Below are 212,198 nucleotides of genomic sequence, written 5' to 3'. Positions count from 1 at the left end.
AGCTCATAAGCCAACCTGGGGTTTGGAGGAGCAATTGCTTGGTCTCCCCTTGCCCCTGGGGGTGGGAAGCTGGCTAGTGGTAGAACAGGAGTAGGGGCTTCTCGCCCTGACTCCATCAACGCCTCACTTGATGGCTCCCGTGTCACAGTTTGGGATGTAAGATCCCACTTAATTGGTTAACCAGTTAAACGAGGGCTGCAGCGCCCCTATCCACAGCAGGCCCCACAGTGGGCTGCTCCAGCCGCTACTGGGTAACCGTAACCGGCAAGCCTCGCCCATTAAGGATGAGGCTTACCAGCTAGCTGGTTAACCATTAACATCCCTAGTCCCAATTAGCTAGCGAAGTGCTTTGAGGTCACCAGACGAAAGGCCCCATTCCTCTTCCTCGCTCCCAGCTCCTCCCCCCCACCACTCCCTGCACCCTGTTCCCGCCCCAAAATAGCGAACGCTTTGCCAACAACTGGGATCCCAGTTTGCTCCCCCTCCACGCACACCTGCGCTAGAATGGTAGGCCGTGCCGAGCCAGCCAGCGCTGTGGCCGGCCCAGAGGGGAGCACGGAGCCTGTCCTGGGGCCAGAGTGTTCAGTCGTGCACATGCAGCCGGGGCAGGACTCCCAGCTTGCATGGCAGATCCTGGGGAGTGAAGGCAGCTCGGCACAGCGGAACCCAGCCGGGCAGGCCGGCAGCAGCAAGCCAATATGGCCAGGGGAGAAGGAGAGGTGGGGGCTGTCTGGGAGGCAGGGGAGACTTTGGGCAAGAAGCTTGGACTCCGCTGCCGGTGCTGGGTTCAAGAAATGGCTGCCGAGCCGATGGCCTGGGCGTGTTGCTGGGGGATCGCTGCCAGGCTTTGCCAGGCCTAGATGGTACATGTGACCTCAGCCCTTGCCCAGATTGCCAGCTCGGGCCAGTCAGGCCTGCTGGAAGGGGAGGTGAAGTGACAGACACTAGCTACTCCAAAGGCCCCCTCAGGCGTCAGCTGTGAGGTGCCGCGTTGGCGGGGGCAGCAGGCAGCTGACACAGAGGGCCCAGCAGACAGGGGCTTATCCCAGGGCCAGCCCCCTGTGGTGCACATAAAGAGGGAGGCAGCGTTAGAGGGACTCTGAGGAACGGGATTCTGCTGCTGAGCCCTGCCTGGGTCCAGCGGGAGACCTCGTGCTGGTAGGGTTGCCAGGTGTCCGGTTTTCTACCGGACAGTCCGGTATTTGCACTGTCTGTCTGGTAGAAAAATTCAGAAAATACCGGACACGTGCAATGTCCGGTATTTTCTGAATTTCCGGCTGGGCGCCGGACGGAAGCCGGGCGGGGGTGGAGGAGCGACTGGGAGGGGGGGGCGCGATTGGTGCTGGGAGCCTGTGGTCACGTGCAAAAGCCGGGTGGGGCAGGGACTGGGACTCCCAGCCCTGCCCCCCGCCTGGCTTCAGCTCACAACTAAACGGAGCACCTGCCGGGGGAGCAGCCCCTTGGACTCCGGCTGCAGCCAGTGGCTGCAACCCCCCCCCCCCGCCAGTTCTGTTTCCCACCCCCCCCCCGGTCCTCCTCCCTCCTGGCCAGCGCTGCGGCCCTCAACTCCCCCAAGCTCTGCTTCCTGCCCCCCCCCCCAGCCAGCCCCGCAGTCCCTGACCCCCCCAACTCTGCTTCTCGCCCCCCCTCCTTCCTGCTTCCCGCCCTGCCCCCTTCCTGGCCAGCCCTGCCCCCCTCCTGGCCAGTCCCTCCCCGCTCAAGTGTGTCCGTTTTTTTGGCAGGTTCTACCTGGTAACCCTACATGCTGGTGCTGGAGGTAGCCAAGCTGAACTGAGCCGGCCCGGGGCAGGAATCTGGTGCCACCCAACCTTGGAAGTAGCTCGGTGGGCTGACAATGGAGAAGGGGGGTGGCTGACCGTGCCTGGTCCTTGCTGATGTCACAGCCATTGCGTGCGTGCCTGGGGCACAGGCTGAGAAGGCTGTTTATGTGCAGAGGCCTTCACTCCCCAAGGATCCTGCTCCCAGCTAGATTTATCTGCCTGGTAGCTCCTGTGCCCTTCACCTCGACCCCCACCCACTGGCAGGGAATCAGCAGCCAGAGCAGCCCGGGCTACACCTTGTGAGCTGGAAACAAGATGGTTCTTCAGCCAGTTAACCCAGGTCTGCCCCTTCCCTCTGTTTGCTGGGCCACGTTTCTGCAGGAATCTCTGCTCTCTACATGGGAAGCACTCCCCAGGTCTCCTAGGGCCTCTGCCCCCTCACATACATTATAAAAAGTATTTCCCTCCATGCATTATGCAAAATGTTTCCTCAGAGGCTCTCTGTCCCCCCAGTGCATTATGGGAAACACTCCCCCAGCCTCAGTGGGTCCCTGACTGGTCCCCAATACTCTACAGGAAATGTATCCCTAAGCTTTGGGGCTGGGGCTCTGTTTACCCCAGTGCATTGTGGGAAACATCCTCTTTGGTCCAGGAGCCATACGGGGGGTTCTGGCTGAGGCCTTCCCCATGCCTGAGGTGTTTAGGGGAGAGGGCTGTTTAAGGAGCTGTGGCGGTCCCCTCCCAAGCAGCGCGCAGCTCCACGGCACTAGGGCGAAGCTCAGCCCTGTGACAGGCTCCAGTGAAGAAGGGACTGGGAGCCAGTCCCTGCCTGGTAATGACCAGACACATTGCCAAGGTGCTGCAAGATGCAGCTGCGCCTCGGGGCTACCCCTCTGCAATACACTCCCTGTGGGCCCATGGAGGGAGCCGCCGAGGGAGGTATGTGCGGGAAACGTGCCAACTGCACAGCGAGTTAAAAATAGGAAGGAAAGAGCCACTTGGATAGTCATGTGGCTAAAGCCGGGGCGTGTATGAGACCCAGGTGTGAACCCTCACCCCGTTCTCCCACCCAAAGCACACAGGCGCTGTGAGCGCCAAGGCTGGGGACGGCACTGAGCCCTGGGAGGAGAAGCCTCATGTTCCGCAACAAGGACCAGTTGAGGGGTGGAAGGGACCTTCAGCCACTGGGGAGGCGTGCCGGGGCAAGAGGAAGCCACCAAGGCACTGAGGAGGGTGCGGTGGGATCCTCTCTCCCCAACTCGGGGAAGGAAGAACAGCAAGGAGCTCACGATCTCACGATCGGGGAGGAGGTTCTCAGCTATGCCCGTCCCGCCAGTGTCCTCAGCCCCTCACACCTTCCCCCATGTGCTTTCCAGGGCTGGTCGGAGGTGCACAAGGAGACAAAGCCATGGTGACATAACTCCTGCAGCATGGAGGGTAGATTTCTCTCAGCGTATTCCGTTTCCCAGCCCTCCTGCCAGCTAGGTAGGAAACCCGATACCCCTTTGCATGCTCAATCCTTCCTTTGTCTGCACAGGCCGGGGACTGGCCGAGGCACCCGGCTTCATTCCAGCATCAGGCCAGTTGGTTGGGTTCCTCCTGTGGCAGAGCTCCGATCTCCCAGGCACTCTGTTGAGTGGTAGAGTTACCCCCCACCCCCACAGATGTAACCTGTCATTACTGCAGGTGCAATTCTCAACATGCCATGTGTCAGCCTGGGCATCAGAGCAGGAAGTCTACAGGGAGAGAGGATTAGGAACAGCAGTGATTTAGATAAACGCTGTGTCAATAACACAGCAGAGCTGCCAGGTTCTCAGTGAGAGGCCTGCAGAGGGGTGGAAGGCAGGACTGGGCAGCAGGAGGGTTGCCCCTTGTAAGAGACAGAAACATGGGACATCTGGGATGATTCTGAGCCCATACGCTGGACAGCTGGCAGCATTTGCTGAGCCCCTCCTGACAGATTTCCCCAGGACTCAAAGAAGGATGATCCTGGGAAAACCTGAATAGGTAGCAACCCTAAATGGGAGTGCAGGGATTTTGGGGGAGTCCAGGAGGCCTGTGGACAGGGGCCATCTGAAAAGGGTGCTGAAAAGAAATCTTGCAAGACCCCGGGTGAGCTCTCAAGGTGGGAGAGAAGAAGAAAATCTGCTTAGCGGGTAGTGTGAGGAGGTCAGTGGGGGGGAGGAGACAAGGCCCAGGAAGGTCTGTGGAGGGGCCGGGGCTGAAGAGGTGGGGAGGAGGAAAAGGCCTACGTACAGGCAGTTGGCACCCTCTTGTGATAGTGGTTAGTAACAATTGCTGCGACTGCCAGTCATCACTATATCCTGCCTCTCTTAAGCCCTGCAGTGTGCGACAGAGAAGACTCACCCTTAACATGGCAGGGAATGCTATGACAGACTCTGCTTGCCTGGAGCCCTCTGCCAACAGCCCTTCCAGCCCCACAGCTGTTGTCCAGCTCTCCGGACACATCGGTTGCGTCTAGACTGGCATGATTTTGCGGAAATACTTTTAACGGAAAAGTGTTTCAGTTAAAAGTATTTCCGCAAAAGTGCGTCTAGATTGGCACGGATGCTTTTGTGCAAAAAATGCTTTTGCGCAAAAGCATCCATGGCCCATCTTGACGTGATTTTGCGCAAGAATCCCCGATCGCCATTTTAGCCATCGGGGCTTTTTTGCACAAAACAGTTCTTCCCTGTCTACACTGGCCCTCTTGCGCAAGTATTCTTGCGCAAGAGGGCTTTTTCCCGAGCAGGAGCGTGAAAGTGTTTGCGCAAGAAGCACTGATTTTGTACATTACAAAGTCAGTGTTCTTGCGCAAATTCAAGCAGCCAGTGTAGACAGCTGGCAAGTTTTTGTGCAAAAGCAAGTGCTTTTGCACAAAATCTTGCCAATCTAGACACACCCATCAAGTTTAGTTCCATGTCCCTTCCAAAGAGAACAGAGAGGCCAATAAATTGAACTCAGATGCGCCCCTTTCCTGGACTCACTCCTCCAGACACTCCAGCCCTTTGGCTCCGCCAGGGAGTCCTCACACTTTCTCCCTGGAGGCCCACGACCAAATTTCAACAGTCCCTCTCTCCTTTCCCTCAGGACGTTTTTTGTACTACCTTTTCCAGTGGCTGGGAGGGGAACACAGTCCCTCCCTACTCCAGGGACCCTGTAATGAGCAGCTAAGGCAGTGGTCCCCAACCTTTTTAGGTTGTCGGGCGCCAGGGGGCGTGGCCGTTTGCCCGCCGGGCGCCAGGGGGCGGGAACCGGGGACGGCCCCCCCACCCACCCGCCCCGCCCCCCCCCATAGCTGCGCACCCGGGGGCAGGGCCCCCTCCAAGGGCCGCACGCCCGGGGCCGGCGCTCCCCCCCCCCTCCCGCCAAGTGCCACGTGCCCGGAGCCGGCGCTCCCCCCCCCTCCCGCCGAGTGCCGCGCGCCCGGAGCCGGCGCTCCCCCCCCTCCCGCCGAGTGCCGAGCGCCCGGCGCTCTCCCCGCCAAGCGCGCTCCCCCCCGCAAGCGCCCGTGCGCCATGTGCCCGGGGCCAGGCCAGCCCCGAGCACCTGGCGGGCGCATTGAAATGCCCCCGCGGGCACCATGTTGGGGACCACGGAGCTAAGGGTTGCTTTCAGATTCCTCACTGCTTTCTTAGACTTCTACTACCTTGGCCTTCCCTCAGGCCTTTTCCCTTAGCTCCTTCTTGGGCTTACTGTACCTTGCCCCTCCCTAGACCCTTCCATCACTCTTTACTAATCAGGCAGGACTCGCATAATTCTTTCCCTTCACCCTCTTTCTTATCTGGGCTTCCTCACTTTATGCTCACTATCCAGCTGGTTTCATCTTCACTTGGGCCTGGCCCATGCTCCTGATGCAGTCAGGTGCTTTAATTGAGCTCATGGGCTCCAGTTAATCCTCATAGGCTGTGTCTAGACTGGCCAGTTTTTCCAGAAAATCAGCCACTTTTCCGGAAAAACTTGCCAGCTGTCTACACTGGCCGCTTGAATTTCCACAAAAGCACTGACTTCCTACTGTAAGAAATCAGTGCTTCTTGAGGAAATACTATTCTGCTCCCATTCAGGCAAAAGTCCCTTTTGCGCAAAGCTTTTGAGCAAAAGGGCCAGTGTAGACAGCTCAGATTTGTTTTCTGCAAAAAAGCCCCAATTGCGAAAATGGTGATCAGGGCTTTTTTGCGGAAAAGTGCGTCTAGATTGGCACGGAAGCTTTTCCGCAAAAAGTGCTTTTGTGGGAAAGCGTCCGTGCCAATCTAGAGGCTCTGTTCTGAAAATGCTTTTAACTGAAAACTTTTCCGTTAAAAGCATTTCTGGAAAATCATGCCAATCTAGACGCAGCCATAGTGCGTGCGCTATATAGTGCTTGCATCCACCTTTTTGCAGCAGTGAGTTCCACAGGATGATTATCTGCATTGTGATGTAGTTATTGGTAATGACTTTGGTTTTACAGATCACCTAGATGCCTCAACCAAGATCAGGGCCCCTTACGGTAGGTGCTGTATAAACACTTAGTTAGGGATAGTGCCTGCCTCTACGTAAATAGATACATGGTGGGAGAAAGAAAGGCTGGGACAAAGACAGGCAGCACTGTGAGGGCAAATATGTGGGGCTGAGGTAAACTGGAGGAGCCTCACTGAAATCAGTGGCGGCATGGCCCAGTTTAAACAGGATATGACGGTGGAGTGGAGGGAATGGCAATAGGGTTGCCAGGTGTCCGGTTTTGAACCGGACAGTCCAGTATTTGAGCTTTCGGTCCAGGAAACAAATTGAGAAAATACTGGACATATAAATGTCCAATATTTTCTAATTAAGTAAGTTTTATTATTATCATGAGTATCAGTTCATAGTTGCATACTGCCTGGCTGGTAGACAGGCTCACGCTGGCGGTGGTGGGGCAGGATGAAATCCCCGGGGCTGGACTTGCCCGTGCGCCCCACTAGGACCATGTGCAGGACAGGCAGCAGCCTGGGATCTGCGTGCGCCCAGGCCAGCCCTGCACTCCGCCGGTCAGTTCGTCCCCCTCCCTACTTCCCCCCCCGGGCCAGCCCCACTCCCCTCGATCCCCTCCTGGCCAGCCCTGCTTCCTGCCAGCTGGTCCCCCCTCCCCTTCCGATCTCTCCCGGCTAGCCCCGCTCCCCGCCAGCCAGTTCCCCTGCGACCAGCCCCGCTCCCCTCCCGGCCGGTCTCCCACACCCTATCTGAGATCAAGTGTGTCTGGTATTTTTTTTTAAACCTTCTGGTTACCCTAAATGGCCAGCAGGACTCTGCGGTGCCACCCTCGTGAAGCTATGGTTACTCAACGCACAGGTCTGAGCCTGTAATCCGGACTCCAGCTTCCAACCATGACTTGTGCTCTGGGGAGGCCTCGTTTTCAGGTGGCCAAAATGAGACGTCTCGCAGGGGCCTGATTTTCTGAAAAATCCCCTTTGCTGAGGCACACCCTGGCCACCTGACCTGAACCCGACAGGACTCCACGGCAGGCGTTGGGCGGGAAACCCCAAACCCTGTCTGGTGTGGGTCGGGTCGGCCCTCTGTCCTCCAGTGGCCGCGTGCCCCACTCTTGCCGGCCACAGCCATCTTGCTGCACTGTGTGTGTGGCACCCACCCACGCACCTAGTGTAGTTCACTTGTGCAGAGGAGGGAGAGCTCTTAGGAGCCACGGTGCCTCTTGCTGTGCAGCACACGTGGGCCAGCATGGGCAGAAGAGGGGCACGCAGCCATGGGGGGCAGGTGGGGGACACGCAGCTACGGTTGCACTATCACCACAGGTGGGAGGTGGCAGGGGCAGTGTCACTCAGGTTCCAGGCGCAGCCTCAGGCTGGGTGGCCAAACAGTTCAACCCACTCAAGTGGGGTGGGCTTGGATCTGGTTTGGGTCTATAAATCAGGCCCAAGCAGATCGGTAGCCTGAAAGTGGGTACCCCAAAAATGGAGGCCTTCAAATTGCTGGTCACTTTTGGAAATCTTGGCCATTTCAAAATGCCCGATTCCCTGGCTGTTCTGGGCCCAGAGGCCCTTACCTAGAAAATACTGCAGCACTGTGAAGACTGATGCTATCAGCGCGAGCAGGATCAATCCACTGAGCAGCTCAATGCAGCAGGAGCAGCAACGTGGGCACCTCTTCTTGGGCTATGGAAACAGCCACCAAACGGTCTGGTTTGTTCACGCTGCAGATAACAACCTTGCCCCAGGCCCTGATGAAGGCAACACCACAGCCAGGCTGGACGTCCACCCTCTTCCAGCTAAGGGTCTGAGCAAGGCACTGAGCTCCATGCACTCCCTGGGCGCAAGGCCGGGTGAGCTAGGACCGAGACACAGGCAATCAAGCCTGAGTCTCGTTCCCTCTTGCTCTGTTCCTCAGTGTCCCAAATTGGCCCACTCCTTTAAAGTGCTAACTCTTTGGGGCGGCAACATTCTGTGTGTTTTACAGCACCATGCACATGGGGGTCTCCCGCCTGCCTAAGCTCTCTGGGTGCTTTTGCAATAGAAATAATGAACGATGGCAGGAAGACGGGATCTTTCCTGGACGGCACAGGAGAGGAAGCTGGGGGGTTAGTTACATAGGACCTATTTTGGGGAACTTCTAGGTCACCATTCACTTTTGGGGAACTTTACCTTTCTGTAGAGGAACCGTTGCCTGCTGGTGTTTTCTGGACTCTCCAGGGAAGCCATCCAGGACTCAGCTAGGGAAAGGTTTGAAGTGTTCCTATGCAGTTTGCAGCAGCCATGCCACACACCTTTCTGACTCCTTCCTCCCCAGGAACAGCCAACCTCCACAACAACCACAGTATCCTCATTCGAACCCCATCTTTATTTTCATGGTAGAACATCACCATGAGAGGTTAAAAATTATTGCCCACCTCTGCCTTGCCTTTCAAGCGCTGAAGGTCTTTTTGAATGGCAACATGGCAAAGTGTTTTGCCTAAGGGCTACATTAATCATTTAAGTTACTGGATGTTCAATAAAATATTAATCATTCCTGTTATCATGAATCACAACACTAACGTACAACGGGCATGTGTCTGCAATTGGGATGAAAGCCATGGCCATACCCTCCAATTTGTGCAGACTACAGCGAGAAACAGGCACTGTCCCAAACTGCTTACAGTCTAAATGGACAAGACAGGCAAAGGAGGTATTGGACCCATTTTACAGCTGGGGAACTGAGGCCCAGAGGGACTGAGGGTATGTGCCTACACTCTATACTAAGCCCCAAGTCTGACTCCTAAGCCCCTCTTCTATCCACACAAAAATCAGTCTGCCTTGGGTCAGCAAGCACTCAGAAACTGAGTCCTAGGACCCACTGGGGGGTGGGTCAGAGCCTAAGTCTCATTTGGTCTTGGGTCTGAGGCCTGTCATTTTGCAGTGTTGATGCAGATCAAGCCGCAGACCCCTGTCAGAAGGTCTGCAAGGTTGGGAGACCAGGTCCAACTATGGTAAATTCAGGCTCACAATGAAGGATTGTGCAGGCTTGGAAACACCATGTCTGCAAGCCTGGTTCCCCTGGACCTGCGTTTACAAAGCAGTGCAGAGCGCAGACAAACCCTTAGTGACTTGCCCAGTTGCCCAGGGAGTCCCAAAAGCTCTACCCAAAAGACAAATTAGCTGAAGGGTATAAGATCCCACAAAGGTAGGGATGGATTGCAAGGAGCACAGTCCGGTCCCATGTACGTTACACGGACTTAGATTTGCTTTCTCTCTAACAAAAACAACCAGCAGTCCGGTGGCACTTTGAAGACTAACACATTTATTTGGGCATTAGGGCATAAGCTTTTTTAACCTCAACTCACGTCCTCAAGAGAAAAGAAGAGAAAAAGGGGAGGCAGGGCTGGCCCACAACATTTTGGCATCTGAGGCAAGGAGCTCAAATGATGCCCCATGCCACCTTTTCTCCTGCCTGCCTGTTATATGTCTCTTGTGCCCTCCTTTATCCAGCACAGCACTCCACCATCTCTGTGCATCTAGAGCAGAGAGAATACAGATGCACCAGCAGCAGACACAATTTTCTACACTCTGGGTCCTAGTGGCGCCTCCCCTGCCCCACAGTCTGGCACCTGAGGAGGCCGCCTCAGTTCACCTCATGGTAAAGCCTGCCCTGAGAGCAGGGAGACAGAGCTGGGAGTGTGGCCCCAGTCTATCTGAATATAAAGAAAGTGAAGTAGATGTAAGAAAGCAGCCACAAAAGGGTGTGACCAGGTGTAAGATAAAGTAGCTCTCCTCCTACTGAAACCTACACCCCTTCTGGCTCCTTAGCAGGTATATTACACTCTTACTCATCAGTAAGTAGGTGGAAGTAGGTTTAAGGGAATCAGATTATGAGTGTAACTTCCCTGGCCTTACACAATCCTTCTAGAATTGGCTGTTTCCCCAGGAACATGGGGCTTCTGCAGTCTGAAGCTGTGAGTGGCCTACAGACAGGTAAAACTGCAAATTCACCCAAATTCAATCCTGTTGCCAGACCTGCATGCATTGATTCTGGCACTGTGTGGTTCCAGCTGCTAAACTGGGATCTTACAACCAGGGCCAGATTAAGACCTTTAGAGGCCCTAAGCACTGAAAATATTATGGTGCCCCCCATATGTAATTCAAAGTAAAAACAATACTATACTGTAAAATCTCTTTCTTTTTTTTTTTGGTGCCCCTGCTTTGCTGGTGCCCTAAGCACGTGCTTAGTCTGCCTATTGGGTAATCCAGCCCTGCTAAAACAGAGGAGTTGCTTTCTTGCCATGTCTGGGAAGCAGATAACTCCCTAACGTTGGCACGGTGATAAGGTAGGTGTTTGGAAGAATGGCATAGCCCCTACTTATCATACTTCCCCTTTGATATCAGGAATGCAGGCAGGCCTCTTCATCACCCTTTTAATTTGGAATATACACCATAGCCAGCTCCATCATTACTGCTGATTTTACTTGGCCCGCACCCCACACAAAGGACTCATTCATTCTCTCTTATTACAATAAGCTATTTGAATCTGGAATTCTGAGTCACAAAGCTGAAACCAGAGACATTGTAGACAGCCCTGGCTTCCTGCTCTTAACTTTGCATGTCTCCCACATTTGTATTCCAACAGCTGGAGGGGTATATACTCCTACCTGACTCATGTGTCTTGATTTGGCATGTCTCAGACATCTCTGTCTTCATCTGGCTGCTGTTACTTATTCCGATGTGACTTCAGAGCCACTTAAAAAAAAGTTTTGGACTCAAAATGAAAAAAAAAATCTGGTTTGCATGAACCAAAACAACGTTTCATTTCATTTCCGAGGGTTATTTTTTTTCACTTTTTTGTTTGCTTTAATGAAACTGAAGTCAAATATGCAATGGAAAGCTGTTGCCAATAAAAAAATTCAAAATGTTGCATTTAGGAACTGTCAAAACAAAGCATCTCCATTTTGTCAGCCTTTGTTTGGGTTTTGGGCGGGTTTCTTTCTGACCAAAACAATTTGGCAGATTCGACCCAAATTCACCATTCAGATTGAGTCCAGTCTGCATTGTTCAGTGGAGAAGGTTTCAGCTGAAAAATGTCAACCAGAGGCCTGATGAATGGTGGGGAAATATGTGGATCACCGGTACGGTTGCCAGATGGTCTCCCAAAAAATACCAGCCACCCGGTATTTTTTGGTTGAGCAAAAAAAAAAAAAAAGGGAACGCAGGATAAGCAGCGATCACAACCCTGCCTCCCAGCCGGGACTCCCAACTGGGAGGCGGAGCCACGAACACCACTGGGAGCATGTGATTGCGCAGAAGCCTGGTGGAGGCGGGGCTGTGCCCATGTCAGGCGGAACCGTCCGATGCCCAGCCAGAAAAATCATAGAATACCGGACACTGCACCTGTCTGGTATTGTCTGATTTTTTTTACTGGTCAGAGGGCTCAAATACCGGACTGTCCGGTAGGATACCGGACACTTGGCAACCCTACCAAGCCCCCAAATCTGCCCTTGACCAGAGGAGCCATGGTGCTCTTCTTCATAGGGCGGGCAGATCACACAGCTCTGAGCCCAAGCCTCAGCGTGAAGGAGGGGAACAGGGGGGTGAAATCCAGGGCCTACTGAAGCCAACTGGAGTTTTGCCGTGGACTTAGTATCTCCTGGGCTCCCCGGGGGTGGGCAGCAGGACTGGGAGCTCTGGACTCCATAGCAGGGAAGCATGGAGCCACACAGCTCTGTTATGCAAGCTTTGCCATCCACCTCTACAGCTTTGTGCTTCTAGGCTGCTTGCTCTGCCTCTTCCCCGTTCCCATGGCACTTTACCCTCTCCCTGCCTTGCCAGACCTCTCCTGACCAGACTCCCAGCCAGCACCTTACATAAGAGCCCGAGGAATTCCTTGTTTGTGCCTTGGCATGGGTACTGCTCAGAACACCAAGGAAGCTCAGGCGGGCCCAGGGAGCCAGGCGGTGAAAACTCCGTTCAATACTCCAACACAGCATGGCCAGGGGGTCTCCCATCTAGCCATGGCTCCGCACCCCTGTGCATGGGGCGCAGGGCCCCTACGCCTGTTCTCAGGGAGCAGATGCTTGCTGGAGCATGTAATACCATCCAGCCGGGTAAATTAGGCTAAGCACTGAAAGGGCTCTGTGGCTGATGCATATCAGGAGGAAATGCCACAGGCAAAACTTGCTCAGCTGCAGCCCAATTTGCACCTGGCTGTGACAAGGGAGAGGCGGATGGTCTAAGTAAGAGCTGGCAGAAGGAGGGGCAGCTGCAGTCCTCTGCCCAAGGCCCTGCCCCTTCTGGGAGCATGGACCTGCCTCTCCCCCCCCCCCCCCCCCCCGCTCCTGAAACCCTGCCCTCTATCAGCTCCCTTGTCTCCTGGACTGCTATGCAGTGCCACATTCTCCTGAGTCCAGTGTGACCTTTGTATCCCCAGCCAATGCACTGAACTGGGAATTAGCCCCAGCAAACAGCCTGCAAAGAGTTAGCAATGGTGGCAAAGCAAGCTCACTGCACAGATGCATGACCACATGAGGTGTCCTATGTTAGGCTCCATCTTCTAGACCATCCCTTGGAGACCTGTGGAGTTTTTTCTCCAGACCGTTGTCCTGAGGCACTCGGTGACACAGCAACATAAGCCCAGGGTTTGAATGCAGGCTCAAGCCTAACCGCCCTTTCTGTCCACACTAACGCGGGGCTTAAACCCCAGGTCCCAGGACCCTATGGGGGATGCGTGGAGGGTCTGCACCTGAGTCAACCCTAGACCCAATAGGGTTTAAGCCCTATTGATTTGCAGAATAGAATCATGTTATGGGAGTCCTCCAGAAGTATCTCACAATCCCACAGGATGACTTTTTTTGCCCACTGGTTAGTCAAGTTTTCCCACATTGCACCCTGAGCAAAGGGCAAGAGTAGCCATCTTTGGGGAGGCCACTGGGAATTCTGGGATATGCATAGCTGCACCCAGGTCCACATAATCAGGGCACACTTTGGCACCCTGGGCTGGAACCCAGGGTTCAACCATTCCTGACCTGGGGTTATAACCGAGTGTAGACAAACCCAGGGTCTGCTACCGGGAGACCTACTACCCTAGGCTTACATTGCACTATAGACATACACTAGATATCTCTGTGACAAGCCTGCCCTTTATCATTCAAAGCAGTGGAAGTGCTGTCTTTCACTTCAATGGGTACATAAAGGCTATGTCTACAAGGGCAGCTTCTTACGCAAGAACAGCCGTTTTTCTGCAAAAACTTGCCGGCTGTCTACACTGCACGAGTGTTCTTCCAGAAGTAAATTTACAGTATAGCGTTGTAAAACAGGGCTTCTTCCGGAAGCGTTATTCCTCTCCCCATGAGGAATAAGCCCTCTTATGCAAGAGCTCTTCCAGAAGAGGCCCGTGTAGACAGGCAACATGAATTTCTTGCGCAAGAAGCCCCTATGGTTAAAATGGCCACCAGAGCTTTCTTGCGCTAGAGAGCATCTGCACTGCCGTGGATGCTCTTGTGCAAAAGCACATCTCTTGTTCAAAAGCATATGTCAGTGTAGACGCTCTCTTGTGGATGAGTTTTTGCACAAGAACTCTTCTACAAAAAAGTTCTTGCGCAAGAAGCTGCCAGTGTAGATGCAGCCAAACAGCTGGATAGCAGGGTAGATTTGTCATGTCTAATTTTAGATGTATCATTCACTCCTTTCTTTCTATCCCAGCCATTGGTGGCTTCAGCTGTCTCCCCTGGCTAGTTCATTGTCTCATTTGTTTGTGTAAGGTGACCTATTGATTGTACCTATCTGCTATTTATTTCTCATCATCATCTGCCACTAGCGCGTCCCATTTGGTGGAGCTTTGGGTTCAAGCAACCAGCTCTGTGAAACAGGGGCTGCTGAAAGTCAAACGGTTCCACCAGTGGATCCCCTTGTCATGCCACGGAGAAGCTGGTGCAGGCTTCATTTCAGATCAGAATGTGCTCTTGATCTTTACACCCACTGATATGCAGTTTCAATTATAGCGCATACACAATAGTCACATAATACACCAAGAACAGTTTCCACGGCCTGCATCCTGAAGGTGAACTCCTGTTGGAGTCTGTCTACTAGGGAATTTCTAGAAGGTGCCTCTCACCTTGCTATTCAAGAACTTGAATAAGGGCCACAGCAGGTCCTGGCCTGACTATACCGGAAATCAGTGCTGCATAAATAAGTACTAATAATATAGTCCTATTATAGGCTCATTGTCTCATACATATGCTGCCAGGACTCTGGGGTTCTATCTTCAACCCTGCTGCTGATTCACAGTGAGTTTCAGAAGCCTGGAGTTTGGGGAGCTCAGCATGTGGGAAAATCAGGACCGTGGTGTCTACAACTGGCAGTGAGACGGAGGTGTTCAGCATGAGCGGCCGCTGTAGGAAGCGTGGGCTTTGGGACGACGTTTGCAGGGCTTTGCTCCCTGACCTGATGGCATGCCCGGTCTGACTGTAATACAGTAACTTTGCCACTTCTGATCAATTCTAAACTTTCTGGGAATATTCTAGGCATCGATGGACAGAACTCTATTGATCTGGGGAGAAACTGGAAAATTAAAGGGGTGGAAACTGAGCACACAGAGTGTGGGGGGGAATGGGACATGAATCCTCTTCCATTTATTGAACACAGCTACAGCACCTAACAACATCTTCCAGCATAGCAATCCCCTGATGTGATTGAATGGGAGTCTTTATCATTTGACTGTTTCTTATGTGATCTTACTCATATCATCATCTTCCATCCTCTCCTCTTTATTAGGACACAGAGAATCTCTATTAACAGACCTTCTCCTATGGGATGTCTCGGTCCGACCCATGTGCTTCCCTGCACCTGTCAGCCTTCTTCCTTAGTTTAAAAACTGCTGGTTCTATGGCCCCCATCCACCTTGGCTACATCAGTTCTCTCCTTTTTTCCTCCCCCTTGCTGTTACCTCTCAGATGGTGCTGTGGGTGGGCTGGCAACCGGCAGTCCTCCTGGAGGCAGACTGAAGGGATTTCAGCTTCTGCAACTTTGTTTTCCTTGGCTGACTGGTGGGGATGTTTAGCCTGCTTCCCAGAACAATGGCCAGGGATGGCTGTAACCCTGTCACTGGAGAACTGGCCCTGCCCTTCCACCCTCTGGAGATGGCATCACGGGTGCTAGCATGGACAGCCCTGCAGGTGCAGGCTGGCTTACAATGCACCAGGCAACATGCAATTATTGACACTGGAGATGGGCCCGACCCAGCCCTCCAGACCCAGCCCCATCAAATACAGGGGAAGGCCAAATCCCAAGCAGCCAAAGTGAGTTAGGCTCTGTCATGCAGTGTCATTAACTGACAGGTAGGGCTAGTTCTCAGGTGGGTGAGCCGGGCTGCTTCCCTGGATGCCAACTTCTAGGGAGCACTGTGTCGCTCGGCTTTTTATTTCTCCTCTGTGATTGGCTACAGGGCTGGCCTTACCATGAGGCACACTGAGGCGACCGTCTCAGGTGCCAGATGGGGGGGAGGGGGAGGCACTAGTTCACACTTTTTGAACAAGGCATTTTAAGTTGTTAGTTCTCTGTTACTGGGGTAGGTAGCAGAGCAGCACCATGAGAGGAGTAGAACAGGAAGACGGTAGAATTGAAACCTTTCAAAGTTTTGGCCCAAGTGAGGGGGCATGGGAGTGTCATTTGAGCTCCCCACCCCCGGGTGCCAAAATGTTGTGGGCGGGCCCTGATGAGCTAGCTGGCCCACTCGAGGAATGCGGAGGGGCACGTTCACCGAAAACATTTTCAAACAGTGAGGACATCTTTTGTCCTCAGGCCTTTCTTATGGTGCAAGAGAGCCAGCAGAGCAGGAAGTGTTTCTCAAGTTGGTGAGCCCTTATTTGAAATCAAAATTGTTTATTTGCCTCCCCCGACATTTGCTATGAGAGTAATAATAATAATAAAAAAAGAAAAAGCATCACTGGTAATACCCTTAGGCCACTTTCACTTATTTGTGTGTGTGTTCTGAGCGACTGACAGAATACTTGATCCTGAAGGGTCAGGCTGTGTGGGGAATGGAGTTTCCTTTAAATCAGTTTTCAGTGCGTCACAATCTCTTGTCCTGATTGTCTTTTGTGGCCCTCTGTCCCAGCATTACATCCCGTGGGTTGAGAAACACTAGTCCAGTGCACTAAACAAGGGACTGGAAGTCAGGAGATTCTGATTTCTAGTTTTGGGCCTGCTACTGACTCCCTCTGTGGCCTTTGTCAAGTCAGTTGACCTCTCTTTGCAATCACACTGAGCAGATAGCAGCAGAACCAGCACTTTCCAGCTGGACCCCACAGTTTCTGCAGAATTTAAGCTTCTGCTTTAAACCAAGCAAGGGTCTGGCTTACCCTGCCCACCTGAGCTGACAGATCAGCACTGCCACATAGCAAATGTGTGACTCATTTCTGGATTACCCAAATTGTCTGAGATGGCTGTCTGAGCGAGGGGTGGGTTGGTTTTTTATTTTATTTTTTGCTTCTCACATGTGTGTGGCCCCCGATTGATTGTTCTGTGGGTCAGTGGGCCCCCAACCCAAAAGGACTCTCCACCTCTGCTGTGACCGATCACAACCTGGGCCATTTCACCATCTCTCCTGCAGTTACAGGCCACTGTTTCTTAGCCCAGGAGACTTCCCTCTTCAGAGAACCCTGCTGGGCTTTGGTTTGTCTTTATGGAAGCTCAAGTCTCCGTTGGTCCCAGGCAGTAAACAAGGGTCTGTCGCCACCAACACTGGCTGAGGTAGCCCTGAAATTACCCCTCACCTCAAGTGACAAGTTTTATTTCTATAGTTTTACAATCTCATAGGCTACCAGTTTACACACGTTATCTGCTATTTCTCACAGAACACCCCTGGCAATCACAGCGTCACCACACAACCCCTTTTGGCGTAATTGCAAGGGAGCTGCTAGCCCCTCACTAAAACTCAGTGGGGTGTTTTGGCTGGCTAGTCCCAGTACCAAAAGGAAGAGAAAGGGCTGATGGGAGATCAGCACCCTGAGATGACAGCCCCCAGGAGCAACGGGCTCACTGTTAACAGGAAGTTCTCAGGAGGCCAGACTAGATGATCACAGTGGTCCCTTCCGGACTGGGAATCTACATCCTAGTTAGGTCCAGTGATAGAGATGCAGCCGTGTTAGTCTGGCCTAGCTGAAACAAATGACAGAACTATGTAGCACTTTAAAAACTAGTTAGTTAAAAACTAACTAACAAGGTGATGAGCTTTCGTGAGCCAGACCCAGTCCCTCAGATCAATATGTGGAAGAAAATTGGCACAACCATATATATCTAGTTAGGTCCAGGCTGACTGAGCCTGTCATGTCACTCAGCGCCCTAGTTACATCCCGTCTGGCTACCCCTGCAGGGTTCCAGAGGGACAGAAGCCTCCGTTGGGGAGCTGGATCGCTCCACGTGCACCCTAATGCCCCGTGAATTTCAGCAAATTCCTGAGGCATGAGGGCAACTCGGCAGATGTGGGAAAGGGCTGGCAGGGAAAGGGTTAATTGTGTGGCCAGCTGCCATTTAGAGGGAAACACAGGCCTCTTCCACAGAAACGTGCAGATTCCAACCTGACTAGCGCGTATGGAGGGGAGAGGACAGAGCGTCCCTCGGACATTTTCCACTAAATATGAATGATCACATTTCTGAATGTAAAGGGCTGGGATGCAGCACAAAGGCAGAGCCCTGCAAGCAGGTTTAACATAACTCCTCCTCCCGGCTTCCTCCGCCCTTCCACATCTGACCTTCCCCTCAGCTTACACCACACGGGGTCAGCTCTGGCCCTGGAGATAAAAGGGAAATCGGAGAGCAAGTCTGTGCAGGCAGCTCTTCTGTTTGCAGATACTGGACATTCCACCCCCCGGCTGCACTACAGGGACACAGACCTTGTTACTCAGCCTGATATGGAATACGGACCCGGGAGAAGGACCTTGCCTGTGGACGGGTGAATGCAGCCGGCTTCATCGCTTCACTCAACATCCTATGATACCAAAGGAATGGTAAAAATCAATCAAAATTCAAAGTAATCAAGGGACAAGAAAAAAGCCAAAGCTGGTGACATTGGGCAGGTCCACCCTCGAGAAGGTTGGTGGTCTGAGTTCCTCTTTGCTGCATTCACTTTGACCAGTATGCACAGGTTTTGTGCTTGTATAATTCGCAGTGAAGGGGTGTTTTTTACTAGGGACCTGATTATGTGGGTGTAAAAGTGTTGGTGGATGGAGCACTAGATTGGGACTCGGGAGAGATAGCTTTTATTCCCGGGCTTGCACTGCTTGGTGACCTTGAGAAAAATCCCAGCATTCTCATGCCTCAGTTTCCCCATCTTTAAAATGGCGATAAAGACACCATTTTCTTTGTAAAGTGCTTTGAGATCTATGGAAGAAAACTTCTGTGTACAGCTAAGTATCTGTTTAGCTCATTCCCCTTCCTATATCTGAATAAGCTCTGCTTGTATAAACATTTTTATTCCAATCTGATTTGGTTCACACTAGGGGGCTTGTACTCTTTTAACTATGCCACGTAAAGCAGTACAACTTTCGCCTATAGACAAGCTCAGGAAATCTTTATTGCATGTTTGACTGGCCAGGCTTCTGCTTTTTCAGTCACCAGTTTGCTCTTGAATGAATATTGATTGTGCAACAGAGGCAAGGGGCTTTTATGCTGAAGTAAATGTTGAACTCACTGACCAATGAAAAAGTGGAGGAATGCAGTGAGCCTGGAAATCCAAGACAGCGTCTGAACTGTAACTGTACTCAAAATAAGAGAGTTCTAGTTTGATATAACTTAAATAATTAAAAATAATCTTAACTGATATAAAAACAACAAGGAATCCTATGGTACCATAAAGACTAATAGATTTAATTGGGGATAAACTTTCGTGGATAAAAACCATTTATTCGGATGCATGGAGTGGAAATCACAGAGGCTGGGAGTATATATATATATATATATATATATATCTCAAACGAGGGGAGTGAGGGGAGTTGCTTTTGTAGGTGTAGGACCTGTGTTAACAAGAGCAATGTGGCTCACTCCCAGAAGTTGATGCAGATGTGTGACTATAGGGAAAATGCCTCCTTAGTGAGATAACCAATCTAAATCCTTATTTAGTCCTAGACCAATCATGTTAAATTTTGCAAATGAATTGCAAATTGAAATTAAAAGTAGATTATACATAAATCAGACTTTCTTATTTTGAAATGTGTCCCCCACACTTGCACCTGAAATACAGGCGAACCACAACTTGCGACGCGATTGGTTCCCATGGAAGTTGGGGGTGTTGTAACTCGAATCCTCATTGACAACAGGCACTGTGCACCATCGTAAAATGCGGGCTGAGGACGTAAGACAGGGGTTTTTGGCCCCTTCTGCACTTTAAAAAAAAGTTGTAAGTGGGGGGGGGGGTCATAACTCGGGGGTGTCCTGTAACTAAAAGTGTAAATTACGCCCATTTAGTTATTTTGGTTCTAGTTACTTTGTACATAAGCCCCCAGACCAACATCTGACAGTATTAAAATAGGTTATCCTTTAGAGTTAGTGACTTATCTTTGCAGGGACAATAGTTTTGTTACTAAATCTAAGACAATGTAACATGGATATTAAGTGGCTCACCCATGGCTTTTTCTTCGAAAAGATGCTCTCACAGAAAATCTTTGTTTAGTTACCAACTATGCCACAGCTTCCCTGCAAGATGTTGGGCAAGTCATTTAGGACAGGTATATACTGTAGCGGCTACACAGCACAACTGCAGTGCTGCAGCTGTAGTACAGATGCTTCCTAGATCGACAGTAGAGGTTTTTCCATCAATGTAGCTAGTCTACTTCTCTGAGACGCGATAGCTAGGTTGACCTATGTTGCATTAGTATCAGGAATTAGTCGACCTATGTTGTTGAGGGTCCAAATTTTTTATAACTCTGAGTGACATAGCTAGGTGGATCTAGTGTTGACCAGACGTTAGGCTCCTGTCTTCAAAGATAGTCAGGTGAACATAAGAACAGCCATACTGGGTCAGGACCAAAGGTCTGTCTAGTTCAGTGTCCTGTCTTCTGACCATAACCAATGCCACGTGTCCCAGAGGGAATGAACAGAACAGGGAGTCATCAAGTGATCCCTCTCCTGTGACCCTTTCCCAGTCTCTGACAAACAGAGGCTAGGGACACCATTCCTACACATCCTGGCTAATAGCCACTGATGGACTTAGCCTCCATGAATTTATCTAGTTCTTTTTTGAACCCTGGTCTTCACAACATCCTCTGGCAAGGAGTTCCACAGGTTGACTGTGCATTGTGTGAAGAAATACTTCCTTCTGTTTGTTTTAAATTTGCTACCTATTCATTTCATTTGGTGACCCCTAGTTCTTGTGTTATGGAAGCAAGTACATCATTTTTTTTTAATCTACTTTCTCCACACCAATCATGATTTTATAGATCTCTATTGTCTCCTCCCTTAGTCTCCTCTTTTCTAAGATGAAATGTCCCAGTCTTATTAATCTCTCCGCATATGGCAGCCTTTCCAAACCCCTCATCATTTTCATTGCCCTTTTCTAAACTTTTTCCAATGCCAACTCCTATTGATTTCAGTGGGAGCTTGGCACTGAAAGATATTTGAGGACTGGGGTGTCCAGTAGTAAAATGAGGATAATACCTTCTCTGTCTTGTTTAGATAGACTGTAAATGCAATGGGACAGTGACTGTCTCTTGCTATGCATATGTACAGATTCTAGTACAATGAAGCCCAAGTACCCCCCAATCACTCCCCACCCCTCAACTGGGCCTTTGTCCCAGGGCTTCCAGTAATCAACCATCTTCCTCTGAATCCTACTGGGCCTTGCATCCTGAGCCCCCAGCACCCCTTCATCTTTCCCCAACCCTGCAAATGGCCTGACTCCCCAACCTCCCCTGCCCCCCAACTGGTCTCACACCCCAACCCCCCCATCTTCCTCCTGCCCCCCCACTGGCCTCACACCCCAACCCCCCCCATCTTCCCTCCACTGGCCTCACACCCCAACCCCCCCATCTTCCCTCTGCCCCCCACTGGACTCATACCCCAACCCCCCATCTTCCTCCTGCCCCCCCCCCCCCACTGGCCTCACACCCCAACCCCTCATCTTCCTCCTACCCCCCCAACTGGTCTCACACCCCAACCCCCCCATCTTCCCTTTGCCCCCCACTGGACTCATACCCCAACCCCCCATCTTCCTCCTACCCCCCCAACTGGTCTCACGCCCCATCTCTCCTGCCTCTCCTTACAACCGGGTCCTAGCTGGTTTCTGGAAGGCGCGGTCCCTTTAACACCCCCCCCCCGGCGGACCGTACCAAGTGGCGCCCGCGGGGGGGGGGTCAGCGCCTTTGTTCGCTCCCGGGGGTAGGGTCGGGGATCCCCTCAGTGCGGGCGCGGAAGGGGGCGCAGGAGCGCGGCTGCTCCGGCGGCGGCGCAGGAGGCGGCGGTGGCAGCGGGGCCAGGCTCGCCCCGCCCCGCTCCGGGGTGGTAGGTGCCGCCGTACGTGCCGGGCCGGTAGCGCTGGGCCCAGCTGCAGCCGCCACGGAAGAGCCGCAAGGTGGGTCCGCCGCGCTGGGTCCCTCGCCCCCCGCAGCGCTGGGAGGGGAGCGGGGTCTAGTGGGTAGAGCTGGGAGACGTGATGTCTGGCTCCTATCCCCGGCGCTGGGAGGGGAGCAGGGTCTAGTGGTTAGAGCTGGAGGGGGAGGCAAGACGCCTAAGTCCCCCCCTAATGCTGGGAGGGGAGCTGAATCCAGTGGTTAGAGCGGCTGGGAGGCAGGGCGCCTGGGGCCTCCCCATGGGGCTGGGGGGAGCGGGGTCTAGTTGTTAGAGCAGGAGGACTGGGGGGGAGTGAGGTCTAGTTGTTAGAGCAGGGGGGCTGGGGGGGAGTGAGGTCTAGTTGTTAGAGCAGGGGGGCTGGGGGGGAGTGAGGTCTAGTTGTTAGAGCAGGGGGACTGGGGGGAGTGAGGTCTAGTTGTTAGAGCAGGGGGGCTGGGAGGCATGAGACCTGGCTCCTCTCCCCGGCATTGGGAGGAGAGCAGGGTCTAGTGGTTAGAGCTGGGGGGAGGCATGGCGCCTGACTCCTCTCCCTGGCATTGGGAGGAGAGCAGGGTCTAGTGGTTAGAGCTGGGGGGAGGCATGGCGCCTGACTCCTCTCCCTGGCATTGGGAGGAGAGCAGGGTCTAGAGGTTAGAGAGGTAAGTTGAGGGGCAGGCCACCTAGGTTCTGTTTCTGGCTCTGGTGGATTTGAGCGGGGGGACTTGGGGCTCTGGATTCTGCCCTTATCCCTGTCTGAGTGCTGACAGCATTCTCTTAGAGCTGTGTGCCTCTGGGGCTGTCATGCGCCCTGTAGCTAACTAGGACTCTTTAGGAGAGCTGGGTGAAATTTTTCAAATGAGAGGTTTGTGGCAAAATGCAGGTTTAATTGACCTGACGCTGTTGGCAAATTAGATGACAGGCTGTCAAAAATGCAGTGTCTCAGAAGTAAAAAGGCAAACCTGTGCCTTGCCCCTCTCTTCTTGCGTAGGCAGGGCCCTCAACTGGCATGTGGGGACCCAGGTTCAGATCCCTGTTCTGGAGAAGGGGTTTGAATTGCGATCTCTTCTTTCCCTAGGTGAGTGCCCTAATTACAAAGCTACAGGCTGCACCTTTCTCAGTCTCACTTGTCGGAGCTGTTCCACTTCATATACATCGCTTCCTATCAAGTCCTCATGCTCTTTTTCTGGCCCAATGACTGTTCAAGTGTTTTTAATACAAAATGGAGTAGCCTCTACAGGAGATATGGAGGGAGACCTCCCTCAGAGTAGCCTGTATCCTGGTAGCTCTGCAGTCCAGTGATGTCTGTACCCACCTAGCACCTGTGCTGTGGCAGAGCTCTATTTTGGCTCTTGAAATGCAAACTCTTGTATTATCTCTGCATTTTCTCACCATGTAGGCAGCTTGGTCATGGATATCTCTTTCCACCTTTCATCTATCCCTAGACACAGGAACATCACTAGGAGTAGTGGGATGAAGTTTAAAGAAATGTAGGCTGAATAGACTGAAGAACAGTCTCCCTGAAGGAAGTGGTGAGAGATTTAAATATAGATGGGGTAAGCTGCAGTGATATAATGGCCAAGATTACTCAAAGGAGTGGATTCTGTCAGCTTTTTTCACTCATAAGAGTAAGTGACCCATCTTGGGCATTTTGACTGGGTTGTAGCCAGATATTTTATGCAACCTTGGTTGAAAGGGGCTACCGTAGCTAAAATAAGCCATTGGAAGAGTGGACCTGATCGAGAGAAAAGGACTCATTTGTCAGTTTGTCAAACGGGATGAGTTGTACCAGTGAAGTTCTCTTGCACTTTCACCTTTCTGGGTTTTTTTTTTTTGTAAATCAGAATTTGTTCCATTGCTAACTCACAGGCCAGAAGCCAAAAAGAACCAAGACCCCCATTCAGTGCTGCTACTTAATATATTCCCCAGTTCTGAATGGGTTTGCTTATGGAGCCTTTAATTTCAAAATGTTTCAAGACTCTGCGTAGTGGTCACTTCATCCACTGCTGAAATGTAGGCACCTCTGGAGCAAAACAGGGTAACAGCTTTCAGGAACGCATACTGACTGCCATTGCAACAGGTCAGACTTGGCATTTGGCTGTATCTTGACCCTGTTGGAATGCCCTGTTAGCACCAGGCTGGGGCGTTAATTCAGAAGGAAGAGCACCACCTACTGGATTACCAGTGCCACTTTTTCATTCTTTTCATTAGCATAAACTTAAAACAACAACAAATAGTCTGGTAGCACTGTAAAGACTAACAAAACATGTAGCTGGTATCATGAGCTTTTGTGGGCATTGCCCACTTCTTCAGATGAGGGTAGCATGGGTGTGGAATGTGACTGCATTTTTTGACAGCTCTCTTCTGTGAGGCTGTGTTTATCTAGCTGTGAGAGCAGCAGCAAGGCTGTCTGAAAAGGTCTGTCATTTTTCCTTCAGGCCCTCAAGTGTGTGTTTTGAACATTCAAGTCCTCTTGAAAGTGTTAAAAAGCAACAAACATAGCCCAGGATTGTCCTCAGAATTTATGTGGCCCTATTCCCCCCCCCCCCCCCTCCATGCCTCCACATGACTTTTCTCACTCTCAGCTCAGGGCCTCCTGCGTTTTCCCTCTCCCATCTTGATTTCCCGTGGGATGTTACTTGGGAGAGTTCGGCAGGGAAGGGGTTAATGCCTCATCTGGGTGCTGCAGAGGTTACCACTCGGCTGGGCTTCCAGGTTCAGTGTAAGCCAGAGAGCTCCAGCGAGAGGAGATCTGGATTCAGGCAGCGTTGCTGATGGGAATGCAGGGAGCGGGGAAGAGGCTGCTGCCCCAAGGCCTAGCAATTTAAATGGGCCCAGGGACCCGGGCCCTTTAAATTGTGACTGGAGCTCTGGACAGTGTGAGCCAGGTGGTGCTGAAGGGGCGGTTGGACTAGCCCCCTGCCCTTCCACATCCTGGAGCTGCCCTCTCTCCATTTGTCCAGGGGCTCAGCAATTCCATCTGCGGCCTTGGGCTCAGCCAGCCTGTGGCGGCCGTCAGATAACCGCCCCTGCACACGTTGACAAGACTCGCCACTAGGACGGCAGGAGTGGGTCAGCTCCTGCACATGTGTGAGCTGCCCCACTCTTACCTGTAGTCCCAGTGGTGCCCCAAATTTTCAGGTGCCCTCCGCAGCCACGTATGCATCGGGATGGCCCGGACACAATCTCTCTTTGTATTGCATAACATTTGTGCGGTACCCTTTGTAACCTCAAATGTGCTTTCAGAAGTTGTCAACTAAGCAACTATTAAAAAGTCTATGTATCTTGAAGGAGAGGATCTTCCAAAACTCATTATTTGTGTAATTTCTCATTGGTAGATGAAAACACCCTGGAGCTGTAACAAAAGCAAGTAAACTGAGTCAATAGAGAGTAGAGTCTTCCAGTCATGCTAATTTTATCTATCTTGAAGTACAAAATTTGAACAATAGTGGAAAAAGTTTGAGACTAATTGGGCAGTGTATGTTTGAGTCTCTTTGAGCAATTACCCTATACTTACAGTAATGGACTGCTCTCTAAATCAGCGGTCAGCTTTTCACTTTTCTTCTGTGGTGATCCTTTTCCCTGTTTGTGGGGATCTTGTATACAGCTGCAGGGGTGAGGAGAAAATTGAGACGCACTTGATTGTGAATACTGCAAAATGATTGGGAGCCTCTGAGGCAGGCGCAAGACCGAACTGACTTTTTAACATCTGTTTTTTAAAACTCACTGGAGTTCAGATTAACGGGACCCTTTAAACCTCAGGTGTGAATGAAGCAAATTTCATACAGAACGTACAGATAAAGAGTAACGATGGTGTTCCCGAATATCATTTGTGGTCACTCCTCTGCCAGTAGCCACACACCAAGGGTTATGCTGCTCCCAAGCGGGGCAGGACTCGAGCCTACCACCCTGAGCTCACCTTATCCTGTGTTAGCTGTCCAGCTGCTCCCAGGATGGATGCAACTTGAGCCCCCAACCCTGTGCTCCCCATGCAAATGCTGTATCCCCTAGTCCACTCAAGTACCCACACCGCCTCCCAACCTTCAGATGGTCCCTTATGCTGTGTTGGCTGTCTGGTCACTCCCAGGAGAGGGGACGGAGGTGAGATGGGACTTGAACCCACCACCCTGTGCTCCCTGGGACTACAAAGGACCGGAGTAATCTGTTACCTTGTTAGCGTCAGGCCCGTATTGTTCTCTGTGTCAGATGAAAACTACCAAAAGGATATTATGTGCTTTGGGTGAACTTTGTTCTGCTTTCTTAGCTTAGTTGCTGTAAAAACATAGTTAATGAATCTTACGTAAGTTGCTTTCCCAGTATCACTTGATCTAGTGCTAGGATTACTCTTCTCAGGGTATTGTAAAAGGTGTGTCACATGTTCTACTGTATTGGTGCACCTATTCAAAAGATCAATATTTAAAGAGTTTTGAATAAGCTTAATTACCTACTCTATTATATGTAACATGGAAATTTAATCACCTGTGGTTTTCTCTTATTCAGTTAAATCCCCAAATCCATTTGTGTGGTGCTTCTGTGTCATAGAATCTACAAAAAAAAACAACATTGAGCAAGATGTCTTTGTAATGACCATGACAGTCCAAAGTGACATGTAGAAATAGGCCAAAGTGACATGTAGAGACAGCTGGTTTGACTTTTAGCTATATATTATTTTAGTGTTCATGCATAGATAGCAACTAAGGGTGTTTTACTAATTATTTTTCAAATGATATTTATGTAATTTCTTTGGAATGTTCTCAGAAACATGAGAGCCTAATTGTTCTTTTACATTTTTGTAGTGCCTTCCATCTGAAAAATTTGAAGCACTTCGCTAGCAGGTCAACTTCACCACCTCTTGTGAGGCAGGTAAATATGTTTCTGTTTTACAGATCAGGAGAGGAGATGCATTGGAATTGTGTAGGGACGGGGATCATCTTTTCTGTTCTGAAAATCGAGCCTTAATTGGAGGTGTGGAACTTTTTTAACAAACCTGCCTTATGTGCCATGCTTAACTTACTGTAAGTTGGTAGCAGACTTAGAAATAGAAACCAGTAGTCCTGGTTCTCACTTTTCTGCACTCACATCTGCACTATCACTTAGTATATTATCCAGATACCATACAAGTCCCTTCTAAAATGCAACTATTGGTCACCATGGACCACGTCTAGGATTTATTCCAGTTTCTGGTCAGCCATTCCACTGAGGGATCAGTCTGGAAAAGTACAGAGTAGAATTATTGCACAAGTCATGAGCATGTAATGTTGGCATGAGCTATTCATAAAGATGCGAGGCAGATGATAAGGCCTTCACAACAAGACAAGGAAAAATATTCCAGTAATTAAGTATCTAAAGAAAAAGCAAATACACATAGAATACATATTTCATGCTGATTTAAAAACCAGATGTGAAGACTGAGGCAGAGAGCACTGAATTAAACTCCCTCCCTCCCCCCCAAAAAAATTACTGCTTAATAAAATAAAGTTCTTTAATTCAGACTACGTAACCGTCAGCAGGTGTCATGGTCTTGCACGTTTTGCACAGGCTGGTTGTATTTAAAACACAGGACAGGGAGTCCAGAGATCTGGGTTCTGTTTTGTGCACTGACATGAGTGACACAGGCAAGACACAGCATCTGTGGTCTCTCCTATGTCGTAGTGGTGATGATGGGCAATCACTCGGTGCCAACTTTGATCATCTTCCATGGGTGTTGTGGATTCTTGGGCAGCTGATAAGGTCAATCCTTGAACCACGAGTTCTATCACAGTGAGGACAGATGTTTGCAGATACAGCAGGGGGCTGTTGAGAGTGACTAGAAGCCAGTCTCTCCTTCCCCGTGAGCCTTTTCTCCTCAGCTTGTCAGCAGGCAAATTCAGAATGCAAGGGGCATATATAACTTGGAGGCAATAATATCTCCCACTCTGACAGGGGGATTGAGAGACAAACGTGTAAAACATGCAAAGTGCTTTGAAGAAGTAGTGCATGATTGCACTAAGGCTGAAATCCTGCGTTTGTTTAAAAAAAAGCATATTTGCTACTTTGGGTTAATTCTAAGATATTTTGAATTTTTAAACTTTTGCAGGCTCTAAGCTTTTAGCTCCCTCTCCACCACACTTTTTTTTTTAAGCACACATCACTTCACAGGCAACTGTCAAAATAAGACTGGAGAAATCTCTGCAGGTTATCTGCCTGAGTCTGCAGGCAGACTGTTCTAGTGCCTTTGGTGCTGCTCAGTGCTTTGCCAAGGGACAGCAGAGTGAAAACTCAGTCTTGGACTCTTTCAGGTTTGTTGCCAGAATTACTGGGCACCAGTGAAACGGGGGGGAAAAAAAGGTCAGTTTCCTTCTGCCGGTTGGGAAAGCTGAGAGCAGTAAACAGCAGAGGTAGAGACCATTGTTCCCTTTAATTTTTCCCATCCCTGAGCAGAATGAATTTTCTCATCTGTACCAGTGCAGGGGTGATGTGGGACACTTCCTCTTCATATTGGTGCACGTAACAAAATACATTTGCAGGAGTAGGGCCAAAGGGTTCTGAGAGTGGGGATGGTGCAGGAAGGTAAGGGCTCTGGCTGGGGATGCAGGCTCTAGGTTAGGGCTGGGATTGAGGGGCTTAGGGCTGGGGCAGAGGGTTGAGGTGCAAGTGCTCTGGTTGGGGGTGCAGGCTTTGGGGTGAGGCTGGGGATGAGGGCTATGGCATGCAGGGGGGGAGGCTCCTGGTTTGGAGAGGGGCTCAGGGCAAGGGGTGCAGGCTTTTAGGTGGGGTTGGGGATGAGGTGCTTTTGGGGTGCAGGCAGGTGCTCAAGGTGGGGCAAGGGGTTGGGGCTTATGCTTACATGGGTGGCTTCCTGCTGGGGATGGCAAGGGAGGGGCTCCTTTTCCCTGGCCATGGCAGCCTCGTGCTGAGGCCATAGAGGAGAGGCGCCTCACCGCCAGCCCTGGCAGCTTCAGGGCTTGGGGAGAGATACCTCTCCCTGCTACAGGGCTGAGCCCCGGGCAGGGCTGTGCGGCTTCGGGGAAACTTAGGTGGGCACCGAAGTTATTCAATGGCGAGCAGGATTTGGAAGTGGGAAGCTATTCTTGCTGCAGCCAGGAAACAGCATGCTGAGAGAGAAGCGGAGGATGCGGGCTGATGGGGACATCATCTTTATCAGGCACCTGATGAATCCCCTGGCTGATTCAGGTGGCTTTACAAACACATGCTCACTAGTGTATCTTTCCCCCCTCTTCCCTTGCTGGGTGAAAGACCTGTTTCCCATTTGGATGGCTTAGCTGGGAGTACAAGTGGGCTTGGTGAGGATGACTAGGCACAAAGTCTCCGATGGGCAGAGTAAAGAAACCGATAGAAGAAGACGATACAGGGATTGTAGGTGCTACTTGTAATATTACCAGACAGGCGTCTGCTGTGTCTCCTTTTAATCATATCCAAGCTACAATGTTCAGATTCACAGGGGGCTTTTAAAATTCTGCTGCTTACACCCGTGCTGAGATGTTGCCTGTGTACACAGCACCCTACAGTCCAGTGCGCAGGAAGTTTGAAGTTAACCATTTCCTGCCCTGTGAGACGTGGATTTTTTTTAACAGGGCAGGTTTTACTCTTCACCTCTCTGCTGTTTACAATCTGAGCTTGTTTTCCAGTGGGAAATCAAACTGGTCAGTGATTTTGGTCAGAAGAAGGTGTCCTTAAACTGAAACCATGAGGATATGAAGTTAATCTGTGGATCAAAAAACTTTCATGCTGTCCCATGTTAATCAGGGCATGAGCAACTGGGGAGTTCTTTGTTTGACATGGAGGCAAATACTCCACAATGGGTGGTGCTTACAATCCAAAACAAAGACAGGCTTGCCAAGGTTGGAAGTTTGCAAGTGATATAATTCAGGGTTGTTGAAAACAGCTGTTCTGGAGGCTCACAGTAACGAATAACACCACATTAAATACAAGAGGCATCAAACTACAAAAATAAGTTAACCAGAATGGGCATCTGGCATACATCTGTGTCAGCCCAGAGGACAGGAATTCTCTCCCTGTCCCTTTGAAACCATTTTCTTCTTTCGGATGCTGTCTTCTTGCTTTTACAACCATTCTGCTCTCAAGTGAGGGCTGCTGCCACTTTTTTGTGGTTGGTAATGAAAACTCAAATGTACAATGCTTGAAGATGAGAGAGGGTTTAAAAAGTTTGAGAGGAAGAAACATGCCTGGTTTCTACATTGTACTTTGAATGGAATCTGTGGCCGTCTCCATCTGACGAGTTATAGCAACAAACTTTGATTAGAGGGAACTACATTGTTGGGTGGATTTTTTGTTTACTCTGTGTAAATGAAAAAATACCATTCAGCGTAGTGTGTTATATAACTTATTTTTTACTCCTGCTTTACTTGCTCTTCGAGCCAAGCCATCTGCTAATTGGGAGTTCCGAGCAGCTGAAAATTGTTGAGAAACCAATGTGGGAAAACAACAAAAATGCCTTTTTACTGTTGCACGGTGAGGCTGTACCTCATTGCTCCGTGCCGTGGGTTATCAGCAGAAGAGTACCTCATCCTAGTCGTGAGGCTCTGTAGGTGCTGCTTTTGTTCTTGGTTGGAAGCTGTCGTGGAAGTACCAAGCAGTGGTATAGTAAACCTGAATGCAAAGCAGCAGGATGTGTATTTGGGATTTTCCTCTAAACTTTTACATGAGGAACAGAAGAGTAAAAAAACCCAACCAGCTCCCATTAAAACTGTGGAATAGATGCCAGATCAGGGCCGGGCCTGAGTGCAGTGAAAGGTTTGCAGTTAGGGTAGGAATCAGCCTAGGAATGTACTTTGTGTATTCTGTGGGGTATGTGAGAGAAGAGAGGATTCCTTTTCTCATGCGGAGGTAGGGAAAATTCCTTTCACCCAGGGTGAATAGAGCTTTTGTCTGTAGAGAGGCAGGGGCTAAGAGCAAATGGGGAAAATGTCTGTGATAATGAGGAGGAACCAGTAGCCACTTGGGGCGATGGAAGGCAGATAGACCCTGTGGCAGGGCTGCTGCAGCTTCATGAGAATTGTGCAAGGCTGGTTCAAAGGGGTTTTGGCCTAGTAGTTTTTCTTCTGTAACTGGGTATTGTCTTCCAGCATTGAATCAGAGCTGCATGCAAAGTTACACTGCTATCTTTGAGCATCCCCTCTGTGGTTCCCACCAGGGTTTCATGTTACTGACAGGATCTTGACAGCATCTTTCTGGACTTGTTTCTGTCTTCCTATTGGAGAAATCACATTTTTCCCACTGGACGGTATATGTTGGATCGCTGTCCTGTATTCCCGCTCAGTTGTCGGCATAAGGAATAGAACACCAGGCCCTTTGACTCGAGCTGGCTGAGGGAATGCCATGCTCAAAGAAGTGCCATTGGATCTGGGAGAGAAGGTGGGTGAGGTCTTGTACTCGACCCAGGGTGGATAAAAATCAGTGATTTAAAAAACGAATAAAAAATCAGAATTTTTTATTTAAATTGGATTTTTTAAAAAATCATCAATAAAATACTAAATTTCTCATTTAAAAATAACAGTTCCAACTGCATCTCATTACAGACCTGCCCCGCGTGTGCATGTGCGCGCCCACACACACACACTTACAATCTCATAAAAATGAAGCAATGGCTCTAGTCTGCCCTGCCTAACAGCCAGCTCTTGCTTTTGAACGTTCTAAGCTTTCAATTTCTCTACCTCAGCAGACTAAGCAACATGCTCAGAGAATGACCCAGGCGGGACAGGATGGGTTTTGTTCTGTTACTGATGAAGAGGTGGACCTGGGCCAAGCACGACCGAGGAGTTAGCTAAGATATCATCCGGGCTGGTGACCCTGCCTGCGGCGGTGGACGGGGGGGGGGGGGGGGGCATGGGCAGGGGCTGCTCTGGCTGGACTGGAGGAGCTCCTGACTGCGCAGGAGCAGCCTGGAGGGACTCCGGCCCCAGCTGTGCAGGAGTGGCCCAGAGCAACTCTGGCCACGGGGGTCAGGCAGGCGGCCCTGCCCCCCCACTCCTGCTGGTCCGACTTAGCCAGGCAGACTAACAGCCTTCCCGCCCACCAGCCGTGTAGGAGCGGCTGAGGGTTAACCAATTAAATGATACCTTTCTAAAAGACGTTTAACTGGTTAGCTAGTTAAATGCTTTTTAACATCCCTGATTTATCTGGCCAAGTGTAGGCGTATTGTCGGGGAAAGCTGTGAGCATGGGGCTGCAAAGGAGTCCCTTAGGAGAAGCTGCGAAGCAGAATGCCCGAAAACAGAAATTCTGCTGAAGTGAGTTCCAGAGGTGAGGAATAGTGATGGGTCCCCATCGGAGCTCTTGTCTAGTGAATTGTGTTTGGCAAGGAAAAAGGCGCAGAACAGACATGGAGGAAGACCCAGGCTGCTTTCAGTTGAATGCTGCATGTTGTAATGTTATCGATGCCACGTCCCTCAAAAACTGAGAGGGGTTTCTGTGCTGAGTGACCTGCAGCAGAAGGCACTGATGTTTAAGGCACAGTGCATTGTTAATAATCAGCTTTTAGAGCACTGGTCATCATTAAATCTCAGGAAGTTTCACAAAGGAGATCATCCTGGGAAACTGAGGCACAGAACAGGATCCACCCACAAGCCAGTGGCAGAGCCTGGAATAGAACCCAGGTCATTCGAGTCCCAGACCAGTGAGCCCAGTCCAGGTCACTCTGCCTCCCTGAAGCTGTTTGTGTCTTGGCTGATGCATTTGACCAAGCACTTTACTCTTCCTCCCCCCCCCCCCATATATTAATGGTGCTTCTGTCCCTCATCTTTGTGGTTATTTGTGCACCTCAGCTGTACCTAGGGAAGAAATTCAGTCATCTCCTCCTAATTGCTGGGGTAATCCCATGCATGCCCAGGTTCCTGGACTGGAAAATCATTGTTTTGTGTTTCAACATCCTTTTTGTTAATGGCCTCTGTGTGTGGAGTCCTGCTGAGTCAGGGGTGTCATGTGTCTGCAGAAATATGGCACAACATGCTGATCTGCCAAGTCATCCCCTTGATTGCCATAGATCTGTAGCCGTGATTCTCTGTATCATCAAGACACAATCTCCACCTTCCCCTTTCTCTGGTTACTTGTATCAGCATATTCTCAGCTCTCATGTGTTTGTGCAGCTTGAGTAACTCCAACTGTTCTCCCGAAGTCCCTCAGTGCAGGCCTTCGCGTAGGTGTGGCCGAACCTGCCGCCGCCGCTGATGTTACGTGTTTGAAAACAATGAGTAGCTTGGCTTTCACACTTCGAATAAAGGCTCAAGGTGCAGGAGAGAAGAGTTATGGTGTAGAAAACGTCGCTCGAGGCTTCTTCTTTTCTGCCTTGCAAAGTCCTGGATCAGAGGTGCCAAAGTCAATGATTGAATAGCGCTAAATTCTGAATCTCCGTTGAGCGGGTGCAGAGCAGTGGTGGAGGGAGCTAGGACACCCCCTTCCTCACCCTTTCTACCTTGCAAGGCCTGTATATGGGCTGGTCACAGTTGCAGATATTAGGGATGCAAAAAACGTCTCTGGCCCCTGCCATGCTGCCCGGCTGCCAGTTTTGAATGCCGTCTTTCAAGAAGGATGTAGACAAACTGAAGAGAATTGAGAGGAGAACAACAAAACTGATAAAAGTTCAGAAAGCCTGGCCCACGAGGAAAGGCTTAAAAACCTGGATATGTTCAGTCTGGAAGAGAGAGAACAATATTCCTGGTCTGTCACAAAGACAACAGGGATCAGGGCTGCTGAAGGTTAACCAATGTTCTCCAGGGCTGCTGAAGGCAGGGCTTCATCTGCAGTCAGGGAAATTTGGGTTAGATATTGGGGAATTTTTCCTACTACAGAGATAGTGAGGCTCTGGTGGGGGTTTCCAAGGCAGGTTGTGGGATCCCCGCGCACTGGAGAGTTTTAAGAACGAGGTGGACCAACCCCTATGGGGGATGGTCTAGGTTTTCTTGGTCCTGTCTCTGCACAGATGGATGGAGATTAGAGGACCTCTCCAGGTCCCTCCTGGCCCTGCAGTCGTATGATTGTATAACCTCAGAGTGAAGCTGCCCTGAGAGATGTCATTACCCCAGAGTCTCCGGTAGGGATGTGAAAGTGTAATCGTGTGGGCTTGGGCTCATTGGTTAACCTTCACGGCCGGAGTCACAGGGAGAGTTTTAGGCTGTTGGCAACTTTTCAGGACACTTCCTGCCAAAGGCGGTTTATACTAATGACTTAATTGGCAGTAATTCACGAAAGCCTGGTTACTCTGAACTCATACTGCCCGTTACTCTGAACTCATCGGTGGAGGGCATGCTGCACTTTTCAGAATTGCGCCCTTGGGTGCTCCTGGCTCCATGAAATGCCTGGTGCTGGCGTTAGAAAGATGACTTAAAGACCAACGAAATGTGTCCTGCTGTAGAACATCTCTGCAGAACTTCAGAGTGGCCTGAACTGGACGTAGTGTTTGGAGATCGGACCTTCTAAATCTAACACCGTACCAGCCTGAAAAGGGACCATTTCAAAGCTGAACGGGCTAAAATATAACCTTGCCTAAAATCCCTCCTCCCCCCTTACTACTTCATTTGTATTGCATTACTGCCTAAAGGTCACAGCTGAGATTCCCAGAGATGTGCCCAGGTTTTCAGCAGTGAGGGGTTATTTTGGGAGTGTCAGTCTTTGCCTATCCCGAGCTCACATGGGCTCAGGGTTTTAAGTGCCCGCCCTCTGTTAACCAGGCCCTTTTATGTTGTGTCAGGTTGCACTTATTTGAAAGCCCCGTGTCTGAAAGACAACCGTGTACACTACCTCTGAAGTAGAAATGCTGGTTTGGCTTGTGTCAAAGGAAAGGGGATGTGAAGAAGGGTGGCTGAGATCTAGTGTTTGGTCCTGTAGTCCTTCATCATGTGTAACCCGACTGATACCCGTGAAGCTACTCACATGGGGGTTGGACTTTCATGGGCTGGCAAAAATACAACTTGCAGCTACAGCAGCTGTCTATTTCTTAGTAAGCCTTCCACTGCCTCTTTCCTTGGGCAGATTGGGGCTATACAAATCAGCTGCCCATGTGGGAGTTAGTCAGCAACTTCTACATGTATTTTTTGCTGAGACCTTAAAGAGAAGTTGAGAATAAACCAGGGCTTAAGGCAGGAAGAAGTTTTAAAGAACCAGACGTGTGAATGAAAATGTGGCTTATCCAAACAGAGAGTAATGCTTTTTTGTAAGCTTTTTTTCGCTCAACAAATTGCAGTGTGTGGTGGTGTGGGTGTGGTTTTTTTTTGCTTGGAACCCATGGGTTCCTTGGTTCCGTGGCCAAATAAAATTGGGAAACACTGTGCTAGATGATATTGACCTTGCCTGGTTCGGCAAATTCTCTGGTTCAGCACTGATCAGGCCCCCAAGGTGACACACTAGAGAGGTTCAACCTGTACCAATAGGTGCTTTTCCCCTCAGCTGTCTGCCTATGGCTGCCCCGCCTCTGTGAGCGAGAACCACTTGTGCGTGAGAGATTGCTTTCATGCACCCAGGACACGAGAGCTACGTGTGAATACCCAGTCTGTGTCAGGACGTGGATCAATGGGTGGTTGGGCTGTCGTTTGTGGCACTAGACCGAGGCTCTGAGCGTGTGAATTTTACACTAACATACACGTCCAATCTGATATTTTTTCTAGGGGGTGTCATGCAAAGACTGTAGTAGTGCATCAGGCTCTGATCTTGTGAGCTGTGCTTGCCCCCCGCTTGAGCTGTCCTGTGTTTGTAGCAGGAGGCCAGTCCAGAGGCTGCCAGGAGGGGTATTGATTGAGGATACATGGCGCACTACCCTGGGACTTGGTGTGGGCCAACTTCCCCATGAGCTGTTCAGAGACTCGTTCTTGTGGCGGCTTCATCTTTCAGACAAGATGTAAAATAGGGATGTGTAAGATTGTTGAAAATGTAACTGTGACACCACTAAAAACCTTGGCGGTTACACACTGCAGGCCCTACAGCCCTCCGGCCCTGCTCCTGGGGAGACAGCCTGTAATCTGTGGCAGAGGGCCAGCCATGCCACGGACCAGGCTGTTCTGATGGGGCCTGCGGGGTACAGTACCCCCCTGCCTGGGGCAAATGGAGAGCTGCTTTATCCCCTACTGGTCAAATGGAATTGTTCAGGGTGACTTGCCAGTTAACCATTTTACATCCCTAATGTAAAATCAAGCCTTTGGTTTCTTTTGACTGTTACACTTCCAATAACACTTGCAGATTTGTTAACCTCTGCCCTGGCCGGATTTCAGCTTGGGCGATTAACCTCTGTCTACCTGAATTTGCCTGGTGGCTGTAACTACAGGTCACACATTCCTGATTGCCCTGCTGTGTGTCCGTGCACAGCTGGCCACGACGTCCAGTGGGAGGCAAGGGAGCGCATGGGCTGGTGAGAGGGCCTGTCTCAGTGACTAAACCGTTTTGAAATCCATCAGGATGAATGGTACCATATGCTGCAAAGATGCAGAATACATCTCTCCCCTCTCTCTAAGGCGGAGATGGTGCAAAATGGCAGGAACGGTGTTGTTGAAGCTTGTGTCCAGCAACTGCTTTCTCCCCCTTTGGGACAGAGGCTTTTGAAAATCACGAGATCATTTTCCTTCTAAATTGCAAGGCCTGTTTGCCCTTGAAGCACAGATCTGACTGTGATGGATGCTTCTGATAAATGCCTGGACAGAAGCCAGCTGGAGCTAGAAGAGCTGGAATGGAACTTGGCTTCTTGATCCTAGGCAGGGCTATGGGGTGTGATTGCTCTGGGTTGTGCTGTTGCATGGCATCCATCATTTTAACACAAGGTGGTGCCTTTGCCTCAACTTCATTGCTTGGGAAGGAGTAGAGCAGTGATGGGTAACGTAGGTTAGTGAGTGGCCCTCCTTTATCTCAACAGGTCGCAGGATGGTTGTAACCAAGGTCTTCCGGGAGGGGGTAGTTTTGCTAACTGCACTTGCCTATCTAAAATTTGCGGGAGGTGCGGATTGAAACGTGCAGCGCTGTGATTGGATGCAGAGGGAGCGCACAGCTCTCCGCCAATGTTGTGTGCAATCAACACGCACCTCGTATGTGGGTGTCACTTCAGTAATTCTGGTAGGGGGGAAAAAAACTATGTGGCTGGAGACCAGCAGAATCCGGCAATCCTGTGCGTGGCAAGAGGAAGCAGAATGTCTCCGATGGGCCACGAGTTGCCCAGCGCTGGAGTGGAGTGAGCATCCGGACTAGCTGGATTGGCTCTATCTCCCTTTTGAATGAGTGTGTGCAACGTGGAAGCGGCATAATGGGCAGAGCTTTCAGCGGGAGCAAAAACTGTTGCTCTCAGTAACGTTTTATCCCGTGTTTTTTATAATGAACGCACTAGAGGGATCCCCCAGCGCTCTACTTCCAGGAGTGTGTCCACACAGTGTTTTGGAGCAAGCCACCAGCCTGGGCAGACGGATTTGGGTTAGTGGCTCGCCAATATCTGTACAGACAGTGCTTTGAAGTTGCGGTGAAGCCCACCTCTGCTTAAGCTTCGGCGCCCACACGTGAGGCGGGAGGGTCCCAGGACCCAGGCTCCCACTGGCGTTTGGCCATCTAAACCTCAGTTAAACAGCCCTATAGGCCAAGCCCATGTTAGCTGACCTGGGCCAGTCGTGAGTGTTTGATTGCAAGGTAGATGTGGCCAATTCGCTGGCATGTTGCCGGCGGCAGGGGAGGACGTAATCACTTAATTGGTACATGGAAGAGCAAAGCATGTCGGCCCTGCTTACATGATGGGGGACTCGATCCTGGGAAGCTGTAACTCTGAAACTGGTTGGGGGCTGTGGTGGGTTTGTGGGATCCTGAGATACATAAGCGGAGGCATCTCAAGGTTATTTGACTTCTGTATTGGGCACTGGTGTGACCGGCGTTGGAAGCCTGTGTCCTGGTCCGGGCTCCCAGCTCAAGAAGGATGCTCATAATTAGGAGAGGGACCAAGGCAGAGCCACAAGAACGCTGAACAGTTAGAAAACCTGGCTTCCCGTGATAGACTCAAAGAGCTTAGACTATTTAGCTTAACAAAGAAGAGGGGGGTGACATGATTACAGTCTTTAAGTCGCTGCATTGACAACAAATACCGAATGATGGGCTTTCAGGCTGGAAGCTGACAGTAGACAAATTCAGACTGAAAATAAAGGGTAACTTTGTAACAGTAGGAATTATTAACCATTGGTGCCATTTACTAAGGGCCATGGTGGAGTCTCTGCTACTGACCATTTTTAAATCCTGGTGGAAGGCTTTTTCAGAAGATCTGCTCTGGGAATTATTTTGGGGACATTCTTATTTTGCCCGTGTCATACAGCAGGTCTGGCTAATTTAGTGTCCCTTGAACACGCCACCGTTGCAAAGACCTGACTACTCCCCCTTCTAATCAACTTTGTTGCTACTTTGTGCACCGTAGGCTCAGGTGTCCACCGAGTTTTGGATTGGCAGAATGCCTGATCATAAGGGAAAGAGCCACTCTGTCCCCAGGGATCATGGTTCAAGTTAATCATCTGCTTGCCCACTCCAGTCTCCGCTCTGTTCATCATGAAGCTTATCTTTCAGTGTAGAGCGTGATTAATAGGCTTGGGAAGCAGTGGAGGAGGAGGAGGAGTTTATTCTGTATAGGCAGGATGGCAGTGGTTCAGGCAGCAGCCTAGGATTTGCGGGGCCTGGGTTCAAATGTCTGCTCTGCCACTGACTCCGTGTGATCTTGGGCAAGTCACTTAACCTTTGGGAGCCTCAGTGCCTCACCTGTACAAAGAGGATAATAATGCTGCCCTGTCTCCCAGGGGTTTCGTGAGGATAAATACGTTAAAGATTGTGAGGCACTGAGCTAATGCAGCAATAAGGGCCAAATAAGTACCTGAACTAGGTAGATCAGGGCAATTGCTGGTCCATCTGTGCTCAGAGCCATCAGCTCTTTTTTGATGCTGTTCAAGGATGGGTGGGAAGTAAGAATAATTGTTTAAAGATCAATAGCACATGGTTAATTGCATGCAAATCAGCATAGGGGTGTTCCCTGAACTGTTGCATTGCTCTTTCTCTTCATCTCGCCACGTTAATGATCCAGAAGAAGAAAAAGCAGTATATTAATCAGAGCTGACAGATGCTAATTGTAAAGGGTGGTGCAAAGACAGTGATACAAATGCATCTGGGATTTATTAGTATAGAACTGTGAACATAAATGACCAACCAGGGATTCATCCTGGGGACTTGCATGCTGTCATGCCAACAGGGACCCCGAGGTCCTAGTGGACAGCAAACGAACCATGAGTTTGAAGCAAAACAAAATTGACCACAGCATCCAATGGGGCATCACGCCACTGTGCAGGAAGGTAGCAGTTCTCTCTGGCCCTAGTGTGGCTGGGTCCTGGGGCAGTGCATTCTGGGACAGAAAGACACAAGAGAAGAGCAACAGAAATTATTTGAGGTGGGGAGGAATTGACTTCACATTCAGCTGGTTAAATCTGGAGTATTACTGGGGCAAGGGCCCGCTCCGAGTTGGATCTGGCTCCGGCCCAAACTTTGCCGCTGACCGCAAGGTCTGCTCTGGGCCAGGGTTGCCAGGTGTCTGGTTTTTGCCCTGACTGTCTGTTATTTGGGACTCCCATCCAGTAAAAAAAAAAAAAAAAAAACCCCTAGAAAATACTGGACATGTGAAATGTCCGGTATTTCCTGTTTCCCTCGGACAGAAGCCCGGTGGAGACAGTTTCCCCTGCTGCGTCGAGTTGGGGAGTGTGGAGCATGGGGCCATTTAAAGGCGCAGCACCCCTTTTTTTTCCCCTCAATAACTTTGGTCTCTTCTCCCTCCCCCCCTGTTTTTGTTGTTGTTGTTGTTGTTGTTGTTCAACAGAATTTTTTCCCACTGTTTTTTTTTGGGGGGGGGAGGGGGTGTTTGGTATTTTTTGTTAAACCATCTGGCAACCCTACTCTGGGCTCAAGGTGGCAGCGGTCTGAAATGTGCTTACGCCAAGGATGGAGCACGGGCTGGCGAGGGTTGAACCACTGGGAAAGCAGGAATTTTGGCTGACGAGAGTAAAAGCTTCTGAGCAGTGAGATGCACGGAGCTGTGGAATGATCCCCTGAAGGAGGGCTCACTCTCAGGGCGGTCAGAGCGTGTCCTGAGAGGCCGTCTTCTAGTCTTGCCCGGCTCACGCCAGCGAAGCGCCGTTTGCTCTTGGATTACATGTAATTGGCTTTTTTCTTGCCCTTTTCTAGTGTTCCCAGTTGCCATGGAGGATTCTGCCATGGACTCGACTCCTGAGAGCGCTGGTCCAGAGGGTGCACTCTTCAGCATGACGGATGTGTTTCTCTTCTCGCTCATCATTGGCCTGCTTTCTTACTGGTTCCTCTTCCGCAAGAAAAAGGAGGAAATCCCTGAATTTACCAAAATCCAGCCAATGTAAGTGCCCGTCTGGGTGAATGTGGGATGAATGTTCCTCAAAAGTGCATCGTTGGGTTGCGAAGGGGGATTCTCGCTCCCCCTTGTGCCGAGTGGGCCGGCAGGGGCCTGGCAGGTTGACTTGGTCCCGGGTGATCCCTTTCTCGTTATGGAGCTGCCCTGTGGTGATCTGTCCTTGTTGTGTCTCGGCACTCTGGCTAGGGTCCATGTTCGTCTGATTTTGTTCTGGGTACGCAGAGTCCAGTGATGGAGAAGTCTTCAAAGTCAACAAGGGCTTCTGGGTCTTCTCCCCTTTCATCAAGGTCTTGGATATGGACCTTGAACCTTCAGGGTCTTCCCCACATTGGTTCCTGGGTGAGGGACGGACGTCTGTCTGGGTCTCCTTTTTAGGGGCTGGTAGGGAACTTGGGTTCAGCCTCTTCACTGGGCTCTGATGTGGGGCCCAGTGGTGGGCAGCTAAGTCCTGTACATTGGCTTCCTGCCTCGTTTCCTGCCAGTTCCCTCTCTTTCCAAGGGAGAGGTAAATAAGGGCGCGTCTCCACAGCAGGGCTAAAGTCGAATTAAGCTACACACCTTCAGCTACGTCCATTGCGTAACTTAAGTCGAAATAGCTTCATTCGGCTTTCGGCGTGGTCTGCCCAGCAGGAAGAGCGCTCTTCCTCCGCCTTCCCTGACTCCTGGTGAAATGAGGGTTACAAGAGTCGGAGGAAGCAGTCCTCCAGCTCGGCATTATTTCGAAATAACGGCTTGCGGTGTAGATGCACATTTTGCTATTCCGGAATAATGGTGCTGTGTAGACCCACCCTGACTGACCTCCTGGATAAAGTTTCTGACCTTCAGAAAGTCACTGGTCCCTGCTTTGCAGGCTGGGTCAGGTGAGCATTGCTCCTGAGGTGCTCCTTTCCGGGAGCTCAGGTCAGCTCTCCTCTGCTGTCGAGTTACGCGGCTTCCCTTTTTACTGGCGGGTGCAGGCTTTGCACATCAGCTCCTTAGTCCTTTCTGCTCTAGTGTGGGGCATTACACAGGCTTCTCCTTTCTTCCTGCCCCTCCTCCCACCCCTCTGTAAGTTCTCCACTAAGTGAGACTAGCGTGGGAATCCTGTTCCGACCGGGCAAGGTGCTCGCCTTGGCTGGCCTTGCTCCTTCGGGATGCCATAAGGCAGAGGAAGGCAAGATCTGGCCTGCAGCCTGCCCCCTGCCCTGCCGGGACCCTTAGGCACAGAGCAGCCCCAAGCTGCTAGCTGCTCCATGTGCCGCTTGTGGGGGGGAGGCTTTGTGTACTTGCCCCACCCACAGCACAGTCTCTCAGCTCCTGTTGTCCGGAAAGCAGCCAATGGGAGCTGAGAGATTGTGCTGGGGGATGGGGGCAACACGCAAAGCCTGATCCCTTCCCCGATGTGAGTTTGAGAGAGCTACGTGGAGCAGCCAGCTGCTTTGAGTGGTCTGGGGCTTCGGCAGGCAGGGAGCCTGTCTGAGGGTCCTGCTGGGATGCTGGCTGGGAGCCACCTAGGTAAGTGCTTCCCAGCCGGAGCCTGCCTCTGGCACCCCACCCCCTCTTGCATCTGAACTCCCTTCCCCAGGTCACTACCCAAACCCTCCAGGTCACAACTCACTCTCAGACCCTGCGCCCTCTCCTACATCTTTCCCCCAGGCCAGAATCCTCTCCTGCACCCATAACCCCTCCTGGACCCTGCAGCCCATTCCCCTGCCCCAGGTCACAGCATCCTCCTTCACTCAAACTCCCTCGCAGACCCCACACCCTCTCCTGCACTCCAGCCCCCCACCCCGAGCTCCCTTCTGCATCTCACCTCCGTCAAAAGTGCAGCCTTTGACCACTTCCCAAAATCTTGGAGTGGGCTCCCCCCATCAGAAATTATTGCCCACCCCTCAGAGAGGGAGCTGACTTTCCCTGCTGCTCACAGCACTTTGGTGGCACCGTCAGTGCCTGTCTTCACTTTGGCCCACTGAGTTGCAGGGTGGGAGGAGTTTGCTTCTCATAACTGTCCCGTGCAGAACCCAGGGGTTGTACAGCAGCCTTGGGCCAGCCATTGTACCTGGCCTCTGTGCTCAACCTGCTTTCAGGGGGCAGGAGAAAAAACGTCGCCCCGTTGGTAATTCTCTTCGCTGCCATCCGCTGATTTGCTTTCTGCCAATCATGTGAGTTTCCTGGCAGCAGTGTAGATTCAGCAGACTTCTTCCCAGGGCTCCATTCGCTAAGGCAGAAGTCACCAACCAGTAGACCGGGATCTGCTGGTAGATCTTGGAACCTTTGGCAGGTGATCCTGAGAGGTTTGGCCAGGGGGCTATCAAGTGCTGCACTTCATCTACCCCTCTCAGCACTGCCGTGCTGCTCCTGCCTTGGAGTGTCGCTCGCTCCTGGGAGCCTCCTGTTTGCTGTGCAGGGCGCAGGAAGAAGAGGAGGGGGAGGGTGCTGATGTCAGGGTGCCCCTCTCTCCAGGCTGTACCCCATCTCCACAGAGCGGAGGGAGGCAGGGATGGAAGGAGTTTGCTGGCTGCTTTTGGGAGTGGTGCAAGCCAGGGTAGGGGTGAGCCTGCCTTAGCTCCCTGCATCACCATCCAGAATCCACCTGTGGTAAGTGGTGCCCAGCTGGAGCCCACATTCCAAACCCCGCCTCAGTCCTGAACCCCTCCTGCATCCCAAACCACTGCCCCCAGCCTGATAAAAGTGAGGCTGGGGGAGGGAGGGTGGATGAGCAGGGGCGGGGCCTCAGAGAAGGGGCGGGAAGGAGGCGGAGCCAGGGTGTTTGGGTTTGAGGTAGATTCTGGATTGCACTTAAATTCAAAAAGTGATCTTGTGCTTAGAGAGGTTGGAGACCCCATGCAAAGGTGTGGGGCTGGATCGTCCCCTAGAAGCGCTGTCATGTGGGGCTGCAAGGGTGGATGGAGTCTCCCTGACAGCAGGAGAAGGGTTGGAGAAGCAATGCTCTCTTAAACAACACCTCACAAAAGTGGCCTTGTTGGGTAACACCAGGAGACCTTTCTTCAGAGTTTCTTGCATCGGGGGATCATTAACAGACTGGCCAGATGACCCACCAGCCTGTGACCAGAATGCAGTGCTGAGTTAACTGAAAGCTTTTGAAACCCACAGAGCCGAATTTGTGCCTTTTGCAAGAGCTTGTGACTTGGCTGAAGTCGGCTGAGTTGTGCGCACTTAGAGGGCTGCATTCAGCCTTATGTCTCTTGGCTCTTGACCGAGCTTAGAGGACGGGTGAAGAGTTAATGATTGTCTCCTGGGTTTATTTATGGGCCCGTTTCGCATTGCACTTGTCCGTCCGAAGGGCCTCATAAAAGCAAGATTAAGGTGCCAGCCGATGGCCTGTTTCTGGACTGCTGCTCCTCTTGCAAGTGCCAGCCTCCAGGAAGGCAGGGGCAGCCTGTCTGAAAGCATCAGGCTGTCCCTTGCTTAGCTGTCGCTTCTGTCTCTCGTAAGCCAACGTGGCTTTTAATAGCAGGTACCAAAGAGAGTTGGTAACTCTTCTCTGGCAATGCGAGCAGCGCATCTGGGGAGCTCCTTCGTTCGTGCCTGAGCCAGAAAAGAACTCTAAGTCTGCAGGGATTTATCTGTGACTTCTCTGTGCCAGACTTGCTTGGGCCTATAAAGTTATAATTCTTATAGACCCGGGAACATATGGGGAGTGCTAGCCCTGGGCAAAGTATTTCCCAGTGTGAGTTGGGGATTAAACTGCCTTTCCTCAGTAGGATTCACACCTCTCCGGCCAGTTCCTTAGCTCACCCCATCAGTATTTTGAGTCACTGGCCTTTCATTTTCTCATTTATAGCCAGCGCCCAGCTTCATCAATGCAGCATTCAGATCAAGATTTAAACCCCACAGTAGCTCAGAAATCTGGAGCTCTTTGAGTGAATGCACATGTCCATTCCCCTTCAGGTGCGAGCCCAGTGCCCCAGCATGTGAAGATTTTCCCATAATGTGACTCATGTGGGAGCTCGTGTGACCTTTGCCTCACACTGCTGCATGAGGGTATAAAGGGCAGAGCTGCTCCGCACCCCGCTGGTTCTTGCTGACTCCGATTGGCAGTTGGAGTGTGTTGGCTTGTTTCTACGAGTGTCTCCCTCACGGGGAACCTCTCTCAGCTTGACTGCGTATAGTTGGCGTTTGTTCATTGTGTAGATGAATGTCAGTTTCGTTCGTTGTTTTCTGGGCACATCGGTTCCCCTTGTTTACAGGGTGCGGACCCCTGATAGTGGAGGATGCCTTGGCTTCCAGTGTGTAAGCCTGGTGCGGGCTGCACGAGATCTGTGCTGGTAAATTCCACCTGCCTGCCATGTCTAAGTCAGGGTCGCATTGGGGACAGCTGCCAAACTTGCAGGGACGTTGAGCCTCACCTGAAGAAAGATGGAGATGGAGGCTGCCTGCATCCCCTTACAGCTTGCGGCACGCTGCACAGAGCTTCGGCAGGGTGTGGGATGCCTCCCCCAACGCTGCCTCCAAACGCTGGCAGCTGCCCCCTTCCCTGTGCCAAGGCCGGTGCAGAGCTCTGATTTGTCCAGGGAGCTGGGACTTGCGCAGCTTAAAGATAAGGGTCCCCTGTACTGTCCACCAGTAAGTGCTCAGGAGGATGGGGAAGGAGCCCTCTAGTGAGAGACACTCCCCATACCGGCCTATGCACGGTCCTAGGCTGATTCCCGCCTCCTGTCCCCTCCCAGGTACCGAATACTTCTGGGCAGCAGCAGCAGCAGCAGGAAGGTATCTCTGTAGCCATGGCGCCAGAGCCACGTGTGGCAGCAGGCGCCAGAGCCACGGGTGGCGGCATGAGGCTTAGTCCACCTTTGGGTGCCTGACTCCCCGGTGGTACAGGCGGCAGGTCCCTCAGGGATGATGCATCCTCGGGCCCCAGCTACGGATGTGCCTCGGGCTAGCGAGTTGGCTCTATGAGACGATAACGCCTCCAGCTGGCTGGCGCTTTCTCCAGCGCTGCAATCTCTGGGTTAGCCAACCTTGCTAGCCCAAAGCAGCAGTCCCAGGGCAGGTTCCTCGTTCTCCTTCATGTACATTAGAAAGTAGGGGTGGGAAAGGTTAACAGGTAAGCATCGGCCTTCACGAGTGATGCTTACCGGGGGGCAGCCCCTGTTCATGGCGAGGGGACTGCTCCAGCCTGGCCCCAGCACCCCACCCTATTAACTGGTTAACCAATTAAACGTTACGTTTAACCGGTTAACCAATGAAACAGGATTTTACATCCATATAGAAACATAAGAACATAAGAATGGCCGTACTGGGCCAGACCAAAGGTCCATATAGCCCAGTATCCTGTCTGCTGACACTGGGCAGCACCAGGTGCCCCAGAGGGGTGGACCGAAGACAATGATCAAGCGATTTGTCTCCTGCCATCTCTCTCCAGTCTGTGACAAACAGAGGCCAAGGACACCATTTTATCCCCTGGCTAATAGCCTTTTATGGACCTAACCTCCATGAAATTATCTAGCTTCTCTTTAAACTCTATTATAGTCCTAGCCTTCACAGCCTCCTCTGGCAAGGAGTTCCACAGGTTGACTACACACTGTGTGAAGAAGAACTTTCTTTTATTAGTTTTAAATCTGCTACCCATTAATTTCATTTGGTGTCCTCTAGTTCTTCTATTATGGGAACTAATAAATAACTTTTCTTTATTCACCCTCTCCACACCAGTCATGATTTTATATACCTCTATCATATCCCCCCTCAGTCTGTTAGTTGGTGTTGGCAGCATGGGACCGGGGAGTGACAGCACAGCAGTTTCTTGCAGCAGGGTAGCCAAGCCCTGAGTTTGCTCAGGAGAGAGTCCTCAGTGTTGTGAAATCCCTGGGGTGGGGGAATGCCACGTGCTCGCAGAGGGAGCACCGAAACGCCCTCACGTAAACCACTGAGAAATAGATCGTGCGGAGAAGGGGGGAAGTTCACTCGCTGGCTGGGAGTTGAAAGGGAGGAGCCCACCTGGCCGGAAGCATCTTGCAACGAAACCGGCGCCTGGGGCATTGCTGCGTGTGTGGGAGAAGCTGCTCCCATGCGTTGCTGTGAATCGTCCGTTCCGACTTCGCTCCTAACCTGCGAGTTTCCTTGGATCGTTCAACACCGCCTCCCCCTCCCCCCCCCAGCGGGCTTGTTTGTGAATGATGTGTGTGTAGGGGGACCAGATGTCCCCCTTTTCATAGGCACTGTCCCAGTATTGAAGGCTCTTGTCTTGTCTGGATGCCAAAGGGGATAACCAAGAGGTCCGAGACAGGTTGAGAGCCTCGCCAGCCTGGCGCCTCCTGCTGGTCACTTGGGAAGTCAACTCGTCCGCCTTGGTGGGCCTTCTGGCCGGTGTCTCGGCCTCCGTCACCTGTCTCTTGCACTGGTTCCGATCCCGTGTCCCTTCCAGCCCACGGTGCCCCCTGCCGCGGGGTTCTCCCCTCCCAGCCCCCTACACCCACTTTGCCTCAGTGACCCACTGCCGGTTGTCATCTTGCTCCTTATCTCAGGCAAACCACCGTCTGACATGGCCACTTGTTACTGGGGAGGGGGGTGGACCTGCTGCCTTCTCCTGCCCCGGCTGCCTCCCTGCAGCCCTAGTACCCTCAGGCCTTGCGAGAGAGGCCTCGGCCAGGGAGTTTGCCTGGCCAGAGCTCCCCAGCTCTGCTCTGTGTCAGGAAGCTTCCGTAGCTTCCCTGGCAACCAGGTCCTGCCTGCTCCCCAGCTGGAGCAAGAGTTTCCTCTCCCCCCACTATTTATTGGTACCCAGGACCCTTACTGCCATTCACCCGAAGAAGTGGGTCGTGCCCACAAAAGCTCATGATCCAGTCTGCACGTCTTGTTGATCTCTAAGGTGCTGCGGGACCATTCGCTGTTTTGCAAGTTTTTTCAGCTGGGGCAAGAATGAGTCTGTCTCTGCCCCTCCAGGAGCCCTTGTTTATACAGCCCCAGCTGGGCCCAGGTTGGCTGCAGCCCCACCTGCGCCTCCCTAGCCTGGTTTTAACCCTGGTAGCCAGTGCAGGGCAGACACCCCATCACAACGCCCTGCTGGACAAAGTGCTGCGAATCAAGACTCTTTCCTAATTTGGATTAGACGTTCCAGCCTGTCGAGATCTCCTTGCAAAACAAACTGTGCTGCGGACCCAGGGCTGTGAGGGAGACTGTGCTGTTACTGCCCGGAAGGATTCATGCAGGGTGAGCTGCTGCTGCAGACTTCTCCTGGGGATGTTTAGACTGCTCTTCATGAAGGGCCTGTCTGCACTGGGGAGTTATTTTGAAACACCAAGGCGAGCGTCCGCACTACCAAGCCAAGTATCATATGCATCTGACGAAGTGGGTCTTTGCCCACGAAAGCTTATGCTCCTGCATTTCAGTTAGTCTTTAATGTGCCACAGGACTCCTCGCCGCTACTACGAAGCCCGTTATTTCAAACTAACAACTCCTGCTTGTGAAGAGGAATAAGCTTATTCCGAAAGAGTGATTCGGGAGTTAATAATTTTGAAATAACCTGGTGGTGTAGACAGGGCCTAGCAGAAAACGGTATCTTGATTGGGGAATGCAGGAGAGGATGTGACGGTGCCTTGGACCATGCGTGGCGGGAGTTTCCTGTGCTGCTGTGTTGGATGCCAGATGCTGCTGTTGGGTTTATTATGGTCTCTAGGGACACTGTGCTCGGGCCAAAGAGCCTGGTCTTGGCAGTCTGACGTGGAACCCTTCGGGAGCGATTCCCGCAATCCATGCAGCAGGAACGGCAGCGTTCTGTGGTGCCTAGGGGCCCAGACGTGGAAATCCAGAATCCTTGGGCTTAGTCCATAGCTTAGTCACTGACTTTCTCTTTTGACGTGGGCACGTCACTTGACTCCTGCAGACCTCAGCTTTCTCTCTGCAGGATGGAGGGAACTTCCTCGCAGGGTGGGTTGTAAAGCTTCATGCTTGTGAAGTGCCTGGGTATAAAGGCCGTGCGAATGCATAGTATCGCTGGCCATTGCTAGCTGGCTAGAACATTGAAACCTACAGAAACGTGCTTGAATTTTCACCATTCGAAGACTTAATTGAAACCATTAGGGTAAGATTCACAGAGCGTCTGCTCTGCAGATGTCATTAGAGAGGAATGTCCCTTTGATCAACATGGGTTCATGGACTAGTGAGTATGCCGCTTGCACTTGGGCAGATTAATTGGGGGGGTTAGCTGTGGGCAAGGCTGCATGTGCATTTTTCATGCTCTTACAGATTACTTACCATGCCCTGTTTCATTCCTGTTTCTCTAGAGTGGTATTAGTTAGCCACTTCCCCTAGGAGAATACGTTGAGACGCATTAGAGGGTATGCAGTTATTTTCCAGCGGTTCTGCAGTATTACTTGGCACGGAAGCTGGTTTATCTGAATCCTCAAACATTAGAGATTCATTCCTGGTGTTTAAAGGGCTTCCTAGTTTTAGGAACAGTTCCAGTTTCTTAGCTTGGTTAGTTAACTTATTGGGGGCTGGCGGGGAGGAGAACGAGAGAATGAGACCATCTCTAATTTGATTTAATAGGACCCCAAAGAGAACAAACTTGCTAGGATCAATACAGCCTTTCTTCCTAATGGATGGCACTACCATAGTAACATTCAGCGCTGCCTCTCTGGTGTCTGGAATCGCTTCCCTCGACCTACATGGCTTCCTTTAAAAAAAAAAAAAAAAAAAAGAAAAGAAAAAAGTGGCTATGATATAAACTGTTGCTGAGGTAACAAGGATATGGGGTGGGTATTTTATTCTCCCCCCCCTCCCTTCCATACAGAAGAAGGGAAGCTGGGGGGGGGGGAGGAGTGTGCTGTAGAGAATCATGGGAGATTTCATTCTTGACTCCTAATTCCTTTCTGCCACTGCTGCCAGATGTTGCCGTTTCTCAGGGCTGTGTGGATCGGCCTGGGAACTTTCCAAGCGTCCCTAGCAGGCTGAACTGCTCCGGCTATGACCCGCGCAGGGACGTGGAGTCCAGGCACCGCTCTCCATCACAAAAGGAACCCGGAGATTTGGCTCTAAGCTCCGAAAGGGGCAGCATGGGCTGGCCTGGGTGCACGTTTTTCAGCAGCTAAGTTACACTCTCCCTCCTCTCTCTGTCGGATACAAAAGCCGGGGGATTCGTTTTGTTTGTGTTTTCTCCACCCACCATGGGGTGTCTGTACTCGGTACCGCCGGAGGACCAGACTCTGGGGAGGTGAGTCAATCTTCCCAATCAGCAGACTGTAGATCTTACTCCCAGGCCTCCGTCTCTCTTTAGAGCTACACGTAATTGTTCAGTGCTCTCCCTGCTGGCTCTGAGGGCAGGAAGAGGAGAGGAAAAGAGGTTCTGTCTTAGGTGTGTTACTTGGGCAGCGAAGTAGAGGAGACTGCTTTGTCCAGCGGGGCAGGTCTGCAGGGCCATAGTGTTCCCTGTAAGCTGAGTGCTTGGACGGCCACCCAGAAGAGATTCAAAGGTGCTGCCCCGCTGATTAGGAGAACACCCACAAGCATGGCATTTGTTTCTACTGGTGGTGCACATCCGCACATGCCTTGGTGCTTCAGGTCCTAAGCGCTTGCTCAATCTGCAATGCCCAGCGCCCGGCTCCGCATGTTGGTGACCTGTTGTGCTGGGAGGCTGCTGCCTGAGGGGCTTTCTGACGGGATGTGGATAGTTACGCTGGAGACTTCCAGACCCGCCTCCGGCTGCCTTGACATTTCTCTCTTCTGAACCGTGAGCTTTAAACCCCTGCCGGAGGCAGAGCCCAGGGTGCATCTCTGCATGTTCGGGGCTTGGCAGGCCGAGCCAGAGAAGCCAAGAGGACACTATTGTGTTTTAAAGATGTAGGTGAACCCCTCCCCCTGCCTTGCTCCTTGCTTGCGGTACAAACCCTGCCTTAGACTGCTAGCGTGCCGAGAGAGCTGTGCATATGGACAGCGCTTTTCACCCCCTGGGTTCCCTGGTTGGAGTCTCTCCTTTTGGGGCAGTGAAAATAGACGCCAGGTGTGGCTGTGACCGTCAATTGCCGTTCCCTTTCACCTTCAGGTTCTCATGGTCCCGCAGGGCTGTGCCGATTGTAAAACCCCAAACCCGTTGTCTGTAGCTTGGTTGGTGTTTACGGAGCGCCCGTCCCCACCATCGCTAATGAGTGTGTGTGTATGCATAAGATGCACAGTCTACACACTGGGTGTGTCTAGACTGGCAAGATTTTGCGCAAAAGCATCTGCGTTTGCGCAAAAACTTGCCAGCTGTCTTCACTGGCTGCTTGAATTTGCGCAAGAGCATTGACTTTTAATGTACAAAATCAGTGCTTCTTGCGCAAATACTTTCACGTTCCCGCTTGAGGAAAAAGCCCTCTTGCACAAGAATACTAGTGTAGATAGGGAAGAACTGTTTTGCACAAAAAAGCCCCGATGGCTAAAATGGCGATTGGGGCTTTCTTGCGCAAAATTGTGTCTAGACTGGCCACGGAAGCTTTTGCGCAAAATCTAGATGCGCTTTTGCGGAAATACTTTTAACGGAAAAACTTTTTCCCTTAAAAGTATTTCCGCAAAATCATGCCAGTCTAGATGCAGCCGCTGTGTATGGGAAATACATTTTGTTTTGGTCTTAAGTTGTGTAATGGCTCCTGACAACCTAATCACACAATGGCTTTCCCTTCACGTGGGTTTAGTACAGCGGCGGTATATGTTACACTGTCTGAGCGGGTCTAATCGTTGGCTGATGCTGGCCAGAGCTTTTTACTTTACGGTGACAAAAGAACGAAGGGATTCAGCTCCCAACTAACATGTTGTAAGTAGCTCCTTTGAAACGGAGTGGCTTGTTCTCTCCAGCCAGCTCTACTCCCAGGAGTGTTTGCAGGATTGGGTTGAAGCCTGTAAAATGTTCCCTCAATTTCCTGTGACAGTAGTGGCTGAAAATTCACAGTGGTTGCTCAGCGGCCAGGGCAGGGTCCAAATGGGTTTCGTCTGCTATCTGAGAGCTCCTTGCCTGGCTTTCTGTTTCCTGTCGTCCATCAGGGTCCACCTAGAGCAGTCCAAGCCTAGCACCGGGCTCTGTCATGGCTCAGAGGTGGCCTGGAGAGATTGATTTGAAGCCCCCGGGGATCCCTGCCTCAGTGCCGCGTGGGTTAGGAAATGCTGCACCGTTCTCACACGGTCAGAAGCCAGAGCTGTTTGTGTTTGCCCAGAGGCTCCGCTCTTCCCACGGGAGACCCAGCCTCTCATTCTTCCGCTGTGAAAGGGAAATGGGAACGCGGCCCATGTGCCTCGCCCCCGGCCCGCTGCGAAAGCCCCATGCGGTGAATGAGAGCGAGCCAAGGACTGGCACTCGTCCTGCTGCCTAGAAAAAGACCCCGCTGTCTAATGGCAGCGTTGCTAGGAAGCTACCACCTCTCCTGGGATTCCTGGGACCTTGATTTCTATTCACTTCCAGAGTCATCTGGGTCACTCGCGCCACTGACCCCCTCGTGAGGCTGTGGTGGTTGCACTTGTGCAGTTGAGTGGCTGCCTTTCTAGCCACTAATGTGGCTGCACCAGTGCACAACCCCGAATGTGGACACTATTTGAACGGGAGCGGCTTGTCCCGTCTCGAAGTCAAGCAGGCGGCACTGAGCCAGATTGCGCTATGCCAGTGTAAATTGGTCTGTGCCAGGCATCTGGATCAGTGGCTGAAATCCCCTTGTAGACGAGGCAGTCTGCAGATGGCTGCTGCCTCCTTGCCAGGGGCTTGTGGGAGCTTTGATCAGGAATCGGTCTCCCCAGAAGCACAGCTCCGTTCTAGGCAGGTCCCCAGGCTCTTAGGGTGCCACGGAAAGAGCCACGGCTGGCTCGGGCCAGCTGACCAGTGCTCTGCCGTGGGACAGGAGCTGTTGGGGCCGAAGCCCCACGAGGAGGGAAGATCTCTCATTCTGGGCTGAAATCAGCTGCCCCAGGCTTTGACACCCAGTGCGGGAGGGGAGGGGGCTATCACAGCGTGGCCACACCCCAGTGGCTGGTGGCGCTCGCTGGTCCGTTCTGGGAGCAGAGCTGCTGTGTTCTGCCCACCCTGTGCCCTGGCTCATGCGGCAGCTGTGGAAGGACACAGGCTCATCCTAGGAGCTGTGGAAGGAGGCAACTGCTCCCGGGGGCCCCTGTGCCTGGCTTCTGCAGCAGATGATGTGATTCAAAAGTACTCTCCTCTAGAGCGCGCTGGTGAGACTGTCCCGTCACTGCCCCGGAGGGAGGTAGCAAGTTCCTCCTTCCCTCCTCTTCGCCTGCGTTTCCCTCAGCCCTGCACTACGACCAGTGCCGCTCTTGGGAAGCGCATGGCCCCCTCCTGCCCCAACGTGCCTGGAAGGGGACACTGGGACGGGGCAGGCCTGAGAGCCAGGCGGCTAAGGAATCTCTGAGTGGATCACGTCAGCCCAGCGGCGGGGAAGGAGGATGGGAAAGGACATTTGAGGGGACTTTGTGTTGCAATCCACCTGAATTGGGGGTCTCCGTAACAACCAAGGGGGTCAAGACGTGCTCGTGTCAAGCAGCAGGGTCTGGAGCGTTCATCACCTTGAGGTTTGCCAGGGGGAGCTGGACAAACTGAACCATCTGTTCGCAAGAGCGAGCAGCTCGTGGGCTGCCCAGCTGGGGTCCTTGAGGCTTCCTGAACTTGGGAGGCTGCCAGACCAGAAGAGAACGATCGCGCCTCCAGGCAGGCAGCACGTCCCCAGCCTGCCTCCCGCCACGGCAGCGCTGCGGGGGAAGGATTTATTCCGGATCCCAGATGGGGATCTGTACCAGGAGTGCTTTGCCACTTCAGCGACACCGGCACGCCGCTCCTCGTGTGGATGCAGCGTCCCCTGCCAATCGGCGCTCCCCTCAGGCCCCCATTCTCGCTGAGCAGAGATAGAGCAAGCTGCATGTGTCCTGCAGTCAGGGATAGCTCCCTGGCACCTCTCTGACTGCTCCAGCTAGGACGTCCAATCTTGGCAGTGTGGGTGTGAGCGTAGACGCACGAGGGGCAGACCCCCTTGCATTTTGCATTAGGGACGCGAAAGGTTAACTGGTTTACCAGTAAGCATCATCCTAACCGCGCGATGCTTACCGGTGCCGGTTAACTGGTAATCAGTGCAGGCTGGAGTAGCTCCCCACCTGTCTGTGGTGGGCCCTGGGCACCCAGCAGACACGGGCTGCTCTGGTGGGGGCAGAGAGCTGGCAGTAGCTCCAGCCCCCTCCATGTGGGGGGCTGGGAGCTGGGAGCTGGTAGGGGGTGGGGTGAAAGCCAGGAACCAGCCCCAACTTGGGGCTTGGTTCTGCTCCATCTGGTCTGGAGCAGTCCCCGGCCCAGATCCTGCTTAGTTGGTTATCCGGTTAAATATTAGACCAACCTGACGTTTAACCAGTTCACGGCTTAACTAGGATGTTACGTTCCTAGAACGTATCCTCGCTGGCTTGAATGCAGATGCTGTTTTTGTTCTTTTAGACGACAGCTTGTTTTGTTTATTTTAATTCTTCCTCCACTTGAGCTGGCTGTTCCTGCGGCAGAGAGTTCAGTGTTTCATGCTGCATAAAAGCATTTCGATCGTTTCCTTTGTGTGACTTCACTGGGCGCCTTCTGGGACAGGTTTAATAAAAGCATTCGACTGCGCAGCTCCATGCCGCTTGCCATGTGCACAGGCGATGAGCAGAGGTCTGCTTTCTAGACTAAACAGTCCCCGGGCTAGATTTACAAAGGGAGTTTGGCACTTGAGGTTGAGATGGGTGCCCAGAGGGGTTTTAAAAAGCACCTCAGTGAGTTAGGGGCCTGACTCCCATGGACGTCGCAATCCCAGTGACTCCGATTGTGCACGTCGGGCTGTCCCTCCTGGCCAAAGCGGATTGCCCGTGGGGAGGGAAGAGCTCACATTCTGGGCCGGTCTAGGTGAGCGGTGCCCATGGATTCATAAAGCAGGACTGTAATATAATCTCAGTGGCTGGAGCAGTTATCTCAAGGAAACAGCCGAGCTAGGGAACAGGGCGTGGGAGAGGGAGTGTCGCTGGTCACCGTGAGTGCTTGGTTTCCAGTCAGGGCTGGACTAAGGGGTGGGCTAGCCGGGCAGCTGCCCAGGGCACCAACCTATGGGGGCGCCAGCTCCTGGCGGGCTACAGCAGCCTCCCGGGCCAGGGGCCGTGTTAACCCCCGCAGCACCAGCCAGCAGCGCCCTTCCCCCCACGGCTGCAGAGCCCTGCATGGCCAGGAACAGCCTGCCCCAGGCTGCACGCCATCGGCGGTGGCTGGGTCGCCTGGGCAGCGCATGCACCCTGTGTCTGCCTGTGCGCTCCGGGGCCGGGCCCGTGCATGCGTCGTGCGCCCGGAGGTGGGGCCGTGCGCCCTGGGGGCAGCGCCGCACACCTGGGGCCCGGGGCGCCAATATGGCTTGGGCCGGCCCTGTTTCTAGTGAAAGTGGCTTGTGGAAGTGAGTGCCCATATCCTTCTGGGCCTGACTTTCCCCTCCCATTGGTCTCCCCTGCACATGTCGCTCCTTGGATTATCCAACTCCAAGTGCCCATGGACAGGGCTGATCTCCTCCCGGCATGGCGAGGGGAAGACCTCGCTGCCCCGTCGCTCTCGTCCTGGTAGGGTCTTGCAGTTAACACACTGGGGCCCTTGATATGGCAGCAGGATGCTCTCCTCTGTAGCCTTATCCCGCCTCTGTGAAGCGGCTCCCTTCCCCAGCCATGAGGAGCGATCCCCTCTGGGCTCTCTGCCCCTCTGACTGCCCCATCCTGCCTCTCTTTCCGGGCCAGCGAAAGGGAACCCCTTGGTCTGAATGTCCCCCCCCCCCCCACCTGTCCTTGTTCTGTGGCTCTGCTTCCTCCGGAGAGAATCTAGTCACCCGTGACAAAACCGGCCAGGCGGTGAGCAGAGCACAACCCGGGAAAGCCATGTGAGGGGTAAAGAAGCCATTTAACCGGCATTTGCCCACCCCAGGTCTCTGCCGTCAGCAGCTGAATGTCTTGGGGGAGGCGACGGGACTTTAGATCAATGAAATAGCTTTAAAGCAGATATCAGTGTGGTGCTGAAGGTTATGAAGTCACATCTCTCAGAGAGTCACTCACCCCCAGGCTGCCGCCGGGGATGGGGCATTCGCACTGCCCTGGGCTCCGTAAACCCTAAGGACGTCCCCTTTGCTCCCTTTCAGAACAACCTCGGCGAGGGAGAGCAGCTTTGTCGAGAAGATGAAGAAAACGGTGAGAGTCTTTCTGCTTTCTGAGGCTGTGGAAGGAGCCGGGTCTTCCTGTTTAGCGGGTGGGGGGAGGGCGTCCAGAACTGCCTCTCCAATTCCTGCCACACTGTTCCTGGTGCTCCGGAGAGCACGGCAGCTTCTTGTGTGAGCTCATGGACCACTCCAGCGCAAAAGGAGCAGCCGCCACTTAGCAGGAGCCGGCTCACTTCTGGCTCACGCTGGGTCTGGGACCTGCCCCTGCTGAGGCTCTGCATTTAAAGTGTATTAGGAGCCAGGCAGCCCGGCTCAGTTTTGGTTCGTGCTGGATCCGGGAGCTCAGACCCTCACCCCGAGTCAGGGGCTGCCGCCACCCCGCGCTGCTGCCTCTTTATCAGAGGCAGCAGCACAGGGCAACAAGCAGCTGGTCCTCAAGAGGAGCTGGTTTTTAAACTGGCTCCCCTCGTGGACCTGGCACCGTATGCTGCTGCTGGCCCCGCCCCCAGGGACTATAGATTAGTCGACTAGCCAATAAGAATTCATGAGGTTACTTGACTATTCAATTAACTGATATTTAACATCTCTAGTGAGGGCTTGGCAAGAAGCGGCCGTGTAATGTGAGGTGGGAGTTGGGGGGGGACAGCCGTGGCTGATCGTTAGTTGGTAGCACCCGCTACGTGCTAAATGCGTCAGAATGACCCATCTGTGCCGCTCCAACCACCAAACCCATTGCCCCCCTCCGCATAATAATCACGTGCAGAAGCAGGTGTCCTGGAAGGATCTGAAAGCACCGTGCGAGCTGCCCAGGCCCTGGCATTGCATTCAAGCCCAAAGAGGCACTTTGCTCAAGTTGGTGTCAGAGACGAGGACAGAACTCTGCAATCCTGGTTCCTGGCCCTTGATAGAACCACGACAACCCCCCTCGTCCCACCCAAATTAGCAATTTGTGCGTAATGGTGCCTGTCTTTCCAGAGCCGAAACATCGTGGTGTTTTATGGCTCCCAGACTGGGACAGCAGAGGAGTTTGCCAACCGCCTCTCTAAAGATGCCCATCGTTACGGGATGCGGGGCATGGCAGCCGACCCAGAGGAGTACGACTTGGTAAGTTAAACTTCGCCCCGCACGGCATCTTTACTCCTGTCTCGAATCCCATGCCTCCTACGCACGCAGGAGCGGGGCCTTGGCCAGCTCTGAGGTGGGGCATGCTGAAGGGATTTGTAGTTAATTAAAGGGAATTGTGAATTAAAAGGGAAGTGATGGAACTGTTAGCATTGCTGCTGGCAGCAATTGCTATCTCACCGTGGGCCCGGTAAGATACAGCACAGAGAGATGAGGAATGAGTCCTTAAACCATTTAGTGCTTGCAAAACCGAAGGCCTTTGGCCCTGCCACGGGCTGCTGCTTGTGGCAGGGAGGAGTGGTTGCTGCCTGCCTTCCAGGGTTGTTCCAGAAAGAGGAGTAATTGGGAAATGAGCCGGCCATTTTAGGGTCCCCCACAGTATCAGCCCTTCACTGCCCTGAGGGGACTCTGGATCGATGGCTGGGAGCCGCAGAGCATGGGTGGGCTTTGGGTCTTAAGCAGCTGCTTGGCTTGGCTGTGCCGAAGGCAGGTGTGGAACAGGGCAGGAAGAAAGGTGGGAACAAGCGGGAGGCTAGCGGGCAGCCCAGAAAGAACGAGCCAGCCGTGCTCTGCCCCGAGTTCCTCTGTTAGCAACCTCAGCCCCTGAACGGAGCCCCTGAGGCCTCGGCAGGGAAGTTTGACGTGCTACTGAAGCGCAGAGAAACCAGTTGCTGCATACGGCGAGGTGAGGCAGAAGGCCCGTGTCTGAGGCCTGGCTGGTAGGGAGGCCCCCTTGCTCTGGGGTAGGAGTCCGACATGGCCTCCCTACGCCGAGATCCAGTGGGTGGGAGAAGTTCTCAGTTGGGACCAGACCTGGTGCTCAGATGTCCTTGCAGATCCTCCACCCCCTCTACCGCACAGAGAACCCCTCGGTTCTGGCAGTTCGATAGCTCACGTTTACCGTGGGAGTCTGTCACTAGGCAACCCGAGGGGTTCTGAGGTGCCCTGTCTTACAGTAAGCACTTAGTCTGACTGTCCCGTGGTGCTTTTCTCAAGAGTAAGAGCGTTAATCACAGTGGCCTGGCCACAATCCAGGGTTGGTGATGGACTTTGGCACCTTCTACCCTCCCCCTCACGATATGGTATTCCCCACTTGTGTTCCAAGCCGTTGGTTAACACTGCAAAGTGACACCAAACTACGGCCTTGGTACACACCAGAGGCAGCTGCATTTCAGTGGTGACGATGTGACCCTCCCCTACCGTGATTGCTTTGGGATCCTTGAGGATGAAAAGTGCTACATCCAGAAAGGAACTTAGTCTCTCTGGCCTTGTTTCTAGTCTGACCTGAGCCGCCTCTCTGAGATCGACAATTCCTTGGCTGTGTTCTGCATGGCCACGTACGGAGAGGGCGATCCCACGGACAATGCCCAGGATTTCTATGACTGGCTGCAGGAGACGGATGTTGACCTGACTGGTCTCAAATTTGCGGTAAGCCAACCTGCATTACTGCTTATGCCCCACGTAGGCAGGAAAGTCCCCACAGTGTAGGCGCAGATCAGACCCGACCCCGCAAGTGAATGTGCAGTCTCAGTTCCCGTGCCTTGCACACTTGTGTCAGGAGCACACCCCTGCGTACTGCACATGTGTGCAAACATGGGTCTGTGTGCTTTCAAAATGGCTGCCATGGCTCCTTCCTTCCCTCTGCATCACGTGGATCATCAGGTACTTGCTGCTGCAGCCGGCGCTAGCATGCACTTGACTGAGAAGGTGGTAAGTGAGTTACAGGCCACTGTTGTGTAGCAGACTGACTGGACAGACTGGCTAACTGGACTGTTGTTGTGTAGCAGACAGTCCTAGGCTAGATAGTCTGTTGCATATTAGATCATTCCAAGAAATGCCTCATTTCTTCTCTGCGTAATACCAGAGACGGAACTGCTTTGCCTAACTCCTCTGCAGGTTTCCTGGGCTGGGTGGTACCCAGAATTGCTAAGCATGAGAGAGTTCTTTGCCTACTTCCAAATTGGGCAGTTTCCCCCCAAGTGGGGGTCTCCATGGTGCAAACGTGTCTGAGGCTGGCAATGGAGCGGAAGGGATGGTAGATTAGAGAGCTGAGTGTTGATGGGGAGGGAGAGAGATGCAGAGTCCAAGGGCTCTGTTCAGCCCCAGAATAGGCGCTGCTTCCCTCATTCTGTCCCGCTAATGCACCTGAACTAGTTGGCCTAGTGGGTAGTGCACAGGGCTGTGACTCAGGAGAACTGGTTCCGTCTCAGTCTCGACCACCAGCCCTGTGGTGAGTCACTTCCCGGCAACATGCCTCAGCCTCCCCACCCTTCAAAGTGCCACCATTGCAAAACACCTGTGAAAGCTGCTGGTGAGAAGTGCTGTGAACGAGCAAGGCGGGTTGTATGAATGTTATTGACAACAGGGAAGGAGGATACTGCTCTTTCAGGGCTGGGCCTCTTCCTTGAGGCTTCTAAAAAGCAGCCGGTGGTGATGGTCCTTTTCAGCGTGGTTCTGTCCACCAGAGACTGAACCCCCAGCTCGCTTGATAGAACACCAGGTCACGGGCCGACAGAGGCAACGTCTGGCCACTGTGGAGCTGGGCTGAATTGGAGCCGGTGACCACAAAGCGGTGTATGGTTATAGCCACAGAAAACCTACCCTCTTAGCCAGTCGGAAACCTGCCACCCCTCCCCCTCCCTCCGATGGGCTCCCCGGACCTGTGGCTAGAGACTTGCTGTGTTGAGAGCCGGTCCTCTGCGGGGGGAGGAGGGGTTGAATTAGCCCATTGGTGTTGCTGCTCCATTGACTGTCGTCCTCTCCCAGGTGTTTGGGCTGGGCAACAAGACTTATGAGCACTTCAACGCGATGGGGAAGTACGTGGACAAGAGGCTGGAGCAGCTCGGAGCCCAGCGGATCTTCGAGGTCGGGATGGGAGACGACGATGGGAAGTGAGTAGGCTTGGCCATATGGCTGGGGCAGTCGCTGGCTCGGCACAAGCCCAGCAGAGTGAACCGTCCCACGTGTGTGTGTGTGTATACAGCCGTGTGCAGTGGGACTCGCTTTCTGGGGCAGGATGTCTGCGGAACCGGAGAGCGGGCTTTACGTCCCCCCGGGGGGTGCTAGTCTGTGAGGAGACACTGAGATCGCCTGATCCCTTGTGCATCTGGAGTTTGCTTCACAGAGCCAGCGGGGTGTTGCTAAAACGTGTTAACTTGCAAGGGCGTGAACCAGCTGGACGCCTCCGTCTGTCTCTGACACACAGTTGGCCCTGCACACTTTGGATTTGCTTTTACGGGCAGAGAGGCAGCCACTGCTGTGATTAGAACCCTACGGTGGGAAGAGACCTCAGGAGTCATGGAGCTGGCCCAGAGCAGGACCAACCCCAACTCAATCATCCCAGCCAGGGCTGTGTCAAGCCGGGACTTAAACATCTCTAGGGATGGAGATTCCACCCCCTCCCTAGGGACCCCATTCCAGTGTTGCCCCAGCCTCCCAAGGAAATAGTTCTTCCTACTATCCAACCCAGATGTCCCCCACAGTAACTTGAGACCATTGCTCCTTGTTCTGCCCTCTGCCACCACTGAGAACAGCCTCTCCCCAGCCTCTTTGGAACCTCCATTCAGGCAGCTGAAGGCTGCTCTCAAATCCCCCCTCACTCTGCAGACTAAACAAGCCCAAATCCCTCAGCCGCTCCTCAAAGCTCCTGTGCTCCAGCCCCCTAATCATTTTGGTTGCCTCTGCTGGACCCTCTCCAATGCGTCCACATCCTTTCTGTGATGGGGGGCCCAGAACTGGAGGCGACACTCCAGATCATTATCGCAGCTCAGGGAAAGGTGCGTTAGCTCAGAGCCTGCCTTGTGTATTCGTGTTGGAAGTTACACCCGGTCAGTGGATCTTTCTAGGTAATGCTGCTGGCAGGTTCACCCCCAGAAGGCTCTGCTCTTAGTGGTGTCAGGAGTGGCTAGGATAGCCCAGGAGCGCAGAACGCTTGCTGCCTGTTCTTCTGAGTCAGGGGGTGTGAACTGGGGTTCACCAGGGAACGTGGCAGCAGCATTGAGGATATTGCAGGCCTGGGTCTGACTGTGAATTGGGCATCCAGGCTCCCTGGCATTCAGCACACAGTCCTCTGGCTTGGGGTCTAGAGGAGGGCAGCGAGGTGGGTGGGGGGTGAGTGCAGGGAGGAGACTTTGCCCGGGGGCCTCACTGCGGTTTGTTTCCAGAGTACCTGGCCCCCAGTCTAGGCCATGGCATTGACGCTGCTCTTGCTTCTCTTCTCCTGCCCTGAGCAGCCTGGAAGAGGACTTCATCACATGGCGTGAGCAGTTCTGGCCGGCTGTGTGCGAGCACTTCGGTGTGGAAGCCACCGGCGACGAGTCCAGGTACGGACGGGGACAGAGCAGATGCCAGCCCGGCTTTGTGCAGGAATCCCAAGTGAACAGCGGCGTTTTGCCGCCCGATCCCCAGCCAGGTCGGAGCTGGCGTTCGCTTTTCAAAGAGCAAAGACCCTCCCCGTTAAGACTTAAAACCAGAAACGTGTGACGTAGATTCCCCCTTGTAAACAAGAGGTGGGACCGGTCCACGTGTCCCTGTGTCCGGGGGAAAATGTGATTCCAGGCCTTTTTGGCTCCATTTGTTGAGTTCACTACTCCATGGCCCAATCCCCTTTATAAATCCCTGTCTTGTAAATAACCTGGCGTTGAGGCCAGCGATGCGCTGTCTCTCTGGTCTCCCTCCTGCCTCACTCTCTGGGTCATTTCCCCGGTGCTACCCTACCCCGAACAATTTATCGTGGTCTGATAAGGCCCGTAGATCACATCCCGCTGAATACGGACCGACGGCCGCCTAGGCCTACAGCCGCTCAATGAAATCGGAAGCCCCAGTGCCCCGTGCTTGAAGGCCTAGTGCAGGGGTGGGCAAAAGGGCTCCCGGGGCTGGATCCGGCCTGTCAAGTGAGTTGATCCAGCCTGCGGAGGCCCTGCCACTCCCGGGCCAATCAGAGACTGGGGGCGGGGGGAGCGTGCGAAGTGTCCTCGTGCCCTGCCCCCGCCCTGCAAGGAGAGCGCGGTGCTGAGAAGTGCCGCGCACTCCTGGCAGAGTGGGAGGAGACTTTACGTGCCCCCCCCCCCCCAAGCCCTGATTGGCCTGGGGATGGGGGAGCATGCAAAGTCTCCTCCCACCTCTGAGGGGTGCAGCGCTTCTAAGCTCCTTGCAGGACAGGGGCAGGGTGGGAGGAGACTTGGCCCCCCCCCAGCCAGTCAGGGTTAGGGGGCGGGGTGAGAATGTGAAGTCTCCTCCCACCCAGAAAGTGGCTCATCACTAAGTCAACCTCCAGCTGCTGCTCAGCTGGTGGCTGACTCTAAGGGTGGTGCCCCCTTGCAGGGGAGGGGGCCAGGGGGCGAGAGACTTCCCATGCTCTCCCTCCCCAGGCCCTGATTGATCTGGGGGCAGCAGGGGGAGAACGCGAAGTCTCCTCCCAAGCCAGGGGTACCGGTACCTAGAGGGAACCACCAATGTTCAGAACAGCCGGTGGGTCTCTGTGGGGGGAAAGACTTTGTGTGCTCCCCAATCCCCAGACCAATCAGGGTCTGTGTGGGGGGAAGCAGGAAGTGTCCTGGCACCGCCCCTTCCAGGGTGGCTCGGGGCCACTTCAAAAATTTCGGAAGTGGCCCCCGCTCAAAAATTATTGCCCACCCCCGGCCTAGTGAAACAAACACCCGGAGATCTGCAGGGGGCACGCTCCAGCCGCTGGCGGTAGTAACGTGGGCGGTAGTTGGCCTGTCTCAAACCCCTGTGTCCTGCTGACAGCGAGGTTGTACAGAGAGGAGGTGTGTCTATGAAGGGCTTTAAAAGCCCAAATCATCCACCCCAGGCGTCTAGAGCGCAGCAGCCAGGAGGCAGCGGCTGTGCGCACGCCGGATGGCCGGAGCGACCCGGATTCCCTGCGTGGCGTCCCTGTACTTCACACTGGCTGTGCCTGATGGAGAAGCATTGAATGCAACTGGCCCTGGCCGATGTGGTGTGATGGTCAGGCCAGCTTGCGAGGGGGGACGGAAGCCGGCTAAAAACTTCCCTTCTCTGTAGCTGCTTCCCACTACAAGCAGGGCAGGCCCTGGGAAATGTCACTCTCCCCAGGGTGTGCCATTAGCCCCCGTGGCATAACGTGGCTGGTTTGGAAGAGCAGTGCGAGCTGTGACGCTGCACGGGCCACTCAGAGCGAGTGATGTACAGGCGCTGGTATCCTTGGCCTAGCAAGTGTCCTTGGCCCTGTATCTATAGGGAGCCTGGCAGAGACAGCACATCAGACCTGCCGGGCGTCGGAGCCCGCCTCGCCCAACCCTCATGCAGGCCAAGGGCCCGGACTCAGCCAGGCCTAGCGGGAAGCCTGTTCTGCACGTTCGCACTCGTGCCTGTCTCTTGTTGGCAGGCCCAGCGAGAAGCCAGGGCCAACCTCTCCTCCCCTTTGTGGTGGTGATCCCGTCCCCTGGAGGCCGCTCCTGCGGTGGTGTAAATGGCGGCCCTCAGTCTCCAGAGAGGTCGGCCTGGCTCTTTCCTGTCAGCCCAGAACGGATGTGTCTGGGGCGGACAAAGTGCTCGCTGGCTGACCGGGCCGTGCCGGGGGTCAGAGCAGCAGTGTTTCTAGGCCGACTTTGAGCTCGTTCTCTGTTACGTTGCCCAGCCCCCATCGCGCTGAGGCCCTGGGGCGCGTAGACCTGACTGCAGTACGGTGCGCGCGTCCCGCACTGCCCCAGGGCTGCCCCGGCACTTTGCAGTTGAGGGTTTAGCACCGAGGGACTTTGCCGTGGGTTGGAATTCCTGACACGCCTGCTTTGGACACAGGGCAGTGGCTCCCTGTGCTCTCCCTTCTCCCCACGCTCCCAGTCGCTCAGAAACCGGGAGCCTTTGTCTGGCGGCCCGAAGCGGGTGAACTTTGTGTCTATTAACCGCCCAGGAGCACGGTCCCATGCAAACCGTTTGCCAGTCACCCAGGGTTCAGCAAAGTTCAGCCCTGGGTGAACCTTGTGTGCCTCTTTGGACGCTTCCCCGGGGAGTGCTGGCCCTGACCCCTTCTGGGGAGTCTGCTCGGGTCGTGCCAAATGACTGCGTGTGCACTGTGATGAGGCCTGTGCTTGAGGCTGTTCACCTGAGACCTCCAAACTCGAGTCACCAGTAACCGAAGCAGCTCTGATCGGCATTGAAAATGCTGAAATGACTCATCGTGCCGCTACTTCCCACTGCTCCCCGAAGGGCATTGGCTGCCCGGGGACACCTCGTTTGGATTGGGAAACCAGGGCTGTTGATGTTACCCGTGGCCTGAGCCGTGTTCAATGGTTCACAGCTGCCTCCTTTCCCTCTTTCGCCAGCATCCGTCAGTATGAGCTGGTGGTCCACACGGACATCAATATGAACAAGGTCTACACTGGCGAGATGGGCCGGCTGAAGAGCTACGAAAGCCAGAAACCGTAAGTACTGGATTACCCTGGGTAGCTTCTACAGAGAGCTCAGTGCAGAAATGTCAGGGAGCATCTGTGTCAAAGCCTGCTAGTCAATACTCTGCTGGAAGTTGTCATCTCCCGAACATGGCTTCCGAAGCTGCCCGCCAGCGGGGAGAGATGGTTACGGTGTTTAGACCCACACTCTCTGGGGCAGTCTCGCATTGTGTGCGTACGGTGCCGGGCACAGTGGGACTCGGATCGGGACCTCTGAGTGCCACCCCGATAACCAGGACTAATCATACAATAGCAATGGCAAGTCACCTATATTAGACTTGCTGCTGCAGGCGTCTGCTTTGGATTTTAGCCCGTGCTACTTAGGGCCGTACCGGGGTGTATTTTGCAGATCAAACCCCGAGATTTGAATGTGTTGGCTGTAAAACCCCGGAGCGCAGATTGGAAAACAAAAGCGGGGTCCCACACTGCCTTGACGTGAGGGCCACCGCTAACTTGCCCTGGCACCTCTGGGTCACGGCTCTGTCCTGCATCATTCCTGAGCCCGGACCCCGTTTCCAAGAAGAAGTGCACTGTAGGCAAAGAGGCGACCATTGCATTTGATTCCCGTTGTGCTAGATAGAGCCGGGGTGGGTTACACTCTCCTGGTACCTGCTGTGCTGGGACGAGAGACGACCCAAGGCAGTGACCGGAGCTCCTAGTTTAAATGTACTCGTGACATGGGCTTAGGTATTTCAGCTTTATTCACCTTTATTTCCCACTTTCCCAAGAGGCACCGGTCAGAGCACAGTAACAGATGTGATGGTCAGGAAAGCCTGAGAGCGGGAAGGGTGTCCTGGGGGAGCCAGCTGTGTTCTGCAGGGGGGAGGGAACAGTTTCAGGAGGAGAGAGAAACGGGGATCGCTTGCAGCAGGGTAAACGCAGGCTGAGTATCAGGACTTAACCGCAAGGCTCATGCAGGCCTGGGAGGCTCTGCCCGGAGAGGCAAGGCTAGACGCCCGTTCCTTAGTGACTGAAATCAGTCCTGTGGCATTGCAGCGTGATGCATGGGGTAGAGGTCTTGTTGGAGGGCCGCTTCAGACCCAAGTGAGTCTGTGACGCTTGCTGCCAAGAGGAGCCACGTGGGGCCAGAGAGAGGACGTGTGTCTCTTCTAACCCTTGGCCACCCTACACGATTGCATCCTGCCAACTTTCAGCTCCTTTCGGGAGGGTGGCGGAAAAGGGTGGTACAGTGGGTTCGGCTGTGCACGGTGTGACCCGGGACACGTTGCCTAGTTTCTCTGCCTCAGTTTCCCCCCTGTAAAATTGGGGAGGTGCTGCCCTGGCGAGGGTAAGTACATGAATGCTGGTGATATGGTCCCCATGATGGGCACATGTGTCCCCCCATGGATTGTGGGGGTGGGAGAAGTTGCCAAGGCAAAGCTCTCTCATAGCTGTGCTTGTGGCAGGGCTGGTGCTGCCTTAAGTGTCAAAGGCCGTGAGGGAAAACCACGTGACCTTCTCAGCAGCAGGCCCAGGCCCGTGTTGCAATGTGTGTGGAAATACGCTCCGGCGAGGGTGGAGACAGCGTCAGTAAGTTGCAGGCGGGGGATGGAAACCCGGGCTTGGCACAGCGCCCGGGAGGAAGAAACCCGTGGGCGATTTCCCTGCGGTCTCGGTTATCTTTCATCGGGCTGGCCTGTGGGGCTGCAGTCCAGCAGAGTCAACTGATCCCCAGTGCACAGTCACCCTCTGGGGCACGGTCACTGGTCCTGCCCTGAGGCGCTGATCCTTTGGGTGGACTTGTGGGCAGCGCAGTGTGACTGGCCTGTGTGAAAGGCTGCGCCCGGCTCGTGTGGGAGAACTGCGCGCGGGGGGCCGGTTGCCACAGACGTGTTCTCTGCTGGGAGCAACAAGAACTCTTTGCAGAGGCCGTGACTAAAAAACCCCCCGGCAGGAGGGAACAGGAGTCTCGCCTGCTTGCTCCAAACTCGAGGGGCACAGTTTTAACCAGGGCTTTTTATGGGGGCGCGGATTGGAGAGGCTGAATGGATTTGTCTTGGAGACGCTGGATTCGGAACCAGGCGAGGAGGCTTCTGTTCTTGGCTTTGCTACTGGCAGACTCTTAAGGTCAGAAGAGACCTTCATGGTCCTCTAGTCTGACCTGCACGTTGCAGGGCCCTGACTTGCCGGGTGGCCTTGGAGGCTCCCCCCATGGTCGGAGAGGGGGTAGAATCCCATGTGATAATCCTCTTCCCAGGATAGCAGTTTGGTGCCCATGTACCTGCTGCATCTGCACACCGGGCAGTTTACGTGCTGGCATCTACCCCAGGGCAGGAACAAGTTTAGAGGCCGGATTGGAAGCCTTTTCTTTGTAACCTGGCTTAAAGCAGCATCTGTAGCCACCTGGGTTGGGTGGGCCTTCTGCAAAATCCACGAGTTCCTGGGACTTTGGGAGAGGTAGGAGATGAGCGAGGGGTGGTCAGGGCGGGCTCTCTCTCCTTGGCGGGGCTGGCTTAGCGTGGTGGGGGAGGATTCACTCCTGGTTTTACTAGTTTTGTGTGAACGGTTTTAAGGTTTGTCAGAAGCTGCCGTGCTGCCACATAGATCATCACAAGGCGAAAGAGGCTCATTTTCTAAAGCTCATCTCCCAGGCTTGTCGACCTAATGCCGGCGGCGCTGCATTCATCCCAATGGGTCAGCACGGGTGGGGTGACCTGGCAGTCTTCCAGAGCCAAGTGCTGCCCAGTGAAATAACAAGCTCTTAGAGGAGGCATTGCCCCTCGGAGCCCTGTACGAAAGAAGGGCTATTCCCATTTCAGAGGTGGGGGAAGCCACACGCAGGCCGACCTAGACGGGGAAGGTCTTTCGCCATTGCTGTTTTCATGCCACCCTGCCAGCTGGCTGTTACTCTGTGTGGGGCGTCATCTCTCAAAAAGAGAAAAGCCCTATTAGAAAAAAGGAAAGATCTGAACCAAAAGCAAGGCCAGCGCCGTGGGGTGGAAGGAAGAGGGCCTTTGAGCGGCACTATTGAGATACTGTGAAGCCTGGTTGTCAACAGAGTCCTTGCTATTCCCTCCAGCCCGTTTGATGCAAAGAACCCGTTCCTGGCCCCGGTCACCCTGAACCGCAAGCTGAACCAGGCCGGAGAGAGGCACCTCATGCACCTGGAGTTGGACATCTCTGGCTCCAAAATCAGGTACCACCCCACGCGGGAGCTCTCCCTTCTGTTGGGGAGGGACTGGGGAGCTTGGAACGGAGTCACGCTGATGCGCTTACTGGCCCCACAGACATAGGCAGGTGCCGTGTGGGTTTGGAGCAGGGTAACTTTGATAGGTGAATTTTTATTTTTCTCTTTGGAGTTATTTCCTCCTGTCTTAATTATTGCGTGGCTTCGCCCCAGAGCGGCTGCCGTGTTCCACCCCAGAGGTGGCCGCATGTGTCGGTAACGGCTGTAACCGCGCTCTAGTATTCTTTGGGCTCCTTCGGCAGTAACGGGGCTAGAGGAAGAGAGCGTCATGGGAGCCTTACGCCAGCCTTTTGGCTTCGCTTCGGACGGTGCTGTACAGCATCTGAGGTTGGAACAGGCAACTTCATATTGAAACCCCTGTAATGGTAGGAAATTGCTTGGTTAGGTCTGAGAGTGCAAAACTTAGCTGGTGTTCTCTGAAAGCAGAGGAAGATCTCACAGAGGCCTTAAGGCCCTCTGAATTCAGCGGCAAAAGGCATCTGTTCTGGGGTGAAGTCCTGTCCCTATTAAAGTCAATGACAGAACTTCCATTGACTTCAAAAGGGCCAGGACTTCACCCCGGCACTGAAGTTTAGGAAGGATCCCGGAGTGCAGGACAATCACCCTGGCACCATGGAGCCTGGTTTCTAGGCCTGTTGCCAGCGCTAATGGCTCGTTAACGAAGGACCAGACTCTGCTCTCCACGGCTCCACTGTTGCTCAGCGGCTCTCCAAGGAGAGAATTTGGCCCCAGGCTTTTGTGATTGCTGGGGGAGGGGAGAAGCTGAGTCTGGATGAAATTAACCTGGGCTAAAAGAGGTTTCCCCCTCCAGTCTCTTAATGCGGATGGAGCGCTGAGCCAAGTGTATGGGAAGCTCATGCTTCTGAGGGAAGACAGATTGAAACGCTCTGAACCGGGATTCTCTGGCAACGTCCAACGTCCAGCATGGATGTTGCAGGACCAGAGTCCCGGTGGAGGGCCAGCAGCAAGAATGCCTGTGGGGCCAGCAGGGCAAAGGCTGAGGGCTGCCCACAGGGAGCTGATGGCGGGGCCCACTCAACGTGGTTGGGAGACCCGGCATGTGGCTGGGAGCCCCGGTGTGCAGTACGTGTGTGGCTGCCCGGAGCCCCAGCACATGGTGCATGCGGCTGCCTGGTGGAGCCATGGCTGCCCATCGGGTCGGCAGGGCAGTGGGGCCAGCTGGAGGTGGGGAGCTGTCTGGGAGGCCGGTGGCAGGGGTCCAAAAATGACCTCCCCTGGTCCGGCAAAATCCCTCATCCGGGACCAGTCAGGTCCCGAGGGTGCCGGACCAGGGAGGTCCAACCTGCAGTGTCGTATTCTGGAGACTGATGGAATCGGGAACACCAGAACGTTGCCTCCCGTGCATCTGTTTCTAGCTGCACTAGCTCTGATCTTCCCAGCTGGCTCTTTGCTTTCCTGCATGCTGGACAGGACCCAGCTCATGCCTGGTATTTGGCCTTTCCATTAAACGAGCCCTGGCCCCTCCCAGTCAATACAGGTAATCGATCAGTGCAGCTCGTAAAGGTGATGCTTTTCGCATGCTCCGCTTCCCGCTGGGCCTGCCCGTTCGCAGCCGCGTTCCACTGGTGGCGGGTTGCGTGTTGATATGCTGGCTTCTCCCTAGATACGAGTCTGGGGACCATGTTGCTGTGTACCCAGCCAACGACACGACCCTGGTGAACCAGATCGGCGAGATTCTGGGGGCAGACCTGGATACCATCATGTCCTTAAACAACCTGGATGGTGAGTAATCCAAAGGAGCAGCCGTTCCTATCCACCTGGCAAAACAGTCTCTCCTTTCCCTTGGTGAATGGGGTGTCTGCACGTTACTTGCCCAGAGCAGGGCAGCGCCTACCCGACTGCTTTTGATCACAGTCTCGTTGCAGAGAAGGCTCTTTTGGCTTGGCCTGAGGCCCCCAGAATCAGGGCAGGGGGTTTGCACCTTCTGCCTTTCCAGCAGGATCCAGATTGGGGTAAACTTAGGATCCTGCTGCCTCACTGGGAGAGACACCAGCTTTTTGTGCTGTTGGTACAGCATCCAGCACCACCGAATGTTCGTCTGTGACTGTGGCTCTTCGTTCCACCAAAATACAAGTCATTCATCGTTGTCGGGCTCAAAGCGGCTTCAAGAGGCCCTCAGTTCCACCCCTATGCAGGGCAGGAGTAAGGGTGTCTGGCATTTCTGGCCAACGTGCCTTTAGCCAAACAGTTTTTTTTGATATTCTGGTTAGCAGTGCTCGACGAACCGCGGCGAGATCTACTCGCCAGCCCCACACCGCGCATGCGCCAGACCGGCTGAAATCTACTCACCACAGGCGAATAGATACAGCGATTGTTGAGCCCTGCTGGTTAGGTGAATCTCTTAGGCGGCTTGAAGTTTTACAAGAGCCCAGGCCTGGCTGAGCTCTGTGTGTTGATATCGACTGCAACATGTGAGATGAAAAATTTGAAGTGTAAAAATTTGAAAACGTGATTAACCGTGTACAGGCCGTCCTTGCTATGAGTCCGAGATATGTTCCAAAAAACGGGGCCTTACAGCGAAAGGACTTAAAGCGGGGAATTTTTTCCCAGTGGCTGACTTCTATTTGCGCAAAGTGGTTTTTAATTTTTGTGAGGCTTAAGGGTGGGGAACGGGAGGATTTAAAACGCCTCGGTTCCTACAAGCGTCCACGGCTTTAGAGCGGAACGGATGTTTACGGGGTGACTTATAGCAGGGATGCCCTGCACCTGATGGAATTTCTGTGGGTTCCACGGTTCAGGGCCGCCGCGGCTCTGACGAGTGTAACGGGTGCTCGTAACTGATCAGTGTTGCCTGGTTACACTCATCCATCCCTAACGTGGCTGTGTGCACAAGTGCCGCAACTGCCGTGGTTCTGGTTACAGGACACCAGAGCACGTCGGCGGTGCCCTCTCTGTAGGTTGGATGGGATCCCTGGCGTTGTTAGTCAAAGGATCAGTGCATGGCACTGCAGTGCGAACTCCCCCGGCCCCGTGTGTTCAGAGTCAGACAGGGCGGCTGGCCCTCCTGCATGGCTCTGTGGCAGCGTGGCACGTGACGGCTGTGAAAGGACACGTGGCACGTGCGGCCTTCCCCCCGGCAGGTCTGTGTTGTGCCATAGGCCTGCCGGGACTCCTCGCGAACAGGTCGTCACAGGGCAGGGACACCCAGGCCTTGCCCTTAGAAGGCCACTTCCTGCTGGTCCAAGAGCCAGTTCCCGAAAGCGAAGCCGCTCGCCCACATCTTTCTATGCTGGCGGTGACTGTAAGATCCCAGCCGGCCGCGTCCTCTGTCTGTTACAGTTCCAGGCCGCACGCCTGGGGCGCTAAACTGACTTAACTCCAGCTTAGGTGGCTGCTCTTCAGGGAGCTTTCATGCTGGTGAGTAGAGTTAACTACACCTCGTGACACCGAGTCAGTCTGCGGGCGCTCTATCCACTAGGTGACCCTGCCTCCCAGGAAGTTAGCTCTGTGCCCCCACGAATGTGAGTGTCCTCATGCCCTTCCCTTCTGACGCCCTCTGAACGTCACCCTCCTCTTCTCCCTTCCCCAGAGGAGTCCAACAAGAAGCATCCGTTCCCCTGCCCCACCACGTACCGGACAGCCCTGACCTATTACCTGGACATCACCAACCCGCCGCGCACCAACGTCCTGTACGAGCTAGCCCAGTACGCCACAGACCTCGGCGAGCAGGAGCACCTGCGCAAGATGGCGTCCTCCGCTGCCGAGGGGAAGGTGAGCCCGGCGCTGCGCCGGCGGGCGAGGAGGCCGCTGAGCAGGGATTCTCTCTCTGCGTGGGCCGCCAACGAGCTGTCTGGGAGAGCTCTGCCTCCCTCAGGACCCTGTTCCTGACACTGACTGCTCCCAGACCTGTCTCAGGAGGTGGCCCTGGGTAGATAAGTAGGGAGAAACCTCTTTGTGGACGCTCCTTCCCGAAGCCTGCCAGAGGCTGGCTTCTGTCTTGAGCTGTGAGGGTTTTATCCTTTTTTGGGGGGGGGGGGAGGAGGGAATATAAAATATTTTACGCTCTTCGTAACGTAACTGGGGCGGTGCTAACTGTCTGTCTGCATGCCCAAGGCCAATGATGGGTCAAGGCAAAGCAAGGGGGCGAGGTAGAAAACCGTACAGTAGGAAGTGTCCCGCAAACCTTGTCCTTAGCTTTGCCACTAGGTGAGTCGTTAAATCCCTGAATGTCCCCCAGCGGCAGCCAAGTGTCTTCAAACCCCTGGCAGAGCCTCGGGCAGCAGTGGGTAGACGGGAGGGACAAAGGGAAGGTTTGGGGATGGGCAGTTTTATTTTTCTTTCCCAAACTGGCATTAGGAGCCTGAATCTCATTGACCTCCCATGAGGTTCAGGCACCCGAGTGCCTAAGTCACTTCTGAACACGGGACTTCGGAGCCTACGTGTCATGGGTGGTTTTGAAAACTTGGCCCCTAATCTTTGTGGGTGCCATGTGGCGCCAGCTGACGGTGCACAGGCCCAACAGAGGCTTTACCGGTGGCTCTCCTTGGTCAGTAGGGGAGAGGCTGATGAACCTCAGGGCCCCGTTGTGCTTGGTCTGGGCCAGCAGCTCTCACCCTGTGGCAGTGACGGGGCAGGGGGTCGGCACCTGCCGGCATGGGGTGGGCGGAGCCATGCTCCGGGGGAGGAGTTAAAGGCTGTGAGCGCAGGTACCCCAGGGAGCGGCTTTGCTCCCATCTGCCCTGCAGAAGTTACCTCCCCACCCCGTCCCTCTTGGTGCAATCCCCAGGTATCCGCCATTGCTTAGCCTCCTGCTGTGGGCCGCTGGCTCTGTGGCTCCCCTGCGCACCCTCCTTGTGCCAAAGGAAGGGCCGGGGCAAGGGACCCTGGTTACCGCCCTGCGGTAGAGTCAGCACCATGAAGCCACCTGTGTCTCACCTTCGCCTTGTCCTTCTGTCCACACCCTCTGCACCTAGACGCTGTACCTCAGCTGGGTTGTGGAGGCCCGGAGGAACATACTGGCCATCCTGCAGGACGTACCATCTCTGCGACCGCCCATCGACCACCTCTGCGAGCTGCTGCCCCGCCTGCAGGCCCGTTACTACTCCATCGCCTCCTCTTCCAAGGTGAGTCCTTTCCCTGGGCGCCAGGCCCCGGTGAGGCACTTACTTCCTCGGCGTGAGCTAGGCCGCTGGGCAATCCAGGAAGATTTGTCTCCGCATTCCAGCCCCCAGCCATCCTGAGACACCCCTGGACGGGTCTGGAGACTCCTCTAGGCCTGGCCTGAAGGGCTGGGAAGGGAATGGGGGGATTTTCCTAGAAGGAAACTGTCCAGTGCGCAGGTGGCTCCCTGCTGGCTGTTGCGAGCAGCTAAACCGGATTTGGTCTGTCACACGTGGAATGCGGAATCCGTGGCAAAGGGAGTCTCCATCACAGCTATCGCCACGGTGCCCCGGGCTGCCTCGCTCTGCTCTCGCTGTGCTAGGGCCCGTGGCTTTGCAGCGAGGTGGATTCCGGGGGTAACTACTCCGTGCCGGGGGAGAGTGCTAGGAGCTGGGCCCGCCCCACCAAGCCGTGGGCAGGAGGCTCTCCAGCCAGCCGGGCTTGCCCGAGGGACCCTGTTTAAGCAGTGAACTGGTTTAGTGGGATTTGGCCTCCCTCCCTGATGCAGGGTATCACGTGAATGGTGCACATCTGTAACTCCCGGTGCCAATCTCAGCCTGCTTCCACTCCTGGTGCACGCCCTGCGGGCTCACGCAGCGATCCCGTCCCCCCGCTCCCCCCCCGGCCTCCAGCCGCAAAAAGGTCTAGTCACGTCGCCAGCTGCAACAGAGAGAATGTGGGGCGCAGCAAAGCCTGCATCACTCCGCAGCTCAGCGAGTTCCTCGCTCTTCCTGCAGTGCGGGGGGAAGCGGGATCTGGCGCAGGATTCAGTCAGAGAGCCTGGTGCACCAGCACGCTGCTCCCTGCCCTACCCTGCCCTGGGGAAGGGAGAGACCGTGATCAGCTTGCCAGGACTCCGGCGTTACTCCAGCAGGGGGCACTACCAGGCAACTCTAGCACAGGGCTGGGCGATAGGTAGACCTTGCCAAATCCAGCCCGCCAGGAGCTTTGGCACGGACCCCAAAATCTTTTTATTTACTTGTTTGGTTTTTCTCCGTGTTCTCTGGAGTCGGGACCTTGGCTGTCCCTTGACACAGAAACGTGGCCCTCGACAAGGAAGGCCTCTTGTCCTGGGTGTGACGCCACGGCTGCTCTCCGTGGTGTAGCAGCAGCATCTGTGGCATGGATCTCGGGAGCCTGACCGAGGCGCAGCGGCAGCAAAGGTGCCACAGCGTTGGCAGCAGCCGCTCGACGCCAAGGTCCCAAGCCGGCTTTATAGCCTGCTGCTGTTCCTGGAGCTAGATCCAAGCTCCTGCAGCAGTCGCGTGGGACAGTGTGCAAGGGGAGGGGGTATGAACTGTGCCTGTAGCAGGAGGTTGTTGGCGGTCCCGAGAGGCACGGGTCGGAGCAGATTGCAGAGCAGATCTCATAGACACCCTGCCCGTCGGGTGCTGGTTCTTGCCCACGGACTCCCAGTGGGACTCCTTCACCCCCAGGGGCTGCCTGGAAGCCATCGCTGCCTTTCTCTACAGCTGGCGCCACTTGGCTTTTGCTGCAGGTTCACCCCCACTCCATCCACATCTGCGCCGTGGTGGTGGAATACGAGACCAAGACGGGCCGCCTGAACAGAGGGGTGGCCACCACCTGGCTGAAGAACAAGGTGCCCAGTGAGAACGGGCACAAGCTGACGGTGCCCATGTACGTCCGGAAGTCCCAGTTCCGGCTGCCATTCAAAGCCAGCACCCCGGTCATCATGATTGGGCCCGGCACCGGCATCGCCCCTTTCGTGGGCTTCGTTCAGGAGCGCGCTTGGCTGAAGCAGCAAGGTGAGTTGCCGGGGCAGCAGGGCCCTCGCCAGTGCCTGGAGCAGCAGCACGTGGCTGGTCCACCTCATCGCTGCAGCGCCTGCTAGGACAGGCCCATGTTGGCTGCCAGAGGCGAGGATCCCCCCCCCCCAACCCCTGTGGTGTGGCCTGTTGGGGTTTGAAAGTAGCTCTCCCAGGAGCGTGTGCGCGGCACCTGGGGAGGAGCAGTCTGCCCGGCCTTACGGCCGTGGCTCAGGGCACCCAGACGGGGGAGCAGCCGGGACGTCCCGTCAGTAGCTGGTTCGCGAGCGCCGGGGCCGGGCCGGGCTGACAGCTCCCCCGTTGGCTCGCAGGCAAGGAGGTGGGCGAGACGGTGCTGTACTACGGCTGTCGCCATGAAAATGAGGACTACCTGTACCGCGAGGAGCTGGCCCAGTTCCACAAGGAGGGAGCCCTGACCCAGCTCAACGTTGCCTTCTCCAGGGACCAAGCCCAGAAGGTGAGGCCCTGCTAAGAGCTCGCGGGCGGCGGGACTCCTGTGCTTGGGTGGGGGAAGCGGCAGGAGGAGAGGACCCTGGAGGTGCCAGCCCAGCTACGGCTCCTGCCGGGTCCTGCCAGCGGCTTCGGCCTCTGCCCTCGCTTCAGAGCCAGGCAGCCTCCCACCATCATCATGCTCCTGGCTGGGCATGATGGGGGAGGTGTCAGCCATGGGGAGCACCAGCCTGCTCTCCTGCTTGGCTTGAGAGCTTGTCCTACCCCCCCCCCCCCCGCACCGGGCAGGTGCCAGAGCGGCCAAGGCCCCCCCCTGTTGTCCCCTCTGCAGGGTTAGTCCCCCCCCCCATCCCCGCCAGAGGGCCCCGGGGAGCTCTGGAGGAAGCAGCCGGCTCACTGCTCGCAGAGCTGGGCGCAGGGTGGCCATGCGGCTCCCTTCCCCCTGTGCTGAACCCAGCTGGCTCTGTCCTGCCAGGTCTACGTTCAGCACCTGCTGAAGAGAAACAAGGAGGGGGTCTGGAGGCTGATCCACGAGGGGAACGCTCACATCTACGTGTGCGGGTAAGGCCAGCCCAGCTGCTCCGGCTTCACGGGCTGCAGGGCACCGGGCAGGCTGGGCTGGGGGGTCACTTGGGGCTCTTGTTGGCCCCTTTCCAGGAACCTTGAACCTCGATCTGGACTCGTGCTTTTAAACAGCCCCGGGGACTCATTGGTGCTCCATGTGTGAAAGGGGAGGAGCCAAGCTCTTGACTCGCCCATGCATGGGGCCGGTGCTCCAGAGGGGGCGGAGCCAGCAGTGCCTATCCTGGCCTAGGCTGGGAGCCCCAGTACCGTCACTGCACGGTGTCCGGGCGTGAGGCCGGCCGGCAGGTGGCACAGCCCAGAGGCTGGGGTGCTGGGCTGGGACATGGGAGCCCTGGGTTCTGGCCCTGGCTCTGCCTGTGACTGTGGCCAGTCTCTTCCCTTCCTGCTCTCCGCCTGTAGATTATAAACCTCTATGTACAGCCCCCAACACAGCCACGACTTGGGCAGGTGAGAGAGCATGGCAGCATCCCTGGGGAAGGGCCTTAAGGGGGGCTGGGAATGGGAAGGGTGGGGGGTCTTTCAGCAGCTCCCCAGGCAATGGGCTGCTGGCTCAGGCAGTGCCCCATCAGGCCTAGTGTTCTGGAGACACTTGCCTGAGGGGAGCACTGAACTCTACTGGGGAGAGCTTAGCTCTTACTGAAGCAATCTGAGTGCCCTGGGGAGGGAGAGGTGGCCATTGCGGGTAATTGGGGTTCTCATTGTTGGCCCCCATTCCCGGAGCTCTGCCACAGGCTTGCCCAATAGCCTTTGTCAAGACCCCTGCCCTCGCTCACCTCCGCACTCCGCTCCTGTCGTTGCAGCGACGCGCGCAACATGGCGCGGGACGTGCAGAACGCCTTCTACGAGATCGTGGCTGAGTTCGGGAGCATGACCCAGCCCCAGGCTGTGGACTATGTAAAGAAACTGATGACCAAGGGCCGCTACTCCTTGGACGTGTGGAGCTAAGCCGGGCTTCCGGCCGGGCGAGAGGAAGGTGCCCCAGCCACTGCAAGAATGTGCCACTGAAACTAAACTAACCCTTAGATCCCCTCCCTGGTAATCGCCCCTCTGTGCCCCCCCCACCCCTGCTGACGAGAGCCTTGCAATGCCGAGGCAGAGGCTGCTGGAATCCCCTGGGGCTCGGGGAGAGCTCACCTTGGGAACTAAGAGACCAGGCCTTGATGCAAGGCCAGTGAATGGGGGGGTCTGTCCCCTCTGCTTGCCAGCCAAGCTGTGCTCCAGACCTGGCCCCTGCAGGCATTGGGGCTTTTACCAGTGCTGGGGAGGGCAGCGTATCACAGACTGGGCCTTTCTCCCTGGCCAGGCAGCAGGAGTGTTGGGGTTCTCCCAGGTCTCTCCCTTACCTCTTGCGACTTCCAGCACGAGCTGCTGGCTGGTCTCCTGGGCAAAGCAGGTCCGGTCCTGGTGGCCTGCAACCAGACCCTGAGCCTGCCAAGCCTGGGCGCTGTGTGAGACTCCAGCCAGCCCACCCTGCTGGGACCCTGGTGGGGTCTGGCTAGGAGCCCACGGGTGTCCAGGGAGAGTTGGGCCAGAGACTTGTTCCTGAGCCTGCTTGGCCTGGCGTGTAGCTGGAACACAGCTCTCCTCAGCCTGACGCCCACGGGCAGTAACCTTGGCAGGCGCAAGGCAGGGCCACCCAGCAGTGGCTTAACTCAAGTCCCAGCCCAGCGGGGCCTCGCTCTGGTTCCCCAGGCAGCACAGGGGCAGAACCATGGTGGGCTCGGGCCCTAACACACTCACTCACCTGCAGGGCCGAGCAAAGTGGCACCCAGGGCCGGGACTCGTCTCTGGTGCTGCGAGGGGCCTGTGGGGCAGGGGCTGATGGGTGTGGCGATGGGGAAGCCTCCTGTGCAAGGGGCTGTGTCCCCAGCAGGAGGCCAGGTTGCCATCTGCCCTGGCACGCGGGGGGGGGGGGGGGGGGGGCGTGACTGAGCAGTGAGGTGGCCTGACGCCTGTGGGCAGCTTGGCCAGGCTTTGGGCTCTTGGCTGCGCTGCCCGTCCGCCTGTCCAATGACTGTAAATAATGGTAGAGACGGTCCCCTTGGAATAAAGTAGGGTCTTTATTTTGCCTCCAGCTCAGTTGCCTCATTTCATTTCCGAGAGAAGTGGCCCCAGAGGCCAGAGCAGCAGGCAGCCCGAAGCAGCCCCACCACGACCTCTGTGCCAAGGGGGGTGGGAACAGCAGGCTCAAAGGGGATCCCCACCCTAGAGTTCCAGCAGCTAGTTTGGGAACCAGCTCCCTGACTTGGGCAAGTCAGTTCAGGGGTTGCTCCCTTCCCAGGGGCAGGCCAGTGGCACAGGCCACAAGAGGAAAGGGAGCCCAAGCGCATTGTGGCTCTACTCCCCAGGGGGCTCTACTGCTGCAGTCCCCATGCAGGCGGGCCCCTCCAGCCCAGCAGGGCTCTGGCTGGCTGGAACGGCGGCTCAGCCCTGCTCAGGCTCTCCCTGCCCTGCGCTCTGGCCTCCAGTGTAAAGGCTGTGGGAAAACAGGATGTAATTGCACTGTGAAAGAACCTCACCCCCCCCCCCCGGGGCTACCTGCTAAGCTCTGGTCTGCACCCTGGCTGAGCAGCCTGATGCTGGGGTATCCAGCTGTGTGTGGCTGACAGCAGCAAGGCAGCAGCAGCCAGTGCACAGCCCAGCCTTGCTGCTCCAGGGAGTGGCACTAGCAGGGGAAAGCCCAGCTGCAGCTGCCCCTGTGCATGCTCCAGGCCCAGCTCCCTCAGTGGTTACTTCTACTCTCCTCTTAAGAACCCAGCCCCATCTCCACATGGCCCTAGGCTGGCCCTCTTGGTGCAAGGCTGGGCTGGCTACCAGGGGCATTTTTCCCCAGTAGCAGGTGGTTTGCAAAGCAGAACAGCACTGAGGCTCTGCACAGAGCCCTTCCCTGCCAGCCCCCGGGGCGTCTCTTCCTCCTCCGGCTGCCTTTCAGCAGCGTAGTGAAGCAACCTTAAGCAACGCCCATTACCCCTCAGTACCTCTCGCCCCCCCTCCCCTCCCCGACACCCCGGAGGATTAAGAGCAGCCAGGGTCAGAGAGCTCAGGGAGGGGATCTCCCCTGCCTCCCTTTATTTGGATGAGCTCCCTGTCAAAGGAGGCCCAGACATTCACACAGGTACAACAGCTCCCTCCAGGACACCTGCCCCAACCTGAAGCTCCTTGGCAGATGGCAGGATTCTGCTCCCCGGGGAAGCCAGCCCTGAGCACGTTCAGCCAAGTGCGCCAGAGCTCCAGCAGCTAAGCGACAGCCTAGCACCAGTGCTGCAATTTCCTTCCTTTGTAGCTGCTCCTGCCCCCTGCTACTGCAAGTTGGGAGGTAGAAGGCTGGGAAATTAGGGTGCCCCACTTCCAGGAGCCTGGACGCATCCTGTGGACAAGAGGCTAGAACTGGCTGTTTCCAGTGGCAGAAGAGCCAGGCCTGCGGGAAGCCATGACATGACTGGAGAGCTCTGCTCGCCCAGCGGCCATTGGGCCAGGCCCAGCCCTTCTCCCAGGGATGCGGCGGGAAGGAGCTTGCGGCCATGCAGCGGAGAGGGTGCCGCAAGTGGGAGTTGCTGAGGTGTTTGCTCTGCCGGGGACAGGGAGCATGGAACAAGGCCAGGCTGAGGGCTGTTCCCTACCCCTCAGGCCCGGCTGTGCTCCCGGGGGCACAGAGCAGGAGACGCTGTTCGCCCCTTGCTTGCAAAGGGAAGCGTGGAGCTAGTGTGGTGTTCGTGGTAGTGCTTTGGCCTGACCCCGTGAAAGGGGGCAGCTTAACCGCTGTGTGTGGAGGTAGCTGCGCTAGTCAGCCCATCCCTGGAGCAAAGGGGGAAGAGGGTAGAGTAGGACTGTAACTGCCTGGCCACAGTGCCCTCGGGGGAGACTGTCTGATCCTCGTGACTCCCCCCCGAAGGCAGCGTTGCCAGGGGTCAGGACTGGCTGTGAGCCTCGGCCTGCAACTGCGCGAGTCACTGGGTCGCATGCATTCCCCTGAGAGGCGCTGGCTGGCCCGTCCCGCGGGGCCTGCCGGGGAGCAACAGGCGCATGCTCCAGGGTGAGGAGAGGCGGCCGGTACAGCCTGGTGTGCGGTGAGGGGACAGCGGGGAGGAGGGAGAGCCCCTTCGTCTCAGCAGCGGCGCCTCGTCTCACTTGGCCTTGGCCTCTCGGTTCTGGCACTGGAATTTCTGGTGGACAACCCGCAGGGTGGTGAAGAAATTCCCCACGAAGAGGACAAAGAAGGGGAGTCCACACATGAGCACCTGAGAGTGGGACGGGAGACACGAATTAACGCAGAGCCAGCGAGGCCGCATGGGGCCAAGACCCTTCCTGCCTGGGGCTGGACTGAGCTCGTCCCTGCCTTTGCCCCTCAGCGCGGTCGGACGCCCCTAAGAGTGGTAGGAGGAAGCCAGGCAACCAGACTCCAACTACAAGGGCCCCAGACAAGTCAGCAGCAGCCCCAGCAAATCCTGCGATTTCCCTCTGGCCAGGGGAGTCTTGGGCAGCCATGCACTGACGTGGCTGCTGGGGGGAGGGGGCTTTCCACAGCATCCTCTGCCACCCTGCACAACCTCCCTCCGCCGTCCCTTTGCCGAGCTGCTCGCTCACCTGCCACTCCTTGCACTGCGGGTGTCTGGCCAGCTGGAAGAGGGTGATCGCGTTGTAAAGCTGCAGGAACTCCAGGAAAGAGAAGGGATTGGGGAAGAGGGTCACCTTTGTGTGAGATGCGCCCCAGCACAGCCGGGGGTCAGGCCAGTCCCAGCAGCTGAGCCCGGGGCACTCAGCGCACCAGGACCCCACCCTGTTACCCAGGTGGGGTGGCTCCGCCTCTGCAAACCCCAACTCACTATGCAAGAGCCGGGGTCGTCGAGCCAGTGCAGGTAAAGGAGCCCAGGAGCCTTGCTTCGTGCACATCTCCACCCGCAGGGGCCAGCCGGGCGCCGTAGCGCACACGCTCCAGGTCCCCACAGTGGCAAGATGCCAGCTCTGCTCTCACCAACATGGCCCAGGCTCCCGCCTCTACTGGCGCCTGGCTGCTACCAGGCCGGCTATGACTCCAGCCCCCACATCTCTCATCAGGCGCCACGGCTGACGGGATAAGGAGCCAGCAAGCACCACTAGGGCCAGCTGGCTCCTGGCAAGGCCAGGCCCCTCGCCCAAGGCGGCCGGCGCACGCTCACCTGGCCAAAGAAGAGGAACGGCAGCAAGAACGTGAGGCCCCTCCACATCCAGGACTGGAAGCCCTCTGCAGCGAGGAGACAGAGCACAGGTCCTTCGAAAGCGCCCCAGGGACTTGGCCAGGCGGCTCCGTGCCTCACAACGCAGCAGCGCTGAGCAGGGGGCTTGCGTGCAGCCAGCACCAGCAGCCACGGACCCAAAGCAGGTGGAGCCCCCCTGGTGTTCCTGAGGAGCCCACCAGCGTGGCCAGGACAGCCAGCCGCTCTTGGGCAAGCAGCACCTTGGTACGTGTGGCACGCGGGGGAGTTAACAGGCTGCTCTCAGCTTCTTGCCCAAAGGAAACTGGTTTGCGGAAAATGTTGCTATTTCACAAGGAACCCAAGTCAGTCCACACCCATGGGGGCCAGGGCCTCATGGGAGTTGTAGTTCCGCTGCCCTGCAGGGTGGCCGGACAACATCTCCCTTAATGCACCATTGCCAGGGCCCCTGCCCCGGTGCAGCAGCCAGGAGAGCGACAGGCTAAACAAGGACTCGGGCAGCAGCCCCAGGGAGGCCAGGATATGTGGGACAGCCCAGCCCACGCGCCTCTCTCTCGGGCTGTGCCCCCAGCGCGGGGAGCGCTACCTGCGCGCCCAGCCTCGAGCCAGCTGGGCGCCACAGTGAGAACAGTGGGGTCCCAGCGGGGTGGCAACTTACCCACAGTGAGATCCATGTTGTGCCTCTCCCCCAGCGTCCTCAGCCGGTACAGGCAGCCGCTCTGGTAGTAGTACTGCAGGAACTGCACGAAGCCTGCGGGGAGAGGAGCGTCAGCCTGCAAAGGGGCGCAGCTGCCAGGCAGGACCCAGCCACCCTGGCTTAGCCCAGATGGGCACAGGAGCGAGAGCTGGGGAAGGGCCTTTGGGCCTCTGCAGGGAGGGAGGGAGGTGAAAAGCACCAGCCCTGCTGACAGCCAGCAGCGGTCCATGCTTGTGGTGCCAGGGTGCCGTCTGAGGCCCAACGGGCAGGAGGGGCTGCCAGCTGCCAGCAGCGATCTCTGCGCCAGGCAGCCCCCCACCTGCTGCCTCCCTGACTGCCCAGTCCAGCTGAGCCTGCAGCAGCGCTCGGGAGGAGAAACTGTGTCTGGCTTGGGGCCCTTTCAGGCCCAGCAAAGAGCCCCTGGCAAGTGCTGTGGTACCAGACGGGGTGGCCGAGACACCGGCTCTCAGGAGCGGGACGCTGTTCCAAGCAGCCAGGGCTTCCCCAGCCCAGTGAAGGAGCCCAGCTTGCCCCCGGCCCGGACACTCACTCTGGTACATGGAGAAGGAGAGGAACTGGTTCCGGAACTTCTGGTACATGAGCCCGTCCGGCCTGTGGGAGAAGACATGGGCTGGAGAAGCTCCCCAGATAGGGCATGCGGGGCCCTACGGGTTTTAGCCCCCGGTGCAGGGCAGCGGTGTCCCCAGAGGCAAACGCCAGCCCAGGCACCTTGCTGGGGCTTCAGAGGACCAGGCTCTGCAGCTGGACCCCTCTTGCCCCACAGGCAGAAGGGCTGGAAGTGCAGTTGGCACTGGACTTACCCAGCAGGGTCCTGCGGTGCCTTGGCCACACAGACAAAAGGGGGGAGAGTGTGTCACAGACCCCTGGCAGCTCCTTGGTGCCCCAGGGGCTGCAGTAACCCCATGTGGGGGCAGGGTGGCTGGCAAGGACCGGTCCGGGGAAGCCCACCCTCCGCGAGTCAGGAGATCTCCCTGCTGGGCGGAGATGGAGACTCACCAAGTCAGCATGACGCCCGAGAGGAAGGTGGAGACGTAGTGATGGAAAACCCACCAGCCTTTGATCCTGGGGAGCAGAGAAGAGGGAGCCAGGATGAATCACCCAACCGGGGGGGCACAAGGGAGGGCAGGCTAAGGAAGACAGGCCATCAGCCCCCCCCAGCTCGCAAGGAGCAGGACGCAAAGAGGGCCAGGGCAGGGAGTTAGCTGGCACGAGGAGAGCCCACCCACGTGCGGCACAAAGCAGTGACTGCTGTGCCCAGGCTGTAAGCACCGCCCCTGCGGTGAGTCTCCCTGCCATGGTCTCGCCCGAGACTCCCCCGCGAGCACCCCACAATACTGAGCCAACTGCGGCTCTAGGAGCAGAGGCTAACGCAGCCGGCCGCTGTCTGCTCAGCCTGCGTGCTGCCCCTGGCCGGGGCTGGGCCCAGCGGGCTCACCTGGACCCGTTGGTGATCAAGATGCTCTCGCGGATGGTGAGGGTGCAGTAGTACCAGACCAGCAGGAAGTTGAAGACGGCGTCTGTCACCCTGTCCCAGACCAAGCAGGCAGTGAAGGGGGGAAGCAGGGCAGGGACCAGACACGAGGGCTGGTCTGAATGTCCCCGTGCAGGGGTGCCCAGCTGCGGCCCATGCGCAGAGCAAGGCTGCCGCCTGTGCCTCTGGCAGCAGCTTTGCGCCTCAGCGCTGGTCTCCGTGGGAGCAGCTCCAGTCACCTGGAGGGCGTGGCGGCCCCTCACATGAAGCCAGGGGCTGCGACAGGCCCAGCCATCCCGGTCTGAGTGGGCTGCAGGTTCGCCCGAGAGTCCCGCTCCCCACGCCCGTTCCAGGCCACACGCCGTCGGGCCCCTCGGCTGCCGCATTCCTCCCGTCTTGGGCGAGATCCAAACGCTTTGCCAAGCAGACACGGGGAACATCCCGGGGGGGAATGGCAGAGCCTTGTTCAGCCGTGCAAGGGCTCCCCCAGGTGGGCAGTGTGCCCCGTGGCTGGCCATCCTCAACCAACACCAGACACCTACGGGCAACCCGCACCTGGGAACTGGATCCAAGCCTGGCCCAGGGGAACGTTGCCCTTCAAGCTCTTGTTACCTGTTCCCGCTCAGCCGTCTGCAGTTTGGGTGCCCTCATTTGGAGAGGGCAGCCCAGGCAGCAGCTGCCCGAGGCGAGAGGCCCACGTGAGAGCTGCCACCCAGGGCTGGGCTGTTCCTGAGAGCATCTCCCTGCTACAGCCTCACCTGGAGTTGAAAAGGAAGCGGCAGGAGGAGGAGATGATGAGCAGGATGATGGTGAGGTAGAGCTTGAACTTCTCGTACTCGTCTTTGTAGGCAAACCTGTAGGGAAGCACAGCGGAGGGTCGTGGTGGGCGGGGAATGAGCCCCACGTCTCCAGGTGACCAGGGGCCACCGTCCCCAGCTACACAGAGCCGCTGGGGAGAGCTGAGCGACCAGCATGGATGAGCATCTGGCAGGGTTGCAGGCGAGAGACCCAAGATGCTGCAAGGAACAGTGAAGGGCTGTGGGTTGAGCAAGTCTTGGCTCACGTCCCCACATGGCACCATCTGTCCTAAGAGCAACCCCGGGCTCCATCCCCCAATCCTGGCGCCTACCGAGCTGCAAAGCCTGCTTTCCTGGCAGGTCTCCCATTGAGCCTGGGCCTACAGACCCCTGCCAGCGGCGGCAGAGCGGCTCGGTCGGGCAAGAGAGTCACATGGGCGAGGTTAAGTCGAGGGCCGGGTTGGCAGGATGCGCCGCCTGCCGGAGGGAGAGGTTCTCGGCACACGGGGAGGATTGGGAAGAGAGCTCAGTGGGCAGCCAAGCTCCCACGCTGGCAGAAGACACGCCGCCTGCCCGAGGGGAGGGACTTCCACAGCCCGCACGCAGCTGCACAGAGGGAGGGGAGGGGGGTGCATTACTTAGCCTGCTTGCTGAGCAGAGTCACGTTCACGTTTCCAAGCACCAGACTCAGGTACAGCCTAGAGGGGAACGGAAGGAGCAGTGAGACCACACGGGAGGCGCGGAGCAGCCTGCTGGGGCGGGGACCCGCCGCCTGGCGGTTCCAGGGCAGCATGTGCATCCCAACTGGAAACGGGCCCTGCGGAGCAGCTCAGGCGTTGCTACCACCCACACCCACACACACTGGACAGGCTCCAGCGCCGGGCTCCCCTGTGCTCACGCGGCATTCGATCTTCATCTGTCAGCCCCTCTGCAGGGGCGCTGGCCGGGACCCACAGCCGTCTGGCTGAGTACACGGCTCACCCCTGCCCCCGTGCTGTACTGCACTGAGGGGAGGGCGTTGCCCGAGAGCAGCGGTTCTGAAGCGGCGGGTCACGACTCCATCGGAACGGGGTCGCTAGGGCTGCCCCTGGCCTGGGGCTGACACCTTCGGGCCTTGGTCCCACACTCACGGAGGCAGGGGTCAGGCAGGCTCCCGCTGTGTCCCCCCGCCACCTCGCCCAGCCAGCAGGGGCCAGGCCACTAGGCCCTGGGCCAGGCCAGTGAACTCTGTGTGCTCAAGAGATGCACAGACACTGCTGGGCCAGGAAGCCAGTCCCAGGGGCTCTACTCTGACTCGGAACTGGTAGCACGTGGTTCCGCTGCAGCCCCCCGAGCCAGGAGGCTGAACACAAGCCAGGAAGTAGTGCCAGTGCGTACCAGGCCTTTCCCAGACACCCTGCTGGCGTCACACCTGAGGCAGGCGCGTTGTCACCAGCAACCCAAGCAATCCCTGCAGAGACATCCAACGCTCCCGTCCTTTGCTAAGGCCCCACAGCCACATCACGATCTCAACAGCTTCTTACCCATTCTTCTTTGGCAAGTAGGCCTCCATCTCAAAGAAGACGCTCTGCCGCTCCTTGATGAGGCCCTCGATCTCCCGGATGGACTCCTCCTGTTCGGCAGTGGTCGTGGACTTGCAGCTGGGGAAAGAACGGGACGTGGTCAGACACCAAGGACCCACAGCTGCTGCCATGTAATGCGGCCACGCAGCTGGAGACGAGGGCCGTTCAGAACTGCAGTGGAGAGAAGGCCTGGGCGCTGGCTCTGCCCCCCGGGTTCAGAATGGGACCGAGGTGGAGCGCAAGCAGCACGGAGCCAACCTGAACGAGCAGCCACATGGTCTAACCCGGCAGCCATGACAGTGAGCCTAGGGCTGAGGGGAAATTCTGAGAAGGCTCCGTGTTGGGAAGCCCTCAGAAGCGCTTACAGTTAATGTGGGTAAGGGGCGAAGCAACTACTGGAGGAACGAAGGGAGGGTCTGAGAGCAGCTATAGCGCCTTCATCCTACACGCCCTCACGATTCACCTACCCCAGCTGTTCCTAGCCCATCCGCACCCCAGAGCGCAGGAACGCCGCTCACTCGGCTCCCGCCTCCGACCAGGGCTCTCCTTATACTGCTCCATGGGGCTCCTTACTTTTTGAAGGCCAGAGACAGCTCCTTCAGCTGCTTCTTCTGCCGTGCAATGGAGCTGGAGATCCCATCCTGCAGCTTGGTCAGTTCCTCGAGCTTCTGCTTGTACAGCTTGTGGGTCTCCTGGCAACGCAAAGGACAGGTCAGCAGTGAGCCTGGGGCCTTGCCTTGGAGCCCAGTTCATTCTGCAGGAGGCTGTCGGCATGGGAGGGAGGTGGGCGGTGGACCCGAGCAGAGGGACCAGAGACAGGAGCTTTGAGAAGGATTCCCCGCTCAGCTGCGGACTCGCTACATCAGCTTGCGAAGCACATTTGCCCCTCCGGCTGGGGAAGGGACTTCCACCAAACGAAGGGGGGGGGGGGGGGGGAAGGGGGAACACTTGGCAACGGGAGAAATCCCTCCGGAAGCTGGCGGTGGCTGACCCCAGCATGGGTGGGACTCCAACCCTCAGCCACCACCAGCTTCCTGCGCCGGCATCACCGGGCTCCAGAGGCAGGTACCTTATCCATTTTGCCACTGCAGGAGTCCTCTAACCACCCTACCTTCATGGGGCTTTGCCTCCCTGGCCTGACACAGCTTCTACAAACAGTGGGAAGTGAGCGCAGGGCCAAGCATCTTCCCCCCGTCCCCCATGCTATGCAGTACCCAGCTGGGATTCAGCTTAGCTTAGAGCAGTGTTGCTTAAACTTTTTAAGACGAAGGAACACCAAACAATTTTTTTTATGAGGAGGAACACCAAGGATTTTTTGTTGAGCCAAAAAAAAAAAAAAAAAAAAAAAGTCGGGAGAAAAAGGGTCAGGAGGAAGTTAAGAAAAAAAAGGTTGCCTGCCCCTTTAAAGGTGGCCATTTTGATTTCTGTTGTTCCCCGAAGCACACCAGTGCACCACGGAACATTTTAAGAAACACTGGCTTAGAGACTAGCTTCCATGCACAGCCCTCGGGGGCGCTATTCTGCTGGAATAAGCTTGACCATTGTTTTCCATTGCTCCTCCATGCCTCGCCATGCCAAAGGGAGAAAAAAGAGCTGGCAAGCAGCAAACTCCAGCTGAAGTCCAGACAAGGCCTCAGATCCTGGCTTCCCTTCCCAGCATGCCACTGACCTGCTAAGTGATCTAGGGCAACTCCCTCTTCTATCCCACAGCTCCATTTCCATGTGACATGCAAGAGCCACTGGCTGAACCCTAACCAGCCATCTGAGCTTTTAGAACCCAGGAACCAAGGAGGGAGGAGTTGCCTCAGCAGGTCCAACCAGCCTCACATGCAGACCAAGAGGAAGCTGGCACAGCTGGGGCACAACTGATGGTGACAAAGAGGAAGCTGCTGGATTAAAAGCCACCCTATGGGTCTGGCATGTGTGAAGAGCCCAGCTTCCTGCAGTAGCAAGTGGTACAGGGAAGCAGTCCCGGGAATGCCGACTGCTTCAGGTTTTTGCTGACTGACGTACCAAGGGGGAAGAAAGAACATGATCATGGGCTATAAAAATGGATGTAAAATTGCAGTTAACCCATTGAAAGGAGGGCTGGAGGGGACACCCCCCCTTCCCCCCCCACACACAGTGTGCCTGGACCGGAGAGGCGTCCTGCCCACCTGGGCCTCCTGCCCAGGCTCGCTGCAGGCAGGGGCTGCTCTCGACGGCCAGAGAAGCCCAGTGTGCAGACAGCACCATGGGGCTGGAGCAGCCCCCTGCCATTAAGGGTGATGCTTACTGGTTAGCCTCTCATATCCCTAGTTGTAACCGGCAGCAGGGCACTGGCTGTCTTTGCAATACTGCCCTGCCTCGTAGGGGCCACCCTCATCTGTGGTTCAGAAAAGCGATGCCCTGTCAGCGCTTGCCCTTCTGAAAGCCTGCTGAGTGCTCCTGCCCGGTAGACAGGGAGAACCAAGTCGGACTAGCATCTTCAACCAGCGCAAGAAAGCCGCACGAACAATTCCTCCTCCAGTGGCAGATCTAGAATACTGAGCCCTTGTACAGCGTTTAGCCCTGAGAGCCGATAGTCAACTGTGCTTGCAGCTCCGAGACAAGCCGAGTCCTTGTGCAACAAAACACTTTAGGAAGTAGGTCAGCATCATTAGGGGAAACTGAGGCATAGAGCATGGCAACCATTTGCCCTAGGTCACCCAGTAGGTCAGTGGAAGCCTGAGTCCTACCGCAGTATTCTAACCACTGGCTTTTTAATTGCTTATCTCTAGGACCTGCAGCAGGGAGTCCCACAGGTTAGCGTAACATCGCTAAAAACACCCACCTCCCCACTTAAATGTGCTGCCTTTTCATTTGCATGCTGCAGTCTAAGCTGATCACTTGGAATGCTGGGGCACAGGTTGCTTCTTTACCTCACTGCTTGCAGCAGAGAAGAGGAAGGAACTGAAATCTGCTTTGTTACATTAGATGTTGGCCCATATCTCACAAACTGGCCGAACCAAAAGCCAGACAAGGCAAGGTCTCAAGAGCAGGTCGCTTTCCCAAGAACGACGCTCTGTCCCTTCTATTACAAGGGTGAGGGAAGAGAGCAGCTTACATCACTCGCTCTGCCTCCTCGACCCTTCACTGTGCAATTCTGGCACGTTTCATTTAAGGTCCCGGCCAGTGGTCCCTGTAAATCTGTTTCATTCGTGTGCAGGAAAAATTTTGTTCTGTGCACCAAGGGTTGTGCAGGTGTGCGCCACCAGTAGAAACACACGCTGCCAGCTGTGGGTGCACTGCTGATGAACTGGGTGGTTGCCCAAGTGCTCAGCTCCCAGGGAACACTCGTCCTGGTGCACCTAATTGTGGGTCAGCACCCTTTGTTTCGGCTCCCACTGCCAGGGGAGCAGGGTAGATGCAGATGACTTAATGTAAGAGGGCAGGGAGCCTGTTTCCCACCCTCCCCCCCAATGCTCTTTCACACAGTGATCTCTGGGTCTTAATTGAACCCTGCTTCACTGAGCCTTCTCCTGCACACAAATTACTTGCTGGGGGTTAAACAAAGCAGGGTTTGAAAGAGTTCCGAGACAGAAGGTCACCTGCCATTCCCCCATCCTGTCCTAGGCTCGACATGGGGTAAAGGGAAATTGCTGTAACTGCAGGGGGAAGTTTAGAACATGCCCTTCCTGGCTGTAAGCCATGCCAAGCAGTGCACCTCCAAGTTCTCTCAAAATAATCCCAGCGCTACAGGCATCCCGGCAGTGAGACGCACAGAATAGGTGCGGTACGTTAAATCACAGTCCGTGAAGCTGGAATCTCCATTGTATGATTAACCCCTGGGGAAGTCCCATGTGCTCTACAAGCGCTACCACAGGACTTGGCTGCCTGTAAATCACAGGGCACGATGCTCTGAAGTGAGGAGCCAATACAAGCGAACGCAGCCCCTGGCAAGAGCTGCAGTTATTCAAGCAGACGCATCAGTTGTCAGACCTCTAGGAACCACTGGCAGAACCAATAGAAACAGTGCCACAGGCAGCAGTTTCTGAGCCAGGACACCCACCGCCTTCTTGACTCCCCGCTGCAGGGCAGGACGTTATACAGGGGGACTCATAAGGCAGGTGGCCCCAAGCGACCCCTTCCCCTTGGTGGAGTGTCTCCCTAGAGCATCTCCCCTTCTCTAGTCCTCAGCACCCGATGCCACGTCTGTAATCACGGCTCTGGCAGTGGTTAGTCATCTGTGGTTGCAGCTTCAAGACGAGCGGAGTCCTTGTGTAACAAAGTCCAGCTCCACGGATGCCAGCTCTGATTTTCGCCCCATGCACCTTGCCAGGGAACAGGCATGTTGGGCAATCTGTGGGAAAGGTCACTGCACTTTGGACTGGGGATTCAGGGCCCAATGTCTAACTCACCTGTGGAATCGCAGCAAAAGTGACGTTTTATTGTCACTTATTTTGAGTCTTAAAGGGACAGCATGGCCCCCTGGGTTAGGACTCTAACTAAGACTTGGGAGGTTCAATTGCCCATTATGCTACAGACTTGTGTGCGCCCTTGGGCGAGTCACTTAGTCTCAACGTGCCTCAGTTTCCCCATCTGGGACGTGGTACTTCCCCTCCTCACAGCGGTGCGGACAATTAACGATTGAGGTGCTGTACCGAATGCTCGTTTCCATTAGATACAAACTAGCGCCCTGGTAGGAGGCAGCTATATAAAGAGGCACACAAGGCCACATTAAAGGCACATGGAGTTTAACCCCAAGCAAGTTCTAAACTGACTGAAGTGCTGGAAGGATCAAAGTCACTTTTGAAATGCTAGGTCCTGAGCACAGAAATTGGGAAATCCCTCCAGAGCTAAGCAGAATGGACATGAGCTGAAACAAAGAAGTTATGCTAACAAAACTAGTCCCGCACCCACCTAACACCCGATGGTAGGCATGGTGGACTGTTCCGTTGCCCGAATGCAGCATTCCCAACACGCTAACGACCTCAAATATCCTTATAGCAAGGACCAACAAAGCATCAGCTAGAAAAACCTGGGAAGTATTGCAGACCTAGGTGCTCTAGATGGGACATCTCAGAGAAACAAAACAAGCTGCACACGAGGGACTAAAAGCAGTTGTTCTTTGCTCAAACCCTCCAGGGGTCACCTACTAATGTTTATTGTCAAGAAGGTCAAAGGGCACTGAAGTTTGAGAACCACTCATGGCCTTGATCAAAAGAATATGGACAGAAGAATCTTTTCCTATCTAATTGACCCAGGAGCTGCCCAAGTACTGTGTGTGACAGAGTGAATCACAGAAATCCCCACAGGGTTGTCCCACAGCGTGCTGATCATGCTACTGACACCCTCCTTCCTGCTCTATGCGGCTCCCCACCACCCTTTTCTGTCTTCCCTTGACAAGGTGCAAAGTTGGGGTTACCACCCCCAGCAAAGCAACACAGACACGGAACAACTTCAGTTCCGGGAGGACTCGGCATCCAGGAAACCAACCCCCAAAAGGGACTAAAACCCCAGATAAATCTGTCTTGCCCTTTGTCAAAGTTTTCCACAGAGAAAGCTGACAAAGGTCAGCTGTCTTAATCAAAGAGAGATGCACAGTGGTTGCTTCCCTCCTGCCAGGTAACAATTATTTACACTGATCTTGATAATAAACAAGTATTTTTAGTAAATATAAAGAGGTTGCAAGTGAAAAGAGTCAAATCAAAGTAAGTTACTAAATTAAAATGAACAAAACATGCTTAGCGAGTTCTAATCCACTAAGCAACGTGTTTCACATGCAATTCTTACCCCTAAAGAGCTGTTCTTATCTCAGGGAAAGAGCTTCAAGAAAGAGATCATTTTCACTCTGGCCTGGGTCTACAGCTTTTCAGAGTTCTTTGTTGTCAAGCATCCTCTTACCGTGAGCCAGGCAGTTTCAAAGACCAGCTGAAGACAAAAAACGGAAGGCTCCCCATTGCTTAAACAGACTTTCCCCTAGGGCGGAGGGTGGGAACCCTTTGTTCCGCATCCTCCATCTCCTTGGAAAAATACCAGGTTCAAGATGGATCCCTGTAGCAGGAGGCATGGTCACATGTCTTTCTAAGACCAACCACAGTTTGGGCTCATAGGAAAAACATGACCATTTGCAGGTCATTGATTTGAGAACTGAGTCATTAAATACCTGAAGTGTCACTAATTGCCCTCATTAGTACACTTCGAACTATAAACAAACCCAAATTTCATACTTCTAACTTCACATACAAGAATGATACATGCACAAAAATAGGATATGCAGATTCAGCAGACTATAACTGTAAAATTGATGCTACAAGAGCTGTTTTGCATAAAGCATCTTTGAGTTATACATATTCATAAGCCAATTTTCATAAAGCAAGGAGGGCATGACACTATGGACAAGAACCAAGTGGAAGGGAGGGAAGTGAAGGTGACAGGTATTCATATAATGCAGACTGCAAGACATCATAAGATGTGTAAGTCACACTGGGCAATGGGACAAATCCACTGCCATGTAATCACTGCATACTGAAAGTGTTAATGCAGTCAGTCATTTACCAAAAGGACAACAATCAGAAGGCAGGAGCCTACCAGTACAAACAGACATATCAGCGGACAGACTCAACCATAGCAGCCTACCGAAAAAAAACCTTAAAAAGATTCTGTCTCCTTTCCAGCTGCATCCACGGGAGCCCAAAAAGACGGGAGGGCTTCCTCAGCCAATGAGACTGTTTAATCCTGGTTGTCATGGACACCAGATAACCAGCATGTAACAAAGCAGGAGACACACTGCAAAGGAAATGTGAACCGGGATGAGAAGGTCACGGACACTCCACTGGTGCGGAATGACAAAATGTACACCCGGAAAACCGACAGCCAGACATGGCAGACTCGGTTACTGAACGATGAGTTTAGCAGCTCTGGAGTTCCCTTGCCTCCCCCAGATCAGGGTACAATAAGGGAGTGAACCTGTATTACTTCTCCCGCCTGCCCTTGCTGGAGATCACACCTGAAGTGAATGTGTTGTGTTCACAGCCAGCAGAAGCTGACTAAGGACATCATGGTAGCAGCACCGCTGTGCTTCCATTAAGGCCAACATCCCCCCTACCGTGGTAATCCTAAAGAAAAGATAATTCCCTCCCAACTAAGCACTTGGCTGGCCACACAGGCCCATCGCTCACTATGCGTTTATTCATCCCCCAGCACAAGTGGAGCCTGGACCCATATCTGGTTTGAAAATGAATGGAAACAGATGCCCTAAATGGCTACGCTTGCCTGGTTTAACTACCTGCCCAGGGTGAGAGATTACAGATTGTTGTTTTAAGAGAATTCTTTTGCAAATGTTTACATCTGTTGAGGCAAGAACCTTTGGCAACCTATTGGAAATTAGTTATTCTAAACCCCACAGTTACTCACCTATCACACCCACCCTGAACAGTATGGAACGGGAAGAATGCCTCTCCGAAGGCGGAGGCTAGGCCTCCCTGGGCCTGTACTGAGTGCCCACTGGGGGACTGTGAGGTGCTGGCTACTGCCTTATAAAGTTGCTCAGCATTTCTGGTCTGTTTGCCTTAATGCCTCTGCCCCCACGTGGCGCAAGGGGTGTGTAGCTGGGAATCAAATGGGGGGAAGAAGGTGTTTTAGTGCAGGGTCCTCAACTCCCAGACACATGCCCCCACCAGAGCCATGGAGGTCCACGCTTCTGGGCACGGTGCAAGGTGCACGACAGGGACAGAGCTCCCAGATTGAGGGGGGGGGGGGGAAGGAGACAGCTAAAAAACCAGGTCTCAGACTGAGGGAGCAGAGACATGATGCCACCTCTGCCCATGCAGCCAGACAGCCTTAATCATAACTGCAGCCCCACTGATACCTGCCCCCACCATGGCCAGTACCGGCCCCCTCAATACCCCCTGGGGGGTACCTCCCTCCATCCCCCCAGACACCCCCTGGGGAATATCTACCCCCCTGAGCGCCACCACCCCCAGGCACCCCCCGGGGATACCTACCCCCCCCCCGAGCGCCACCCCTCAGGCACTCCCCGGGGATACCTACCACCCCCCGAGCGCCACCCCCCAGACACCCCCCGGGGATACCTACCCCCCCCGAGCGCCACCCCTCAGGCACCCCCCGGGGATACCTACCCCCCCCCCGAGCGCCACCCCCCAGGCACCCCCCGGGGATACCTACCCCCCCCCCGAGCGCCACCCCTCAGACACCACCCGGGGATACCTACCACCCCCCGAGCGCCACCCCTCAGACACCCCCCGGGGATACCTACCACCCCCCGAGCGCCACCCCCCAGACACCCCCCGGGGATACCTACCCCCCCCCCGAGCGCCACCCCCCAGACACCCCCCGGGGATACCTACCCCCCCCCCGAGCGCCACCCCTCAGACACCACCCGGGGATACCTACCACCCCCCGAGCGCCACCCCTCAGACACCCCCCGGGGATACCTACCACCCCCCGAGCGCCACCCCCCAGACACCCCCCGGGGATACCTACCACCCCCCGAGCGCCCCTCAGGGGATACCTGCACGTGCTGGAAGCCGTCCTGCAGCTCCTGCCAGTCCCGCAGACACTCGCTGGCCGAGGCGCGGAGGCTCATGGCGGCGACGGCTCGAACCGGCAGCCCCGCTCCGCTCGCAGCGGCCTCCGGCCGGGGGCGCTTCCGGGCCCCGCCGCGGCCAATCGCCTCGGGGGCGGGGACGGCGGCGCCTGACGTCACAACCAATCGGCGCCCGGGGGCGGGGCTTTCGAGCGTCAAGTGCTGGCGGCGGCGGGGGACGGTCGTGGCTGCAGCATGCTGCGAGGTGCTGGGGGAAGCGCCGCTGGGACTGGGACTGGGACTGGGACTGACTGACTGAGGGCAGCGGCCTGGCTGCGGGTTTCCGCGGGGAAGTTTCTTTCCCTTCCCGTAGGGCCGGTGGCCGTGCCCCGGGAAGCCTCATTCTAATCCGCCCAAGTGAGAGCTGCTGCTGCTGGGTCTGGCGTGGTGCACCGCAGGCGCGACCTCTTCCCATCTCGGCTTTTCCTTACACTCGCTCCCTGTGACATACTAGCCTTGGGGGCCCCGCAGAGCAGGGCCAGAAGAGCTCTGGCTGCCCTTCAATACTCTCCTTAACACAAAAATACAATACAACGACAAATAGCCTCCCCATGAATCCAACCGACTAAAGGTCACCCCTGGTCTAGACTCCTACCCCTTCCTCTGAGCTGCTGGGGATATTTGGATTTCTCCTGCATTGTCTGTCTTCTTTCCCTTTGCTGTTGTGGTCCTTGTGGCTGTGGCTATATCCACCATACCTTCAAGAACATCTTCAGTTCCCACTCCCAAAAGGTGTCATTCTGATGCTCTTGTTAGATTTGAGTGATATTTGTAATGTGAGGAAGTTAATCAGACCTCACTGCAGTGTTTGCGAGGAATTGTTTATGCCTTGCTTATTTTCCTCTTAGGGTGCTAACTTCATCAATTGTTTGCCTTTTCATTGTGAGTCAGCCCATGCCTTCTGCATTGCCTCCAGAGCTCACTTCTGAAAGTCCTTCATGTTGGAATCAGTACATTTGGGATACTAATGCAAATAGGAAACTAATGAGTCTAAAGGGGAAAAAAAACAACAAATGGTCTCGTAGCACTCTAAAGACTAACAAAACATGTAGATGGTATCGTGAGCTTTCGTGGGCACAGCCCACTTCTTCAGATGACCGGAGTTATGAATTTAGGATGTGTACACCCAAAATAAATAGGAGAGGGGAAGGGGAGGAAAAAAACGGAAGGGGGTGGGAAACAGAGGGCAGAGGGAATCAGTAAGTATCCACAATATGCCAACATCTTTATGGCTGACCTTGAACAACGTTTCCTCAGCTCCCACCCCCTAACAGCCCTACTTTACTTACTCTACATCGATGACATCATCATATGGACCCACAGAAAAGAGACTCTTGAAGAATTCCACAAGGATTTCAACTTCCTCCCCACCATCAACCTCAGCCTGGACCAGTCCACATGAGAAATCCACTTCCTGGACACTACAGTACAGTTAAATAATGGACAAATTTCTACTACCCTATATTGGAAACCCACCGACTGCTACACTTACCTTCATGCCTCCAGCTTCCATCCCAGACACATTTCTCAGTCTATTGTATACAGCCAAGCCCTAAGATACAACCGGATTTCCTCCGACCCGACAGACAGACAGACAGAATCACTTACAGGATCTTTACAGAGCATTCCTAAAACTGAAATACCCACCTGGAGAAGTGAAGAAACAATTTGACAGAGCCAAAAAAGTACCAAGACATGAACTACTTCAAGATAGACCCAAAAGAGAAAATAACAAAACTCCTTTTGTTATTACCTACAGTCCACAACTCAGACCCCTCCAACGCATTATTCACAATCTGCAACCCATCGTGGAAAATGATCCTTCACTTTCAGAGGCCTTGGGAGAAAAGCCTATTCTTGCTTACAGACAGCCCCCTAACCTGAAACTAATTCTTTCTGGTAACCATGGCACACAACCACATCGTAAGCCTCCAGGAACCCAGCCCTGAAACTAAAAACAATGCCAACTCTGCCCACATATCTATACTGGTGAATTCATCACTAGAGCTAACAACTCAAAAGGACATTTGACTGCACATCCAGTAATTTGATCTATGTGCCCCACTGCTATATATATTGGACAAACTGGACAGGCTCTGCGGGAAAGAATCAATGGACACACATCAGATATACGTAAAGGAAACATACAGAAACTTATTGGGGAGCACTTCAGTCTTTCACATCACACTTTAAAAGATCTCTGAATAGCTGTCTTGTCACAAACCAGTTCTACAAGCTATATCCACAGGGAAGCATTGGAATTAGAGTTCATCCTCAAATTCAATTTACATACTAATGGACTCAATCATGATGAAAGTTGGTTGGGACACTACCAATGTAACAGCTATTGAAGGTGCATACAGCTCTTTGTGTAGTATCCTTCCTGACACTGGAGTCTGTCTATTGACTTTGATTCTTATCTGCTTCGGTTTAACTTCCCAATCTTCAGATACTTACTTATTCCCTCTGTCTCCCATCCTCCTCCTTTTTCTTCCCTGCCCTTCCCCTCTCCTATTTATTTTGGATGTACACATCCTAAACTCATAACTCCACTCATCTGAAGAAGTAGGCTGTGTCCACGAAAGCTAATGATACTATCTACATGTTTTGTTAGTCTATAAAGTGTTACCAGACTATTTATTGATTTTTTTCTGTAACAGACTAATTCGGCTATCCATGAAGAGTCTAAGGGAGTTAGGTATCCAGTCATGATTGCAATATGAGAGCTGAGTGCCTAACTCCCTCTGGCCCCTTTGATCCAGTCTGTCCATTTGCTATAGTGCCAGCTGGAAGCTGGCAAGCCTTGTGGTCCTTTAAGGAAAGAAAATAATTGTAAGTTCTTTATTGAGAAGTGCCACCAAGTGGTTAGCACTTGGAACTGGATGTTAGGAAGGGAGTTCTAGTTCCATCTCTGTCACTCTGGTGCAAGCAGGGTCTGAGTGACTTCTCCCCAACAGCTAGCTGGGAGTGGGAGAGACTTCAGGAACAAACTGTATTTACATGAACACACCTAAGGCCTGTCTAGTCAGCAACTGAATCTCTGCAGCTGAACAGGTCAGCTGACTAGGGCTTGATCTGATGATGGTTCTGTAAAACCGCTCTGTAGGGGTATGTCTAGACTACATGCCTCTGCTGACAGAGGCATGTAAATTAGACTACCCGACATAAGTCAATGAAGCAGGGATTTAAATATCCCCCGCTTCATTAAAATAAAAATGGCCGCTGCGCTGTGCCGGATCAACTGATTGTTGGCACAGTGCAGCAGTCAAGACGCGGATAGGTTGACAAGGGAAGCCTTTGTTGACCGCTCCCTTATGCCTCGTGAAACGAGGTTTACAGGAGCGGTCGACAAAGTCTTCCCCTGTCGACCGATCCGCATCTTGACTGCCGCGTTGTGCTGACGATCAGCTGAGTCTGCACAGTGCGGCAGCCATTTTTATTTTAATGAAGCGGGGGATATTTAAATCCCTGCTTCATTGACTTATGTTGGGTAGTCTAATTTACATGCCTCTGTCAGCAGAGGCATGTAGTCTAGACATACCCTAGATGTATGGGCTTGGCTAAAGCTGGAGCTCTGGTAGGGGGAGGGTCCTAGAGCCTGGTCTCCAGTCCAAATGTGAACATCTACACTGCAATTATACAGCCCTGCAACTAAGTACCGTGAGCCTGAGTCAGCTGACCTGGGCCAGCAGCAGTGTTTAACGCAGTGTAGACATACCCTCATTCAAGTCACAGACTCTGTTTTCCCAAACGTGTGCAAACGAATAGAAGGAGAGCAGCCTTCATAAAATGCTCAAAAATCCTGGGAAATAGGGGCAGAACCTCTGCTGGTGTAAACTGGCATAATTCCCTCATAGTTAATGGAGTTCTGCTGCACAGGATCAGCAGACAATCTGGACTGTACTGTGCTAAGTGCAGTGTTTTTTAAAAAAAGCAATGGTTCTGAAACAAAGTACAAATTGGAGACACCCATTTATAGATCTCACTGCAAGACATCAGTACAGAAAATAGACATTGAATTGTGATTTACACCACTAGTGCTTAGTTCTGTTACCCAGTGCCCACAAAGCATATAGATCTCAGCACTCAGAAGTAGTTGTCTACATTTATTAGCAAGAATGTCAAGGTTGAGTAATTCTGTCCCACGCCAGAGACACTGAGGCTGTAATAATGTTCTGGTACAACCTCTCAAAAATATGGAAGACTCAAACTGAAGGACCTCCACGAACAACAAGGGTAGGGAGCTCACAGTGCTGTGGAAGGCCTAAATAACATTCTCTACAAGCTATTCTGTGCTGCTAATGTACAGAATTTACAATGTTCAAAAGCAGATAGACGGTACTGAGCTTGGGCAGGACTTTAATTTGGCTTAGTATAATAGGACTGGAGCTTCAAATAGACCTTCAAGGCAAAGAAATCTGACTAGTGTAATAGGTGGAGGCCAGGCTGGAGAGCCTGAGCCCAAATAAAGAAATTAACAGGAGACACATGCATGTGTGCAAAGGCTTATCTTGGTCTTAGTAGTGACTGGATGTCTGAGAGACTGCATTTGTAAGAGATGAATTCCTGAGCTGCTGAAATTCTATATCACGTATTTCTCTGTTGAAACTGGAATTGTTTGTATGGTTAAGTACCCAATCCTCATCCAAGGACAGAACTCGATGGATAGGTTTTCAATGGTGCTGCTCACCTGGAGTCCCCACTGGTTTCAATGGAAGCTGAAGGTGCTTGGCAGTTTGATAATTAGCTGGCAATTGAACAAAAGTGAGTCAAAACAAAATGAGCCAAATGCTGACATCTTTACTCATGCACAGCTCCAAGTCTGCCTGAAGAAGGGATGGGACTCCAAAGGATGTAAATATGAAGATGAAAACCAATCCTTGAAAGGTTCAGATAATCGTATTTTGATGGTACAGCGACCAATTCTAGTCAAACCTTACCTAAGCAGCACAGCCCAAATTAAACTGGACAGTTGGCTGTTTTCCTTGCTGCCTGTCAGTAATTTGGTTCGGAGACATCTGTGATCACTGACCCATAGATTTGTCTTTCCCAGTCTGACAGCTGTTGCACAAAGCCACGGTTCGGTCTCATGTTTGTTTTGCATTTCTGGACGTATTTCCAAGCCCTCTATAAATACAAGTAAAAACAGGGAGAAGAATCAGGAACTTTTTACTGGATTGTCCAGGTTACCTGTAAGTCTTAGAATTATTATTTGTATTTCCAAAGCACCTAAGAGTTTTAGTCTTGGTGGGCCCAACTGTGCTGGGGCAATATGGACACAGACCAAAAAATGAACCCATATGGTATCTGGACCAGGAGAGAAATAAAAGGACACTGTCAAATACAAGTTTTATTTAACCTTCCATTTTTAGGAATATGCAGTGAAATAAGAAGCACAAAGGCAACTGTCTGAAGGGAGCAGTATTAACAGATGGCACCTTTTTCCAGTCCATAACGATCATTGGCTTGAGTCCAGGATCTGGTCAGTAACTATCAACATTCACAATCAAGTGATGGCTGTCCAGTTGCCTCTGGGAAAGGAGCTGGAAGTCTCAGTCTGGTTTCCATTAATAGGTGTCAATTTCAGAAAGCAATAAGATGAAGGGCTGATGGACCCTGCCATACTTCTCCCCCGGTGGTGCTCTTTGGCTCTTTGAAGGCAGGAGACAATGGATAACTTTACACAATGAGCAGAAGGTTTTCCCCTGCTGTACTACCAGGGATTTGGAATTCAGATGATGTTACTGGGCTTTGGAGGGTTCAGAGTTTAAACTCCTCAGAGCAGAGACTATCTTTTGGTTCTGTTTGTACAGCACCTAGCACTAAGGAGCTTGGCCCATGAAAGGCACCCTGGGCTCTATCTGCAATAGAGACATGATTGTCTCACCCTTCAAATGTTGCACATTTGGGAGCTCTTGGCTTAACGCAGCCTCATGATATCTTTGTTCTCTTAGCCTTCCCCGTCTAAGGACTCAACTTCAGTGGGGCTCTGTGGCCGAACAGAAAGGTAATTTTGCATCTCCTTATAGGCCCTTTCTCCATGGAAAACACACGGTACAATTTAAGCAACAAGTCCTTTGACACCCATGTGATGGGTGTTTTATAAATACAGTAGAGGCCAAATCCTGATCTTATTGAAGTCAATGGCAAAACTCTCATTGACACTGAAGAGCCAGGATTTGGCCCTCTGTCTCCCAAGCAGAGGGAGGATCTTGTGTCTGCTTCCCTACCCGTAAAACAGCATAACAGCCCAGTGTTCATTAGGGATGTTAACGGGTAACTGGTCAAACAGGTATCTGGAAACAGCCCCGCCACCCGTGGCCCAGCTGTGGGCAGAGGGCTGCTGCAGCCCCACCGGGCAGCCCCCATTTGGGAGCTGGTAGGGGCAGCTGTGGCAGCCCCACGTGGGGACCAAGAGCTGCGGTGGCAGCAGCACAACAAGCCTGGAGGTAGAGCTGAACTTCAGAATAGCCCCTCCCCTCTGTAATGAGCCAAGCCAATATCCCAGTTATGAATCTTCCTGCACTGTGCAGCTCAGGTCTCTTTTGTCATCTCTGATGTGCCTTCCATCACTCTGCAGGAAGACACAGGTCTCCCTTGCACTACTGGGAGTGATTGTAGTGTAAAATGCTAGCAAGCTTTCTCAATGCAAAAAGCAGAGAGAAGCAGCACCTACCTACAACGGCACTAGGGATGTAAACTCTCATTTTAAAAGTTAACCAGTTAAACACTAAGTTTAACTATTGAACCGTGGAACAGTCCGCTGCTCATGGTGCAACACGGTAGTCTCAGCCAAGCCAGAGCTGTCCCCACCCACAGAGCAGTGGACCTGGCCTGGCTGGTGCCGCCGTGCTGCGGGCAGGGGCAGCTTGAACCTGGCCAGGCCAAACACACTACAGGCAGGGAGCTGCTCCAGCCTGGCCAGTTAACTGGTTACCAGTAAGCATCACCCACTAAGGGTGATGCTTACCTGGTATCTGGTTACTCCTTTACATGGCTAAGCGGGACAGCAGAGATACTCCTGTCCTGGGATGAGCACTATGTGGTATTGCACAGTGCTGATCTGTAGTAGCAAAGCTTTCATCCAGCTATCCCAACTGCTAATTTCAGCCTTCTCGATTGGTAGTTAGCTTCAGGTAATTAGCCCTGAACGTGTTACCCAAATGCACTGCTCCCTTCTCAGGCTATGCTACTGAAGTTGATGAGTAAGGTCTCTCTCACCAGATAAAATCAGAATTTCCCATATCAATCAGGGGCCTAATTAGGATTGCTCAAGCTCAATGAGCTAAAACGTGAAACGCTATTGCGTGGTTTCTTTCAGATCTCTGATACTGGAAATCAGCAGCCTAACCCTCCAGCCTTTACCTCTGTGAGTAATTCTACTCACACAAGTAGTCCAGTGAGTCTATGCACATGCTAGTTACACATGAGTCAGGGTTTTGCAGGAGCATGTTCTAACAGTGCTGTTTCTCTTAACATCCTCACGTTTTCAGCCCCCTGAAGGCTCACTAAAGCAGTAGTCTCTAACCTCTTTAACCACAAAATCTCTTTTTCTATTAAGTGCAATGTAAGATCTACCTCAAACCCAAATACCCTTGCCTCACTTCCTTCCTATCCCTTCTTTGAGGCCTCACCCTGCTTACTCCATCCCCTTCCTCCCCCATCCTCACTCATTTTCATCAGGCTGTGGTAGGGGGTTGGGGTGCCAGCTCTGGTCTTGAGCCAAGGGGTTTGGAGTGTGGAAGGGGCTCCGGGCTTAGTTCAGGGTGGGAGATTGGGGTTCACAAGGGTTTTCAGGGTGCGAGCTCTGGGAAGGAGTTTGGATGCAGGGGGACTCCCATCTGGGGCAGGACGTTGTGTGAAGGACGAGGTTCAGAGCTGGGACGGGTTCAGGAGGCAGGCTTTGGCTGGGCCCGGTTTAACTGAGATAACTTCCGGGTGGTGGAGCAGTGGGGTTAAGGCAGGCTTACTCCCGTCCTGGCCCTGCATCACTCCTGAAAGCAGCTGGCATGTACAGCAATGGCTCCATGGCACCATGTGCTGCCCCTCTTCTACAGGCACTGAGCCCACGGTTTCTACGGGCCACAGTTCCCGTTTATTGATCATTGGGAGCTGCAAGAGTGGTATCTGCAGGCAAGGACAGCATGTGGAAACCCCCTGCTCTGCGTCTCTGAGGGCCTGCAGAGATATGCCAGCCACTTCTAGGAGCAGCAATTGCCATGTGGATAATTACTCTGGCCTTGACAGGTTAGGCATTTTAAAACTCACTACTCAAAGAATTACATTTAAGTGTAAGAGAAAATGAAAATTATGAAATGCACAGACCAGTCAAACACCAAAAACAACCCACTTTGCAAGCAGTAAAACTAGTAACAACAATCCCCCATGTATGTGTTGGGTTAGGAGATGAGAGGGAAGGACAGTGTGTGTTTGTGAGAATGACAGAGACACACACAGTGTGTGAGAGTGGCAGAGATTTGCATTGCTAAGCTCCCTCCCTTCCCTTCTGTGTGTGGAGACAGGGTACAGAAGAGGAGAGGAGTGACACCCTGGCATCAGTGCCCCCCCTCTTTTCTCTCTCACACCCTGCACAGCAAGCAGCAGGCTCCTAGGGGGGCAGCTCCAAGACAGAGGGCAGGAGTAGCATGACAGTGGATGGAGGGGCAACTGAAGTGCCAGCACTTGATAGCTTCCTGGCTATACCAGTCAGGATCACCTGTTGGAGGCACCAAGATCTGCCAGTAGATCCAGATCTACTGGTTGGTGACCACTGCACTAAAGCATTTCAGAACTTGCATCCAAACTGGGTCAAAGGCCTAGTCAAAAGAGCCGTGTCAGTAGGTTTCACTGCTGCAGTCCACAGGAGATCAAGACTGTCCACATCTGAGGTTCTCAAATTGTGGTCTGATGACCACCAGGGGTCCACAAGCTCCATTCAGGTGGTCCATGGATAATACCCTCTAAGATGCACACCCGGGAGGCCACACACAAGAAAATGAAGGGCTGCCAATCTAATTAGTAGCCCACAGGGGTGGTTCCACTAATTAGGTGTCTGGACCCTGGAGAAAGATGCACATGTAAGGTGAGGTGGTAGCCTGAAGGGGAACAGGAGGTAGGGGGGAGAGGGAGGGTAGTGGGGTGAGAAGAGAGAGTGGGAGGAATTAGAGATGTGCAGGGTTGTAGCAGCCAGAGAAAGAGGCAACTCTTCCGAGCTCCGGGTCTGTGGCTGCTGTGGCAAGGGAGATACCCCTCCAGATATTAAAATGGCTTGTGTGCTTTTATTTATAGAACAAAAAGAGCTAATTATTCTTAAGAGTTTTATATAGAGCACGTTTTTATCCAGAGTGGTTTACAATGGTCAGCTAGCCTATTGGCACAAACAACAGTTGGGAAGATCATTAAGTGGAATGCCAATACCCTTGGCAATTTTCAAGAAGTCCGTGGGAAAAAAAGTTTGAGACCCATTGATCCCATGGGAAAGCTGCATACAACAGGAATCTTAGCATGCCCTCCCCCAACACACCCAGCCTCCTGCCTGCTCCCATAGCCCACCCCCCAGCCCTGACTCCTGCACCTCCTGCTTAGTAACCCTTCCAGTCAGCCACATTTGGGATCCTAGCTTCTGGCTGCATTATCACAGGCCCACGAATCAAACCCAAGTCTCCTTCCTTATGTTACAGAGAAGTCACACAATGCACTTAACATTAAAGGTTGCAGAGCAGTTTTTAAACTAAGAGATGGGGGAAAGCTGATTGGTGCAGAGGAGCACATGGATCGGACAGAGACATCTCTTACAGGAGAGTCTATTGATAGAGATTCTCTAGCTTTTAGTCAGGAGAAGAGGATGGAAGAGGATAAAGTATGGGCCAGATCAGACGAAAAACATTCACATAAAAAAGAATCTGACATATCGGAAGAGGGCAGACAAATAAACAGTGACAAGTTTTTAAAGTGCTTGTACACAAATGCTAGAAGTCTAGAAAATAAGATGGGTGAACTAGAGTGCCTCGTGTTAAAGGAGGATACTGATATAATAGGCATCACAGAAACCTGGTGGAGTGAGGACAATCAATGGGACACAATCATTTCGGGGTACAAAATATATCAGAAGGACAGAACAGGTCATGCGGGTGGGGGAGTGGCACTATATGTGAAAGAAAATTTAGACTCAAATGAAGTAAAAATCTTAAATGAATCAACATGTTCCATAGAATCGCTATGGATAGTAATTCCCTGCTCTAATAAGAGTATAACAGTAGGGATCTATTATTGACCACCTGACCAGGACAGTAATAGTGACTATGAAATGCTAAGGGAGATTAGAGAGGCTGTCAAAATAAAGAACTCAATAATAGTGGGGGATTTCAACTATCCCCATATTGACTGGGCCGATGTCACCTCAGGACGAGATTCAGAGACAAAATTTCTTGATACCTTAAATGACTGTTTCTTGGAGCAGCTGGTACAGGAACCCACAAGGGGAGAGGCAATTCTCAATTTAGTTCTGAGTGGCATGCAGGATCTGGTCCAAGAGGTAACTATAATAGAACTGCTTGGAAATAGTGCCCATAATATAATAACATTTAACATTCCTGTGGTGGGAAGAACACCTTAGCAGCCCAACACTGTGGCATTTAATTTCAAAAAGGGGAACTATGCAAAAATGAGGAGGTTATTTAAACAAAAATTAAAAGGTACAGTGACTAAAGTAAAATCCCTGCAAGCTGCATGGGCACTTTTCAAAGACACCATAATAGAGGCCCAACTTAAATGTATACCCCAAATTAAAAAACATAGTAGAAGATCTAAAAAAGAGCCACTATGGCTTAACAACCATGTAAAAGAAGCAGTGAGAGATAAAAAGACATCTTTTAAAAAGCAGAAGTCAAATCCTAGTGAGGTAAATAGAAAGGAGCATAAACACTGCCAAATTAAGTGTAAAAATGTAATAAGAAAAGACAAAAAGGAGTTTGAAGAACAGCCAGCCAAAAACTCAAAAGGAAATAACAAAATGTTTAAGTACATCAGAAGCAGGAAGCCTGCTAAACAACCAGTGGGGCCCCTGGACGATCGAGATACAAAAGGAGCACTTAAAGATGATAAAGTCATTGCGGAGAAACTAAATGAATTCTTTGCTTCAGTCTTCACAGCTGAGGATGTTAGGGAGATTCCCAAACCTGACCTGTCCTTTGTAGGTGACAAATCTGAGGACTTGTCACAGATTGTCATTAGAGGAGGTTTTGGAAGTAATCGATAAACTTAACAGCAACAAGTCACCAGGACCAGATGGCATTCACCCAAGAGTTCTGAAAGAATTCAAATGTGAAATTGCGGAACTATTAACTATGGTTTGTAACCTAGCCTTTAAATCAGCTTCTGTACCCAAGGACTGGAAGTTAGCTAATGTAACGCCAATATTTAAAAAGGGCACTAGAGGCGATCCCGGCAATCACAGACCAGTAAGTCTAACATTAGTACTGGGCAAATTAGTTGAAACAATAGTAAAGAATAAAATTGTCAGACACATAGAAGAACATAATTTGTTGGGCAAAAGTCAACATGGTTTCTGTAAAGGGAAATCACGTCTTACTAATCTATTAGAGTTATTTGAAGGGATCAACAAACATGTGGACCAGGGGGATCCAGTAGATATAGTGTACTTAGATTTCCAGAAAGCCTTTGACAAGGTCCCTCACCAAAGGCTCTTATGTAAATTAAGTTGTCATGGGATAAGAGGGAAGATCCTTTCATGGACTGAGAACTGGTTAAAAGACAGGAAACAAAGGGTAGGAATAAATGGTAAATTTTCAGAATGGAGAGGGGTAACTAGTGGTGTTCCCCAAGGGTCAGTCCTAGGACCAAACCTATTCAACTTATTCATAAATGATCTGAAGAAAGGGGTAAACAGTGAGATGGCAAAGTTTGCAGATGATACTAAACTGCTCAAGGTAGTTAAGATCAAAGCAGACTGTGAAGAGCTTAAAAAAGATCTCACCAAACTGAGTGACTGGGCAACAAAATGGTAAATGAAATTTAATGTGGATAAATGTAAAGTAATGAATGTTGGAAAAAATAACCCCAGCTATACATATAATATGATGGGGGCTAATTTATCTACAGCTAATCAGGAAAGAGATCTTGGAGTCATCGTGGATAGTTCTCCGAAGACATCCACATAGTGTGCAGCGGCAGTCAAAAAAGCAAAGAGGATGTTAGGAATAATTAAAAAAGGGATAGAGAATAAGACGGAGAATATCTTATTGCCCTTATATAAATCCATGGTACGCCCACATCTTGAATACTGCGTACAGATGTGGTCTCCTCATTTAAAAAAATATATACTGGCATTAGAAAAGGTTCAGAGAAGGGCAACTAAAATGATTAGGGGTTTGGTACAGGTCCCATATGAGGAGAGATTAAAGAGACTGGGACTTTTCAGCTTGGAAAAGAGGAAACTAAGGGGAGATATGATAGAGGTCTATAAAATCATGAGTAGTGTGGAGAAAGTGAATAAGGAAAAGTTATTTACATGTTCCCATAACAGAACTAGGGGCCACCAAATGAAACTAATGGGCAGCAGGTTTAAAACAAATAAAAGGAAGTTCTTCTTCACACAGTGCATAGTCAATCTGTGGAACACCTTACCTGAGGAATTTGTGAAGGCTAGGACTATAACAGGGTTGAAAAGAGAACTAGATACATTCATGGAGGGTAAGTCCATAAATGGCTATTAACCAGTATGGGTAAGGAATGGTGTCCCTAGCCTCTGTTTTTCAGAGGGTGGAAATGGATCTAGGCAAGAGATCGCTTGATCATTACCTGTATGATTCACTCCCTCTGGGACACCTGGCATTGGCCACTGTCAGCAGACAGGGTATTGGGCTGGATGGACCTTTGGCCATTCTTATGTTCTTAATGTATGATTTCATTAACCAGGTGATCTGCATTAAGGCACAGGATACTTGCTCCTCCTTATGATAGCACCTCTAAAGGCTCCAGAAACAGCAATGTACAACAGATCAAGTCACTCTCTGCAGCAAGCAGAGTGGATGTACCTTTAAGGGATAATGGAACGAATGCATGAGGAAGGCCATTACTGCCGTGCTGCTCCGACTTAAACCCAGGGTAGAGAAAACCAGAACCGCTCCAAGAGCCAGCTGAGCATCTAAATAAAGAAAAGGGCATTACAAGTGAGTATCTCGAAAATCAACACCAGGTAACCCTGCCCTGCTTGTTATTTTAAGTCAATTTCTAATGCAAGTGCTCTCTTCAGCAGGAAAGCGACCCGTAAATGACTGAACACCTCCAGTTAGTTGAGGCTCTCAGAACCATGCTCTGAGGTGTCAGAAGAGTACAAACATCTACACTCAATGGACCAGCGTGCACACTTGGTAGCTACAGATCAGGATCCACTCACCTATGAAATGACAAATGGTAGGGAAAGATGACAAAAGATCCTCATGGGGGGAATCTGTTACAGAAACATGAAGAAGTTTTTTGCTTTCATCTGTGAAACTGGAAAGAGAGAACAGAGAGATGTTAAACAGACCCATAAAGTCATTCTGGCAAACTACTTGATGGGACAAATCAGCAATATTTTAATTTGCAGTTACACAAGGAATAGCTTTTCATAGTCATCATCATGGTAAAGAAGAGTGAGTAAGACACTGAGGCTGCATTAGCTGGATAACCAATAGGTCAACAACTATAAACTATGTTTATATTTATGTATTAACATGACTCTACTGTATGTTCTACCTAGGAGCCTGATGAAGGCAGATAGCTGAAAGCAAGTGTTTTTTTCATGTCATACTTGTTTTTGGAGTTCCCCAAATGGTGTATACCTCACAAAGAATCTCATTTCACTGAGAAAGGACCGAGAAACAATGAAGAAGAATTTTAAGCTGTACAGCTGCATTTCATGCAAGGAGCAGTAACTTGGAGCTGAGAGGAATCCCAGTTCTTTGAGATTTTTAAGGGTTCTCTTTGGAGCCGGACACATAAGAAAGGCTTGGTTATTAGTAAAACTGACTGTGCAGAAGTGACCAGGTGAAAAGCTGTATTCTCCCTCACTTGCTACATGCTGCTCAGTCACATATTTGCAAAATGTCACTGGGTTTTCGGCTGTATTTCTAATATAACTTGCCCACTGACTTGAGTGGCTAGTCAAGTGGCTTCAGTCATTGATGAATACAGAAAAAGAAGTAAGAGAAATCAGAGTAAAGGTATATGACTTGCATCTGAAGTATATGAGCGTGTAAGTTTTCCTCTTAAATGTTGTTTCAAAATTTAGCATGAGGTTCACCACAGATTCATGCTGAGTCCTGGAATCCTAGGCCCACACCTTCACAAGTATGTAGCTACCTAAGTTCCATTAATTCAATGGGAAGTACACACTGTACCACTGAGGATCTAGGCCCTAGTGCTAAAGTTTCCATTCTTGCTCTACATAGTATAATTTCTTCTGAGTTATGGTAGACTGATGCAGCAATGAGTCTTTGCTTTGAAACCTCTATACTAGAGAAGTCAGACGAACAAGTGTTGAATAAATTTAAATGTATCCCATTACTTCTAATCACCATCCTACTCTGACTGACTCTCGCACAAGGGTCCTGGAAGGTTTACAAACATGCAGCTTCTGCTACTGGGCTCAAGTGGGTAGCAAGTTTAAAAGAAACAAAAGGAAGTATTTCTTCACACAGCATACAATCAACCTATGGAGCTCCTTGCCTGAGGATGTTGTGAAGACCAGACTTTAACAGAGTCCAAAAAAGAACTAGATAAATTAATGGAGGTTTGGTCCAGCAATGGCTATCAGCCAGAATGGGTAGGGATGGTGTCCCTAGCCTCTATTTGTCAGAGGCTGGAAATGGGTGACAGGAGAGGGATCACTTGATGATTCCCTGTTCTGTTCATTCCCTCTGGCCATCTGGCATTGGCCACTGTCAGCAGACAGGATATGGGGCTGGATGAACCCTTGGTCTGACCCAGTCTGGCTGTTCTTATTTCCCTATGTTCTAATGATATATTGCATCACTTGGCAGCTTTTCATACACACAAAGATCAATGCAAATCCAACTGGACCATCTGACTTACAGTGTTGCAATCTCCTCTGAGATGTTGACTTGTGCTTTGATTTTCAGATCCTTCTGAATCTGTGGGTCACAGGCCTGTCTGTAATCTCCCATATATAACTTAGCAGGCAGTATCTCTACAGGGTATGGCTGAAAGGCATCCAGTTCCTGCAGAAGAGGCACAAAAGGGTTAATACAGATAAATGAACTTATTTCTATTTGTCTTAATCTTACCTTGGAAAGTTCTTATACCTGAATCCTGAGAAGAAATGAACCAGTGCAAAGTCAGTGTCCCACAGCTACATTCAAACAGAAAGGAGGTACATTCATTTAATCAGACAGATATTCTGTAGATCAGAAGTTATCACTAGACTCAGTCAGTGAAATTAACATAGTCACTGCCAATGTGATCCTGCTGAATTTTAAGATTAAGAGTCAGACTATGTCTTTTATTGTACAGAGGGTACTTCAGGCCATGTCTCCACTTGCCATACCAGAGATCAATCCTTTGGCATTTAATTTAGCAGGTCTAGAAAAGACCCACTAAATCAAATGCTGAGAGCACATCTAGATACTCGTTGCAGTCTCAAGGAGTAAAGGAAGCAGATGGGAGCGCTTGTTTCCATTGGCTTCCCACAGTGAAGATGGCACCAACCTCAGCTTAAGGCAGGGGTGGACAACCTTTCTTGGATCAGGGTCTGCCAACCCCCAGGCCAGTAGATTTTATGTGCTCCAGCCCCACGGCGGGATAGCAGGGGGCTGGAGCACCAGCGCAGGCTCCCCAATGCTGGTGGGGGGAGCACCGAGTCTCAGGGGCTGGATCTAGGCAAGCTGGGAGCCGCAGGTTCCCTATCCCTGGCTTAAGGTATGTTGACTCCAGCTAAGTTATTTACATACTTAATGTAAAACAGAAGGAGTAACAGAAAGAAAAGACTTGTATCAGTGACAAGTCACTACCTTTTTTTTAAAGCCTTGTTCTAGATGTTAAATTTGGATGCTTATCTCTCTCAGTCTGAACAGGTTCCAGCCTGGCTAATGTTTGGTAAGAGAACAGGATACTGCTGGAAACAATGTAAGTGACTGAATAGGTAGCACTTTTCTCTTTGAGTCAATATTGAAAAAATGTATCGGCGTTTGCTTTGTGATCCTTTGGGATGAAAGCCATTGCACAGAAGAAGTTATTGAAGACATATCCTCATAGTCAGTCAAACAAACAAAGCCACAACTTCTGCCCAAACATGCCATTGTTAGAATACCTCAGACTACTAGAACCCGAAGAGATGTGTTTACTCTAAGAGCACTTTCTTGTTAGTCTGTTTCCCATGTTGTTTGTGTGACATTTTCTATATAACATCAGGGAGAGAAAAACAGTTTCTTGTGGTTGAAAATCCCCTCCAAAATTAGGAGGGGTACCCAGGGACAAGGGTAATACTTGAAATGGCTTTTGATTCCTTTTAAAAAATGTTTTAAAATCAAATTGACTGTGTCCCTTTAATTATCACTACAGAATTCACTAGCATTAGTTGAAAATGCTATTCATAGCATAAAAGCCTGGCACTTTTTGCCAACAATCTCACCTGAGGCATCCAGAATATCTTCTGAGTCCTCAAGAAATGGTAGCATGCAGTGAAACGCTCGTAGCCTCCTTTCAGGATGAGGACTGGGTGGCAGGTAAACTGCTCTAAGACTCTGGCGCACTGGGTGGCAGCCCCTTCCTCAGCATCTAAAAACACAGAAAAGCTACAACACATGGCTGTTATAGGGAACTGCATGGGATATGGATTATTTCCAACAGGCCCTGAGTTGTTGGGGTAAAACCCTGATCCTACCGACATCAGTGGCAAAACTCCCTTTGGCTTCAGTGGAGATAGGATTCCATTCCTGGTATCTGAAGGACCTTCAGAGACAGGGTCAAAAGCTACAGTCACTAATAGCTCCACAATAACTCCTGTTATTCTCTCTGGATTCCCAGCAGTGAGGTAAACTACAGGGAAGAACTGCTATTTTAACCAGCCCTGATTATAGGGGTGGCCTTTTCTTTGGTTCATTAAGCCACTAAAGAGAAGGCAAAGGAGACACAGGAAGGTGCCTTGGGAAATTTTCACATTGTTGATCTAACATGACCCCAAATGGGGTTAATAATGTTTTTCTCCCAGACTCATCTCTGATTAGCTTCAGCTTTACCTACTTTAGAAGCAGCTAAATTAGCACAATGGAAATCTGATTCTGGTCCTCCAGTACATTCCATTTTCATGTCGCACCGAAGAGGATTTTTCTCTTCAATAAAACTCTGAAATAAGGCCCCATTTTAGCTTGTACCTAACGAGACTGTTCCTGTGAGCCAGTTATGCATGTACATAATTGTTTGTAGGGTTAGCTCCTAGATTTGTCACAGGAGTCTCCAGTAAGACCATTTGAATTCAAGTTATATGTTTGGAACAATGTACCACAGATACAGAAGAAAAGTCAGATGTAAAGATCAAGACTTTACATTTCCAACTGCCTAACAATTTAGTGTGTCAAATTTTGGGTGCCCAAGTTGAGACACCATAAAGAGATCTGAATTTCAGAATGCACCAGGCACCCAGTCTCTCAAAAATCAGGTGTCTCTAAGGAAACTCAAGTTGAAGCACTCTAAATTGTTAGTCACTTTTGAAAACCTAGGCCAAAGGATTTTCCTGTACAAAATGGGAATCTAAGTCTCTGATTGCATAGTGAGCTTTGAGCAGACAGGCCATTGCAAAATCGAGACCCAAAGCTCTGACTGGATCATATATCACAGACAAGGTACATGTTTCTTCACTTCTTAGGTCAGGTCTACATTAGGATATTAGGCTGATATAAGTATGTCACTCAGCAATACAGTTAAACCAACCTTAACCCAAGTATGCACAGACCTCAGTCAATGGCAGAATTCTCCCATCAACCTAGCTACTGCACCTCTAAAAGGGTGCATCTAGATAGCACCCTTCTGTTGAAATAAGCTATACAATTTGCGCAATGCAAATTGTGTAGCTTATTCCGAGTTTAAATAAGAAGAGCTTATTTTGAAATTTGGCACTATCTATACAGTGCCAGATTTCAAAATAAGGCACTATTCTGACAAATCCCTTAACCCTCATGGAACAAGGGTTACAGGGACACTGGAATAGCACACCCACTACTTCAGGAAATAGTGGGCGCTTTTAAAGACGCAACACAGTCTACATACCCCATGGTGGATAAACTGCAGCAACAGAAGAATCTGTCCTATTGCGTGGGTAGCATCTTCACTGAAGCATGAGAGAGGTGTTACTGCAGCTGTGCCCGTGTTGGTTTATGCGTAGACAAGCCCTTTGTTAGGTCTTATCTACCAATAGCTGGATTTTAAGAGTTTACAAAGCATTTTTAACAAGCTAGCAGTAAACATTTCAACGTTCTTACCTTCATCAGTTTCAAACTAATGCCTGAAACAAGCTGAAATATGCTGAAAGTGGATCAAATATACTTAAAAAAATCTATAGTTTGCAAAATACTGCTGTGCTAACTAGACCAGTTATTTTCACTTTGCAACACTGGTTAATGGAGAAGTGGCAGATCTAGAAACAAAGCCTGTGATTCTGCAATAAGCTCCAAGGTCACTGCAAGTTCACAGTCTAAAAGGCAATCTGAAGTTTGGGAAAATACTACTTTAATGTTTTCCGGTATCTTTAAATTAACTCAACAGATTCACAAAGTTATCAGTGGCATGATCTGCATTTTATTCTATGGGTTTTCCATAGAACTTCTTCTAATTATTACTCTCATTAAAGTCCTATTTTTATTACTGTAATAATGCAAAGCCTTTTCAAAATCCTGAGCTTACTAATAAAATGAAAGAACTCACTTTGTGAACATGAAGAACTGGATTCAGATCCTGAGATCACTGAGACAGGTTTTGTCCCTAAAATGCAGTAAATAAACACACTCAACCCCAGCTGCACTGGGGAAAATAGCATATTTTCCTCTTAAATGGCTTTAAAAGTGAATGGTTCACAGATTGGAAAATAAGACAGCCGAGATGAGGGACCAGAAAAAGCTGGATTTATGAACCCCAGAATAAAACATGTGAAATATGACAAACAGAGGCTTATTGATAGCATAGTGTGGATAGCTGGAGTGTGTCAAGTTATTTGAAATAGAAAAGTTGATAAAGGTAAGTGAGAAATGAGAGGCATTCACATACCAAGATGATGGGCTTGACAGAAGAGAACAGAATACAGCTGAACTTTGAGTTGTAGCAAGAATCTTTCTCGCTGCTAGAAAACATACCTTTTACATCCTCCACAGAACCATCATAATAGGGATCATCCAAAGAGCTGGTTTTGCCATCATACACGACACAATATTTGACACACTCCAGCTCAACTGATTGAGGTACCAGGTATTCCCCCATAGGATTCTAGCAGAGCCACAAAAGAATCTTATTAAGGGGGAACTGCATTTTTTCCTCATGGAACTATCCCTACACTTTCTCCTAGTTCACCACTGTACCGTATGTTAAAGAAACTAGGGGAAATTCTGAAGTGATGTAAATTACATGTCAGCAAGTGCGTCTGGGTCTATGGCTCAGCTAGGATGGTATGTACCATATACGCTAAGAAACTGCCAGAAGGTATATGTTATCCCAACTTAGTCCTGGTTTACTGTTGCCCTTCTCCTTGAGTAGTCATTTACACCAGTGTAAAGTGAGAATAAGCACTTCAGAATGGTAGTGATTTACATCCAGACTGCACAGGTGTAAATGCAATGCAGTGGGGAGTACGGCCTCCTCAGGGTCATCCTTTTGTTTCATCCTATCTTTTGAGCATCAGCTTTCCCCCCTAGATCTCTTAATGGTTTTTTCCTTAAGCTCTCAGCCTGTAGCCCTGCAGTGTTTATTTATCATTGTATTGGTCACCTCACAACTATTTTTGTTCCTGTTTTCTTGAAACCTTCACCTGTAATTCTTATCAAATGTAGTGATGTTTACTGGTGAAGGAACTTAGGTTGAGATTTACAAGGGGGTTACACACACTGTTTCCTTTGATGGGACTTGTGGACCTAACTCCCTTTGGTGAGACCCAGAAGTCAGGAATGGAAAAGACCTAGGAGGTCATTTTGTTGGCCTACCTGACTATCCAGTAGATTTTCTCAATGCTCTGCCCTGTCTAATGTTAAACATCTCAAGCAATGGGGGTTTCACCATCACCCTTTGTGAGACAACTTTGCACTGTACTAGCTCTTCTTGCTACAATATTCTTCTTTGCTATTCAACCTAAATGTCTCTCCTCTTTAGCCTACTATCATCTCACTTCCCCTCTTTTCTACCCCAAACTGCATCATCTCTTGTGGAACGAATGAAACATTCCAGAATCAGGCAGGAGAGAGACTGGAGCTGTTCCGCATCTTTTTAAGCCAAGTCTATCTCACTGCTACATGCTAAATCCTAGAATCATCAATATTTGCTACTCATTCATGATCCAGAGCATTTACTCTCCTGGAACACGGGGATACAAAGTGTTCTGTTCCCATGACAGCAGAAGCATGGGTGGTGTTAGCTTTTCTATTTTCTGGAGAAGGGGCAGCTTTAGCTTCCTGTCAGTTCCCTGGAGGTCTTGTTGGTGACACTGACCTGGTGACATGCTTATTAGTGAACCCCTCTCCACCAGCCAGAACAGAAGGTCATGAAAGACAGCACACATGAATGATAAGCCTTGAAACCACAACTTACCAGCTTAACCCTTCTTGCTGTAATCACATGGCTTTCATTGTACTCACGCTTTGTACGGGCATCTGGAAATAACAATGAAGGTAGTGTGAATGGCTTAGTACTTCAAGGCAGAATCCTGCTCTGAATGAAGCAAATGGGTGAGCAAGGTCCACTGGACAAGGCCCTTTCCCTGCAAAGAGCTTTACAAATCTTACAACTAGATACCCACCACCAAAATACAGATTGTATACATTTCTCCATGGGATTCCATGTTTATTGTGCCTATTGACTTTCAGATTAAATATCTCACTTTGCAAGAAAAACAGTATTTTTTTCAACCAGCTCTTTCTCCCATAATTCCATTCCTCTGTTGCACTAACACAGATAATAGTTACAATGCATTTTGTTATTACATGAAATAGATATGACTGACTGCACCCAGGCGCCATATTTACATCACCACTTTTAAATTATGGCATCATTAAATCAGCCTATGAAAAATTCTTAGCTGAATTAGGAGTTCTTATCATGAAATAATATAATTCTTGTTACCATTTATTTAGTGTTTCATATGTTCAAAGCATTATACAAACATTAACTAATTATCCCTCCCAGCAACCCTGTGAGGAACGCAGCATTAGCAGGTGAAATTCATCTCAGGTGTAATCGAGTGCTCTTACACCAGGGATGAACTTGGCCCATTATCTGCATTTGCCTGTTGGTGAAACAAGTACTGGCGGCCAATTCAGAGTTAATATAAACCGTGCGCAAGTTACACACTGATAAAGTGACTTAAGACACTGTAATGTACATGTTGATGGGGTGGGACTGGAGAGTGGTATGTCAGATAAGGCAAATAATACAAACTGGTAACAGAAAGAAGATGTCTGCTTTATCTTTTCATATATTTTCCTAAACTTTCAGAGGTAGCTGAGTTAGTCTGTAACTGAAAAAAAACTTCTGTAACTGAAAAAAAACTTCTTCAGATGTAGTATGCCCACAAAAGCTCATGATACCAACTACATGTTTTGTTAGTCTTTAAGGTGCTACTAGATTATTTGTTTTTTAAGTTTTTCCTAGATTTTCCTGTTAGTTGTTTGTTCTGCTATATCCCTCTCTTCTACTCCCACATGAAATAAATTACATCTAGTTATAAGCATGCACTGAACACTTTAATTTACACCATTTCTAAATTAGGACAGCAGCAGAGGACACAATGGATTCATGGATTCCAGTCACATGCTCAGTCCTCAACACCATGTTGCCTCTTCTAAGGCTAAGCCTGCAATGTAAATATAGGTGCACTTATTACATTAAGATACCTATTGTGAGAAAGCCACCTCAATGTGAAATCCTAGCAGAAACAGGTCAACTCCTGTGCCTTGTGTCCACCAGGTTTTTACACTAAGGTGCAAAGCACATCTTTATTTGCAGTGAAAACATGGCCTGTGTGATGGCGCATCGGGGAGCCCCCTGACCCTGCACCCCCGTCCGCAGCAAGATGTGACTCTGCCAGCCAGTAGAATAGAGAGGGTTTATTGCTGCTCCGAGATACAGCACAGCATAGGACCGATGCAGGCATAAGAGGATAGGCCAACAGTCCTAGTTCCCTTAGGGGAAGGGTTTACAGGTCCCTGAACCCCCACCCCTTACACTGGTTAGACTGCTTCCTCCATGCTTCCCCACACTCTCACTGCCCCCTCCCCAAGCCACACCTTTCCTTTGTTCAAACCCTTCCCTGGTCAGATGAAAACCGGTTGGGCCGTTGTATACGTGACATGAAGGCCCTCAGGGGCAACCTGCCGCTGGGCAGTGCTTACAGACAGAGGCCAGTAGAGGTCATCCACAGCCCACAGCCAGTGAACGCCCAACCACAGTGGGCCTTCCTAGGGCCACTAGAGTAGACAGCCCTTCAACTACATCACAGCCTGTGAGAAATAGGTCTCCCAAATTCCAATAAAAGAAGATACAGCTTCAAAGTAGAGTACTAACTACTATACATAAAATCACACTGACCCACAAATTCTTCTAAGCCAGTGGTCCCCAACCGTTTGGGGTTGCCGGGCGCCAGGGGGCGTGGCCGTTCGCCCGCCAGGCGCCCGGGGGGCGGGGCCCCCCCATAGCCGCATTCCGGGGCCGGCGCTCTCCCCTCAAGCGCCGCGCGCCCGGGGCCGGCGCTCTCCCGCCCCTCCCCCAAGCGCCGTGCGCCCGGGGCCGGCGCTGGCGCTCTCTCCCCCCCCTCCCCCAAGCGCTGAGCGCCCGGGGCCAGCGCTCTCTCCCCCAAGCACGGTTCTAAGCATTATACAATCACATGCATGCTAATACTTCAAGCAGCACTGAGAACTCTGTTGTCCCCTGAACCTTGTACAATCATTTACACAAGTGCAAAGGGAGTGTAATTCAACTCCCAGGTAATAGGCATCTTTTCAATGACATTTATGGCAGTTAGGTCACTCCTATAGCATGTTTACAGTTTCATGACAGTCTAACCCCAATAATTAAACAATAAATCACATTTGTGCCAAAGTGCACATTAAAAATACATATCAACACTCTTGTTAGCTTACCCAGTAAACAGAGATAGTTAGGTTCAGTTAACCTGGAAAGCTTGGTGGACTGATTCAATATGTTGTAAAGTTCTGTAGGCTCACACAGAACCAACCCTGCCATTTTACTGTATGGAAAAAATAATTAAAGAGTCAGTACATTCTTAAAAATTGAGTTATTGCAAAGTAACCTAGCTAGCCACTCCTCTGTGAATGAAAACAACTGCTTTGAGCCCAAGCTTGAGTCCTTAAATCCTTACCTTCATGTCGAATATTTGCTCCATGAGAACTATAAGATCAGGTGTTTAAAAAATACACCGGTCAGAATTCTAGACCTGTGCACATCATTCAGATCTGAAATGAACAAGGAGAGATCCTATTCCCTAAAATCAGGACTTACATTTCTAAACATTGTTTTCTTGAGGTGGGGGTGTGAAATTCATGTTCAGTATTTCTAAATTTAGGGATTGGGTTGAGTGGAGTTGAGGCTAAATTCACTGGAAGAAACACAAGCTTGGCATTCCAGAGGACTGGGGACATGGTTATTAACAATTTATTTCATAATAACCTAGAAACATGTGTTTCCCAAGTATCTGTGTTATTAGGAACCCGGATAGGTACCCCATCTATCAGCAATGGGAAACTGAAATGCCTGAGATCCAAACTCTGACCAGATCCAAACTTCCACATCCTCGAACCTCTTAGAGTTCCTCTCTACATTTTGTAAAAAAAACCAAAAACAAACACCCCCAAAACAGAGAGACCCCAAATGTCAATTAATACAAAATAAATCAATAGGACCCCAGCTGCAAGTGATCCAGACCAAGGGTGGGGATCCCAAACCTCACATTAAATGTCACCTTTGCCGCCTGCACAGGTTCTCCTACTCTCCATGGAATTTGCAGCCATGGTACCCAAGGTGTCCTTTACCATGGCACCTGTACACCTGTGGAATTGTGGGTGTCATGGAAACCTGTTACCATGACAGCTGCAGCATCCATTGCCATGGCACCTATGACGATACCTGTAGAATCTGTTGCCATGACACCCACAGAGCTGTTACTATGGCACCTGAAGCATCAGTTGCCATGGCATTTAGGACCCCCGTGGAAGCTGTGCCCTGCGGTTCACGTTATGGCTACCCCCAGCTCAGAAAGGGTCCTTCAACATCCCGGGCCCGCTCCCATCCCCCGCTCACCTCCTGGTTGCTACTCAGTGACGCTCGGCCGTAACCAAGGCTGACGTCCTTTGGGACCGCCCCTTGCCCAGCTCTCGCGATCCTTTGGCGGGCTGGGATCCGCCGCCTGAGCATTGAGCGGGGCCGCGTGGCGGGAGGGGCGTTGAAGTCTCGCGGTGCTTGGGGGCGGAGCTCTCGCGGAGCTTGAAGGAGCGCTCGGGAGCCGCGGCGGTCTCGCGGTGCCTGGGCTGGAGGTCGTTGGAGTCACTGTCGCGCGCCAGTCATGCTGCTTTCCCGCCTCAGCGGCCCCGCCGCCGCGCTCCGCAGGGGCATCGCCACCTCAGCGCAGGTACCGGCCGGGCCCGCGCCGCGCTGTGTGCCCCGGCGCGGGCTGGAGAGCGGGGCCTGCGCGCTACGGCCCGCGGGGGGTGGCGGCTGGAGCCTGGCGCCGCCGGCCCCCATGGCAGCCGGGCGGGCTGCGTTGCGCGCTGCTCATCCCTGCCCCCCACGCTATCTGGGGGGGTTTCCACTTGGTCAGACCCCCTGCGGCGCCCCCACCCTCCGGCACGCAGCCTTTGCCGGGGGCACCCCCGCGGGCTAGGCAGCCCTTCGGAGCATTGGAGGCCTCTGCCCCGCCCCTGCTGCGGGGGGCAGCTAAGGGATGGGCCTTGCCAAGGTCACAGGGCGCCTCCCAGCCCTGCCCGCCGGCCCCACCTCCGCAGCCTTCAGGCCTCCAAGCTTGTCCCCTGTCTCCTGGCAGCCTTGCCATCGCGTCCCCTTCCTGGCTGCCCTTCCTCCCCGGCTTCCTGCGCTTGTTGCTGGTCTCCCGTTCTCATCACACGCCTGTGGCACCCCCAGTGCGTGGCACCCCCAGCCTGCCCCTGTGGGGTCATTCAGATGTGCGCTAATGGAGTTCCTCGCCTCAATCGAGTGAGGCCTCACGTGCGTAGACAGTTAGGCTGTGTCTAGACTGCAGGGTTTTTTTGAAAAAAGTAGCCTTTTTTTCTAAAAAACTTCACCTGCGTCTAGACTGCAGCCGTGTTCTTTCGAAATTAAATCAAAAGAACGCGGCTTTTCTTTCGACGGTGGTACTCCTCATTTCATGAGGAAGAACGCCTTTTTTTCGAAAGTGCTCTTTTGAAAAAAGGCATGCTTGAATGCCAACAGAGCTTTTTCGAAAGAGAACATCCAGACTGCCTGGGTGCTCTCTTTCGAAAAAGCAGCTTGCTTTTTCGAAAGTACTGCTTGCAGTCTAGATGCTCTTTTTCTAAAGTATCTTTCGAAAAAGCCTCTTTTGAAAGAGGCTTGCAGTCTAGACGTAGCCTTAGGGTGTTACACTCGGCTTGTTAAATTTAACGATTACGTTTTGATAAGTATTAACGCGAGAGAAAAGGTGGATGACGTAAAACCTTTTATTGGATTAACCGTGGGCTAGTAATTCTCTGTGGAGCTTGAAAGCTGTCCTCCTTCACCACAGAAGCTCCTCCAATAAAAGATACTACCTCACTCACATTAGCACTCTTTTTATGTTCTGGAATCAGCCTGGCTAAAACAACATTGCAGCTAAGTACTAATTTATTTAAATTGGCACTAGTGTTACATAGTTACTACAAACAACAGAACTGGTTAGAAGTGGGTCGGAAATATTGCAGTACTTAATCAAAGGGGTAGCTGGGTTAATCTGAATCTTCAAGAACAACGAGAAGTCCTGTGGCACCTTATAGACCAACAGATTTATTGGCGCATAAGCGTTCGTGGGCAAAGACCCACTTTGTCAGATGCATGTATCTGATGAAGTAGGTCTTTGCCCACAAAAGCTTATGCTCCAGTAAAAATCTGTTGGTCTATAAGGTGCCACAGGACTTCTCGTTCTTGCAATACTTGAGTTAAAGATGGGACATGTTGGGCATCTTTAGGTGTCTAATGTAGAAATTGGTGGTATTAATCTTGTGGCACTGGGCCGCAAAAATAGATGTGCCATTTTGTATCTCCATCCCTTTGGCTATTGACTTCTGATCAGGACAGAAGTTGACACTCATTGGTCAGGTGTAACTAGTAATCAACAGATGTGGTAACTGAATCTAGACATTTAATGGAGCTGTATGGTAGATTGGTTTCAGTTACTTTGGTCCTTTCCTGGACATCACTACTAAAATTGATGTCTTCTGTATAGTTCAAATTTTTTCTTTTAAACAATAGTGCTAAGCATGCTCATTCAAGAAATCAGTTTTTATGCTAATCCATGCAGTTTGATTGCTGATTACGAGCATACCTATGTGTGTTCATGTACTGATGATCTATTGCTGTCAGATGGCAGTTGACATGGCAGGGGGGAGGAGGAGGAAAGGGTAGGTATAAATGGCCTGTTTTCAGCATGAAGAGAGGTAAATAGTGATGTCCTGCTGGGGTCTGTTCTGGGACCAGTCCTTTTCAACATATTCATAAATGATTTGGAAAAAGGGATAAACAGTGTGGTAGTAAAATTTGCAGGTGCAAACCTATTGAAGATATTTAAGTCCCAAGCTGACTGGGTAACAGAATGGCAAATTAAATTTAAATATTGATAAATGCAAAGTAATGCACATTAGAAAACATAATCCCAACTATATGTATAAAATGATGTGGTATAAATTAGCTTTTACCACTCAAGAAAGAGAATGTGGGATTATTATGGATAGTTCTCTGAAAACAGCTGCTTGGTGTACAGGGTCAGTCCAAAGTGAACAGGATGTTAAGCATCATTAAGAAAGAGATAAGACAAATATTACATTGCCTTTATATGAATCCACGCATCACCCAGCTCTTGACTGCTGCATGCAGGTGTAGTCGCCCTATCTCAAAAATGTTTTGGAATTTGGAAAATTTAGAAAAGGGCAACAAAAATGATGAGGGGTACGGAACAGCTTTCCCATGAGCAGAGATTAATAAGAGTGTGACTTCCAATTTGGCAAAGATGACTAAGTGGGGAATGTGCTTGAGATTAGGGATGTTAACATGTAGCTGTTTACATGATTAAGTGATAAACCTGGATTAGGTTAATCCTAACAATTGTCCTCCCTCCTCCCTGCTACCTCTGTATCAGAGGCAGTGGGGGGAATGAGAGTTGTTGCCTGTGTGGAGCCAGCTCCCATGGAGCTGCTTGCTCCACCTCCCTTCCCTGTTGCATACCGCAGAAGCATGTGGGGGCAGGCAGGAGCTGGTGCATGGGGAAAGCCAGCTTGAAAGTGGTGATGCAGTTCAAGGTACAACTCATCAATTGTTAATGCAATAACTGAGATAAAATAGAACTCTTTGAAAATGAGATGCAAACTTGTGTGATGGAGGCTTGAAAACCACCTGAGTAACTATTACAAACATCTATGTCCCTCTTTCTTTTTCTCTTCAGAGCAATGCTAAAGTGGCAGTGCTTGGTGCTTCTGGAGGGATTGGCCAGCCTCTTTCCCTTCTACTGAAGAATAGCCCCTTAGTGAGCCATCTCAGCCTATATGATATTGCTCACACCCTTGGTGTTGCAGCTGACCTTAGCCACATTGAGACAAGAGCCAATGTCAAAGGTATTGTAAGTTATAAATTATGAGGCATGTTACTGTGCACACAAGTCCAAGATTGAAAGGATTCTTAGGCATGTTCTGTGTTGAGTACCCATGCATATTACTATATGCAGTGGGGCACTACTTGTCCTTTATAAATAAATGTGTTGTCAACTTGAAATTAAAACTGGAAATGGCTTATTTACCCAAATAACTTCAGAACAAGATGTAGTTAAATAGATTCAACTGAGATGGTTAGAACATATTTGATTATCTTTTCATATATATTTTTTAAAGTTCTGATCAATGTGAAAGCAAAAGTCTGTGGTCAGACTTCTCACTTTTTACGGAATTTATTCTGGTAGCCAGTGTGAGCTATCAGCTATATTTTCTTTCTTTAGCTTTTTTCTACAAAGTTCAGAATATCAGTTACCGCTGTAGCTCTTTGAAATAGCCTGCATAAATTCATGCTTGCAGAATGCATTTCTCAAGCATGTGGCTTGGTATAGGCAATTTTCAAAGAAAAAATCTTACTAAGCTTTCACTTCACTCTTCTGGTTTCCATTTCTGTTTATAGGGTCTATTGTTATCCAAGGAGAAAGCTTTGCTTGATAGATATAGGGATTTGTTTTAATTTGTGTAATACAATTACAAGCATTTCTTCTGAGGACAGATGTACTTGCATACTAGATTGGGTCCCTCTGGTAACATTCAGCCCTTCTCATTAGGAAGGATGAAATTAATAATTGAGTTGGGGAAGGCTACATTAAAAATTAACACTGGTATCCTTAAACGTACAGTTTCATATGCTAATTTTGATTTGGACAGTTTTAATCTTTCCCTGGAATTGTGAAATGCATAATTACCTGGATTTTCCTTTACAGGGTTCATTGGATCTGACCAGTTATCAGACTGCCTAAAGGGCTGTGAAGTTGTAGTTATTCCTGCTGGAGTCCCTAGAAAACCAGGTAGGTCTTAATTTTATTAAATGTAGCACTCTGAAATGTTTGGGGTGAGACATGAAATGCTACATACTAGGGAAGTTAAATATCGGTTAAGTAACCTCAAGAATTCTTGTTGGTTGGTTGGTTGATCTGTAGTCTCCGGGAGCAGGGCTGGCAGCCAGTGCACTCTAGCTTCGCTCCTGAGGATCCCCCTGCCACTCTGCACTGCTGTCTTGGTATCAGAGACAGCAGTGCAGGGTGCCAGGCGGGAGCTGGTCCGCTAGTTAAAAACTAGCTCCCCTCGTGGACTGGCTGCCTGTCTCCCTATGTTGCTGCCTCTGATAAAGAGGCAGCAGTGTGGGGTGGCAGCAGCCTCTGTCTACAGTGGGTCTGAGCTCCCGGAGCCAGAACTGAGCCAGGCTGCCAGCTCCTAATACACTTTAAATGCAGAGCCACAGCAGGAGTAGGTCCCAGACCCATTTCAAGCCAGAACTGAGCCGGGCTGCTGGCCAACCTTCTAAAAAATTTACTGGGGTGTGTGTGTGTGTGTGTGTGTGGGGCACGGGGGGGGTAATGCATGTAGTCTATAGCATTAATCTATAAGCTTTTGGTTATCTGTTAATTGTCTACACTATACATCCCTACTACATACACAGTTACTTCTTTCTTAAGTAGGGGTGGACAATAAGTGGCCTGTGGGCCACACACACGGTTCACCAGGATTAGTCTCTGGTGAGCCACAAGATGCTTTATTTACCTCACATCCAAAAGAATGGCTGTTTTCAACTGACCTGACCCACAAAAGGTTCCCCACCCCTGGTTTAAACAAACCCTAAAATAAAGAAAATATCCTGATTGTGTTTAACATTTCCTGTTCTACTCATATTTGTTGCTGAAAGGTTCAGGCCTTTCTAGACATGGATATTGCTGAAGACTCAATGCCTGGTTCTCAAGGCTGGCTTCATCTCTCCCCCCAGCTCTTGCTCTGAGCTCATACAAGACTGAAACAGGCAGAACTTGTTTTTGATTTAAAAAAAAAAAAAATCTTTTCCCATGGGCTTGCCTGGCTCCTTGCCAATACTTCCTGGATACCCTCTGTTTCTGGGTTTAACCCTTTACAGGCAATTTAATTAACTGAATGGCTGGGATGTCTAGAAAAGATAGTATTCCTCCCATCCATCACAATAGCTATGTTGATCTAATTTTTAAGTGTATACCAGGCCTCAGTCTCTTACTAGCTGAAGCTGTTTCAAAAGGGCAACTTTGACGTGATCCAGGAAGAAGTAGGCAAGAATTTGCTGGAGTTTGACATAGGGATGTAAACGTTTAGCCAGTTAACTGGCTGGAGCAGTTCCTGTCTGCGGGGGTGGGAGGGAAGCAGGCACTCAAGCCTGCTTGCCCCCATTTAATTGGTTAACCAGTTAAACATAATGTTTAACCTATTAATTAATTAAACAGGATTTTACATCCCTATTATGACAAAACATTGTTTCCTCTTGGTATTATAACTGGGTAGGGCTAGCTCAATCTGGTTCAGTGCAGTGGATGCTACTTGGCTAACCTCTGGAATGATGTACAGTTTGTTTTGATCCCCAGGTATGACCCGTGATGACCTGTTCAATACCAATGCTACCATTGTTGCGAATTTGACGACTGCCTGTGCCAAGCACTGTCCAGAAGCCATGATCTGCATTATTGCTAATCCGGTAAACATTAATGCTGGTAGATCTTGATACACAGTGTAGAGAAGCCAAAGGACTAGCAGCCTTAGTTAACTGACTATTAAAAAGGCAAGAATTAATATAGTACCATCCTAATTGAGAGACTTTCCAATCTTGTCTTTACTGAAAACAAATTGGCTAGAGCTAGATTTCCAAGTTAATGCTGGTCCTGTGACTATGACCGATTCCATAGATATAAAATAGTGTAGAAATCTTAAATAAATATCATGCAGTAAACCTACAAGAGAGAGCTATGCAGGATATGTATGTTTACTAGTAGATTAATCGGATGAAGCTTTGGTTCTTTAACATGCCCTTCATTACATGAATGAACCAGTGGAAGTATTGATGCAGGCTCGAAGCCATTCTGAGTTCTGATCTTCAGTTTAGTTACTGACAAAGATTTTGGATAAAATGGTGTTTAATTGCATTAATTCAAGAAAAGTGCACACTGGTGTCCACTGGAATAGTTGAGCGCTGTTGTCAGCTTGCTTGTTTAACTAACTAAAATTGTGATGGTATCATAGAAATGACATCATAGGCATTATAAAGATGCTCACTTTGCATCCTGTTAGAGATCTGATGAGCGTTCCAACTGTGTTCTCTAAATAAAAGCTCAGTTTTGTGGTGGTTGTTTCATTTCTAACCCATGGCTAGGATATGTAAACCGGTTAACTTAATAAATAAGCAAAAAGTAGCAGTGTGTTAATGCATTCCTACCTGCTTCTCAACCCTAGGTAAATTCTACCATCCCAATAACCTCTGAAGTTTTTAAGAAGCATGGGGTTTATAATCCCAACAAAATCTTTGGTGTTACAACACTGGACATTGTCAGAGCAAATACTTTTGTGGCTGAACTAAAGGTATGTTGTAATCTCCCTGCGTCAGTAGATTTACCACTATGAGCCTTTATTGTGGATGTTAGCAATGCTCATTGTCATAACTTAGCTCTATTCATTCATGATATGTCTCCGATTCCCTAGAACTAGCTATTTCCAGACTGTCCTTCAGGGTGCAGTTACAGCTGTGAAATTCTTGTCAAACTACACCTTGAGTGTCTGAGTCACATGCTTACCTTACCAATAGTGACATTTTCACTCCTTCTAGTGCTGGAGTCTAGTTTCACTGTGGAAGAGTGAGCTGGTTTCTACCATGCCTCTCTGAGCAGTAAACTTGTTGCAGGATGTTGTCTCATGGGAGAACAGCTTGACTTTCATACTCCTGGTGGAGTTTGCAGTGCTGGCATTTCAGTTCATTTAGAAAAGGCTAGTGAGAGCAAGGTCACCAGGATAACAAACAGGTTTCTCTGATGTGGTTTTAATTCACTCTCCAGGACATGACTGCACTTCAGTCTGTTTCCGTTATTCTACCCCATGTTGTGTTACATTGCAGATATCTGATTAAATGTTCAGGAGAGAAATATGTCTTAAGGCATACTGCTTTTCTTGCCCAGACACTTAATGATTGCTAAAGCCATGAATTTTCCTGCAGGGTTTAGATCCTGCTCGAGTAAATGTTCCTGTTATTGGCGGACATGCAGGGAAGACCATCATCCCTCTGATCTCTCAGGTATGTTACAGTGAATATTCCATGCATGGAAATGGTCTTATCACCCTGCTCTCCTTCAGTATTGCATTAGTGTCAATTTGAAATGTGGTTACTGAGATCTTACAGTGCCAAGACAAGAGAAGATGTCTCTGTCCAGCTGTTTGTACGTGTTCATTCACAAGAGAATGTGTTGTACAATTGGAAATTCATTCTGCACACTTCCAATGACCTAAGTCTAAGGTCCTCTGGGACTATTACAAGCTCCATAAACTTATGTGGCATCTCAGAGTAAGAGCCTTCTTCCCCAAGGAGCTTTTAGTCTGATAGACAAGAGATGGCACAACTGCTTAGGGAAGTGAGCTAGGAGAGATCATTAGAAATGCAGGTACTGAGACATTTATTGTACAATGTGTACATTTGATATCCATAAATAAAGTTGGTTGCCTATTGCCATAATGGGTGGATTCAAGACTAGTGAGTGGGCCGAATGAGTGGCCCTTCTTTGTCTCAGTGGGCTGCATGATCAGTGGTGGGTAATCTGCAGCTCACTGGGTTCTGCCTGTGCCTGCACACCACCTCTCTGCCTCCTTCCCCATGCCTTACTGTGGCACAGGAGCCCCACACTTCCTACTCTTTCCCCTCCTTTCCATCACTTTTAGAGTGCCATAAATCTGCTGAGTTGTGCTCCATTCCCACTTCTTCCTCTTCTCCCAGAGCTTGAATGTCACACATCAGCTGATGCACAGCGCCCAGAAAGTGCTGGGAGGGATGGGGAGAAGTAGGAAGAGTGGGGCCCCAGTGTTGGAGAGGGGTAGACAGGAGGTTGTACGGGCCACAGATGGAACCCAAGTGGGCTGCTTGTGGCTGTGGGCTACAGGTTACCCTCTGACGTATGAGAAATGTAAGTAACTGAAGAAGAGATGGAATGAGTGACCTTGGGCTTTATTGGGAGTCCTGGGGCAGAAATGAGATGAACACCCAAATCTGACTCGTAGTCCTGTGTCTGAAACTTTTGAGAAGAGGGGAGGAAGGAATCTGAGAAGTTGGCTATTGCAGGGATAGGAGATGCTTGGTAGATGCTAAGGATGTTAAAGACTAGTTGACTATTCTGTAAGCATTTAACTAATCGACTTGTTAATAGGCACTCCCACATTCCTCCTTTGAAATGTACAAGAGCCCCTGCTGAGTCCGGGCTGCATGCAGGTGCTTTCTTTGAAATGCACAAGAGTCCCCAGTGGGGACTCTTGTGCATTTCAAAGCCATGGACCCCGGGATCAGTGGGGGACTACCCAGCTGACCCCAGGTTCTGGGGAAATGCCACAGGGAGCCCATGATCAGCTGGGGAGTCCCCAGCTGACTCCAGGCAGCTGTCCCTTTGAATTGCACGGATGTGTCATTTAAAGAGACAGCCGCCGAACAGCTGATCTGCGGACTAGTCGAGGAACAGGGCAGGGTGCTGGAGGTGGGAGAGAGTGGGGGGAGGGGGGCCTGGGACTGGATTACCTTACCAGGCTGGGTTGCTGCACCTGGGCAGCAGTGGCTGGATGAGGAGCTGGTACAGGATTGCCGCAGCCAGATCATGACCTCCCCTCCTACCCATGCTGCAGCAGGAAGGGGGGCCACAACCAGCCCTTCCTGCGGTCAGATGGAGGCTGAACCATGGAGCCTGCCCTAGATCAGAGCTGGGGACAGGAAGCTGCAGCCAGATGAGGGCTAGACGGGGAAAACCTCCAGGGAATGCATCCATGCCTTGCTGTCCCCTTAGCCGGCAGGAGAGAAGGCGAAGTGGTAGTTGTGACGTAGTGGGGGGGATTACCTTACCAGGCTGGGTTGCTGCACCTGGGCAGCAGTGGCTGGATGAGGAGCTGGTACAGGATTGCCGCAGCCAGATCATGACCTCCCCTCCTACCCATGCTGCAGCAGGAAGGGGGGCCACAACCAGCCCTTCCTGCGGTCAGATGGAGGCTGAACCATGGAGCCTGCCCTAGATCAGAGCTGGGGACAGGAAGCTGCAGCCAGATGAGGGCTAGACGGGGAAAACCTCCAGGGAATGCATCCATGCCTTGCTGTCCCCTTAGCCGGCAGGAGAGAAGGCGAAGTGGTAGTTGTGACGTAGTGGGGGGGATACCTTGCTGGTTGCTATGCTGGGCAGTGGGCTGTGGGTGACCTCTGCTGGCTGTAGCATGGCCCCGCAGGGCAGGGAATGAGTCGTTATACAAGGGGGCTCCGAATCTGTCTGACCAGTTATCTCCCAGGGAGTGGAACAATGGGAAGAAGGCGGAGTGGAGCCCTGGCTGGGAGGCAGGGCTGGAAGAGAGTGGTAGTTTCGGTCTGGGAAGCAGGGGAGGAGGAGCTAGGGAGGGGGGCTGGGATTGTAGGGCCCAGCCATCTCCCATCTCAAGGGGGGGTAGTGAGGCCTCCTAGCCCCAGTTCTGTAATCAGATTACATCTGTGCTGTGCTGTGCTGTATCCTGAAGAAGCAATAAACTCCCTCTATTCTACTGGCTGGCGGAGTCTGTTCGTGCCACTACAGGGGTGCAGGAGATGGGGAAACCCCAACGCGCAGTCACAGTAGTACGCAGTAGCTGTTTCTGGCACCACTACTTCTCTGCAAGCTGGATCTGGTGGGGATGGTTGGAGCTCACTCTCCCCTGCAGGAAGCTGGTGCTCCAATATTGCAGAGGTCACTGTGAGGTTGGAACATCAGTGCAGGCTCGCTGCCATGGTGGGAGCAAGAGAGGGCTGAGCTCAAGCTGCAGGAGAGCCATATTTGGCTCCCTACAGAGCCATAGGTTGCCAACCCCTGCTCTAAAGTATCATGTGTTTAAAGGGGTGTTGTGATGAACTGATAAATGAGATTTTTCCATTTTAGTGTACACCAAAAGTGGAATTCCCTCAGGATCAATTGGAAACACTTGCGGGCAGAATTCAGGAGGCTGGTACTGAAGTTGTGAAAGCAAAAGCAGGAGCAGGTTGGTTCTTGGAAACACTTCTGAATCTTAAATTGTTTAACCAGTTCAGGGTGCAAGCAGTACTTTTGTGTTCCAGAATAGACTGGAAACTACAGGACAGTGTAGCACATTGGTATTTATTACAAATGGATTAGTGCTGCTATTGGCAGCACTCAAGCTCTTCAGTTCATTAGGTAGATTACTATTTAACCCTACTGTATGGAATCTACTATACAACCTTCTTCACCTGCAAATTAAACTGGTCAAACACATGCCAATAAAATGGCATGCTAGTGGTCCAAAGTTACTGTTCAGTGATGGGTTCAAGGTTTTTGATCTTGTGCTATCTCAGCTGTTGGACTTGACTAATGCACTGTTAAATATGAACAGTTAAACCTAGGTGTGGGGAGCTTAAGCCTGGATTTGGCTCCTGAGGTTTGGGGTCCCCCTAGCATTGGGGAGCTCATGCTAGTTAGTGAGGGGTGGCTTTTTTGTTTCTCACTTGTGTGCAGCCCCTGACTGATTTTTCTGTGGATCATTGGCCCCTGATTCAAAAAAGGTTCCCCACCCCTGGGTTAAACAGAGCTCTTGTTCTTTACTGCTTCCTTCTGATATACAATCTCTTCCTTAGTTTTGTTTTGTTTTTTTTTTAAACTAACATCTCATTTCAGCATAGAGGGGAGTAAGTACTAGATGTGAAAACAAGCAGAGGAACTTCAACAAAGAAGAAATATTCTGCTCTTTTAATATATAGCTCAGTAATAGGCAAAACTACTTTTTTCCCCTTTGTGCATCTTCTTTAAAAGAAAAGATGCTTTCAGTGTGGTGGAGGACAAATTGATGCTTGTGAGTATTGAAAATATATAATTCCAGTACCTGCTGAATTTGTGTTAGCCACCTCTCCAAAAATGTGACACTGATTCAAATGTCAGATTGTAAACAAGCTTCCATCCTACACTAGTTTTAAACTTTTCAGTTAGGGTTAAAGTTTAAATAAATAGTGATATTAGTGATCCTACCAGTCTGAACTAATATCTTTGTTCTGACTCCTGTTTGTACAGGATCTGCTACCTTATCTATGGCGTATGCTGGGGCCAGGTTTGTCTTTTCTGTGCTGGATGCAATGAATGGAAAGGAAGGTGTTATTGAATGTTCTTTTGTGAGATCGGAAGAAACAGAGTGTCCATATTTTTCCACACCTTTGCTACTTGGGGTATGTCTCTTGGATGGTGTTTTTAACTGACATGTTTAGTGTAATAAATTGTACCTTAAGTTGGAAGGGTGTTGCAGAAGTAGCTTGTTTGGCTAATGCAACACTTCAGATAGCATTTTATAACTTTAGATATTTGAGTCAGGCATGTAATAATCCTATTCAAATGATTTTTAGAAGGGGCAGTAGCCTAACTCAAAGCTATTCCTTGACATTCTTAATGAAAAACTGGAGTATGAAGTACTTTAAACATTTGCAATAGGTTTTGAGCTCCTGATGTTTCAACAGAGCTAAATAAGAAAAGGACTTGGCTATTTCAGTAACTGATTTACTCAGGCAAATCCAAGTTTTGCGTTTCAGTTGCTCCCTGTCCTTAGTTCTGCTTTTGAATTGACTGGATAACCAGGTCCTCTAATTTAAATCAGCATCTCAGTCTGAACTCTTTATTCTCAGTCACTCTGACTAGGAGGTTGTAATGTGTATTTTTATGAAGAACTGTCAGAACTTCAGTAGAACTCAAGTGTCTGGTCACCTTAACTCAATGGTCTCAAACTTTTTTAAGCACAAGATCGCTTTTTGAATTTAAGTGCAATCCAGGATCTACCTCAAACCCAAATACCCTTGCCCTGCCTCCATCCTGCACCTTCTCTGAGGCCCCGTCCCTGCTCACTCTGTCCTCCCTCCGTCATCCTCCCTCCATTTCACCAGGCTGGGGCAGAGGGTTGGGGCACAGGCTCTGGTCTTGAGCCTGGAAATGTGAGGGGGCTCTGAACTGAGCCTGGGGCAGGGGTTCAGGGTGCAGGCTCTGTAAAGGAGTTTGCATCCAGAGGGCTCAGGGCTAGGACAGGGGCTTGGGGTGCAGGAGGGGATTCATGACTGGGGCAGGGAATTGGAGCTGGCTCCAGCTGGACACTGCTTATCTCAGGTGGCTCCTGAGTGGTGGGGCAGTGAGACCAAGGCAGGCTCACCCCTGCCCTGGCCGTGCACCACACTCCAAAGCAGCCAGCAAACTCCCTACATCCCAAGCTCTGTTGTGCCTTCGCCCTCCGTTTTGTGGAGATAGAATACAGGATGAGAGAGGGGGTACCCTGACATCAGCGCCCCCTCTTCTCCCTTCCCTGCTCTGCACTGCAAGCAGGAGGCTCCCAGGGAGGGGCAGCTCCAAGGCTATGGGTAGCAGTGTGGGGAGGGGCAACTGAAGTACCAGCACTTGGTAGCTTCTTGGCCAAACCAGTCAAGATCACTTATCAAAGGCTCCAAGATCTACCAGTAGACTGGGGTGTGAAAGCCTCAGTGTGACTTCCAAAGCCCTACTGGTGTCCAGGAATTGCAGTTTGGTGGCCAATATAAATAATGAGTTAAGAATGCTGTGGCGTTTGGGAACAATGGAAGAATGTTTTATAGAAGACTTAACTTAGCATTGCTCAGGTCCTTAACTCAATAGTTTCGTGTTTTCTTAATTTTTAAATACTTATTCTGGGGAGGGCAGGAGATGAGGGGTTTGGTATGCAAGCTGCCCCAGGAAGAGAGGGCTACCCCAACCACATCTCACTCTAGCAGCTTGAGGCCAGATGAGAAGCTCCCCTCCATAGCTGCTGCAGCTCCAGGCACAGCTGTGGGGAAAGGTGCATGTCCCCCAGCTGGGACAGACACGCAAACTCTCTGAAATATATAGTAGATAGCTGTCCTTTTCTTCACTCCTGCTGGCCCAATGGGGTTATAGCTAGGGATGTCAATGTCTAGTCAACTACACGATTAACCAGTAAGCCTCTGCTAATCAGTTAATCCTGTTGACTACATTCAGTTCTAATCCCTCCACACGTGCTGGCTTCATGGAGCTACCTGCCTCCCACAGAGGCAGCAGGGGGTGGGGGTGAGGGCAGGGGAGGCTGCCACAGAGCAGCCTCTGTCCATTACAGGGTTGGGCTCACCATAGACAGAGGCTGCTCCATGGATGCCGGCACAGCATCTGCCCCCAGACCTTCACTTGGAGTCTATCAAATAGTTGTGTAACTGATCATATTTTATGCTATTACACGATTATTCAATTACATTATCTAACATCCTTCGTTCTAGCTCTCCCAGTCCCCATTGCTGCCCCCTTGCAGTCATTCTGCAGTATAACTGTTTCTCATAAAATAAACAGTCGAATTCCAGGCACATCCCATTGTTCTGGCATGACCAAATCCTGACCTTGCTTTAAATTAGGCTAAGAGGAAGCTGCATACTAAAATTGGTGGTCCTACTCTTACTGTTTAGGAGAAGTTCTTGAACAGATGGGCTCGGATGCACAAACTCAATCTACTATATATTTGAGAAATGTAGCCTAGTTTATTTTATGTGGACTATGTAAAGTAGGGATGAAAAATCCTGATTAATTGGTTAATCGGTTAAACACTACATTTAACTGATTAAAGTGACTAATGTGGAGGGGAAGCAGGGTTGGAGCCCTCTTCTCCCACCCCCACCCTCTCCAGCCCACAGAGAGCAGCTCCTGCTTATGGTGTATCAGGGCCCACCATGGACAGGGGCTGCTCTGGCCAGGCTGGAATGGACCCATCCATGGTGTGCCCCGAAGGGCTGGAGCAGCCCCCTGCTCTGGGCTGGGGGCTGCTCGAGCCTCCATCAGTTAACTGGGACCTTACTGGTTAACCAGTTAGCCTCTCTCATCCCTAATGTAAAGAGAAGCTTTTGAGACAAGAATTCAAAAAGAAAAGGGAGTTGCAGTCCTTGAGGGGAAGTAGACAGTGAAAAGGTATCCTACTCACTGAGAGTGGACTGAAGTAAAGACTGGAGTGAAATAGATTGGGCCAAGACGTCAGACAGGATCAGCAGCAGCAGCAGCAACCATGGGCTGAATGCCCGTTGGTGTCCGATGCCTCCCTCACTATTTCCTTTCATCTTTCCCTGTCCAGTGTAGAATGACTTAGTTTTTATTATATCATCTATCCATTCTTTGTGGGGTCTGCCTCTCCTATTTGGACCGTAAATTATGCTGAATATCAGGGTCTTAACTTCTTATCGTTCATTCTGCAGATATGTCCGAACAGCTGTAACTTCCATTGTATAACCTTCTTCTGTAGGTTCTCTTTAGTCTCTAAAGCAGTGGTTCCCAAACTCTTCGGCACCACGCCCCCCTTTTTTGATTTTTGAGAAACCCTCACGCCCCCCCTCCCAAAAAAGCAGCAAAACTTGGGGTGGGATTGACGGTGTGTGTGAGGGGTTGGGTCTCCTCGTGCCCCCCTGGAATTTCTTCCCACCCCCCAGTTTGGGAACTCCTGCTTTAAAGTCTGGGTTCTAGAAGGGTAACTGCAGAGTAGATTTGAAAAATCAGTGGAAGCCAGTGGTGCAAATGTATGTGATAGTCTTTCTGCAGCGTAAATCAGTTCCTTAAATTAGCATGTGGCTTTAGGAAAGCAACAGAACAGTTGAGGGAAGGGAGAAGGAGAAGTTGGTATCTCAGCTCCTCTTCTAGGAAGGAGATGGTCCTAAAATTGGACAAGACACCATCTTCCCCCATCCTGACTAGTGGGTGGGAAATAAAGTAGCTGTTTGAAATGTTTCGAGACTCTCTCCTGCAGATGCACCAGTTGGAGACCTGAGGAGGAGGGAGGGTTTTTAACGAAAGTTAATCCTCTAGCTAGGCATAGATTTTAAAGCTATTCCTTGCTAAAGAATGCAGAAATTGTGTAACCCTAAAACTCTTCTTCCCCCCCCTCAGAAAAATGGAATTGAGAAGAATCTAGGTATTGGCAAGATCTCTCCTTATGAGGAAAAGATGGTAGCTGAGGCCATGTCTGAGCTGAAAGCTTCTATCAAGAAAGGAGAGGAGTTTGTGAAGAGCATGAATTGAAGAGCGGATGGGGAAGAAGAATCACCGTTTCCTTAATTTATTAAGGCATCATGTCACTTTAAAAGACTTCAGATGCAAAGTACGAGCTTTGATCGAAGTCATTCTGTATTAGTGTATTATCTGCTCTCAATTGGTCAATTGGAATTCTACTCAATAAAACAGCCTCCTATTTTTTTAAGGGTACTCATTGGACAGTTGCACAATGTGCTTTCTAAAGCTGAAAATGCGCAAATGTGAGAGAGGGGCAGGTGTATTTCAAAGATTACACTTCCAGGTCTCACTAATGCTGCAACACTGTTATGCTGCCATTTGCCTGCTTCTGTATTCATCAGACACAAGATCAATTCTTTCCTTCCTAGGAATACAGTAACATGCAGAAGCTGATACGTATTCCATAACTTCTTGAGTTCTTAGTCATATTTAATCTCTGGGAGATCCTGAGGGCTACTTCTGGAGACATTTTTGGGAGTTTGAGTAAAACATACACCATCCTCAAGAAGAGAGGCAAATGGAGTTGGCCAACTGTTGCAACAAGTTATGATCTCATTAAACTAAAGAGAATTTTTCCTATTGCTTTGTAATAGTTAATTCTGTAGCTGCATTAGGATTCCCCAGCACAAATAGGCAGAACATAACCTCCAGCTTTGTTTCTCAAAGTATTCAAAAAGCCTCTTTATAAAATTAGCAAAGTCCAGGCTACTGAAAATGACCGGCACACCCTATCATAACATTAACCCACAATTAGTGGCAGACATGTGGACCCACCCAGTTCTAAACTCAGACATATAATGCAACAAATTACTTCTATTCAGTTTCTTTTCCTCATTTTATTAAAATCTTCACTCTAGACAGCTTTAACTCAAAGTGGTGCTGTTCTTCCAGTGTTCTAGCAGTGGTCTGTTCACTATATTGTTCTCCAGAGCTCAACGAGAAAGCATGCTCTAACAAAGATAGCACTAGTGTTGGAAAACTCATAGAAAAGACCTTCTCTAGTCAGGTTGCCAAAGCAATTGCTTTATTTTTAAAAGTGTTTTGGGGGAAGTAGAATTACCCCTAGATCTAGAAACTGGCTTCTGCTACTAATCATCTTCACTCTAAAGGTATAGAAAAATAAAGAATACAGCCGAGGGGGAAGATTAGACCTTAATGCTTTGCATTTTGGCTCTTGTAGGAGACTCCAAGTGACTCATCAATGCCACACTCATTTTACACAATTTAACTGAAGAGGCACTGACTCAGTGGGAAAACTGACTGGACTCCTGCTTTTGTCTCCACTCCTACTGTTACTGACTTCTATTACCATCATGCCTTGGTCTCACAGACTAGGACCCTATGTTAGCTGCTATATAACAAGCTATACATTGGTAAACTGCTGCCTTTTATATCCAAAATTAAGGTGCTGTCTGACAGTTGAATCAAATCACATAGAGATCTTGTTGACAAAAAAATCTGTGCTGGTGCATATACTGGTATAATAATGCTAGAAATTTTCTCTGGATAAGCAAGCCCTAAGTCACAGCAAATATCATATGGCACTGAGTTGAATGTACCTTCCCTTCTGTCTGATGCCTAGTGCTGAAACAAGCTTTTCTTAGCACCAGAACAGGTTGCTATGGCCTTGTAAGACCTTTGGAATGCCCCAGTGATAATATGGGTATCTTCACAGAAGGCAAACTTGACCTAAATGGGATAAACAGCAACTAGCCATCTTTAAAGCATTATGTAAGGATCTTAATTTTTGTTTCCAGGGCTCATGAGTTTTCCTCATTGCCTGCTTCCTCAGCATTCTTTGGTGAGGTATAAAGCAGGTGTCACCTTTCCAGATGATCTTCTCATATCCAAAAGAAAAGGGAGACACATCTATTTCAGCACAGGTAGAGCCTGCACTTAGTTTTTTCCTATGACTTAGCTTCTAGTTTGAGTATCTTCAGTGTGAGAGACGTACGGTCACAATTACCTGATAGCTATTTTGATGTTTAGGCTGAAGAGGTGATCATTAGTTAACGTGCAGTTGAGTCCTTAAAAACAAGAACCCCCGCTCCCCCCCAAAAAAAAATTGGTACACATCAGCTGTTCAGCTTATCCTGAGGCTTCAGAACAGCTCATTTTTATGTTTTGTATTGAGAAATTAGTGATTAAAATACAAAGCCATGAATGTTTGTTTTATTATTTTAGATATTGGCATAGAGAGTACACTTAAGTTTGTAGATGATACAAAGCTGGGAGGGGTTGCAACTGCCTTGGAGGATAGGGTCATAATTCAAAATGATCTGGACAAACTGGAGAAATGGTCTGAGGTAAATAGGATGAAGTTTAAGAAGGGCAAATGCAAAGTACTATACTTAGGAAGGAACAGTTTCACATGTACAGAATGGGAAGCGACTTGTCTAGGAAGGAGTACTGCAGAAAGGTATTTAGGGGTCATAGTGGACCACAAGCTAAATATGAGTCAAAAGTGTGATGCTGTTGGGAGGGAAAAAAAGCAAACATGATTCTGGGATGCATTCTTCCACTCTACTCTGTGCTGATTAGGCTTCAAATGGAGTATTGTGTCCAGTTATGGGCGCCACATTTCAAGAAAGATATAGAGAAATTGGAGATGGTCCAGAGAAGAGCAACAAGAATGATAAAAGGTCTAGAGAATATGATCTATGAAGGAAGACTGAAATAATTGGGCTTGTTTAATTTGGAAAGGTAAAGATTGAGAGGGGGACATGATAGTGATTTTCAGGTATTTAAAAGGGTGTCTCAAGGTGGAGGGAGAAAAATTGTTCTTCCTGGCCTCTGAGGATAGGACAAGAAGCTATGGGCTTAAACTGCAGCAAGGGAGGTTTAGGTTGGACATTAGGTAAAACTTCCTGTCAGGGTGGTGAAACACTGGACTAAGTTGCCTAGGGGGGTTGTGGATCTCCATCTCTGGAGATATTGAAGAGCAGGTTTGATAGAAATCTGTCGGAGATGATCTAGATGGTACTTGGTCCTGCCATGAGGGCAGGAGACTAGACTCAATGATCTCTCAGGCTGTGTCTACATTGGTGCGATCTTGCGCCAAAGTTTCCGCTCTTGCACAAAAACTTGCTGCCTGTCTACACTGGCCACGTGTTCTTGCACAAGTAAACTGACGTTCTACTGTATGAAATCAGGGCTTCTTGTGCAAGAACTATGATGCTCCTGCTTAGGAATAAGCCCTTTTGCGCAACTGTTCTTGCGCAAGAGGCCAGTGTAGATAGGCAACATGAATTTCTTGTGCAAGAAAGCCCTATGGTTAAAATGGCCACCAGAGCTTTCTTGTGCAAGAGGACGTCTACACTGGCATGGATGCTCATGTGCAAGAGCACATCTCTTGTGCAAAAGCACATGCCAGTGTAGACCCTCTCTTCTGGAAGAGTTTTTGCACAAGAACTCTTCCGCAAAAGAAGCTGCCGGTGTAGACGTAGCCTCAAGGTTCTAGTGTTCTATGATTTTCTGAATTTAAGCAGTTTGTTCATTTCTTGAGTTCTGTGGCAGAGGGTAATTACCCAGCTAACTTTATGTAGAAAGCTGTTCAGGAGTTCCATAGTGTGTCACATTTAAGTTAATAATACTTAGCTCTGATGTTTTGTATCAGATCTCAGGGCTTCAATCTTTATTTTTAAAATGTATGCAGGGCCCATAGTTACTCTTCTCTTGTTTAGCAATCCCCACCGGATACACGTGACAGCTGCTGTTCCTACTTTGTTCCATATTTGGTGATGAGCTGGAAGGGAGAGTGAACTTAACCCTGATAAACTTGCAGCCAAGCCATGTGGGTGAGGCATAGTAATTACCCATGTGGGTCATAGCTGTAGTAGAGAAAGCTGTAGTAGCTGTGGGTTATAGATTCCTCAGAAGGGAAGGAGGCTTAAATGGGCCTGATTTTGATGTCACTTAAAAAGACAGCTTGAATGCCCAGGTAACTATTCCTGTTTGTATTATGGTAGCACCTAGGGTCTTCAGTCACAGACCAACACCTCATTGTGCTAGATGCTACACAAACACTGAACATATGGCACGTCTACACTGTTGCCAGATTGACAGGCAGTAATTGATCTAATGGAGGTTGATTAGACCGTTGATTGACGGTTGGGTGCTCTCCTGTCAACTCTGCCTGCACTTCTGGTTCTGGTGCAGTACTGGAGTTGATAGGAGAGCATCAGCTGTCTACTTACAGCAGTGACCGTGATAAATAGATCTAGATATGTCTACTTCAGGTATGTTGTTCAGCTAGCTGAGGTTGTGTAAATTAGATTGACAGCTCATAGGAGTATAGACCAGGTCTAACTGATGGGCCCTGTCCCTAAAGAACTTAGTCTATATCTAACTACAATTACCTCTTCTAGGGGTCTAGTTGTAACAATGCCTAATCCTTAGGCCTGTTTTCCAGAGATCAGCTCCAGGTGTATATTAACTCCATCACCCTCTGAGATCAGCCAGCACTTTCTATTGTTTGTGTTTATATTGTACATAATTTCTCTTGCTAGGCTCCACTCATCATTGTATGTGGCTCAGGCTTTTGTTTTAGTGACTGTCTACCATATTAGCCTTTTCTGCTCAGCAGGGAGTGGGAGAGAGGAGAAAAGTGACTATTTTGCAGTTTCTCTCATTCAGCTGTTGGGGAAGCTGCAGTCCTATTTATTGGCCATGATGCAGTGTTAAATGGAGTTACAATTTAGTAACAGTGCCAGGTCTGCTCTCATGATTCTAAGATGGCATCAGCTGGTGCCTGTTGCTTTTACTACAGGTTCTTGTATAGTGGCTATCTGGCAGCTGGGCACTGAGCTTGTCCTGAGATCTTGTCTCCACAGGAACCCCAGAATGGTAATGGTAAGAATGCATGGCTCTCTCTTTCAGCAGTAGAGGCAGGTACAAGGTGAAAACATGCTTTGCAATTGGTTTCTCTAGATTCTTCTTCGAGCAGTGTCCCATGGGTGCTCCACTGTAGGTGTCGGGCTTGTCCCGGCGCCGCAGATCGGAGATCTTTTCGAGCCGTAGTCTGCCGGACCGCGCATGCGCGAAGTACGGCTCGTGGCTTTTCGTGCCGTTTGAGCGTTGATGGTCCGGCTCCCGCCAGTTCCTCCTGACCGTTCTCGGCTGCAGACGGATCAACGTCTCTCTCGTGAACCCTGTTCACAAAGACAGAGAGAGATTACCAATAGTTGTTATATACATAGTTTTAAAAAGTTAAAGTTATGGTTATAGTTCTTTCTATAGTTAATAGTTCTAGTCGTTTAAAAAAAAATTTTTTTTTTCTTTAGTAGTTAGTTTATTGTTCTTAATGCCGGGGTTCAAGAAGTGCGGCGAATGCCGCGAGGCAATGCCTGCCTCTGATGGCCATTCCCTGTGCATCAGGTGCCTTGGGGAAGGCCACATACCCAAAAATGTCCCCATTGCTCCAAGCTGACGGCCAGAGCAAGGCGGGACAGGGACATGCTCCTAAAGATCCTCTTATTCGACAAAGCTCTGAAACCCCAAACCCAACAATCTAAGGGGCACGCAGAGCAAACAAAAAAAACGAAGAGGAAACCATCTCCAGCGCGATCCCTTCCACCCTCACGATCGGGTGCTGGTGACAAACCAGGGACATCAACGGCACCGCCCGCATGCGTTGCGGTGGTGCCTAAAGACAGCCGGAGTATGTCGGCTCCGAGCCCTTCTATATCGGGCTCCGCGGTCTCAGCCGTTCCCTCGGTTTCCAAACCGCTTCCAGGGACCTCCACGGCTTCGAGAACCTCTGCCGGTGCGGAATGCTCCCCGGCACGCAGCCGCTCCCCAGTACCGAGATGCACATCCAAGCTGCCTGCGGAGCCGAGCCATTCCTCAGTGCAGGAGCGTTCTTCGGCACCGGCTCATTCTAGAGCACGATCACCAGCATTGAGTCGCTCCTCGTCCCGGGCGCATGCGGCACGGCCAAAACAAACGGCGCCAAAACCCTCGACACGGGGACCCTCGGTAACTCCTGGGCACCCTTCTTCTCCTACACGGTCGGCACCGAATCGATCATCACCACCCAGGAAGCAACAAAAAGAAGTTACACATTCACCGGCACCGGAGCGTTCCTCGTCATTGACGCGCTTACCGGCACCGAGCCATCCTTCGGCACCGGAAGGATCGTCACATCACAGGTTTCCCTTAGAAGGATGTCCACCGGCACTGAGGCAGCCTTCCCCTTTGAGACGGTCCCCGGAACCGAGACAATCGTTGGTGCCGACACAATCGACTGCGACGACGCGGATCACCTCGTCACGGACTCCTTCAATACCAGTGGAGATAATCCCTCACTCTGTGCTCTCCACTCCAACTTCCTCTCCATCGGAACAGTTGCTGGCACCACCTGCCCATAGATCTAGGAGATTATCTTCTCTCTCACCAAGTCCTGAGTTCTCTCCTGAAATACATTCACCATCCCCGGCGTACTCTGAGTACTCTCGTACTGGTCAATTCTCCCCACAATCCGGTCATTTCTACCACCATGATCGTTGTTCACCCAGTCACAGCACCTATTACAGAGGAAGGTCACGATCACCAAGATCGCCCGCGTTTTCAACCCATTCGGAATATTCCAGGAGGTCCCGTCGTTCCATGTCACCCTACTATCACCAAAGGTCATCGTCTCATCATCACGGGTCCCCTCAAGCCTCTCTCGTCCAAAAGCACTCTGCTCCCTCTGCTCCTTCAAGGCCACCAACTCCCTCCGGGTCTCCTTCTCGCACCGGACAACCTCTTCCTGTTCGGGATCCCGAACCTGATCGATCACCCATGGATCAATCTTCATCGTCACCAGACGATGCAGTTTTTCAGGGAGACACCTCACCATCGGACGACCTACGCCAGTTTCAGGAGCTGTTTAAGAGAGTGGCAGAGAGTCAAAACGTGCAGCTGGGGGAGGTGCAACAAAAACAACACCACCTCCTCCGTAACATCAAACAATCTCACCAGCCCAAGATCTCGTTGCCACTGGACGTGGCCATTCTTGAAATTGCAGACGATATTTGGCAGCTGCCGGCATCCGCCCCGCCTACGAATAAGAAGGCGGATAAAAAGTATTTCGTCCCCGCTAAGGGGATGGAATTCCTCTTTACCCATCCACAGCCTAATTCCTTGGTTGTGGATGCAGTACAACAAAAGGCAAAGATGCTGCAACACAAACCTACTGCCGCAGACAGAGACAGTAAGTGTCTTGATTTATTCGGACGTAAAGTTTACTCCTCGGCAACACTCACTCTGCGAATGGCCAATTATTCCGCACTGTTGGCGAATCACAACTTCGACAACTATGCCAAGCTTGTGCCACTGCTTCAACATCTTCCAGAGGCAAAACGGGACATTTTAAAGGCTGTAATACAAGAGGGCTACGCAGCCTCTGGAATGGCCTTACATATTGCCCTGGATACAGCTGATGCTGCAGCGCGCATGACTGCTACATCGGTCGTTATGCACAGAGCATCCTGGCTGCAGCAGTCCTCTGCTCCCAAAGACCTCTTCTCGAAGGTCGAGGACCTACCCTTTGACAGGCAGAATCTCTTTTCTGATAAGACTGACCAACTTCTGCACTCGGGGAAGGACTCCAGAACCACTTTAAAAATGTTGGGCATGTACACTCCTCCCTACCGTAGAAAACGATATACCCCCTACCAAAGGCAGAGGCCCCTCCTACGACAACCTCCTCAGTATAGGCCTCAAGACCAACAAAGAGGTAGACAGCATCAACAGCGGAGACATCCGCCGCCCAAAACGACTTCCCAACAGGGTACCAGACAGCAAGTTTGACGCGTCACTCGAGGGGTTGAGAACCATTCCTACCATCACCATTCTGAGTGCTACAAAGGCGATTTTTCACCACCGTCTGAGGCCGTACCTCCATCGATGGGCTTACATCACCACCGACAAATGGGTCCTTCAGACAATTTGCCTCGGTTACACCATCCCATTCACGTCACTACCTCCCTTTTCCCCCCCCGTCCTGTCCCTTTTCAGGGACCCATCTCACGAGCCCTTGCTCAGGCAAGAAGTTACCCGTCTACTCGCTGTCGGAGCAATAGAGCCTGTTCCGGACGAGTTCAAGGGCAGAGGTTTTTATTCCCGGTACTTTATAACGGAAAAGAAATCAGGGGGATGGAGACCGATACTAGATCTTCGCGACCTCAACTGTTTCTTACGAAAACAACGGTTTTGAATGGTTACCTTAGCTACAATCATCCCAGCACTTCAGAACGAGGATTGGTTCACATCCCTCGATCTTCAGGATGCATACTTTCACATTGCGATTCATCCGGCACACAGACAATTCCTACGCTTCCAAATCGGTACAGACCATTTCCAATACAAGGTCCTGCCATTCGGTCTCTCGTCGGCTCCACGGGTTTTCTCCAAGACCCTGGCTGTGGTGACCGCATATCTTCGTCGGCTACACATAATGATCTTTCCATACCTCGACAATTGCTTAATCAGAGCCCAATCATTGTAGGAAGCACGCGATGCTACAGAAACAACACGCACGGTCTTCCAGGAGCTGGGTCTCATTCTCAATGTCCCGAAGTCATCATTGGAACCGCACCAATCAATACAGTTCATAGGCGCTTGTCTAGACTCTATGCGCGAGCGTGCGTCATTACCGCATTACCGATGGAAAGGTTCCAGACAATGCAGGATTTGATCCAGATCTTGCTCATCAGCCCAACGGTTCCCATACTACGGTGCCTACAGCTTATGGGGCACGTGGCCTCCACAACATATGTGGTCCAATACGCAAGGTTACGTTTTCAGTGCCTTCAACATTGGATGGCACGGATCTGTCCCCCCAATGTACGCGACGTCCACATGACAATAACAGTTCCCACCCATGTCAAGAAGTCACTAGCTTGGTGGACAGGTCCAGACAATCTATTGTCGGGCGTACCCTTTCATCGCCCTCAGCCGTCGGCGCAATTGACAACAGATGCGTCAATCATCGGATGGGGCGCACACCTTGGCCCCGAACAAGTACAAGGCCTATGGTCGCCAGACGAATCGTTGATGCACATCAACTTCCTGGAGCTCGGCAGTGTACAAAGCATGTCAACACTTCCTTCCCATCATTCGGGGACATGTCATACGAATCCTTACAGACAATATGACAACCGTTTATTATGTAAACAAGCAGGGTGGGGCCAGATCCCACTCCTTGTGCGCAGAAGCGGTATGTCTATGGAACATGTGCAATCGCCACAACGTCTTCTTAATCGCAGAGTATCTCCCGGGCCACCACAATGTAACGGCCGATGCCCTCAGCAGGCATTTTTCTCTCAACCACGAGTGGGAGTTACATCCCACAGTGCTCTCTGCGATATTTCAACGATGGGGATTTCCGCTAGTAGATCTCTTTGCCACTTGTCACAATGCGAAATGTCCTCAGTATTGCTCGAGAGCGGGAATTGGGCGAAATTCAAAAGGTGACGCTTTCCTATACAACTGGGGATGTCACCTACTTTATGCATTTCCACCCACACCCTTGATTCCCAGGGTAGTGGAGAAAATTATTCGGGAGAGGGCCACAGTAATCCTAATAGCCCCCTCCTGGCCCAGGCAAACGTGGTATCCATACCTCCATCGCATGTCGATACATCCTCCGTGTCCTCTACCAATTCAACACGATCTGCTCTCGCAAAATCATCGCTCCCTGCTCCATCCGCAGGTGGACTATCTCGCACTCACGGCGTGGTACCTAGTTGGTTCCAACAATCAGAAGCATTATGCTCACAATCTGTCAAGCACATTTTACTAAACAGTAGAAAATTATCTACGCGAACTACTTACTTCTCAAACTGGTCACACTTCTCATCATGGTGTTTCCAAAAGGATCTGAATCCAGTCTCTACACCTCTGCAGTGTATCCTGGACTACCTTGTACACCTCAAAAATTCGGGCCTTACCTGTGCTTCCATTAGAGTTCATGTCGCTGCAATAGCAGCCTTTCATCAGCCTGTCGACGGATGTTCCGTATTTTCCCATCCGACAATGAAAAGGTTCTTGAAGGGAATGTCCAACTTGTATCCACATTATACTCAACCGGCGGATCCTTGGGACCTTGAAATGGTCCTGAATACTCTGACGGGCAAACCCTTCGAACCGCTAGCAACATGCAGTCTACATGACCTGTCCATGAAGGTCATTTTCTTGTTGGCAATTACTTCCGCGAGGAGAGTGAGTGAGCTAGCTGCACTATCAGTCTCTCCTCCCTATACGGTTTTTACACACCAAGTGGTGATATTGCGAACGCAACCACGTTTTCGTCCCAAAGTGATCTCTCGTTTTCACATCAACAAACCTATAATTCTTCCTAAATTCCATCCCAAACCACACGCTTCACCAGAACATGCGCGCCTGCACACTTTGGACGTCAGACGTGCTCTCGCCTTCTATATTGAGAGAACCAGACCTTTTTGAGTGGCAGACTCGCTACTAATATCAATGGCGGACCGTACTAAAGGTTGCTCATTGTCCGCTCAATGCATCTCCTCCGCTATTGTGCAATGCATAAGGGCTTGTTATAATCTGCGAAAGAAACCACTGCCTTCGACTTTGAGAGCCCATTCGACAGTGCAGTAATGATTGTTCTTCGAGATGCATGTCCTGTGGGTGCTCCACGACCCGCCCTCCTCCCCTCTTCGGAGTTTTCTCTACTTTGTGTCTTTCAGAACAAGAGGCAGGAGGAACTGGTGGGAGCCGGACCACCAACGCTCAAACGGCGCGAAAAGCCACGAGCCGTACTTCGCGCATGCGCGGTCCAGCAGACTACGGCTAGAAAAGATCTCCGATCTGCGGCGCCGGGACAAGCCCGACACCTACAGTGGAGCACCCACGGGACACGCATCTCGAAGAACAATCGTTACTGCACAAGGTGAGTAACTTCTTTTTTCCCTTGGGGGAAGTTTTAATATCATGAGGAGATACTTCAGGGTTAATCCTTCAGTGAATCGTCCCTCATGGGCTGTCAGACTGGCTGGTGGATTGCTTCACCCTCTTAATACATAGAGTACATTGGTTAAGCGATCCCACAAGCTGAGCTGATGTTTAGTATAAAGTAATGCATAAGCTAACGCATAGGCCTTAATAACAAACGGTGCCAATCTGAGAGAGGAGAAACAATTCCACAAAAGGGATTTATGGGTAATGGAATAAACACTGAAGAATGATAACACTTTAAAGACTAACAAGATGGTTTAATAGGTGATGAGCTTTCGTGGGCCAGACCCACTTCCTCAGATCAAATAGTGGAAGAAAATTGTCACAACCATATATACCAAAGGATACAATTAAAAAATGAACACGTGTTCATTTTTTAATTGTATCCTTTGATATATATGGTTGTGATGATTTTCTTCCACTATGATCTGAGGAAGTGGGTCTGGCCCACGAAAGCTCATCACCTATTAAACCATCTTGTTAGTCTTTAAAGTGCTACACAGTCCTGTTTTTTGTTTCAGCTGCACCAGACTAACACGGCTACATTTCTACCACTATTGAAGAGTGATACTGTTGCATAGAAAGTGCAGCCTTAAGTTGTATTTGCTTCTACATCTTTTGCTAGGCAATGTTCCATGAAGGAATGCTGAACTGACCTAACAGGGCATTTCCAATCCCACTGCATTGATACGGCTGCACCTAGAGTGCAATGCTGGGTTCCCTTTAAAGGGGTACCAAGAGATCAGAGAATACCAACCAAGAATAAATGAATCAAAACCTTTCACCTGCAGAAATTGGCTTTGGGCAAAGTGCTGGCACTAATGAGTTGGAAGGTAAAAGAAGCAGGCATTGGGCACTATTAATAAATCAAGGGGGTGTATTAAAGCTTGAGAGTGATAAATTGAACTTGTATAGCAAGAAAAATGGCTTGACAAAAGGATAAGTGGGGAGTGGAGTGGTTTGCTGAGTGCAATAATTACAGCTCAGACAAGCTGGTTAGAGAAATATATGGAAAACCTAGCGCCGAGTGGCTGAGGCAGGTGGCTGGACTTTCCCTGGGAGTTCCTGCTGTAATGAAGCTGGTAATATTGGGTTACTATTTGAATATGGATTTTGCTCCCTAACTTCAGGTGGAAACAGTTAACAAAGGTGGTTTGCTGAAAAGGAGGCTGCCTCTCAAACCTCCTCCTATCTGACCTGACAGCAATTGTGAGTGGAAATCCTCACAGATGCATAAGAACGGCTATACAGGGTCAGACCAACAGTCCATCCAGCCCAGTATCCTGTTTGCCGACAGTGGCCAATACCAGATGCCTCAGAGGGAAGGAATACAACAGGTAATTCTCATGTGACCCTCTCCTGTCACCCACCTCCAGAGAAACAGAGTCTAGGGACACCATTCCTACCCATCCTGGCTAATAGCCATTGATGGACCTAACCTCCATGAATCTATCTATCTAGCTCTTTTTTTAACCCTGTAAAGTCCAACCCTACACCACATCCTCTGGCAAGGAGTTCCACAGACTGATGAGCTTCTGTTTGTTTTAAACCTGCTGCCTATTAACTTCATTTGGTGATCCCTAGTTCTTATATTGTGGAAATAAGTAAATAACTTTTCCTTACTCCCTTCCAGTGGGCCTCTCTAGTGAAGGCTCTGCTGCTGCTTGGTTCTGGGGTGGCTACTGCTCTTCATTTCCAAGAGCAAAATCCTCTTCCTCAGTCCAGGTAAACTAGCTGTTGGCAGGGAAGAAATGGACTCTTCCCTCCACCCAGCACGTCATGGCTCTTGTACTTTGGGGGTGAGTGATGGATCCATATCCAGGCTTTCTCCCAGCCCTGCAAACCCTGCATGCTTGACCATAGGGAGCTTGCTCCTTACTCTGAACTGGCTTTACACATCCCACTGCTGGAGCCAGACCTTCCTTGGCCAGAGAGCTGTGATGGCAGGCAGGACTGGCCTCCTGGAACTGGGGTCAGAAAGGGGTGAGGACTGCAAGAGGAAGCTGTACGAAAGAGAAAACATCACAGACATAGAAATTGTCAGGCTGGATCAGCCCTAGGGGCCATTAGCCAAGTATCCTGTCTTTGGCCAGTACCAAAGAAAGGTGAAAAATCCTGCAATAGACAGACATGTGGCAGATATAATCTGCTTCCCACCCTTATTCCACTTGCAGCTGGACCCCTCCAAACTCCACCCATCCCTCACTTGCCTTGCTTGCTAACCTTTGGAGGTGCTTGGAAACTATTCCGTGTAGTCCATACCCACAGACAGCAAGCCAGTGCTATATCTCACACACCTTGTGGTTTGTACCCAATCTGCATTCCTGGGAAGCAGAGAGTCAGCAGACCCTGATTGTACAGGAAAGTAGTCAAAAGAAATAGAAAGTAGCTGGCAGTTTCCCTCATGGCTAAGCCAGCCCATTTGCCTTCAGTGCTCTGTCTTGTAAGAGTTACCTTCAGTGGCTTGCCCCTTGTGAGATCCATTCTGTCCTTGTGCTAGAGGCAGTCCTGTGTGTTACCCCCAGGATCATATCCTTCCAGGGAAGTTACAGCACAGCGTAGCATTTATAGTGATAAAAACGTCCTCTTTGGAGACAGCATTGAGCAAAACATGGAGAGTTTCTTCCAGTCACATGCTACTGAAGGATGTATCAGCAATAGCTCTTCCATACAGAATTATAGCAACCACTCTTCTCATGTCACAGGCCCTTCCACCAATGTGCAGAAAGAAGTCTGTTTGTTCCACCATGTTTCTCGGGGCTTGTGGTTAAGATAATGGACTGGACAGAGGCTAGGTTTAGTTTGGGGCTCTGTCCCAAACTTTCTGCACCTTTAAGTAAGTTGTGTTGTCAGCTGGGGTCTTCCCGATGAGTTCCTAACAGGTCTCTAGCTCCATGGATGATGATAACCAAACGCTGCTTGTGGGTGTGCTCAATGATGTATGCCATGTTGATTTATACATTCATTAACACAGAAGATTCCAAGAGAGCCCCCGAAGACCACAAATCAGATAAGGATTGAAGGTGCCTGGCCGGGTTTATTGTTAAGCTGAGTACAGTAGTATTAGTCAGACTCCACTGAACCACTATGTATATGTACCCCCATAACAATGGAATCACTCAATCCGTGGGTGGTTCCACTGCATCCTAGGTCATCCAAAGACTATTCCTCCCAAGATACCACTTTATATACAGGTACAAACAATTTACACATCACTTCTGACGTGTCAGGTTACTGCCCTCTGACACTAGTTAGATATCACCCTGAACTGTACTTAATGATCTGATTAGATAGCCTCCATCCATCATGCTGTGATTTTTAGACCTTTTCCTGAGCCTGGGTCGGTGTCTATGGAGAGTGTGTACCAAGGACTTTTTTAATAAGCTGGTGGTACCATGTGCTTTCAAGTTATGTCCAATACCAATTACTGTTCTACACCTGGGCCTATTACCAATTAGTGTTTTGCACTCTCAGCCCTGTTCGTGCCAAGTTCTGTGAGCAGGGGCCTGCTGCTGGCTCACAGCTTTGCTTTGCTTTGTTAGCCAGGTTTTGTCCATTGTTAGCTAGGCCTCAGGCCTCAAACCAGGCCTGTGCTACATGGGCTTATGTTTCAGTCCTTCATCTTGCTACAAGTTGGTTAGTAGAGCTGGTTGGATTTTCTTCCCCCCGCTCCCACTGAAAATGTTGAATTTTGCTGAAAAACTGGGAGGTCTGGGGGAGCTCACTGGTGGCACCCACGGTAGTGAGGATGGGACTTCAGCTGCTGTTTGTCCAGCTCCAGTTCGTGGAGGCTGAGCTGCTAACCCTGGTCACAGCTACTGGCTGAGCAGGCTGCTGGTCCATGTCTGTGGTGCCTGGCTCTGGTTGCTGGCTTTTCAGTGGGGGAGGGCTGTGTGACCCAATCATGGCTGCTGATGGGCTCCTCCGTGAAGGGTGGCTCTGGGACTGCACCCTGGCCACCAGCAGAGCTCCTCTGGGGTGGGGGCAGAGGGCGCTGGGGCTGCCCAGCCCTAGTCTCCAGTGGTGCTGCTCTGGAGTGGTGGGACTGCTGGCTGGTGCTCCTGCCCCCAATCTGTGCTGTGGCCAAGAGCTGGGGGAAGGGGTTTCGGACAGGGGGGAGGGGTCACTTACCTGGGCTGGTGGCTGGCTACATGGAGAGCCCTGGCCCCAGCTGCTATTCTCTTCTTGTGCGGCTGCCTCCCTGTGGTCACTCTGCAGTATAATTGTCCCCTGTGCTCGCTGCCCTCATGGTCCCTCTGCAGTATAACTGTCCCTCTTATCGGCCATTCCCTTGCCCATATCCATTGTATCTAAATGTACACATTTACCTTTAGCAGAGAGGAAAGAAGGCCAGTATGGTGTACCAGTAAAAACTGGCTACTGGTACCAGCCCGTACATGGCCAATGTTAAAGTGCTGCCATGGCTACTTTATATAAGAACATAAGAGGGGCCATACTGGGTCAGATCAATGGTCCATCTAGCCCAGTGTCTTGTCTTCTATCAGTGCCCCAGAGGGAGTGAACAGTAATAATCATCAAGTGACCCACTCCTGTCATCTGTTTCCAGCCCCTAACAAACAATACGCCAGGGACACCATTCCTACCCATTCTGGCCAATAAGTATTGATGGACCTAACCTCCATGAATGTATTCAGTTCTTTTTTTGAACCCTGTTAAAGTCCTGGACTTCACAGCAAGCTCTGGCAAGGAGTTCAACAGGATGACTGTGCTCTGCACGAAGAAAAACTTCCTTTTGTTTGTTTCAAACCTGCTCCCTATTAATTTCATTTGGTGACCCCTAGTTCTTATATTGTGGTAATAAGTAAATAACATTTCCTTATTCACTTTTTCCACACCAGTCATGATTTTATAGACCTCTATCATATCCCCCCTTAGTCTTGTCTTTTCAGTCTTTTTAATCTCTCTTCATATGGGACTCGTTCTAAACCCCTCATCATTTTTATTGCCCTTTTCAGAACCTTTTCCAGTACTAAGGTGTCTTTTTTTTCCCCCCCTTAAGATGAGGTGACCACATCTTTACTCAGTATTCAAGCTGTGGGCATACTATGGATTTATATAGAAGCAATAAGTTACTTTCCGTCTTATTCTCTATCCCATTTTAAATGTTTCCTAACATTCTGTTTCTTTGTTTGACTGCTGCTGCACATTGCATGAATGTTTTCAGAGAACTACCCATAATGACTCTTAAGATCTCTCAGGTGGTTATAGCTAAATTACTCCACATCATTTTGTATGTATAGTTGGGATTATTTTTTCCAATGTACATTCCTTTGTATTTATCAATATTAAAATTAATTTGCCATTTTGTTGCCCAATCACCTAGTTTTGTGAGACTCTTTTGAAGCTCTTCACAGTCTGCTTTGTTCTTTGGTCTTAACCACCTTGAGCAGTTTAGTATCAATTGCAATTTTTGCCACCTTACTGTTTACCCTTTTCTCCAGATCATTTATAAATAGTTTAAATAGATTCCGTACAGGTACCAATCCTTTCAGGGACACCTCTCTCCATTCTGAAAACTGACCATTTATTCCTATCCTTTGTTTCCTGTCTTTTAAACAGTTACCAAACCATGAGAGGATCTTCCTTCTTATTCCATGACAACTAACTTTACTTAAGAGCCTTTCATGCTGGACCTTGTCAAAGGCATTTTGAGCATAACTATCCTGGAAAAGCCTCGTATTTGTAATGAAAGTAATTGAAAGTCTGGGGCCAAACTTTCTGAAATGCTTCAGAAAATCCCTCCCTTTTCTTTTCACAGGCGCCTTTTCTTCACTGCAGCAAACCTTTTTATTACATCCAAAGGGGAGCAAGTGCTGGAGTAACCAGGAGGTGGCAGCCATGGCATGCTTCTTTGGTATTGTTCTTCTGCAACCAGCAGGAGCATTAGAGCCCAGGAACAATCAATGGCATTTAAATGTTGTTTGATGGAACGGGTAGGTGGTGGTGAGGGGGGACAGGCTGGCATTTGACTGCAGCATGCGCACTGGAAAAGCTGGCTGGATTCCCAGCTCCCAAAGAAGGAATAAAACTCCCAGGCTTTTGGTGGCAAGGACTTTACAAAGGTTGTAAAATGTCACTGCAGGATGAGTGGAATTGGCATGCCCCCCATTCACACAGAAAAGCTGATGTTCCTGCAATGGCATTCCCACTTAGCTATACACCCCTTGGTTTAGTGGGGCTTGCAGGTGCTGATTGTGTTCCATGTGTTATCCAGTATGTTTTCCAGGTTCCTGGTAAGACACTCTTAGTTCTTATATGGCTCTCTTCCTCAGTCAATCCCAAAGTACATTATAAAGGAATCCAGTATCATCATCCCCATTTTACAGATGGGGAAACTGAGACACAGAGCAGTGATGCGACTTGGTCTATGTTCACTCAACAGCACTTAGGCAGCTGGTGGGCTAAAGGCACAGCCTGACATGTTGGCCAATATTTTCTCATTGTTTCCATGTGCTCCCCAGGCTGTATGTACCTCTCTGGGATTTCCTATCTCTGAGCTTTTCGGGCAGGAGCTTTTTGTTCTATGTTTGTACAGCATTGTAGCACCTGGTTCATGACGGTAGCTCCCAGGTGCTACAATAATACAAACAATAAATCACCATAATAATAGAGCCAGGACTAAAACTCCTAGCTTCATGTAGTGCACTACCCCCTAGACGACGCTACCTTCTCAGTCACATCCATCCAAACCATGTCCAGTGCAACCAAGAAGAGAATTTGGTACATAAGGGTCCATTTCCAATGGGCCAGATTCTATCCACTGGGTTTCACAGGGTGTAAATCAAAGAGAGAATTTGCCCCCAATGTGATTTGTAATATTGGACAGTCAAGAGGCTACAACTGAACTGGGTTCCAGGGTGCTTCATTCTGTACAAACACATCGTGAGAGATGGTCCCTGCACTTAACACCTCACAGTCCACATAGACAAGACAAAGGTGGGAGAAAGAAGGATCATGTCTCCATTTTATAGACCGGGACTGCACTACATAAAGACTAAGTGACTCACCCAATGTTACACATGGAGTCAGTGGCAGAGCCAAGTGTAAAATCTAGATCTCCTGAGCCCCAATCCACTACCTTAACTGTGTGACTGTCCTTCCTCTGTGAGACCTAGTTTATCTTACGACTTCATGCACATTGCAGTAGGGAGCAAAGGTGGTGGGGCACAGCCACTCAAAACTTGGGGGAAATGCTGACTTGTAATTGCTAATGTAGCTATAGTAGTTCTTGTGGCCTATGTAGCTGGTATCTGTTATGACTTTCTACTGCTCCTCTATTGGGGAAAAAGCCCAGCTTTCTGGCTGCAGGGGCACCTGCCATGCCTGTATTCTGATACCACCAGCTGCAGATGAGTCACATACACTGTGCTATCTTTCATAGCAACCTTACTTATGTTCTTTCTTGGGCTGTTGTTTTCTTAGCACCATTGCCCTTTATTTTAAGCTAACAGCTTGTGCCGGCTCTTAATGCTGAGCTTTGCAGTCATAGCTTAGTACTGCATAGACAATGAGCTCTGCAAAGTAGTATGGAACAAAAGGGGCTGGAGTGACAAATTCATGCAACAAGCACGGGGCTGCAGAGCTGTGCCGGTGCTGAACTATGGCACCTTACATGATTACAAAGGAAGCACGTGAGCGCTGCGTGGTACTGAGATCTCAAGAAGCGGTGAATTCTTACTTCAAGTGGCTGGTGTCCTTGCTCTCCAAGTCACCTTCCAGGGATGCAGGGGAAGATGGTGGAGAGAGGCTGCTGCGTCAGGGGGAGCGTCACGGGTGCAGAGGGGGAGAGGAGCCCTCCAATCTGTCGTTTCAGTCGTGCGGGGACATTGTTTGTCAGTTTTTCTTAGGCAGCTTCACTCACTACCTTCCATTCACCCTTCATGATTTACTAAATCGCTGGGAGTGCCTGCTTCTCTGCTGACCTCTTTCAAAGCAGATTTGGAGTGCAGCGACGAGCCAGGCCTGTTTGCATTTCCAGTGAAATCTGTCCCTAAAGAACACCCAAGGGACTGCTCTTTACCTGGGTGCTATAACAGATGGCTGCATAATGCGGTGCAATTAATACAGCCACGCCTGCAGGGGCTGAGAATTTACTGCCTGATAGGAGAGGTTACTGCAGCTAGGAGGTGACTAAGCACAAGTGTCCCTGTGCTTATTCCTAATACCCACATCCCAGGATCTCCCAGCGCTCTGAAGATACCACCATCCCCTATGAGATAGGGAAGCATTTTAGCCACATCTCACAGTTGAGGCGCTGGGGGTTGATCAAAGTCACACAAGGAGTTTGTGGCAGTGCTGGGAGTAGGCACAGTAGGGAATGTAGGAAGCCATATCAAAAAAGAGCTTGCTCAGAGGGAGTCGCTGCCTCACTAGTTAGGAGAGATTCTTCCACAAGTTCCAAATGGGGCAAATGGAACTGATCCCGGAAGTGGGGCTAGCAGACTCTCCCAGAGCATAGGGACCACGACACAGTCTGGGAGCTGCTGGTGTATACTGTCTGGACAGAGGAGAGTTAAGGCAAGAATTGGATTGTAGCTTTCCAGGGGATTCTGCCTAGGTTTCTCATGTTTTAAGTTTGTGTTTGGGGGTTTTATGCTGGCTTGGCTCAGCCAGAGGCAGAGACACTGCAAACTCCCAGTGGTGGAGCAGTGCAGTGCAAACTCCCAGTGCAAAGTTGGTGAAAAGTGCAGATTTGTCGAAACTCAACTTTTGGCAGGAGAGGGCTGGATTTGACAGAACTTTTGCCGGGCAGGCGTCTGCGTGCACATGTGCACAAGGATAGCGCAGCACTGTGTGCATGGAGGGGTGAAAATAGCTAAGTGGTTAGAGGTTCATCTTGCTGCAGGCTGGGAAATGTGTGAAACCTCCAATATGATTGAGGGACGGGGAAACCATTCCCCACCCAGCTGGCCTAACAGTGAAGCAGCCCTAGGAAGAGAATCCAGGAGTTCTGCTTCCCCAGTGGGAATGGGCCTGGGGCACGTGTCGCTGTTCAATAGAACAACCCTGTGAGGGCGGCTGAATCTCTACTGTCCCTGGAACATCATCTGCCAGTGCCGGGGGGAGGGGGGTGGAGAGAGAGCCAGGGAGCTGCTCAGTGATTTCACAATCCTTGTTAATGAAGCTGCTCAGCCGGCCACTAACTCCTAGGGGCTTAGGAGCTGGGCCGTAACTGACAGGGTGTCAATTTTTGTCCCACTAGCTCCTTCTATGGTTCTTCCTTTCACAGATCTGAATCTACGGTTCCCGCTTCCCAATTACTGTGCTCTCAGGAGGGCCTTTTCAATTAGCCCATTAGCCCATTTAGAGGTTCTCAAAAACCCCTCATTGCTGAGTTCGCTCAAAGTTATTCACGGTGCTTGCTTGCTTAGGTGAGACGCCGATGCCTAGGGGAAGTGGCCTCTGCAAAGTGCCTGTCTCCTTGCCAAATAACCCGGGGCAAACCCAGAGCTTCCTAACCATGCTGATGTTATTCTGCAGCCCTCCCAGGGCTCAGTCCCAGCATGAATGCCGCACGCCCCTTCCTCATGCATTGGGCACAGTTAGGCAGCTGCGGAGCAGGCTTCACTTTGAAACCTCCCCTCCTTAGGGGGAGAGGGAATGACAGTCACACTCAGGGCCATCTTTAGGGGTGTGTGGGTCCCGGGATGCCCCTCCCCACCCCCATGCTCCAACCCAGGCCCTGCCGCAATTTGTCTCACTCTTCCCATCCTCACTTGTACCCTTCCCTCGAGCCTCCACCCTCTCCTGCCCCCATTGCAGCCCTTTCCCCAAGCACTGCAGTCCAGGGAATTATTGGGGCTGGCGTGGGGTGGCAACTGGGGTCGGGCCCCTGAACTCACCATGGTGGCAGGAGCCATGGGAAGCAGAGCAGAAGTGGAGTGACCCAGCCCACTCCATTCCCGAGGGAGAGCTACGCAGCAGGTGGGTCACTACTTGCCACAGTTCCCCTGCCACGGTGTGTGTGTGGGGGGGCCCGACCCCTGTAATCTCCCAAGCAGCCCTGATGAGGTAGGAGCTAACCTCAGTCTGGGGGTCCGTCTCATCAGGCCAGGGTGCCGGTCCCAAATCATCCTATGGATGGGACAGCTCTGGTTACGCGGTCTCCTTTACCAACTGTCCCCCGGGGCAGGGGAGCAGGAGCTGCTGTCCATAGGATCAGGTGGCCATGCAGCGATGAGGTGCAAGAATTCCTCCCAGAAGCCAAGCTGGATGTGAACCAGCAGCACCCAAGGCATAGCTGGGGCAAAGCAGTCCCAGGAGAGGGCTACAGGCTATGAGCAGCTCCCTGAGCCACTCAGCCCTTGGGTGGATTTGCTTGAGACCCTAATAGGACCAGCCACAGTGTCAGACAACTGGCCTGCTTAGCCCAGTAGCCTGACTTCTGGCAGGGGTCAGTGCTAAAGAGGGAGTGGACAGACCAGGCATCGTTGTGTCTGGCAGTCTGAGGCATGCTCAGGCATGAGGTTGTGTCCTGAACATCTTGCCTAATACCCATTGATGGACACATCCTCCATGAGTGTATCTAGCTGCTGTTTGCATCTGTTACAGTCTTGGCCTTCTCAACACCTCTGGAAGTGAGTTCCACAGGCCGACTGTGTGTGGGGTGAGGAAATGCTCCCTTCTGTTTGAAACCCGGCGAACCCTGGCTCTCGTGTGATGGGAAGAGATAAAACACCTACGTTTTCCTTTTCTGCCCACCATTCCTGGTGTTAGAGACCTCTATTACCCTCCCTCCCCGGCCGTCTCCTTTCCAAGCTGAACAGTGCCAAGGTTATGAATCTCTCCCCATGTAGTAGCTGTTCCAGCGTCCTGAGCATTTTTGTTGCCCTTGAATGCATGGGGTCTTGGCCCTTCACACCACCTCTTCCCTGTCCAATCGCACAAATTCCAGAGCAGCAGCAGAACCAAAAGGAAGTGTGTTGCGTTCACCTGTGAGCTGAGAACACAGAGGCACCTGTCCGGGAGAACCCAACTCCTGCCACACATTTTGCATGCAGGAGAGTCACCCCTGCAAGTTCTTCTGGACAAATGAAGTGACAGCTGAGCAGCATTGAGGACAAGGCAGCAGGGCCCTTTCCTGGAGCTGTCTTTTTGCCCTGCTTCCCCCATGCCCATGCTGTTTGCACACACGTTTACTTGCCTTGCCGGTGGAGAACCTCTCCTACAATAAGGGTGTTGGCATCCTGATTTCGTGGCTGGGAAAGGGCCCGGGTGTGTGTGCACATTGGCTAACTTGCTACTGCTCCCAAGGGAGTCGTGGAGCTCATGGATGAGACAGGCCTCTCTCTCCAAAAGGGCTGGAAGCACAAGTGACCGGACCAACACATGCTGAGGAAGCCCTGATTTCAGCTGCAGTTGTGCATCCCCGGCACTTTCTAAAGAAGGCCCCACTGGCCAGCTGTTCCAGAGAGCACCGCACCCACTATCATGTGATTTCACACTGGAAAGGGGGTTAAATGCAGGCCAGGTCAGTGCCTGAATCCCAAACCATCCCTAAGAACTTCACCCCAAACCCTAGTTCTGTAGGAGCAGAAAACGTGGGCTGGAACAAGATCTGAATACAAGTCTGACTTGGCCTCTTTCCCTGTTGGCTCGGGCCCCCAAATCCAGTTGTATTCAAGGCTGTGTCCCATCTTCAGCAGCCTCCCAAAAGCCTGAGACCCTTTCTCCCTGAAGCAGGGCCCCCGGTGGCCAGACTGAGGGGAGGAGGGTGTCACACGGTGAGCTCCATTTCATTCTGCACACACCATGTTGGTTGTCACCGTCAGTCTGTCTTGGAACCTCCCAGCTGAGGAAGGCACCCGGTGGAGCGGAGAGCCTGGCTAACCTGGGCAAGGCTAGTTACTCTAGACACTGTCCTGTCGCAGGTGGGGCGCCCTGAGGAGGCTGGCGGTGGGAGAGCTCCCAAGACCCATTTCTCAGCTGCCAGCCCATCCACAGGAAGGAGCCCGAAGGGGGGAAGGAGTCGCAGTTCCTCTGCTGAGGGCCAGTGGCCGCACGAACACAGAGCGCGCTCTGAGAAGGAGGCTGACCGCCACCACTTCTAGGCTGGCCAAGCCAAGAAGACAAGATGGGCGGCCTGGGCTAAGGCAGGGGATTTTCAAACTTTTTTCTCATGATGCAGTTGAAGAAAATTGTTGATGCCACAACCCGACGTAATGTGACTAGAGCAGCGGTTCCCAACCTTTTCCAGAGCGTGACCCATTTTGACAATGCAGGAAGACTTGGTGACCCAAGGTGATTCAAAAAATGTGTGAATGGCTCCTTAAGAGTCACCTGGCAACCATTTTGAAATGTAACGGTGACCCATATTTGTAGGCTCCGGGATGGGGCTGAGGAGGAGCTTTGGGCTGTAAGAGGGGGCTTTGGCTTTGGGGGGGTCAGAGCAGCGGCAGGAGGGCTACCGTGAAACGCTCCCAGTCAGCGGTACAGCAGGGGGACCAAGGCAGCTTCCTGCCTCTTCTGGCACCACGGACCATGCTGCCCCCAAAAGCAGTCCGCAGCAGGTTCCCAGCAAATGGGAGTGCGGACAGTGGCGGCCCGTCAAAACAGGCGATTTAGGCGGTCGCCTAGGGCACCAAGATAAACTGTTTTTGGAGGCGGAGGTGCCGATTGCGCACTGATCGTGTGTTTCGCTTAGGGTGCTAGTTGCCAGCAGCTCATCTTGGGCCGCTCCTGAGTGCAGAGATAAAGCTCGGGGCAGGGGTAGTGAATGGAACCCTGTGCACCGCCCTCTTTCCCCCCCAACCCCCACGTACAAGCAAGGCCTGTTGCTGGCTTCTTCTGGGGCCCAGCACAGCCTGTGGTGCCGAGACAGGCAGGTAGCTGCCTTAGCCTCCCCACTGCTCACCTGATCCCTTTGCAGCAACAAGACCCAGGGCCCGACAGTCTTGGGCCGTGACCCCTCGTTTGAAAACCACTGGTGTAAGGACACTGGCCAGCCCTCAGACTCAGAAGGGGGCTGAGAGCAGACTGGGCTGGTTGTTATATTCCACAGCCCGGGACTCGCTGGGGCTTTCAACAGTAAAGTGATGGTAGATCAGAAATCCCTTGGCTACCCTGTGTTCCCTGCTTGCCAGCTGCCCGGTCCTTGGAGGGGTTAATAGAGAAGGGCAGAGGGCCTGCAGGCAAGGGAAACTCTGGGGGAGCAAGCGTAAAGCGGCAGGGCAGGAAAGGCAGGTCCTGGGGTCCGAGATAGCTGGCTTGGGGTGGGGGATCCGCTGAAGGCGTCAGACACAGTCTGCCTCTGGGAGTGAACCCAAGCAGCCAGAGCTAGGCCTGCCAAGGAGACGATGGCAGCAGTTGGCTTCACTCAAAGCCGCCTGGTGTCTGTGCAGAGCAGGGAAGCCAGTGAGCTGCTTACTGGCTCCCTGCATAGAGCTGCAACCCAATACTTTATCAGCTCAGTGTCTGCCTCTGTAATGACAGGGAGCCTTCAGAGGGAGCCAGCCAGTCCCTTCTCTGCCACTGTGCCTTGTAATTAACCCCTTGGTGACCGTCCTTGTGACTCCTCACCTGAACAAGGTGAGCTGAATGTAATCCTGTTATTTATACTATCCTAATGCCTAGGAGTCTGAGCCCTGAACCCGGCGCCAGGCGCTGTACCAACACAGGACAGAAAGACAGTCCCTACCCCAGGGGCATCATCCCTGAGTCTCCTGCCACCCCAGAGGACACATAAATCCCCCAGTTCTAGGAGTTATTTATTCCACCAAGAGGCCCCAGCTGGGTGTTGCATAAACAGCAAACTTACAGTCTACTAGGCAGATGCAGGGAGGAAGGTCGAACAGGCCCAGAGAGTGTCCTTGTTCCCCATCCTGTGTCCTAGCCATTAGGTCATGCTGCTAGCCATTTTCTGCTTCCTCTCTGGCTGCACCTTTTCCCCCTTCTGCTGCCAGAGAGCAAGACAGCCTGGTTTGCTGCTGCTCCTATAGCTACACCTCAAGTGTATCTCCACTGTGATGGAGAGGGGATGCAATGGAGAGGGGATGCCAGCTGAGGGCTGGGGGGAGGGGAGGAGGAGGAGGAGAGAGAGAGAGAGAGAGAGAGTGTGTGTGTGTGTGTGTGTGTGTGTGTAAGTAAAAATTGTTCTCCTTAGCCTCTGAGGACAGGACAAGAAGCAATGGGCTTAAACTGCAGCAAGGGAGGCTTAGGTTGGACATCAGGAAAAACTTCCTATCTGTCAGGGTGGTTAAACACTGGAACGAATTGCCTAGGGAAGTTGTGGAATCTCCATCTCTGGAGATATTTAACAGAATGACTCCTTTGCCTCCCTAGTCCTGCTGCGCACCTCAAGTTCCAAGAGCTACTATTTCAAGCCATCCTTTCTTGTGTCCCCAGAGCCTCCTGGGGCTTCTGATTCCCAGTCTGAATCTTCTCAATTAGACCTTATTCTGATGCCTTCCCCACTTGGGTTGTCTTTAATTATTTATTGCATTTTTTCTTCCCCTCTGTATCTTCAGCTTCTTTCAAGTGATTATTTTCTTTCGTTTCCCTTCAGCTGTGGCTCTCCCTGCTTCCCTGCAATTAATGTTCTTTCTCCCGCTTGTTTTTATCTCACTCTGCCTTTTGCTCTCTGCAAGATCTCTCTGTTCATGCAGCTTGCATAGCTGGACTTTTCACTTAGCTTCTCTGGCCTGCCTCACCGTAGTTTTTTCTCGGGAATCTTCTTTTTTTCCCCACCCCAGCCAGCTTTTCTTCTTGGTCTCTTAGGGTTTCTTCATGGCTTTTTTCCCTCATCTTCACAGCATTGACAGAGCTTCTATTCTATTCTATTCTATTCTATTCTATTCTATTCTATTCTATTCTATTCTATTCTATTCTATTCTATTCCTTGTACTACTCACAGATCAATATTTGCTCTTCACCTGGCCTTTCTTTTCTGAATGCTTCCACACCCAGGAAACTGACTCTAAGTCAAGTAACTTTTCTCCTGTACCTACCTAGGATTGCTAATGTACAACAGATCCCCCATCACTGGCAACTCTTAAATCAAGCTTGGCTTTTTTTAAAAGACATTCTCTCGTTCAAAAGGAATTCTTTTTGGGGCTGATCTTTGATCTGCATCGTGCCAAGGGTCAGGCTAGAGCAGGTGATCACAATGGTCCCTTCTTGTCCTTGGATGTCTGTGAGACTAGCAACTGCAATAGATTCATCCTCAGCAAAACAGCACAGTTACTCAGGGCCCTGTGAAGTCAGACAAACATCCTGGCTCCCTTTCCAGGCATTCTCAGTCAGGGTGTGTTCCTATTATAGATGGTCACAAAACGGCGGTTTCCTCCTGGAAAATGTAGACCAAAGTGAAACTGTTCTCGGTGAAAAATTCTGGCCTTTGGTTGTTAAGAGAGATGTAGCTCTGCTAGTTCACCTAGTGGGTGTCCATGTAACCTCACACTAGGGCTTCATTTGTAATGAAAGAGGTGCCAGGACCAGGGGCATTGGAACACGGGGGCTAAAACTGGAGTCCAGCCCAGGTAAGAGTAGCTATGGACTGGGCTCAGGGGATTCCCCCTGCCCAGTCTACAGTTCCCCACAGCTGCCCTGGCAGCTCTTACCATGGCCCGGCTGTGGCTCTTCAGCCCTGTCCTCCACTTGGCCAGGGCAGAGCCTCAGAGGGGAGTGAAGGGGGGCCCACAAAGGGGCAGAGCCTCATGGTCTCCCCTCCCCCCCATTAAGAAGACTCCATCACCCCTAGCTGGGGCGCAAGCAATTTCTTTACATTGGTCCTGGGTCTCAGCCCTGGCAAGCCTGGGCACAGAGCTCTGCCTCAGAGATATGTTTGAGTCACAATGCCATGGGCTCTTGTCTGTGGTCACCTAGGTTCTGGAGAGCTCTAGGGTAATTGCTCCAAACACTGAGGGGCACCTGTCCTCATTCCTAGGGGGTAAAATTCACGCCTGTACAGAGGCCTGTGTGCCACTTAAGTCCTCTGACTAAGCTTTACAAGTGGGACTGAAGGGGAAGACTGTGTTGCACCGAGGGAGTTCGGCAGGGCCTGCCGCGGAGAGAGGCCAGCTCTGCACCAGGGGTGCTCCACTCCATATAGCTTATCCCAAAGGTGATTGCTCAGTCACTTCCGTACAGTGTGTAAACGGCTGCCAAGGAGGCAATACTGGACATTGCAGGGCTCTTTAATCCAGTGAAAAAAGGCAGAACCAGACCCAGTGGCTGGAAGCTGAAGTCAAACAAATTCCACTCAGAAATTGGGCACCACTGTTCACAGTGCGGGGGATTGACCAATGGAGCAGAGAAGGGAAGTAAAATCCTGTTTAGAATGTTAGCTGGTTAAACTGTCAGCTGGGCTGCTGCGTCATGCTGCAAGTGGGGGGCTGCTGCAGCCAGACTGGGCTGGGCCCATTGCACTGCACTGCAGGTGGAGGGCTGTTCCAGCCACACCAGGCATTGGTTAACTGGTTACAGGTAAGCATCACCTGGTAAGGGTGATACTTACTGGGTGACTGGTTAACGGGTTACCTGTTTATATCCCTAGAGCAGACTCCCAAGGAAAGTGGGGGATTCTTCCGCAAATTGAGATTGGAGGTCTTGCTAGGAGAGCTGCTCTAATTAAATCCAAGCTTTTGGGCTCCACACTGGTGACTAGCTGAAATTTCATGACCGGTGCTATCCAGGAGGTCAGACTGGATGATCTAATGGTCTCTTCTGGCCATAAAGTCAGTGACTCTATAAATGTCTGTGTATCGTATACTGGCAAAGCACTTTTAATGCAGTCACAGATTTACCGGCAGTCCCACACTTTTGCTGGGATTGTTTAGGGCTTGTCTACATTTGCACGTTTTGTTACCAAAACCTGCCCTTTGGTGACAAAACAATGAGAGAGTTTACACTGCAGTGTGACTTTTGTTGGGAAAAATATCCAGTTTTGGCAACAAAAAACTTCCAGCCCTGAGAGAGATGTTTGTCTTTTCCCTTCCCTTTATTGTTGTCGACTCTGCTGTTTGTTTTGTTGAAAGAACTGGCTTCCTCCAGTATCCCACAATGCCTGCCCTGGTGGCTGTGCTCAGTGTTTTATGCGATCTCTGCTGCCCTGCAGATATGTGCTCCTCTCCTGTCAAAGCTCCAGGAAGTATCTGACAGCTGAGTGAGCCGCTCCCTTTGGGGAACAAAGAACAAATCATTAGAGTGGTTTTGTTCCGCCCTGCACTAGAAAGATAGCAGCACACAGACTGCTGCTGCAGAGGACGGGCTGAAGAGACTGCTGTGCTGCTTTGATTTTCCTCAGCACAGAGAGCTCACAGAGCTATGAGGGAATCCCAAGAAGCACAGGGATCAGCTCTGCCTTCCCATAGCACTGCACTGTGAGATGCTTACCCACATTGCTTTGCTCTATCTGTCCACAGGGTGCTAGCAATGTGGCCAGAAAATTTCCACAGTAGGAGGCAAAAAAACTGGTTTGACCAATTTTCACTTTTGGTGACTTTTGCCTGTTGACAGCACTTTTGTCACCAAACCTTCCCAATGTAGACATAGCGTCCTGGCGTGAGTGTGGCATCCTGTCGAGCAAAACAGTTTACACTGGTAAAAGCACAATTTTGCCAGTATAGGGACATCTCCACTTTTGTACAGCACCTAGCACAATTGGGGTCGTTGTCCATGACCTAGGCCCTACCACAAGACAAATAATAAATACATGAGGGGCTTTTATTGGTGCAGTTGTGTCAGTTGGGGTTCACGCTTTCTTGCATCCCAGTTGCCATATCTATGCAGGCAGAAAACTAGTGTAGATCCGGCCCAAGATACTCCTCATTCTACTTACTGGATACTTACCATGATCACAGGGCCTAGATATTTGAGTGCCTCACAATTCCTCATGTATTTATCCTCACAATGCCCCTGGGACTCAGGGACTTGCTGTTTTCCCTTTTGTACAGACAGGGAAACTGAGGCAAGGAAGGGTTATGTGACTTCCCCAAGGCTGCAAATTGAGCCATAGTCTGGGCTAGAACCCAATCTCTCTGAGCCAGGCCTTGTCTATACACACAGGTAGTACTGCTTTAATTATACTGGTGTTGTGAAGGTGGTATGACCCCTAGTGTGAATGGTCTCAGACTAGTACAGCGGTGTTTACCTCAGTACAAGATACAAGGTGGGTAGGGAAATATCTTTTGTTGATAGAAAAAGGGTCAACCTTTCAAGCTTGTTGTTACCCCAGAATGCCTATTCACTTACGGGCAGGGTATCAGCTCTGTAGCCTAGTTTAACTGCATCCAGAATTACAGCTGGATGGGTAGATCGGTAAAAATCACACCCCAAACTGACCCTAATTATGCTGGTACAAAACTGCGTGTAGCCCAGGTCTTAAATCCTGCGCTAACCATTGGACTATGCTGCCTTCCCATCACGTATGTAAATATACTAGGTGTCCCCTTGAATGTATCAGAAACATGTGTCTGAGCACATCAGCGTAAAGCACTGCCCAGCACGGGCTGATCCAGCACTGCAGCCTAACAACACTTTCTGCTGAAGTTGGGTATTTCCCCCGAGACGCCGCGCAGGGAGCTGCCGCAGTGAAAATGCTGCAAGAGGCCCAGGCACTGTAATATTCCAGGTGCACCTGAGTGGAAGAGCTGGAGAATGAGTTACTCTCTGATTCCGTTTGCCTTGAAAAGCCGCCTGATCAATTATTCAGTGCTGCAGCCACGCCAGGTGGTTATAAAAAGATGACTGCAGGCACAGGGCAAGGTGCCCACCCTGGGGAAGCTGGCTCACTATCTCGGCTAGGTTTGCTCTGCTACTGGAATTCACACAGGAAAGGAACAATCCAGGGACAGGTTATTCCCCCGAGAGGACATTTGCTCTCGCTCAATAGAGGACATAGATGTTAGTGACAACAGCCCAGGGAACAGCGAGTGAGAGGCGTTTGCAGAGAGGCGAGTGAGAGCCAGTCCAACACGGGCGGGCTCTCCTGCACGTCTCGTCATCCTTATTTTGCAGAACGAAAGCCAGCAAAGTGGTGTGTGTTCGCTCCCCTGCTCTTCCTCTGCCATTCCAACAGCAACGCAGAGAAAGCGCTTGTGACGTTTTACCTCCTCGTGGTGGTGCTGGGCTGACTCCCAGCTGCTGCAAGTGCAAGAAACAGTCCATGCCCCCTGGATTTCTCGTTTGTAGAAACACCTGCTCAGAGGGCAGCTAGCATTCACTGAGCATGGGTGTTGCAGAGTGGCCTGTCTGGGAGTGGGAAGGTTGTTTTTTGTCCCCCAGGCCCTGTCTACACTAGGGCAGTGTCAGTGGTTTCGGGATCTCAGTATCCTGCTCTTCTGGGTGGATGCAGTGATCCCAGCAAAGCGAGGCTGCTACTCTTCACCCCCACGTGATGTAGCTAGGGCGACAGAAGTGTGTCATGTGGGTGTGGGTGGGGAACCACCCCATCCTGTCCATGGAGAACAGCAGGCGCTCTGTGCAGGGCACCTACAAAGTAGAGATTTGAACCAACCCGTCTGGATCCAAACACTGCATCAGGGCAACTAGAGAGCCCGCGGGAGACATTGGGGTGGGACGTAAAAAGTGCCTACATAAAATATGTAGCCCAAATATCAGGACTTTCCCTATAAAATCAGGACATTTGGTCACCTTGGGTGTGGCAGTGTGTCAGGGATGCCCCCCGATCCTGCACCCGGTAGCAGCAAGATGAGTCTCTGCCAGCCAGTAAAATAGAGAGGGTTTATTACTTCTCCAGGATACAGCACAACATAGACGTGATGTGGGTATAAGGAGTCAGGGCCAGGCAGCCTAACTCTCCTTGGGTAGGGGGTCCATGGGCCCCGACCCCTCAGTACTCAGCTTAGTCTCTTCCCTTCATGTTTTTCCAGACAAGACTGACTCTTCCCCAAACCACACCCTTCCTTTGTTCAAACTCCTTCCCTCTCTGGTGAGTACCAGTTGGGCCATGGTCTACACATCAGGGCCTTCAGGGTGACTCCCCTGCTGGGCAGTGCTTACAGACAGACTCCAGTAGGGGTCATCCACAGCCCAAGCATTGTGCCCAGCAAGTGGACTGTACCCCCACTACATCACATTAGGGTGTCTGAAACCCTAACCCAAACTCATTCTACCCCTGGCCTTGCTTCTCTATTGGGATGAATGCTCCTTCAGGCCCAGCTAGAGCTGCCTCCTTCAGGCCCAGCTAGGGTTGCCTTTATATATTAAAAAAAAAAAAAACCTACAAGACTTAAGCAAAAAAAGAAAAAAAACCCATTAAAACAGCATGTCCCCTTTAAGAGTGAGTGCAGGGATAGGAATAGGGGAGCAGTTGAGCACTAAGACCCAGGGGAAGCTTCCCTTTGGTCAACAGCCATTTTGTGAGGGCAGCCTTGCGGAACCAGGTAAGCATGGGGGCTGGGGAGGGAGGGGGCTGGAGGAGTTGGGGGAAGGCCAGGTGCTGAGTGTTTGTAGGGTTGCCAGGTGCCCGGCATTTTCACCTCCTGGCCTGGGGAAAAAATCAGAAAATACTGGACATTTTAGGTGTCCGGTATTCTGAATTTTTTTACCGGACAGGAGGTGAAATACCGGACTGTTTGGGTGAATACCGGACACATGGCAACCCTAGGCCCAGCTGGAAACTCCAACATGGTCGCCTCCCATAGGCCACTGTAACAGCTCTCACACACGTCCCCTTTCGGTCACTGGCTGCTCTCACCATCCCCTTCCCTGTACTCACATTGCCAACTTCTGCCAAGTATCGAATCCCTCCAGCCTTCACTGCTGTGTGGGATACATTTTGTTACGTGCACCAGGCATGCACAGATGTGCAGCACCACTGGAAACCCTTTATTAGGAACACTGGCCCTGGCTGTGTTCTCCCACAGTGCGCCAGCCTGTGTGTTTGTGCCAGTTTGGCCCGGGCACAACAGTAATTTGCTGCTGGCTTGGGCCAATACTGGGCTACAGTCCCCTGGAGTAAGGAGAGGGCACAGAGAGTTGCTCAGCACCAGTGAGGCTGAGGACATGGGCCACTGAGGCGGTGAGCCTGCAGACACACCCTGTCCACTGCCTGACGCCGGTCGCCCTGTGCAGGTTTCTGTGCCCTGTTTGGCTGTCATATACACCGCCGTGTGAAATCGGAATTCTCCTGTCCTTAAAGGACCAATTAGAGAGAAGAAAGGGGGGAGGCCGGCTGCTGTGCTAACGATGACTTGTTACAGAGACCCAGTTAATAACCCTGAGCCAGTGCTCTCCAGGGTGTGACCGCATGGCGCTGATGCCATTCAGTGTAGGTTGCGTTTGGCCCACGGTGTGGTTTGTGTGGGTGCTGTGGGGCTGGTGCCTTGCTTCTGCAACCAGCCTTGTGGGTTCTCCAGGCTCATTAGTGCCCACGGGTGCTTTGGGCACCTTTGAGGAGGTGGGGGCCGAATGCAGATGTTCAATCGTCTTTTCCTGGGGGGATGCTTTGCATATGCCCCACTGCCAGAGAAAGAGTTAATAGGAGCCAGAGGGCAATTAGCACACTCCCCGGGCTCAGCTGAGGGGGAGGAGCTGGCTAAATCAAGGCTGAGACCAACTGAGAGTAGTGGAGGGTGATTAAGAAGGGCAGGAGAGTCATGCTGGGGTCCTCCCTTGAGAGGGGAGCTTTGGAAAGGGCTGGGAGAGAGACTAGGAAGGACCCAGCCCGCAGATAATAGGGTGGGATGAAGAGTCCGGATTCCAGCCCAGGATATCTGTGGCAGGCAGCTCCCTCGGGTGCCCTGCTGGCCTCTGAGGAAGGTGAGAGCCCCCAGTGCAGGGGAGATGGGCTGGAGGCCTGCGTGATTCACCCTGGAAGGGGTGGGAATGAATGTGACATGGGCCAACTCCTGGGAAGAAACAGCCTAGACTGGAGTGGTGAGGAGAGCCTGCTCCACCATGCCCACCTGAGGGCATATGCCAGCCGGTGAGTCACTGTCTCCTTTGCTTATGGACTTCAGGCTAGATCACTGCTCTCAGCCAGGAGTACTATGCCCCTGAGGGTGCACCAAGATCTTCCAGGAGTACAGCCACTCATCTAGATATTTGCCTCGTTTTAAAACCGGCTATGTAAAAAGCACTAGCAGAGTCAGCACCATCTCCAGGGTCATACAATGACTCGTTTGTACTGCTCTGTCTACTATATGCTGAGGTGTAAGGACAATATTTATACCCCAATTAATTTATCGTATAATTGCATGGTAAAAATGAGCAAGTCAGCAAGGTGTCAGTACTGGTGTGTTGGGATACATCTGTATTGTTGTGTCTGTGTAAGCAAGTTGTTTTTAAGGGAAGTGACACTTGGGGGTAGGCCAGACAACCCAGACTCCGGAATGGGGTGCGGTAGTCTGGAAAGGCCAAGAGCCGCTCTACTAGAGTCTCCAGTGGGGCAAATCAGCTTCGCTCCCCTGGTTTCACTGGGCCGATGATATTGGTGTCAGCAAAGCTGGGCTGATGGATGCTGGCTGGGGATCTGCCCCAGTGCATTCTGGGTTATGTGCATTGCTGGGCCAGCTACTGCATGTATTATCCTCCCTATGTGATCCTGAGGGGTGTTGAGCCCTTAACGTCAGTGGGCGTTAGAGGTACCACAGCCCCATTCAGGATTAGACACTAAACTGTGTGCTGAAGGCTGTCGGCCTGATGCTCTGCTCTCTCACATACGGGTTCACGCTGGCGTCACTCCATGGATTCGCTCCTGACTCGCCTGAGTCAGCAGACCCTCTTGCTGCAGTGGGAGCAGGGCATTTCCCCCCAGGTCCAGTACCCTCAGCTAGCCGGGTGGCAGAGATTCTGCAGGCCAGATGGAGCAGGCAACAGGACACTCTTGGGAGGCTCAGGAATTGTTAGGAAACGCAGGCCTCGAGGCAGTGGCTCCCAATTTGATTGAATAAGCGCTTGGGTCTATCTTTGGCTGGTGCCCCACCTGGTTCTGTGACTCTGAATGTGCCATGAATGCTTTGGGTTGGAGTGGGAAGGAATTGCAAGTGGATTTTTGATGCACAGCTAGGGAAAGCCCTGGCTAGCACCTTCTACGGTTTTACCAACCTGCCCTTCCTGCATCCTGTCATCCCAGCACCTCTCTTTATAGTAAGCTGAAGATTCAGCCTGGGAGGGAGCTTTATACTGCAGAGCCAGCAGCCTGGGAGGGAGCTTTATAAACTTTATAAGCTTTATACTGCAGAGCCAGCAGTGTGGGGCAGCAGCCAGCTCCCAGGAGCTGGGCCGGGAGCCGGCACGTGCCAGCTGAACAATTTAACAGCAACCAGAGCTGATAAGCTGAAGCTTTTTGGTTAACCCATGTACCGGTTAAACTCTTCCATCCTCCCTGGGTAACCTCTGGAGCCTTACAGTCCAGCGGATCAGGGTGGAAGCTTGTCATTGGGGAATCAGAGGGCTGGCTGGCCGGCCCTGCTGTGCACCTGTTCTACTGGAACAGAGACAGAGCCATTGGTCCATCCCCTCTCACCCCTGCGCCAGTCAGAACCTGATTCCAAATTTTTTGGGCCTATTTCCTGCAGCAAAATATCTCCCAAAGCCCAGACAAAGGTATTTCTAGCGACGCGTGCAGCCTGCCAACCCGCTCGGGAAGCCAGCGAGTGGCTGAAGGCTGGGAGAAGAGAGGTGACGGAGAGCTCAGATCAAGTGTCTGGGCTTTATTGCTGGAGCCTATGGCTTACATAAAGAACTTGTCCCTGGGCAGCGACCTGCCACATGGGCTACGCAGAGGGACTCTGTAATGTATGGGCAGGATTCATTGTATGAGCACCAGGCCATCTTCTGTCCCAGCATGGAGGGGAGGGGGCTGATCCTAGATGTATTTCCAGTGAAAGGAAGGGGGAGATGGAGTCACGCCGGTATCCTTTGGGTAGGCTGTGAGGGTCGTACCCTCTAGTGGCTAGTTCCACTCACTACGCTCATGGTGTAGTTCCTTTGGCTGGAGGGGGCTGGTGCTTGTGGGGCTGCAGGTCCAGGATTCAGTCGGGGGGATTGTTGTAACCATACACGGAATTGTAGCGTTGAAAGCAGCCAGTCATTCTGCTGCTGAGGAAAGTGCATCTGCCAACCTGGAAAGTGCAGGGTGCAGCCATTAGCTCTGGAGTCTTTCCCATTCTTTAGATGCCATCTGCAGCTTAGGAGATGGGTTTCTAGGAAAGGCAATGCACACACAGGGCTCAGAACATCTAGGCTCAGTTCCTGCTTCTGCCACAGAATCCCTGCATGACCTTGGATGAGTCACTTAGTTTTTTTGGGTCTCAGTTTCCCCATCTATAAAATTGGGGGGGAGTATAACATTCCCTCCTCTGTTGGAGAGAGGGGACTGTCTCCTACTAGCACAATGGGGCTCCCATCTAACTGGAGTGCCGAGGAGCTACCATCCTCCTCCCTGGTGGGGTTTTCCAGACCTTATTGGCCCCCTTCCATAATGAATGAGTAGAACAAGAAGGGGACCAATACAGTCCGTATGTGGGAGGCTAGTGGCTGGGGCACGGGGCTGGGACTCAGGAGAGCTAGGCCCTGGCCTGAGCTCTGCCACTGATCTTTCAGGTGGTCTGAGGCAAGTGACTTCCCACCTCTGTGCCTCTGTTTCCCCTCCCATACATGGCCTGTCTTACCCACTTAGTTTTCAGGCTCACACAGGCTTTGCGTGTGACTACATGTAACCCACATATCTGCTGGGTGTGGTGCACTGTCCCCTCTAGGGGTACCATGGCCACTTACAAGAGTATAAAGAGCACCTCTCGTCCAGTCTGAAGTAAGCAGTCCTGCCCCTGCCCTGGGCCAAAGACCCTGGACTCATTCTCTGTGTCAGCAGGGTCTCCAGATGCAAGTGGGGTCCAGACAGCTCTCATAAACTCCGTGGCCTCAGCGAGCCCAATCAAGAGCTATTGCCTACTACTCTGCCTGCCACCACCTGCCCCACGGCCATTCCTGTGGCTAACCCAAGCCCACAGGGCTCTAACTCCCCTCTGTTGGCTCCCACCAACTGCCACGGCAAACTTGACACTCCGGTGTGGGGCAGCAGGCTCCCTGGTAACTGAGCCACCCTGGCTGTGTTCTCCCCCGTGACTTTCCTGTGACATCTGCTGCCTCTGCGAGCTGCAGCAAGATCCTTTCTCTTGGATGAGCCGCTAGACCCTGTGGGAGGCAGGAGGAACAGTTCTGAGCTGCGTGCCATCGCCGCTGCGCCAGCCACTGCCCCCCACAAAGCCCTGGGGCCTGAGAACAGCTGGCAGCTCAGCTGATGTATGAGGCCGGATAAGGACACCCAGGGTGCTGAGGGAGCGCAGCCTGGGGTTTTTGTCCGGGAACTAAGTAGCTCTGACCAAGGAGATGTGTGCAGGGAATTGAGCAAGAGGGAGGCCGGGATCAGATCCCTGCCACACATGGAAACGAGCAGAGTACCGCTGTCTGTCGCTTTCCAGGCCCCTGCGGTGTTTGCAGACGGAAGCTGGAGCAGATACAGGGATGCTGTATGTGTGTGTCTCTAATCCCTTGACTCCTACAGACCCTGCAGGAGTCTTTGCCAGGCAGAGGCCGTGTGGGGAGATGCTGCAAGTAGGGTGAGGCTTGGGCAGAGAACAGAGGGAGTGGCTAGCCCAGGGCTGGACTGCCGGGTTCCTAGAGCCAGTACCTAAATATCACACCACTCTGGAATCCAGATGTGCAAAGTGTTTGCCCAGTCGCCAGCTGGAGAGCAAAGCTGGATTGGCTACTATATAAAAGTGCCAGTCCAAGGCCCGTTAAATCTGTCCAAGCAGCTCTCAGTGACCTACGGCCATTGGCAGGGACTGGTCTGAGAGGGGAATTGAGCTCTGTGTCTCCCACGCAGCAAGACCAGCGAGCTGAGGCCCCCAGTCACAGCCAGAGTTTCCTGTAAGCTGAGTGCTTGTGTGGTCGCTCAGGAGACATTCACATGCTGCCCAGCTGATGAGCAGGGTGCCCATTGCTAGGTTCTGTGTTTCCATTGGTGGTGCACAGTTGCACATGTCTCAGAGCACATAAAAATGTATTCCACACATGGATGGAAAACATTAGAGGGACCATTGGTCACAGCCTGCTCCCACTGAAGTGAATAGGAGTTCTCCCTGAGCAAAGCTGCAGGATTTGCTCTGCACCCGGCAAATCCTGCTCTCACATACAGCCAGAGAAGCCCCTCTCCCACCTGACTGCTAAGCCGGCACTCAACCCTTTCCAGTTTTCTGCCCCACCCTGCCCCGGTCGTCTCCTTAGCACGTAACAATTCAGCCCCTTTTAGCAACCATGCTGGATTCACCAGGGACAATTCCCTTGCTTTAGAATCTTCCCCTTCCTCATTCTCATAACAGGAAGATGAGTCAAGATCACCCCTCCCCAAACAGCAGTGGGAAGGGTCAGAGGCCAAATCAATGTGTAGATTGACAGCTAATTGTTATTGCCTCCTCCTCCAAAGCAGCCCATTGTGCCCAACTGAGGGACTCAGGATAAAACTTGTGTCATCGTCCATGCAGATCCAGCCTCTGGTATTAGGATGCCCGTTAAGTTTGAACCGTTTGGCAGGGAGCCAGCAGGGGGCCTGGTTTTTGTTTGGTCCCAGACTCGGAATAGTTCTGCAAATTCAGATCTGTCATGGGCAGAGCACCTGAGGTTTAGTGAATTCCCCAAATTGTTCTCTAGTTGGCCATGGGCGGAGAGAATAGAAAATGGGCTTGTCTGGGGACAGTGCATGTAGCATTTGCAGGGGGGTGACCAGGACTGCCTTGCCTTGGCGTGGAAGGCTCTGGCCTGTTTCCATCGTGTGTAATGGCCAAGCTCCTGCAGAATGCAGAAGTGCAGGGACTGGATTTGCTCTCTGCATATGCCCACCTAAGGCAGGAGGTCTCACCAGGGGGGCTGTGACCTTCCAGAGGGGTCATGACCCGGTGTCATGCTAGTCATGAATGCTAGAAGGCCTCCACTAGATCCTGGCTGGGTGGGAGGAGGCCCCAGAGAGGAATGAGTAGAGAGGCACTGCTCTAGGCCTCTCTGTGCACAAGGGAAATGGGCCCTTGTACCCACCCTGTGGTCCCCCTTGCACCTCATGGCCACATGCAAATACTCAGAGCAGGTACCAGACCCTGTTTGCATCCAGCCGGGCATGGATGGAGATGTTGGCATCATCACAGCAGCATGGTCAGTCCCCCCAGCTGCCTGGACGGTGCTCTGTACTCCTGCCCAGAGGCTAGATTGGCCCTGCACAACATGTCCGGCAGCCCAGCTGTTAGCTACTTCCACAGCAAGTGACTTCTTCTGTTATGTGCTATGGAACAGCCTCTAAGGAGGTGGGGAGAACAGTCTGCCAGCTGGCCAGAGGATGACATGCAGACCAGGAACATAAACCCAAACCTGAAATTTCCCTTAGCCTGGAAAGGGGTGAAGCAACCTTCATGAAAAGCTGGTTTTAACCGATTCTCTTTTCCACCCACAGCGGCTAGATTATTTGCATATGCCCCTTGGAGAACTGGAGTTAGCCCACGTTCCTGTTCTTTGGAGGGACCACAGATCTGAGCTTCCCCATAGCTACCAAGCCCCAGCCTGAGAAAAGCAGACAGGGCCTGGCTGTGTGTTTGGAAGAGCCTGATTCAGGGCCCATTGGAGCCTTTCCCTTAAATTCAGCCAGGGAGCCCAGCCCTCACGGAGAAGGCGACCATGAGGCAGTGCCCCAAATGACTCCCATCAGGCACTGCGGCGTTTCAATGAGAGATCGGCCTTTTCCAAAGCAAGCAGGCTGTGTTGGGAAAAGCATGTAATTGAAAACCCCTTTGGAAATGGAGAAACAGTTGGGACAGAAAATTTTCTTCCAGCCCTGGTGCTGAGCCCAGGGGAAATCCTATCCCAGTGTCACAAGGGGAGCTGTTTAAAATCTGGCCTGGATTTTAGGCCAGAGGCTGAGCCCTTGAAGTTTGGGACGTTTAGGTGATCGTCCAGCTTCGTCCATCCTGGTAGTTCATTGCCAGCTCCAGGAAAGTGTGCGGTGATCCCATGAATGGCGGCACAGCTGTACTTCTGAGACAATCCCCGGGCAGCAGTGTGTTGGAGCAAGAGAGCCTTCCCTTTGCAGCTCTGCTGACAAAGACTTTCCTTAAATAGAGGGAAATAAGGGGTGGAGAAATGAATGGGCAGAGAGCTAAAGACATCTGATTGCCTGGGGAGGCCGTTCAATCACTGTCAGTTCTTTACTGCATCTAATCTAGGGCTGGGATTGAATTTCACAAGAGCTTTAAGACTATTGACTAGATTTGTCTCCAAGATGTTTGTAATTTTATAAACTGCCAGCATGCAAAGCAAGCGGGAGGGGGGAGGATCTAAAATAGTTTGCAGAAAGCAACTTTGTTCTTAGAGCCAACATAAGTCAGTTGTTACAAGGGGAGACAGTGGGGCGGAGTGGTTAGGGTGGTGGACTAGCAGTTGGCAGACTAGATTCTCCTCCCAGCAGTATGACTTGGGTAAATCACTTCCCATGTCTAGACCAGGTTTGGCAAAGTTCCCCTCCCTGTTAGGCTCCTACATAAGGGCCAGATGTTTAAGGATACCCAGGAGCCAGGCAGAAAGCTGAGCTCATTTGACAAGTGTGAAGGGTCTGGCCTCTGTTTCCCTGTTGTAAATTGGGGATATTTGATGCCTGTAAGTGTTCACAGACTGACATGCGGGCTAGACTGTGGGCAAGAATGAGGGTGTGACTGTCAGCTCCAGGAACAATTTCAGGCACAGCCCATCCGCAGCCTGGGTAATGGCAGCTTCCAGCACAGAGACCCTGGGTCTGCTCAGCACTGGGTGGTTTCCACAAAGAACCTGCCAAGGAGCCAGGGGTGCTGTTCCCCTTTGGAAACTGGGCCGAATCCCACCAGTGTAGTTCTCTCTGGCCCAGTGATTCCTTCATCAAGCCCATATCTTATGGGTGAGTTAGACCGTGTTTCTTGAGAGACTTGCAATAGGAATGTAAAGAGTTTTAGCTGATCCACCTCATCTGTGGCTGACCTGCTCCAACAGTTGACTTACCCGCATCATTATCAATATGCCCTTTATTTCCAGTTGGAACCTGGCTGATTTCAACATCCACCCCTTGGATCTTTGGGCTGGTTCTTACATGGCAGGATCCTCCCTGCATCCCTGCAGGGCTGGGCAGAGGCATAGCTGGCATGGAGACCTTTGGGGGTACCGGCTCTGCTGTGCCTGGCTGGTGGATACAGGACATGGCTTGTTAGCAGCACTTTGTAAAAGAAATTTCATGTGTGGGCAGCCAAAGCCCTGCTCCATGGGCGGAAAGAGACAGGACTTTTCATTTGCCGTTTGCCATCGCTTGCTTTCTCCTCTCTTTGGGCTGGGCAGCTCTCCTTTTTTCAGCTGCTGGATTGTATTGTTCTCTAGTTTCAGCTGCTAGAAATGGTGCCTCTCTTTGTCCCTGTCACTTTCATCTCCAATATATTGGAGCATCAAGGACACAGACTCTGTGATCCCTGCTGCTTTTTAGCCCTGTGCCAGCTTTTCATTGCTACCAGGGGTTTCCAGACACAAAGTCAAACCAAACACATCCCAGACCAACACAAAAAGCACCTTTATTTGGTAGAGATCTAGGAACAGAGCTGGTGATCCTCCAGGGGCCTGGCTCTTGATAGAATAGCAGCTCTGTGCTCCAATGTGAAGCGTCTTTTTCTTTGTGTTTGTACAGTGCCTAGCACAATGGAGCCCTGCTTTGTAATAGGGATGTAATAGTATAGTCCATGGGTTCCCAAATTGGGGAGTGTGCCCTCCTGGGGGGGCATGAAGAAATTCCGGGGGGGGCACAAGGTGACCCAGGCCCCTCCCTCCCCCCCCCCCCCCCCCCCCCCCCCCAGGTTTTGCTGCTATTTTTGTTTTTCATCCCTGGTCAGTTCCTTTTTTTTTTTTTTTTCTCAACAAGTTTTGCTGCTGGCGGGGGGGGGGGGGCGGCGTGAGGGTTTCTCAAAAATAAAAAAGGGGGCATGATGCTGAAAAGTTTGGGAACCACTGGTATAGTCGATTAACTGATAAGCAAAAGTGTATAGGTTAATGCTATAGACTACATACATTTCCCCTCACCCCCGCCCCTTGCCAGTAAATTTTTTAGTAGGCTGGCCAGCAGCACAGCTCAATTCTGGCTCACACTGGGTCCGGGACCTACCCCCACTGTGGCTCTGCATTTAAAATGTATTAGGAGCCAGGCGGGCAGGCAGTTTGGCTCAGTTCTGGCTTGTGCTGGGTCCGGGAGCTCCGACACCTCCCCCCACCCTGGACAGGGGCTGCTGCCACCTTGAGCTGCTGCCTCTGTATCAGAGGCAGCAGTGCAGGGTGGCAGGCAGCCAGTCTGCGAGGGGCTCCCCTCACAGACCAGCTCCCCGTGCTGCCGCCATTCCCCCCCCTCCCCAGGACTATAGAATAGTCGACTAACCAATACAAATTCACAAGGTTAATTGACTATTCAATTAACCGATATTTAACATGCCTAGTCTGTAACGGGGACTCCTTGGCCCTCTGGCCAGACAGATAGATACATTGTAAGCAGGGAATGGAGGAAAGAGAGGTGTTGGTTTGCTGGCTGTTTGATTTACAGACTGAATTATAATGTCCCCTCCCCAGGCACACCGGAATGAAGAGAAACCGCTGTCTTCACCAGCTCTCGTCATATGACATGGTGCGTCCATTTCAGAAACCACCCCTCCCCCACACCTGCACTAGCGTGACATGGGGGAGGTCAGTGAGCGGCATGCTTTGATTCAGGAGTGGCAAAGCCTGGCATAACCCGGCTGGGCCGAGTTCCCAGGCTCTCCGAATGCGTAAGGGTGAGAGCCCAGCACCCTGCAGAGAAATACAGACCCGTCCAAACTCCAGTGCCCACTTCAGATCATTGCTGCAGCCGGCATTTTGAAGGAAGTAGCTTTCTCCTGGAAATCTCTTTCGGTCCCCAAGGGTTCCAGCCTCTAGTAGCCATTAAAGGGCCCGCTGAGTTGTTGGAAAGGGACTGCTAGCATGGCTGCGTGCCAGCTGGTTAATAACATTGCCTTGGCCTACATTCTACCCCATGCTTCCGCTGGATGTGAGCTTGTGTTTCACTTTGTGTCCAGAGTGCGCTTGTGCTGGGGTATAGCTGACCTGACCCTGCCCAGAAGTGGCTGCACAGCAGTGGTGCATGATTTGCCTGTGGGTGGTGAATCGCTTTAGGATCCTTTGGGATGAAAGGCGTCATCGAACTCTAAATACAGTTCTAACAGGGGCGGGAGGGGGAGGGGAAGAGAGCTGTTATCAGGGCTCAAAGCTGCCTTGATTTAATTTTAAAGAAAGAATGGCATAAAACCAGCATATTCCCTGCAAGTATGCACTAGCAATTATCAGTTCAAACCAGAGCCCATTATACACACAAACACCAGCCTCACTGCACACCTCCCTCTGTCCAAAAACCTTGGTGAAGAAATAGGCCATATAACATGCCATGACAATTAAAATACAGTGAAATGAATTGATCTCCACAAAGCTCTGGCTAGAACTCGGGGCTCCCTTTGATACCGGGCTGAGTGTGTCTAGCTACAGATGCGATGTCAGACCCATTTAGTTAAGCTGGTGGAAAAAGGCAGCGCAGCTGCACTTAGGGGCATCACCATAGAATTTTGTTCTGATTTTACTCCATCTGGTATAAGAAACTGACATTGTTAAATGGGGAGCCTGCTGTTCTCAGTGCAGTTGTAGGTATTTCCATCACCGGCGCTTGTGCCCTTAAACGTACAGAGGCAATCTCAAGTTGATTGATTTTATTTCTTTAGTTACCCAGATGTAAATAAACATGATACATCCTGATGATATGATGCAACAGCTAATTAGATGCCTCGTTCCATAGGATGACCATCCTGCCACAAAAATGTAGAGAAGGATCCAGTATGCAGCTCCAGGACTGGAAGCTTCATCAAGGACCCTTTTGTCCACTAGGCCACCTAAATGCATTCAACATGCGTATACTGTTTTCCACTGTCTCCCCATAGCACCCTGTTATAAGGCTGACACTCCAAAGTTATTCATATGTGTCTGCTAAGAGAAGAGGGTGCTTTCGAGGCTGGTTGGAAAATGCTGGGAGTCGAAATCTAAGTGTTTTTTTTAAAGTCTCAGTTTCAATGACATTTTGCCATAACACCCCCCTGAAATGCTGCGTTTTGATAACACCAATGTCCCATTTTTGAATTTTCATTTCAGCGTTTTTTGGGGGGGTTGTTCTTTTTTGCAACGGCTGTCACTGTGGATAGGATAAAGGTCAAAATAAGAACAACACGATCAGTTCAGTGAAACTGACATAACACCAAACAGGTCTTTTGAAAACTCAATGTGGTGGAAAATGTTGACTCTTTATTTTTGGGGGGAGGGGCTTGTTTTTTGTTTCCCATGGAAGAGAAAATCTGCTTCTTGCCTCCCTCTAGCTTTCAGTGTTCATTTTGGACCCTGTCTAGGTCATGAATATTCCTTAAAACCAGATTTCCAAATCTTCCCAACCTGATCCTCCTCTCTCTCATATTGCCCTCCGTTCTAGCCAGGATTTGCCCAGCACCCTCCTCCCATCTACCAACATGCAGGGGGATTTGGACACCCTAGTTTGTAAATGCGGTAGCTGGAAATGGCTTGCCCGAGAAAGACCCCGGGGAGATCCGTATTTGCACACGCGGTATGAATACCTGGGCTGCAATTGACAGCACAAGTCCCCAGCTGTGGGGAGAGAGGTTTAATGCTGTAAATGTCAGTGCCTGTCTTGGAAAGGACTGATTTAATCTCACACTCTAACAGCGAGCTGGCAGATGGCTTGGGAGCCCTGGCCAAGCCAGACACAGAAGGATTTTTAATACTGGCCCTTGGGAGTTAAAGCCATTCAGAGAACGGCTGGAGCCTCCTGCTGCCTTGTTGTCTCTCAGCAGCACTCATGCCAGGTGTGTCGGAGTGGGGGTGGGTCTCAAACCCAAAGAGGTAATTGACAGCTTCTAGTGTAGAACTGGCTCTGCTGTGTCATGCACTGTCTTAACACGTGATGCTTTGTTGAGCAAAAGGCTTCCGGGAGACAGCGTGGCCCATTGGCTGGAGCACGGAGCAGAAGCTCAGCAGAACGGGGTGGTAGGCAGCTGTGCTGAAGTTTCTCTTTTACCAATACAGCTTCTGAGCACTCTGGGGTAGGCCTTGCCTCTGGCTGGGTGTCTTTAGGGTGCCAAGCACAGCATGGGGCTTGCCTCGCATGCCGGGACCTGCCCTGTTAATCTGCAGCACACTGGGGCGGTGTATCTCCTGTGCGCAAAGTGGCCACTGGGATCCCGCTACAAGTACACTTTGATCTGCTCGGTGTGGAACCGGGCACAGGCTAATACACGCAAGGGGAGCTCTAGGGCACGGTGGCTGGGGCCATGCAGACCGCCGCTGCCCAGCAGGCTAGAGGGCTGTAGATTTGCAGCCCAGTTTGCCACACACTAAGGGTATGTCTACATTAGCTCGTTAGTTCAAACTAGGTAGGGTAATTAGGGCAACCGGAGTTGCTAATGAAGATCCTAATTCGAACTACTACTCTGTGCTGCGTGTAGCCGCGGGCACGGAGTTTGGATTAAGGGGAATTTAAAAATGCCGGCGCCCAGGAACATGCAAATGAAGCCTGGGATATTTAAATCCCGGGCTTCATTTGCAACTCTGGTTGCCCTAATTACCCTACCTAGCTTGAACTAATGAGCTAGTGTAGACATACCCTAAGTGCCCCTGTCATGCTCCCACGATGGAGGAGGTCTGGCAGAGAGGGACATCCGGCTAGATGTGCACAAGGACCAGCCACGATGGCCTTGTGAATTCAGCCCCTTTACTCAGGCTAAAATACAGGCTCTAAAGTGGGAACCTGACAAGATACATCACGGCTGGGGCATGCCCCCTCTCCTGCAGATGGCTCTGCCCCTGTGGCCATGGCACGTGAGAGGGAGGAGCAGGCACAGGGCAGCGCTGATGGTGCTAGCAGGCAAATGCTGCGACCGAGGCCAAGTTCAGTCTGCCCGGGCGAGCTGTAGCCGTTTGCCTCACCCCAGCGCTTCTTGCTGCAGCATCTCTTCCCCTACTGGTGGAGGGGCCTTTGCTTCAAGGCCATTGCTTTGGCTGCTCACTTGGAAAGATTCTGTGCTGCCCCTGGTCTCCGGGGATCGCCTCTGCCTGTCCTCAGGAGATGGGGTGGGAGGGATGGGTGCTTATCACCCTGGGCTGGTCAAGCCAAGTCCCTCCTGGCCTACCAGCTGGGCCATTGCAGCTGACAGGCATGTCACTGCTTTAGCTGGAAACAGCACAGCCCTGTTTTAGGTGTGAAACAGTCAGTCCAGGTCACGAGCTCTGTCTGATCTGGGGTTTGAATCTAGGACCTTTAGCATCGGCGCCAGGCTTGCTCCCACTTGATCTAAAGGAGTAGCTCCTTTACTGCAAGCAGTAGTAAGCTATTAGCTCTGTGCACTGGTGGGCTATGGTGCATACTTTGCCAATGGCTCACACGCAGGGAAGGGGAGATATGCCTATGGTTGAATGGCATCAGCAAGACACCCATGATGGCTCCACTTGGAGCCAACAAGGCCTGTTGTAGTAACTAGCTCCAGCCGCCCAGCCCACTACCCTGGTTGCTCAGCATCAAACATACGTGGCACTGAATAGCTGACTTTGCTGCTGAATAATGCTGACTTAATGTCCATGAAAATAGCGAGTTGGCACCCAGAGGGTCCTACTGTGCATTCGGGAAAGCCAGCCCTTTATTGGCTGCTGAAATGCTGCTGTCTCTGGGTGGAGTGAAAACACTGCTTAACATGGCACCGCAGCTGCTATTATTTGTGCTGCTGGACTACTTAGAAGGTGCCACATGAGATCAGGACCCCACTTTCCATCCACAGTCCATGTGCCAAAGTGCTTGTCCTCTAAGTAGGTATGGCGAGGGGGGGGGGGGGGAAACTGAGGCACAGAGTGCTGGCTGTATCTATGGTCCTATAATAGGTCTATGGAACCCAGGTTTCCCGATTCCCAGGCTCATGCCCAGGCTGTTAGATGCTGGTGCCTTCCCCGTTAGGAGGATGCGTAGCAGATTCTCCCACCCAGCTGTAGCAGGAGGGGGTTCAAAAAATCAGGACAGAATGGCTCACGCTGGGGTTAGCCAGGGGTTGCTAGTCAGTGCCTGGGAGCTCAGCTTCCGCTTTCTGCTGGAAGGCAGTTCCAGGGCTGTAAATCAGAGAGAGATGTTTCTCTGCCACTGTATCTCTCCTCCCTGGAGCAGGGCTCCGCAGGGTCTCGCTCGGCGGTAATTGATCTGACTCCGGCCTCCAGAACCGCTAGCACAGGCCGAGAAGAGACAGCAGCAGACGTTTCAATTATCCCGTGAAGCGGGGGTTGGGATCAGCTTTCCAGGCTGCGCCATCACACCACATTTTAATCTCGCTTGGCTGGACCGGCCTGCCTACCACTGGCCCCACCGCCCCTCGTCTAATCCCGGTGAGCAAAGAGCACACGGCAGTCACTGCCTGGCGCCTGCCTCCATCCCAGCAGCCCGGCAATCTGAAGTCACAGGGAGGGGGTGATGGCAGACATGCCTCCTTGGCAGGTGCCAACGCTGGGTGGGCACGGGGCCTGATACAGCTGGGCAGATGTGCACCCTGTATTTTAGGGTGGTGTGTAATTGGGGGTCAGTACGATTGTTTGTGTACCTCCGTGGGTGTGTGCATGTGTATGGCATGGGGAGTGGGCGGGGTGCGTGTTTGGTGTAGCTCTGTGTACATACATGAGTGTGCGTAAGTGCGCTCTGTGTGTAGCTTTCTGTGTGTTTGGGCCTGTGTTATGCCTTCACATGTGAGAAATGTGGGCCAGACCCACAAGCTGCATTGTGGCTGTGGCGTCCCCTCAGAAGGCTGTCCCCCCTACAGCTGTGGCAGGCGAGAGAGGGCAGCAGGCAGTGCAGTGGCGTATGCCCAACCGCTAGGGAGAGAAGATAGGGAGCTGAGTCCCATGATGGGCTGCAAACAGGAATGCAGGACCATGAAGTGTGGGTGTCCAGGAACAGGACTGATGTGGGGCAACTGCCCCACACTGGCCAGAAAGGGTTAAAGCAGGCTGGAGGGAGTCAGTGCAGAGCCCTGTCCAATCAGGGAGAGGCTTTTAAGGAGCCAATCAGGGTGTGGCTTGCTGGGGCAGGCCTGTATATAAGGAGCTGCCCAGCAGAGAGAATCAGTTAACTCCTGACCAGGGAACATGTGGGACTTGGGTCCCAAAGCAGCACCTTCGGAAGAGCAGGGCTGGGTAGGCTCAGGGGGGGTGGAGAGGGAGGCTTCAGCCTGATACCTGCCAGGCTTCAGCCTTGCTACAAGGGCCAGGAGGGTGCAAAGAGTCCCAGGGGAAGTGGCCCAGGGAACTAGGGCAGGACAAGGCAGCTGCTAGTGTCCCTGGGTTGGGACCTAGAGTAGTGGGCGGGCATGGGTCCCTCCCACCTCCATCCCCTTGCACTGTGTCTAGCCACCATTGCTGTGCAGCCTGGAAGGGCAGTGGTTGGCCCCTGAGGTGAGGGGCTAGCCTCAGGCTGCAGCTGGCCACGCTGGCAGGTGCTAGATGAAGGACTGCTAATAACCCCTGGAAGGGGGAGGTGAGACCACTGTAGGGGGCGCTGCCAGAGGGCAGTGTCCTGAAGAGGATGCCGTGGTTGGGGAGCAACGTGGGTCCAGACTAAAGGCGTAGAGCATGTACAAGGGAGACACCAGCCTGAAGGAGATGCCCTGCTGACAAAAGGAATAATTCCCTGGAGCTATCAGCAGGAGGCACCACAGCAGTGAGTACCGCCCCGGTGACACCTGGTCAGATTCCTATTTTTACAATCCCCTCTGCTCCTTTGTTTGTACCCTGGGGTTCTTTCCTTCCTTTCCTACGCAGCTGAGCACCATAGTATTGCTGTAGGATGTTGAACAGCTGCTGTGTTCAGACCAAGAACTGGCTGCATTTCAGGAATGGAGAGATGGTAGTCTTGTCCACTCACAGTCTGCAAAGTTCTCGGACACCTCTGGGAATCAGGAATGATCCATCTGTATTCAGTTTAATGATGGGTCATGTTTTGCCCATGCGACTTCCATGACTGGCTACAAACTAAGGATGTTAAGTATCAGTTAACTGACTAATTGAATAGTTGATGCATTTTTTTAAGTGTAGGGTGCCTCCCCCTTTTCACTTCAAAAGCAACAAAGTCTGGGATCAGCTGGGGACTCCCCTGCTGACCCTGGGCTCCCTGTGGTGCTGCCTCTTTGAAACACTGTGGCAGCATTTCTAAACGGCAGCACCGCACAGAGCCCAGAGTAAGCTGAGTCCCCAGGAGATCCCGGGCTCCATGCGGCGTGGCTGCTTTGAAATGCTGTGAGGAGCCTGACACCGGGCTCCCCACAGCATTCAAAGCAGCAGTACCGCACACAGCACTGCCGCTTTTAAGTACACTCCCTCTTCTCTTCCTCCTCCCTCCCCCTCTCCCCCCCGTTGCTGCCTCTATCTAATAGAGGCAGCAAGAGGGGAAGAGGCAGCAAGAGGGGAAGTGTTTCCCAACCAGTGGTATGAATACTCTTAGGCTACGTCTACACTGGCCCCTCTTCCGGAACGGGCATGTAAATTTCACTAGTCGTCGTAGGGAAATCCGCGGGGGATTTAAATATCCCCCGCGGCATTTAAATAAAAATGTCCGCCGCTTTTTTCCGGCTTTTAAAAAAGCCGGAAAAGAGCGTCTAGACTGGCCCCGATCCTCCGGAAAAAGTGCCCTTTTCCGGAGGCTCTTATTCTTACTTTGAAGTAAGAATAAGAGCCTCCGGAAAAGGGCACTTTTTCCGGAGGATCGGGGCCAGTCTAGACGCTCTTTTCCGGCTTTTTTAAAAGCCGGAAAAAAGCGGCGGACATTTTTATTTAAATGCCGCGGGGGATATTTAAATCCCCCGCGGATTTCCCTACGACGACTAGTGAAATTTACATGCCCCTTCCGGAAAAGGGGCCAGTGTAGACGTAGCCTTAGACTATGTCTACACTGCAGGGTTTTTGTGCAAGAAGTCTTTTGCAGAAGAGTTCTTGAGCAAAAACTTCTTGTGCAAAAGCGCGTTCACACCTTAAAGTGCATTGCTTTTGCGATGTGCTTTTGCGCAAGAGAGCGTCCACACTGCATGGACACTCTTGCGCAAGAAAGCTCTGATGGCCATTCACAGAATGGCCATTAGAGCACCTGTGCTTTTTCAGATAGGCTCTTTTTGCGCAAGAAACCCTGTGGAGTGTCCACACATGCCTTTTTGCCAGCGGCGGATTTAGGGCAGGGCGAGCGGGGCGGCTGCCCTGGGCCCCACGCTTCCTGAGGCCCCGCGCATGTGCCTTAGCACCACAGCGCATGCGCAGTGTCAAAGGGGGGGGACCTGCAAAATTTTGCTGCCCGGGGCCCCGCGGCACTCTCATCCACCCCTGCTTTTTGCGCAAGAGCTGTAGCACAAAAAGGAATTATGCCTCATAGAAGAATGTATACCTACACCGGAAAAAGCCCTCTGTTTTGCCGTTTTACTCTCTATTTCCTTGTGTAAAAATGCACTTGAGGTTTGGATGCTCTACAGGTTTTTGCGCAAAAACAGCTGGTTTTGTGCAAAAACCCTATAGTGTAGACATAGCCTAAGAGTATTCATACCACTGGTTGGGAAATGTGCTTGAGAGAAGTCTAGGGGGTACGTTAATACAATTGAAATTTGGAGAAAACTGAATTTTTGTTTTAAGTTTTACAGCACTTTATTATTTTTGTACTTTTTACACCCAAAAATTTCATCGCCTGCCCGGCTACGATTAAGTTGTTTAAACAAATGTTCTGCAATGGTAAAAAAAAATGGTGTGTGTCTGAAAACTGTAGGTACTGGGGGGTACTTTAAAAATATATAAGGGGATACTTTATAAAAAAGGTTGAGAAACACTGGACTATCTGTTAAGCATTTACTTATCAGATAATCAACTAGTCCTTCACATCCCTACTACAAACGGGTGCCAGCTGTTGATTCCCATTGTGCCGTAAACACAGCCAAGTGCCCACGGGTAGTGCTGTATTATCACTTGTGAGTCACACAGCACAATGAAGCACCATGGGGTACATTTCAGAGGCTGGTCGGTCTGTCCCATAATATCCTCAGATGATTTTTCAGACCAATGCAGCGGCATTATGTAAATTGCAAGATGAAAACGTGTCCCTGAAAGAAAGTTTTAAAGACAAGGAGTTGTCCTGCCTCATTAAGAACACAAACTCACAGGACACAGCTGGCTTCCAAATAACCATGTTTGCTAACTATACACCGGATCTGTTGACAGACAAACCTTTTAAAGGGCTACTCCTCAAGTCCTATGCACGATAGGGACCTTACAATGAAACCAGTTCCCATGTGCTGGCTCAGTGGCTCCGCCTAGCACTGAGGAAGCCAGGGGCCGTGCTGACATTCACGCTGCGATACAAAACAAACCTCCCAGAAAGGATTGGGAAGGATGCCCCAAAAGGATGACAGTTGGCACCATCCAGCTGCATTCTGCTGCATCAGTCACATCGTGTGCCATTTGCCCCCGGTGGTGGTTTCCCTGGTTAGTGTGCAGTGTGAATGAAATGCAGCGAGGACTGAGCCATTACCGAGTGCTGAGCATTGCAGTTTCTTGGTCTAATTTAGGTGAACACTCCCTGATTTTGGACTGTTGCAGTGTCTCATCATGCTTTTTATTGATAGTGATGTAATGTTTAAGGCACGGGAGGGTCGATAAAGGATTCCAGATGGCTGCTGGTTTTGCTTTCCTGATTATTAGCAATAAGTCATGAGGACAGCTTGCTCTGCTGTTTCCTTTGCAGATACAGTTTCTTTCTATGCAACTACTCTGGGGAGAGAGGACAACCCCAGCCCCCTCTCACCGCAGCAGCTTGGGGCTAGGTGAGAAGCGCCTCTCCATGGCTGCTGCAGCTCCAGCAGGCAGAGCTGGTGGAGGGGTGCATATTCCCTGGCTGCGGGACAGACAGACACATAGACCAACAAACACAAACTCTCTGAAATATATAGTCAATAGCTGCCCTTTGCTCCATTCCTGCCCCCTGCTGGCCCAATGGGGTTATAGCTGTTCTGGTCCCCATCTCTAGCCCCTTACTGCCCCCTGTGGTCATTCTATTGTATAACTCCCTCCTTTTAGACCCTTCCCTTTCCATTTTATGGGAAACAATCCCATTCCAGGCACATCCCATTGTCTTGGCAGAACCAAACCCTGATCTTGCGTTATGATGAGAGGAAGCTGCCCACCAAATTTGGTGGTCCTAGCTCTTAACGTTTAGGAGGAGTTCTTGAACAAGCAGACAGATGGACAGAGATGCACATTTCTAAAATACAAGGTAAGATTAATCTCACAGCAAAAGGACTAAGTATTCAACAATTGGTTAATAACATCATAAAAGCATCCTGATTGGTTAATAACTAAATCACGTGGGGTTTTACTATCATGTGCTGCATTGAGCCTCTGGAGAGGCATTAAAGAGCCACTTGCAGTCCCCTCGCCTCAGTCTGAGTATTGTGGCTCTAAGACAAGAACCACCAGGTAGATACAGACACAGAGGAGCCAGTACAAGGAAACACTGAGGCAGCAGGATGGGTCATGAGTGCAATATTGTCAAGTGTGGTTTTTGGCATCGCAGCGAAGGAGAGATTGAAGGAGGGATGTGGAAGGGAACGGGAAGAATTGCTCCCTCCTTCCCTGCATTCCTGACACACACATGGAGTTTTCCCCCTGAATTGCTGAGTAGGATTAACAGCAGAAAGAGCGAACCGTGGAGCTGGGCTCCTAGAAGGGTCGTTTGCACAAGAAGAATCACACAGCACTTTGTTTCCTGGCATGGATGATTTTATTTCTCTTTGATTTGGGTCTTGAGCCAACTTTGTGGCCCATGTCTGGGCCATGGCAGGCTGAGAGGTACATAAGGGATGGGCTCTGCTCTGGAGAATTTACATTCTGAACAGGGGAAATATGGGGAAGCAGGTGGATATTTTACAAAAGGGGAAACTGAGGCACAGAAAATGAAGGACTTGCCCGGGCTCATAGGAGGTGTCTGTGGCCCAGTCAGGAGCTGAACCCGGATCTACTGAGTCTCATATTTGTGCTTACCCACAATACCTTCCTTTCCCCTGTTGTGAGGCACACACATTGATAAACTACATGGGCAGTCCAGGACGTCTGGCATAGCTGATCCTATCAGTCACCTCGACCAGGGTTTCCATGGTGTAGGAGAGAGCAGAATTTGCTCTACTGTGATTCAAGGCTGTGACTTTGGGTGGCTTCCAGAGATGGAAGGCAGCCATCTCTAGTATTGTCCAGACTAGAGTTTTCTTAGTTAACGTGTAAAAGGCAAGTTTTCCAACTATCAGTGCTGTGGAGCCGACAGAGCCATCTGCCGTGTGCAGTGCTAGTCCAGAGTGCCTCATGCAGCACCAAAGCTTGCCGGCAGAGTTTGCTGTCAGTGGGAGAGTGCAGGGCTGCAGTTGGAAATTCCACCTTAAGAGCACCGAGGCCGCCAGAGAAATCTAATTTGGGCTCCTAAAGCAAGCAAACGTAAGCAGGGAGGCTGCTGATGACTCATAAACAAGTACCACTGGGATGGTGGCTTTACAGAGCCGTCTCTCAAAACCAAACTAACCAGGGATTTGAGGCTCATGAAAAGAACTGGCTCGCCGTCCCTTTATTCAGCCACAGACTGGCACAGCGCAGCGCGTCTTCCCTGTGGCGCCCATGGGATTCAGCCCTACACAGGCAGGACTGCCTTAAAGGGGAGAGGCCCCACCAAGAGGAAGTCTAGCTCAAGGGCACTTGGCTCAGGTGGTTACTTGGGTTCATGTCCCCTCTGCCACAGACTTCTTGTGTAACCCTGGGTAAATCTCTGTGTGCCTCAGTTGGCTGTCTGTACAGTGGGGAGAATAGTGTCGCCCTACCTCCCAGCGGAGGTGCAACAGTAAATATATTGACGATTACAAGATGATGGACTCTGGCAGTACCATAGCTAGTTGCAGTGTCCTGGTCACTCCCTGCTCTCTTCTCACCCCAAAGGAGCTGGCGTGAGCCCTCCTTCTGGCCAGCGTGAGAAGGTGGTCGCTCGCACCAGGCTTGGCGTAAGAGCGGCGATTTGGCTGGAGGTGGCTCTGCCTTCAGCCATTGCCTCCCTGGCCTGCTTTGTGACAGCATCCTGGTCAGTGCACTGTCTTGAGAGCAAGTCCGTCTCCCCCTGCCACCCACGCTTGTAAGGAGATGAGTTCGGACCAGGCTGGGAGAACTGGCATGAAGGGGCCCCACCTCCCTGTTCCTCGGACCAGGCTGGGAGAACTGGCATGAAGGGGCCCCACCTCCCTGTTCCTCGGACCAGGCTGGGAGAACTGGCATGAAGGGGCCCCACCTCCCTGTGCCCTGGTGTTGATGCTCTGGAGCTGGGCGGCTGGTGTATGCGGCCGAGGGAGGTAACGGTGCCCTGGGTTGTAGCAACCAACACACTCTCCCTTCCTTCTGGCCTATGAGAAGGGGGCAGGGAGGGATGCAGTGCTACCAGCCCCTGTTGCACCAGCACAGCTAACAGGGCTGAGGTTCCTCCTGGCTATGACTTAGGAGCCTCTTAAAGGCCAGGCTGGTGGGCCCCAGCTGCAGTGGAGCGGTACAACAGCCCCTTCCCAGCATCTCCGAGCTCTCCACGGGCTGCAGCACTGCCTGCGGGTGTGGGGCGGCCTTCTCGCCATAGGACGTGCGGCTTTGCTCTGGTCGTCCAGCCCAGCAAGGGTCTATTTTGAGTGAGACATCAGCATCTTCTCTGTGTCAGTCCCCTCACCTTTTTGGAGCAGCTGCCAGGTTAGCTCTGGGCTCCACGTTCTGTCTCCAGCCTGCAGCATCTCTCCCTCCCTTCCCATCTCACGCTGCTGGGAAGCATTGCTGGGCCCCACCCCTGAGGCAGCTGCATTTCCTTGCTGTGGGGGAAGGTGCGTTTGAGTAGCACTTTTGGGGATGTAGTTGGGTGAACGGTGGCCGACCGTTACCCTGTTCTGTCCTTTCCCAGCATGCACTTGGTCCGGCTTGCTAGAGCCCCAAGGCGGATGTTGGGGACTTGGCCCCGCTTCAGAGTGGAACCGTCACTCCCATCCTCCCTTCAAGTGAGCTGCTGAGCCATGGCGAAGGGATGCGTTTCTGCTGAGTGAACGCAGCACGCTGGGCTGCGCACTGAATGGCACTTATGAGACGTCAGCTGCTTCTGTCGTCCTTTATTTTTAGGTCCTGCTCACTAGCGTCCGAGGAGGGAGGATGGACAGCCTCCCGGGGGCTGGGGCAGAGAGCCCAGGTGCCATCCCAAGGCTGGGGCTGACAGGGCCTGTCAGGAACCATTTGGAAGATCAATAACTCCCCAGCTCCGCAAGAGTGAGAGGAATCCAGGCACCTCCATCAATTTGCCACTTGGAACGAAGGAGCCCAAGGAAGGCAGGAGTGGCGGCAGGAATCCGGGTGTGATGCAGCGGCAGTGATAATGTCGGGGAAAACCTCAGCTGCTCAGGTGTCTTTCTGCTTTCCTCAGCAGGGCAGTGCGCAGGCATCTTCATTTTCCCTTTCGGCTTCTCTCTCCGGGCTCTGCCTCGCAAGGCAGGCTGGGCAGTCACTGTGACAAGGGCATTGGGGGAGTCTGGGCAGATGTGGCGCATGCAGCAGATCCGGGCTCTGGAACCCTCTTTAAAAGGAGAACGAGCAGCCAGCCCCCTGCTCTGGAGGTTAGGCTGGGGGCTATGGCTGGACATATTCCTGGAGGTGTCGTCCCAGGACATAATCTTCTCTCAAAGATGAAGCTTTAATCCCTGGAGGCGTGGCCACCCTATCGGAAGGGCTGGAGTGGCTACAGAGCAACTGCTCTTTAGGAAAAGCCTTGGGGCTTTACGGGCCAGTGACGGTGTCACGGCCTCTGAGGAGCTACATAGACACATCCGCTGAGTTCCTGGCCCTCCATCTTCAAAGGGCTCTACTGCTGTTAACTTATTATGAGTGATGGGACGCGAGTCTCACCCTGGGTGTTCAGAACTGCAGGGTTATGGTGATTTCAGACCCCTCTCTACTCACCTAGCATCACCTCACCTTGCACGGTGACGACTACTGAACTCCTGTTATGGAGGGGAAACTGAGTCACAGAGGGGTGTGGTGACATGCCCCATCCTGCCAATGGGAGGCAGGGCTAGACACAGAACTTGGGAGTTCTTAGCCATGTGCTCAGCCCATTAGACCATAATGCCCTCGGTAGTGGAATGCTGCCTCCCCCCCCCCCCCCCGGCTTGGCTCATCACTCCTTCACTGGACTAAGCCAGGCCCCTGGATAGCTGAGCATGGCACCTGGAACTGCCCATGCCCTCTGCCTTTCTGCCATTGCTGTGTTTGACCTGGGGCCAGCCTGACCTCAGTCCTGCACTTGATACTTCGGGGTGCATTGTGGTAGAGCCCCTTAGTGCCAGTCTGCCTCCATCCGGCTGCAGAACGTGGCCCTGTGGGGAACACTTGCCAGTGTTGCTCTGCTGGCGCTCCTCCCAGTGCCAGCCCCATTCGCAGCCAAAGCCGTGCATGGACCCTAAGGGCCTGCCCTTCCGCTGCACTAATGGAACCCAAGCCCCCGGACCATTGCTCGCAGGTCCTAGAGTCTTCTACCCCTTCCTGCTGCCCATTCGGTTCCATCTCATTACGCCCTGGGCGCTCAGCTCCCGGGGAATTACTGCCTGTGCTTGCAGGGAGCGTGGATCTATTCCTGCATTAACCATGTAATTAAAGCCTGTCATAGTAATTTAAGACCCAGGCAAGTGCCAAAACACTAATTGTGGCCATAGCTCAAAATCATTCCGAGAACGCTGGGTGCAAATCACTTCGCGAGGGTGAGAGCAAAGGTTGCTGGCAGCAGCTTCCCATTCCAAGCACAAGAGCAGCAGGCTGTTACAAAGGGAGCGAAAAGCCCCAGGCCAGAGACTGAGGGATGTCGGGTGATATGGCTGCCTCGGTGTCAGTGGAGTCATGATGCTTTGCAGCCTCTGGGGATGTGGCTCATTGATTTCAATCCTGTTGTGGCTGATTGACACCTGCCAGGAATCTGGCCCCTCCAAGGTCGGTGACTGGATGGAGGACAGTCACGAAGGTGGGAGAAAATGCTAATTCGTCGGCTAGCGTCACCTCAGGAGCCCTGCTGCCCCAGTGGGGGTACAGAACAGCAGGGCTTGCCCCAGGAGCTTCAAAGCCTGGGGCTGGGTTCTCCTACCGGCTCCAGGGAAAGAGGCCAACAAGCCCGGATGCTTTCGGAGTCTTAACAGGGACAATGGCCACCCTGGATGGGATGGACCTAAGATGGAAGAGCACTGAGGGTTCATCTACACTGCAACACTATTTCAGAATAACTAGCGCTGTTCCGAAATAACTTAGTCCACATCTACACAGCAGGCAGCTATTTCAAAATAGTGTCAAAATACTGTCAAGCTGGAGGACTTCTTACTCTGACTCCTGTAACTGTCATTGTACGAGGAATAAGGGAAGTGGGAGGAAGGGTGCTGTACTTTGAAATAAGCTACGCAATTGACATAACTCGAAATAAGCAATGCAAATTGAGCTAAGCCCTGCAGTGTGGATGCACCGAGTCCTGAAAGAGAAGCCGCTGCAATTCACCCACCTCTGTCAGCAGGGGGCGCTAGAGAAGCAAGGGGTGCTACACCATCCCTGGCCAAGGGGGGAACATGGTTACATAGGTAGATCAGTAACAAGGACATGTTCGATCGAGCCTGGCAATGGCTGACTTGCCACCTCATACTTGGAAAGGGGCAGGAGTGTAACGTCGCCATCTGGCTTCTGCCCTCGTTATCTGGGTCACTAACGGGAGAGGCTTTCAGTGCAGGTCACTTGCTCCTCATACTCACGGAAACTTCCCTTTTCACCTCTTCTCTTGTCACCTTCTCCAAGTGACCCAGCCACGGCCACAGGAGGTGTCAGATCCTGCATGGGATGGAGGAATTCATGTCTCTCTCACACGGTTTGTTATGTAGGACCCAATTTGTGGGTGAGTGACACAAGGGGACCCAGATTTTCAAAGCAACTCAGGGCACCAGAAACTGAGCTCTTCTGGAAACCTGGCCCTTATTTTGATGCCTGAGTGAGCGCTGAGCCCGTGCATACTTGGCCCTATCTCTGGGTGCTGAACACTGAGAGAGCTGGTCCTGAGCACTTCTGAGAATCTGGCCCATTGTATTGTTCTAGTGAAAGGTGCTAATGGCGACCACCAGGTGAGTCTTGGATCCAAAGACAATCACAGAGTGTAACATGGTGCGGCTCATTGCCATGGCACCTCCTGTTAGTCGCTTGGGAATTAGCTCAATTCAGCGCTGGAGCACCCCCTTCTGGCCGTGTCTTATCTGCTGTTACCTGTTGTTCTTCACCACCTAGTGTTAGGACCCTTTAGCCCCCACACTCTGGGTCCTTCCTCCCAGGGAACCTCCCCCCTCCCCCCGATTCTCCTACATCTACCTTGCTTCAGTGACCCACTTCTAGTCATCATCTAGCCCCTGCCTCGGGAAAACTGCCATCTGACATGGCCACCTTTCATAGGCAAGAGGGTGTGGTCTTTTGCCTGCCCTGGCTGCCTTCTGACAGCCCTAGTATCCTTCAGGCCCCTGTTACTGGGCCTCAGCCTGGGACTACTCAGGTTGGAACTCCCCTGGCTTACCCTGTCTTTCCCCAGCACTGCTCTATCTATAGTACCCTGGTGAGCAGGCATCTAGGTCCTTCTCCCTCCAGGGCTGGAGTGAGAGTGCGCTCAGCCTGGCCAGCCATCTCTTTTATACGGCCCTCATGAGCTCTTAAGTGGCTGCAACAAGGCATCTCATGATTGGCCCATAGCTACAGCCCTCTCCCAAGGCTCTTTGACCCCTTTTTATGTCTGGAGCGGGATGACCGCCCTGCTACACAGACCTAGGCTGTGTCTGCACCGGGAAGGTTGGTGACAGAAGTGCTGTCGACATGCAGAAGTTGGCAAAAGTGAAAAATGGCCAAACAAGTTTTTCTGCCTCCCATAGTCAACTGTTTCCTGGCCACGCTGCTAGCACCCTATGGACAGACAGAGCAATGCATTGCTCCAAGCATCCCACAGGGCAGTGTGGTGAGAAGTCAGAGCTGATCCCTGCAATTCTTGGGATTCCCTCATAGCTCTGTGAGCTCTCTGTGCTGAAGAATGTCCAAGCAGCACAGCAGCCTCATCAGCCCTCCCTCTGCAGCAGCAGCCTGCCTGCCTCTGTGTTCCTAACTGGGCAGAACAGAAGCACTCCAATGATTTGTTCTTTGTTCCCCAAAGGGAGCAACTCACTCAGCTGTCAGATACTTCCTGGAGCTTTGAAAGGAGAGGTGTGCATGCCTGCAGGGCAGCAAAGATCACAGAACACTGAGCACAGCCACCAGGGCATGCATTGTGGGATACTGGTGGAAACCAGTTCTCTCAACAAAACAAATATTTAATTTTCACTGTGTAGCAGAACACTGGAGAGACTGCCCAAGATACATGGTAGCTTCGAGCTGAGCTGTGTGGAGTGAGCTTAATGCTTGCGAACAAAGGATATTGGTGTTGCGGCTTGTGCGTGTTTGGAGAAAGAGAGCCTGGACAAGGGTCTGTGGGCATGACCCCGAATGGAGACCCAGAGATCTGGCTTCTTGGACACAGAGCTCTCTGGAGTAGCAGACTTGGGAATTTCTGAGCAAAGAAACCACTGCTGCTGGTTGTCTGCTGGATTCAAGGAAATGGGATTTTGTGTAAACAAACAAGACTGTACCAAGGAAGACCCCTGTCCTGTCTCTGATTTCCCTCAGCAAAATCAACTCTGCAAAGATTGGAATATTGGCCAACAGCTTGAGCCAAGGGAGCCACAGTATTTATGCCCATGCTTTCTATGCCAGTGCTGCACGTACACCCATGAGACTGCCCCACACTGGTCTCTTGTCTCTCTGTGACAAGCCCCCATCCCCGCTTGCTTTCCTGCTAGTGAATGGCTGAAGTGAGCAAGCAAAACTGCCTCCTAATCATTTAAATGGAATGTAAGCGGTTTGCTAAAGGAATGTGGGTCTCTTTGAGCCGCTGCTTTTGAACTCCAGCCCTTTTGATGAGTCGCAGGATTGGTGTGGCTGAGCGACTGGAGCGTGAGCAAATTACCCAGGGCAAAGCTCCAAAGCGGCTTGCAGATGAAGGGAACTTTGTGAATGGTCTGTCCCGAGGCAGATCAAAGGAGCTGCTCAGTAAGAGACAGTGAACGTGAGAGATCTGTTCTGTCCCAAACTAGACGCCACCTAGAGCCTGAAAGACTTAACTGGGCCACTGAAGGGCGAGGGCAGGAGAGGGTTGAAGTGGGGGATTGTAGTGGGGCTAGGACCCTAAGGCCAGAGAAGAGCCATAGAGAAGTCCTCCCGGCAAGCTAGAGTGACTGTGGAGGAACCAGCCAATTAGGAGCCAGGAGGGACTACAAAAGGAGCTACAGGACCAGTGACAGCTCAGACCTGGAAGGGAGAAGGTCGGGGTGGCTGGCTGGCTCGCTCGCAGAAACAGGGACACCTCCCAGTGGAGAGCTGTTGAGAGACTCATGGACTTGCAGGTAAAGCCCTGAGGAAAGGGCAAAGGACATCTCCAGGAGGGGAAGCCCTAGAGACACCACTCTCCTTCAGAGTGAGGCAACAAACTAAGGGAATGGCATTGAATTTTTCTCGTCAGAAGTCGGGTCGTGGTGCAGTGAGGTTTGAGGACCCCCCAGTCGAGTGTTTTAAACCTGCCTGTTGTTCTGCACCAAGCCTGGTGTGTGTTTTACCTGCCTCCGGCTCCCTGGCCTCTCCTTGGAAGGAGGGATGGAAAAGCTGGAGAGTACAGCAGCTTGGTCCATTTTCCCTTTTCCTTCATTCTCGATGGGCTCTACCCTGGCTAGCCCACTTCCATTTCCACCCCCCAGGGTTACCTGTCAATGGGCAGATTCCGTCATTGCTAGACCTGGCCAATTCCTTGGCTCCGGGCAGCGAGCACTGAGCCCCCAGCCCAATGTCCCTGCTGGCGTGCCAAGGGTCTATAGAGTAGCAGTGGTGCTGGAACGGGGGGCTGAGGGTGTACGTGCCCCTTGGCTGGAAGCACTAAGAACAAACACGAACTACATGGTTTCCACGGTTCCCATTGGGAGCACCCCTCCCCTCCGTAATAAAACTTGTTCCAGCACCCCTGAGGCGCAGCGCTTCACCACTGTTCACTCCTGCGCTGGCTGAGAGCCACTTAGGGCTCAATAAACCAGGCCTCGCTCCTGGTGCCAGGTCGGCTGTTGACCCTGAGATAGTCTGTGCACGCCACAGTGCCTTTCCGCTCCCCGACTGTGGGGATATGGGCTTCTCGTGTGCCCGGCGAAGAGCTGGGTGGACTGGCGTGGTATAAGAACGTCCCTGTCTGGGAACAAGGTGGGGGGAAGGGTTTTATTGGCCTACCCAGGAGCCCTTGCTTGGTAACTCCACTCATTTCTTCCCATCCAGGGCTTTGCTAAGGGCCAAGCTGCAGGAAGCTTCCTGCCGTTCACTGCATAACTGTAATAGGGCGAATGGAGCAGTCAGCCCGAGGGATTTGGCGACTACCCGATATGCAAATGCTTGTTGGGTAGATGAGTAATGACTCGCCTAGTCTCCCCACCCCCCTTGCTGCCTTTATCAGAGAGAGGCAGCAAGGGGGGGAGCAGGAGCCAGTTCTGGGGGGAGCAGTCTTAAAAGCCGGTTTCCCCCAGCATCATCCCGGGGAGGCAGAGGCATAGCAGAGGGGACCGAGCGTGAGCCAGGACTCAGCTGATTCCTGGCTTTGTCGGGTCTCCCCCACCCCCACCCCGCTATGCCTCTGCTTTTTAAATGTATTAAGAGCCTGGCAGCTCTTATTCATTTAAAGGGCAGAGCTGCAGCAGAGTTAGCTGCCAGGGCTGGGAGCTAACTCCGCCTGCAGCTCTTCAGTTCTCCCCCTTATTGACTAATCAACTAGTCCATGGAAATTCTTCAACTACTCAATTAACTGATTAAACACAATTGAACAGCCCTAGCCAGACCAGGGCTGGGAGGGCCATTGGGGCAGGGCAGTGGCTGGAGGGGGTGTGTCTTAGGCTGGGCTGACGTCAGGTCCTGGGTGTGAGCAGCTAGCAAAGGTGCAGGGAGAAGGTGTGGGGGACATATAGGGCAGGTATGGCTCCTCCCAAAATGGAACGCAAGGTCAAAGCAATGGCTGCTTTCCATGGGGGGGGGGAACATGGGGGGGGGGGGGGGGACTGAGGAGCGGGGAGGCTAATCAGAGTGAGGGGGAGGAAGGGAGTTGGAGCACAACTGGGTGGAACTGGGGGCTGAATCGGGGCTGCCAAGGGTGGAGGAAGGAGGGGTTAGAGCAGGGCTCCTGGGGCAGAGGGGAGAAGTGGGGCTGGAACAGACTGGGGGAGGTGGTGGCGGAGGGTTTGTGTGGGGTTTGAAATGCGGCTGGGAGGGGGGGGCTAAAGGGTCTGGGGAGCCGAGGGCTGGGTTGCAGACGGGTGGAGTATCAGAATCGGAAGGGAGCAGGGGGCTGGACTGAGGTGACAGGGCTGGAGTGGAGTTGGGGCGGGGGCACTGGGGTAGGGTGCTGAGGGGCACATTTGGGGTGCAGGAAGGGTGCCTGCTGCCTTCATGGGCTAGACACAGAGCTCAAGGCACTATCCAAAGAGGCCAGCAACATTGGCTCCATTTCAAAGAGGTGAAAACTGAGGCCCGGGGAGGGGCAGTGACATGCTCGGGGGCACCCGCAGGTCAGTGGCAGAGCTGGGACTCAAAACCAGTCTCCTGGTTGGCCCAGACCACACTGGCATCGGCTTGAATTATGACAGTTTGACTGACTTCCAAATCATCCCCGAGTCCAGAGGCTTGTGAGCTTTTGGCTGGCATCTGGCATGGCCAGATCCACTCCTCAGGCAGCCAGCTGGAAGCTGACCAGCCAGCCCGATTTGATTTTGATTCTAAAGAGCAGCACACTTCTTCTTCTTTTTTTTTTTTTTAAAGGAAACTTTTTTTATTTATTGAACTGCTCAGGCTCTGGGAGATCTTTCTTTGCTCAATATTTATTGTTCTCGCACCTGCCTGGAAATCGGAACGGCTGCTAGCATTTTGATGAACGATTCCAAAGGCTCGTCTGGATTCCTGTCTGCAAGGGTTGGTCTATTGAGATGCTGCTCCTACCTTCTGCCGGCGGAGCCTGCCGCAGACATAAATGCTGAATGGGTCACTGGGTAACAGTGGGGGTGCTTGACTCAAGCCCCACGGCCAAGGCAGGGCTGTTTTAATTAGTGTATTCTGGGAGGATGAGAGGACAGCCGTTTCAGAGTGTTACCACAGAGTAGCATCCCTGCCTAGTTGTGCTGCAGCCAGATGTAACCCGCTGGGGCGTGTGCCGCATGAGTCGCTTACAGCCCAACGTGGAGAGCTGTTTGCGAGCGGTAGCTTCACTCCCAGAGACCCCGGTTGTGTCTCCAAGACAGCGGTCGTCTTGGAAGCCCTATTGCATCACCACGACTAGACCTGCATCTCCTAGATACCACAATAGCAGAGCTGCTGGTCCTCGTCTCTCAACGCTGGAGAGACACCATAGCACTGCCCCCTTCCTCAGAGAAATGAGTGGGACCTGGACGTAGGGAGCTGAGCACCTGCGGGTCCCAGGAGATCCAGTTGGAGTGGCGGCTGCACCATGGTCCGGAGCAACAGATCCCCAATCTGACGTCCTTACTTTTTCTTCATTTGGACAGGCCCCGTGGGCCAGATTCTCCTCTCAGCTATACTGCTGTGAATCCTAGAACGGGAAAGGACCTTGACGCCATTGAGTCTAGTCCCCCTCCCCACGGCAGGACCAAGCACTGTCTAGATCATCCCTGATAGATGTCTAGCCAACCTGCTCTTAAATCTCTCCAGTGCTGGAGATTCCACAACCCCCCGGGCAAGTTATTCCAGTGTTTAACCACCCTGACAGGTAGGAAGTTTTCCCTAATGTCCAACCTAAACCCCTCTGGCTACAATTTAAGCCCCTTGCTTCTTGTCCTGTCCTCAGAGGCCAAGGAAAATAATTTCTCTCCCTCTTCCCTGTGACACCCTTTTAGATACGTGAAAACTGCTATCGTGTCCCCTCTCAGTCTTCTTCTTTCCAAACTAAACAAGCCCAGTTCCTTCAGCCTTCCCTCATCGCTCATGTTCTCTAGACCTTTAATTATTCTTGTTGCTCTTCTCTGGGCCTTCTCCAATTTCTCCACATGTTTCTTGAAATGTGGTGCCCAGAACCGGACACACGACTCCTGTTGAGGCCTGGAGGAACTCTACGGCTCAGCAGAAAAGCACCCCGCTATTGTTCCAGCCTCCACACAGAAGGGATGCTTAGCAGCTAGTACTTATTGTCCAACAGGGCAGATCCTCAGCTGCCTGAAACTGGCATAGCTGTGCTGAAGTTGGCGGAGCTAAGGTAGCTGACCCCAACTGAGGAGCCGCTCCAGTGGGAGCTGGTAGTCTAGGGCTATGTCTAGACTACACCGATTTATCGGAAAAGGATTTTCTGAAATTTGGCCCATCCACACTGGGCCAAATTTCGGAAAAGCCTCCTCTTTCGGAAGAGCCCTTCTTCCTCGTGGGAGGAGGAAGACAGGGCTTCTGAAAGAGCGTGTCTGTTCTTCTGCAACAACAACAACAACAAAAAGCGGAAGAGCAGACGCATTTCCTGGACGTGGCAGAGTTTTTCTGGGATTATCCCTTTTTTATTTTAAGAGGGATAAGGGATCTTTTGGAAAAGGCTTTATTTTCCGAAAGATCTGCGTCTAGACTGGCGCTTTTTTCCAGCAAAGCTCCGTGCCGAAAAAAAGTGGCAGCTATTTTTATGCTAATGAAACAGGGGAGATTTAAATCCCCGCTTCATTAGCAACTGCGATATGTCTAATTTGCATCCCTTTTACGAAAATCTAGACGTAGCCACTGTGACAGCCTCCATTCTTGAGACTCAAGGACCCAACAAACTCCGGCCATATGCCTGTAGTGTAGGCAGGTATTGCAGATACCACTCTGTTAAGTCTCAGACCCTGCCAAGATGTTTAGATTCATGCATCTATGGGCAACCGCTAGGGGAGTTGGTCAGATGACATGAACTCAAGTGTCAGTAGAAGGCAGATGACACCTAGCTGTACCTATCCTTCACCCAGTCCCACCGAGATATAGATGAAGAACAGCTGGGTGAAGCAGTGCCTGAGCAAGATCAAGGTGATGCTGGTGGGAGGCGGAAAGCATTTTGGGGAGTTTGCAGCCTCCTTTTGTTTGGAAGTATATTTCTTGAGGGTCCCTAGCCTAGGGACCGTCTTGGATTCCTGGCTGTTTTCACATCTCAGTGGCTGCACGCAAGGCTTTCTACCATCTCCAGCTGGCTAGAAGATTCCATCCCATCCGGGTGGACAAAGGCCTGGCCTGAGTTAGTTATGCCTACGTCCCCTCTCTGCTGGACTCCATCAGTGCAATATACGTGGGCAAGAAACCTGCAGCTCTTAGGACATTCCAACTAGCACAAAATGCTGCAGCACATCTCCTCCATGACACAGGCTACTGTGAGTACATCAGCAAAGTCTTGGTCCTCTTCTTCTAAGTGCTCAGTGGCCTGGGGCCAGGATACTTAAAAGATCATCTGAAACTCCGGGCTGGAGACCACGTGCTCTTGTGGCACAATGGAACTCTCTATAAGAGTGTCCATACGGGAGATGGAGCCTTCTCTGGGAGGTCCAAGATTGTGGCATGAACTTGCCAGGAAGGAAGGGCCATTGCAAACTTCAACAATTTCTGCTCCAAGCACGAGGGGATTTCTCTGATCTTGCCTCTTCTAACTTAAACACGGAGCACCGGCTCCATTCATGTAACAACCCTCCCAAAACAAGACACTGTACCCCACATGCAGCTCCCTTTGGAGAGAGGATGAGAGAAGAAACAAGCCGGGTCGGACATTGTGACGGACCGGGCCGTGTCTGGGAACAGCTGAGGGCGTCCGCTCAGGGCGAATTGCTCAAGTCCGGGGCTTCTTACAGCCCCCTTGACTGGTGACCTCTCCACGCAGGCCACAAACCAGTCCCACAGAGCGCTTCAGCAACCTGCCTGAAGCCTCCTGAGCAAAACCCCTCTGACACCCCAGCAATATCTGTGCCCCAGATGGCCCCGGGCCTCATACACAGGTGGGGGGTCCTAGCACCCAATCCCACCTACCCCGAACAAGTTCTGTCCGGTTCCAAGAAACCAGCCACAGATCCCTGGTCAATTTACCCTCTGGACCTTACCCACAAATCACGCTGGGCCAATCCTTTAGAATCTATATCTAAAGGTTTATTATTACAGGAAAGAAAAGCATGAGAGTAAGGTTATTAAAGTACAGTACGTTACATGCACCGAATCTCCCAGTTCTCGATGCAGGCTCTAGCAGAGATGTTACAGCTGCTGGTTTAAAAGTTCTTATTGCACATCCTAAGGTCAGGATGGGTTCACAGGTCTTCCGGGCTTTTCGATCCCTGCATTGCTGCCTCTGGGATGAAGTGCTGAGCTGAGAACAAAATGGCATCGACCACATGGCCTCTTTATACCTCCTTCCTAGCCTCTTCTGGTATGCAGCAGGTCACCTGGTCCTCAGCCTCTCTGTGTTCCCTGCTGGCTGCTCTCAGGACAGCCCCCATTCTTTGGGTGTGTCTTTGGCCCATTGAGAACCATTGTTCCACAGGTAATTAGCATGTCCACAGGCTCCACAGGCTCGGCCCTGCCCAATGCTTAACCACATGCAGGGAAATCTTCAGTTTCCACACAGATTACAGATCTACACACACAGACATTATATACTCACATAAACAGTGTACACAGGATCAGAAAACAACAAGCTCCCATTCAATACCCCACATGGCTCCCTTTCATACCGATTTCTGGGGCCAACACCCCCACCTACGGGTGCAGCAGCGATCTGGCTGCTTCCCTCCAATTCGGTAATGTGACAGACATGCAGTCACATTGCAGAATGCACGACTGGAAGGCGCACAGGTACGAGGGTAGGGAACAAAGGGTAAAAGCTTACATCGAATAAAAAGGCCTGCAGGTGTTTGGTGTGATATCATTTCAATGGATGTGTCACCTATGGCTCTTTCAGCCACATGGTCCCTGGAAGTGTTTAAGTCTCGGCTTGACAAAGCCCTGGCTGGGTTGATTTAATTGGGATTGGTCCTGCCTTGGGCAGGGGGCTGGACTTGATGACCTTTTAAGGTCTCTTCCAGCTCTGTGGGTCTATGGTGACTTCTCTCCCCACCCCCTGCTTTTTGTTTGCATAAGCAGCATCTAGTTGTTGGTGTGTGCATGTCACTCTCTCAGCCTTCCTCTAAGGACAAATTTGATTTAAAGCGTTTTATTGTTTCCCTGCGATTGCTGAGATTAAAAAGCATCCAGAGGAGGGAGTTCTCGGGCAGCACTGACCTTCTGTTCCAGCTCTCGGTTCCTCTAGAGAATGGAGCTGTTAATTGTACAGTGTCTGGGAGATAGATGCTGCTGGAAAAGTAGCTGATGACTGAATCATCTTCCTAGAGATTTAATTTGTAACTCTACATGGCCGGAATCCCAAAGTCTTTACTTGGAGACAAAGCTTCAGTGCACCGTCTGGGTTCCTTGGGGGTTTAGCTCTGCAAGGCCAGTGCTAGTGTGTGTGTGTGTGGGGGGGGGGGGGGGGGGCAGAGTTGGAACCAAATTGTCCCACTGCCCATTCGCAAACCCTCTGGCCAATAACTGAGGGGTGTTGCTGATGGCCTCAGCTTGAGGACCAGGACCAGAACCTGCTGAGATGATGACCCAGGGGTTGGGCTTTGCCACCTCTATGTGGGAGGATGAACGCTGAGGCAGGGGATGTCTCTGTGTACGTGGATGGAGTCGTGCATGCTCCTTCATGATCATCCTTAGTGGGTACTGCAGAGATACAGCAGTGATATTAACATGGCTGGAAAGGAAGGGCATCCTCACGCAGCCACGCCAGCAGCCCCGCTCTATCTCCCGAAACATTCTTCTTCCCCTTTAACGCCATGTAGCCATTTAGTGCGGCCCATGGGAAGCCATTTTCAGTCAATCCAAAACCACGATATTGCCCCTTGTGACGGCATGGGCAAGCCTGGCACTGGCTAGGAGGGGCTTCACGAGGGCCTGCAGCTCTTCTAGGGGCTGGAGCAAGACCATGAACCCTCTCTGTAGACCCTTCAACCACCTCTGCTAAGGCATCTTGAATGGAAGGCTCTCTCCAACTTGGTTTGTCAAACCATTACCTGCTTCTCCTTCACATCCCGCCTGAAGGCCCTTTCCAGAGTGGAGCCAACCGCGCAGCCAGTCACCTGCCATAGCTGTGATGGAAAGCTCTTTGTGGCAATGGGTCACCATCTCCTGCTTTTGCTGGGTACTCAGCAAATGATACTGAGCTAACTTGCTGTCCCTACAGCTATCCAGGCGAAAGGGGTGAAAGGTTCTGTGTCACTTCTGCAGGATCCTAAGTCACATGTGGTCTCATACAGTGGCCCCGACCAGTGCGTCTGAGACCAGGTCTACACTAGACCCGGCTTAAGGGGCACACCTCCAGCTACGCAGAAGACGTAGAATACGTGGCTGGAGTTGGCGTACCTTAAGCTGAGCGTGGCAGCGTCCCCACAGCGGGAGGCTGATGGCAGCAAACGCTCCCAAATGTCGATCTCCGGCGCAGCCAGTGAAGACGTGCCCTCAGAAAACAAATCCCAGGCCCCTCCAGACCACCTAGCTATGAAGAAAGGGGGATCACCCCCCCTCTTGTTTGTGGCCCCTTGGCGGAATTATAACTCAGTTGTAGGGGACCTAGTCTCCGCCTAGTGGCTGGTCTCGGTAATTACATATCGCTGCTTTGCCTGATTTAGGGATGTAATCATGTAGTGGATTAACCTATAAGCTTTTGCTTATCGGTTAATGCTATAGACTACATACATTTCTCTCCGCCCCCCCCCCCCCCCCACTGTCCCCGGCCAGTAAATTTTTTAGCAGGCTGGCCAGCAGCTTGGCTCCATCCTGGCTTGCGACAGGTCTGGGACCTATCCCTGCTGTGGCTCTGCATTAGGAGCCAGGCAGGCAGACAGCCCAGCTTAGTTCCAGCTCACGCCAGGTCTAGGAGCTCAGATCCCACCCGCAGACAGAGGCTGCTGCCACCCCGTGCTGCTGCCTCTTTATCAGAGGCAACAGCACAGAGTGACAGGCAGCCAGTCCGTGAGGGAAGCTGCTTTTTAAACTGGCTCCCCTCACAGACCAGCTCTTGCCTGGCACTCGATGCCACTGCCTCTGATACAGAGGCAGCAGCACGGAGTGGCAGGGGCTCCATGGGAGTGAGGCGCACTGGCTGCCACCCTAGGGACTATAGAACAGTTGGCTAACCAATAGGAATTCATGAGGTGACTCAACTATTCGATTAACTGATATTTAACATCCCTACTTTGATTCCTGCTCACATACACAGCGTCTGCAGGAACTATTTGCACAAGGCTTACACAGCTGGGATCTTGGCTTAGGCTGAGTTCGTAGCCGTCAGAGCTTTGTTGGGAGATGCCACCCAGCTTCAGAAAAGGCTATTAGCCGGGGGTAAGGAATGGTGCCCCTGGCCTCTGTTTGTCAAAGGCTGGAGATGGATGGTAGGAGTCAAATTGCTTGATCATTGTCTTTGGTCCACCCCCTCTGGGGCATCTGGTACTGGCCACTGTGAGCAGACGGGACACTGGGCTAGATGGACCTTTGGTCTGACCCAGTACGGCCGTTCTTATGTTCTGGCCTCTCCATCCTAGCACCTGCTGCGACTGGCCCAGAGAGACACTGCCCCCTGGAGGGGTCTCTGCCCAACTGCCAGGGGTCTCCAAGCTATGCAGTGCTTGTCCCTGGATTGGGAAGTTTTCCACTCTCTCTCACTTTTGGTTTTTTTTCTTTTGAATCCAGGCCTTGAATTTTTTTCTTTGTTTTTCCTCTGTCACATGGACTCACCCACACAGAGTTGAGTGACAGACTCAAATCCCAGGTGTGAGACATCAGCCCAGAAAGGCAAGCCCAACATTTGGCTGCTGCTGGAGGGACTGCATTCCCTGGGGTGCTGTCGCTGGGCCGGCGGCCACAGCAGTTGTACGGGTGATGTCCCCATCTCCATGCCAGTCTGCCTCTCACCTGAGCGGCCGGGACCTCTGCTTGGATTCCAGTAGCCCCTCAAAGGTCCAGCAGAGTTCAGGACCCTGTTGTGCTGTGAACAAGACATTGGGCCTGCCTTGAAAATCCAACCCCCTACATAGACAAGCTGGATGAAGGAAGAGTTCTCACCCTCGCCTTACAGAGGTGCCTACAGGATAAGGGATTTGCCCAAGGTCACTTAGGGAATCTGTGGCAGAGCAGGGAACTGAGCTTGGATTTCCTGAGCCCTCGCTCAGCACCTGACTTGCAAAATCTGCTTTTGTAGGAAGCTGACTTACTGCCCCTTGCTCCTCACGGTCTCTTCCGGGGCTGCTGACAGAGGCCAAATGGACATAGCTGCTCCCCCCTCTGCTCAGCCCCTTCCACCCTCTCTAGCCCAGCTCTGGGAAGATGCCATGGAACTGAACAGCAAACGAACGCCCAGGGCTTTTGACCTGGCCCATGTAGAATTGAACAGTGAATTCTAGCCATGCAACAGGATCCTGTAAGCCAGTCCCAAAACCTGCCAGACGATCTCATTCCTGATTCTGTTCTGTACACTGGAGAAATCTCTTCTCAAGGCCCCCTATTAAATCCCTACAAAAGCCCCTTGGTTCCCCCCCCCCCTTTCCTCCAAACAATCCACCAGAGCTTTTTTCTGTAGGGGCAAAGAGCCATCAGACGGGAACAACTTCCACTTCTTTGCTGGTCCAGGCTGGAGCCAAATCGGAGACCTCAGCACAAAGGGCCGTATCAGGTTGCCTGAGCCATCCAGTCCCCATCTCCTGTTTTCCCACATTAACATTTTATGGGCTTTCTGCAGACAGTTACAGGGGACTGGAATCTACAAGCAATTACTACAACCCCAGCCCACTCAGTAGACAGAAGAGACACAAACTCGCAGGGTAATCAGGAACGGGCTTGGCCTCTTCTTTCTTTTATTCTCTCCCTGCTGAATGAACTGCTGCAGCCTCAGTGCTTAATGATCTTTTATCCTTCGCAAATGCTCTTCCTTTCATGGCAATAGCTAAGCAGGTTGGAGAAGCAAAACAACATGATTTATAATATTAAGTCTCCTCTGAAGGACATTTTGCATACTCAGAGAATGCAGATCTTGGTAGGAGCTACAGACACCTCAAGCACATCCACAGTCCTGCTCCGGTGCCACAAAGGGCTGGAAAGCCAGGGCAGCTGATCCATGGGGGCTTCCCCCAGCACAAGGGAATCCTCTGGTTATGCAGCATGGGGGGAGATGGGGTTAGATCAAAGCTGCTCATCCCAGGACCAGGGGACAGGTTATGGGGGGCGATGCCCCCAGCAAACCTGGGCCTTCATCGCTTAAAGCTGCCTCGAGGCTGCTCCAAAATATTCTGGGGCGGGGTTGGTGTAGCACAAGCCTCTGGATAGAGAGCTGCAAATGGTTCCAATGTGGCCCACCCGGATCCACCCAGGCCTGATTAACTTTAGGTGAGGATGGAGCCACTTACAGGAACAGCCTGGGGCTAATTTTACTGTCACACGAATACCAAGTCAGCGGGCCGGACTCTGATCGCTAGCTGGCTTCATGCGGCTGGAACTCAACTGAAGACCATGAGGGGACTGCCCGTTCTCACGTCAAACCCAGGCCTGGGGCTCTGAGCTCCCCTGCCACCTTCATAGAGGGAGAACGCAGCCCAACCTCAAGAGCTCGGAATACTCTTGGCTTGGGAACGGCCTCATGGCCCTTATTCAGGGGCCCGGACGTGCCTCAGACCCCACATGTGCTAGCTGACAGCTTAATGGGCGTGAGCCAAAGTCCCCTCCTGCTGTGGTGGGGAAGCCCTCGGCTGCCCACGTGATGTCAGTGCCAGTCTCGCACTATTGTCCCACATCTGCATCCCCCTCGCAAGCAACAGGGAGCGGATGCAGAGTGCGGCTCACGCGCACACACCCAAGGCCTGGCTCACTAACGAGGCTGCAGTGCATATGTGGTCCGGACACAGACCAATGGAAGAGCTGCTCCCATGTGGGTTCCCCAGCAAAATCAACCTCCCTGCCCCCCAACACTGCATGGAGCCATTGAGAGATGATTTGTTTGGTTAGTGAATTAGATCGGCGCTCTCTTGTTCTCCAGGAAAAAGCAGATCTAGGCTTAATGGGCCAAATCCAGCCCTGGTGTAAGTAACTCTGTGGGGACCATTCCCCCACCAACTGAGCTGAGATGGGCCAGCCTTAGCCCTGCCAAGGGTCTCTCATGAAGTGCGGCCATATCCTAGGCGCACCAGGCAGCCCGGAGCCAGGACTTGGTCTCCAAGTGAGAATTTATGTGCCAGTTTCAGTGGAATCACTCCTGGGAGTGGGGCTGGGCTCGAACCCCCTGCTTTGCAGTCCCTCCTCACGACCCTGCTAAGGAAGCGCCAGAGCCCTAATTAGTCTCATTGCGCAGATGGGGAAACTGAGGCTGAGAAGGGCCATGCTGTTGCCAGTCAGAGCCAGATCCCAGAGTAGAATTTAGCATCTGGAGGCCCTCCCTGGGCGGGGTCGGGGCGGCGCCGGGTCCCTCCCTGGGTGGGGTCGGGCGCCTGTTTGGGAATAAAGGATCATGGCGCTGACCGACCCTGCAGGCCTGTCATATTACACAGGTCCATGTAGGGCAGCTCTAAAGAGCAGGCTCTTCAGCTGTCTTCTCCTCTCCTCACCTCTGCCCTCTCTGCCTTTGGCCCTGCCAGGTGCACGGGCAGGAACTAGCCCTGCCACTGCCCATGGCACCACATTCCCCCTGGCCCTTAGGAGCCCTGTGGTATGAGGAAAGCCGAGGCCAAGACCTGCAGGGTCTGTGAGTCCACGGGGCTGATCTCCTGCCGGCCTGGGCTGCTCACTTCCACTCACTCACCCTGATATTGTGCCCAGTGACTTGAGCATGAGCTAAAGCATTTCAGCCCCCGGAAGTCTGAGCTGCCAGGTGCTACAGACAAGCGCAGGGAGACCAAGACACTGCTGCTGATGGCCAAGGCCCCTGCAATGGCAGGGTATTACTTAGCTGAGATGGATGGAACCCCCCCGCCCCGCCAAAGACCCTTCTATTCTGGTCTTCGAGAAAATTATTTCCTGACCTCAAATTTAATTTAACCCAGCAGGTGAGCAAGACCCACAAGTGGGCACTTAGCTAGAGGATTTTCTGCATCACCTCAGAGCACTGCATCACCTCAAGACACGGGAGAGAAATCCCAGACTGCATCTGGCCAGTTGTGCATCCTGCCTGACCTCTGCAGGCATCGTGTGGAAGCTGTGAAGCATGAGAGTTGAAGCATGAGATTCTTAACGCAGGGCAGCAAGTGCGGTGAGCATGCTGAGGGCAATGCGGTGCAGCTGGAGGATGGGAATGCCTAAGGGGACACAGATTCCAAGGCCAGAAGGGACTACCAGGACCATCCAGCCTGACCTCCTCCCCCTTCTACAGGCCATAGAATTTCTCCTAGTGACTGGAGTAAAGCAGCCCCACTTGCCCATCTCTCTGCCCCAGGCTGGGACAGCAGGTAAATGTCAAGTGATCCCTCCCGTCATCCACTTCCAGCCTCTGGCAAACAGGCTAGGGACACCATTCCTACCCGTTCTGGCTAATAAATTCATGGAGGACAGATCCACCAATGCTTATCTAGCTCTTTTTTTAACTTTGTGAAAGTCCTGGTCTTCACAACATCATCTGGCAAGGAGTTCCACAGGTTAACTGTATGTTGTGTGGGAGAAGGGGAAATCTTCCCTTTGTTTGTTTTAAACCTGCTACCTATATACCTAAGTCTACCCTGGCTGGGGCCATTTCTGCTTTATTTCAGGCTGCTTGACATTGCCAGAGCAGCACAAAGGGGCCCTGCTATGACAGATCAGCCAGCATCTCGCCCTCATTTGTCTGCTCTTGGTATTTTGCAGCTGTAGCTGTTCCCACACACGCATCACCCGCAGGTTAGCATTGGAGGGGGAAGAAAAGTGCCACTGCCGTCAGCGTCCCCAGCCCTCGAGGAAATGAGAATTAATGACAGCGCGCCGCGCTCGTTAGCTCTGCCTCATTACCTTTGCCACAAGGCATTTGTGGCCGGCACTGCCACAAGCTGCTCAGGATCGGATGGGGCTGGGTGAGGCTGGGTGAGACAGGGCACAGAGACACCAACTTCAAAGCTCCCAGGCGAGGCAGAGAGCCTGCACGGGGAGGGGGGAACCTGGGCCAGGCCCAGCTCAGTGAGCCTTTCTCAGCCCCACCTACCAGGCCTGCTTGGTCCTTGCCACGCGCCTGCTGCAAAATAGATTTGGACCCCCCTGTGTGCAGGGCAGGACTGGAGGCAGGGGCAGGCTCCTGCGCCCTTCCTACCTCATGACCCCAGGGGCCAGGCAGGGTCTGCCTGGTGCCAGAGGGAGTTTGAGCGGCCTGCAGGCATCTGCCTTGTTGCTGTGGCTGGGCTTTGGGGAGAATTGAATTCCAGCCCCGGCCCGTGGCTCTGGCCGTGAGACCAAGACTGGCCTAGAGCCCCGCTGCCACTTCTGCCCCACTGGAGCTATTTCTGTTTTATTTCAGGCCCCTTGATGTTGCCAAAGCAGCATGAAGGGGGCCTGCTTTGACAGAACCTGCCTGGTACTGTGGGGACCAGGGCTTCTGAGAGTCTCTGCCTCAGGGGATTCCCTTGGAGCTGAACAGGCCTCTCGTTTTCAGCCTGGGGAAAGGCCACTTGGCAAATCCCAGAGAAGATGCTGCAGGGAGCTAGGGCCCAGCAAAGCTGGGGGGGGGGAGGCAGCTGGGGCCCAGCGAGGCTGGGGGGGAGGCAGCTGGGGCCCAGCTCTTACAAACCGAGGCTAGAGCATCAAATGTGTCTCTATCCTGGAGGGGGCAGGAAGGCTGGTCCTGCCTGTGGCTCTTCTTGGCCAGCTGGCAGCGTGTAACGCCATTTCAGCTGCTCCCTTCCACAGCTCGGGCCCCATCATGCACGTCTACGCTGCTGCTGGGACGGAGCCTGCAGTGCTCCTGCTGACATGCCAGCAGCAGCCCCGGGGTGTTGCCGCTTGGGCAGCGGTGGGGGCAGGAGTGTCTCATGCAGCGTAGCTGGTCCAAGTCTCCCTGCTACATCCCTGCTTGAGCCCTGCGAGCAGAAATCCGCTACAGAGGGCTGGGGCACTCGTACCCAGCTGCATTTAGACCTCCCTGCAGGGTGCTAGAGGCAGAATGTGGAGGGAGGATTTCAAGAACAGTTACAAGTTCTGAAGAACTTTAATGATAACCAAGTTTATTAAGAACTAGCCAATGGAGCTAGGAGGTGGGTGTCCCTGAGGGACTAGAGAAAAGTTAACCCCCATAATTTGTCCCTAAACTGCTAACATAAGCTGTTGGATCTGCTGATGGATGGGCACACCGGACCCAGACCCCCGAGCCCGCTCTAGGAGCTTGGCCTGCAGCCCTGATTGTGGAGTTCCCGAAGCTCACCAATAAGGAGGAGAAATCCAGAGAATAAAGAGGTGCTGGTATGGGAGACCGAGCACTTAAAATCCTACTTTTTCAAGCTTGCCACTGCATCACAAGCAACCAAGCAAAGCCACTGGCCAGGGACATAAACTAGAAGTATTTTATTAAACACCTGGCAACACTCTGCATTTGGAATGACAGGTAGCCAGTCTCATGCAGTTCCTCCCAAAAGGCAGAAGATATTGTGAAACTCTGCAAACCCCTCTCTAGTGCACCAAAGGAGACAGCCAGGGACTGATCAGGCGGTATGGCATTTAGGCCTTGCGCCCTGAGCTCTGACAGGGCTGCGCCAGACAAGTTGATGGTGGTAGCTGGAGTGTGAGACTTCTTTTGTGTCTCTCATTGCAATTGGAGGGTTAATGGGTGACCATCAGCTTGTTTCCCATTGCCTTAACTCATGGGTGTTTAGTTGGGATTGGTTCTGCCTCAGACTTGATGGCCTCCTGAGGTCTCTTCCAGCTCTGTGATTCTATGAAATCTATGAAAGGAGCATTCGTGTAAAATCCATCATTATGTTGGCAGTTTTCAAGTATCCTAAAAGGAGGAAGGAGAAAAACAGCCTCTGAGGATAGGACAAGAAGCAGTAAATGGTGGCAAGGGAGGTTGAGATTGGACATTAGGAAAAATTTCCTACCTGTCGGGGTGGCTAAACACTGGAATAAATTGCCTGGAGAGGTTGAGGAATCTCCATCGCTGGAGATATTTAAGAGCAGGTGTCACGTTGCTGAATTGGAGGGAAGCAGCCAGATCGCTGCTGCACCCCTAGGTGGGGGTGTTGGCCCCAGAAATTGGTGTGGGGGGAGCCATGTGGGGTATTGAATGGGAGCTTATTGTTTGTTAATCTTATGTACACTATTTATGTGAGTGTATAATGTCTGTGTGTGTAGGTAGGAATCTGTAATCTGTGTGGAAGCTGAATATTTCTGTGAATGTGGTTAAGCATGGCTATGGACAGGCTGAGTAGCAAAGCCCTGTGGAACAATGACTCTCAATAGGCTATGGACACACCCAAAGAATGAGATTTGTCACCTGAGGGCAGCCAGCAGGAAATACAGAGATTGGCCTCTGACCAGGTGACTTGCTGCAGACTAGAAGAGGCCAGGAAGGAGTATAAAGAGGCCATGTGGTCGATGCCATTTTGTTCTCAGCTCAGCACTTCATCCCAGAGGCAGCATTGCAGGGATTGAAGAGCCCGGAAGACCTGTGAACCCATCCTGATCGTAGGATGTGCAATAAGAACTTTTAACCAGCAGCTGCAACATCTCTGCTAGAGCCTGCATCGAGAACTGGGAGATTCGGTGCATGTAACGTACTGTACTTTAATAACCTTACTCTCATGCTTTTCTTTCCTGTAATAATAAACCTTTAGATATAGATTCTAAAGGATTGGCCCAGCGTGATTTGTGGGTAAGGTCCAGAGGGTAAATTGACCAGGGATCTGTGGCTGGTTTCTTGGAACCGGACAGAACTTGTTCGGGGTAGGTGGGATTGGGTGCTAGGACCCCCCACCTGTGTATGAGTCCCGGGGCCATCTGGGGCACGGATATTGCTGGGGTGTCGGAGGGGTTTTGCTCGGGAGGCTTCAGGCAGGCTGCTGAAGCGCTCTGTGAGACTGGTTTGTGGCCTGTTTGGAGAGGTCGCCAGTCAGGGGGACTGAAAGGAGCCCCGGATTTGAGCAATTCGCCCTGAGCGGACGCCCTAAGCTGTGCCCAGATACGGCCCGGTCCGTCACAGCAGGTTAGACAGACGTCTATCAGGGATGGTCTAGATCAGTGGTCCCCAACCTTTTGAGGTTGTCGGGCGCCGGGGGGCATGGCCGTTCGCCTGCCGGGCGCCAGGGGGCGGGGACACTTGCGCGCCCGGGGGCGGCGCGCCCAGGGGCGGCCCCCCCATAGCTGCATGCCCGGGGCCGGGGCCCCCCCATAGCCACGTGCCCGGGGCCGGGGCCCCTCCATAGCCACGTGCCCGGGGCTGGGGCCCCCCATAGCCCCGGGGCCGGGGGCCCCCTCCAAGGGCTGCGCGCCCGGGGCCGGCGCTCCCCCTGCAAGTGCCGCACGCCCGGGGCCGGCGCTCCTCCACTCCCCCCGCAAGTGCCGCGTGCCCGGGGCTGGCGCTCCCCTCGCAAGCGCCACACTCCTGGGGCCGGCGCTCCTCCCCGCAAGCGCCGCGCCATGTGCCCGGGGCCAGGCCAGCCCCGAGCACCTGGCGGGCGCATGCAAATGCCCCCGCGGGTGCCATGGCGCCCGCAGGCACCGTGTTGGGGACCACGGGTATAGATGGTGCTTTGTCCTGCTGTAAGGGCAGGAGACTGGACTCAGTGACCTCTCGAGGTCCCTTCCAGTTCTATGATTTGATTAGTAATGATATATCGTCACCACTTAGTTATATGGCGCTCCCTTATGGACTCCTGGGTAAAAGTGCTAGTGGCAGTAGGTAATTTTGGGGCTGTAGTGACTGAGGATCTCCAAGTTTCCCCTGGTCCAGCCATGAGTCTTTATTCCAGTGTAGACATCCTCTCTGCTTCACAGGTCTATTTCTGTTTGATTGGCACTAATCTGCAGCTCTCACTCCACTATCTTTTCTGCTTTGTTTTTTCACTCATTTAATTGCTCTTTCAGCCCATGTCCTGTTAGCCTCCCAAGCTGGACTTTTCCTTCCTACTCCTGTAGATTATGTACGGGGAAGCTACAGCCTATGGCCTGAGTATATACATTTCACTGCTTTGCTCTGCAAGAGCTGTGTTGCTCAGGACAATTTGCAATTTCTCTTTAATTCACAAAGCGACTTTACAGGCACTCTGGTATATTTTAACAGTGCTGGCTCCCACAGGCAAATGTGTCTTCTGGAACATAAAGGGTTTTAATAACCCTATTAAAAGAGAAAAAATACACTTGGGGCTTTAAGAAGAGCATATTGATGTTACCATGCTCCAGAAAACACGACAGACAGAATGTGAAGCTTGTAAACTGACCAGAGCTTGGATAAGCCTCCTCATTACTAGCTGCTTTAATTGTGCTGCACGTGCCATACGGAGACATAAAGAGGTGACGTTAATGTTCTGAGCACAAGGTCTGTCAGTGAGGGCAGATTTACTGTCCTCATGGCTGAAAACGGAAATTCTACAAACACCTTTGCCAACTGTTCTGCCCCTTAGCCCATCCTTCTGCTGCATGTCCACTCTCCCCTGCCCGACCGCTGCCATCTGGCTGCCCAGGATGATCCCAAATGTTTTCTCCCAAACTTTTGATGAGTATAAATGAGATGGACCATCATCCTGTTATAGCTTTAACAAATCTCTAGCCTCAGGCCTTGATAAATCTTCTCCATCGCCGCATAAAACCGCTTCTTACATACGTGGTACTTCATGCATACATGGCTGATTTAGGGTCACAGTTGTGTGGGAATTGGATTGTCACGCAGCCGGAGATGACAGACTTTTCATTCCGCAACTCACTGAATGGATTCAAGTTTGGACTGTTTCTTAGAGTCACAAGACTTGATCAGTTCAGTCACTGATTGTGGCATAGACACTATTGTGATATTGGAGTATGGTCCAATACACATATCTTTTAGGCCCACCACATAATTCAAGCCCCACTAAAATGTGGAGGTGAAAAACCACTCTGCTGTTTGCTACATTATTTGTTAATCTTCTCCAGCAGGAGTTAGAATTGTTTTCTTAAAACAAATGCCCCCTTCCCCCCCGCTTTGTCAACTGTCATGCTTTGGAAAGCCTCTTTGGGAGACCATATCAGTTCTTCTGCCACCTTTAAAAAGAAATCGCGAGCGCACAGAATTGATGCCCTTGTGAGGAAAACAAAATGCGTCTGCTCCGTCCTCAGAGAACATCAGAATCCTCGTCAATCTAAGATATGAAATCAACTGGCTTCCATCCCCAGAAGCCGAGTTTTCTCTCGTTCCTTTGAAGCAAAGCTCCTGGGAATCCGGAGAAGGAGCTGGCAAAGCTGTTGGCAGGCAGACTTAAGCA

General features: G+C 51.7%; 5 protein-coding genes and 1 long non-coding RNA gene across 24 annotated transcripts; 4 read left to right on the top strand and 2 right to left on the bottom strand.

Annotated features, from left to right (window-relative positions):
- The first annotated feature begins 17,898 nt into the window (after positions 1-17,898).
- On the top strand, positions 17,899-76,992 carry POR (cytochrome p450 oxidoreductase). 8 transcript variants are annotated; one of them, XM_075904940.2, is made up of 17 exons: positions 17,899-18,216; positions 26,545-26,607; positions 39,931-40,114; positions 55,219-55,267; positions 56,212-56,340; positions 57,637-57,786; positions 59,125-59,249; positions 60,591-60,680; positions 63,663-63,761; positions 66,808-66,924; positions 68,600-68,718; positions 70,526-70,707; positions 71,910-72,059; positions 73,595-73,862; positions 74,195-74,340; positions 74,809-74,894; positions 75,719-76,992. In XM_075904940.2, the coding sequence occupies exons 3-17, from the start codon at positions 39,945-39,947 to the stop codon at positions 75,861-75,863; spliced, it is 2,025 nt and encodes a 674-aa protein (XP_075761055.1). In that variant the 5' UTR covers positions 17,899-18,216; positions 26,545-26,607; positions 39,931-39,944; the 3' UTR covers positions 75,864-76,992. The 8 variants fall into 8 exon arrangements, with proteins under 8 accessions (XP_075761055.1, XP_006113361.2, XP_006113362.2 ...); XM_006113299.5 differs by having other exon boundaries at positions 26,545-26,611; XM_006113300.5 differs by having other exon boundaries at positions 17,899-18,301.
- A 1,915-nt stretch (positions 76,993-78,907) lies between these two features.
- TMEM120A (transmembrane protein 120A) lies at positions 78,908-93,314 on the bottom strand. 2 transcript variants are annotated; one of them, XM_075904942.2, is made up of 12 exons: positions 93,153-93,314; positions 85,232-85,350; positions 84,620-84,736; positions 83,735-83,794; positions 83,058-83,153; positions 82,264-82,353; positions 81,825-81,890; positions 81,358-81,419; positions 80,769-80,861; positions 80,075-80,139; positions 79,503-79,562; positions 78,908-79,156 (listed from the first exon to the last, which is right to left on the bottom strand). In XM_075904942.2, exons 1-12 carry the CDS (start codon positions 93,225-93,227, stop codon positions 79,043-79,045), a joined length of 1,017 nt encoding a protein of 338 aa, XP_075761057.1. In that variant the 5' UTR covers positions 93,228-93,314; the 3' UTR covers positions 78,908-79,042. The 2 variants fall into 2 exon arrangements, with proteins under 2 accessions (XP_075761057.1, XP_075761056.1); XM_075904941.2 differs by having other exon boundaries at positions 79,503-79,571; positions 93,153-93,312.
- Positions 93,315-93,367: 53 nt separating this feature from the next.
- Positions 93,368-107,466, top strand: LOC142819270 (uncharacterized). 2 transcript variants are annotated; one of them, XR_012897100.2, is made up of 3 exons: positions 93,368-93,432; positions 106,164-106,417; positions 106,504-107,466. It is a non-coding gene; the product is annotated as an uncharacterized LOC142819270 (long non-coding RNA). The 2 variants fall into 2 exon arrangements; XR_012897101.2 differs by having other exon boundaries at positions 106,501-107,466.
- On the bottom strand, positions 98,008-117,894 carry STYXL1 (serine/threonine/tyrosine interacting like 1). 7 transcript variants are annotated; one of them, XM_075904946.2, is made up of 11 exons: positions 117,582-117,745; positions 116,818-116,911; positions 116,579-116,685; positions 114,033-114,094; positions 112,592-112,721; positions 112,167-112,223; positions 109,879-110,024; positions 108,324-108,469; positions 106,645-106,742; positions 106,283-106,392; positions 98,008-98,354 (listed from the first exon to the last, which is right to left on the bottom strand). In XM_075904946.2, exons 3-11 carry the CDS (start codon positions 116,679-116,681, stop codon positions 98,223-98,225), a joined length of 984 nt encoding a protein of 327 aa, XP_075761061.2. In that variant the 5' UTR covers positions 116,682-116,685; positions 116,818-116,911; positions 117,582-117,745; the 3' UTR covers positions 98,008-98,222. The 7 variants fall into 7 exon arrangements, with proteins under 7 accessions (XP_075761061.2, XP_075761059.2, XP_075761060.2 ...); XM_075904944.2 differs by lacking the exons at positions 116,818-116,911; positions 117,582-117,745 and adding an exon at positions 117,756-117,894; XM_075904945.2 differs by lacking the exon at positions 116,818-116,911.
- Positions 117,895-117,948: 54 nt separating this feature from the next.
- MDH2 (malate dehydrogenase 2) lies at positions 117,949-133,674 on the top strand. The gene is made up of 9 exons (XM_075904943.2): positions 117,949-118,083; positions 121,120-121,288; positions 122,149-122,232; positions 123,805-123,914; positions 124,667-124,792; positions 125,421-125,498; positions 128,350-128,449; positions 129,490-129,641; positions 133,360-133,674. Exons 1-9 carry the CDS (start codon positions 118,018-118,020, stop codon positions 133,489-133,491), a joined length of 1,017 nt encoding a protein of 338 aa, XP_075761058.2. The 5' UTR covers positions 117,949-118,017; the 3' UTR covers positions 133,492-133,674.
- Positions 133,675-133,818: 144 nt separating this feature from the next.
- LOC112544163 (uncharacterized) lies at positions 133,819-175,500 on the top strand. Of its 4 annotated transcripts, none has more exons than XM_075904933.2 (3): positions 133,819-144,385; positions 145,581-145,787; positions 175,045-175,500. In XM_075904933.2, the coding sequence occupies exon 1, from the start codon at positions 138,937-138,939 to the stop codon at positions 141,274-141,276; it is 2,340 nt and encodes a 779-aa protein (XP_075761048.2). In that variant the 5' UTR covers positions 133,819-138,936; the 3' UTR covers positions 141,277-144,385; positions 145,581-145,787; positions 175,045-175,500. The 4 variants fall into 4 exon arrangements, 3 of the variants coding, with proteins under 3 accessions (XP_075761048.2, XP_089628217.1, XP_089628218.1); XM_089772091.1 differs by lacking the exon at positions 175,045-175,500 and adding an exon at positions 150,230-158,461; XM_089772092.1 differs by lacking the exon at positions 175,045-175,500 and having other exon boundaries at positions 133,819-135,365; positions 138,251-144,385; positions 145,581-150,223.
- The last annotated feature ends 36,698 nt before the right edge of the window (positions 175,501-212,198 follow it).

Source organism: Pelodiscus sinensis, chromosome 21 (genome assembly GCF_052426305.1).
Source record: "Pelodiscus sinensis isolate ZL-2025 chromosome 21, ASM5242630v1, whole genome shotgun sequence".
Classification (NCBI taxonomy): domain Eukaryota; kingdom Metazoa; phylum Chordata; order Testudines; family Trionychidae; genus Pelodiscus; species Pelodiscus sinensis.
Note: the sequence above shows the minus strand (reverse complement) of the source record. Positions and strands in the feature narration are given on the sequence as shown.

Bases quoted from the DNA above. Each gene is read 5' to 3' on its own strand.
- POR (XM_075904940.2), top strand. From the start codon at position 39,945: ATGGAGGATTCTGCCATGGACTCGACTCCTGAGAGCGCTGGTCCAGAG. The intron at 59,250-60,590 runs GTGAGTAGGCTT...TGCCCTGAGCAG, and splicing joins ATGGGAGACGACGATGGGAA to CCTGGAAGAGGACTTCATCA. The intron at 70,708-71,909 runs GTGAGCCCGGCG...CTCTGCACCTAG, and splicing joins CCTCCGCTGCCGAGGGGAAG to ACGCTGTACCTCAGCTGGGT.
- LOC112544163 (XM_075904933.2), top strand. From the start codon at position 138,937: ATGCTCCTAAAGATCCTCTTATTCGACAAAGCTCTGAAACCCCAAACC.
- TMEM120A (XM_075904941.2), bottom strand. From the start codon at position 93,227: ATGAGCCTCCGCGCCTCGGCCAGCGAGTGTCTGCGGGACTGGCAGGAG. The intron at 85,351-93,152 runs GTATCCCCTGAG...TTGCGTTGCCAG, and splicing joins ACGGCTTCCAGCACGTGCAG to GAGACCCACAAGCTGTACAA. The intron at 80,862-81,357 runs GTGAGTGTCCGG...CTCTCCCCGCAG, and splicing joins CTCCTTCTCCATGTACCAGA to GCTTCGTGCAGTTCCTGCAG.
- STYXL1 (XM_075904944.2), bottom strand. From the start codon at position 116,681: ATGGCAGGGTTGGTTCTGTGTGAGCCTACAGAACTTTACAACATATTG. The intron at 112,722-114,032 runs GTAAGTTGTGGT...TGGCTCTGCTAG, and splicing joins CAGCAAGAAGGGTTAAGCTG to AATCCTATGGGGGAATACCT. The intron at 110,025-112,166 runs GTGAGTTCTTTC...CTGTGTTTTTAG, and splicing joins CAGTTCTTCATGTTCACAAA to ATGCTGAGGAAGGGGCTGCC.
- MDH2 (XM_075904943.2), top strand. From the start codon at position 118,018: ATGCTGCTTTCCCGCCTCAGCGGCCCCGCCGCCGCGCTCCGCAGGGGC. The intron at 121,289-122,148 runs GTATTGTAAGTT...TTTCCTTTACAG, and splicing joins GACAAGAGCCAATGTCAAAG to GGTTCATTGGATCTGACCAG. The intron at 128,450-129,489 runs GTTGGTTCTTGG...CTGTTTGTACAG, and splicing joins GAAAGCAAAAGCAGGAGCAG to GATCTGCTACCTTATCTATG.